This window comes from Falco biarmicus, chromosome 5 (genome assembly GCF_023638135.1).
Source record: "Falco biarmicus isolate bFalBia1 chromosome 5, bFalBia1.pri, whole genome shotgun sequence".
Classification (NCBI taxonomy): Eukaryota; Metazoa; Chordata; class Aves; order Falconiformes; family Falconidae; genus Falco; species Falco biarmicus.
The window spans coordinates 77,961,877-78,250,234 of NC_079292.1; the positions used below are offsets into that span (position 1 = coordinate 77,961,877).

The following is a 288,358-nucleotide window of genomic DNA, read 5'->3' on the forward strand; positions in this document are numbered from 1 at the left end:
GGGTCAAGCCCTGGAAGGTACTGTAGGTGCATCCACAGTGCATGGATGCATCCAGATACTTCCACTGAGGTTGTCCACGGAGCATCAGGGAGCCTTCTGTAATCAGAGACTGCAAGCATCCAGCACAGAATCTGGCCCTGTCAGTCTGGAATTAGCAAATGATAAAGAAACAGTAAAACTGATGCTACACTTTGCAGGGAAAGAGACTGCACATTGATCCCTCCTGTTTGCATGTGCAGGCTCAAAGGACCATGCACGTGGTTACTGTGCAGATTCAAGTGAATCCAACTTCCCGTCAGCATGAATCACTTAATGATTTGCTCACACCGAAGACATAATTTGGTATTCTACCTTTTGCATCTTCCAAAAGTTGTTCCTTAAATGCTATGTGTAGGCGGGGGTTCTTGGCTGGTAATGCTGTGGTTGAAATGCTTCACAGCGGATGTATCCATCTTGGTTCAGGTTGTAGTAGTATTCAAATATGCTAAACAGTCTCATGTATACAAAGATAGGAGTTTTCTTTTTCCTTACTCCCGAAACTGTCATATATTTTCCTCTTACTGGTTAAGTAGAGTTCATGGATTTATGTGTGTGGTGGGTGGATTTTTTTACTTGTTTGTTTTTACCCAGAGGACGCTTTAAATCAAACCCAAAGCCCTGCCTTTCTGCTCTTGGTACACGCTAGGGTTATCCCTCCGTCTTTTCTAATGCAGATGACTATACTGTTCTTATTTCCTTTGTTGCACAGTAACCATGCCAGCTAGCTCATTGGGACACTGTGACAAAAGCTGATGACTGGTTCCATGTGAGGAGCTGCTCCCTCAGCAGTGTGCCTGTGGCTGGGCTGCTTGTTTAAGAAGGGAGACATAACTGTAAACAGGCCTGACTCACAATGCCTATGCTGCTTGCTCTTTCCGCTGGAATTCCTTTTTTCCGTCATTAATCTAGCTGCTGTTGCCGTTCTGACCAATCCTGTTGATGCTACAAGCTACAAAGACACCACAATAACGTGGTTGGGGATCAGGATCTGTTTCTTGGGCTCCTTTTTGCATGGGCAAGAAGCCTGTGGATGAGGGAGATGAAGATGGCAAGGAGATGCACCCAGAGCTGAGCATCTCCTTGGAGGTACTTCTGTTGCAGCCTGGCTTGCAGAAGACAATTTCACATCTCATATGGTCAAAAGTGGTGAAGAACTTCCTTCAGCAACACCACATCCTCTTCTCCAGACTACAGCATGTGTAAAACTACACGGAGTAAGGAGTCTACTCAGCATAAATGCTTCCCCTTCCAGCAGAGGCTTTTCAGGAGGGCCCCGCAGTGCAAGGTTTGCTCAAGTCACTGCCACAAGCCAATGTTTTCCCGGTGCAGGAGTCCAAAGGCAGTTCCCAGATGGGAGATCCTGCCTCACAACTGGCTGGGTAGCAGTCAGTCTTCAGACTAAGGTTTCCTACAGTCTATTTCTGCAGGGTTTCTATGGCCTCACGTCTGTGATTCCTCGGGTGAGCAGTGATATCAAGCTTACACCATTTCCTATTGGGATGAAAGGGTCCTGCAGGTCCACTTCTTTGCCTCTCTCCATGTGCTCTCCAGGCCAAAATGCCTAGTTTATAGCATACAGATCAAATAAATCCGCATTCCTGCCTCCAGATGCTGGCCCTCAGAAAATGAACATATTCAAAATGTTAATTTATTACTGACAGCGGCAGTGCTAATGCCTTCTAGGCAGTGGGCCCCTTCCTTGCTGGAGGTTTGTGGTGGAAGTTGTGTGCTCCCTGGTCTGGGGTGCAGGTCCTCTTCTGGGATGTCTTTTCCGCTGCAGAGTGGTGTGGTGCTGGGTTTGATGCCAGCACCTGTGCTTAGCACCACAGGGGGAAAATACTCACAAAAATGTTAGGGGGGGTTGTACAGTTTTGTGAGGATGGGTCCTACTGCCCCTAAAGAAGAGCTGCCCCCGTTATTGATTCCATCAGCTCAGTCCTGAGCCTCGCTTATCAAGAAACATGGATCTTCTGTGCAACTCTTAAGATCACTTATCAATAGGCATCACCGCTTCTCTGCAGGCTCAGAGGTATCGCAGCTCCCTTTAGGTGCTTCCTGGTTTTGCAGTAGATCAGAATTTGTACAGTATTACTGTGTTACTATCCAAACTGGCCACTGGATTGCACCATTGCTCCAAATAAATCTGAAAGCAATGCAGCATCTGAGAGCAGAGGAGCCAGCTCTGTATATAAAACGCCTTTTCTGTTCTCACTTTCCAAAGTCCCTCTGAGAGACCAGCAGCAAATTACGAGCTTGCTACAAGAAAATCAGCCTCAGATCAAACTTGTGTCTTCATTTGCAGGCTGACACAGCAAAGGCTGGGAAACACAACAGCCTCAGCACCCTTTGATCACCTCGGGCCCTGGCTCCCGCGGCGTACTTGGCCATGCACAGGCTGGCGAAGCACTGGGCAAGAGCTGCTGCACGGTGATTTAGAGGAAGACATCTTGTGGTGAAGGTGAGAAGACTGATCAACTTGGAGAACTAACTGCTCTTTTGAAAGACCCTGATGAGAGGAAGGAACAGCAGGGGTCAGGACAGAAAGGTAGAGTCCAGGCTGCCCAACACAGCCGTCACAGCAGGGCCATCCCCAGAGACACGGAGAGCTGGGATGTGGAAGGCCCTTTTGATGAACTGCATAAAACAGTTCTTGCAATATCCGTCTTGCTTCCACCCTGCATGTCACCTCTCTAACCCCAGGCATGCCTGGAGTTGCCAATGCCTTCCCCATACCACAGCCCCGGAGCCAGCAGTCTGAGACACAGGCACCGCCACAGGGCTGCTGAGGCTCCGTAACTAAAACATCCATTTCTACAGAGAGATCAGATGACCCTCTACAGATTTGGACCAGGGCCTTCATGTGTAGCTCCTCTGCCTCAGGCACTCTGCAAGGCTGGGACCTCTATCGTTGATGTTTAGGTCCACCAGTGGGTCTCCCATTGAGGGGCTTCCCCCTTCCCCAAACCTGACCTGCCACAGCTTGTGCTTGTGTTGGGGGTTTCTGGTCATCCAGTTAGACCCTCTTTAGTCTTGGCTTGGTATTCAGTTGTCATAAGTCTCTAGTGGACCATGACTCTGTTGTGACTGGCAGCTATAGTTGTTGCATGTGCTGCCCATCACCTCAAAGCCAGGGTTTAGGCATTTCTCCAGCATGTGCCAGGTGACCAGGGAAGGCCCTGCAGGCTCCTGCACAGGTCCCCAGCAGAGCCAATGGGCAGGTTACAGAGAGGCACAGAGGGGCTGGCAGGGGGTTGAGGGCTGAGGGCCAGGGTCTCCCCAGCAAGGCAGTCCCTTGTTCCTTCCCATGTGAGAGGTTTTCAGGATGCAAAATACTGTTAATAAGCTCCCGGGCACCTTTCCTCTGAGAGGCAGCCTCCCCTGATCTCCCTGGGTTCAAATGGCACACTTTTCCTCTAAAGTGGTAAAGCAAAAAGGTAGGTTTGGCTTTCAGCGATGAGATAGTCGACTTCTCCATTTCATGCATCTTTACGTGAAACACGTAGTTCTTTATCTACTAATTGTGTATGTGAGACCCCTGGGCTTTATTGTGCTTTCTGCCTGGAGAAGCATTTCAGCCAAGTGCTTAGTCCTGTTCCTTTCTGTTGCCTGTGCCACAGCTGTGCCCTCTGTGCTTCTGGATGTCTGGGCTGGACTTTTTGTATCTTCCCATCTCACCTGTGCCCGCTTTCACCTCACAGCTCAACACAGAATATTATCTGTTTCCTCTGGTGACACTGCTCCTCTCATGAGTATTAACTTGATTGCTTGTATCTAAACCTGTGGTATTAACTCTGTGAACCTTTTTGACAATGAGATCACCATCAAAGACTCTGTTATGCTGACCAAAACTTTAATGCTGAGGAAAACCTTAGCACTATAGGAAAAAATTCTTCACCGAAAGGGTTGTCAAGCATTGGAACAGGCTGCCCGGGGAAATGGTTGAGTCACCATTGCTGGAGGTAGTTAAAAGAGGTGCAAATGTGATGTTTAGGGACACGGTTTAGTGGTGGAATTGGCAATGCTGGGTTAACGGTTGGACTCAACGATCTTAATGGTCTTTTCTAACTTAAACAATTCTATGATCTGTGATTGATGAACCACCTTGCTGACTTTTCTGAGAAGTGAGAAAGATATAAGGCTGCTTGCACACAATCAGTACAGCTGTGGGAGCAGAAGAGGTGGCACTGAAAACAGAAGAGCTTTGGTTTGCCTCGGGTGGTGCAGTGGGCCAACACAGCTAAGGGACACCCATTCCCAGAGCATGCAAGAAGGGGAGTGACTATCATTGCATCTGGTTGTTTAGCTCGTGTATAGCTGGTCTTAAGGCAAGGCAGACTTCAAAACAAATTCAGACTGAGGTGCTTAACTCATGTCTAGCAAGACATATTAATTGCTTCATCACTGTGCCCCAAGATCTCAAATAAATTAAAAAAGAACTCTAATGAAAGTTAGCAGGATACTAGTATGTACAGAGAATCCAAGAAGGGTTATCTGTACAATATACTCCAGCATTTTAAGAAGTAATGTGCATTTATTTTGCTGAAAACCAGATATATTGTGCAAATGTGAAAGTTAAGCTTTGCGGTCATTGTTGAGTTGTAATTTAAGGTGCCCTTAGGAAATGGTGAGTTCAAAAAGAATCTATATCTTCAAAACAAATCCTCAGTGTAGGGAGGAAGTACCCTAGCTTTGAATGTTGCCAAATATTTGTGATTGTTTGAGACTATTTGATATAACTACTCGGTCATTTTCAGGGATGCTTTGGATGATTCAATTGGGCTTGCAAGAAGGCTTAACAGTTTGGTTTTGATAAAAGCTCTATGCTGCTATTCCTGACTATGATACAAAAAAAATGTCTACAATATTTGTCTGATGAATGACTGAATTTAATATATATCTTACAGGATGAGATAACGGGTTTTGTGGTTTTATTTATATGCCATTAGTGTAGTAACATATTAAAGTGCATAGTAGCTGCTTTGTTTTGCACACTTAGCTTAAAACCAAAGCTACAGTTAACTGGCTGATGTTGTTGGATCAACATATTTTTTATACCAGGAAGGTGAATATTGTGCTCAGTTTTTTTAAAATCTTTAGGTATGAGGAGAAGGAAGGTATAGGTAAAGGCAAGGGCAGGTGTAGCTCTCTGCTTCCATTTTACAGTATTTAGAGATAACCTGGGACAGCATTCTTGCAACCTAGGCACACTGTCATATTAACAGTGTCCTTTGGGATTTTCTGTTATTCCTCTTAAGTAACCAGCAAAAATGACCCAGAAGATCAAGGGCTTGTCCAAGGCCATAAAAAGAACCTATCTAAATTGATGATTGAACAGATTGTTTCATAGTCCAGTGAACACACAGTCCTCCAGGCTCAGGCACGAAGCGGGGAGCTGGGGGACATGAATGAGACCCTGCGGTGAAAACCTGAGGGCTCTTGTAAGGGTACTGCAAGGAGCTCCCATCAGTGGAGAAAGCCTAATTCCTAGAAAACCATAGACTGATCCTCTACTCCTTTGGAAGAACTTCATTTTTCTAGCTGTGCTGAAGGCTCACATCAAAGTAGCACAAGGCAGCTGCATCAGGCAGTACCAGAAGATGCTTCTGAGAGCTCCACAGGTTTGTGGTGCCCAGGCACCTTGGCTGGCAGGCTGACAGAGCCCACGCTGAGCATTGCTTGCACAGTTTCTGCCCTCGGTACCAAGCAAAATGGTCCAATCTTTAAGTGGCACATTCACTTGGCATACAGCCTTTTCAGGCTCTTTTCTGCTCTGTGCCACACAAGGACAAGTAGGAAGAGCACAATAAGAAGCTTTCACAAATCGCTTTCACCAGGTGGAGTGACAGAGCTCAACACAGTTCTCATTTCAGGAGGGGACATCACAGTTCTTCCCAATGAAGGCCTTCCTCTGCCAGGAGGACAGACTGACCTCTTGCAACCATAAGTGACAATGCCCCATGGCATCTCAGGGCAAGGTTTTCTCTCTTTGGAGGATACAGAGGTGGCTCTGAGTCCTCCTGGAGAAGGAGCATTGGAGTCGGGGCACAGGACTGCAGGTTTTTGCTTGTCTGGGAGACTGAACACAGCCCTTTTTGAAAAGGATGGAGCCCAGTCCCAAGGAGATGCAGTGATATCACCACTTGGAAAGACGCTTGGTGAAGAGGTAAGCAAAGCCAACGCTTTGGAATCCTGGGTGTCTGGGAGAAGAATATGAGGAGCAGGATCTTGAGCCCTGTGACAAAATGCCTCCCAAACTCTGGCTGTTGGCCAAGGCCCATGGCAAGGACCACTGCTGACAGAAGAGCTTTACAGGGGTTGCTTTTCCTTGAAAGAGCAAAAGCAGGCCAGTTCACCCCATGTCTGCCACCCAGCTGGGGCTCTTGGCTCAGTGCAGCCTAGCAGCCCTCTGCATAGTGGCCTTGGAGGTCCTGCAAGGGCCTCTACCCTTGGTTCTTTGAAGGACCACTCAGTCACGTCTAGTTCAGCTTGACCCAAATGTCTCTGGTTGATCCAGAACTTTCTTGTGTGGGTGCACTCAAGCTGCATAAAAGGGAATCAGCCCTTGCTAAGCATACAGACCACAGCTTCCACTTGGTCCCTGCCTGCTGCTTCCTTCAGAGGCCTAACCAAGCTACAGAGAAGACAGTCCAGCCAAGGCTCCAGATTATCTTCTGCCCAGCTCCTTTCAAAGCTCCAGTGATCATCAGTCTCCTGTGCCAGGCTACCCAGAGAGCCCTGCTCAGTATGGGCACAAAGGCAGTGCTGGCCAAAGAAGGGTGGCAACAGTGACAATGTCCTGGGAGGAAGAGAGGTCTTTGCCAATACACCAAGCTAAAAAAGCAGCAGAGGGTTCCTGCATGGGTGCAGGAACAAGCCAGGACTTAAGAACTGGTTGATTCTTCAGCATGTCATCAGTTTGGGGGTTGTGGTTGTAAGAAAGAGCTCTTGGGCACTTCTTAGGCATAAATGGGAGTCTCTGGTCAATAGGTTTCTCTTTGCCTCAAAGGTTCCTCTCAGAAGCAGGTTCCTTAGCTCTTGAACACCATGTCTACCCTCTGTTGTGGATGGGCCCTTGAGGAGGACCATCCCTGAAAGAAGCGTTGTCAAAGAGGCCCATGGACAGTCCATTTGGTTGGAATTTCCCACCATCTACACTTAAAAAGAAAGTGAACCATGGTGCATCTCCTACACTTTCAAAAGACATGGCTCTGTTTTAGTTGAACTTCCATTTGTTTCTTCTGGAGAACCAAATCCCTGGTTTGTTTTGTGTGCCTTCAGACTGTGGTCTGGGAAATGCACCCAGTTCTTGGGTAGAGGTGCTATGAAGACAAAGTTACTAGAACAAGGCTGGCTTTTATCTGGGGGATAGTTTGGTGTCATCGTTGGCATCAGCATGTGTCGTGTCCATGTCCGCCCCGCCCCCACCCCTACCCCCCCATGAAAACATTATAACTCTCCACAGGCGTTTCTCATTCTTGTATCTCTCTTCTCTCGAGCCCAGTGCTGCAACCAAATCAGCCAGGAGGAATCCAGCAGAAGAGGGAGTTCACTGTGCCTGCACAGTCACAACTGAGTTGGGATTTTCTCAGTTAGTAACAAAGTCAAGGAGACAGGCATGGGGCAGCCTCCCATGTCAGCAAAAATAATTGTATATGAAAAGGTTATAAAGTCCTTTCCAAGGTAATGGCCATTTCTTGTTGCCCAGTAACTTACAGTCTTCTCGTTCTGCACGATTTTTTTTTTAATTTTTTTATTGCATTTCTCCCATGTTTGCACACACACATATACTGGAAATTTTTCTGTTAGGATCCCCATGCCCTAGCATTGTCACCGTATGGCAGTTTAAGGCATTGCCCCATCCTGCTCTCCTCCTTACCTCTCTGCTGATCTCAGAACCCTCCAAGATATTCAGCAAAGGCAATACGGGTCTCCTGTTCTTCTTCTCAGGCCTGTAGTCAGTAATATGAAGGAACATACGCTCTTGTTGTAGTCAGTCCAGAGCTTGTTCTAAATTAAATAGGCTCAAGCAACTGAGCTGTGAATATATTCCCTGCTAAAAGACACGGGCATGGGGAGAACGAGGTGGAAGAGGGGGAAAACAGACCACTGTTTTAACAACTTCCTAAAATAATCATAGCAGGATTTATCAGACTTGCTTTACCTGTTTTCAGCCCTCTGTAGTTCAACAGTGCAGCATGTCCAGTTGTGAGGTTTGTAGGGCCAGATGAAAACTGCCACAGCCACAGGATGCAAATTGCTGAACTAACATAAAATTCCTCTACTGGTCACATTTGTTTTTAAAGTAATTATAAACCAATAAGCAATAGCAAGGTGAAGCCGGGGTTGTTCATCTTTTTACACCTAGCATAAGTCTCTGCATCATGTGTGTTGGTGAACCTGATAGAAATGTGATCGATGCTTGACCCAGACTGTATTTTTGTGGTTAAATGATCTGGTCATACGATGGACTGGCATTAGGCTGTGTGGAATCCTGTGGTCCCACAAAAGCCACTTTACTTTGTACATCCAAGGGAATTTGCTACAGGGTTTTTCTAGAAAGCACTTAGAAAAATACTTCTAATTACAAGCCCTTGCTGTATGCTGGATTAATTAATAGCTTGAGCGATGTGATGGGATTTCTTTAACCTTGTGAACTAGAGAAAAGGGCTTGTAACAAACAAGGACTGCGGTGTTTAGTCCATGACCTTTCAAGGAAAGCATAGCAGGAACATCAAATTGCACTCCCTTTGATAAACTTTGTGCAGCCAGATATCAGAAATGCAAAAAGGGACAGAATATCAAGTGGAAGTAAGGCATGTGAAAGCCTTGGAGTAGGAACACACTGTGAACTCAAAGCTATGCACATAAGATCAGACTTTAAGTTGAGATTTTCAAAGAGACTGAAAAAGAGCAGTGTGGCAGTATTGCTTGTTTTTTCATCTGGAGCAGAGTAAGTAACTCTCAGGTGGGTTTTTTCCAAGATTTCTAATCTGCAGGGATTTGGTCTCATCTCTCTGCTTCCACTGAGCATTAACAGAGAGGAGAAATGTATGGGTATAGCCAGCAGAATATTTTATTTTCTCTTTACAAACATGAAGACTGGAGGCAGAAACTAGTCAGTGTCTAATTGTTGAATATGAAGAAGGAACAAGATGTGAAATGTATTTTCTCATGTCTTTTGTCTTCAGAGCCTTCTAAATGTCTTTTGCTTTAACGAAGGGCTTAGCTCTGTTTCCTTCTCTAGGAATCTGACAGACAAATCATTTGGGTTCTCAGCAGTACTGGGTCAAAGCTCTTCAAACTCATTATCTGGTTCTTAAGTCAGAGGAAGCACCTTTTTTTATTGTAGACTCTGTGTTATATCTGGCAGTGGCTGGGTAGTACTATGAAAGGCTTTGTAAAAACAGAACTGGCTGTTAATTAGGAGAAGGATGTATGTCTGTCCGCATTTTGTTCCAGGTAAGAACACCAGCTGCAGACAGATGTGGATTCTGGGAATAGTTTCTCCAACCACATTTCCCCAAAGCAGCATCCTCTCACCCTGCCTCGAAACACCCTCGAGGAAAAGCTTTCTCTCGACTAGAAAGTATTCTCCTTCAAGAGCACCCAGTTTATTATTTTGTAGGTGGAGTGCGGACCTCTATAAAGCTACTGCCAAAAGCGTGACCGAGGATTCTCTGCAGAGAACCTTTGGTATTTGCCACTGCTTTTTGTTCCCCAGATGCCAAGGGTCTGTTGGTTTCAAAATAGGAAATCCTTTCGCTACTGTGCACTTTTTGTAATACTTGCAAAGTGGCACTGAGGTGTGGGGATGTGCAAAGGGATCTAGAGAGGGTGAAATGACAGAGCAAATCACTCAGTTCCCCACCCTCCCACTGGGACTAGCTGCAAGAAGTGGTACAGAAATTAATTCTGCAGGCTTCAAACAGTCTCCCACTTAAATAGAAGGTCTGAAATTAAGTTTCTTTAAAGAAAAAAGTTCCCCCTCATCCCATGAATCTGAGCCAATGAGCAAAGATGTCAATACCTTGCTAATTAGCAGCACCAATTAAAACTGTATAGCCCGGCCATATTCCTAACCCAACTCAAGAAAGTCAGTGGATTAATTCTACTTTTTTCTCTACCTCCTCCCTATTTTAACCTAAGACATATTTAAGTTGTACAAATTTGGAAGAGAGAAAGGAAGAGATACATTTTAGTTATGTGGTTAGTTGTATGCAAACCAACAAGAGTTAAACCATGGCAAAAGGTCACTAGCTGACACCCATTAATAAATGAAGATCAAAGCCATAGAGACATGGCACTTAGGAACTACTTATTTGAGGTATGAATCTAGTCATCTTCTTGCATTGCTTACACCCTACTTACACGTAGTAAAGCCCTTTTACTTTGTTTTGGGGTTTTTGTTTTGTCTTTTTTTCTTTTTTTCAAGCAAACCCATGGTGGGGCAGGAGCTCATACGGTATCGCAAAAGCATTGAAGTTAGATGCTTATTCTGCACAGATGGTCTGGATGCTCAGTGGAAGAGAAGGAGCAATTCAGAGCCAAGAGCCACAGCCTAACTTAGGTGGTGGATCCTGCATATCATTTCTAACTGCACAGGGATCCCACAGAGCCCACCACAATCTCATGGGGTACCTATTGCCCTCCTTCGCCTTGTTGCTCTGCTGCAGAAAGCTTATCCTTCAGGAATGACCTTCAAAGACCTTAGACTGTTTCTGGCAACATCCCTGTCTTGCAAAAGTGCAGCTATTAATGGAGTAGGATGCTGACTGAGAGGAAGGGGAGAAGAATGCCGATGCTCTACACCTGGGGCCCAAATCATACCTTGTGTAGGTCCTTGTTGAAAACAAGCAACAGTGCTGATGGGGATAGACAAGGGATGATCTGAATCCTATGATCACAGTACCTCCATGTTCCTCCTCATCAGTAACAACTATGAAAAGGAAACCCAGCTTGATTCATGGATCCTAGTACTGTTTAACCTACTTCCCTGAAAGTCACAGACAGTGCTTTAAAACTGTTTTGGATAGAAATAGAATTATATGTCCCTTAAAGTATAAGACCCAGCCTGGGACTTTCCCAGTGGTTCCACCCCAACAAGTCAGATATGGGAATCGATTGTGCCTTAGAGAGCTGAAAATGAGAATCCACTGATCCATTCATCTAGTAGGATTGCCCTCAAGTCTACAGGCTATTTCTCACCCCTGCTGTGTCACACGCATAGTGACTTCCATAAAGCTATTGTGCAATGATCACTTGCTTTTTAAATGAATTGGTCAAAATGTCTGCATTACTTTAGCTTAGCACTGATTCTGCTTTCTAGGGTTAATCCATCCTTAATTGGAAACTTTGCATTAAGTCACTCTAACATGGCATAAAAAGTGAAACTGCTGAATCGTGTTAAGGAATCCAGGGGAGACCTACAAAAAACAGGAGTAGTAGTTGTATACATTTTTGCTGTCTGTGAGAAATAAAGTAAATCAGAAAAATAATTTCTTTGGAAAGAGAGGGGCAAATTCAGGGCATTTCTGACTAGCTGTCCACAAAGGCCTGATATAGTTAGTTCCTCCTGAAGTGAATGGGGTGTCTCCAGTAATCTGAATGCAACCCTTCGCATCTAAAGGATGGAAGGCATGGAGTCCTCAGACTGCTTTCTGTGTGCCCTCGTAGGTGAATCTGCCGGTATTCCGCGTTTAGTATCCCCAAGTTACGGCTGTGCCAAGTTGTACCAGCACAAAAGGAGACAGTGCTGAAAGGAAAGGGAGCTAAGCTATGCAGTGCTTTACTTGGTCCCTTCTTCAGCGTGCAGGAGAATACATTTAGCAATTTGTTTAATGCTGGTGGCTGTTGAGAGGTGGGAGAAAGGGTTGTTGCTACTGTTTTTTTACCAAAGCTACCTGATTACAGACTAAATTGTCAGCACACTTGCATACCTAGGCACGGACTGACCAGGGCAGGAGACAGCTGGAAAGAACTTCTTCCATTTGCTCTCCCCTCATATTTTGTTCTGCTCACTCACTTGTACTTTATCCTATGCTCCTCTACCATATCCTATGCTCCGTGCAAAAAAGTACACATTACCTGTATGACCTCGCCTGCCCTGGTCCAGATACCTCCTAGGCCACACTGTCACCTGCTAGCATGGGCAAGCGAGCATTGGGTGCTGGCAATAAGAAAAAAATAATTTATTTTAACTTCTCAGTCCTTGAGCTCACGATGCTGAAAGTCATTTAGTAGCCTAAAAAGTTTAGGGACAACTGAGGCAAGTTGGCATGGTGTCAGAATGCTGCACTCTGCTTCAGGTTGTTGATAAGCAGATGTAAATGCCACAGCCTCTTCCGAAATGCTGCTTCCACCTCGAGCCTCGTTGCAGTCACCTGTGCGTGGTGTCCTTGCGCAATAGCAGGACATCCTTGGGAACCATGATTTCTTCTTGGCGCTTCTCCATAAAGCCACACATCTCCTCAAAATCTTTCTACATGACCTGCTTTATTGCAAAAATCTCTCTAAGAAATCAGCAAGCCAAAATGAGCCATAATTACTGAAAACAGATGTTTTCTGAAAAGTATTTGAAGACCAAAACTGGAATCGCCTTTGGGACAAGAGAGTTACACAGCAGCTAACCTCCAAGACATTTTATTTTATTTGCTTCCATTGGTCATCTTTTTGTTATTTCTTACTTTTGGCCTCTTGCTCACAACCTAATTTGAGACATTTTAGGGCAGAGTATGCCTGTGTATGAGGGCTACTGTTTCCCACGTAGCTTGTTTCTGCTCAGAGCCTCTCCCATACCATTCTCTTCTTCCCTTCTCTTGCAAGGACCCTTTTCCCGGACCCTTTTCCCTCTTCCAAGCTTTCTAATGAATTACATTTATTCTTCACTCTCTTTTTAAGTTTTGGATTTTGGTTGTTGTTCCTCTTACCCCTGGACCTTAGTACTAAAACTAGCTAGGTTTCACCAGGAAACCTAGGTGCTGGACATCACCTGATGCTTCAGGATGGAGAGGATATGGCATTCAACAGCTACCGTGTTAAGCAAAAAACTGTTACCCATTTGAGTGTTATGCCTCATACTATATTTGGATGAGTAATACCAAGCGCCCATGCATACCACACCCTCTAAAGAGCTTTGCCCTTGTTCTCAGGCTCTAGCTGCAGATGTGACTTTGAGATGCACACTGCCACGCGGCTCTGCACTGACTCGCTGACTTCCAGCTACAGAGCAATGCCATGGTATTTCTACACTGTTAAATGATGATGCCTGGTGCCCTGTGCCCTGAGCTTGCTGTTGCTTGTCTCTGAGCATTCATCTGCACAAAATAAAAAGCATTCTTTAAAGACAAAATAACACTGTCAAGAAGGGACAATGTTGGAGACAGACTACAGGGAGGGAGAGATATTATCAAAGCTTGATTCCCTTTTGGATTCTCTCCTGCTACGTGCTTCACAGTGCTTCCTCCTGCCCTTTACACATTTGGCAGCAAAGTACCATGTGTTGGGATTATCTTTCTGTAAGGCCATCTCTTGTGTACAGACATTTTTGAATCGATAGAAGACACTGTAAAAATGGCTTAGTGACTTCTGACAATGACTGGGAAGGGGAAATTATTTTCTGTCGGTCTTACATTACGTGTCAAGTAACAGCCACAAAGAACTTGCTGACAATCCATCACTTGGAGGATTGTGGTGGTTTGTCAATTTTTTTTTGTCAGTGTGAATTCCGCGGTATGGGAGGAAGAAGCAAACTGAAATTTCTATCCAGAGAAGAGAAGAGCAACAATCTCATTTCCATCGTCCAAACTGTATCAGACTAATGTGGTGCAAGAGACCTGTTTTTCCTTTGGTCTCTCTACTGAGCTGGCTCCAGTAGCTGTTGGTTGTGGTTCTCCTGGTGTAGATTACAGCCTTCTAGAACTGGATTGATGCCAAAAGAGGTTATATTAAATGTGTTTTAATTATCCAGTTGATACCATACTGATTACTTTCATAGCCTCTGAGCCAAAGCTCTCAGATGCTATAGTTGACTTGACTTTTGGAGGCAAGGCAAGTGAATATTGTGTGTGGAAACAATAAATTGATTTACCAGCCAATACAGCTTTCTGTCCAGAGCTGTTAGGCTCCTCCAAATGGTCAGATGAATCATCAGAAATGCAGGAAATGTGGCATTTGCCAGCTAAGGTTAGCCTTTGAGAAAGCATAAGCAGCAACAAAAATGAGGTCAAACCTTAATTTTCACTAGCATTGGACTACGTTTCTCTGTTAAGAATAACAAGTAAATTGACATGTTAAGCTGGGAGGATTTTTCACAAAAACTACAGAATTAAGTCCCCAGCTTGATTCTAAATGGAAAGTACATTATCTGTAAGAAAAAAGAATATTTTATGCATTTCTTCAGTTATGAACCAGGGCATGTAATGATGGAAGTTTTGAAAAAAAATGGTTTTCATCCTGTGCTGATTCTCTTGAAACCAGAAAGATTTAAATAGCTGCTATACAGAGGAAAAAAATCCCATCCTTTGGTGTTCATGCAAAGAAGTATGCAAGAAGCCAAGGCCAGAGATGAAACTTGGAAAACTTTGTCCCTTACTCCATTAATTCATTTTACACCTAAGTAGTACTAATAACAAGTCAATACTAACATGACTGTACAAGAGTCTACTCAAAGGATGAGACTCCAGGGTTCCCTGACTGCAGGGACACATTCCTGTTATTTTCTAAATGGCAGACTTGGTTGTGATGTCTACATTGAAGCATAGCAATGTTTTGGGTTGTGTCTTTTGTAAAGAAATATTTATCTCTTCTAATATGTTTCTTCTTCTCCAGAAAGTCTTAAGCTGTATCTCCCTTTCATCACCAAAGCATGAAAGATGCTTTCACCTTCTGTCTCTAGTTACACTTCTCTCATTTCACCTTTAAAGAACAAAAAAGTATTCCTCTTTCAAAACCATAGAATCATAGAATCATTTAGATTGGTGAAGACCTTTAAGATCATCAGGTCCAACTGTGTTCAGATCTTTATTGGGCAGTCCTTTGCCCTTGGTAATCTCTCTGTCCCCTGAAAGAAAATGGTTAAACCCTCTAATTTGAAATGGATGTGATAAAATATCTGTGCTCAGCTTGTGGGAAGCACAAAGATAAATATATACTCTGCAATATTGGCCTTTACCACATATCAACTGCAGAACAGAGCACATAAATTGCAAAGCAGGGAATGTCTCAAGACAGGAAAGTAGCAAAGATTCTCTAAACAACTTTGATAATTATTTTATCTTACCCCTGAAAGAGAAAGAAAGAAAGAAACCAACTGCACAAATATGCTGGTGAATTCAAAAGCACCTTTGCAGCAGCAAGGGAAGCCGCGCGAGTTCATGTTGTAACAAAGGGGATGTTGCCAATTTCATCTTTCCACCTTGAAAGAATAATTTTAAAACTGTCAAGGCATGTGCAGATATTCAACTTCTTTGGTCTAAATAATGGATTTCAGTAAGATCATAAATGCTTTTTTTTTTGTATGGGCATTACTGTGGAGCTTCTCCTTTGGGGTTCGCAACACTTGGCTGGTGGTGAGTGAAGAAAGTGCTCATTTCCCTAATCACTGTGGAGCACTAAGGGCAGCCCAAAGCTGCTACAGAACTGAAAAGAATAGCAAGAGGAATAGCCTATTGTTGTCACTCATGCAAGTTTTTTTACTTTCAAGAGACACATTTGTGACTGTTTATCTACTTCTAAACAGCTTTTCTATAGGTTGTAGGGTTCTTTGCTGTTGTGTCTCCTATGTCCCCTACATAAGGGTTAGCTATACAAATAACACAGGCTCAGCTCTTCGTATCCTTTAATCAAAGTCGTGTAGACCAGAATAAAAATTTTCCTGGTTCAAAGTGCACACTTTTTTCTAACAAAATTCTGATTTTAGCTGTATTTTATGTTAATTTATGCCGGACCAGGACAAACTGTGCAAAACCATGGCTAACTCATATCAGCTGAACCAAAATAAACTTGGTTTCAAGCAAAATAAGCACCCAGGCAGCTTTTTGCACAGGATTGACTGAATCTGTTTAAAATCATACATCTTGATAGCCTGCATTTAAATGAGATACTTAAGAGTGAAAGGCCTGAGCCTGAGGTGGGCTCTGGATTTCACTGCAGTGTTTGGGCCTGACTACAGGCAGGAAAGCTAAAAATGCAACAGCAAAAAAAAAAATGGGAAGAAAATTAAGACAGAGAGGTCCAGGTTACATATTTATAAACTAGGTAGTTATTATAGTTTAATTTAAATGATTTTTTTTTCCTATTAGTGTTTTCTGTATATTCCTGTCTTGCAACTAAACAGTGCTTCCTTCCCGCTCCTCCAAGGTTGTTTTTTTCCCTCTTCTGAAGCCACAGTGCCTGTGACCTTGCATTCAGGAAATACCAGCTGAGCCTTTTTAGCCTCAGTGTAAATGGCTGAATTCAGTGCTGTTAAATTTTTTCAGCTTTGTTTTACAAGATTTATAGACATTGAAATGTTACAGCGTATTTAAACACTGAGATCAGTTCAATTGTCCTTATCTTCCTATTTAATAAATACAGTGTTAACTCTGCTTTGTCAGGTTGGGGTATGTGAATGCACATGCGTGAGAGGAAATTCAATGAGCTGCAGTGCTGAGAGCAGCAGATTATTTTTTGCTCTTCTCAAAGCAAACAGCTGTGATTACAGTTCATACAGACAAACCAAAAAAAAAAAAAAAAAAAGGGGGGGGGGAGCAGTAAAGGCTCTTAATGCATGTCAGACTCTGAATTTCCAGTTTCTGCTTTGACATCTGACATGGACAGAATTGTGTGGTATTTTTCAGTTTGTGTGTTGGACTTTGAGCAACATTCACAGCCACAGTGATGCTCTCTGCGTGCTAATGGTTGTCAGCAGCTCAAAATAATAACTTTACATTCACCTAGTGGATCTTGCACAGAGGCAGATTTACTGAAGATAAAAATCTGTCTCTAAATGCTAAAGCAAAATTTTGTGTATTGAAATAATCTCAGACATCATTTGATAATGTTGTATGAATTGACAGAAAGAATCTTCAATTACTGTACAAGTTTTGATTCTGAAATAGATAATAGTGACGTAGAACAAACTGCATTTTCAAGGCACTAAAAAACCCTATTAGAATTCTAGAATTCTGGATGGTGAATTGTAGATCTTGAGACGTAAGGTGCAGTACAAACGTTGTTATTACTTCTTTATTTTTATTAATGCTATATGGTTGTATGAGGAATGCTGTTAAAAAATGAAGATCTGGTTGAATTCCAGGGCTTACCTGGATGTTCAGGACTATGCAGTAAAACCTTTTATTCCCATTCCTGGAAATGCATGCAATTAGCTTCCTAATTCAGTTTTGGAGTTGCTTCCTCATGCATTAGCTTAACAGCTGATTGACACTTCTGTTTTTACTGGCCCATTGTAGCAAGAGCTGCATGTAGTGTATTTTATTTGATTACCCCGGAGGCCAAGATTTGCTTGACTTCTGCTTTCATCTGCCTTTGTTTAGTATAAAGCAAAACTGAGCTTAGGCCAGCAAGATGCCAGTGAAGGCTATTTAATCTGGGCCACCCCTTGCCAGCAAAGGCTATTTAATTTTGAGCAATACTTTCTACCCTGCAGCACCGAGGCCACCTGCCACATGCTGAAATGAGACGCAGACAGTCTGGATGACACAACAATACTCTTTTTCAGAGATTGTTACTCCAACGTTAGGGCAAGACTTCAGCAACATTACAGCAGTCCCTCTATTACTGTCTTCTGCAGCCGCTCTATAAGAACGGGGGTAGGCACAGCACGAGGGGTGCCACCTCTCTCCATCCCACTACAGGGAAAGGAGGTTCCCTTGCAGCATTCTACTTGGATCCAACAGTGTCTCCTTTAACCGTGTGGTGGTGGTGAAACACTAGAGCCAAGAGCCAGGCAGTGCCAGCAGACAACAGAAAGGGAAAGCAGGAGCCCACAACCAACCCACAGCTCCTGCTCATTTTTCTCTCTTTTCATGCTACCTGGCTGCTGCTCAAACTCCCCTATTCTCTTCACACTTATTTCTCCAGAGTTCCCCCCCCCCCTTTTTTTTTTGCCTTGATTTGCATATACCACTTCACCTCCAAAGTAAACCTGTGGGAGGAAGAAGTAATGATTCTAGAGCCGATGCTTGCCATCACCTTGTCTGTTTAGCCCGCTGGGTTACAAACATGTTCTACTGAGTCCTTTGCAAGGCAAGGATCTGTCCCTGACTGCTTGTTAGGCACTGCTATCCTAACAGCCATTAAAATATTTATGCCAGCTGAGGATGTTATTATTAGCACTAATTGGTGTAACTCGGCTTACTTCACTTGACATGAGGGCAATCAACAGTCTCCAATGTTTAAAAATCCCTCTGTCTGTGACACTTAATGCAACATCTTTGTACAACCTCTCACATCTGCCAGAGGCATTTGCAACGTCATCAAAAAGCCTCCTCTAACTTTTGATCACGGTAATGATGCACTATGAGTTTCAGCAAAGAAATGTGCTTTTCTTAAATAGGTTTCAGAATCACGCTGCCTTTCATGTTACTCACTTCCCTATTTTTAAAGATTACTTTGCAAAACACATATCCCTAGAACAGCAATATGTGAACAGAGATTATCGTTTTACATATTGGGACAAGTCGTTTCAACTACGTCTGTGTCTTGCCAAAAAATAACAAAGCTAAATTAAATTGGTACTATGGAAATGACAGCGCTCTATTCTCTTGCCAAATGCTCATTGCTAGCCCTGTGTGCCCTCTCCCACGAGCTACAGAGCCCTCAGCAAATCACACTGCGTCTTAAACATGGAAAAAGAGATTCAGAGACATGGAGTCTTGTCCTTTTAAAGCTCTAATGGGAGACAAAGTGTTGATATAAATGAATGGGACAAATCCAATATTTCAGTAGAATCTGTGTAATGTATGAAGGATGGATGCACTTCAGCTTTAAGTAATTGCAGCCCCCTTTCTGATCATAGTTACTTAAATTACATGAAAGATGTGTGAACTCAGTACAGGGGGGATTGCCTAAATATAATTGATGATGAGCTACTTAAAAAGGCTTTTGGTTTGTTCTTCAACTTTCAGTGCTTTTCTCAAGGTGACCGGTCATAATTTACAGCAATGGATAGCAGCAATTCTTAGAAAGCCGGCAGTGCCATTGATTTTGACCTCAGCTTTCACCTGGCAAGCTACCAATTACTGCTGTAAAGGTTTCAGCTGCTCTGTGTGGAAGTACACAGGGCACCGGGTCTTTGGCAGTTTGAGATGGCAAGATAGCCAATGTACCAATTCTCTTCTATTGATAAAGCTCCTGGGCAGTAGCTGCTGTAGTGAGCACTACTAGATCGGGAGATTTTTGATCATCTCAGATTTAATGACTTTCCCAAGCAGAGGACTTAACCTGCATATATTATTTAGTAGTAATACCCAATTGGCAACAGACATAATAGGTACTGATTGATGGGCTTACCGAGAAATGTACAAAGTATACACTGTGCCCCAAAATTCCCCTCTCTTTTTGGCAAGGATGGATCAAACATCAAGTAACACAGGGAAAAATATCAAAGCCTGCTAGGAAAATCTTGAATGAAAATCTTGAATGAAAATCTAATTGAAATTCACCATACAGTGCTTGATTACCTGTATAGGCTTAGAGATTTTAATGCAAAGAGAAATGTTTATTTGCACAAGTTTGGAGTCTTTTTTTGGTTTGGCCTTTTTTCCTGGGCACTGAGGAATTTATCTGGCTTACAGCTTCTAAAGACACTGTATGAGGGGTTCTAAAACTATGTCTAATTGCAGTAAGCAGATTTGCAAAATCCTTCCTCTTCTTTGCAAAGATCTTCTTCAGACATACTATTCAACTATTGGGGAACCTATTTGTTGTTATCTGCTATCACTGGAAACTCCAACTATCTTTATTGCTAGAATCTACCTTAAAAAAAACAAACAACAACAACCAAACAAATCTGCTATCGTACACTAAAATGCAGGCACACATACAGGATAAGGAATATTAATATGACACAAAGATTAGCCTTCCTTTAGGCCAAAAAGGCTTTTCTAAGTTACTCGATCATAATTATATTGGTTTGGAGATTTTTGTCAGGAAGAATTAGAAGATAGCTCTTGGCCTGTGTGCTCTGGAAGACTTTCTAGTAGGATAGCCTAACTCATCGCTGCCCCTGCCCTGCTGCTTGCTCTCTGTGTGTTTCTTAAATTGTAATTTTTCGAGGGCCTGGTTCCCTTCTCTTCTGCATTTGTGAAGATCCTAGCGCAGAGAAGCCCAAGGCTTGAGTTCCTCCAATGCATATAAAGAAATAAAAGGCTACAGCCCAGAGGTTGAGTAATACCATCTATAGAAAAGGTAGAATTCCCCTTGTATTTTGGGACTTTCTGAAGAAAGTTTCTGCATAACTACAGAGATTTTCAAAGAATTTCTAAGCACTATACACCTTCCTTTTAATTTTTCCTGCTTTATTTCCAATGGGTTTTGGCTTTTCCTGTGCAATGGTTGTTCATAGTAATAACCCCTAAGAGAAAAGGCAGCATAATGCTTCTGAAAATACAACAGATGCTTGCAATATCATTGCCCTCTCTGCAGGGACTTCTGTAAACTGATTCCTTGCTATACTCAGCATGTTAACATCTAGGAGCAGGATATTGTTTGTGGAATTTATAATGGGGCCAGGGATTCCAAAAATTGATCCACAGGGTCTTATAACTACAGGAGCTCCAAACTATATGTTAGCAAGCTGACTTGACTTTGCTGGTTTTCAAACACAACTCATTTTGCATTTACAGCCTATTCTGAATAATCTTCACTTGGTACATCCTTAGGAAGAGACTGTCAAGGAGAATGATTATCTGCCAAGTACTGATGTGTTTGGGAATATTCAGCACAGGTTTTGGTGTGCTATTTAAATGAATGACTTCTTTTGTCACCCTTGAAATATGCATCGTCACTCTGGCAACCCCTGTATCCTGGAAGGTGTGCAGCGCGAGACGTATAAATGAACAAGAGGCAGGCAGAGCGGCACACATGATGAATGAGGAAAATAAGTCATTAGGAAAGCCTGGGGTAAAAACAGAAGGGACAAAAATATATCTCTTGCATGGGGGTGAGGTGGGAAAATGGGGTTGGTTTCATTTTCTTCCATCTTGGCAGATTTCTGGGAGTGCATGCAAAGGCTCAGAGTGAAAATATGTATGAAAAATGCAAAAGTCCATGAAAAAACAAACTCTTTGTTTTCAGCGTTCAATTCTTTTATGGCATTATTTTGTTTTCTCTGTCTCCCTGTTATTTTCCACTGATTTCTCAAATCTTCCTATGAATAAAATGTAACACCCCCCCTCCCCTGCTCTGCCAGACTTCATAGCTGCAATCATTTTTCTCATTCAGAAGCCCCTTCCTCCCCACGAGTTCTTTGGTTAGAAAAAATTATTTTCAGGCATAGACAACTTCAGCGGGTGCCCATAATCTCTATTGCTATATTCCCACCTGCAGACATGGATGAGCGTTACCCACCAGCAAGCTTACTTCCAGTACATCAGCTCCAACATCCAGCTCTGCTATAAGCCCCAACATTGTCTTTGCATAGGGCCTCTGCCTATTGTGAAGGAGTATATAACAAACATATTTCCTTCAGCAACTGAGGGGGAGGCAGAATTGCACCCCCTCCGCTACCATTTCCCAATTATCCTGATCAAAAATATTATTTCAGTAGAGAAAATGTACTCCTATGTTTTTTTCTTTGGTGTTTGGGTTTTCCTTTCCTATTCTTTTTTCCAGAGTGGTATCTTAAGATAACAATTAAATGCATGAAAGGGAATGCTTTTCAAATTATTTTTTTATTAAAAACTCTAGTATTGGAAAAGGAAATATTTCTGTAATAGTGTGCAAGTCAAAATTAATGTTTTCGAGAATAATGCACAATGCTCATTTGCTTTTCAATAATTTATACTTTAAAAGTTCAAATGTTATAAAATTCTAGAGTCCTGTAACTTGGGAGAATTCCAAGTCCAGTGCAAATTTGTGCAACCTTTTTTTTATTTTCTTTTCTTTCTTTTCTTTTCTTTCTTTTTTTTTCCTTTTTTTTTTAAACCTTGGTATCTTAAATCTTCACTTTCTTCTGGTACATGTCTCTACCAGTAGGGTTCTTGAATTTTCCATTTTTCCAATATTGTCCCACAAGGACAATACATGAATTTGGTCTAAGTTTTTGTTTCACTTTTTTTTTTTTTTAACTTTTTTTGTGGGGTTATTTTTTTTGTTATTGTTGTTGATAACCCTAATTACTTAGGTGGAAACCCTGGTCTTTGATGAAAATGGCAGTAGATGGGCAGAATCCCTTATTCCTGTTTGTATCAGCATCCATTACTACAGGTAGCTGTGCTGCAACAAGTATAGCAGTACAGCTAAAGCAGTACAATTTTTTAGTGTTAGTAAGATGTTACATGTCATTTTCCTGGATGTTTTTGCCAATTATATATATGAAAAGCACCAAACACGATAAACCTTTGAAGCTGGGACATGTATTATGTACTTGCTGTTGTTAATACAAAGAGCAGTAGTAGTACCACCATCTTCTATATGCACTTGTTAATTGGCTGCTTACCTCATCCTTATGGGAAGTCCTAACTCCATTCATTAGGTGTTCAGCTAAGACCAGAGTTCTTCACCCACTCCAGATGCTTTAAACCAACCTGCAAGTATCTCGACTCCCTCCACTGCACATCCTCATCCTATGAAACCAGTGTCCAGCTTAGTTTTTCCTTGGTCCTTTTTTTCTTCACTGACAGATTATAAATATTGTCCATGTTAGTCTAGATGCTTATCAGTCACCCTTTCAAGTTCACCATTAACTCAGTTGCACAGTTGCAAGATCATTAGGCTGCCTAGCATAGCTTTGGCCAACTCATGTCATTTAGTTTTAAGTACATATATTCCATTGGCTCAGGAATGCTTCTTGTCTTCTGAATCCCCTCTTTTTATAAAATAAAAATGTATATGTTTTAGGGCACTGCAGGTGGGATCCAAATTTGAGAACTTGTATGACTGCATCACTGGGTTTTGTAAATACTATAATTTTGTAAATTATTTCTCATGCCCACATGAAAACCAGAACTGTCACCCTACCCCCAATTATTCCCGATCTAAAATTTCCTCCAAATTCTATTTGCAGAAATATGTTCCATGGCCAAAACATGTGATAAGATAAATGCATTACACAGATCTAGCACAAATTTATTTGGGAAGATACTTTATTCTCCCCTTCAGGATTACAGAGTCTGTGTTTAGGGACTGGGCTTGTGCTTAGCATGTCAAGTGTTTATGCAATTTGTCTTCCACACTCATGCTCTGACGTGTCCTCCTCATGGGATGCTGGACACTCGTCTAGAGCAGAGGGATGTTGGACAGCCTGTGAGTCTGAGTTTTGTCTTTTTCTGTTATCTTTGTTATCTAGACATGCTACTCTGGGACTTATGCAATTCACCTTTTAGAATTTTCTGACAGCTGTTCACAACAACAACCCTTTCAAACCCTTTTTTAAATGATGGGTTTGACCTCTGTAATTCCTGACAGCACTAAAGCATTTGCCTCTCTGTGCCTCAGCTAGTTCCTTTTCAAGCTCAGACTACATAGGGAGGAAAACTAGTGCCATATGTGTAAGCACGTTCAGCAAAATATGCTAATAATCCCACACCACTGGATAGTAATTTGTCTTTTTGGTTCGTTTTTTGGTGAGTCCCTGGGGAATTTGCATAAATTGAGAGACAGGTAAGCATAAAACGGTGACGAATGGCTCCCTTGGCTTGAACGCTAACAGCAGCTCCAGCTTGAGTGATGAACCAAGGGTACTAACACAATACTTACACAACAGTAAGAGATGTCTTCTCAGGGTGCTTTTTCAGCACTGACAATGATCTCTGTTAATGATGCATTTGCAGAAGAGCTCGCTGGACTTCTTGGAGCCAGCTCAGGCCAACCTCAGCACCACCAGTGCCAGTGGAACTCTGCCCATCTGAATGAAGCCAGAGTTTTCTGCACCGTGATTTACAACATGTGCTGCTTGGACGGAAGAGAATTGCAGTTGTACACTGGCTTTTAAAAATATTTTCACTCTTGAAAGAAGCCTGATTGACAAAGAATATGAGCCATTGAAGTACAACATGCCAGATTTTACTAGGAACACTCTAAATATGCAAATTTATGGGAGGAGAAGCAATATTCTTACTCCTATTTAGGATGGGTTTGATAGAAATAATTCTCTTGTCACTTGTTACAGAGAAGAATTATTAATTTTGCTTTGTCTGTAGAAAGGCAAAAGCCAGCAATCATGTCACAAAGTAGGTTGCATAAATTGGTTGACTTTCAATGCCTCCTTCCCCATCACATCTTAGGAGGAAGAAAAGATTTCTTAATGGTGCCAGGCCCCATTAGAAGAGTACTGCAACATAGTTTTAATTGACACATACCATGTTTTAGGAAAATAACAGTCAAACTCCCTGACCATTCAATTACCATATAAATAAGAATGTGCATATCTCCCCTCATATCAGCATCTCGCTTTTTTTGTTGTTGACAAAAATATGTTAATGGCTAAAAGCAGCTTTTCATTTGAATAATGACTTAATGCTTCTGTGAATTTCAGATGGTGGATTAAGCCCTTTCTTTAGAAGTTTGCAATTTCCCTATAGTTCACCAGCTGCCTTTGCTCAAGGAAAAAAAAAAAAAAAAAAAAAAGGCAAATGGGAGACTTCAAACCTCAGCACCTGCTAGGGTGCTGCTGTGGTTTATAAATCTGTTTAGGGAAATGAAGGATGTAAGTCTTCTGCTCTGTTTTGTTAGGAAGACTATCATTGATGGGAGAAAGGAAAAAGCCCAGTGGTGTGTGTTTGACGGTGCAGACCACGTTTCTTTTTTGTGCCTCGCCAGGTGGAGGTGATCCTTTCAAGGTACCCGCTTCAGGTTCACAAGATCACAGAGGAAACAAGCAGCGCTACCTTCTTTTGCCTTGACCACAGGAGAGGTACCAGATCGGAGTCAAAACTAATTACGTGCCGGGCACTAATGCTAATTATTCAAGCAGGTAATTATTTATGGGGAAACAGTACTAGCTGTGGTAGTTGCATGCGACGCCTCCTCCATTCTGCACTGCAGGCCATTCCCACTGCCAGAAGTTTTGTTGTCTCAATTTTTCAGCGGTAGGAGGATAGAAAACCCATTTGCTTGATAGTCAGTGGGTTCCCAAACAGCAGCTGCCCCATTTTCACTTGCTCTTTTCCATATTGTGGACACCAGACATCGAACTGGCTTTGATCCAGCTAAAAAATCACTAACATTCCAGCTGAAATGACAAAACCAGTGGCCAATAGCACTGAAACCAACCATGAGACGTGTCTGGTGGTGTATAAAGATGTGGTTCAACTGCCAGCCTCTAGGCCCTTCTTGATTTCTGAAAGAAAGCCCCCAAGTTCAAACAGATATTGCAGTTCAAATTACTTTCCTATTTTTGGAAGAAAAATGAAGTCAGTATTGTGCTCCCCACACCTCATTTCTGAGACAATTTAGACTTGAACACTGATGCTTAATAGGTGTTTAGAGCATGCCAGGGAAGGTGAGAAAGTGGTTTGAGGCTGGACCGTGTATCAGTGGAGCATCCCAATCTGAAGTTACATGTTGTGATATACAGAAGCTCTGTGAGTGGTGGTTGCTAGACTGAACTCGCTGTTAAAATTGCAGACAGCTCTGAATCAGCTGTTAAAAAAAAGCTTCCACTAGATGGAAGTGTCTTTTTTCTGTTTTCACTTCATCTCTTCCCCCTACCCACTGAGTCTTGGACCTGAAAGACACTGTGCTTTGATTGTACCCCCACGTCATTTGTAAAAGCACTTACATTGCATTGGCAATTCACTCTGCAAGGGCCATCTTCTATGTCTGATTTTCAAAAGGTGTACTTAGCACATCGGTCTGTAAAATCCAAACTGTTAATTATTAGCTCCAAATGATGTATATGTTCAAGCTGAAAGCAGGAAAAGCATCAGGTTCTTCACAACAGTGATTTGTTTCTCCCAAGTGAATCCCTCAAAGTATCTATGTCTTTCTATCCCTTTCACTGTGGAATAAGAATCTATGTCCATTTGTCTTGCTAGAAAGGAAAATAATCTACGTTGTACTATACACTTGGAATGGAGCAGATAAAGGAATGTGTAAATAGGTACCTTTGCTTGTATTTCCTGCTAGCAGCCTTTGTGTTTCTCTCCTAAGGTACAATATTGCAATAGTTGTGCTATAACAAAAGGACCCATTTCATTAGTGTAGAAGGAGCTTTCCTGGTAGTGGCGTGAGATTTAGCTTAACCTTCTTCATCAAATAGAAAAAAATTAAATAGGGTTCAAGCAAGCATGACACCGATACAGAAAAAATGCATATTAAAAAAAATCCTTTTTAAGTTCTTTTTATATACCTTCTTTATTTTGGGGCCATTGATTGCACAATTGGATTCCTAATTTCATACATCCATTTTGAAAAGCAAAACACAACACTCCATAAGAGTGTACAGAGAAGTTTCAGCGTAATAGATAGAAGTCAACAGAAGCCATATGGAACATGAATAGGATTGTCTTGCTTTGTTGCCCATTATCATCTTGGTCTAGTTCCATATGGTGATTGAGCTCTGTTTACATGACTTTGATGTGTAGGCATCTATGTTACTGGAGCTGTTAACCAATTAATAAAAATCTACTGCCATATGTGCCGATTCTACACTTTGCTGGTTTATTTGCATTGGAAACTGATTTAGGAAGAACTCTGTTCTCCGTTCTGTTCTGATAACAATAATGTCCTTTTATACAGAAAATGCACTCACAGCCACATTTCTAAGTTGTGCTTATTGAGAGGGAGCTGTTGATGCAAATTGATGCAAAGCTTTGGTAGAAGTTCAGATCAAAGCAGTGCATGACCTGAAACAAGCCAGTTCTTCTTGGTCCATAACTTAGGAACAAATTCTGATTAATGAACTCATGTTGTAAAGCAAAGTTTAAGTCATCACCTTACAAGTAATTTGGGTAGATGTCAAACATGAGGTAGTAAGAAACTCATGAACAGGTTTCTGGACAAGGGCTGATGAAAATGATGAAAAGGACTTGATTTGGAGATTGTTCACCAGTTATTAAAAATTTAGAAAGGGATTTAAATGTCACACGTTGGTTGAAGACCAGATCTTTTATGGATTCCATTTAAATCTTCATGAGGGAGAGGTTTTGTAATGTCTTCCTCCTAGAAAGTGTGTGTCTTTGACACGTGGTACGCATTGAGAGGGAGGCCCTTGGGTCGGTGGACCACTGCCTGGGGCCAGTATGCTGCTTTCCGAAGCCTGTGGTTGCAAAAGATATTTCTCAGAAAAATCCATATCTGTAATCTTTCTCCATTGATCCTTACTTATCTCTGCCCTGCAGGAATTACCAGCCAGGCTCACTTCGCTTTTTGTTTACATTATCTACTAAAGCAACAGATGTGTTTGTACAGCAGTACTTCAGTAGTACTTGGGGGTCATACCACACTGCTCTTCGAGTTATTCTGTGCCTCCTAATAAGCTTGTTTGAAACAAGAGTATGGACGACTTGCCAGAGTAAATTGTTTTGCTGCTAGATTCAGTGACACTAACCCAGCAAATGAGGATTTGGCCCACATCAGCCTCTATTTCCTTTAAAAGGAATGACTGAAAAGACCCTGTGGATTCAGGGGACTGCTATCACCACAGCTCATTAATGATAATTACTGTGGAACTTCCTGTTTGAGGAAATCCAACTGCGAGTTCATAAACTTGTGTGAAAGCAGTGGAGGCGAAAAACAAAATTCAAACAGCTCTTCAGTCCCTTAAATCTTGCTTTCGATTCGCAGCTTTCCTTCAGCGCTCAATTCTATTTTGTAGCAATGAAAGGCTCTGACAAGTTGCCTGAATGGGGGAAGCATTATGGAAACAAAACCAGAAACTAAGCAATTCTTTTTTATTGACGTATATTGTTTTTTACTTTAAGTGGTGTAACAGGAATTTCTTCTCACCTTTAAATTAATGTTTTTGCTTTATTATCCGTACAGTAGTACTGCACTGCCATTTTAGTAATTAAAGATGCATTGAAAGAATGCTGGAGGATCCACTGAATTTATGTATTTATGTTGCATTCATCGTGGTTACTGATATATTATACATCATAAAAAGACACAGTGCCCCATATTAAGTCATTTTATGTTACAGGGCTCTCATTTGCAACTCTCTCTAAAGCAAATTTTAACAATAGTGAACTATGTTCCTTAAGCGAACCTGCATATAAATAACAGATTTAGAGATGACAGATAACACACATTTGGTTCTGGTTCATATGAAATGAAAGGCTACAATATATACACACATTAGAGTCAAACTAGGTACACTTTCCTATATATATTCCTATATAGTACTTTCTTATTTCGAAAAAAAAAAATATTGCATGACATATTAAGCTTCTCCTAGTGAGATATCTCAGCCTTACTCGAAAATATAACCTTGCTGTTTCTGTCGATCTTTCCATCTTTTGCAAATGTCTAAATAATCTTTTACAAACTCAGCTCAGTACCATAGGACAGGGTCCGTGTAAAGCTGTCTCTAAACAACCTGTTTATTCCGACATGCAAAAGGAAGCAGAGGGGCTAAGGTAAACAGGGAAGAGTTTCATGCTGGCTGAAGGACACGGAAGTATGGTGGTCCAGCTATAGCCCTGGACTTGCTTTCCTCCCCTCCCATTTTTGCTACTCTCCAAGGAATTAAATGTCACTCTCAGCAAGGACCTCACCATGGTCTTCTCCATCTGGAAGAAAGCAGCCTGGAGTCTTGTGTCAATTGGGAGCTAATTAAGGGAGTGGCAACATTCATGGAAAGGTCCCTTTTAAGACCAAACTAATGCTAGAGAGAAATCTCTCTCTGGGTTCTGTAGGATAAACATAACACTTTATTCACCCATAAGCTTCACTTCTACATCTCATTTAGAGGTGGCAGTTGGCTACAACTGGAGATGAGCGAAGTGATATTGTTCTAAAATAGTAAGATTTATTCTAAATCCATTGACTGGACATGTTCATAAAGTGGAAAGTGGAAGCAGCGTTCCTTCAACTGTTCTTTTTGGGCTGCAGGTAAAATGTTAATACAACAAAAATACAAACATAAATAAATGTATTTGAAATGAAAAAGAAGTATATGCAGAGCAATGCCAGAGCATTCAGGTTGCATACATAAAATCTCAAAGGCATGACTGTCAGTAAATCTGGGAACCAAGCAATCTGAATGCACGGTTTTGCAAAGAAACCTGGAAGGTGGGATGTGAAGTAAAAAAATATGACATTTGTCTCTCTCAGCCTGAGGGGTTAGTCTAAAATCCATCACAGGCATGCTGTGCCTTAATTTCAGATCAGATCTAGTGGCCACAGCAGCCTAGGAAAGACTGAAAAGTCTACAGACTTCTGTGTGGTACTTGGTAAGAAAATGAACTGATCCAAGCAACTACAGGCTCTTTTATCTGACCTCATTAGTACACAAAGCTTTAGAACAAACGTTGAAGGAAAAACTAATTAAAGATGTGGAAGTATAGCAAAAACTAGTTAAAATGCAGCAGGACTTCACCAAAGATAGAACATAGCAGACTAAGCCAGTATCTTTGTCTGATAAATCATTTTCTCAAACAATGAAAATACCGTAGATCAAATCTATCTGGACTTCAATAAAACATTTGAGAGGATGCCATGCGAGAAAATATTAATTAAGATGGAGAGATGTGGATGAATGTAAGAAATGAAAAGTAAGGACAATAGTGTGAGCTGAAAAGGAAACTCTAGATGGAAGGAGGTTACTAATGCAGTTCCATAGGGACTGATCTCAGAACTAATCTTAGTTAAAATTTTATTAGTGACCTTGGCACAAAAAACATGAGTGTGCTAATGAAATTTGCTGATGGCATAAACCTAAGACCTGCTGTTATAACAGAAAAGGATTGGAATACCCTGTGGAAAGAATTGGATGAGTCTGCGGACAGGAGAAAGAGAAATGACATGCAATTTAATAGTGGAAATACAAAGTTGTGCACTTAGCAGAAATTCCTATTAATTTTAGTAAAGCGGGGTGAGGAGGAGGCTTCTCCAGATGAAGAGAAGAAAGAAAAGATATTGCATGAACTAATCCCTCAGAAGCAGGAATGAGTCCACAGTGAGCCAATTTCTGTTTGGAACAGGCAGCGCAAAGGGCAGACCATGCATCCAGAGCTGTAAGGGCAGTCGCACCGGGTCAGGCTCCATGTCCTGTAGCCCCTTTTTCTGACAGTGGTCACCAGCAGAAGCCAGGGAAGGTGGGCCTGGCAGAATTTTCCCAGAGCAGTGGAAGCATCCAGCAATTTGTGACTCAGTGAGGCACTGCCCTTGTGCCTCTAATTGTGTTTTTGCCCTTCCTCCCGCCCCGTTGATTTATCTCAACTTACTTCCCACTCTTTTACTGGGAATGACAATTTCCTACCGTGAGTTTAGAGGGAGTATGAAGAAAATGGCATGATCCCGGTGAAACTGTGGGACAAAAGATCAATCTGGAGTCTTTTGTCAGGAAGATGATGGGTACCTCGGACCTCTCCTAACTGCATGGGGACACGGGGAGAGCTAGAGGAGCTAATGATGTCACGTATCTGTAAAAAAAGGTACACGAAAAGGATAAATGTCAGTCTTTTTTTATATACAGACTGGAAAATTACAGTGGTTACTTCGCGAGCAGATGGAGAACGCCACCCAACGTTCGCAGCGCCGAGCCCGGCCACAGTCAGATGGCGATGCTCGACAACGTGCCAACTAATTTATTTTTCCCCCTAAACATTAAAGAGGCAGTAAAAAGGGATCAATTTCCACATCTCGCTTTTGCATTACTTTTGTTCCCCCCTTTCCGTCACGCAGCAGGCCGGCGGGCTGGGCGGGGGGCCCGGGCAGCGCCCCCCCGGCCCGGCTCTCCCCGCTCCAGCCCGGCTCTCCCCGCTCCAGCCCAATCCACCGGCGGGAACCGAAACCGAAAGGCCGGGGCGGGCGCGGGGCCGCGCCCCGATCGGGCACCCAGCGGCGTCGGCCCCGAGGGCTGCACCAGCCCACCGTACCTGTGCGGGAGGAGGGCGGCGGTGCCGCGCCAGCCCCCGGCCCCCCGCCCGCCGCGGTTCCCCCGCCGCCCCTCAGCCGCCCGCCTTGCGGCCAGCGGGGCCCAGCACCGGCCCGCCCCGAGCCTGAGGCGAGGGCGGCCGCCGCGCGGCTCAACAGCCGCCCCCGCGCTCCGCGGCTTCCCGGGGGCTGGAGGCGCCCCAGCCCCGGCCTCGCCCCTCCTCCGGCCGCCCGCAGGTGAGGCCGGCCCCGGGGCGGTGCTGCCGCGGCCCGCACGCCGTGTCTCGGCCGGGAGGAGCACCTGTGGTGCCTGCCAGCCGCCGCCAGGTACGTGAGGCCGGCCCGGCGGCCCGCCCCGGGGGTGCGGAGGGGCCCAGGGCTGTCGGTCCTCGGGAGCCGGCGGCGGTTCCCTCCCGGCGAGGGAAGGTGAAAGCAGCCGGGCTTCCCGGGGGGAGAGTGGCGAGAGACTCGCTGAAGGGTGGGCTGGGGGGGTCGGGGCGGCGGGCAGCCAGGCGGGGCCCTGCGTGTCTTCCAGGGAGCGCCTCGGGGCTGCGCGCGGTACGTACGGGTCCGTGCCGAACCGAGCGCGCAGCTTCTCGTGGTACCGAGCTGCGGTGCTGCCCTTTGGGGGGAAGGCGCCCTGCCCGAAGGCGAAGCAGCCAGCTGGGGGGCTGGGGTTCCCCCCGCCTCGTTCGGCTCCGTTGGGTACCGGCTGAGCCAGCTCCCCCCGCGGGGGGTGCCCGGGCAGGCCGGGCCGGGCCGCTTTCCCTGTGCCCCTTCCGCGCAGCGCTCGCATCTGCGCTGCTTCCCGCAGTAATGAGTTGGAACGAGAGACAGCTTTGTACTGTAGCAGGTGTATATTATATATTGTATCAGGTTGTTACTGTACACCGGTGCTTCCATCTCAGTCAGAGCTGTCTTGTGGCTGTTTGCACAAGGGTATGACTCAACTGAATAGGATTCTGTACGTTCAGAGTATGTGAAATAATGTGCCAGGTTTGATGGTAGGTAGGTGAATTTGTACTCTTCTGGCCATCCCGAGACTTTGATGTGAGAGCTTTGTAGGACAAAAAGTTTCTGCATGTGAGCCGAAAGTTTCTGCATGTGAGCTGTGTTGCGGAATGGGAGCTTGTTTCAGTACAAAACCTCAGAAGAAACAGAAAATGGGGTGAAGATTACAGTAAGCATTATGTGGCTGACTGAATGTGATGGAAGTTGTGCATGTTGAGATACAGTACCATAATTATAAGCTGTAAAATATCTCGTGAAGAGCGTCTCTAACTATATATCGATATACTGTGCTTTTAGTTTTCTTTCCTTCTCTTTGTTGCCAGTCCTTTGAAAATTAATTCCTCTTCACCCCCATTGTAATAGATACATTCAGTTAGTTCACTTTCCAGCATTCTTTCTATATGCGCCGCATCATATATTTGGCATGTAGTTAAAATCTGTTACCAGTGTGCATGTGCACAAGGGGCTGAATTCATGGTGCATATGAAACTTTTGTTCTGACGTTTCCAGATGTCTGAGTGATCCTTGATATTATGTGGTAAGTTTTCCAGGCAGAAAGGTGGCACAAGGTTTAGTTACGGCCAGTTTAACTCCTGAGGAGGCTGTGGTAGGCTGGGAATAAAGGCTGGAACCGGTTCCTCTTGTTCCCTGCCATTCGCATTCCTGCAATTCCTCCCCTCCAGCCCCCTCTTTCCAAATGCACGAGGTAGAAGTCCACCAAGGGACTGAAACCCTTTAGGGCAGACAAAAGAGGCTAAGCCTCTATTCCGACCCTTGCAGGGCAGGTAAGCAGCTCCCCTGAAATCTAAGGGAAGGGCCCATTCCCAGTTAGATGCCTTTTCCCTTCCCACAAGGGTAATTGAGCACACAGCCAGGAGTTTCCTGTCCTTGATGGTGGATGTTGTGTTGATGACCTTGTTGTGGTTTTAGCATATTATTTTTTTTTCTTTTTAACAGATAATCTGTTGGCCTGTTAAGCAGTCTATAGGCTGAATGAGTGCTCAACTTCTTTTCACCTGATCTTTGACTTCTGCAAGTCCAACCTAGGTGGCTGGATGCAGGAGTAAAGCTTCTCATGGAGCAGTAGTCAGAGACATTGAAGGTAGGAGCCTTTCTCCCAACACTAAAGCCTTTTCCGAGGAGGGCTGACCCCTGCTTTTGGGGCATCTGAGTGTGATTTTTATTCCCCCCCGCCCCCATTGATGTGTTTTAGACCTTTGGTATGCTGCCTAAAAGACCATGCCTCAAATCTGGCAGTTTGCCGAAAGGTCTCTGAATAGATCTGAGTCGGCCAGTGATGTTTCTGTAACCAAAGAAAATTTTTTTTCAAGTTGGCTTTTACACAAGTTTCTTATTCCAGTATCTTCAGACAAAGATAAGCAGTAATACTAGGTGGAACTAACTTTAAATAAAATGAAACTGAGCTCCCTGTGTGGTTTTCCTCATTGTTTATTTACCTTTTGAATTCCTGCTCTAACACTGGGAGATGTAAACTGTGTTTTTTAAAGTTGTTCTGGATTGAATAAATGTTTAATAATAGTACTGCTGAGGAAATGCGTAAACGGTATTTTTTGTACTCCCCTATGAACTCTAAAGCTTTTTTTTTTAAGAATATGGAGAGAGCTGTGAAGTCATTGTGTGACTGAGCAGAGTATTCTACATACTTATGCGGATATTGGTTTTTATCAGTTTTAAATTCAACAGATTTTTTCAGATAAATTGTTCAGTGTCAAAACACTCCTTAGTGTAAAGGGTTTGTGCGTCGTATAGCCATGTTTATGCTGTGCTGACTGGATTGGTTTAATTTTGAAATTCAGGTACAACAGAATTGTTATTGTTCAGTGAGCATTGTGTTATTGGAACTATAACTCCCATTTTATTTATAATCCTTTTTTAAATTAAAATGACAAAATTTTTTTGTGGGCTTTTATTATTTATTTTAATGAGACTTAACACAACATTATAACTCTAGGCTAAGGATTGTCACCCTGCAGATGATGTAAACCACAGTCCAGGATCTTGCTGTGGCTAGGGTGTAGGGTGCATCTCTGGGAGGTGGAAATTAGGAAATCCAGGCAGGCTGCTGCTCAGGCATGGGTGGAGCAGCCAAGGCTACCAGGGAGTCACTCCCCAACATCAGTTTGAGCAGTTCTTGCTGCTCACCCGGTCGACCAACTCACAGCTGGGGTTTCAGCTTTCTTGCCAGCCTCCACACCAACATAACCCAGGCAAATGATACATACTGACTGTGGGAACCACGTGTGACCTGCTTGTGAGTTACACAAGGTTTGAAGTCACACCGGTTTGAACCCCTTTGCTTTTGAAGGAAAAAGGGATTACATTTGTATCTGACACCTTTCTTGCATGTCCTGGGCTTCATCAACTCAGCTGAGCTGCAGAAAAGCAGCAGTTATTTCATATCTAGGAATGAAGAGGTCTGGTTAGGATTTATGTTGTTAAAACCCTCACACATAATTTTTGATGAAAAATTAGGCTGGGGGACAGTGTCAAAATGCTAATGACAAAATAAGTACAGGAAAAAAAATTGGAAATTTGGAAAATGTAAAATCTTACTGGTTGTAATAAACAACACCCCCATCAAAAAAACCCCAACAACCACCCACTACCCCAAATAAACAGCAAAACAAACGTTTAGAGTATGTGGGTAAAAGTACTGATGATGGGAGGGTTTGAATCAGCAATGTCTAAGACTGAAAAGGAATGAAAGTGCAGAGTAATTGTATTGCCAAGAGACCTTTATTTTAGCAACACGGCTGGATATTACTATAATAAGGCACAGATTCTTTTGTATATAGACACTGTTTGAGCCTGACAGCTTAAAAACTGACAACTCTGTTGGTGCTTTTTCAAGGAGACAATTACCAAAAAAGCTTTCTTTGCATCAAATGAGAGACTGGCAGTTAGTATTACCAGTATTCTAAAGAGGGGCTTAGTTGAACCATCAAATTTTCCCTGACCCTAACTAAAATAAGCTTTTTTTGTTATAAAACATCAGGCATCTTTAAAAGAGAACTAAATATAATCATTGACTTTTATTATCTGGTTTAAAAAACAAGAATATTTGAAGGAACAAAAACTAAAGAAGAAATTATTTCTTCTCTGCTTGTACTGAAAGTCTTACTTTGTTCATACTTATGGAATCTTTCATTCTTTATTACTGAATTCACTTTATATGATATTGATGCAATCCATATTCTTTGAGAGTTTTTTTCATCCTGCTTGCTCTGTCTTTTGGAGGCATAATCTTTGATCTATGATGACAATAATTTTCACAGCATATGCAGACAGTGACTGCAGATGGGGAATAAGTAGCATGAGCTGACGAACATGTAAGAAATAACAATCCTCTAATCATGCAAATACGGGATGCAATGGGCCAAGATGTGCATTTGTAAGAAATTTTGAATCCTGTGAGTACTGCCATTTACTATACCCAGTACTGAAGGTGCCTCTGAGAACTGAGGACTGTGTGTCCAATGACAGGCACTCAGCACTGAATTCCAGCTGTTACTTTAGTTTTCCCGTAGACTGGTGGCTGTACTCTGTTTTCTTTTATTCTTAAGCCAGTTCTTTATGTCAGGCTAGTCTCTGCGTTGAAGAGCAAAGCATATATGGTTTTGGGGAATACCAAATATATATAGGTATTCCTTTAAGTTGTTTTTTTCAAGCTTTTAAGGCATTCCAAAGGTTTAGGGAGCATGGCAGGTCTGTTAGTCAAGGGCAGCAAGGTAGGATTGGCTCTCCTGACCTGAGGGAACTGCTCTGTTCATATTGTTTACATGTTGTCTCCTGGCAAAGTCATAGGTAGCCTTCAGATCATCTAAGAGAAGAATTTTGTTCAAAAACTTCAAAGTATCTCATTGGAAATTGTTGCAACTGAAGCAAAAGTGGATTCCAGATCATCCATGCTAGGTCCCTTCTTCTCTTCCCTGGATGCAGGCCTTGCTGCTATGACTACATCTACTACGTTACTTAACAAGAAGGAAAGACAGCTTCTCAGTAGAAATGAATGATTCTTCTTCAGAGCATGCTGTCCTGTACAGAAGCTGAAATCGGAATTATGTGGAAAAAAAAATAATTCTGTTCTGAGCCTGTAATGAAAAGTTTCTCTTTGTGCACATGCACAGGGACCTAGAAATCCCATTGCTGAGGCAAACTCATCTCTGGCATTCCTAAAGGTTTGCGTGCAAAGCTAAGGAAGTGCATTGATATTCTTGTAACATACTCTGTGGCTTTTGATCCATAAATAAACTTTTATTTTTCAAAAACATGGTAATTCTGTCATAGGATATCATATTGACACCACTGTAGGTAATCATCAAGGCTGAATCTCAGGATTGGCTGTACGGACTTCTGTGGCTTGATGTGATGGAATAACTGATACCAATTGTAGGCTGCTATTTCTGAGGCCAGCCAATGTAAGAGGATGTAACAGCTGATGTGCTGATAGGAGAAAAAAAAATAAAAAAGGTGAGAGAACAATCTTGAGTTTCATTACAAGCTACATCAGTGGGCAAAGATTTCTCTGCTTATTATCCCCAGTTGGGACTCATTCAAGTTCTCTCTTATCTCATCTCTTCTCTCTTATCTTGTTCAAATCCCATTTCTTTCACTTAGCCTTTTCAGTAACCCCTCCTGAACTCTGATCTTACGTGCTGCTTTTGAGGGTGGAAAATTTCAGCCCACAGATAAAGTTGTGAAGAACTGAAAATAGGGTCTCAGACATGGAAGTTTCAGGTGGTACCAACTAGGCTGTGATACCAATCCTGTCCATAGTAAAGAAAATTCCCAGCAGTGTAACTCATTGCCCTTCAGCAATGTATGCCTTAAGGGCTTTTCTTGGATTTATGCATTCTGAAGATATCTTTTATGCTTTTTTTACATTAATATATTCTTGGAATATTTCTTTTAACTGTAAATTCTTAGCAAAGACTATAGCTGACTTTGTGTGCAGTGCAGTGCTTGTATTTCACTAGGTTTTTCTGACTTTGAAATTAAGCCTGCTGAAGACTTTGGGCTTCCTCTTTTATATGGATCCCACAACCATCAGGGAATATGCTGTCTTTTGCATGATGCTGCAGGATGGTGGTGATAAAGCTGAACATCAGAGATTCAAGAATAACATTCACCAGGAATCTTGTTCTGTGACATACAGTGACATTTTCTGATGTTGTGACGTATGTTGACTGCATAGCACAATGAAGGTAACATGTAACAAGTTACAACATATACCAAGTTTCTGCAGGTAGACACATTAAAACAAAATTAAACTAAACCTTAAACTCCTTACAGAGTTTTCGGGCATTTGTGTGCCCTCATGGTAGCCCTCAGTGGGGATTTTGCTGGCCATCCTGTGCTCACACTGATGAGCGTGGGTATGGTGGGTTGACCTTGGTTGGATGTCAGGTACCCACCAACCTGCTGTATTACTTCCCTTCTCAGCAGAACAGGGAGGAGAAATAAGAAGGAAGAAACCACTTGTGAGTTAAGATAAAGAAAGTTTAATGAAGCAATAGCAAAAGTCGTGCATATGGAAGCAAAGGAAAACAAAAGATACTATTTTCTACTTCCCATCAGCAGGTGACGTTTGGCCACTTCCCGGGAAGCAGGGCTTTATTTCATGTAGTGGTTGCACTGGAAAACAAATGCTCTTAATAATAAATGCCCCCCCCCCCCCCCCCCCCCCCTTCCTCCTTTCTCTTAACTTTTGTATCTGAGCAGACGTCATACGGTATGGAGTATCCCACTGGTCACTTTGGGTCAACTGTCCTGGCTATGTCCCCTCCCAAGATCTTGCCCACCCCCAGCCTCCTGGCAGGCAGGAGGTAGGAGGAAGACACAGCCTTGCTGAGCAGTGCTCACACAGCAGCAGTATTCAAACCCCTGGTGTGTTATCACCCCCTTTCTAGCTACCAATACAAGCACAGCACTCTGAGGGCTGCTGCGGGGCTCAGCCAGACCCAATACAATGGCAGACTTGGGCTAGGTGTGTAAAGGGATGCACGGGAGAAAGCTACAAGGTTTTACAAGGAAATAGGTCTTCTTCCCCCAGTCTCCAAAGAAGAATCTCTGTAAACATCCACTTCTTAATATTCTCCTGATGTCTTATAACCTACGCTAATTCTGTTTTGTCTGATGTGCTCTCAAACTTCTGTTGCTTTACGCGCACACACACACACACAAGTCTACTAAAAATTTTCCACTGAGTTGCCTACCAGCGAAAAAGCTATAGAGCCACCTCTGTGGGAACGTTAAGGAAAACCTATTCCAGTCATTTGTTAAACTACTGAATATAAGTTCTATAAATGCATGATAATGTGCACACTGAAAAACCAGTGTATTGGAAGCTATATCTAGAAATACTTCATGGTATCTTTTATCACACAACTAAGAACTAGAGAAGATCCAGAACATAAAGCTAGTGAGCCCATTCTTATTTTCAGAAGACATTGAATTGTTACAGAAGAATACATAACTTGCCATACAAGAAACTGGAAAGACCAAGGTGTTTCTCTTCACAGACTTTCCACATCCAGCTTTACTATTATCACTATTTTAATTTACCACGTAAGGCAGAAAAAGCACAAAAATTTTGTTTGCTATAGAAGTAACCTGCCATGTTTTTATACATACTAAATATATAAATGAATTGAAACAATGAAAAAAGAAAAGAGTTTTATGGGCATTTTTTCCCTCTAAATCTCATTCTTTCTTCTGCTAAATGTTACTAATGGAAGTCTGCAGTGTCATGGGAGCTTCCACATCTGGAAGCTGCTCCAAGCTTGAGAAGCCACTTGCTTGAAGCTTGGGTTTGAGTTCGTAATTCAGAAATTTGGTGTGTTCCCTACAAAGCTGGCTTTGAACAAAACCTATGCACTCAGGGCTGGTCTCGGTTGCTTCAGAGAATACTGACTCTCCTGGCAGCTCGTTTATATCTAGCTTCAATATGTGGTAGCGTGGAAACCATGATAGCTTTAGCTTTAAATCTCGGTTTGATATAACTGCGCTCTTTTGCATGGATATAGTGCTTATTGTCACCTGTTGGATGAAGTAGGAATGAAAAAGTCACTTTTTCTGAAAAATACTCTGTTGGTTTAGGTTTATGGGGTTTGCATACTCTGGTTTACAAGTTGAGAAGTGGCAGCTTCAACCTACTTGTTGAATGTTAGCTGAGATTGTGTTCACAGTAGGGTGCTAGGGAGTCCCCTGCTGAAGCCAGATGCTGTGGGGGTGACTTGCTGTGGAAGGCGGAAAGTTCTTGAATTCCTCAGAAGAAAGTTTTTAGTATAAGCGATGATCCTGTCCTTGGGAGGAGAATACCTGACAACACAGGAGTGAAATCCTATCCTAATGCAGTCAAGGACAGTGTGAGTTACAAGTTCAATGTGAGTTACAGTGGTGATTTCCTTGGGCACAGAATCTCGCTCTCTGTATGCATGAATGCCATTAAACCTGTAGGTAAGTTTTCATGTTAAACTCTGAAGCCAGAAATAACCAGTGCCTGAAGGCTTAGTATCGTATGTCTGCTCTAGTATGTCTGCTGTTTGTTGTTTATTTGGCAACAGTTTTCAGATCTTGCCTAATGGTAGGAAAATTCTTTTGTGACAGTCTTCAGGTAGCAGAGTAAGTTGTGGTTTACGTTTGCAGCTTTGTTTGTCTCTACATCTGGACTTACTATATGTAAGGTTTTGTTTGACAGAAGGATTAAGCAGACTTGACAAACTCACAGTTGTAACCTTATCTTTGCAGTCAGAAGCCTACAAGTCAGGATAAAAGTTATGTTATTAAGACTTGCAAGGGAAAATACTGCAGGAAAAATGAAAAGAAAAAAAGAGAAATTGTGCTTGATTCAACAGCGGTCTTTGCAAGTAGAGCTTCTAGTATTGGGTATTGGTGTTATACAAATGCAAGTGATATTATAGGTCACTTCTATGAGTCTTAAATTTAGTTCTGATGTGGTGGCCTCACTGATTGTTTACTGTAACCTGGTGACGTCCCATGTATAAATATGTAATGATTTGCTGCAAGCAAAACAGAAAGACCAATGACTGATATGAACCTGAAAGCTAGTAGTTTTTAAGTAACTGTAATTAGCTTTACACGTTGCATTTCTTATTCCTTCTGACAACCTGGTAACTTTCTCATCCCGTACTTTTCTATTGCTTAAAAAAGGCTTCTCTCCCTTCTGCAAAAGACCCGTGCAGATAAGCTGGTGGTTTACTGAAAAGTCTGTGAAGATATCCAAATATAGAATGGTACCAACTAGGAATCATTACAAGTACCAACTAAAAGAGAGAAACAATAAACTGGGGAAAAATCTTATCCTTAATTTCTTGTAGTTATCTTTGCTCTGAATTGTACCAACAGTAGGGAAATGTTTATGCACAGAAATGTCATTTTAATTATGAGATGCCTTTGAATGGTTAAAATAGCTTCTTGTTCCTGCCATAAATGTGGCAGGGCCCAATTATTATAAATGGGATTATTATAAATTCACCTTTCAGTTTCTTTTTTATTTCCTTTCTCTTCTTTCTTTCCCAGCACAGAGGAAGTATGAACGAATTGGCTCTAGAGCCAAATGATTCTTATCTGCCCTTGGGATAACTTACTGAGGATTTTAAAGTCAGATGGTGAGAAAAATTTACACTAATGTTTAAGAAGCCTCATGAAAGCCTAGAGAAGCCTGACTAAATCTATGAAAAAAGAAAGAGGGGAATCATTAGAAGTCATGTACCAGAGACTGGATGAAAAAGCAGTAGTACTTTACTCCCAAATGACGCTTGCCAGCTGAAGCTCATAAAGAGCTCTGCTATCGTACCGTTACTGACACAGAACAGTACGCTCCTCAAGGACTGCCGTTTATTTTCACTGAGTATCTACCAGGTGGGCGCAGGATGGGGCTCTAGCAGCTATGGCTGGGGGGAGTGGAACCAGATTTCATTGTACTCCTGCTACCTGTGAAAGTAATTTGAAGCAAAATATATCTCAACATGAGGTAAGAGTGGCACGATCTGATTAGGTGAAGAGTGGCAGAACTGCTTCCTGATTAATCAAGCATCTAACGTTTCTTTGAGGCATTGATTCGTGAAAACCTTGAACACATAATTCATTTTAGCTGGACTTCTGTTGAGCATACCTGTGGCTGGTGCTTTCTGACTGTCCCAAATGCTTTCCTCAATCTTGGCCTAATAGGGCTGTGTATCCATTTTACACTGAGGCATGGCAAGTGACTTACAGGTGTGTGTGTTCTTAATATATAAATAAAAGTGAAGAAAAGGATAAAATTTCATTTTTGGAAGGAAACAGAATATGCTATCAAGTGCTGCTGCATTGATGAGATTCCTAAAGTTTTATGCTTGAGTGTGTCACTGTTCCTGAAAACTAATCTGGTAAGCAATGTGCAAGGTTGGTTTTTGTTGGGATTTCTTTTTTGGTGGTTTGTTGTTGGGTTTTTTTTGTGTATGGGTGCTGTATAATTTGAATTGAACCTCTGAGAGAATGGAAGGCTTCTTCATCTGGCCTTGAGTTCTTTCCAAGACTTGGCATCTAAGCTGCTTCTAAAAAAGTAAAATAATAAATAAATAAAGCTGGCTTAGTAATACTCATTCTGGCTGTTTCATATGGTGTTTATTGATTATGGCCAACAGTTAGGACAAAGACAGCATGTATCAGTCTGAAGAAATAATGCTTCTCTTGCCAACCATGTTGGGTAAAGCAGGTGAGTTACATAGCATTTCTGGTGAGGTAAGTTGTGTGTCCACATCCTTGGAAAGGGTATAAATATTCAGAAAATCTAGGGATTTATTTGAAAGGTTAAATTTCTAATTGTGGCGGTTAGAGGAGAAGAGCCTCGCTTGACAACCTTATTTACTTCTGATCATTGCATTAATGACTAATTTCTATATTCTTTTCCTCTGCTATATGGCTTTGCCATTTTCCACAGCTTGCAGTATCCTTGTCCCTTGGCTTTTTTCTCAAACTCTGCACTCTTATGTTTCTATACTGCTTATTAAATATTTATTAAACATATCAAAGGGTATATTGTTGGAAGGTGCATAATATGATAAGTCACTGGGTGCACATGCTTGTTTTTCAGGTCATCTGAAGGTCTTGAGTGCCTGAAAACCTACCAGTTGTTTTTTAACCCTGCTGCATTCTTTGATTTAATAAAAAACATTGTTTGCCTCTTTGCTTGCTTAAATTCAGACCTTCCTGTCACTTCTGTTGTAGTAGTACTTTTGCCTATAACTAGCAAACACTAAAGACTACTTCAACATGTAAGTAATATAAAATTTCTGTATGTTTTCCATTTTTGTGATGTGCTGACAGAGAAAACTAATGAATAAATAATGTGGTCTTGTTAGATGTTAGCATAGGTTTAAGTAAGTGTGTACACAATTGATGCACTCATATCTTTAGATTTGTGTAGTGATTAGCATATGTATGTTTGAAAGTTCAAAAAGATCTGGATACCAGTGTTGTTACATACCTCTGAAGAGCCTTCTATTTGTGTTTCATGGAGATTAATGGGCTAATACGCGTCATTCCTGCAATATGTTACCGGTATTAGATTTCTTATGTGGGAAATAGGATTTATTATTTTCCAGATGTTAGAAATTTTGATTCTTTCTTAGGATGATAATATGTGCTTGTTTTGGGGTGCAGTTAGAGAGAGGAAGGTAATAAACCAGGTGCAATGACAGCAAGTAATTACATGATAGTAAGGAGCTAGCAAGATTTCTTTTGAAGTTTTGTTAAGGCATGGAAAAGATCTGATAGCAAAATCCAGTTAATAAGTCATCATTTCAGGCAGCACGCTACTGCGATCACTTATTTTTCTCCAATCTTTTACTTGAGAACTGTTCTCTAATGTGCATGAGACAAGTACCATTGGATAATTTCTACCATTGTCTTCAGGGTAGAAACCTTTATAATGGGGCAGTGGTTCCACCATCATTATTACCAAATGTACATGCAATCAGATCAGCCAGCAATAAAAATTTGATCCAGATCATGCAGTGATGTATAATCCCATTTTGGTCAATTTAGTCAAAGTACATCAAGGCAGCAAAAAAGCATAAATCCTTGTTTATGTCAGCTTCAGAAGGACAGGAGATACTCAATGCCACATAAATCTTTCTGTTAAAAAGTTAACCTGCCAAAATTGTTTGAACACTCATAGAGTTTCTTTATGCTGTGCCATTTCTTTCAGGTGACCTCAGTTTTTCTCATCCAGTACAGGGAACTTGAAAGTCACGCTTAATATGTTCATTGAACCATGCATGACACGAGATACTTCTCATGCAGATTTTAGCTAATCTTTTTGGAGTTAGTCTTCTGTATGATGTACCATGTAAGAGAATTATGCCTCCAAAAGGCATGCCATAGCCAACAGGACAGAAAGCCTTTTAACCATACTTCAAACTTTAACTTAAGGGTTGGGTCGCGTTGCTCTCCTTCCTCAGCTTTTACAGTTTACTATGGAAAGATCTGCCTTTTCCTCCCTTTTGCTCTTCTATTTCTTTTTTTTTTTCTCTAGTTCCTATTACTCCGTAGTCTCAGCTGACAAATTTATTATTTTATTCGGAAGTTTTGCACATACAAGAATCCTTTTTCTCTTCCACAAACATTACCTGTCACAAAATTTTGCTCACAGAAGCCAGCAAAATAAAGTGTATATGAGTTGCTAATGAGTTTAATTTGGTGACAAGATGAGCAAGAAACATTTTAACACAATCTTTACAATTCTAACATCAAGAAAACAGTTGAAGCTCTTGAAATGTAAATTTATTTTAAAATTTTTGTTCTGTTGTAATTTCAGAGCATCTATAGAAATCTAGAGTGGGATGTGATTTTTAGAAATTGAGATTCTGATGGGATGTACTGATGTGAATAGAGGGGAGGTTTGAGGTGGAATGAATCTGGAAGGAGCTTGGGTTCAGGGTTGCGTTTGAAATGGCTGTTGTTGCTGCTTGATTATATTGCTGGTACCAAACGTGAACTATTTTGGGCCCTCCTAAGCCCCTTGGCACAAACAGATCAATGACCGAGTTCTCATCTGAAACAATAAACTGCAGCTTCATGGACATTGTGCATTGAACTTTGTAGTAAAACACTATCTGGCTTTATGGTAATAAATTTCCTGCCTTGCACAGTAACCTACGGTAACTTAAAAATTGGCCAGGTAGAAAATGTTTAATCTTAATGCTTGTGAATTAATAGAGAAGTAATTGTTTCAGGCAAACCAACAACTAACTGGGTCTTCAGTGCACTGATTAAGAAACAATCCAGTACTAATGGAGAAGCAGTGGAATGATAGGTGCTGTTATCATTATTTAACTTGATTTTGAATTGAGATTTATAACTAAACATGAACTATATGTTTAACATATAAAATGGCTTTTGGAACTCACCTCCTGTGCCTTACAGTAGTATTTCATTTTGGTGCAGCCTGGAGGTGGGAGGGGTGATGGTAAGCCTGGGTATTGCTACATTTTGACAAGAACTGGAAACATTGGCTTGTGGTGCATAAATATAAGCAGAATATTAATTTATTTTAAAAGCCCTAATGTATTCCAGCCAGAGGAGTCCCCAGTGAATAATTATGCAATTAGAAAACCCCTTTTTTATCATAATACACCAACCCTTTGTCCAGTAACTTGTCAGATTAATTTAATTAAAAAACAGTCTTAAAAATACACTTGTCTACAATTGAAAGTGTGTAATCCCTTGAGATGGAAGTGCTGGTTAAACATGAGTTCAGCCCAACATAATTCTGCCACATTACTGTGTATTACAGTATATTAATTTAGAGAGCAAGTTCCATAGATGACTGATCATTAATGTTTATTATGATTACATTATAGTAATCATTGTTAGTCAATAAATATTTACGTTGAATCAAAAAATGGTGGTGTAGTGTGTCATATTGCAGCCACTTATCCATGTTCAGATAATTTTGTCCTAATGGTACACCAAAGCATACATGGCTTTCTGTTAATTGGTTATACATTAGGCACTTCTCTTTTTTTCTTTTTTTCCCCGTGTGCTTGCACCGTGCCAGATGAATGAGTGGTTGTGATAAGAAAATAGCTGCAGTGCTTCAAACAACAAAAAAGTGTTTCCAAAACCTCTTTGCTAGTAATGAGTAGAAATGATCTTTTTACTTTAGTGCTTTCAGAACCGTGAATGGCTGATACCTGCAGATACTTACATGCAGTAGGGAAACAGTTTTTATTTTGCGCTGACATGCCTAATTCTTCCCATAAATAGATTTTTGACTCTTTCCAGCAGAGAAGGTATGTCATGGTGGTGGGAAGAGACCATGCTTACATATTTCATGGTCAGTGAAATGACAATGCATTACTGGTTTCCCAGTAGATGAGGAACTCTAGTGATGGGCAGTCTAGTAGAACTTGTAGGTTCAAAGTACAAAATGCTCTGTTTACCTACCTGCTCCAGTCCTGCAACAGAGGTGATCACAAGTATTATAGAGGCAGGCAAGTTGAAATATACTTTTGAGATTGGACGTAGTATATATGTATACATGGGAAAATGCTTTATTAGGTGAGTGAGGTCTGCATGGCAGCCTGCAGTCCAGAGTCAGCTCTCAGAGGAAAGACAGGAGTGGACAGAGTTGTGTTTATACATCCCATGGGGGTGGTTCATGGCCCAGGACAAGCCTGTAAAGGACGTCCCAAACGGTAACACAGCCCCTGTTGCAGGAAGGGTATGATTGTGCTGCACTAAGCAGTAACCTTGTACTTTCCTATCTTCTTCCCACTCCAGCATCTATTACTGTACTACTTAGGTAATTATGTTCCAAGGTTTCTTATATACAAGCATGTCTATGTGTAACCAAAAATAAAAAATAATTTAAAAAAATCCCTAATGAATGCATTGTTCTCCCCCAAGGTGTGCTCTGAGAGCAAAAATAGTTCTGTCCAACAAAAGCTAAACTTAGCATTTCAGGAGTGTGCTACACAGTGTTTACCATTCTCCCTGCTGAGAATTCATTTTCTTGCAGAGTGTAGCAAATGTTGCTTTATCAGTTTTATATACAGTAGATGTTTGCTTTAAATTAATGCAATGCTTGTTAAAAGTTACCCAGTTGATGGCATCAGAAACTGAAGTCTGATTTGTACAGTATAGTACAAATATTTCAGAGCAAGTACAGTATAGCATGTAGACACCTCCTCATCTCCCTTTGGTATTAATAAATTTTTGTTCTAAACAAGGTTCGAGCCAATGGTGGTTAAGAGGATGCTTCAAAATTACATTTATCATCTTTGTTAAAAATGCATACCCTTTCTGTGAAGTTACTGGTCTCTCCTATCTTTGCTGCTATACATCCATGTGGTAAATGTAGAATTTGCTTTGTATTTGTATGGAATTTGCACTGGTAGCTCAGTGATGAAAATTGCTGGCATACCAGGTTATTTCGCCATCGAGATTCACCAAATGCTGTATCACAGATGAAAACCATTGCTTAGAAAATTACAGTTCTAGTTGCTAGTATAATTGTAAATAATAAGGGAATAAAAATACATTTACTCATTCAGTCAGGCTTCAGCATTAACAGTTTAAGCAGCAAAAGTATAGTGGGATGAATTTTTAAGCCTTAATAGTTCAGGTAGTTGTACAAATAAAAGAAGTACATGCAAATTTCAGACAGTATTCTGTTCTAATTATCAGAGTAGTAGTATGAAACACCTTGTCCGCAGTTAGGGACTTTTCGTTCTCTTTGTTTCTGGAGGCTCTGCAACCTTGGAGATTCATTTATTTATGTGTAGCCTGAGAGCTTGAAATCTGATTGTGCCATGAGTGGGAGAGATGAGAAGAGAGAGAACGTCAGGCTGGAGAACTTGGATATCAGCAAAGCAGAGGGTTTTGTTAACCAGCAGATTTGGTGGTGGTTGCAGGTGAAAAATTATGTACAGAGGAAGTAAAGTAAGGTGAAGGAACTAGGGAGAAGGTAGAAAACAAGAGAGTCATGGTGGACGGGAAAACAGAGAGATGAACAAAGGGGATGGCCAGACAGAAAGGGGAAAGGAAGAAATTGGTGGATGGGAAGACAGGAAAACAAAGTGAGAGGAGTCAAATCAGAGGAGGAATAAATAGCCACTTGAATATGCACAAAAACAGTCATGGAGGGGACAGCAAGCAGCAGGTCACCAACTCCCCCTCCTTCTTCACATTGCTAGCGAGGATCAGGTTTACCAGAGAGTTGGCATTTAGCTGAACAGAAGACAGGATTATCCCATCCCATCTTGAACTGCAAGTGTTAACGGAGTGTAAGCACAAAGCCAGGGACGAGTTGCCAGCAAAAGCTGGCATCCAAACTAGAGTCCCTAAACCGAAGAGCCGTGAAGCCTTAGGAGTAAGGAAGTCGGTTTGAGGTGCAGGCCCTGCAGGGAAGTCATGCACTGTGGGGGTGAGGGCCACAGAAGTGCCAAATACCCATAGTGTGCTGTCCACCATAATTGCTCTGCCTGGTTGAGACACCAGCCAGGATTTCTGCACGGTGCTGGGTGGCTCTGCCATGGAGAATTATTTTTTTGTGGCTCAGATTTACAATGCAGATGTGCTTTGAGTGGCCCAGGCATTGGAGGAGCATGGAAATGTGGCTTCAAAACTTCAAAGAAACAAAGCCATTCAGGTGTTTGGGGTGGAGTGGGGAGGTGGTGAGTAATTGGAGAATAATGATTCAGTATCTATTCAGGACTAAATACTGAAAAAAATGCAGCTGTGTGAACTTGGGCTTCTTTCCGAGTTTAGAACAATACATACCATCACCAGGTAAATGCTCTTCTCCTATTTTCCAAGTGCTGAATGAATGAGCCAAGCAGTAAATTGCTTTCAGAGAAAGCAGTGCTGTTTGAGCTGTGTGTAACTTGCTATGATGGAGCACACAGACTCGTGACAGGGAGACCGTCTTCCTTTCTTTTTGATTTCCAAGGCTGTGTCTTGATCCATCGCAGGAATTAACCTTTGTATGTGCTCCTTCTCTGATCATTATATGAAAAGAAGCTCAAAATCCCCCAAACTAATGTGATACAGAAAGGATAAAGTCTTTGTTTGGATTCTTCTTAAGGCCATATGCATTTCATTTTTATTTTTACTTTTTGATTTTAGCATAATATTTTTCATCTTAGCCTTAAAACCAGATAAGTTCTTACATTATTTCTGGGACAGGGTAGTGATACTACACCACAGTGTTATTTTGTATGGAGATGGGATGGCTTTAACCATTACAAATTATTTAATTATTTTTGTTACTCTGAAAGATCAGAGGTGTCAGCTTCATGTGTAAGAATGCAAACCATGTTAAAGTTTATGCACAAGGCAAATGCTGATAGTTGCAGGAATATTTCTAATATTTTGCTTAAAATTTTAGCATGATGTTTTTGTCTGTTGAGTGATACGGAAATAAATTTATATTGATGAAATTAAGAGTAGTGATTATGCCTTTAAAGTTGATGGAAATGTCCATACATAGTTGGATAACCTTTTGTAAACTTGCATTGAATATATGATTTTCTAATAATGATTTTCTAACTGTAAGTATGTATTTACCAACCTGTGTATCATCAGCCTCCAAACACATTTTTTTTTCCCCTGTGTGGTGAATTACTTTTTCCTTTGAAAATGATTTTTTTTTTATGGAAAGTTTGCTTAATGTTTTGACATTGCAGAGAAATGTGGCTAGTTCTGGGAAAACGTGTATATTTATCTTTACTGCATCATAATCAATGGAACCTATAGCAGTAGTAAAATTAATTTGGAATTAAAGCCCAAATGGAAAATTTAATAAAATGAAAGCTGTTTAAATTATCCTGAATTTCAGGGTTCAACAACACTTCTCATCAATATTGATATATGGAAAATAACTGTAGAATATTTAATTTTCCAGGCTTCACAGTATTTTCATTTTGAAGAGTGTTTCAGTTCTGTGCAAAACCAGGGATGCAGCCCTGCAGCTTTGTTTGCTGCGTGCAAAGCCTCGTTATGCAGCTGGCATCCTTGCCCAGTGCGGGAGTCCAGGCTGTAGAGTGAATCTGTACTGGCTCTCAGTGTGGAAGAACTCATTGCAGCAAACAGGAGACCCCCTTTATTTTAAGAACGATTTCATCCATCCATCTCTTTTGGGTTTGGGTTGTTTGTTTTTTTGTTTGGTTGTTTGGGGTTTTTTTTTGCTTACCTACTTCCTATTTCTGCTCTGGTCAGCATGTTAGGTACAGTTGGGTGTTTACATCACACATCAGCACGCCTCTGTGGCAGAGTATATGACTGACTTTTGGAGACTACACAGGGTCCTAAAGATGCAAGCTGCTGTCAGAGATAACAGAGGGCATGGCTGTAGGTTATAGGCTCCCTCTTCCTTCATCCTTTGGTGTGGGCGGAAGGTATGGCAGCAAGCAGGGCTGTACTGGATCTCCTCCCTACCTGCAGCCTCTCAGCGTGCAGTAGTAGCAGTGCCTTCTCCACTATCATGAGGTGAGGAAAGCCACTGAGGACCAGCTGTTGCAGGAAAAGTGGTTGTTGTTTTTTTTTTCCCCCAGAGGAAATACAATACCAAATGCATACAGCAGTTTAGGGGAATCTGGGTCCTGCGTGTAAATCTCTGCTGTCAGTTAGGTAGCAGATGCAGTATAAACAGTGGCCTGATAGAATAAGCAGCAAGAGAAAAAAGAGTGAGAGAGTAAAGAGGGTAGGTGGGAAGCATTAGTATGGCATCAATAGGTTAAAAAAACCCAAACAAACAAAACCAAAAATACCAGAACAAAACCCCTTTATGCTGCCAAGTTAAATGTGGGAGTTTCTGTGGTATAATTTGTAGAAGCTGCAAGGAAGAAAATATTTTCCATGTTTCACCTGTGATGGAGATCTCAATGCCAACATTAAAAAATACTGGCATTTTAAAATGAGCATGTACTCCATACCCTTAGGTAGGCCATCTTTGTAGCATTTTGCACAAAATAGGAAGTAGGAGCTGGAAGAACAAGAGCAGTTGTTGGCTAGGCGTTAGTGCTGCTGCAGCAGGGATCTGGGGCTTGTTGGAGGAAAAGGCTGTAAAGAGATGGTGAGCAGTGAAGGAGAGCTGCCAGCAGCTGTGCTGCTTGTATACTTGCATGGGTGTGCAGCTGCTCTGCTTTTGAACCAGTTTCATTTTAGAAGGCTAATCCATGCATTGTATATGTGGAAATACAGTAATCCTCTTCATTTTACTTATTCTGTCACAAAAATTGTTCTGTGTTATAACAGACCCTTGGAGTAGCAAGGCAGGCTGTTGACATTAGTTGAACTAGTCTCAAATCTGTCCTTAAAATGAAAGAGGCCCAAAGAACCACAGTCCTATGTGCTCTTCCTGGAAGTCTTGGTGTCTACTTGCTATTCGTGGTCTAGCTGATGTTCACCAAAGTGTTGCCAGCAAAGAACGGTAGGTCAGTAAAGAATATAAACATAAATTATGTCAAATACCTGAAATCAATTGCTAATGACAAATACGGACTCTGGTTTTGGTAGACACTATATAGGAAATACGCTGAGGAAAAATACTATTTAGTGCTGACAACCTATGGGATGAAAAGGAAGTTATTTTGAATACACTTTTCACACATACATTATGCACTCAGTTCTTGCGTTGCAGTGTTTATAAATTTTATAGCAAAGTTCCTGCAGTATTATAAATAAAAAAATTATCTTATGAAACCACTTTACATGGTTTTGTAGATGATGCTCCTTAGCAAATACTGAGTTTATGCAGAATTCTCATCCTATCAAAATGGAAATTGCAGACTGATGTTACATGGTGAGCTGTGTCACACCTTTTAAAAGTAACAAAGAACATCAATGCAAGGCAGGAATATCAGGAAGAAAAAAATGAAGAGAAACCGCAGTATTTAAATTTGAAGAAGAATGTATCTGACAGCTGAGTGAACAAAAAGAATAGTCATCAAAGATGTCTGCGCCTTGACAAATGTTGGGAGGAATCTCTTGCCTTTGTTTGGACTATCCATAGATGGGAGTTCATTATCAAGCAATTCTGCGTGCGTGACTGCCTTCATTTTCGATAAAGTAATGCTCTTTTAGGGATGTCAGTAAGTAATAACCTTGCCTGTGGAGAGATAGAAGATGTGGTATTTTGTAAAATACTTCCAAATTTCTATTATTAATAAAAGGCTTGTAGTTTGGCTCTTTTTGGCTCTTTTTTTTACTGCCTTTTTGGTGGAGTGAGGTGGGGGAAGGCACTAAATCTGACAGTTTACTAGAAGCGGGTGATACGTGGCATGGAACACTATTAAGGAGATTATGTTATCTCCTAGGAACAGAGAATGCTGTGGTCAACGGGAAATCAATTTCCGATGGTGCTACAGTAAATTTGTCTTGTAACGGGAAACTTCCTAATTGCTGCCCCAAGGGAACAGTAAGCTGAAAACCAGGCAGATGGTGCCTTCCCCATTTCCCTTATTCTTTGATTCCATCAAAATTATTTCTAGCTTCCTAGTAACTTTGTGTGTTAAACGTCTGCAAATGTTTTAACGCTGTCATAGTTGCCCTCACTTGTACAGTAACTTTGCTATTCAAAAGCCAGCTGTTTTTCAGCAGGTTTTGGGAGAGATTTAAATCTGACCTCTTTAGTTTGAGCCACTACTTCTAACTATAGTGTTAGCAAATAATGTGAAGGAAATTTTTTTTTTTTTATTCCTTGTTATGCAGTGGAAGGATTGTGTCTTTTTTTTTTTCTTCTTCAAGTGGAGGCTTAAGGAGTTGGCTTTTCTCCCTGTCCCATCAATTCATTGAGACTTCCATTACTCACATCATCTGAAAAGCATTCTAGTGTCAAAGATACAGCCTAGTTTTTATGACTTATGATTTTATTTATGATTTACGATTAAAATTCAATAGGATGAAAACGCCTGGTGTAAATTGGTATGTTAGAAGGAAGGTGGAGGCCTGTTTCCTTAGATCTCTGGTAAATACTTTGTTGGAGTAAAGTCTGCGAAGATCAGGTATCTTGAACATTGGCTTTCTTTGTTCTGAAAGTTTGGCTGAATGCAGGTGTAGTCTATGAAGACTAAATTGCGAAACGTAACAAGTAAGTCACAAAGTTTACTGCGGTCAAGTTCCAGCTTGAGTGAAGAGCAGAAAGGCCTGCTTGAAATGCTGGCTGGAGTTGGAAGCTGAGAGATGTGAATACAAGTGTGAGCTGTTGGTTGAATTCGGCAGCCCTTAAACTTCTGTGTCGTTACATTACTATGAAATGTAAACATTTTGTTTAGGAAAAAAAGTTGTGAGGAAATTCGGCAGATAAGATAGAAAGTTCGGCTTTCCCTGTTTTGCAACTACACTTTGCTTCAAAAACATTTTAAGATTTTGTTTATTGGAAGTAGATACTTACATACTACTTACTCCTGACCATTGCAGGTACTCATGAACCAAGTATTTATGAGCAAACTATGTCAATTACTAAATAATCTGCAATACCTGCCACAAATAATTTGCTAAAAAGCCATGCTTTATCACACTACTTGTGAACTGTTAATTTTAGAAATGTCTAAATACCAGTCAGATTAATTAAAAAAAAATTGATTACTGGTTGTAATATCAGTCACTACTTTTTGTTGTTGTTGTTGCATCATAATTTATAAACAACGGAGTTATCATTCTGAGTACCATGTGTTAACAAATTAACATGAACTGAAATATGTCTGGCCAAGAATTGCTTTAAATTTTTTTAATAAGCTGTTGCTTAGTGAGAAATTGCATAACTTTCTCTTTTGAACTTAATAGGACTGTTCCCTGTGTATGTGCTTTTAAATGGAGAGTTTCCTGTGAATGGAGATAATTATTTTCAACAAGAAACAAATAAGATTGTTATAAAATAGTTGGTAACTGTTTGAAAATCTTCAGAGTGGTAGAACCATGTCATATTTTATCTGCAGTGCAGCATGTTATGGAAATGCATGGTTGCCTTTGGTGATAATCGTTATTACATTAGTATCAGATCTATGACATGTTTTGAAAATTTATAGAAAATCTTCATTAGCCATCAGAAGCTCTTTTAAATATCATAATAGTTAGCAGATACTTGTTTTACTGTGGTACCTGAGAGTTGTAGTCATACACTAGGATGCAAATCTGTTTTGCCTGCATAAACTGAAACCCAAAGGATAGACTTTGCATTAGCTAGTTGGAACGCAGCTCTGGTTCACACACGTAGTACCTGTGCTTGCTCCAATGACTAATCCCTCCTCAGGAAAATAGGTAAACATATGCTTATAATTAAACAGACATTTATTTGCTCTGTTGATGTGCATTTTCTTTCTAGAATACTACTTATATATCTTTTCTCTCGTTACCCCTGCCCCCCCCCCGAAAAAAAAAAAACCCAGACCCCACAAAACCCCAACCCCCAACCCACACAAAAGAAACAAACACCCCCCCCCCCAAAAAAAAAAAAAGAAAAAAGTCTCTCACAAACCCAACAAGAAAGGATGGTATCTAGTTTTCAGACTCGTGGGTCTAGAATAAACCTACTTAAGTTTTGGGATGTGCAGGGTGGGCAGCAGCAAGCAGGCAAACTGGTCTTTTTTCAGTCCAAAATAATTTTCCAGTTTCAGTGCTTTGAAGGAGCAACACAAAATCTAACCTCTTGGCAGAGGAGAACAACATACTCGCGTGTACTTTTTTTCCCTCTTCTTCCCCCAGTAACCAAGCCATGAATTTGCCTGTTTTGTTTTTACTGAATGTGTTTAGAAGAAACCAAATTGGTATAAAACAGGGGTTTTAAATTAAATTAAAAGGAGAGTTATAAAAGCTCAAGTTTCTTTCTCTTCTCTACACTCAAGTCTGGATTTTTAATTTAAGGGAAGTACTCATTTTGCTTTTTGGAACAGCTGCTTGGGGAGACAGATCTTCTAAATTGTGTTCTTCACTCCTGATGCTCACTTTGGGTCTTACTTAGTATTCTGTTTACAAAGCACTCCGCAGAGTGTTTGACATAAAGCAGTGATTACGCACAGGAACTGCTGTTTTTTCTTTTTTTATATATGTTAATGCTCACTTGAAATTTTCATGAAGCTCTTTCGTGTGAAATGTGGGATACAGAACGTTTCCTGTAATAAAACTTACATCTGCCATAGAATAAGTGACTTTGTGAGGCTATGGAGTATACATATCCTCTTCATTAGAGAAGTGTAATGAAGAAAAAATTAAGGTTTAAGTTGTTTCTGGAAGTGAATTAATCTACAGTTATGATGTTTGTCATTAAAAATGTGTAATACGTAAGTATTTTGAAGAACAACCCCTCTGAAATAAAAACAGGTCAATTTGTTGAAAATCTTGTTATACATAGCTTTTATTTTTTTTGGACCTCTGTTTTGAAATACTTTTATAGTACTCTATGTAGTAAGATAATGGTGGCCAAATGCTGATGAGCTGGTTTCTCAACAATAATTGGGCAGTAGGATTTCTGGGGTGGTTTTTTGTTTTCTTTTCCTATCTTTATAGTGGGTAAAATATGCCACATTGTGATGACATTTAATTTTGTTTGTTTTTGTAGGGTTGACCCAAGGGCTATTTCATCCTGCAAGAAATCAGTTAGCAAGATCTGCATAGACTTGTTCCTAAGGGAAAACATGTCTGAGATTGACTATGAGAAGTTAGCTGAAATAGGTAAATATTTTTTATTATACTTCAAATGGCATCTGTGTAGAGTTACAGGTGATTTAATAGAGCATCTTCAGTAACTCAGAGGCTTCACCAACATTTTGTAATACTTCTTGGAGCAATCCAGTATGAGTTACAGCCACTGTACTGATGCGTACCCTATTAAAGCCATTAGGGTTGAAGGTTAGTTTAATACATGGAGCTTTTATGAATTATTGGTCGTTGTTGCTAGTGCAATTCTAGGCTATTGGAATATCACCATCATCACATATTGTGGCACAAATGGGAGTCATTACTCCAAACAGACAAGTATTGAATGAGCATAGAGATTGCTGTATTGCATGTTATCTCCAAAGATGTTAGTTGAGCTGAGCAATATGACCATGGCGTTAGGGGCCTTATATTTTGAAAGATCAGCATTATGTTGTTTTTTTTTTATCCGCTTGAGTTTTGGAGGATGCCAGGCTGAACTTAGAGCAAGAGTCTTCCAGGTCTCTCGCCACACCACCCTGCCATCTCCCTTTCCCCATCCCTCACCTTAGCTCTGATTTCCCCACATCATGAATTTCAGGAGCAGCTGGCTGGCTTTTTTATTTCTAGTGCCTGATTTAGAATCCATTGAAGGCAATTTTCCTGTAAGCCTTGGCCAGCTCTGGATCAGGCCCCTTGTGTTGTCTCCCAGCCTGGGTTAAACAGCAAGAACAGCGTGAGTAGTAACAGATGATCCTCTACTGTAGCTTGTGAAGCAGAGCAATAATCTCCTTTATCATTTGCAGGGAAAAAAATGGAGCTGAGTTCTCCCTCAGTTTGGAACAATGAATCTTCATTTTTTATTTGTGTTTATTACAAAACGTCCCTTGAGCTCCAGTCTTCTTACAAAGTAAAAAACAACAGAAACAAAACAAACAAACAAAAAAGACTGTATGAAGAATTATCTTACTAGGTTAAGGTTAACTAGCTTTTCAGTAGGTATGATGGCTGTTGGGACTTTTTTAGACCTCATGAATAAGTGCAGTGCAAATGCGAGTGCATATTTACTTTGCTTCTGTAGTTCTTTGGTGCATCTCAAGGCCAGATAGCTTGATCTCTGTAATTTGTTACAAATCTTTACCCCTGTTTTTTTGAACCTGTCTAATTTTACGCATAATACAAAATACTTTTTTACAGAAGGAGTTAGCCTCTGCCTCTCTGTACCAAAGGCTGTAGTTAATATGCTGTTTTTTTCTGTTGTGTTTCACTTGAATATACATTTAACTTTTAATAAAGCCTGTTAAGTTTCAGTGGATTATGGTAAATGGTTCACAGTTCCTGCTTCACATTCTCACAGACTAGCATTTTCTATTTCTTTTTTTCTCTCTCCTTTGCAACTTTTTGTTTCTTTAGCTGGTTACAGTGCTCAGACATGGAAAAAACCCCAAACTGAAAGCCAAGTGTGCTTTCCTTGTTCATGTTGTTTTAACATGATTTAAATATTTTAAAAAGGAAAAAATTGTGAAATTCTTACACTGCATTATGTTTGTATTATTCTTCCCGGTTCTTGGGACCAAAACATTATTCAAAGTGAAAGAATAATTTTCCAGTTAAGGTTAGTGTAGCTTTTTATATATGATACACTTTTAAAGGATAGAAAAATAAACATTTTGGAGATGATAGTAAGAATTTAAACTTTTTTGTGTATATGAAGAGGACCCTAACGGTGTGTTTCTAAAGGCAGATTATTTATTTATTTTTTCTGTATGACTGCTGATTTATTTTCTGAAAAGGCTTTAATATGAATTCAGACATAAAGAAATGTAAAAGTAGTACACCTGTTCCTGACTCCTCTTTGTCTTTGAGAAGCCCAGCCACTAGTGGCATTTTTCATCCTTGTGAAATTCAATTTTGCTACAAATCACTAAAAATAAAAATGAGACAATAAAGCTTTCATGTGGCTGTTCATAGAATAGAAAGATACTCAGAAACTGTGAGTGGAAAGCATTCCAAAATATTTAGGAAGAGTTTTTCTCTAATACTTACTAGGTACTGGCACATAAATCTGGATTAAATCAATACTTAATATATTCTTTCTCCCCTAGTGTGTCTTGTGTGGTGGTCCAGGCATATGAAATATTCAGATAATCAGAAGACAAAATGTTCCTGAGGCACTTTTTAAAGTGGCACTAATAACGTTATAGATAAAACTGTTAATTCTACCTTATTAAAACAGGCATGGTAAAAAGAGATAGATGATGTACAGGGGCAGTGCATCTTATCAGATCATTAATTTTTCTCTTTATGTGTGCCTTTTCTTCTCTTAAGCCACCAAGACACTTGTGTGTTTGTTTGTCAAAAACTCCAACCAAAACAAAACCAAAAAAACCCCGAACAAGATTGATTGACCTTGTGTTGCTCGTTTCAGTGCAGAGTAGATTTTAGTTCTAGGATCTAGTCCAGAATCTACTGAAGGTAGAGGAAGGATGCCCATTAATTTAACTGGGCTTTTGAGCAGACTTTTTAACACCTTTGCTTGGCCTCTAGTTGGAGTATATGCTGGATGGACTTCAAGGTTGCCTTGCCTATTGCAAGTTGAGAAGATTAAAGGATTTCAAGGAAACAGTGGATTTTGCGCACAGTGAGATGGAGATTTGTTTGCAATTTGCTACCTTTATGCAAAGTAATGAGTCTGCTCTCAGAGAGCGTTCACACAGGGTGTTAATGAGGAATAGCTGCCAATGCACATGGTAGCATACTGAAAGTTTGACTTCTTCATTTGGGCAACCTTGAAATAAAAGGCAAGAAGCTGTAGGTGGATACAAGAAGCAGGTTGTGGGAGTGTAGAAGATGATGAGATAACACCAGCAGTCTTGAATAGCAAGGTCACAGCATGCCAGCTGTCCAGTCACTGTTGAGACGTTTGTGAGCATCAAAGTAGGTAATAATCTGGAGGATGACATGAAGGTAGCTTTGAGATATTGAAAGGTTGCTTTCCCCACACCTGAGAAAGGGTAAAGAACAAGAAATTGATTTGAAACTGCAACAAATAGTGATAAAGGCCTGTGTTTTTGTCAAACTGAGCTAAAGTTGAACCCATCAAAAATGTGTCAGGGACAAAAGTTTTTCTTTGTTCATTAGCACTTAAGCATTCTTGCTTGCTCGTTTAGAACTGCAGAAAGATGAAGCAGAAGATACACAGTCAGAACAGGGAGAAACATTTATGCCACCACTGCTTATGGATCCTGAGCTAAATATCAATCACCCCTACTATGATGTTGCGAGACATGGCATCATCCAGTTAGCAGGTATGTTTGGGAAATACTATGGCTTTACCTTACTACACCTCTTCCCATGGTTTTCTTTCTGTACTCCTAAAGGTGATGCATAGGAATCATGTTGATGCTTTCATCCTTCATCCTGAAAAGCAGCTGAATGATTATACGTGAACTCGATGCTTTTCTACAGATGACTTATGAGCCAAATATTTGAGCTTAATCTTGCTTTAAAATACAACTGTAGCAATATATAGTATATTCTAAGGCCTAACTGTGGATTTAACAGGTCTGTACTTTATTTGTGATAAGCTGTTCTGTTTTCCGAATAACCTGAAGTGTTGTGCAGCCACATGTAATCATTTTTCTAGTCTACCCTGGAAGGGGTGTGCAACCAAAGAGATATGGGTTACTGTATAAAAACAAACAAAAAGCAGAAAGGAAACTGTTGATGTAAATGTTAACTGCATTTATCACCTCACTTCCTGTTGTGGCATAGAGAGAAACTATGGGTATATAGCATATTTGCATATTGGATCATTTAATATTTACAGTAATTTGTTTTTAAACCATTCTGGCAATGTATAGGACAATATAGCAGCATCTCTTTAAAGTATCCTTTGCATATTTTTTTTCTTCTTTTGGCTTATTCTTGGCATCAATATGCTTGTTAAAATAGCATTAATTGTCACAATCCTGAACTAAGGAAATGTATATAATAAGAAACAACAATATTTAAGACTGCTCATCTTAATGAAGTCTAAGATTGTGTTGTACTGTGCACACTTCTTGTACATCATACTTTATTGAGCCTAGATTATGATTTTTCGGGAAGGTGATGAACTCAGGTTATACATAGGTACCTTCCTGAATTTGAGCCATAAACAGGATATCATCTAGATAAATACCAACTTTAACAAAACCTGTCCTCTAGTGAGGTATGATTAATAGGACAGTGAAATCTGTGGTCAATTGACTTCTGACTTATAGTGGGAGGAGAATTCTGCCCATAGTACCTTCTCTTCTTGAAGCTAGTTGTACATAGGGGAATAATTACTTTTACCTTCGTTAAAACTAACCCCACAACATGACTCAAATCCATAAACAGGAAAATAACAGATTCACATTCTTCTGATTCAAAAGCTACTACCTGCTAACCCGCTAGGATGTTTCTCACTTGATCACCAGTTATGGGGTGGGGAAACACCAAGATATAGAAGTTATTAATGAAACCATTGAAATCAAACTGACAAAGTGTGAAATAGATGTGTTAACAGACGCAGTGGATACACCAGAGTCACTATAACCGTATCCCAAAGAACCTCTTCCATCTGCTGTATTAAGCAGTGCTACATGATAATGCTTTAAAAGAGATCTTCAGGACTTTTTTTTTCTCCTGCTAGTATACTCAACATCAAATTGTGATGGGCCATGTATGTACTGCTTCGAATTTAATCATGCAGAAGTTTTTAGTAAATGTTTGTTGTTGCTCCTTGTTCTTCATTGGCTCAAAGCTGTCCCAGAAGCTGTAAGCACTTGCTATTTGTCTGCTTTAGCTGGTTTTAATTCTAAAGGCTCCTTGTATTTACCTTGGAGGAACATTGTGATTTTTGCAGCTGTGGGCAAGGCTGCTGGGTGATGAGCTGAAACCCCTGATTCTGTACTCAGGCAAAGCTCGTGTTCTCCATCAGGTCAGACTGGGGGAAACGGGACAAGTTGCAAATCTTAGTAGGTTCCCCTTGACTAACCAATAAGACATTCTCTGCTGATTTTAAAAAAATAAAGTTTACTTTACTACCAAGGCAAATGAAAACTAACTTTTGTAGTCCCAGAAGGACGCTGTCATTTGACTCTGAAGAGTTAAAATGGTGGAGGAACTCAAAAAAGGGGAAAATTTTAGAATGAGAAGGTGAAATGGAACAGCTTCTTTTAAAAATTTACACTTTTACTGCTGGTGAAACAGAGAACATGTGGTGAAGACAGAATGGTAACCAGCCTGCCCTTTCCTGAGCAGTCCTGCCTGGCTTTGTCTCACGTCTTATTCCTGTGTTAGAGAATGGGAATGTACTTCTGTATGGTCAGGTGAAAGCCACAGTGATTTTTAGACCTACCTGTAGCTTCCATTGTTTCATCTTGGAACTTGCTTTGTATCAGTGTTTTCTTGGAATAAAGTCCAAATGTAAGGTATACTCCCAGTTGAAATTCACCAGAGCAAATGGAGGCATTCACAAGGTGAATCTTGCCTGAAATGTTGGATTATTTCTGATGGTTTTCTCCTTAATACCACAGTCTATTGTAGGGAAAAAAGGTTCCCTAGCCATTGTTTAAGCTCAGAAAAGTGTGGCTTCAGCTGCCATTTCAGTCAGAAATAGATGATGGGGTTTTGCAAGTCTACTGGACAATTTAAATGCGAAGCACAAGCCAGGAGCCATGCTTCAGACAGCAGTCTGCACCTTCTGAAGCAGCTCTGATGCTAGGATGAATGTAAGAGGCGAACGCAGAGGTGTGCGTATGAATGCAGAGCACCGGGAAGGTGAAATATAATCTGAAGGCATGCTTCACCTCCACAAAATGAGATCTCCCTATCCCCAGTGTTAACTGGTGTGGAGTCAGGTTTGTATGTTTTCTGGATTTAGATTCAAGTGAGGAAAAGATGAGCTCTTCAGATCTGCCTTTCATCCTGAAAGAGGCCAGTCCCTTTTGAAATAAATAATTTTTCTATTATTTGTACCCAGTTTGTAATGGTTTTAATCTCTTTGGGTAAGGAAAAGTATAATTTCAGTGTTTGGGATGGGTGTTTTAAAGCAATTCTGAAAGCTATTCCTGCAGTTTTAATTCTGTGATTGAAAGACAGTGAGAGGTATTGTCTGAAATGTTTGGAGAAAAAGATTAGGTGAAAATATTTGCAGTAATTTATCTATCTCTTACAGTGATCTAGTTTCCAACAGTTAATTTAAAAAAAAAAACACAAACAAAAAACCACTACAAAAATTCCTTTTCGCTGCTCACAAATTAAGATGATTTGTACCTACTTTCCATAACAATAGCTTTGACTACATGCAAATGAGATTTTTTGAGTCGTATTCATACAGTGTGAAAATACAATTAATTAAATAATAATACAGGACATTTTAAAAAGATGTAAGCTTAAGTAATTGTTTATTAATTGCAGAGTGATTTAGGTCACAAATACCAATGTGCAACTGGCTACTCTAAGCATATGTAAATGGAACAGTGCTGCAGTGCTGGTTCTTTTGAAGAAGAAATTTCAGTCTGTTGCCTAAAAAAGAAACTCAAGATTTTTTTCTTTGTGGCAAAAAGGAAGGGACATATAAGCATACATGATGCATCAAGCTTCTTTATTTTCTATAGTTTGCTTCTGTAATATGATTGCTGACAAAGTTTTGCAGTACCTTTTTTTTGCATACATGCTCTTTAGTAGGACTCTCTCTGGTGCTTGTGTTTTCGTTAACTGTGAATTACATCCTTTTACATGTTAGGAAATTTTTTTTAATGGAATCAAAGTCCATCATTGTTTTAAATCAGTATTTCCCCTGTTAGCCTTTTATTGCTTTTCTAGTTATATTTAAAAACTTATTTATCTGGTATCCTGTCTTGGGTCTTTGTAGAGACTGTCCATATTTTTCTTCAAGATCCAGTTGGTTTCATGCCCCTTTCTACGTTTGAACCAGTGCATTAGAAACTGATAAGCGTTATGTAGATCAGACTTTGAAAGGTACGGTTGTAATTTAGTTTTTGTAACATGTAAATAGAAACTGAGGTGAATTACCTAATAAGCCTAAGTCACAAGTCCTAATAATTTTCAGTCCATCTCAGTGATGTATTGCTACTTCTTTTAATACCTTTAGGAGCAGATCTGTGGTCTGTAAATTGCAGTGCCACAGGAGAGAACTGGGTTTAAAGACATTTTTTGTTGTTAAAAAATTCAGTTTTTTAATTTTTCTGGTTTCCACAAGGCAGTATCTCTGATGTTATTTCATGAGTACCCTTTTGGGGAAAACAACAAATTAGCTGGAGAGACCTAAGACTTGGGCACTTTTCAAGAAGGAACCTGAAGACTCTGCTTTGTGACCTATTTGCAGCACAACAGTAGATTTTAATGTGGGCTTTGCACTTTACAAAGCATGTCCTAACCATTTGGGTGATGTTTTTCTCTCAATTGCTATGAGAGGAGTTTCAAAATAAAGATTAATATTAATGAAAAGTATTTCCTGCTTCAGTGAAGGGGGAACTTGCCTGAGTGATAGGACCATGGGTTCAAATCCTTTAGGCAGGAATTGAAATTGTGTTTTCCAAATTCTGCACCAGTTTTCCTCTTGCATCTTTCTCCAACCTTTTTTTTTTTTTTTCAGAATGTGGAAGGAGATAAATATTTAGCATATTCCTCACTTTGAACATTGGACTGTAAGTTATAGTGTCTTTTTTAAAGACAAAACTGAGTTAATTATGTCAAAATATATGGACATGGTTTCTTGTTGAATCTGAGAAAATAAAACAAGTTTGCTTTAACCATAATTTAGTAGAGCAACAACCTTGCTAAAATAAACAATGGCTCAAGGTGCCAAATGCAAATGTGAACTCAATTTTAGCTGTGGGTAGCCTGACAATATATCACAAGCCATTCTGCACCTGAATATATCTTATGAAAAAGAAAAACCTAGCACTATTTCCCCTTTACCAAATAAATGTAAATTACATTCCTTTTGTGTTTGACTATTCTGTTTCTTTGCTTTTCTGAAATTTTCTTCAAGCTTTCTGTGAATTATCAAAATATTAGTTTTGCATCACTGAAAGCAGTTTTGTTTTTTCAGTGCTCCTTTTAAGACTAGAGCATTGTTCTAATATAGAGAGTCAGCCTAGAACTGTACTGACATTGGAGAGGCTAGCTTCAGGAACGGCTTTAACTCACCCTTATTTCAACTTATTTGACATAGTTTAAGAGGAGCACAGATGAAATGTAAATAATTAATCACGTCAAAAAAGCAGGCTATCCCTTTGCTTTCAGCTGAGCTGAAAAAAAGATGTGCTATGGCAAAGTATTTTTCTTTAGACAAAATTTTTAAAAATATTACTCACAGAGGAATCTTTGATAGGGAATCTTTACTTTCTGAGGGGAATGAACAAGGTTCCTGAGGCAGGAAGTCTCCTGAACATTCACTTATAGTCACTCCTGTTTAGAAAGACACCTGGCACGTACTTGACTTTAATTGCAATTTTAGTCCTTTCAGAATTAGCCAGGTGCAGTACAGGTGCAATCCTCTTACAGAAAGTTGGTTTCTAAATAAAAAGGTGGACAGAAGTAGAATCCAGAGGAATTAATGCAAAATGGGAGCTTTGTGAAATCAAAATGAGTTGACTTGGAATTTAGAGTTGGTGTCATCTGTATTTCCTTGATGGATCTGGTCTCTGTCCCAAAGGATAAACATTACAATGGATATTTTTAATATTTCATCTTTAACTGGCTAGTGTCTGTTGTAATATATTTTCATATGACCAGTGAAGGCGATCAGTACCAGGAGAAAGAGGACCTGGGTCTCTACAGCTAAAGGTATAAGCTTCACCTGCTAATGTTGAGACTCAGCTGTGTAATCTTGGCTGTGTATTTCTTAACTAAGAAGAGTTTGCTGTTATGGATGGGCAGAGACCCATAGTGGGTTAGTTGTGGTGTATTTACTGTCCACTACGCAGCCTAGGCAAAACACAGGGGTTTCATAATGGCTTTTTTGCAACCGTGTATTTCCTTGAGTTGTAAAGAGTAGAAGGAGGCACAGTTTGTCTTACCATTTAACATAGTGTAATTGAGGTTTAGGCTCATTTTCTCTACTTAAATTATATTGAAGCGACAAATATGTGAGCAAGTGTTTTCACTGGTGTGGCAAGTCCCCTGGATTTTGACCCTGCTTCTACTCCCATTGAAACCAATGGAAAAACTTCTGTTGAATTGAGGGCCTTGCTTTGCTGTAATGGGATAATGACATGCTGCAGTGAAGTAAAATGATATTTCACTTTTCACTTATAAAATAGTAATGTTTAGTATCGTTAGAACAAAAGCTTTTAAAGAGTCATGCTGAAATTACAGCATTTGAAAGATCTCATATGCAAATTGGAATGAGCTGTATCGTTAGAAAAAAGCCTTTTCATTTGCAAGAAGCAGTTAGGAAGTGCTGTGCCATCCAAATTCTTAATTAAAAAGTAGAACGATCCTCCTTCCCACTTGCCCTTTCCTGTGTCTTACTGTAACTTTTGAAAAGTTTGGTATCAAAAGTGATGTATGATTCATTTCTGTTTCAGTGAAAACCAGACAAATAAAACGCCAGCAGATAGCTTGTACGTGAATGTGTGTAAATCTCATTGTGGACAGCGTGCTGTACGCACCCTCTTTATTCACGGCTGGCATCGCTGTGCTGTACTTCCAGGAGCGGCTTGGCGGCCAGCGCAGTTTACAGTCCTCAGGCTGCCTGGGGAAGGTCTGCATGATAACAAGTGCCTGACCCAGGGGCAGGAGGCTCCTACCCACGGGCGAGAGATGTCTGCCAGACCTTTTCCCTGCACCAGGGCAGAATCTGAGCCAGGGAATTTTGAAAAAGTGTAGGTGGGTGGCTAGAGGAGTAAAACCAGTGCAGAAAGATAAGGGGAGGAGCTCGTTTTCCAGAGAGGGTACAAGAAGTTATCAGCTTTCATCTGGAAGTGTTCGGTGATGTTAGGCTGTGGAATGAAGTAGGTTAATATGAAACAACGTTTTTGATGTGAAAGCAAAACATTGTGGAGCAAAGGCTGAAATTGCACTTTTTTGCTTTTGTCCCCTGTAGAGAATGAGACATCTTTCAGGTCTAACTTGTTTAAGCCCAAGTAGCAGGGAAATAAGGGTTTTGTGGGACTCAAATATATTCTGTGCTGATTTTAAATCAGCATACTTCCAGTTACACTGTCCTTTGAATGTGCAGGTAACTGCCACTCCCTACTTTACCCTTCAAACTGCACTTTCACGTGTTTGGGTAAAAAGTCTGTCCTCAAGGTCATGGGATTCAAACCGTGTTGGACTGGGAAGCAAATATGACGGGCCTTTCCAGGGTGCTCACGCACAGCCCTTCTCATGGAAGGTAAGGGAATCCTGCCTCTGGTTTGAACAGCATTTCATGTGTCCTGTTAAAATTTGATGTTCAAAACATTATTGATGCCAATGAAGAAGGAACGGCCTCTTCCTTCCTTTAGCTGTCGTCACTAATGGGAAGCTGGCACTGCTTTATTTAGTTTTTAATGGAGTTGAGGCTCTCGGTCACCTTTGCGGTTTGCTCTTGTTGCCTGTGTGGCACTGCGGGGTGGGAGAACGAGGTGCTCTGCTCGGCTGGCAATTTTGAGAAAGTTTCTCTGCCTCAGTTTTCCCATTATTGAAAGTGGGCAATTATGTTTGTTTATGTTTTAAGTGTATCTGTTTGCAGTCTTTCATAAAGCTGGTTATTTTTTTCTGGCTTTTAATTCAAGCAGTCAGATGTGACCAACAGTGGCAATTAGTGACTCATTTAGTAATTTAACTGGAAACCTTTCTTAGATTTATTTTGGTCATGAAAGTGATTATCTCTAACAAATAAAATACTCTACAGTGGACTGTAACACAGCAATTTTTTCACAAACAAGTCATGATTTAGAAAACAATCTTTTATTAATGTTTTAATTTAATTTTAGTACATCATTCATATTAATGCATGTCACATTATAATGCCTTTATAAGTACTCTGAGAATATCAAACAAGACACCTAAAAATAAGTTCAGGAAATAAATTATGGTCTGTTTAAGAACAATATGCAGGCATATCTGAGTACATATAATTGTGGTGTTGTGCATATTCTTCCTTTAGTGGTGCTCAAGCACCTTATTTAACCCAGGAGTCAGAATTTATTTTTAATGTGGGAAGGTACACCAGGTCTTGGGTGAAAAAACACCTTTGAGAAAGATAATAAAAATAAGCAGTCAGCCAGAAAAGGAACAGGAAGAACCAGCCAGCAGAGAAGGCCATGTTTTGGATGTCAAAAGTATAGGACTGAAGTGATAATTTCCAATATTCAAGCTGAGTTAGATCTTTAAGGGTGTTAAAGCAAATACCAAAAGGTTCTTTGGTTGGATAAATGAAAAAAGAGAAATGATCTTCTGTGAAATAAGAATGGTGTGGCCATCAGAGATAATCCAGCTGTAGCTGTTAAACTAAATTAATACTTAATCTTGGTTTTCATTAAAGACAATGAAGTTTAAAAGATTTCCTAATAATCTCAAGTCCTGTGTGTGATTTTCATCTGCTATTTATTACCTAACTCTTGTCACCTGTGTTTAGGATCAGGTTGGAGCAGGGTAGAGAATAGCTAGGTCAGGGATGAGAGAGAAGATCTAACTTGTTTAGAAGCAGTAAAATGCAGGCTGGGAGGGGATATGATTATTGTCTAGAGGGTCCTTCGGGATGGTTAGTAGTACTGAAGAAGCAGTGCTGCTTCAGCTGAGTGATTTCATTGTCACAAACAAATTTGTACAAATTTGCTATGACTTTTAGACTGGAATTGAGAAAGCAGGTTGCTAGCTGTCAAAGCAGTGAGCGCGAGGAACAAGAAACAGAAAAACCTAACTGGTTTTTAAGATAGAGCTCAACAAATCAATGGAAGGACTATGTGGTGCAGTTCCTGGTGATAACACAGGCTTGGAATTGATAATGCAGTTGTTTCCCAGTCCATGTTCGTATGTGAAAAGTAATTAAATGTTAATCTTGCCTCTTCCCTCCCTTTTCTCATTCGGCACCTAAAATGGAATGGGTTTGAATAGATGCTGTCCCATCATGACCTCTGTTGAGCGCAACTAAGTAGGAACTGGACAAAGCAAATTCAGGAATTTTATTTTATTTATTTTTTTCCTTAGTATGGAATCTGTCAGATGAGGACAGCCACCTCTTCCTGAGTTGAATGAGGGGAAGCATATTAATATTAGTGGTGGATTTTCATGGCAAACGTGTGTTTTCAAAGCTGGGAAGTGTTCTGTTTGTTCAGATCAAGTAATTTGAACCTACATCAGTAATACAGATTAGTACAGTTTAAGAAGTAGTCTGAAAGTGTTCTACCCGGTTTTCATAGAAGTGCTCATGTGATTTTATTTATTCATTAAGTGACTTCATTACAGATTTAACTGCCTCCACCTTACTACTTTTTCTTATTTGTTTATTCATTGCAGCTACTTAATTAGGGGTGAAAGGGGAACAACAGAATTATGATATCTAAAAAAAGCCCAGTTCGTAACTCTGTTGTGCTCCTACTCATATCAAAGCCAAACTTTGATGTTTGAGTGGCAATAGAAATATTAAATATAATTTAGTTTGAACATTGAAATTAGAAGAATGTTTCAAATATTAATCCAATCTAAACATTTTCTGGCGTGTTTCTGCATTGCTTTAAAAGGAATGGTGTCTTTCATGTAGGTGTATGTTAAAAATCTTAACACCTCACAGTCTTCAGTGCCAGGTCACCTTTAGTACGAGCGTGACTTAACCTCTGTGCCTCTCTCTCCAGATAGTAGAACTTGAGGGTGGGGTGGCCATGGCATGAATACCAGCATTGTCTACACAGACAGTGTGGGTGAAGCTGTCACGAGTCAAAGAGTAAATGAGCTTGAGTGTAGCAATATATGCTTTGTCAGAGGAACTAAGGGATGGACACTTAGGGATCTGCAGGTTATGAAAAGCATACGTGTGTGCCTTGCTTGTTGTGTTTTAAATGTGATCTGAATGTGCTTCTGGAAGAGAGTATCTAAGAAAGCTTAAGTTGTTTAAAAAAAATATCTAACTTAGATGCATGACAAAACATATGCCCAAACTGATCGTAGGTAGAGCAGTATTCTGATCAGTTCCAGAAAGCAAGCATGAAGAGTTTGGTAACAGCTCACTCAGGACTACTAGGGAAAGCAGGCCTGTGTTCTTCCATGACTGAATGCTGCAGGAGGACTTGTGTTCCCTGTCAGGAACCAAGTACCACACACCCCTCCCCAAATATGACTTTCTCAGCTTAGCTCCATCATTTGCCAGCAACCACTTCATTTCAGTGCAGCGGTGGCCACATTGGTTCCTGTAGGCAACGTGATTTGACAGTGAAGTTTTTGCAATATGTTTTGAGTAATGGTGGGAGATAGAGGTAGCCCGAAATATCAGAAGATGTAAGCCATTCTTTCAGATCACTGAGGTCCCATTGCATAAAGAAATGAGTGTTGTCTTTACTAACTGTTCTTTTCAATAGGTGATGACAATTCTGGAAGGAAGGTGATCACCTTCAGTTGCTGCCGTATGCCCCCCTCGCATCAGCTCAATCACACCAGATTGCTCGAGTAAGTTTCTCTCAGTCTCCTGCATGGACTACTTTACGTTTTATATGTGAACTTCTATTAGCTTGTTTCCAGTTGAATGAGCTTTCAGGGAATAGAAGTAGGACCTACTAGCGTTAATATTAAATGAATGTTATGTGAATGAAACTGCCAGAGTTACTTCACTTGGAATCTTGACTAGAAGCAATTTGCTATGTACTGAAATTAACTTGTTGTCTTGATTTTTATTGATGAATTCTGGTTATATTTTAAAAGATGAAGTTATGATGAGGACCAATGAAAGAGAAATTCTAGTATTTTAGTGCTCCTTACATATGTTTTCATTAATAACAGAGTTTACCTTAATTTGCTGTACTTTATCTCCTAAATGACTCGGCAAGAGTGTTGTTTAGTCATTTACATCTTAGTGGTTGTCCTTTTTTATAAAAAGATCTGCATTACATACCGTATGTTGTTTAGCATTTTTTTATATATCTCACTTCATAATGTTTAGGCTTTTGTGTTAAAAGAGGTTGTAAATATGTAAAATCCCATTCTTCCTTATAAACTTGCTGTAGCAAGGTACCAGGACATGCTTTTGCCATGTAGTTTGTCACTACAAGATCTGTTCTGCCGTGAGTCTCCTGTCCTTATTAGGCATTTTAAACCTATTTGGAGTTCTTGTGCAGCCTGCATTGCCAAAATGTTTGAGCACCTTTCAGCCATCGGTATCCAACACCATTAGAAAGGACAGAAGCATGGTTACCTCAACTTTTCAGAAACAGAGAGGGATTAAAAGACAGGTTAGTTAAGAAATGTGTTTGAGACCGTGTTGCTTCATTTTTATGCTCTTCACAGCTAGGGTATTCCCAAGCCTTAAGCCAGAGCTTCCAGTGTAGCTAAAGGGAGTGTTGGTGCTTAGGAGGAAGAGCCATGCCAGTCAGCTCCTCACCTGAAGGAGCTACCTGCAGTGATCAATAGGAAATGCCAAAGAAGGGAGTGCGACAAGCCATGTTGCTACGAGATCTAAGAAACTTTCCTCAGTTCTGTGAGGAGACACCTTGATGAAACTAGGGTTTCCAGCCCTTAGACTCTTCTGGACTTGAACACTGACACGTTTTCCTGTATCTGAGCCTGCATCAAGTTCACTTGGAAAGCCTACGCTATGCCTAGTCTAGTCTGTGAGAGAACTGAAGGCAGGTGTCTGAATGTGAAGCTGGCGATATAGCTCTCAAATGATATGCTTTTAAGTAATTAGACTCAGATGTTAAATTCTGAGGAAAAGCTGAAGAGTAGGCTCAGACTGGTAGGTATTTTGTGATGAAATCACTTAATTGATTTGGTAGAGCTTTTGTAATGTCCCTGCAATTCTGTTACAGCCTTGGAACAGGTAATTGTACAAAAAATTACAAAAAGTACAAAAAGTACTGGTTATTTTATGCCCACAAAACTCTCTCAATTATTTTGAGAAGTGCGGGCTTTCTGAATACGATGGAATTTACATGCTGCAAAATAAAACACGAGGCACTCTATGTAAGAGTATCTGTTTAGATATATTTTAATTTCAAACTCTTTTAAAAAAGAGAATGACTGTTACTACTACTACTACTTCCATTAAAATACCATTAATACTTAAGTCAGGAATCAAAACAGCATCATTTTAATTGCAATGGCAGTCCTTGTCCCTGGCTATTTGGAGTCTAAGATTTACAGTATGCTGAGGGAATAAGCAGATAAATGAGATTGTGTGACTACAGCATAAGAGTGAAGTTATGGGCTTTTCCATGCAAAGGTGGATAGCCAGTGGTGTTGATACTTGCAGAAAGCCACAGCCTAATAAATGGCACATGGAGCTATCTTATTTTATTGAATGAAAATTGTTTCTATACAATTAAGAGCAATAGCTGGGTCTCTGTTGCAGAATAATAAGATAACATTGAGATGACATGAGAAAGTTGAAATCTGACACAGCAAGACATGAGGCCAGATTGTAACTGCTTCATCATTGCGTTATTTGAATCATTGAGCTGTGTAATAGGCCATGCAGTGTTCTCAATTGTAAGAGAAAGCAAAGAGAAAAGCATCTTAAACTATACCATAAAAGAATGAACACACAGAAATCTGCTTATAAAATATGAAGTATTATTTCAAGATTGGATAAATAGTGTAGTTCTTTAAATTAGTTTTAGGGGAAGTGATCTATGAATGCAGTGCCCACAGTACAAACAGGGGAAAGGCAAATACAGTCAAGAAAACAGTTTACAGTAACAAGTTGTAAGTGGCAGTAATGAGGGGCAATGGATTTTTCAAAACTTGAGAAAGGTTTCAATTGAGAGGAAAACCCAAGGTTTATTTTATACTATTTTGAAAACTCAAAATGATATTTTTTTGCCTGGCTAAAAGGAAATAATTTACAAAGACCAGAAGAAAGCAGAATAAAAATTGCTGTCCATTAAAATACATCTTTTTAAATATTTCTTGGGAAATGAAGTCCCATATTGTCTTCATTTTATAGTGGTTCCTGAGCACCATGGTTTTTGTAACTAAATGTTCTTTTAAATATCAGGCTTTGCAGTGATGTGGAATTACTGGCAACACTGCTACTGGAGGAAGTAACTTGTTAGATAAGTACATTGAAGCAAACGTGAATTTGCAGTCAGTAGCATTCTGTGCAAAACCAGCATGTTTTCTTTCTGAGTTGACTACTTTAAAAATCTCATTCAGTAAACTGTCTTAAAACTGAGATGTTATCTTTCTCCTCAGGTACTTAAAGTATACTCTGGACCAGTATGTAGAGAATGACTATACAGTCGTCTACTTTCATTATGGCCTGAAGAGTCTGAATAAACCATCCCTGAAATGGTTACAAACAGCCTACAAAGAATTTGACAGGAAGTATGTCTCCAAAACACTTGCTTTACTCTTTTGGTTGTGTAGTGTCTGTGACTAACTTCCATGAAGGAAATGGATCTTTCCTGACCCACCCACAGCTAACTTGAGTTCATTTTGCCATGGCAAATTCTTACAATGATATCAATGCTGCTGGCTCTCTTGCCAAGTGACTTCTGTGCAATACTAAGGAATGGCCTGGGTGCTGCAGTGGTTATTCAAAGGTACAAGAAGACCAATAGTAAATAAAATAAAATAAATAAAACCAAGAGCCTTTGCCTTTTCTGTGCACTGTATCAACAAGTTACCTATGACATCTTACTGACCGTCATTCTCTATTATCTCACAGTTGTGTTTGAACCTTTGATCATCCCAAGGCCAGGCTGTGTACAAAAAAGGAAGGATGAGTTTTTAACAGTTAGTATCTCACTGGGCTTGCAGCTTCTGTTGGTTGTCATGTGTAAAGCCCTGAAGGGTGCTCATATATGCCTGACCTTTGGAGTAACGACGGCTATGGCTCATGACTTCACATTTTAGTTGGTTAGGGTGTAGCTGAGGCCAAAGCTCCTAGATAAATGGCATTTTAATAGCGTAAACTAAAGTTCTGATGTTTATTCTCTGAAAGTGCACACTTACCAACAAAACAGAAAAAAGTTCCTATTGACTATCCAGTTACTCTTTTACTTGTTTGCAAGTTGTTACTTGTTTAAGTTGACCTCGAGGGCAACATGACTGAAAGCAAAAATATAGCTCTTTCCTGAGAATGAGAGTGTGTGTGTGTTGCAGGGGGTAGATCATACGTGTCTGATTTTTCTATTTTGGGAGCTGGAACAAGAAGTGAATCTCAAAAAAGATGCCATTAAGAAGATTATTGGGTATTTCTAGACCAGGCTGGGAGCAGTCCCAGTGAAAAACCTAAACCTGCTTTGAAAGTTCAAGTTGAGATGTACACAACACCTTTTGGTAGTCTAGTTCCAGAGCTCAGGTTCTTTTGAATCTCACCCAGTAACCTCTTGAAACTCTAAAACCCACTAAGCAAGAAGATGAGGTTGTGCATAGGGTGGAAAACTGTCACCTGAAGCCTCTAACTGGTTTTGTGAGTTGCTGCTCTCCACTCAGCAACAGACCAAAAAAGGTTATTTTTGCTTATAGGTTTCTGAATATTAGTACAATGCACCTGTTCTTTCTGAGACTGGGTAAGGGAGGACAAAGAGAAAGGATCTCTTATATTTTGTCTTTGAGAGATTTGGACTACAATAATGGTTTTTATAATGCACTGACAATTCCTGAAAATTAAGCATCATACTATTTCCCTTCTGGGAGAATCCCAAGCCAGATTTGCAGTCACTGTATGGGTAGATGCAGCAGTACAAGGGCAGTATCTTCTTTGTTGCCTTTTGCCATGCTTACAAGTGCATAATGTGTTTCTCAGTTATGCTAAAATATCTGTTCTCTCCATTCCCCCCACCCTGACCCAGAGAGCAGGAGAGCCAAAGAGGAACAGAGAACCCCAGGCAGCTGGACAAAACCGTACACCCATCATTTTATTCATAGTTGAAACTTCTTAGCATTCTATCATTGAGAAGCTCAAAGTAGTATTCGCAGCCCAACATGTATGTTCAGCTGTACTAGCCAGAGACAAAAAACACAACAGCACTTTCCAGACTTCTTCTGTGTGTGTGTTTTGAGGTCAAAGAAAAGGAAGGATGGAAGAGAGTGCAAAGGATGATAGTAATTAGCTAGCATCATGAAAGACAGAAGAATTTTGCTTTGAAGTTTTAGAACAAGTCTCAGTAAAGTGTTTTGGGCATTTAATTGTAATCTAGGAAACTATGACGTACGTAAACTTCCACAGAAGCAATGGCTTATTTTTTTTTTATGTGTTTACATAAGCAAAAAAGGAAAAAAGCTTATGCCCATTGCTTCAAGGTACAGAACAAGCTTAACATAGAAACTTAAGTAAAGCAACTCAGGTGTTTTGCTGTTAGTTTTTGTTGTTGATTTTGGGGTTTTATCCACAGTGGTGTCAGTCGTACAGGGATAGTTGTTTGCCTGTGTATGATAGTGACTTAGTGAAAACAGTGCCTTTTTTATTCAAAGATACACGGGCCCAGTTAAAACCCCAAAGGAAAAACTGATGTAATTGCTGCATTGATCCCTTTTCCCCCTCTTACCATAACCTGTTACAAGAAGATTTTCCTTAGGAGTTCATGATCACTTTCTTCCGTGATCATTGTTTCCTAACAGTGAGTGGTGAACACTTGGGAGGGGTGCTCCCTATTGGGAAGCAAACGTGGCAACGTAATAATCAACAATTTATATATAAAAGCAGAATATTTCATTACAATATGAGTGTTTCTCAATTCCATTTTGCAATAATGTTAAATAAGAGCAGAGTCCTTTTGTGCAGCCTGGTTTCCCTTTCACTTTCAGCCTACTAGAATCTATTGTTTATGTGTCACGATACCACACTGTGGAATCAAGCAAAGCTATAATGGTGAATGGGTTTTGTTTCATACAAAGAGGACTGTCCAGTATAAAACAGTGTGCAGTTGGCTTCACCTTTAGTAATTACTAGCAAAACAAGAAAAAATAGTAGTAGAAATAAAAATCAGATACAAATTTTACATCTGAAAAATCAAAATTTTTCTCCAACATTAAACTCTTGTAAGCAGAAAATAAAGGGGCATGAAAGAAACTAATTTTTTATATCACAGATTTTTTTATAGACTCTTTGTTCTCTTCTCAATATTTTTTGCAAGCTGCATAATTTCCCTTCTGCCCCCCTGATATTAAATCTATGCCACAGCAGACATTGGTTAGGAATATAATAGTGTTATCTTGGCCTGCTATTGTATTGTCAAAACTGACCATTTTTTAGATTTTTTTTTTTTTTATTTTACATTCTATTTCTTCTGAATTAGGTCTTTTCAATGTATTTGAAAAGAATGCTGCATAATGTTCCTGTAATACCTCCCATTCAGTTGTAGCTATTCAGTTCTCCTGTCTATGATATTCAACAGTCTTCTAACAATTTCATTTTCTTTTCCTAGGTATAAGAAAAACCTTAAAGCACTCTATGTTGTACATCCGACCAACTTCATAAAAATTCTGTGGAATATCTTTAAACCTCTTATAAGGTACTTGGCAGTTTATTCAATAGATTTTCCTGTTTAGTTTAAGGATGGTTTGTTCTCTAATAAAGTTACTTTTAAAAAGGCTTGAGGTAAAATATGTCAGGTAACAGCACAATACCCATTTAAACTGTCTTGAACAATAATGAGTAAGGTGAGCTTAAGCCTGGGTATGAATAATAGGATAGAGTTCTTTTCTTTCTAAGAAAAGGGAGTCTCAATTCATAGTAGTTTTACAGGTATGTTAAAGTAAATATCACTTTAAAACATAGTTACTCTGTGGGCTATGAATGATTTTTTTGTCCTGTTTGACAGCACTTAACACAATAGAACTGGGTCCGTGTCTGGACTTACTAGGTGGTACAGTAAAGCAGAGAGTGAATGGTTAACCTTTGGTCTGATCTCAAGTGCTGAGATGAATAGGAATGATACTACTTGTGTGTTCGAAGTTAATGGATAAGCCCTGAAGAAGCCACAAGAATTTGAGATGAAGAGTATAATGGTGAAGGTGGATGTGTTTTACTGGTGTGTTCCTTTCCTTTGCTTGGTAAAAATTGATGCTATCTACAGGGAACCGGCAACAATGGGCACATATTGCTAAGTGCTAGGATGGTTGGGCTTTCTTAGTTTCTGCTCCTGAACTTCTGTTGCTTTCAGTGTAGTTCCCACATTTTGCAGATTGCATTCTGAATGTCTTCAGGGCTGGAGGATGAAAACAGCTTATCTTGAGAAGCCATAATGGAACAACTAAAAATGTCCATTACAGTAACTTGCAATTGATACAATTTCTGACTGGTAGAAAACTAATTAATTAGAAAGGGGAAGTTTAACTTCTAGACAGATCAGAACATGTAAGAAGCATGTGGAAACAAAAAGTAATTACTGCTAAAAATAATTCCAGAATATGTTGCTCTCGAAACAAGAAGACTAACTATAGATCTTTATTTTAACTGGTTGTATAATAAATGTGAGATATCCAGGACATAGAGCAATGGTGCGAAGTGTGACAGAAGCAGGGTGTCCAGTAGCTGGCGGTGCCTGGGGAGTGGGGATGGATTTCTTTTGTTACTGATGTGCTGTAGGATGGGTATGGAGAACTTTTTAATTAAAAAGAAATAACCATTAAATGCAGAAAAACTCAATGGACATTACAACACTCAGGTGAAACCAACTTCTTTCTCAGAGGCAGCTGAGAGCTCCTTGGACATAGCTCCAGGCAAGCAGTTTTGGGACATGGATGGTTTTCAGTCTGTGCATTTTAATACACTTAGTGGAGCCACAGCTGGAGAACAGCTGTGCTATTTGTCTTAAATTAATAATTGGGTGCTAATTCTTACAAAAGAAAAGTTTACAGGTATCTATTCCAAATACCAGTTTTCCCTGGATCTTATTATGTCTGTGTAAGATGAATAGTTTTCTTCTTGGAACATATAGTACACTGGCAATTATTTCCTTGTTTCCTTTGAACGTGAAAATGGGTGTTCCTGATAAGCTTAAGCATTCACATCTAGCATAGAAAATTTAACAGGGCTTGTCATCTTAGATGCATCATCATCCTGATCTTCTGAACACTCTGCTTTCATCAGGATTGGCTATTCTGTTTGTACTTGACTTTTACCACTGTGTACCTGGATATTTGTTTTGAGTCTAATTTAGTAACACTCTGTTATTAAAATATGTAAGCAACAGAAGCAAAACTATACTATTTGTACACTAAGACTGACAAGATAATTGAAAGTATGAGTAAACTCTGAAAAGGTCCATAAGCCAGAAGGCGGGAATTAGCTGAAGCTAGGAGGAAAACTCTTTACTCCTTAAAATGGTTTAATTGCCAAATGCTCACATGCATTTGTGCTTTGGGTTGACGCAAGTAAGGGAAGACATAAGGATACAATTTTAAAACTGAAGTGTGAAAGTGCCTAAATTCTACTCTTGTTGAAGACTAAAACTTCTTAACGTTGTTAGTTTGCTAGAATGGTACAACTTAAAATTTGTTCACAGTACCTTTTCCTTCCAGTTTAGAATAAACTATCTTAGCAGATCGTTCTTTAAGTGTCAGTATTAAACCAAAGTTCACAAAAAGAAAGGAGAAAAATTCTCTGGACTTTCTTTTTCCTAGCTTTGCTGAATTGTAGCCCAGACTCATTTGCAGATAGTGCTTCTAATAAAAATAGCAGATGTAAAATAAACTTCATTATCAAGAAACATGCATGTATTTTCCAGGTGTTTGTTAGTGCTTTTGGTACCTGTTAGTACATGGCCTAAGTACTACTACGTGAACATGTTTGCCAAGAACTGGATGAATGACAGAATTATTAGAGTGAAGAACAAGAGTAATAAGCACTTTAGCATACTTGTATTTGGGAATATTTTTAAAAATCTAAATCCTTGAAATTTTCTAAGCTTCAGAAGTTGACTGATCTTTCCAGTCTCAAGAGAGACAGATGAGCAGGAAGGTAATGTGTTAAGTGAAATTTATTTTCTCCAAACTGTAAAAAAACTATAAGAAGAGCACATTTCTGTGTGTGAGCTAACAGAAACCACCTGCCTGTTCTCAAAACAATATGTGTTTAGGTGGTGATGTAGCATTTTTAAGGAACAGCAATAATTCCTAATTGCCCACACCTTAGTTACAAATTGTTTGTTCTGTAACATGTCCTGTGTTACCAGAGGAGATTAGTTACAGATGGCTTAGGTAAGATGTTGAAATCACCAGGTGTTTTAGATAAAAGGCACAGTGAAGAGCTCTGAAGTTGTACACACAGAGACTGGTATCTGTCAGTGTCCCAAAATCGCTTGCCTGTTAGCAAAATTTTGCTCATTTCAATTAAAAGCTTCTAAAATGCCGAAGTGACTTATATTTGTACCATCTCCCACTAGAGGGAGTGTGTGTATGTAGATTTGACAATCCGGGGATAAATTCATTGACGTGAGAGACTTTTTCTCCAATTTTACTATCGAATTAAGCTGCAGCAAAGAACACTTTTTATCATAATCAGCTATTATTTTGCTTGACACTTCATTACAGGACAGATATTTTGTATTGTGGAAAACTATGAAATTATTTCAGGCCATGTGTATGAATGTGTCACTGAACCTTGTTTGAACATCTTGGCCTGTAAAGTAGTGTGTTCTGGCTGAAACTCAAGACCTAACTAGTGATACTTGGTGCTTCAAATTTGGAACTCTGTTTTGTACAACTCACAGAAAAATCTTATTTTTAGGATGTTTCCTAGAAGCTACCCAGCCCTTTTCAAAATAGATAAAGCTGATGGCCCAACACTTCAAGGATATACACTATCTATGCTTTGAAAATCTTGCCTGTTGCTTACTACTTGATAGTTTGGCCTGCAGCCCCGTTATTTTGTCTTTTGGCAGGAAGGAATACCTAAGTAATACAAATGTCGTTCTGTTGGCTGTGTAATGTTTTCTCCAAAGCTAACAGTTCTTTTACTGAGCTTTCTAATTCTGTGTGAAACCTGTTTTTCGGCGGCTCTTAAAGCAGTGTTTTTCATATCTATGTAAATCACAAAACATTCAGATGGAAGTCAGTTATTTTTATTCAAATCAGACTCTCAGGCATGCACTGTATATGTTTGATCATATGAAATGAAATACATCTTATGTCTCCTGCTGCTTCAATTACAGTCTAATTTTGAGTTGCATCAGTACTTGCATTTTTGTAATAGAAACAAAACCCTTCATAAATGTTCCTCCCATGCTGATTTTTGTATTTTTGTGATTTTTTTTTTCAGCCATAAGTTTGGGAAAAAAATCACCTACTTGAACTATTTAAGTGACCTGAGAGAGCATCTCAAATATGACCAGCTAAATATCCCTCAAGAAGTCATCCGGTACGTGGCAAGTTTAAAATATGTTCTCACCTTTTCTCAGGTAGTTTCATCCTGTTCACTGTCTTCCAAGCAGAATCTAATCCTATTTCTTCAATGATTAAAAGTCTAATTCACCTGTTTGTGCATGGTTGGGTTTAATTCTGAAAACCACATTGTCATCAAAGACATGCTGAAGTGTATCAGGTGTTTATAGTGTTCTCTATAGTTTTCTGCAGATGTGGAACATCTCCATCTCAGCTGTGGAGCATTGTCTTAGTATAATTGCAGCTTCATGTGAGTGCTAGCAAAACCAGTCTGAATGTCATTACTGCTTATGAGTATCACGTGATGTTTATGGATAAAATCGTAATTCTGATGTCTTTGCTTGCATATTGTAACAGATTAAGTAACTTCCTTTTGCTAAGCAAAGTGTCAATTGATTTTAAACTTTATGGATATGTCTTTTGTTAGTGGATCCATTACTTTTATATGGGGTTTGTGTATGTATGTGTTAGGGAGGAGTATTGGAGAGGGCAGGAGAGGAAAAGGAAAAGAAATGCGTAGGGCTGGAATTGTCAAGTGCCAGTGTTAGTATCAATAACAGTCTTTTCAACACAGCGCTTTACATGGAAATGCTTTGATGTACTGACAGGAAGTGATTTTATGTCACTGCTGAATGAAAGTAACTGGAAGCTTTGATTATGACTGTTATTGATGCCTGGTGGGTTTTTACACATCTTTTGTGTAAATATGGAGTAACAGAAAATACCTTACAGCTCTAAGGTTATAAATTGGATTGCATGGTTGCCAAAGAAAGGGGAGTTGTATTTTGAGTAGCAAATAGGTTTGAATTTTGCTGTTAAATTATAGTGTGTTTCTATTTTTTGGGCACATTTATTACTGTGCTCCACTGGCTGAAGCAAAAGAGCTCTTCTGTCTTGCTTAAGTATTCTACCAACAAATACTATGTAAAATTTTCCCTAATGCTTAAATTAAATGCAAGTTCTGTAAGACCTGCATTATATACACTATTGTAAGGAGACTGGCATCATGAGCAATACCAGTAGCTGTTCATATATATGTATATATATATAGTCTGTCAGCTGTGCTGCACGGAAAATCAATGATTTCTTGATTTTTGCAGACATGATGAAAATCTTCGGGGGAAACAGAAGGGAAAACTGCCATCTGTGGTTAAGGTTCCTCCACCACGGCCACCTCTACCTACTCAGCAATTTGGAGTCAGCCTGCAATAGTAAGCCATGTGATTTCTAAAATACGAGTTTTCTATACCCTGCAGCCTTCTGTAATGCACAGATTCACCAGACGGAATGTCTGCAGATATTTTATTATATGTTTAGTTTCTCATTCTCTTTGAAAGCCACAGAACTGCAAGGCTAGACAGTAGGTTTTATGAATTCAGGACAGTTCTCATAGTCCCAGTGACCTGCCTGGTCTTCGTGTTTCCAGTGTTTTTGTGGTAGTTAGTGCTAGTATGGCTGCACAAATTTTCTCCCAGTGGACAAGAATTTGCCCATATATGACAGAGCCCTGAGCTAATCTGTTGCTGGTGCTTGCTGACAGTATGAAAGTGTTTTGTAGATATTTAGATGGTGGATAGCAAAACCCAAAACAAACCTTCAGGCTCCAAAATGGCTGCATAAAGCTAAAATGGATGCTTGAGCCTTTATATATTGGGTTTTTTGTTGCTCACATATTGTTCTGATAAGAGTTTTATGAAATGAACAAAATCACTCTCTTCCAGAAATGCCCTGACAGCTGTTTACATAGATTACAGCACTGTATGTGGTATAAAAAATGATTTACTTTACACAAGGAATGGGATGGCAGTAGTACTTGCACAATTCAATTTTGGTAAAAAAAACAACAAAAAAACCCACAAAACTTTCTAGCTTCCTACCCACAGTCATTTCTGTCATCTTTCTATGGCATCCTTCTCAAAAACAGCTGAAGAATATTGTTCAGATTCAGCAAAGGCAATTTAGGCTGTCTGATACGTGGACATTTGTCAAATCCCCTCCCACTCCTAGTCTACTTTTCTGGTTCTAATGATTCAGCTGTAAATGAGATATAAAATCTAATTTTCCCCTGGTTAAATGTTAAAGCATTAGTCCTCTCTGGAAGGCCTGAAATTAGTACAATCAATATCTATTGTGTAAGAGCTACTATGACATTAACTTTTATGATACCTCTTTAGAGTTCAACCTAGCTCTTGAAACATAGTTAACTCACTTCCCTAATTCAGAGGATACCTTTTAGGTCGGCTCCACTGGGTCATTAAGGAGGGCAATGGTTATGCTGGTGCTGCAGTAGTAAACCCAGGTCTGTCAGCAGGCATCAGGGCACACTCTGTTCACTTGCCTCCAGCCCATCCTGGCTGCTCAGGCAGCTCTATGGAACTTCTTGCAGGCTTCTGCGATCAGACAGCACGTTGTGTGCCACTCTTACCATCTGATAGGCATATTTTATTTCTCTGACTGCCTGAACAGTAAACAGTGTCTTTTGCTGGGCTGCATGTGGTGAGGATGTGGTGGCCACCCTTCCTGGTTCTACTGTTTTTTGGCTGTGTTACCATCAGCAAATCATGTCCTTGCTGCATGCCTTAGCTTTCCCTAAATATAAACAGGGTGGCTATTCCATAAGGAGCTTTTCTGTGGAAGATCTGTGAGTGGGGAAACACAGAGTGAGGCATTACTATCATTTTTGACACAGAGTTCCAGTGCTGGAAGCGCTGACGGATAAGATGCCCTTCATGTGTGGGTGTAGTTCACAGCTCAGGTGTCCAAAATGGGTGTACACGGGGACATTTATTCCCTCTGTTTGCCCACCTGTGTCCAGATTCCCTCTTTCAGAAAAGATGGTGTGGTGTCGCCACTTAAAAATTACAAATAAACAAGTCCCCTACAACTTCTAAATGAGAAGTAAAAGAACTAACTTAGACTGAAGAAAGTTAAAGTTAACAGAGGAAGGGGAGTGATAGGAGTTGGGATCTTATAAAATGTGCACCAGAAGAAGTATCAACTTTCATCTTGATGAATGAATTGGGTTTGCTAATTCCCTCTCTTTTTATGGTCTCTGTAGACTCTAATGGCAAAATGACAGTGACCTCCCGCTTGTCTAGCAAAGAGGGAGGTTTGAAGTCATCTTCTGGGTGAGGCTTTTCCCTTTTTCTGGAGAGACCTACAGGGGGACTCTGATTTTATTTTGTATAGCCTTATGGGGATATGTGCGCTGTGTATTTCATTACAGGCAGTAAAAATTGTACTGTCAGGGCTGCTGCTGTGATAAAGCTGTTGCAGTTAAAGGACTGTTTCTCTGTGGAGTCTTTTTCTTTAGTTTAAGAAAAGAAATTATAAGGCCCATAGGCCTGTGGTTTCATTGGATTCAGTACTTCTGGGATGGTGAGTTTTATTCAGCCAGTAAAATGTTGGTGAATGGGATTTATCCAAAGCCCTCATAGTTGGCCTAATTTTGCTAAGATTTGATAATGGTATGTCGATGACTTCTGGCTGTGGAAGGTGGTAAAGCCATACCCTTTTGCATGCACCTCCCTAAAAACTGCAGGCAATGCTCTCTCTGATAATACTTCCTCATTTAAATTTTTTTCACTTTATACTGGTTAATACATTTGCTATCCAGAGCTATAATTAAAAACTAGAAGAGCAAAAAGTGACTAAACATTCATTAAAAATATCTCACTTTTGTCCAACAGGCGGGGGGTGGAAAAATCCTGTTTTGTTAGGACAGCAAAACGAAAATGAAGGAAGTTTCTATCTAGACACTGATAAATGAGTGTCTGGGACCAGTGCCTTGTCTTGGAGGAATCTGTTAACTCACAAAGACATTTTTAACCTTGTGGAGTTGGATTTTCAAATTGACATGAGGCAACTGAGCATTTAAAAATCATGGAATATCTGTGAGAGCTAGGAGTATAATTCTTTGAAATGTAGTCTGTGCTGAATTTAGTTTAATTTATGAGTGAACTGAAGGGCTTATTATCAGGTTAGTTCAAAACTTTTCTTTCTTATGTTACCTCCATCCATGCAATCCAAAATCTGAATTTTAAATGGCTGAATTTGATCTCTTTAACCCCTCAGGGTCAGCCTAAGCTCTTTGTGGGCAGGAAAAAATGAAGACACACCAAGCTGACTTCATCTTAAGTGTCCATCCAGCTTTATTTACATTTACTTGTCTGGATTTAAGTGTGTACTTTGTCAGGCACAGGCATGAAGTGGAAAACCTTCCTCCTTCTGAGCTCCAGTGAGGACTCAGTAATTTGATCTTTGCAGTTAGAACTTGAGTCTAGTACCAAGTTGTCCTGAAGTTTCCATTGAAATGATGCTAACTCAAACATAACAAATGAGCTTAGTAAAAGCAGTTAAATCATCCAAAGCTGGCTTATAGGATGTCTTTAGAACAAAGTGTGGGGGACCAAAAAGGAGTGGCTGTCTCCCTATTTAATTCTTTATGCCTACATGTGTAGAGCGGACTTGCCTAGTTTGTTGAATGACAGTCCATAGCATGTCTGATCCCTAGCCTGGATTGTCTGGTTGCCAAATTGCACCCTTAAAGGTTTATACTCATGTTAAAAACTATGTGATTTTTTTTTGAAAACATGAAATAACACAACTGAACTAAAGTTCATCTTCAGGGGGATATTAGACAACGGTGCTCCTGAGGAGGTTTTGTCCACACTGAATTTTTCAGTTAGAATGTAATGGGAATCCATTCTCAGATTTGACAGGTACTTAAGAATGTGTAGCACAGAGTGGGTGGGATAGTTTGCACGTTTAGTGTTTATTATGTCCTTCTCTAATTTGCTAATTCAAGCTGCTTCTGTGCAGATAGAGTGAGGAGAATAACAACCATAAGGAGCTCGTTGCAAGGTTTGTCATGCCTCCAACTGAGGGCAACGGCAGATGGTAGCAGGGAGCAGTGTTAGAACAGGGCAAGCGTACAGTGATACTTCTCAGGTAAAATGTCCCGGCTTGTAGTGGTCAGAGCCTTGCAGAGCAGATTACCGCAGTACTATAATGAATTTCAGTTACTCACCAGTAGCTAGCGCTTTGGTAAATTCAGACAGTTCAAAGAATGTTCTTGTATTGTGTTGATATAGCAAGTCTATATTCCTGTTCTTTCAGCAATGCTGCCTTCATACACAAAACGTAGAGTAGCAGGAATTAGGTATTCAGAATATATCCTCACTAGTTTGCACTGCATGTCAGGGTGGAAAATAGGAGGTTTGTTCTAAAAGTCATCAGTCATTTTGTGTTTACAATGGCAAGGAAAAATTTGAGGGACTCTGCTTATGTTGATCAGATAAATACAGTTAAAATGCATGAATGAAGCTTCGTAAGTTTGTATCACTTTAAAGGAATTAATAATTGACTATATGGGCCAAGTGGCATCATTGTCCCTCTGTTGTATGTTCAGCAAGCTCCTGTAAACCCCTGTTGCTGCACCCGATTGCCTCTGTAATCAAGGAAGGTTACAGCTGAGCTCCAGCACAGAGCTGACCTTGACTAGCAATTGACATTGTTCTGTTTTCTCCAATTGGTTTTAAAATCTAAAATTAAATATCTTTTGTGGTAAGACAAGGAAGTGTGTTGTTTTTCAATCTGTTGCCATGGATGGGGAGAGGGGGCAGAGAAAATGGACAGAACTGCCACAACTGTACACCTTTTGCTTGTTGAATTGCTATCGTAAATATTTCAGCGTGCTTTCCTTTTGGTCATAATCTTTCCGCTTGTGCATGCTGTGCATGCGTGACCAGGGAGGAAGAATGCATTCTAAACCAAATCTCAGCATGTCTCAGCAGGGGAAAAAATGAAAAGGAGAAGGAAAGCAAAGAGAGAAAGATTATCAGCGAAGAATACTTAATGACACTTCAGAACAATGTATAAAGGCCTTTCATGATAACTGTCCACTGTCTAGAAAGGAGTCATCGAATATATAACATGTTGTAGTAACTAATCATATATCCTATAGTGAGGAATACTCATTCTTCCCGGCTGCTGTGTTTGCCAAGAATAGATCCCTCTTGAATCTGATGTGTTGCTGCAATACGATTCAGGTTTGTGAATTGGTTACAGAAAACTATACTGTGCACTGAAATGCTCTGTTACGCTCATCTCTTAAGCAGAAAGAGATTTTTCATTTCAAATTGCCTGTAGTAGTGCCTAATCTCCAATGTCAGTTTGCACTGTCCATCATAAAGCACAGCTCATCACACCATCCTGAATATGGCAAGAAAAATGCAGATTACGTGGCAGAATCCACAAAGAGAGGATAGAGGTGTAACTTCATTGACCTCTGAGCTCGTCTGATTTACATTAGTTGAAGAAATGTCCCTATTATTTTCTATCACCTTAGGTCTAGTAAACAGAACTCTATGTCCTACATTGTGGAATGCTATGAAAATATTCATCCCAGCTTTCCTCAGTGTTGCAAAAACAGAAAGTCCTTTGCATGTGACTTTCAGTGAACATCCCACTCTATTTTAGAATATCATTTATCTTGAGGACTTCTTCCATTGTGCTGGGAATGGAACCTTTCCTTCAACAGAAACAGTAATCCTGTAGGAAATGGTAGAAGTCCAGAAACTATACCTTTTTTTTCCTAGAAAAAGAAAAATTATGCGTAGGTTTTATTATTACAAATTATAGCCCAGTTATTTGTCTCACCTCTCTAACAGATAAACTAGTGCTCAGCAGGAACAAGTGCTGTAAATAATCAGTTTTCTATTTATACACTGAAATGGGAAACACATTTATGGGTAACAATAATAATTAGAAAACATTTATAAAAAGCTGCTGGGTTGCTATTTGGTGCCTCTGGAGTGAGCAGCTGTAAGAAAGCAAAAACAATCAGAGCAACTTCAGAGAGGCGGAGAATGGTTTCCATGAGCTTAAATTGTCAATAATAAAGATGTAACCGCTTCCAAGCAAATTAAAGCCTTGATGATATTCCCATTTAAGTGAATTAGGCTTTTGACTAATTTTAATAAAAGTTGCCCTAAATGTTTAGGGTACTGATCTGAATAATGAAACAAAATTATTTGACACACAAGGAGTGTGTTATAACTCCATTAGAAGGGCTAAAATAAGCGTGATGGTTTCTTCCCGCACCCCCCACCCCTCCACCCACCCCCTGCCCCCTACTTTGATTTGCTGCAGGCTTTTCCTTGCTGGTATCCCAAACATTGACCTTGGTACTGACCTCATTTCCCAGCCCCTTTTCTTGTTTCGCCCCTTACTGGGGGATATAATTTCACTGGGGATTTCAACTTTGCATGCTGTGCAAAGAACACCAAGAACTTCCTTCCTCTTGTGGTTTATTTGCAAGGCTAATTTACTAATGGGGCTGCACAGTCTCTGCTTGTTTTATTCGATGTTGTTGCAGCAGGGTTGTTATACAACCTTGATCTGCTGCGAGAGAAAATAATTCACATACAGAAGGTGCCTTTCAGAGCAGTGTAGGGGGTTCATGTGTTTGCATGGCTCTGTTCCCTTTGCTGTGGCCAACTTTTGTATGAGAGCTCGTGGTCCTGGAACAAAGTTACTTCTTAATTTTTTCCTCTCCAGGGTGTAGGTAGAAGGCAGGGGAAGGGGGAGAACAGTCTTGATCTTGGAGCTGGTCTGAGAGAACTGCACAGCTCCTGCTTGATTGTAATGCTAACATTGGTCTTCTGCTCTACGGTGTCACCAGTATGCATGAAACTGCTGTAAGATTGTTGAAGCTGGAAGGAGCAGGAGAGACTAGGAGTGATGGGGGACATATCCGGAAAGGGGCTGATAGGATTTTGGTACTGGGAGAGAGATTTTACAGAGGTACCTGATACTGTGGGTAAGAAGAGGATGCTGCTTTGAGGACCATGTCATAATCTTGGTCTGGGTAACATTTCAAGCCATGGTCTTCTCTTATCTGAGGGTTTAGCTCTCATAAGATGTCTGTGATAATGAGGAAGACTGAGGTTGGACTTGGTCTCACAAGTCAGGTCATAAATCTTTCTTCTGGCCATTATCATGTTGGTATGATACTGCAGAGAATGATTACTCCAGCAAGACCAGTACTGTCTCATACTAAAATTAATGGTACATTGCCAGTGTGTAAGGGCAAGAAGTTGTATCCTTTCATCTAAAGATCATACTTGCAAGCAGCAGCAAATGTTGAGAATTACTAATGCATAAAAGATCATACTTCAGGATTGTCTGAATTAAACTCGTTCTTTGCTGTTAGTCTTTTTCTTCCTGCAAGTGTGTTGCATATGCTGTAGAATTTATTGGGTCAAATGTCTATAATTATCATGGTATGAACATGGTTTTATGAAACTTGGCTATATTTTTTTATCAAAATTCCTGTATCTGTTTACATCAAGGAAAATTCCCCTTTCCTAAACATTTTCTGTTAGATGTAGATGCAGCAGTGTCCACAAAGTAGTATTAACCCACATGTAATGCAGTATTGAATTTTATACACTTTAGATTCTGGTATGGATACTTTGTTGAAAAAGAGCAGGAAAAATTTGTTCAATGGATTGATTTTTAGTAAGGTTCACAGAAGAGCTATGGGCTTATATCAACCAAATTTGGCAGAGGAGTGGAGCTCTCACAGATGCTACAAACTTCTGAAAATCATTGGCTGGAAGGAGAGAAACTATAGCAGGAATTCAATTTTATGTTGTCTTTGGTCTGCACCAGTAAGTGTTTAAATGGTCATTAGGTAGGAGTTATTCCTTACTTTATGAGGAAATATGAGATAATGAGGTGAGGGGAGAAAATGAGAATACTCCATAAGGGAAGCGAGTTTATGAATGACATAAAGAAATGATCTTTGATTACTGTGATGAGGACAGAGGTAGGACATAGGATACAAATCCATAGCAGATCAACTTCATTAGTTCTTCAGCTGAGGTAACAACTCATTTCCTTTCGAACAGAAGGTTGGTCTAGGTATTTCAAATAGCAGAATGAGCACTGGGAGCTGGATTAACGTGCTTATTACAATTATGTATCAAGTTACATTGTTTTATATAGCACTAGAGGAAGTGACACACAAAGTCCTTGCAGTAGAGAGAAAATACATGGTCTGGGAGAATCTAGATAACGTAAAGACACACAGATGTTAGTGCCTGTCACCTTAGTACCTAGTGGTGGTGAAAATAGGGAAGAGGAAGAGGAGGACTGAGTAGGCAATGGAACCATAACTGGGAGAAATGGCACTGGTGGCTCAGCATTGTGTCCCTGTGGTGATGAATGAGGTCAAAATGTTTGATGGCTGAATAATCAAATAGCATGAAGAATATTTCCCTGACTATTTATGAGTAAGAGAGGCAAAACCACAGGGTGATTCAGTACCGAAGTGTTGTGGTTTAAGCCCAGTCGGCAGCTAGCACCATACGGTTGCTAACTCACTCCTCCCACAGCAGGATAGGGGAGAGAGTGAGAAAACTCATCAGTGGAGATGAAGAGTTTAATAGGTAAAGCAAAAGTTGCACATGCAAGCAAAGCAAAACAAGGAATTTATTCACTACAGGCAGGTGTTCAGCCATCTCCAGGAAAGCCAGGCTCCACCATGTGTAATGATAACTTGGGAAGACAAATGGCATTGTTCTGAACATCCTGAGCATGATGCCATGTGGTATGGAATATCCCTCTGGGCAGTTGGGGTCAGCTGTCCGGGCTGTGTCCCCTCCCAACCCCTTGAGCACCCCCATCCTGCTCGCTGGTGGGGTGGGGTGAGAGGCAGAAAAGCCCCTGACACTGTGCAAGCACCGCTCAGCAGGAGCTAAAACATCCCTGAATTACCAGCACTGCTTTCAGCACTGATCCAAAACACAGCCCCATACCAGCTACTATGGAGAAGATCAACTCTATCCTGGCCAAAACCAGCACACTAAGTCACGATTCTGCTCTGAGTCTTTCTCATTGGAGGAATGCCCCCCCACACCGCTGCATGTGAAGCTGGGGGTGACCAATGTCCTAAGCTTGGACATGTAAAACTAACCAGTCCACGTACCTTTTTCTACCTCCCTTCACTTCACAGGCATATGGAAGGCAAAGCAGGGTGTGGGGGGCAATTTCCCTACCCCTCCATGCTGACTTATGTTGCTGTAACATTTATTTTAAAATAGTTTTTATGTGTAGTGTGAACAAAATATAATACTGGATTGTTCCTTCCATGCAACAGTGGTACAGAAGTTGTATCAAATACACTCCAGTTATTATCAGTTGGTTTATATTAATAAACGAATAAGCAAGCCTAGTCAGAAAGAGAAGTAATCACAATACCTGGAAAAGAAAAAGGCTCTAAGAGTCATTCTCCTCTGCAGGTGCAACCTCAGCTAGTAGCTCTAGATTAAGACTATATTTACATGTCGTATAAACATCTCGCATTTTTTGTAAATGAGCTTCAGCATTTGCAGCCTCTCATGATACAGTCACAGATCTCTGCATCGTTCTGTGCTGGTCCTTTAGAGTTTGTCAATAAAGCTGGTCACCTTTTAAATATCAAATATGAAATCATATATGTAAATATATATTAAGTCTAATTTAAAATCTGAGATTGGGCCATTTTTTTGTTGTTGATTGCTATAAAAATGTAGCAGAATACTCAGCAGATACTGACTGTCTCTTTTGTTACACTTTTGAAACTGCCAAAGCCTTTTTTTTTTAAAAAAAGGAAGATAATTGCAGAATTTTCTTTGCTGTCTAGATCAAGAAAATGCTATGTTCGATTTTTTGCCTCAACTGTTCACTCATGAAAGAGAAAGAAATCTCATTTCATGGGAATCATTCAAAGTGTTAATAATCTTGCTGCATCACTTTGCCTTCAAAATAAATAGTACAATATCCTTTTAATTATGCATACACTGTAGCTTAAAAAGAGACAAATGACAAAGAAAAATCTGCGTGATAAAAGGCTCCTAAACTTGCAGCATCCCTTGATCAAGACTTACTATGAAGCATTTGCTGCAAACTCCTTCCTTGCCTGCCTTTAAGCTGCCTTGAAACCCCATTCCACCGACGGCATCCAACCAAATCCGATCAGAGCCGCCACCACCACGGTTATTGCATTGTGGTTAAACGCAGCCCTGCTGGGGCGTGCCAAATGAGGGGAAGAAAACCAGAGCAAAACCAGTATCAAGTGGGGGGGCGAAGTTAGCCTGGAACATCATTCTGCTGCTCTGTCCTTGACTCCCCTTCAGTACAGTAAATAGCACTCATTTATTACTCTCTTGCCATCGCAGTTGCAACAGCTTTTCTAGCAAGAAGAAAGTGTTTAGGAATGGCTTTTTGAATAGAAGTCCAAGTCGCTTGTTTCAATGGCTTGTTCAGCAGCCGTTGTGGAGGCCTCTTGTGTTTCGTGCAGGCTCCTTAATTTGTGGAATTTAATGTATGCTCTTGGATATCTCCCAGATTTTTGCTGAGACTGTTTTGTCTTTGTTTCAACAATTTGTATATAAATTCTATTTAAAGGCTGTTACTTTTTTTTTTTTTTCCTAACAGTATCAAGGACAAAAATAAAGGCGAACCAATCCCCCCAGTAATGAAGGAAACTGTGTCCTACCTAAAAAGAAAAGGTGAGTTTGTCAAAAGAGGATGTGCCTTTCAGAACAAGGACAATAGTATGAAACAATATAACACTGCCTGATTCAGCAAAGTTCACAGCTACACAGGGTATGTTTATATTCTGAAAACCTGAGTGGCAGCTGGGCACTGCCTTGAGAGCTTTGATGGATAGGGAATGCTTATTATCAGATTATAGTCCCACTATGGGGAAAAAAAACCTTCAAAAACTTTTTGCTCTTAAGATTAATTGGGGGATAGCAAATGAGAGATATCCTGAAACACACATCATCAACCCCTGTCACATTGTTGGTTTTAAGTAGAACTCCCAGTAAAAATCAATGAGTTCTGTTTCTATAGAACCAGTGGCTATAAAAACTCATTGAAAAACCATGTTTTACAGGTGTAAGCCTGAAGTCCTCCCTTCACAAAATATTTTTACTGGCTTTTACAGACCCTTTGACTGCAGTTCATATCTATAGTTACTTTATAGAGATAGATAGATTATAAAGACTCATAATTAAAATGGGAGCATCCAAACCAGGGTTCTGTGTATCATCTTCATTTACAGAGCAAAGAGAAGGTAGACTTTGAACCATTGGCTATGCCACTGAGCTCTCCAGCGCATACCTTACCAACATAATGGACCAGTTACCAGGTGCTATCTGTAGGGTTAGTGCACTGTATTCCTTACATAGGGACAAAGGTGCACACAGGGAGAAAGTCAGAGGTAAGGCTGCAGTCTTGAAATTCCTTTTCCCAGTGTAATGCGTTTTTATGTTTTGATCCCGGATCTTTAAGGCAATCACAGCAACATTTCCATAGCCCTTTGTGCTCCATGGCCTTAGAGTTTCACAAATGTTTGCTAAATCTTACAGTACTAGATATATAGCCTAAGTACATTTATCTTACAGGTGACAGAACAGGAACAGAGCATAACACAGTTTATGATGGCACAACATTACACAGTGGTAGAACTGGGAATGATTCCTAAGATCCCTGAAAGAAGGGTGTGAATTTTTAATAAGTGTGTCAAGTGAAGAAAATAAAAATGTATTTGGTTCAGTTTTGTGTTGGTTTTTTTTTCTTTTTTTAAAAAAAAGGAAACATCACCGGCATTTAATATGCCATCAGGTTTGGTTGGTGTTTGAACAAATTTTGAGGAGCAGCGTGATTTTTGTTAAAGACAAAAAACAGTCTCAGATCTCTATATTGCTGTTATATGAATTCTATCTGTGATTTTTCTCATTTAAAGAGCTGTTTGTATTAACAGCATAATATAATAATAAATAATGCAAAATACAAATTTTGAGTAATTATATTCTTTTGTAGGCAGGCTCACCCAAAACCTAGATCCCACAATATTCCCAATTCTTAATTTGCATCCTTGAGCTGTTATTCTCAATAAGGTAAATTTCGTTATCAGTATTCAAATAGTATGGATCTTTGATCTCAGTTCATTTTAACTATTGCTACTAGGGTTTGGTCTGAATTTATCTGAACTGTGAGAAATTTCAAACTTTTTAAAAACTTGTACTGAAGAAGCTTCGCATTTGTGAAGACAAGGGGGGATGGGGCAAGGAAAATCTGCTTTTTTGCTGATTTTCAAGAGAAATCCTGGCTTCATTTAAATCGGTGCAAGGTCATACTGATTTAAATGACAGACTGCACACTTAGTGTCTTGCCCTTATTGCTAGGCTACACTCCTTTGTGTGTCAGCTTACAGCATGGTAAATAAGAACATTAAATAACTGCCCATTTTACTGTTGTTTGGGTTTCTACCTTAAATGAAGCTGATTAATGGTATGCATAGGAGAATGAGAGATACCTACTGCAGTGGATACCTGCTTCCAGTTTGCAAGCAGTGGAGCATAGCATCTATAAGGATGCTTGCATACAGAACAGCTGGCTCCTCACCTCTTGAAATTGCTGATTTATCTTCAAAGTACTTGCAGCAGCCAAGACCCAAGTACTGGACTGGGGCCAGTTCTGCTATTAAAGGTACCTGCTGATCTGCAGTAGATGAAGAGTTCCTAATAGACTTTATTGAAGGTCTCTTGGTCCAAAATCATGATTTCTGTTCAAGCTCGTAAAGCTGTTTGGATGTGCTGTTTCCAGACTGGTGCTAATGATGAAAACTTTGCAGGTGTAGCTTGTATCAAATGTTATGGTTGGATACAGGGAATGTAAATAGTTCACTACTAAGAATGTTGAAGGTAAGTGATTGGCAGCTTGAAACAATCCCTGTAATTATAATTGTAAGTGGATAATTAGAGCTTGTGTAGTGTATCAGTGCATGCCCCATCTGCAGATGAAAGCCAGACTTTTTGTGTTTAAAATTGTTATGAAACAATCATCCTTACATATATTTACCTTATTTTAATACGCAAATACCTTTTCCTCACTAATCACAGGAGTCAAGAGAGCTAAAATGAGGAAGAATGTGCACTGACATCACTTCTCACAGCTGTTATTACTTAGAAATTGAGTGAAAATTTAGTCACTAAAATGTTAATTGATTTAAACTTTTGGCTGTGCTTGGGAGGAGAGCTTTGCATATCTGGCATTTCCTTAGACCTCTTTAAAGATTTTAATGAAAGATGAGGTTTGTAGCCATTATTATGTTGTGCTGGTGACCACTAACTAGTAACTCTTGCACTGATCTGACACAAAACCTCCTCCATGTCTTTTGTTCTTTCTGAGTGTTTTGTCTCATCACTACTGCACCAGCCCCATACTCTTCCCTCTCAACAATTGCTGAGTCCAGCCCAGATACCCAGTTTTCTGAAGCAGCAATGCCAACTGCACAGTACAAGCAAAAAATAGCAAGTTTTAGCTGTCATGGTTGTGATAAAAAAAAGAGTTGGCTCAACTTTATCATTGCAGAATTTCTCCTAGATGAAATCTTTGTTATTCTGAAAGCAGTAATCATCCTTGGGTTTTCTCCAAACTTCATCTTTTTTTGGCTAAATATTCATCTGTTCAGTGCAGTATCAGCACAGTTTATAAAGGATAGTCTCTGAAGAAATACGGTGGTACTTCTGAACAAAGCCCTTGTCCTACTTTGTGCATCTACGCGAGTCAGCGGCATGGTAACGCTGGCTACCGACACGTAGTCCAGCCCATGCACTTGGTAGCTGGACTGTCTCATTTTGCCCCCAGCTCTCTGTCCGTCTGTGCCCCCAGGAAGGAAGGGCATGGGCTCTGTCAGCATTAGTGTTTTCCAACTAAGCCTAGGTTTGCTCAGAGCTGTCATATTCCCTGTCACAAGGAGATTTCCACAAACCAGATTTCTAAGGAGAGATGGCTTGTCAGGTAGAGTGTTTTCTGACATTCTCAGCCAGCTGATGCTTGAAAGCCAAGTACCTGCCATGCAAAGGCTGTTAAGCAGTAGGTGATAGACATGCATTTTTTTGCGCTTGATTATAAGTGTGCAGGTATCTGTTGTACCTGCTGTCTGCTATGATTTTAACTCTTTCTCTAAATCTGGAATATCTCAATTCTGCCATCAGCTCCAGCGAGTGTCGGTTCCTGTGCTGACAGCCCCAGCAGGCTGACTGGCAGCATGCTTTGCACTCCAGACGCGGCCGTGAGCACGGTGAAAGCTTCAGTTCATCTTCCGGAAGTGACAAAAATTCACTGTCATTACCCTGTTCCATTTGATTTTGGCATAGTTTCCAGCCTCACAGAATTAGCAGGGAGTGGGTTTTGTTTTTCACCCTAGGTGCAGTATTTCCACGCTTCCTTCCCACTGCTACATTTTCACATCAATGTACCTGAAATCAGTTTCTGAAACTCTGACTGAGATCACAAAGCTTCTGCAAAATCATGCTTCATCAACAGGGTTAAGGTTTCTTGAAACGTCAGAGACCCTCTGACATCCGCTTTTATTTCTTGAACAGATCTGGTGCAGGAGCTTTGGTGGGATTCAAACTAGGCACCAGCCAGCAATATTATGCTACCAGGCTAAGGAAACTTTCAGTCTCTGAAGTTCACCCAGCCTTCTTCGTCTTAATGACTACGATCCCTCTGACGGATTGCTTCATGTCAGATTTTTCCTTCTTGATGTTTTAATTTTCTGCCTCTGTTTCAGATAACACTGTTTGCAGAAGTGTTCTTCCCAGTGTGGAGGCATCCTCATCTGTACAAATGAGCCAAAACTCCCCTTGTACCAAGTTACTGAACAGGCTCTGACAGCAGCAAGCATATCCTTATCCCCAACAGCCAAATTAATATTCTGACAGTGAGTGTGGGTTTATTCCTCATATATTTATGAACTGCGTATTTAGATAGCTATTTCTGAGCAAGATGACTCTCACTGGATCCAGTTAGTAAGTCACCCAGTACCTTAACAGAGACTAAAGAATCTGCTGTAAGCAGAGATTCCTTTATGTCTGTATTATACAAGCAAGATCTATTATGGCTGATGCCTCAGACACTATTACAATAAACTGTTTCTTAATTTCTATAATAATTCTCAGGTTATTTTTCAAGAAAGGAAGAGAAAGCCATTTCACTGGCTACAGGAGCTACACTTTAGAGTGAAAAATGTTTTTAGAGTTTTTAATACTGGATTTTAAAAGTGCTTAATTTCCTGCTAACCTTCACAGGGAAAAACTGATTTCCTAAAATGAGTTCTGAGTATCTGAGTAAAATCACCAGTTCATCAACCAGCAAACCAGAGAACATTTTTTTCCCCATGCTTAGCCTCAAAACCACAACTTGTTCATCTGTCTAGTTTATAAACGCAAGGCTTGACTTGCACTTGCACTAAATAAGAAATTCTTTTATTATTATTTTTTTGGGGGTACTACCTTATCTCTACCATGCCATGAGAAATTACCTTGCTTAATTAAATATTCACTGTCTTGTCAGAACAATTCATAAGTGTTTCTAACCTGTTGTCATTCCTTTGGTGGTAATGATCTTGATGCTTTGCTCACAGGCTCTTTTCTCCAAGAAGCCCAACTTACGCCGCAGGGTAGTAATTTTCTTTCGCTAGTTGATATGTCCCCATGTCCACAGTGACCTATTTTGTGCTGAAGTGAGACTGTAAACAGGGGCTGTCACTTCTAACTAACTGGTCTGGTAACCAGGTGTGTAAATAATGCTGTGCTATGGAGTATGCATCTTTGTATGTATGGTTTCCATAATGCTCGGGGATGGGGTTGTGCAAGTGACTGAAGCTGCTGCCCACACCAAACTGGCAGGGCAGAGAAGGGCCTTCGGAGTAGTTTTCTCTGTTACAGACTTTAGGATTCTGAAATGCATTTATGCTTTTAAACCCTAACAAGATGTCACAGCAGAAGTTCCCTTTCATGTCTTTTACTTATGTGTCTGTTTTTTCTAGAAAAGCAGGTTACAGACTGGGTATAAGGTATCATGATAAATTTAAAGCTAGCTGGTGTGTGGCAGGTGGTTTTGGTGTTTGTTTAGGTCAGTATTAGTACAATTCACCGTGCTGCCTTAGTTTTTAAACTCTGACGTGCAGTTTGATACTGCAGTACTGATATACACTAAAAATAAAACTGCATGGCAAAATGCATATTTTGTTGCAACACCCCCACCCCCAACATCTGGACGTCAGGTGACAGCTTTTAAGGGAATTTTTGTTTAATTCATTATGGTGGGTATAAACCGCAGTGTTCAGACCTGCATGAAGATGTCAAATAAGTTACAAAGGGCAGGAGTGTTACTCAAGCCTATCTCAAGTATTGATACGCTGTCATTTTTATTGGTCTTATGCAAAATACCAATTTGAAATAGGTAGGATTATTATTGTTAATGTATTTTATGTTTGAGTGTATCCCTAAAGGTATAAAAGACGTGCTTGTCAATGTTTTAAACAGTTTAAAACCAAAACTAACCTGCTGGGATTATTACTAAAATTTCCAAAAGTTGGTAACATTTGCATTCTATAGAATGACTGTAAAAGAGTGACCATATAAGGAAACAGCTTAGAAAAATAAAAATGCATAGAGAACTGATTACTAAAGAGACCATGTGAGATCAGAAGCAGCTCAGAAGTGATGGAACAATAAACTCACGGTGAAGGAATCACACTACAGAACTATAAAGCAGAAAAGATAACTGTCTTCTATAGGAAAATTATCTCGCAGTAGCCCCTTTTGCCAAGTGTTTCTCTCTTACCTCATCTCTTTTGTTGACTGCAAGTGCTCTGCAGCACAAAGTGTTTGTTTGATGTTGTCTTGTGGTACCACAGGAAGGTCCTGGGTGATGACTAAGACTTCTAAATGCAATGGTAATAACCATGCTATAGAAGTTTAATGACAGAGTAATAGATGTCCCATGGTATGATTATAATGACAACTAAAGCCGTCCTTTATCTGTTCAATAGCAGTGATTAATCTTTCCTCTTCATCCCCTCCGTGAAGCACAACAAATCTTGCTGATGGAGAAAGTTTTGGTTCCATTTTTTAATGTGAATGAATACATCCTGGTGGTGAAAGTCAGAATGGGTAGAGATGGATGGTTATGCATTCTGAATATATTTGGATTGCTGCAGCTTAGCAAGTGCCTTTTGGCCTCCACTTCTTGTGATCAATCAAATATCTGTTAAAAATGCAACACTGGGAAGGCTTGACGTTGGCCATATAAACATTTCTGAGTTCTTGGCTCTTTTGTTTTCATGTGAATGTTTTTACCTGGGGTTCATGGAGATGAGATAAATCCCAAAACTGGTTCATGTGCCATCAAATAAAAATGAACCTTGTAATAAGCACAGTTTGTGGGTTTGGTGCTCAGGCATTGTAAATAAATTATGTTCAGAGGTGCCAACTGTAAACTGAGAATATTCATTCATAAATCCAAAGGCTAGAGACTACGCTGTTCAAAACTGCAAGGACACAAATATACTGTGGGTTCTGTGGAGGATGCATGCTTCTACATTCTTGCTGCTGCTCTTCAGGTTTTCAGTATGACTGGAACTGTCCTTTCTTCTTCTGCCCTTGATCTGCTGTGTACCTTCTTGCAGTGTAAATCATCTTTACAAGCTGCAGACGTCACTTGTTATATATTCCTCGCACAGAGTACAAGGGAAAGCAAGGCTATGCAATCTCCTCCTCAAACTTGTACTGTAGTCTAGCCTTAAAAAAAATAAATCTTGAATTTGTCTTGGGCATAAAAATTCACAGTTACCACCACTTTGAGCATTTAAGATGTTACATTGAAGGTGGACAATCAAAATATGCTATAAACTCAACAGTCCTTGTATTAGAAATAAATTACTCCTAAGTTTAAAAAAGGAATCTTACTAAAATTAGGTAATCTGCAAGAAGATGTCTAAATCAGTTCTATTAATGAAAACTGCTTCCAAATCAGGACGGACACTTCCTGAGACTTGGCAGGACCCCAGTCAAAAGAAACATTTCCAAACTCAATTTGGGACAGAAGGAATTCAGATGCTCACTCTTTGCTATTTCTCTTCTGAAAGCAGACAAATTAACAAAGATTTTTGATGCCAGCAACCCTCAAATCAAGGATGATTGAAAGAAAAAGAATGTAATTTTCTCATCTCTTTCTTTGACAAGTTTGCAGCAACATGACAGCATGTGTTGCTTTAATTTATCTTTATCAGTTTTGATTTTCTGTGTCTTTCCTGTGGGACAACTGATCGGGGGGTGGGGGGTGGGGGGGAGGGTAGAAGGGACTTAAGTATTTTTAGCAACAGTTTATTAATTTGGAGTGTGACACAGTTGTGTCATTGCACTGTGAAATTTTGTCTACTGTGGTAAATGCCATCTTACTTCAATGTGGAATGAAGTGCCTGCCTGTTTTCATTTATGATAACTGACATTTAAATAATTACTCAGTTAAGTTCTCAATCGCAGAATCGCTTTCCATTGAATACAGATGGCTCCTTCACTGGTCACATACTATGTTTTACTGTATAGCACTGCTATTTAAGATAAAGTTTCGATCTTTTTGGTCTGGAGAGTTTAGTGCAGGGTAGCAAGAGTCCACTCATCTCTCTATATATATGTCTGCTTTTTTTGGTGAGGGGCAAGGAGCAGTTTGTGCTGAGTGGTCTCAGTAGAGGCTCTGCAGCATTGATAGAATATGTGAGTGACATGCAGCTGCGTGTTTATCAGAACCGGAAAGCCCAGGCTAGATGCTCATGTCAGTCAACCCCTAGCAGTGTTCTGGCAAGCACTGGTGCTCCAGCGTTGCTGTTCTCTATGGACTGCATTACCCATGCTAATATTGGCAAAATAGTTCAACTTGTACACACACACAAAAAAAAATAGTTCTCTGTAAAGAGACAGCTGACATGAGTCATGCTGTAAATGGGATTTGATTAAAGAACACTACTAACAAAAATTAAATTGTTTACTTAAAAAAATTTAAAGGACAAAAATGGATTCTTTGAGCTGTACCAACTAGGATTGTCTTCAGGAAATTTTGTTTCCTCATCACATAAATCTAGTGGCTCTGGCATGTATTTTGTCTGCAAAAAGAAGACAAAGTGATTGGTTTTATTTTAATGTGGGCACCTTGTGTTAGCTTAATTATGGTAGTTTCAAGAACTGGTTTTACCCTCCCCCCCAGTGACTAAAAAGGAAGAGACAGGATTGGAGAAAGTATTTCCTGACTGTGTCTGAGGCTGCATGTTTATCCATCACAGTGGAATAACCAATGAGAGAGTTCAGATCCCTTTCCTCTTCCCCATCCCTTATTTTGAGACCCAGCTGGGGGCATATGCTAATGCTGTTCAGGTTGTGTGACATGGGAAACATCATCATTCAAATCATGTTTTCAGGTAGCTTTCCCCTGCCCTGCTGAAGCACTGAGAGCAATCAACAGACTCACAGTCTTCTAAAAAAAAGTATCCTTATCAGTTCATATGTGTCACAGAAGTCAGAGAAGTCAGACAAATATATTGCAAAAGGGCTGTGCCTGTACCCAGGCTCATCGTTTTCCCCCTTCAATAGCATAATTGCTGTTGACTCATATTTCTCTTTACCAGTAGGCTGAAGTTATGACTCACGCTTTATTTAAAAATGGTACAAAATATATTATTTTCTCATAAAATGTATTATGGTCTCAGTATCTTTTACACAAAAAAGATGGGCTCTTTTGCTGTTGCAGGTTTTTTTTACTTTAGAAAGAGAATATAGTGTTTTCTTTTTTCCTAAGAATTGCACTAACCTACATTTCATTAGTGGCATATCGCTTGGGTCGGTTGCCCACAAATGTAAGAAGGATTGGAGAGACCTACTTGGGTAGTTGGCTTGTTGCCACCTGTGATCAAACAAACTCCTGTATATTGATTCAGTTTCAGCTGACCCGGTTAATGAATTCTGGAAGGAGCGTGGGTATCACCTGTTCCCCAGATTTCTGCACCGGAGGGTAAAAGTTGCTTTTTCCCCTCCAAAAAACATTCAGCAAGAGCTCAGCGTTGTGTGCCATTACAGTAACATTGATGGGATGCAGGGCCAGACAAGTACAGCTGCTGTCTACGCTACAGATTAATGTTTTTAATTAGACTCTTGAAAGCTTAGCCAATAAAGGCATAAACATCTTAAAAATTTATATTTATTACACTGTCATTTATACAGTGAGATTCACATCAGATTAAAACATTAACTATTAAACCAATTCCTGCAAACTGAATTGCAAGCGTTTATGATGTCCATTTTCTGAGACTTGTTTCTACAGAAAACCTCTAGTCCACTGACAGGCTGCATAAAATTTTACAAATTCTCAGGAAATGATCGTTTTTCTTGTTCACTGAGGGTAATGCCTTGACATGTTCACAACAGCCTGTTCACAGCTGCCACTTCCAAACCCATGTCTTTAGACAGGTTGCGCTATAAATCTAATGGAACAATTTTACTACAGTGATGTTATTTACCATAACTTTATTCAACTGAAAAATGCTCTGATCAGGAATAAAGCAAGTGGTCAAATAGATTGTAATCATTGTCCATTTGTCCTTTAGTAACCACACATGTTCCTCTTAGATACTGTAGTTTGAGATGTCATACTCCTTCCAGAACTGAGTGCGTGGGCTAAATGTTCAACCTTGAATTTAACAGGCAAGGGCATAAATGCTTAGAAAGTAACTAGGAGCTCTAGTCAGTTAAACTCCGGTTAAGCCTTTAGGTCTAGTCAGTGGAATACTTTCAAGTAGAGTTTGGGTTTCTTTGCAAAAGCCTCTGAAATGTGTTTATGAAAATTTACTACAATAGTTCATTATCAGTTCTTTTAGTATACTTGTCTGAATTCATATGAACGATACTAAATGCTGTTCTGTAAGAAATGTTCATTAAGGAATTTTGTATTTTTTCATGTATAAAATATGCATGCAACCTGAATGAATTTACAAGAATGACTGAGTATCTTTCATTAATGTATGACTCAAACTTTTTCTAGAACATCATAAAGATTCTTGATCATGTAAATAAACGCTTGTGTACTTCAGTTGAAATACATAAACATGTATTTCAGTCTGGCTACTTACCTGCTGAAAAATAAGCATGAGACAATAAAAAAGTTAATCTGCTCTTCCACACTCACAGAGAGAAATATACAGTGGTCACTCCAAGTCAGTGGGTGGTCTGCCACCCTTCTGAAAATGTCAACCGTTTATGTCTTGTCAGACCCACGTAAGCTAAAATTTTAAATTACTCTGCTTCCACTAGAAATCTCCAATTCAGACTACATGTGAGCCAAATTGCATTACCTGCTGGGTAGAAGGAGCAGCACAAACAGGAGTGAAGGAAAGGGGGAGGCAAATGAGGATTTCACCGAACTCAAAATCAAGAAGTACCACAAGTCTTAAGAAAAGTAATGCTTCTTGTCTCCACCCTGTTTTGCATAATAATTCAGATAAATAACTTACCTGGAAAGCTGTGGTCTGAATTAGTTCCTTGAGTGGATGCATTTTATTGACGTTTTTCCTCTGCAGCTGAAGTCACATTTCAGTTAGTCCACAACATAAAAGAAAATTAGATAGATACCCTTCAGGAGATTTATGAGAAATATTTCAGAACTGCCTCAAGACTAGAATCAGGTATTTGACAATACTATGGGCAGGCAGAGTGTTAAGTCCCACTGACTCCAGAGAGAGGTGGAAAGAGCCAGGGTCTGATCCAAACTACCTCTAAGCCGTGGAGGCCAGTAACTCTCCAATGGTAAGAAATCCAAAGGTTCCTCCATCCAAAGATCCTATGAAATGTTTCCCAGACTAAAGGATCTTGTCTCATCCACTGGCAGAAGAGGGAGCTTGGGTAATCTTCGCAAATACCCCTCTTTAGCTTACTAAAGGTTTAAGGCGAGAAGGACAGCAGATTTACAAGTGTGGTTTGGGGCTCAGTTTGCAGGTACATGCATTGAGAGTGGGTACATAAGCAGCCTGGTAAATCTAAACCTCCTGCTTCAATGTCATCAGGTGCAATTGAAGGCTACTTTTAAAGAAAAATTATAGTTGGCAAGACACCATAGAACACTTAAGGAAAGGTATTATTTGTATGAGTCATGCTAAATGAAGTGCTGTGGACAATGCTGAAACGTGATTTGATCCTACATTCTATTCTCAAGGACTTTATTTCCAAAAAGGTGTATCGTGTAGCTTTGTTCCCAAACCTTCTTCCTCTGTTCTGCTTTCAACTGAACCTGTAGAGAAAAAGAAGTGAGTGACAGCTTTTACAGATGAGACCTGCATTAATTATTTTTTCAGGACTACAAGTAGAGGGCCTCTTCAGAAGGTCAGCTAGCATCCAGACTATCAAAGATGTTCAGAAACTCTACAATCAGGGTAAGCTGTCATCATACCATTGCCAGTAATAGTGTGAGGGCTTTGTTAATCATGGTTTTGTTAGTGAAGCAGAAATGCTAGCCTTTTTTATAATTAGTTAATCATAAAGCCATTTGTAACATAAAATAATAAGAACACTAGTGCGGAAGCCTGAAAGATAGCAATGGACACAGTAGCAGGTCATCAGCTGATGTCAGACCAGAGCTTACAAAAATCTTTAGCAGCTAATGAATGATAAGTTTTGAGTCAAAAATGATCTATTTTTTCATAAACATATTGCATCTACATGCTTTACTGTGGTTACAAAGTACAGTGTGTATGTGTCATATTGTCTCTGGTGTTTTTCCAGGGTTATGGCAAAGTAATATACCTAATAATTTATGAAATGTAGTGAACTAATCTTGAAAGTCACTGACTTCCCTATGAAGTCATTTTATGCAGTGCCTTTATGGGGACTATCTTTTATAGCAAGATTAATAAAACTCTACGGAAAATACAAAAATAAAATGCCAGGAGTTCCCAGCAGCAGAAAGCCAAAATGTAGCATGAAACAGTTTTTAAGCAGTAGTTTAAAGAAAAATTAGAATGTATGCTTGAACACCTTTTTTTCTTTTTCTCCTTTTAGGCAAGTCTGTGAATTTTGATGATTATCATGATATCCATGTTCCTGCTGTTATCCTAAAGACTTTCCTTAGGGAACTCCCTCAGCCATTACTAACGTTTGAGTGTTATGATCATATCCTTGGAATCACCAGTGAGTATAAATAAGTTTTAGAAAACTTCATACAGCAAGTTGAACTGGACCTGGCTAATTCATGATCACTGCTGTTTGCTAACCATGACACAGTCGTGGGTATATGATATTACTAGTGCTTCAGTGTAGCCACAGAGGGACAACCTCATAATCTGTACCCCAGAGCAAGGTGGTCAAGGTTACCAAGATCCTTTCTACTTTTTTAAAGATTTACTGATTTACCTATATGTCATACTGTATTATTAAGAATTTGATTGGACTTCTCACTGTCAGGACTCCATTTTTATGTCGTGGCACAGCACTGAGTCAGTCTCAGTGAAACAAGTTATGTTGAAGCAACTTTAGTTTTAGCAGCAGGATTGGCAGAATTGTGGAAGCAGAATTTAGCTGGTCAATGGTATGCATTGTGTTTTGTTCCTTTTTTCATGGGGAGAGGATTGTTTTTATTGCAACTATTCCCATGGGATAATATACTGGGGAAGAAAGGATCTCAAGCCATGAGAAGACATTGCATCTAAAGGTCTGGCACCACATGAAACTATAAATTATAAAACATTAATGATGTGGCCTTTGTCAGGAATTAGGAGCTTATAATGCTGGCAAGGCAGCCCCCTAATACATGGTGTTTGAATATTTGAGATCCCCATATATCTGGGAGTTAGTACCTAGTACTTGTAGAGACTGGTATTTTGCCATCCAGGCTATAGTCAAGGTAGCAGGGAACCCATAGAACTTCCAGTCACAAGCACACGTTTTTCCAAAACCTGCATTTTGAGGAAGTTAGATCTGAATGGAGTACAGCTTCCAACAGAGTCCATGAGCGTATCTCTGGTAATCATGGCTCGATGCTGTTGCAAACTGTAGGTTATCTATAATGTCACTATAATGACTTGCTTTTGGGGTAGGGCACTAAAATAATTGAGGCTGGGGATAATTCTCAATTGCTACTGTAAAGTGTAGAAGTCCAGCAGGTTTACTGTACCTAGAATTTTCTAGGTAAAATTCTTATACCATATGCCCGTTGCTAGCATCTGCATATACTGTTTCATATCATTAATTTTATTCATGTATTTCCATTTAAAAATTTAATCAAGTCGTGTGAAGAATCCTCTGAAGTTCTGTACTGTTTTACTATTTGCAAGTCTGTAGATCACCACCTTCCAAATGAAGTATTCATCTCTTCACACAGTAGATACCTCAAGGCACTGAGAAAGACAGGTCTGTTCACGGGAAGGTAGTAGAAATGGGAAGGAATAAGGATAGTCCCTCAGAATGGGAAAGAATAGGGGAAATTTGGAAAAAAAAAAAAAGATGCATAAATGCAAATTTTTACTGAATTAGTCTTGTGCTGACTTTCTGGACGTGATATTACTTTTTGGTAGAGCTAAGTGAAAAATGACAAGTCTGAAAAGAATCTGAGAACAATGTATTGTCCTAGGAACACTGGGAGGTTTTGCCTGGCAAAGTGCCTGTGAAACTTTCATTCCATGTTATTTTTGTTGACTGGCATTTTAAAATGTTGACAAAATACGTTGGGAAGTGGAGTTGAAGAGAATTTCTCCTTGGGCTTTCTTGTTATGCAGTGTGACGTCTGCTGTCTTTTCTTGATGCCGTGGTGATATCCTGATTTTTAAAGATCTTAGGCTTGAGAGCCAAGCTGGACTGTAGCAAAGGCATATTCTCCGTGAATACAGTGCAGAAGGGAGCTTTAAAGAGGTGTGATCACAGACAGCTGTCTTGGGATGACTTGAAAATTCTCATTCTGTCTTCTGGAAGACACCAGAGCAGTGTGTGATGTATCTATTACATCTTTTAACCTGCAAAACCAGAAATACAGTATCTCTACTTTACAGTACCTTGAAATGATAGTGCTGTTGATGGGAGCTGTAAAATAAATTAGCCGAGTGACTGACTAAAAAAATTAATAAAACCTTGAAGCTTGTAATTGTAAAAGGATGTCTTCTTTGGTCATGGAAAATGCTAACAGGAGTTCCTTTACCCAATATTGCTACGCTTCCTGCATTATTTACTCTGCAGAAGGCTGACAAAAAATTTCTTGGGACTCAGATTATTGTGTTTTACAGGAACTCATAGCTTTGCAGTAGGAAAAATGTCAGCACAACTCACCACGATATAGCTTCATGTATTTAATTCACAGCTTAAGGGAACATTTAACATGCTGGAATTTTGTGCATGCACATGTACTTATGCACACCTCTAGCTAAGTCAGGGAGAGGGAGAGAGAAATGCAACAAATACAGACAAAAATCAGCATAAATGGGCTGCTTAGGTCAGGCATGATTGTAATCATCAGACCTTTCTCCAAATTGGTGTTAAACTTCCAGCACTAAAATAATTACAGTATTCGAGGAAAAAAAAAATAAAGTCACTTGGTACAGCATTTGAAATATAATTCAGTGTTAGTGTAATTCTCACCCAGACTGTCTGGACGATGTGAGGGCTTTGGGGTCTGGTTTTGGTTTTGCCCATCTGTAGAAATGAGTTAATGAACCTGCTTAGGTTCATCTATTCTTATACACCCAAGTGGCCATCACATAAATTTTTTGCCAAGATAGAATAGTTGCCTGCGAAATCACAAAAGTGTTTTTAAGATTAGTAGGGTGCTAAAAGAGCATTTTGGGCAGGACTGTCTCAGGAAGAATAAAATCAGAGCATAAAAAGTAGATGTCTGGATTCAGTGTGTGGAGAGGTAATGGTATTCAAATCAAAACCTTTGGAAGTCCTCTCTAGCAAATAAATTATTTTGGCTATTTCACTGAACGAAGAATACTCTGCAAGTTAGTCTTAGCCAGATATAAGATAGGGACATTCAAAGGGATAACCCTAACTGTTACTGTGGTCATGGAGGTTAATAGAGCTGAATTTTGTGGTCAGTTTTACAGGTGGCTATCAAAAGTAATTCCAGCAGATATAAATAAGGTATTATTTTTTGGTAATATTTTGATGTTTTGGAGTTAAGACTGACTTTGACATTGCAGGTGTGGAGAGCAGTTTACGAGTCACCAGATGTAAACAAATCATCCAAGAACTTCCTGAACACAATTATGTTGTTCTGAAATATCTGATATGCTTTCTCCATATGGTGAGTATGGGCAACATTTCCAAAATAGTGCTGGTCTTTTCATTCTAAATCTTTTCTTGTTAATTGTACATTTAACATCTCCACAAACCCCAAAACTGAATGGTTTGAAAAGTACGGCGAGGTTGTTGTGCGGTACTTGCCAGTGGACTGAACTCAGGATACAGAACCCTTCAGGTCTATAATAAGAGTCAGTGGTCTGGCCATCCTTTCACCTTGTGTAAACCATGTTTAGATGTAATGAAACCACTGTGTAAATTTAAGTGGAACTATGCCTGCACTGGAATATTTCAAAGTCCTGTCCCCTCCACTCCACATTCACAAATGTACGTTATTATTGATTTAGGTTGGATGAGGTTTTTTCTTATTTTGGAGTGAAAAAAAAGCCTGAGAATAGCAGTTGTGTCATTTTCAGTGCCAGAGAAGAAGTAGGTGAAATCACCTTTTTTATCCAAAGTATGAATCTTGGGCAACTAAAATACTGAATAAATTAGTGTCATTTTAGAAAATTATATAAATATTAATGAGCTTTAGAACAACAATCAGCAAAACATTTTATATTTAAATCTTAACAGTAACATTTTCCTGTTTAAAATAGCCTTTCTTTCTGTAATTTACTACAGTGTTAAAAGAAAAACTTCAAACATGCCATTTTGCCAGGATTTTTGGTATGCTTCAGGGTAAATGAAATCATGTGTCTTTTATCCTACTTTTTGATTTGCTGATTTTTTAAACCCATATTTTGTAACCCCACAGTCGTTAGGGTTTGGGGAAGATAGTTCAACAGTCAGCCTAGTGACATCCTTTGGTTGCCGGTTTATGTGCAGGAAAAAGATAGTAATTGGATTGTAAATTTCCCTCCCTTCTGCCTTATCCAATGCATTGCCTTTTCCAGATTGCATTTTTCAGACCCAGGTGCCTAAAATTGAGGGTCATGGTATAAGCTGACACCTAAATGAAGTGATCTAGCCTTCAGAAGTCCTAAGAGCCCACCAAAGCAATCATGTGTGTGGAACGATGCTGATTTTTTACTAGTGGAGGAATTAGCCCTCAGTAACTGTTCTGGGGCTAAAATTATGTTTGCCATATTCTAGCCAGTAGCAGATTTCAGAAACGGGTACATTTAATCCCCTTTTTCTACAAAACACCAGATAAAAGCAAGATTAAAGGAAACACATTGATACAGCCCTCAGACAGCACTTGCAAGGTTCCTGTAATACCCACGTGTTCATTTACTGTTGCATAGCTGAACTCTAATGCTGTTAAGGAAATCCTCATGTCATTTGCTATTATTTCAGTAACTGATACCTCTCCTCAGTGTTATGAATTGTATAAGTGACTTTGTTCCAATAATAGATGCACCATCTTAACACGCTTCTTAAGAGCTGAGCATTTGAGGTGTTAATGAGGTGTGCAAAAGTACTACATAGTGTCTTCTGTAATCGGGCAGCAGAACACAGCATTATTTTTGATAATGCCTTGTTACGTAAAGCACAACGTCAAGTTGATACTGGTGCTCAGATCTGCAATTTTTGCTGATCCATGCCTTTTCATCCTTAATGTCTCAGGGAATATTTGCATTTGGAAAAGTCAAGGGAACATGAAACAATCTAGGAGGTAGAGATTTCTATTTCTTGCAGATTGGTGTGCTGCACAAGCTGCCACAATTCAAACTTTAACAGACTGCTCTACCAATAATCCTGTTTTTTACCTGCAAGCATCAACCTTCTTACATATAAGAGGCAATTTAATTCTTCCTTGAGCTCAGCCTTGAGTAGTGCAAGAGGTACTTGTGGTAATTTCATGAAGTGGGATGAATTGTAATCACTAGATACAGGTTTTGAACACTCCAAGTTTGATACAGGCTTGTGGAAGAAGGGGCGGGGGGGGGGGGGGAATCCCGATTTTCTTTGCAGTCTCAACCCACTTACTTTAATGAAACAGCTCCTTCTAGTCCAAGGGTGCTGCAGCAAGACAGTGCAAATCCTACAGAAGTAACAGATTTGAATTTCAAAAATAGGTCCAATTCCTTTAACCTTAGATTAACAGTGATTTTGCCAGTAATGAGCGCAGTGTACTGTGAAAGGTATAAACTGCCCATCTCCACTTTGCAGTGCATCTGGCCGCTAGAGAGGGATGTGCAGGGTCCTCTTGAAACTGCAGTGGACCGAGGTCCCTAGGCAGAATTGGAGCAAGAGGGAAAACAAAGGCCAGTTTTCACAAATCAGTCCCTGAATTATACCTGTAAAAAGTGTCCATACTTGCTCAGCTGATCTCACAAGAGATGAGTGTGCATAAGCATTTGTGTTCCGCCTGTGTTGCTTGTGCAGTGAAGGGGGTTTGTGAATGCACATGTGAACTTAAAGGGCTGAAAGAAGTCTTCTTGCAAATTCCTTGGCAAGTCACTCTGAGGGCTACAGTTACCCAGCTCTGATGAGGGCCAGAAACCATTTAGTAGAAAACTGTAATTGTAGTTTTCTGTAACAGTCAAAGGCTACACAGACAGGAAAGTTTGTAGAGGCAATAATATAATTTAGATTGTGTTTTCATAACCATGTTTTTGGTTTTGGTACCAGGTGATACAGCCCCCTCTCTATGCTTACACAGTTTCTCTCGCTGCTGCTTATGCCTGATGCAGGGGAAGGGTGGCTCAGCTGACTGAAAGAACCATTGCAAAAACCTGCCAAACTCAAAACTCTAGAAAAAATGGGTAAGGTTTTGGGCCCCATGGACTATGCTTCAGATCTGTAACTGAAACAACAACATGTTAAAGCTAAGCTGGGAAAAAAAAAAAAGCTCTGAATTAATGTTTTGTCTCAATCACTTATCCAATTGAAAAGTGTAATTAGCACCAGCAAAGCTTGGGGGTGGCTGGAGATGATGGGGCATGTTGGGAAGGATTAGATGACTAAGCCTCATGGAGCAGATACAAGCAGTTGGCATGTCTGCAAAGCAGCTGAGTGGGGGATAGACACACATCCCAGTCAGTTTGTGGGGGCGTTTTAATATCTAGACATTTTCTTTTGAAAATGTTTTGTAGAGTTCCTTTCAGCATTGCGTCTGAGGAACCAAAGAGATGGTGATGTCCTGATATTTTTAAAATGGGATGGTAATTCGCTGTTTCTACCCTCTGTATTTCACTGTTTAAGTTCATTAGGTAGTGTAGTGGCTGTTTAGTTTCACTCCTGCAGTATCCATGAGAGTGCTGGGATGCAAGTATGAGGAATCCAAAAGTCATTACAATTTTGCTGGGGTGAGCTGGATGTTTATTCTGGGATAGTGAAGAATGTATATTTTGCATTTGTTGATGTGGCACTAAATCTTCAGTGGTTATTTGCAATGTACAAGTTTTTATCTTTCTAGTGGACTTCTTTCAGTACAGGCTGTCATTACTTAATGATTTTTCTATACGTGTTTCAATGAAAGGGGGAAAAACCCAACAAACTGGAGCTGTGTAGCTCTTTGTTGCAATACTCTTCTGTGATGTTCAGATGATTCCTTCAAAGATACAGCCTGGGTCCTTGGAGAATTTTCTTTTATTAGCTTGTCAAATTGACAGAGCGAGTATATTTTCAGTTGAAACAGAGACAATGGTTACTACCTTTGTGGTTGCTAACTTTGTGAGGGACTCAAAGGAGGAGTCAAGGAAATTAGTCCAAATGCTAAATATGTCATTTGTATTTCTTAGATAGAATGTAGCTTTGGGGTGCAGTTACTTATAGAAGGGCAGCCCATAAAGGGTTTGGCTGACTGCATGCTGCCCTTACATGGTCTAATGTTGTAAGAAAACATTAAGAAATGTTTTAATTAAGAAAATGTGTAAGAAAGCTCCTTGTGATGGTGGTGTAGATGAGGTGGATCTGCCTGTGTCATTCGCGAAAGAAATCTGGCATTGGGGTAGTGAGGGGGTTGAGATGGTGTGAAGCCTGATCCCCTCAGGGAGGCATAAAGCCACTGGTGTGACGAGGCTTCCTTACTGCAGCTTGGTGAGCCGGCAGAGATTGTGGAGACAGCTGGGTTCAGCAGCACACTTTTTCTTGGATCTGCTGAGGAAGTGATTGCTGTGCAGTTTGGAGTGAAGCAATGTGCCGTGTCATGTCTTCCTTGAATTCCTAAGTGTCGGCTTCATTTATGACTCCCAGATAAGGCTTAGTGTAGCTCTACCTCAGATGATAAAATATTTCATTTTATCTTAAAGATTTTCTCTCTCAGGGGAGAAGCTGTGTCATGGGTATTTTTGTTGATCATTTCAATATTGACTGTCTCCTTGGAAGGTTCACGGAGTGGTGGCATGTGGGAAGAGATGGTTTCATCCTGGAGTTAAAAACATTCTTTGAAATAGTTGGCCTAAAGAGAAAAAGTAGATCTAGCTCTACCAGCAAGTCGTAGTGGTATTACTTTGAGCTGAAACATTTGCCTTCAAAGGCAGTGGTTAGGTTGAGTTGGGTGTGTTTTGACTAGCACTTGAAGACAGCACCTATACATGTGTTGTGAGATGGAGCGTGTCAGGAAACACTCCCCAAACCAGGAGAAGACAACGGCAACAGGTTTGGCTCCTTCCATCATCCACTGTCCTCCAGTACTATACCACGTGCTTCTGTGCTATCACAGGGTACCTGCCCTGTATGCACTTAAGGTACCTTCCTCGAGATATACAGCACCTATCTTTGATTTTGTGCTGTAGAAAACACAGTGTGATAGACTGTAGCTTTCACATTATTTTACAGACCTTCAACTGAAAGAAACACCAAAAAATAATTTGTTCTCAATCCTCAGGGGTTTCATGTGTACAGCTTTACATAGTTTGGATGTAGCCACTTGATCCAAGGGCCAGGATGCAGTCCTTAACCTTGTTATATTTGCTAGTGTCCAAACAGCCACCTTCAGGGTAATACCTCGGTCTATGTCTCTTTGTTAACAAGGGTACTCATCGTTGTCCTAACCATTTTCCCTCATCGGTTATTTTGGAAAGTAGTTTAGCTTTTGCTGCATTGCCGTAGTATAATGAACTCATTTGAGCTGGTTTCATCTGAAGCAGATTAAAAGAACAATTTGGGCTTGTAGTTTTTTCTGTGTAGTTAAATAGTGCATTGGGAGCAGTATGTGAAGGTCAACATGTATACCATGTATACAACCATGTATACAAGGTTCATGCTCTAGAAAGAATGATGTTTTGCACAAGGTCATGAAGCAGGCATTGCTGTTTAACCTGATGACTTTTTATTCTCAAGCTGTGAAGTCAGTCCTTTGAAAAGGTGGTACGGCACCAGTACCTTCCTTTATCCAGGCCTGCTTCATGACCTTAAAAACAATTGAAGCCCTTTAATGTTTGCAGCAGAAGTAGCAACGCGGTAGCTCTGATGTCCCAGAAGGGTAAGGCAAATATTGGAGGGAAAAATACTACCTATTATTGGAAAAATTAATATGGTAAGGAAGATTTTGTGCTTTTGGGCACATAAGTGCTTCTTCATGTCCCTGAAGGAAAAGACTTCCATCCTGTGCACATGTCTAAAGGGCATTATATCCCCTGATGGCTGAGCAAATAGGCTCCTTGCTAGGTAAAACACTGAGGAGGAGGCGGTGCTGTAGGAGATTTATGGGAATGAAACGTGTATTACCAGGCAGAGGGCAACTGGAGTTTATCATATGCTAGGAAGTGTTCCCATGATCATGAAGTTTCTTAGATTTTCCTTCAGTGCCCTCAGGCTTTTCATAGCACTACAGAGCTGCCTTTTCAGGAGGCTTTATGGCAAAACAGAAACGGAGAGACACTGAGAAGTAGGATTTTTTTGCTTTCCTATTCCACTTGAAATTGTAGCAGGAAGAATGCATGGGGGATTTTGCCCAGTAATTCCTTGTTCTGTTCTGAGATGACAGCTTCAGGGTAACCTGTACATCACAGTTTGTGACTACGTGGTCTTCCCATGACGGATTATGGATGAACAACTGCAACCATCAGCCTGAGAAGAGCTGGCTGAGTTACCTGGGTCAGGAGGAACCAAGAGAACTTTCAGCTTGCTAGCTCTTTACAATAACAGAGAACTTTTCAGATAGGACACCCAGACCATATTGGCTTTAGATACCAGACATACTATGCAGGAGAGCAAAACACACAGAAATTCCCTGTCAAGCTCACACAGAGAAAAAAAAAAATACTCCTTCTACCTAGTTCTGGGCTCACATCCACAGATAGAAGTAGGACACATCATCGAGGCACAGAGCAGATTTCAGTGCTGTGCATTTTACCTACGGCACATTTTCACTTCCATTGCTTCAGAGGAATTGGGTGGATATAGAGGCACTTGGAAGTGAAGTCCAGTGGGAGAAAAAAAAAATCCTTCTAAACCCTTGCAAACAACTTTAGAAGTCCTCAAGGTTTATTCTATAGAGGACTTACTACTGAAGCAGATGGGATAGCTGTTTGCTTATGCTGTACTTCCCTGCTCCCCAGCAGAGATAACAACAGATTCCGTGTAGAAGGATTGAAAACAATTAATTTTCCTAGCATAAGGAAACAATTCAGCCTTTTTGCTTGACTTATTAACATCTTGTCTTGTACCTGAGGGACACAGACTCTAGTGGCCCTGTAGCTCTAGGCTGCAGAGTCAGCCCTGAGGCTGTTAAGGAGCCGGTGATGTACCTGTGACCAGGGTCTGCTCTCATCATTGATTCATCAATACAGGATGGCATCTTGTCCTCACTCGCTGAGACACATGTCTACATATACCTATTCATATCTATGTTTTTCCAGGTTTCACAGGAGAGCATATATAACAGAATGACAGCATCCAGCTTGGCCTGTGTCTTTGGCTTGAATTTGATATGGCCATCGAAAGGAACAACTTCCCTGAGTGCTCTGGTACCTCTGAATCTCTTCACTGAACTACTGATAGATTTCTACACGAATATATTCAACTCCCGAACAGTGCCTGATGAGATCCTGCCTTAATGCTTCCAGACAGGAAAAGGGAGTCTGGCTGCCTGAGGGGAAGGTCTCCATGCTTCAGCTGGTGGGAGCTTTTAATTCAGGGCTCTCTCTTGCAAAGAAAACATTCAATACAGAGTAAAGTTTATGTAGCTTTCTAAATACCAAAGATTTTGAGAGAAGCACACAGCCCCATATATTCTCATCACATGGGGGAGCATATGTACGTGAACATTCAAAGGCCAATAGGTCAAAGTGAATCCACTTATTAAACTTGAGCAGCTGACAAAACCTGGTATGTTAAAAAAAATCATGACACTATGTTGCCAGTCTGTCATTTCTTTGGGATTCTGGAGACCTTACTATGTGGCACTATTTTTTGCATGAGCAGAGCAAAGTTCTGGACCACTCCTGAATATACAGCTTTCTTCCTTTGTTGTTTTTTTTGTTGGTTTTTTTTTTTTTAATTTGAATACAAGTTTGTTAGAAATTTCCCTATTAAGTTAATAAAGGTGGAATTAATTTTGAAGATACTAAAATTTCTAAACTCTTCTTCCATGTATTTAAGTGCCTTGTTTTACACAAAAAGATGTGAGCAGTTGTGACACATCAGGTTTGCAATTACCATGGAGAATAAAGTGTTTCCTGGATAATTTGAGTTGTGCAGACAGCTAACTAATTATGCTTGCAAATATCTAATATATGCAGTTAATCACTGTATCTGCACATGCAAAGTGTGTGGAAGGGTTTTTTTTCTTATAAGTTCAAATTGGGAGCAGTAATGGTTTTTTTCCTCTGGATGCTTGGAATTTTCATCAGTGGAGTTCTATCAGTAAGTGCATAGTACAGAATATAGACTAACTTTGTGAAGAGTACCCCTGATGTTTGGGCTGCATACTTTTGTAGTTTGAGTTGATTGAGTTGCTCTTCAAATCAGTTTCTCTAGAAAGCAGTAAGAGTAACAACTTGGATAATATACCTAATACCAGTTTTATACATTGAAAGTCTATTTTGTAGATATGCGAATAATTAGCCAATATAAAGGTAGAATTATCAGTATTTTCTTCTGACTATGCCATTAATATCGCTTGTATTTGATGAACTCTTAATGCAGGGCTATTTCATGGTTTAACACTTGATTGGTAACAGTTATATGGTTTTTTTTATATATATATATATATATTTATCATAGCTGCCTGCAAAGCAAAAGAAAATTAACCAGTGGTAAAAAAAGTAGTATTTTCCCTAATGCTCTGGTCTTTTTGATTCTGTACAAAGCAAATGAAACAGAGGGACTATTTAGACTTCAGTAAAATTAATAGTCTCAGGAGAACAATTTAGGCATCTCCTCCTCTGCAAACACAGAGCCACTTTTTATCCCGTAGGTTCTAGCAAGTTGAGGGTTTGTACTTCTGGCCAAAATCTCAGCAGTTACAAATTGTCTGTCTGTGTAAAGGGTGCAACACAATCTTATTGCAGAGGGTGGAGAGGATTCATTCTTGTCAGCAATTTCAGGAAATAACCAAGTGTTCAGAAGGCTCTGGAATGCTCTATGTGCCAGGCTTTCACTTGCCCAGTAGGTGTCATCTATAGCATTAGGCAATGATTAAAATTTGAAAAATACAGAGGCTTTAGAAAAAGGTGTGTGGAAAGGACCCATCTCATGTCACAGTTGTGTTTTCCCCGCTTCCTCAAGTGTCTTAAAGACAACTTTTTGGCTTTTGAATATCTTTAACTAATAACCACCCATGACTCCCATTTAAATATAAAATCTTGCATAGTACACAGAGAGTAATTAATAAGTATTCATGATTGTTCCATTTGAGCAAAATGAGATTGCCAGGGATAAAACTGTTGTAGTTTTGTATTGCAACTTACTGTTTTTACATCTGAGTTACCAGTGACAGCACCTCAGCCTTGTTGTATTATAAAACCAAATACAATTACGTTCAATACTGCTCAGTGATTTGGCAGTATGGTTCTGTGCATCAGCACCCTGTTCTTATAGGAGAGGAGTATGGCCTCTGGGAATTAACAAAACCTAAGTATTTTGCCACTTGCTGACCTTGGTCAAAATACATACATGTTAGTTTTGCTGTCTGTAAAAAGAAGGAGCACCTGGCATTAGAGAAAAGCTTTGCGATTAAATGCTGGTAGGTCCTATAAAATGGTTGTTTTCCATTTCCTCATGTCCTCTTCCATAAATCTGGCAACATCAAATGGCATTTGGTCTTCAGGCTACACTGCGTAATGGGAATGTGAGTCCTGAACAGTTTTAGCACAGTAACATACCCAAGCCCTGTGGGGTGAAATCCTGAGTTTGTAGAAGTCAGCTTTGCTCAAAAAGTCTCCAGAGCCAGGGAGGGGTCTCCCTCATGGATTTAGTTCTCCAACTCACCCAAAGTTGGGAGAGAGCAGGAATTTGGCAGCAGCAGTTGTGTTGGTGAAGTGAGCCCTCAGGGCAGGGCTGCTTCTGACCCCTTCACTTTTGCGACTATAAGTACAAGAAAGGAGCATCCCTTCAGCTAATTTGCCTGCCTGTAGATGATACTTGAAACCTGACTCACGCTTTCAGTATTGGTCATACACCAAACTGCAGGTCTTCCTTTTAGTGCTTTGTAAACTACCATTTTCCAGCAATTTCTAGCTCCGCTCATTTAGTGAATGAAGAACAAAATGGCGTTTTCTCATCTCAAGGTGCCGCCTTCTTCTAAAGGACAGACACCTGTTATTTGCCAGTGTGGGTAACTTGATGCTGCTTAAGAAAAGCAGAGGCTCTGGTTCCGATTGCCATTAGCACTGGTGGGGGCTAGAGGGAGGCAGGGGGACGGGGACTCCCGCTCCCCTTTATCTTCCTGCCTCCCCAGCAGGCAGCCCGAGACAGAAATAAGGAAGGTACTCACGTCCACCCCAGCCCTTCCCTGCAACCCTGCCTGTCACAGGGAAGGGACTTGCCCGGATCAAAGGTACCTGGGTAACAAAACCCTCCTAGAGATGAGATCCCAGCTCTGTCCCCCCCGGACCCCAAAGGAACTGGTGAAATCGTTCACATCTGCAGCAGAAGCCCCCGATCTCTGTCCTGAGTGCCAGACTTAACTATGACATTAAATCAGCTCTCATGAATTATTCAGAAGGGTTTGGAGTGAAATTCATGTTAGAGAAATATATGTTTCAAATTTCCTGACTCTAAGAGGAGTCCTGGAGGTGTCCCCTGCAGTTACTTTGATAACAGTTTCTCTTTACAAATGATAATTGCACGATTCCAGCTTTTGTACAGTGTGGCCTTGTGAACTCTTCTCTTGTACCAAAGAACAATTTTCAGATCATTTCCATAGCAAAAAGAAAGTGATTATGGAGATAATCTGTTGGAAACACACATGCTGAATTTCAGTTTAAAACAATAAAATGCAGTCGTGGAATGAGAAATCAAGTGTTACCTAACTGACAATATACAGAGAATAAATTGCCTAAGCATTTTAGTTTACTGAGCTGTTAGGAGTTGAAAATTGGTCCCAAGACTAGTCTGATTATCAGGATGCCTCTAGTAACAAATGCCAAAGGGGGAAGGGAATACTTTTCTACCCTGAATCTATGAAGAAATGGAAGAAGATTGAACAATGTCATTAACCGAGGGGGGTCTTTACAGTTCTTGGAAAAAACTTCCATAAATGATATCGCACGTGTGCAGATGATCTGTCTGTCTGTGTGCGTTGCGCTCCTTGAGCAGCATCCATCACAGAATCTCTCAGAACCTTATAAACTTTAACATATTCACTCGTGAGGAGACTAATAATAGAAAAGCCCCAGATGTTTTAGTCACGTGTTCAATATGTACTTAGGTGGCAAGTTGAACCTTTAATAGGTTTGATGGCACAGTCACCCATCACACCCCCCCTTCATTTCCTGAATAGTTTATCTATACAACCTTGGAAAAACGTAGGTTTGCCAACACTCCCACTTTTCAAGTGGCCACGGGGGTGTTGGGGCACAGGGTAAGAAAGAGGGAGTTCCTGCCAGCACCTGTAATTTGTGAAGTGAGATGCTCACGTTCCCTTGAAGCTCTGCTGGCCACCGGTCCCCTTCCTGCTCATACTCTATTCATAATTTCTTACATGTTTTTACCTACAAAGAGAAGTCAGAAGCAAACATACCCTGCTTTAAGTAGGCACATCTCCATTGAAGCCAAAGGTATGACTATGAAACCTATGTAAGTCCTGTGTTAAATGATACATGTGGCCAACATATACAAACGGTGTTCTGCCTTTCCTGTTGGAGTAAAATACTCATTTTCACGATTTGAAGAGTTTGATTTTAGTCTTTATCCATGCATATCACAGAAAGCTAATTTTGATGCATTGCACCTAATGTAGCAAAGTTTACTTTTTTTTGTAAATGTAAAAAAAAAAAATAATAATCTAGCATGGTCCAAGAGCAGTGGGGGATTGCCATGGGGTACTATAAATGCTGTCTTCTATCTTGCAAACTGGAAAGTGTGAGAAAGAACTGCCTTAACCAGTGAGATTTCTTTGGGATTATGTTGGTGATTGGACAGTGAGCTGGGGCCTGGAGACTAAGAAGGAAACTTTCAAATGCAACCAGGAAAAAAAGTCCTTTTCCACAGTGGGCCTATAGATACCCAAAACTTGTTACTGAGAATTGCCTCTCTGAGGCAAAAAAAAAAAAAAAAAAAAGTCCTGCTTTGCCTCTCTGAGCTGGAGATACGCTCACACAATGGTACACGAGTTCTCCCGTTTCTTCCTAACTGGGTTCTGTTGCCTGTAGTGCTAGGAAAGCATGGGAATTGTCTGCAGAAGGACTGTAGCCCTGCTCTCCTGGCTATTCCTCTCTGGAATAGCTGGTAGGAGCCTTAAAAATAATTGGAACCTAAAAATAATTAAGAAAAAGGCCTTAAAAAAATAATTAACTGATTGGAAAAATATTTTTGCTGGAACATGACAACTCAACAAAAAATAAAAGCATTTTCTTAAAAGGCTTAGTTTTGGTGCTGTTATTTCAGAAATCATGAAGTTCTTCCAGAAGGCTGCCTTTGTGCCTCTGAGCCACGGAGCCCTGGGCTTGCCCGGAGCCCAGCCCCAGCTCTGCCGGCCTCTGCCATGCTCCAGAGCTGGGGAAACGAGCATCGCTGTTTCCCATTCATAGTCTCTTTTGAGATGACGTCACCTTTCCACACATGGCATTGCAATTATTGCCAGAGGTAAGGAGGGAATTCTGCTGGAGCCAGGGGAGATGACACACATAGTTGACTGATCATTAAAACTGACTTTTTTTATTGTGGCTCTGATTTCTCCATGGTGCAATCATCATGCAGGAACTGCTTTCCTGACTGGCAGTTTGTCTGTAGTCCCCAGAGCATGAGCTTGTCACTCGCAGGTTTAGGGCTTGTGCCTGTAGTTGGGAGCGGCTGGATCTGATGCCCAACCCAAATGCTTGGGGGACAAGATTGCAGGCTGCAACACGGGAACATGCTCCTCTGAAACACAGCCTGGTCCACTACTGCTTTGTTTTCTTTTGCCTCGGTCCTCAAAACCTTACTCATTTAAGCTACTGATAGCCCAGACGCTAATGCCAGCCTCTTTAAGCCTAATATGAAATCGGGATTTCTGTCTTTTGGGTTTGGATTTTTCCCCTCTGTTGCATGGATTGTTTCTCAATACTGAATTGTACTCTCAAATTATTTCTGCACTTCAACCTTTAATTGCCCACAAAAGCAGTTTACAGCCTCTTACTCTTCTGCCATGAAAATTATCCCCTTAATTAATGGGACAATAAAAAGCAACTGTAAAACGCACCAAACTGCATCATCTCTACTGTCTGAACTGAATTTCTGCAGCAGTCATGGAAGGGTCTTTGGATGGGTGGATTTTTGACACTTCACCCCAGAATTTCTTGACCCAAAGCTCTAAAAATAAGGGCTTTAGCAAGGTACTTGGTTTTTCTGTTTCAAAAGCCTCTGACAAAATACCTTCTCCCCCTGCTCCATCTGCCAGTATTGTCTGGTTGGTTCGGGGTTTTTCAAGTGTATTTTCTCTCCCTCCAAAGCTGCATCTTCTGCCTGTTGCCATCTCCATTCTTTTGCCTGCAGTCTGTCAGCGTGAGCTGGGGGGTGGTGTCCACACTCACACATGCCCCCCTCCCCGGCATTTTTGTGGGTATAGGAATGGTCCAAGGCTCTCGTGGGTGCTCTGCAGCTGGGTACACTGAATGGAAACTGCAAGAGGTTTGGTTCTGTGGGGAAGTTTCAGATGACAGTGTGAGTGACATTGCCCAAATCATGCTTTCCCCTGTCTCTGAAGCAGAAAGATGGTTATGCTTTTGATAACTACATTGAGCTTTTCTATCTAGTAACACAACACTTGCAATGAAGGGGAAAAGTTAGGAAGGTCTTTTCCTTTCCATACTTCCCACTACTCCCAGCCCTCCTCACCAGCCTCTAACTTTTGAAGAACCTACTGTGCTGTGCATACATGAAATGCAGCCACAGCAGATGTCCAGTAAAGCTAATACTGTATTTAATAACCATGCCCAGAATAGAAACAGCATCTCATCGGGCTGCATAGCTCTCTGCTCTGAACACCTGCATGGAGCAAGGCATGGGCTGGTGTCAGGGTCTGCCTTGTTCCCTATTAGGGGTCATAGAGGGAACTTGCTTCCCTCCTCCCTTTCCCTTTCAGTACAGGAGCTCCCTCACATTCACTGGGCTACCAAATATCAGTAGCCACTAGCCCCAAATGCTTTCATGTTAGTCCTATCTGCATGGAATAATTACTGCTGCTGCAAAACAACTACGCAAGCAAGGTGTCAAACTATCACAAGCCACTTCCACCTTTGCAGAAGGATTAGCAGACATACATTCTATTCCCATCCCTACATTCTATTCTGAAACATGAATATTTTTTTTTCCCCCTCCTCTTATCTTTGGCTTGTGGCTGACCTCCCAAGCGCTACTGTGGCAAAATCCTTCCAGGATCCAGAGTGCATACTGCCAGCCCTGGATGGGTAAGTGGCCACAGTACAAGGACAAAACAAATCCATTCCATTACAAAATAACATTAAAATTCAGTGAGATAATATCACTGTCTTCTGCACCAAAAGAGCTTTTACAAAATAATATAAATGAGAGGATGAAAATAATGAGAGGCTTTGTAGAGCTCTCTCACGAGCCTTGACACCCGGCATGCTCCTGCCAGGAAGGCAATAAACACCCCATTCTCTGCATGTCACAGTATCACAACTTCTCCGTATAATTACCACTTGAAAGTTAATAGGACTCTGCGCCCAGCATGACAGCTGTATTTTCTGCAGTCACTACATGTCCTGTGCCCATGGCTGTCACTGGGGACCCAACTGTGGAAGCACTGTCTTGGAGGATGAGTTGTTTGAGGCTGCCTCAGAAATCAGGAAATTTCCCTGTAGGAAACCCCTTTGCACCAAGGCACTGAAGATGATGGGTAGTGCAGAGATGGAGAGGCAGTTCCTCCTCCTCCTCCTTCTCCTCACAAGACTTGTGACAGACATCACCGGTGAAAAGCAGGAAAGGATGGGTCAGGTGAGGAAACCAAAGCTATCTGCTAACAGGCTCATAGAATCATTTAGGTTGAAAAAGACCCTTAACTACATCAAGTCCAACCATTAACCCAGCAGTGCCAAGCCCACCACTAAACCACGTCCCTAAGCACCACATCTACACGTCTTTTAAATAACCTCCAGGGATGGTGACTCAACCACCTCCCCGGGCAGCCTGTTCCAATGCCTGACAACCCTTTTGGTGAATCAGTTTTTCCTAATACCCAATCTAAACCTCCTCTGGCACAACTTGAGGATTTTTCAAAGGCACTTCTTGCCCTTTATGCCAGTGAGCTTCTCATCTCCCTGTAAGAGGTTTGTGGTGCCCTGCCCTGCCTCTTGCCAGCGAGAGCCCCAAAAAGACTGAGCCCCAAGCTGCTTCAGCTTCTAAAGGAGAGGAGAAGGGGAGGTGAGAAAGGGAAAGCACCTGGGCAGACATTTCTGGTGAATACACGCTAAATGCTGTGAGTGGGAAGACTTAACAGTGTTCTGACAGCTGGTTAGATGTCTCCACCTGTGCCGTGCCAGATTTGGTCCCTTGCACAACAGCGCATCCTGCATCTTGCCTTCATCGCAAGCACCCAGCCCACCTCCTTCTCATGAAGCCAGTCTTGGTCTTTAAACCAGGCACTTCGTCTGGGCTTAGGGCCTAATCCCATTTGCTCCATTCTCTGTCCATGGAGAGCAATGGCTGATAAGCTAATACCAGCCCATCGGGAAAGCTTTCATTCCTGCATCTTCTCTCACTCAGGACTTTGACAATCATTTTATTTGCCCAAGGCTTCCTTCTCCACGTTGTACAGAGAGAAATTAAAAGAGATGACTGAAAACACCCAGAAATCATCTAGTAAAAAGAGTCAAATTATTTAAGAAAAAATAATTCCCTTTGTGGCTGTTTTTTCTCTGGCTGCACTATCAAAACTGAGCTACCAAAGCAAACTATCATTAGTTTTTAATTCAAGATGCCTTCAGAGAGCTGATGGCTGCCTGACAGCCAGCTTATCTCCACTGGCTGCTGCTGGGTGCGGTGGCGGCAGCTCAGCCCAGAGGTGTGCCAGCTGCCAGCACCCAGGGCCCCAGCACCCTTGCCCACCGCAGGTATGCCTGCATCCGCCAGTGTAGGAGCAGCGCTCAGAGCTGGGCCAGCAGCGCCCTGGGGAAGGGCTGTGGCACAATGGTGAGATGTTTCCTCTGCATGGTTGTTTAGGGGAGAAGGGGAAGCTGTCACAGGAGGGTCCCCAGTACATCCATCATTACCAGGAGCTCCAAAGCCCTCCCATCACAAGGTCCACCACCCTGCAGGATGGTGCCAGTGGCCAAAGAGTGGGAGTCAAATCTCACCTCCAACCAGGAGCATCTGAACTTGGCATCCATATTTTAATATTTATGATGTAGCAATAACTGAGATATAAAACAGCCTGGCAGCTCCAGACAGCATCTGCAAGATAAGATACACATACACTGCTTAAATGCTTCATTTCTCCCTGAGATGGGAGGGAGCAGAGGACAAACACTGGAGCAAAGCTTTACACACACACACTGATCATCTCCCTGGCAAGAATCCTGTGTGCCATGGCCATGGTGCCTGGCCAGCTGGCTGGGCTTGAATGGGTGTTTCTCAGGCTGAAACATCTGCTGTTGGCATGGTGTTGGGTGGTGTTAGGGTGGCTTTGGTACTGCGCCGAGAGGGTCAGTCCCTTGGGATCAATCCTGTCTTTGCCAGTAGCAGTCTCAGGGTGACCCTGGGAGTCCTTGCACCCCTGGTACCTGCTGACCAAATCACATTACAGACGCCAAAGGAAACCAGGGCTTAAATAGGTATGTTTGGTTTTAGCTCTGGTGTAATCATGAGGATTTGGGGGCAGTGATTTGTGTCTGTCTGGGCAGAGAAAAGCAAGTCTACACCCTTTCTGTAGCTTTCCCCAGAGGTCCAAGTCTTTGCCCAGAGCTGCTGAAAGGGGAAGCATAAAGCTTTTGTGACCTCTACCAACAGGTGTCTGGGCATCCCCAGCTCCTGGCACCTCCAACTGTGCTAATAGCTGGGGAACAGGTCCTTAGAGTTCAAGAAGAGTTAATGTCAGCCTTGATCAAACCTTTAAAACCTACCTTGATCAAAAAGCCTGATGCTCATCATAAGCTTAGAGCAGTGGAGCCCTGAGGAAACCCCACTGCTGGGAAGCACTGCCAAAGCTGGGGAGCAGCACCCCAGGCTTTTAGGTTAGCACTCTATTTTCTGCACTTTTTTTTTTTTTGAAGATGCACATCTGTGGCACCACTAGTATTATTATTATGCCCAGATAACGTGTTGAATGATGCTTTTTTCTCTCCAAGAGGATGCAGTGTGATTTATTTTCCTAGGCTGCTAGCTAAGCTCAGAAACAAAGTCTGTCCAGCTTGCCCCTGGCTGATACCCTTTGGGCTGGCACTGTGTCCCCCTCTCATAGCACTGCTGCAGAGAAACAACCCAGCTGGACCTCTGCCAGCAGCCAAGGAGTTATTCCAATTACCTGTTGCTCTACGCAACCTCATTTTCCAAAATTCAGGAGGGCAAAGTCCTGCAGCGCATCCCTGGCTCCTTGCAGCTGTCACGGTCGGGAGTCCCACCACCCTTCGGGCATCTGCTGGGGGCTGGGTGAACTGGTGGCCCAGTTCCATTGAGGGATGGAGGAAGACCCCCCTTATGCCTGCTGGCTGGGGAAGCGTGTGGGGCCATCCATCCATCTATCCTCAGCCCTTTCTGTTGCCAGGGAGACCCGACTAGTTACAGATGGGCCAACGCTGGCATTCCTATAACATAATCTCTGTATATCCCTGCTGACAACCTCCTCAGCAAGTTGCTGCCGCAAGCAAGCACTATCCATACATCAGTGCCCCCTTATAGGATAAGAGCTGCATACACTCGGCACAGCCACACCAGCTCCTGCTCCTCTGGGCACCTGCTGTTTTTGTACTCCCTGATGACATGGTTGCATTGATGTCACCTTCCAGCAGCTGCCAGCCTGATCAGCTGAGCCAGGATGCATCCAGATTTCAGGGGGAAATGTCCCAAACTCATGGTGCCCTCCCCAGGTGACTTGCCCTTGCCCTGCTCCCAGCTGGCCCTTGCAATGCTCTTTCCAATAAACTAACTACTTACATCACCCACTAAGTGAGCTTTGGGCTGAGGATAGCAATTTCACGGCCAGAGGGATAAAAGAGAAAACCAGGCAAACCACCTCACACGAAAGCCCAGTGATCCTCACCTTGATCTGGAAAAAAGGGCGACTGACACAGGCTGAGCACCACGTGAGTGGGTGCCCACCCATGGCACAGTGGGGCTGGAAGCCCCATTTATTTATAAGCCTCACAAAGCCGCTCCTGCCTAATACACAGCTCAAAAAGGAAGGCCTGTGCTAGCATTTTACCATGGAAATAAACGTTTATGTTACTTGATAATACTTCATCTCACCAGTATGTGGAGGCTTGATGGCATTTGTACAGGGATTTATTTGTATTTACAATTGTACAGCACTGAATTGGCACTGGAAAGCCTTACTCAGCCCCACGGTGCTTTTAAATTTCAGCATGTGGTTTCACAACAGCCAAACCTGCCACTGCTTTTACACCGTAGGTCTCTGGGTTTGAAGGGAAATTTTTGGAGTAAATGCAAATCCAGAACCACCGAGTTGAGACCCCTGGAGGCGGTGACATCTGCCTGTCTTTGATAAGAATTTCTGAGAGTAAGAGTAAAGTACTTAGAGTGAAATTAAAAGCTTTGATCTGTTTTTTTGTTTCATTATTATTTCATGTCTGAGGCCTTTACATGTGCCTTTCGATTCTTATTAGGCTGCGACATTCAGTGGCTGCTCCAGCACTACAAGGGCACCCAGCACCTGCTGGGCAGCCAGCATTGCCAGGACTCATCTCCTGGCTCTGATCTGAGCCCAGTTAGATGGAACAGGTCACGAACACACACCTAGAGCAGCATTGCCTCAAAAAGAAATGCCCCTCTGGCTCCAGCACGCTGGGTAGCCCTGTGCAAGGCAGCCCCACAGCAGCCCTGAATGCCCAGGGCACAGGCGATGGCAGAGTCACAGAATCATTTCGGTTGGAAAACACCTTTAACATCATCAAGTCCAACTGTTAACCCAGGACTGCCAAGCCCACCATTAAACCATGTCCCTAAGTGTTACAATTGAGTTACAGCAGTCAGGAAATAACACAAATAAAAAAGTAAGCAGCAAAAAAAGCTTTACCATTGGTCAAATGCTACTGTCCATGCTGTTTCTCCATCCCCCAGAGACTAGACCACACTCCTCATCTCTGCTTCATCTGGGTTTTACTTCTACACTCAGAGCTATTTAACCACTTTGCTGTAGGATCACAGCTGCACATCGTCAAAGCAAGGCCACAGATGCATATCATCAATGTCAACCAACCCACTGTCTTCATTCCCCTACACCTAAGCGCCATATCTATGCATCTTTTAAATAACCTCCAGGGATGGTGACACAACCACCTCCCCGGGCAGCCTGTTCCATTGTTTGACCACCCTTGCAGTGAATCAGTTTTTCCTAATATCCCGTCGAAACCTCCACTGGCATAACTTGAGGCATAACTTGGTTTGTTCCCTGAGAGAAGAGACCGACACTGACCTGCCTACAGCCTCTGTTCAGGGAGCTGTAGAGAGCGATGTGGTCTCCCTGAGCCTCCCCCTCTCCAGCCCCAGTGCCCCCAGCCACCCCTGTAAGAGGGGCTTTTTGAGTGAATGCACAAACCCCTGGTGTGTCGCCTGAGTATGGGAAGGCAACGGGGGGTGAGGGTTTTGGTGCTCCTGCCTGCTGGCCCGTAGCTGTTTCAGGACGGGGACGGGGAGGAGCAGGTTGTGTGGGTGTTGAGCTGTCAGGGGTGATGGGCTGGCAGCTCCCCTGCAGAAGAGTCCCTTGTTGTGCTTGGGTGGCCAGGCTGGCTGCCGTGGACCTGCAGTCACTTGCAAGGGCTTTTCCAAAGGCTCGTAGCAAGAGCCAGAAACGTCTCTAGAAGAGGCTGAGGGATTCGATGTAGGATGGCAGCGCAGGGAGATCCGTGTGCTAAAGCTCAGCGTGACATCTTTTGGGAGGGGAAGGGGAGGCTGCTTTACCGAATCTCTCATGAGGTTTGTCGGTTTGCTTCATGCACTCACGTGTCAGGCTCCCACAGAAAGTGGCAGTAAGGCTGAGGTGGGGATCGCCTGTGTGTGTGACACGGAGGAGAAGGGATGCCACCTGCCACGTCCTTCCCCTGTCTCGACTGGTGAGGGAGGACTAGATTTTGGGCAATTTGGGCTTGTGGGCAGTTTGTGTTTGTTTTTCCAGGTGGATTCTCAGCCCCAGCAGGACTGCTGAATGGCTCTCCACGTGTCTTGGTGAAGCGTGGGCAGTTGGCAAAGATGGTCAGCCACCCCTGAGGTGCAGATGGAGGAGGAGGCTTCTTGCTCATCTGCGTGGATGGGACCAGCCCTGTAAAGTGAATTCAGATGCCCCAGCACTGGCAGATCCCCTGGACCAGATAGACACCCCAGTATAGGCAGATCCCCTGTCAAAGGAAACCCACTTGCACAACCTGTTAATTCTTACTTTATTTTGACTTGTGTTTCCCTAGTTCTCTAATATTTGTAATTTCACCTTTAAAAAACTTGGTAGTTCTGGTCACTGTCGTGTTCAAAACAAGAATTTTAAAACTCTCCTCTGTTGTGTTTTTTGAAAGTAAATGGCAAATCTACCTACCACCTGTGTGTCAGTTTGTTTTTTGGTGATGAAACTAGATGACTGCCAGTCCTACTCAGTTTTAATTGGCAACAGCATGAAGGTGCAACCCTCAGTGAACGCCTGTTTGTTCACACTGTTTCTGCTTTGGGCAAAGCAGCTCATGCTTTCCAGTGTTGGAAGCAGGCAGTGGGTGGAGTGTCATCTTTCCAATGGATTAGTCCTCCAAGTCTGTAGCTGCTTAGTATTGAACTAGGAAGAAACCAAGGTATCTGAATAAAAAACCTCGGAGGCATTTTTAAGGTGGGTTAGAAACAAGGGGAGTCCTGCAGGCTCCTTTTCTCATAGTACCTGGTAGGATCTGATGCTTGCTTCAGCAAGTCCATTGACTCGTTCCCTGTGTGTCTTGGTGGAACAGGGGCAGATTGGCAAAGACAGCCAGTCACCCTTCAGGCGGAGCCGGAGGAGGCAGCTTCTCACTCATCTGCTTGGATGGGATGAGCCCTTAGAGCAAAGGCAGATCCCCCAATGCAGGCAGATCTCCTGGCACAGGCAGGTCCCCCATCGAAGGAAACGCCGTTTGCACAGCCTTAGTTCTTACTCTGTTTTGACACCCCAAGCCATGCTTCCCAGATGGGGACACACATCTGAACCAGGACCCTTTTGCCTTCACTGAGGCAGATGAGGAGCACTGCCAGTCATCTCGGCCATGAGTAAAAGTACAGTTTTTGCACCAGTGAAGCTGCAGGGAGCAGCCCAGACAGCTGCCGGCAGCCACCATACCCCACCGGAGAATTTAGCAAGGGTTGGTCACATCCCACTGTGTGTCTCCACTATGACTTTTCATTCCCCACCCAGCACAACCCAATGGGAAAACCACCGGTTGAGTGGCTCTGAGCTGTTTGTGCACAAAAGCTGCTTTGGGAACACAAGCCAGGGAGGAGAGAACTCACAGAGCCTGAAACACTTTTCCCCTTACCATGAGGTGCTAAGCCCATCCCCGGCAAGACTTCAAACACAGAGGTGACCATCCTGTGCTGCTCTGTGTGTCTGCCTGTCTTTGTCCCTTCATCTGTCCAAAGCAGGGATGGAAAACACGTTTCACCTTGTGGTGCCGGGCGCTGGCCAGCCTGACCAGGGACAGGCAGCTCTGCGGAGAGAACAGGTTGATGCATCGCTGCTTGTACACCTACTCACTGCTCCGCTCCGAACGCGGGTGACTTTCAAAGAGCCCTTCATGCTCTGGATTTGTAGATGGTGCTTGTTTTACAGCTAGTTATACACTTTTTGTTCTTAGTTACCCCAAAAAATAAAACCAAAAGACTTGGCTTGATGTCCTTCAGCTATTAAATAAGTTTGAGCTATCAAACAGACATTTCTAAGGTCCCAACAGTCTAAAGCATTTGAGATGCATTTGCTTTGCGTAGACTGTGTGGAGTGGAGGGGCTGCCTGTTGCAAAATCAGAGCTTGCCCAGAGCCAGGAGGGTTAGCATCCACAGACCATCACAGTTTTCTTGAATTTTCTGCTGATTCCTCTTGTCCCTGCTTTCACCTCCCACCCCACCATGCCACCAGCTGCCGATTTCTTTTCCTAGTTGCTATTTCTTGAGAGGGGACTTTCACCCATGAGGTTTATGCCAAAACCTGACTTAAAGATCAACACCCTTTGCCTTGGGTCTGAACCCAGAAACTCCTTGTTCCCTGGGCCAAGTCCAGGCTTTTTAATCAACAGGTGAGAGAGGAGGAGATGGAGAGGGACCGCAAATGTTTGCTGGAAGCAACAGCCCTGACGGTCCTGCACAGGAGCTGATGCTAGACATGAGGGATCGATAAAGCCTATTTCCTTTTGCTTAAGGGCCAAATCCTGCTCTCGCTCAGCCTTTTCCAACCCAACTGACTTGAGCAGTGGGCAGAAGCCATGCACCAGAGGGGCATCTCCATTACTTTAAATATGTCTTTTTTGACCACAAGCATGGCTGGTTTTGTTTTGGCGAAAAAATAAAAATCACATTGGAACAGCGCTGCTGGCCCAGCCTTTCCTTTTCTAGCCCAATTTCAGCACTGCTCAGCACAAAGCCACCGGACAGCTGATGTCAGATCAAGTCCCAACCCAGGTGAATTCACACAACCTGCGCTCAGCTGGCTGCGTCTCTCTCCTGCCCCCAGTGCTGGCTGGATGAGGCCCCTGGAGCCCCTCAGCCAAGACAGAGGGGAAGGGCAGTGCCACCCAGCACCGTCTCAGCTCTGCTTGGAGATCCGCAGACAAATTTCACTGGGAGAATAGAAAAACATGTAGAAAAATGCTGTGTGAAAAGCCCTTGGATCAACCGTTCCCATCAGGCTGGAGCCTCCTGGAGCCACATAGGATCAGATGAATAAGCCTTGCTGCTGGATGTGGCTAACGGGGCTTGGTAACATTCATGCCTGGGCAAACCATTTCCACAGGTGATGGTGATGGAGCTGCTGCCACTTCTGTCAATGGCTGTGAGGGCGAAGGGACATGCCAGGCTCTCCTTTCCCCTCCCAGCTTGACAATTCTACTTTAATGACAGACAAATTTTATTCTTTCAAAGCATGATGGGGGTGTCAGCTTGTTAAAAGAGGATGGGCTGGGCAAGTAAAACAGGGAACAAGGAACTTCCCAAGGTACCTTGTAGTCCTGAGTAGTATTCAAAGTCATGTGCAAGGTAGAACTTTTTTTTTAAAAAAAAAAATATAAAAGGCAAGTAGAGACATAAACTTGTTGGGACCTCTTCCAAAGTGTACTCAAAACATCAGCTGGAAAGCCATTAAATGTCCTTCATCTAGCCATGAGCTTAAGAGAAGCTGGATAAAACAGAGGAGCCGTCAGAGGCAAAGTACAAACATACCCATGTAAGCAAAAGCTCTCGCTGGGATGGCTTAGAAGTGCTTAGCAGTATCACACGGCATAGCACAGGGATTAGCTCCTGAGCTGCTAAGACTCGTGCTGATGTTCCCTAACACAGCTCTGCCTTTGGCACCTACCGCCCAGCACAGACGTGGAGTCCAGCATTCCACTGGCAACAGGGACGTGCTGCAGCAGCTGGCACCCATCAGGTGCTCAGTCCCACGACAAGGAACATCCCAAGCCACAGGGAAGCCAGGTATTTCGTTTCACCTGGCAAATTTGCAGCTAGAAATGATGCACCTTCAACCTCCTCCACACTTTAAGAATGGGACCCAGGAATAATGCTGCGATGATCCAGGTGGCACCTCCTGATAATGTGAACTACATGGTGGGACTTGGTTTATTTCTTGCAGTCATGAAGTAATCAAGGAAGATAAGAATGTAACAATAGTCAGTGGCTCAAAGCATATTTTTGTTATGATGCAATTTCAAAGGGTTAGAAAATTGCTGTTATGCACATGCACGTTAAATAGTAACATAATATCCACACCAGAATTTAATTTTTCTCAATTTGTTTCTTCATGCGCTTATTTCTAATGCCACCTTTTTTTAGTTAGCATTGTTTTTTTAACTAAGACAAAGCAATAATATTTGCATGGCCCAACAAAGCAGAAGTGGCCCTCAAGAAGCAGATGAAGACAGCTGGGAAGTGCTGCTGTGAAGGGACACGAAAGCCCATCAGGGTGAAGGACGCTCGTGGCCATGTCCGACAACAGCATGACCATTTCTTTTTCAGCAGCTACACTTAAACCACAGCCCTGGGTTTTAATAACACTGAGCACACTGGCAGCAGGACACAAAGATGCCCTGGATGACAGGGAGAGAGGTTTGCTGTGGTGGGTTTTTTTAACTCCTCTGGCACCACAGAGTTTGCCTGCGCTTGGCTACCAAGGGAGGAGGGCTCACCACCACTGGTGCTGCCCAGCACTTGTCACTCATGGCCTTGGAGCTTTGCTCACTCCCTTGCAGGGACACAGAGTCCCTTCCTGGGGCTGTGCACGTCTCTTGTTCTCTCTTCTGCTGCTGCAGCAAATCTCCCCATTTTGGAAAATGAGGAGAGTGTGTGTGTGTGTGTAGATGTAATTTTTAGGGAGGTGCTGGGCTTACTCGTGAAATTACTGTTTCAAGCCTCCTCAAATGGAAAATAATAAACCTAGCATCACTCTGATTTTCAGGCCGATGCTTTAGCCATGATTCTCGCTCGGCACCCTGGGCTGTCCTTACATTCCCTCCGGCTCCCTGGGAGGGGGGTAAGCATGCGGGAGTTCAGGAGTGCAATGAGTGAGCCAGACCACCCGCCCGCCGGCTGGCCCACCTCCCCTGCGGGTGATGGAGAGCCACAATCACGGAGCGCTCCTGCTCCGCAGTCTAGCCACGACCGTAGCAGGGGGCAGGAGCACACATGATCAACGAAATAGTGCCGTTCCGACGCGGAACAGACAAAGCACAAGCACCAAGATGTCGTGGCGAAGTTTACATCTTGGCAGCTGGAGGACTGCTTTGTCGACAGCAACTGGATGGCTGATCAGCTGTGTTTCCAGCATGAATATTGAGGGGAAAGAGTATTTACTACTGCATCTCAAAGCCAAAGACGAAATGTGAAAGCAAATTAAAATTTTGGTGGTAACTGCTTAATGGGTGAGGCTGATAATCAAAGATTGGGGTGTAGCATTTCTGCTGCATTTAAACAGCACAGAAATCACCTGCAATCCACCAGTACAAATGCAAACAACTTCAAAGAGCAATGGCATAATTTTAATATTTTTTTCTCCTTATCACTAGCTAGAATCGTTATATGCTTGTGTAGGCTTTGTAGTATTTTTTTTCCCATCATGACAATTTAATTTTTTGTTTGCTTTTTTTAAGGGTGGAAGAAAACCCTTTCGCTTTAATGATATTCACCCTGGTGAACTTAAAAGTGGCTTACAGAAGCAGAGCCTGGCATTTTCTGTTTGCACCAGTCAGTCACTAGTGATTGATCTCAGAAGCCAAGCTTCATTTCCTAAGCAAAAAAAGCTGCAGTTGGCAAAACCTGATTAAAGTGAGTGGATTTTTATCTGATGTGGCTGTTGCCACTCATTTCAGTGTAATGCGTCTCTTTTCAACTACAGAGGAACCTGCAGAACACAGAACAAAAAGTACACATCAGTTTATAATGCACTATTCTAAAAGTGTAAGTGTGCCTAATAGGCCGTCAAACTGCTGGGAAACCAGCATGCTATGGGTACATCAGCATGTAGAATAAACTCCTAATATAGCTGTGGTAGAGTCTGTGCTGTCATCCTCACATGGAGGTCTTCTACTGCAAGAGAATCTGCTAGCTGGACTGATGCTACCGTGAAATTCACCATGCAAAAATAGCTGTCAGTGATCATGAACTGAATATAAAAAATATTGAGAGGTCCTGAGTTTGCTTCTTGATTTTTGAGCCTTTAGGCCAGACTGGATCCATTGTGGCTTCTTCTAGGAGTATGAAGCCCCAAAACATCTGAGATCCTGACAGAAACAAGCCATGCCTGTCCTCCTCATTCTGCTCACTGGGAAGGGCTGGCATCACTCCGTGTTACTTCCCAACATACAGAAGAGTTCCTTTTCCTCTGATTGCTGAGGAAGGGGAGAGCGTGAGAGAAGGAAGAGTAGGTGAAATTACATTTGAAGAGGTGCAAATATAAAACTGACAGGCTTCTGCAGACATTGTTTCATTCAAATGGCTATTTGCAGAGCAGCTCCTCTGTGAGATAAGTAATGGCATGTGAAAAGGTCCTACACACAGAAAACTGTGTCTGTTTATGTTAAAATAAGTCTGTCATGTTAAAATAAAGAGCTCTGAAGCTGTGAAGTCTGGCATAACTGGAAAAATAACTTTTGCTTGGAAGGGGAGGCTGGGAACACCATGGCTCCCAATTCTTCTCAAAGACAATGCCTGGTGCCACAGCAAGGAACACGAAGGCTACCGTGGCTCCTACAAATCTCCACCAAAACCTTAATTTAAATTACTATCAAAGATTAAAGGCTAGCACAAGGTTACACTCACTTGCAACCACATTAATTATTAAGGCAACACACAGAGCTCTGTAATTGGCTCCTGTCTGTTAGCACAACACTGAATTTATAGTTTAGGATGGCAGCAGAAGGAAGATGATGATGATGATGATGATTACATACCATTTCTGGTTTCCTGGTTTGGGGGAAGGGCATCTTGTAAAATTGGAAGTAATGTCAGGAAAAATCAGGCTGCCCTCCCAGAAGCAGAGGCCAGGAGGGAGAAGGGGGCATCCTGGCTGCAGGGGAAGTGAGGACGCAGTGCTGAGCTCCCCCTGCTAACTGCAGCCTAAAATTAAATGGTTACACTGCCAGCAAGTGAAGACAAGGCAACCCCACCACAACCAAACAAAAAATCCCTTTTCCCCCATGCCTGGCAAAAAACCACCAACCATGCCTCTGCGTAAGCATTAGCTGCTGTGATAGGTTTTATGCAAGTCTGATGTTGCCTTGCTTTCATTTGACTCCTTTTATCGGGAAGTTCTGTCCCTTCCACTGGCCAGAAATCAGACAGCTCCTGTGAGGGACCTCTCTCGTTCTTTACTGCGTTTACAAAGTGATTTATAAACAACTTTACAAAATGGGCCCACCACACATTTGAAGAGCAGCTGGAAGTGCAGGTCTGAAACCCAAGCCCACGGGTCTGCCGGCTGTTGTTCTGCTGCAGCCGGCTGTGTGTCCTCGGGCCGCAGCAAGTCCCTCCCCAGTAACGCACCAGAAGCAAAGACCACGCTGTCTGCAACATGCACAAAAGATGTAAAGAGCATGTGCAAACAGCTTGGCTGATGCACTGCAGCCCTGTGGCAATCTTTTTGTGTCTCAGAGCCCTAGCCTTGCTCCTGAGCTGGCTCCGCTCATCTCACTTTGGGTCAAACCCACTGCAGTGTTTAAATCCTGGTGAAAACTTAAAAAATGCAACCCACAAGAGATGCAAGAGGAAAAGGGAGAGATCTGATGTACTGCCAACATCTCTGCTTACAGATCTGGGAAAGACTGGGATGGGAAATTATTCCAAGAGGTAGGAAGCCAAGAAGGGGAATGGACAGGGTGCCCCTGCCTGGAGACATGATGGCCTCAAGGAAGAAGCCATCTTACTGAAAGAAGGAAAGCAGAAAGTATTGTAGTCATTCTGGCATTGTTTAAACCTGAAAACTGAGGGGGGTGGGGGGGGGGGGGTGGAGAAAGCAGCAGCGGTGCCTTTCCCCCCTCAGCCAGAGTCTGGTGGGGCAGGGGTCACAGCAGCGCGCCCTGGGCTGGCCACACAGCATCCCCACAGCAGCGGGTATCACCACCACAACGCCGTTAAATTGTCAATCAAGTTTAATGCATCATAAAGAAGTAAAACTACATTGGCATATTTAAGACAAACACTTTTTTTTCTATGCACACTATCCACTGGACAGTCCCCTTTTCAAAATAACTACTTTTAACAGTCCAAGACAGTTCTTCAGAAATACTTCACATATTCAACCTTCCACCCTTTTCCTTTTTTTTTTCATTTGTCTGAGAAGGAAAAAAAATCATTAAACCTGAAAACATTTACATCGCAAGCCACGTTAGAATGCATAATTGGCATACAATAACCAATGTATAACAATTGTGTTTTACTTAGTTCACTTTGTTCATCAATAAAAGAATATAAAAATCTTGTTCAACCGAGTGTTGTGTATTAAAATAGATTTGTATAGTACTGCACAGTTTCTCCCGGAGTTGTGAAAATGGTTGAAGGGACCATGTGCTGCCTAGTGATGGGCGACGGAAAAAGCCAGTCCCTCGTGTGGTTTTTTTATTTATTTATTTAAAAAAAAAGAAAAAAAAAGATATTCGGCACCATGTGATATGCTGATGTGAGAGACTAGCCTTGTGTCATGCTCTGGTGGCTTCTTGCTTTCCTTAAGTACCTGTTGTGCTAATTGACGGAGAACTCATAAATGACAGAGACGATGGCATCTGGTGTGCGCTTGTGACTTTGAGAAAAACCGGGGTGCCCATCACTACCTTCCCGGGGAGGGCTGTGGCCTGCGGAGGGGCCAGGCAGACCCTTGCAGTATCAGGAAGACTAGCTAGTGAAACAAGCAGGCGCACTGGGATTTTCTCAGGCTAATGCTAAACGCTTCCCAAATGTGCTAAAATCAACCAAAATATTAAAAAGGAATCAAGTTTCAAAAAAAAAAACCCAACAAACCCTTTAAATTTTCCATGGCCTGTCCCTCCCCCAGAACTCTTGATATTATCCAGTACGAGAAACAACCCCTTGAGGCAGGTTTTTTCTTTTTCCTGTACCATTTCAGCAGATATTTCTGCAAGCAAAAAATAAAAGTAATAGTAATAAAAAAATCACGTTACATATCTTTAACAATAAAAACGCAGTACAAAAATGTAAAGTTATCTTTTTGGCATATTATCTGTACTGGCAAGAAAGAAAAAATGGAATATTTATTTGCTTTTTTTTCTTTAAAAAAAATTTCCAAAATGAACAAAAAAGAAAACCCCCAAAATAATCTCTTTAAAAAATGAAACCCAACCTGCCAAAGATATCCACTATTATGGTTTATGCTAAATCTTGCACAAAAACTCCATGAGAAAAATACACCGATAGCAAAATAAGTAAAAAGGACCTGCAAAAAAGTAAGGAGTTTTACAGTCATACTTTTTTAAATACTTCGGAACGCATATACAGAAGCATCAGCATGAAAATACTTCAATATTTTACTAGAAACGCTAACTTCATACAGTTTCTTTATTTAAATATCTGCAATTCTCAACTCTAATAATACTGAAAAAACCCCAAACGGATCTTTTGTTTCGAAGGCTCTGTGAGTGTCCGTGACGCCGTTCTGGTCAAAACGGCCCCATCTCCAGGTCACCCAAATCCATGGGGCCAACTTTGTTCCTCTGATAAGAATCCATGTCGAGTCCTAAGCAGTTCAGTTTCTGGTGATCTCACCGATTTCCCTCCCACGTACAGCTCTCAGCCCAACTACTTCTCTACTAGCTCACTAACTCTTTGCATTGAAAAATTCCCCCTTAAAGCAGAACTGGAAACCTGTCTGCCCCCCACAAAAGGATATCCCGCTTCCCATCGGCCATACTTCCTCCGTCCATCCTCAGTCATGAATACATTAAGGCCAACATAACAAAAAAAATCTCATAAGCACTGAAGGTCTCGGCAAATACAAAACCGCAGCTCAACCCGCTCCGTGGGAACCTGCTGCCACAGTGACCTACAAACTGGACTGATTGGTTTGCAAGTTTCTACGCGTACCAAAACGGAGATCGCTCCTTCTCTCCTTTGTTTCAGTTTAATCTCTCCTCTGCGCATGTGTATAAAGTTTTTTCTCCCCCCGTTGCTCTGCGCTCCAGCAGCCGGCTCTGTCAGTTGTTACCCTGTGACTGCTGCAAGGCTTTGTGCATGGCAGCCGAGGCAGGGGAGGGTTTGATCCAGGGGACAGTTAGCAGGGAGGAGGTGGTGGTGGTCGTCATGGTAACCTGAATCATCTGCTCGTTTTGTATCAGTCTAATGAGGGTTTTGAGACGTTCCAGTGATGACTGAGTCCCTTTCTGCTGGGCCAACAGGCTGGTTTTTAGCTCTAAGCATTTCTGTCAAATGAAGAGAAGGGGAGAGAGAAGGAAAGACTGAGAGTACATTCAAATTGGTGTCAAACATCTCTGCAAACATCCTTTTGTGTCTTGAGTGCACATCCCACTCAAAGGAAGTGTATTCTCCTTTGGGGATAGCAAAACCACAGCTTAACGAATGGAGTAATCACCAGTGCTGCACACACTGCAGCAGCTGTCTGAGGTAGATACCCATCCCGGTCCAAACGCATTCAGAGGACATTTCTGACCTCAGCCTGTAGACAGCCTGGCAGGAATGCCTTCTGCGCTCCAACGAGATTACTGGCACAGGATTGTAATAGCTGTGTTACTGGAAAGTACTGAAGGCACCAGTGAGGTCTCTAAATCTTACCGAAAGGTATTGATGAACGCTTGAGGGATAAACCTCACCATGGAGCGTTTTGTGCCTGCCACACATTTTGGGAAGTCATTACTGTGAAGATAAGTTGGTATCTCTAAACATGATGTCAATATCTTTTTGGCAGAAAACTTGATCTAAGACACTACTGTTATACCACTGCAGCCACAAGAAAGCCTTTTTTCTATGGGGTGGCTAAACTGCACCCCAGAATCACTTGAAATATTTCAAACCCACATGAAAATGAGCATGAGGGAAGGATCCAGACAAAGGCATCCCAAATCTCCCTCTTCCCCAAGAAGAGAAAAGGAAGAATCAGCAACTCTCCCTTCCCTCCCCAGCTGCGCACCGCTGCAGCCAAGATCCCGCTCTTCACATTGTCACCCAGCCTGCGAGGGACCGTGTGGCACGCCAGACCCCTGAGCCCATCTGCTAGATGGAAGGGGACAGTGGCCTCCAATATCTCAAACCTCCTGTTTTCTCTCGGTGGGCACAGGGGTCTGGCACAGCTGGTCACTAGGCTGTGGGTGGCTCCTCTGTGGCTGTGGTCCAGGCTGCCCAGGGCAGCGGGGTGATCCTTCCATCCTGGGGAAGCAGGAAAGGCTCACATGAAAGTCAAGTTGTTTGAAAAGCACCAGTGTGGAGCTGCTCAGAGGTTTGTTTAGACAGATGAAATCTCAGGTGGAGGATAAATCATGTTCTGTTTTTACCAAATAATACCATTCCACCTGTGGTGTGTATGAGTGTTCTCTTTAATGTAAATCTCTGTTAAGGCAAATGTCAGAAATGAAATTGCTCTGTGCCGGAACACCTTTAATTGCTTTTCTCCTTTCAAGTGGATATATATCCAATAAATATAATCACTGGCTGATATTACCATTTAAATAAGACAGTGTTGCCCACTGAAAGAACCTGATTCTGCTTAGGTAGAAATCTTACTGATTTTGACAGCCCTGACATACACCATATAGCTGACTGCATCCCTAAACGCTTTTCTTCTTCTGAACACCTCACCCCACTGCACTCTCCTACCTACAAAAGATATTCCATACCCCAGAGTCACTTCTTCATACATATGTGCGTTTCATTAGTGCTGATGGTGGCTACACACACTTACAGGGAATATTCCCCACTGTGATGTCTTTTAATAAGTTATTGCTTTTCCTTCCACTGTATTTTAAATGTGATAAATATTTTAACACACCTCCTCTGGATAACTGCAGTGGTACAACAAATAGTGACCAGTTACTCCTGCGGCTGCCACTCTGATTTTTCCAGGGTAAGGAAATTTCAAATATTTATCGAGATTGCCATGCAAGCTACAGCTACCCCTCGAGAGCGGGCCTGAGGTGAAGTAGCCCCAGATAAGTTCCTTCAGCCATGGAGGATAGGAATTTACGGCTCTGAACTCAACCCATTCATTGCTGCCAGACTGGTCCTTATAGCATGGTATGCACGGGAGACATCTCCAGCCAACATTTAGCTTTGAAATGAGTTCACAGAGAAAATGATTGTGAATCCATTTCCAGTCATGAAAAGGTCGTTGCACCATTCAGAGCCTGAGACAAATAAAGATGGTTATTTCTACCTAATCTCAAGAGTCTTGAGCTAATGGAGAAGCAGCTACCACTGGAGGACACACTTGTGACTAAACTTTTAACCTGAAGAAGTGCCTTAAAGCCACTGAGTAGATCAGAACTGTGTATAGCACTACGAGGAAGGCAGCCATGGCTATTTTGGGGTTTGGGCGGGGTTTTTTTTTTTTGTGTGTGAAACAGGAATTCAGGCGATTTCTCCTCCCCAGCCTGCCAAAGCAGCTTGCTTTTGTGCATAAAGGAAACCCACGTGTTTTTCCTCAGAGAGAAACAGATTCACAGTTGAACATCTGTAGCTTGGGAGCATAAATCATTTTCTAGCCACAAAATACCAGTTTTTCAGGCATAAATTTTTTTAAAACATCTCTGCAGGAGACTGTATGTCCCCAGCCAGGTGTCCTACCTTCACTGCATTGTTGAGAAGTCGATCTTTTTCTTCTAACTGTCTATGCTCACTCTTCAGCTCACTGCTTCTCTTTAATAACTTTCGCTTCTCTTCTTCTTTGACTGTGGAATAATAAGATTAAGGATGCAGAAGTTAAGAATAGGACATATGGCAAAACTGTGTCTGACAACGGAAAGCAGAAACATGTATTTTGAATAGTAAGTTTCAGGTCTCATTAGCCTTTTGTCAGCAGGTAAAACCAAATAAATCTGAAGTTTCTGCTTGCATGCATGCGTCTACATCAACAGCTAGCGCCCAGGACAACCCAAAAGCTATAGTGCACCTTTGAGATGATCTAAAATTAATCCTTGGACCACAAGTGGTCCTGGAGGTCTCCAAGAAAGAGGTGAATGGTGTTTAGGAACAGGTCAGCCACCTGGAATGGCAACAGTTAGCAACCCTGGCTGAAAAGCACAGTCATAACAGTACCAGACCTCTGCAAAGCTCCTTACAAATACGATCTAATGCCCCAAACAGCCCGCTGTAAGAGTGCAACAGGGAACTAAAAAAGAGTAATGGTCAATGCACAGATATCATATGACATTTTATACTAATGACTACGATACCAAATAATACTGAAACAATTAGGAGCTGATATTGCTGTAGTATCTGAGACATCAGTCGGGCGTCACACTACATACCCCATGACCTGGCTACGCTAGCCTGACTGTGTCTCTCTGCCTCCCAACCTGATATGATTCTCAACCCTGTTTTCAGCCCTGCTCCCAGGAAGGCACCACTTCGATGATAGCCTCCTCCACAGACTGAAGTTCCTGAGAGATCTATCTCAGCTTCCTTACAGAGGGAAGACAGCGAAGGAGCAGACTGACAGGAAGGGGAGAGCGAGTGATCCGTCCTTCCCAGCCATAGCCCCTTAGGGCTCTTGGTTTAATAATGCCATCATCCCTGGTAGCGTGACACTACCTTAATATTAGTGCTATGAAGGACTCAAATGGCATCACCTGTCACAAGCAGGGAATCCCTTGTCAATAGCTGTGTTAATCCCTACCTGTTTTATGAGTAACATAGGAGTGAACAATAGCCAGAGTTCCAGTCCATGGCGCGTTGTCATCTTTCTTTAACACCTATAAGCCCAGGAAACAATAAAAAGTTAGGATTCCACAAAGATACACGTGATTTTTTTTTTTCTCCAGCCTCACAGCTCTGCAGGACCAGATCTAGGGTCCTTGTCTCAGAATTCACAAGCTGAAAAATAATGAGAGAATAATTTGAGTAGCTGCCTCTATTGGGGCTTATTCCTTTACACACCACTATCAACAGCATTACCAAACAGTACTAAAAGGGGGTTACAAATCCTCTGCTTCTTGTTGCCGTGGCCAGAAGACATTCTTCAGGCCCTGACTAGCAGATCTCTGTGCTGTCAGGAGTGTTGGCTGCTCTGGTCTCTGCAACTGCATACTAGAACCTTAAGCTGTGACCATAGGTTAGATTAGTTTAGTTATTTACACTAATTCCAGGTTTCTCCCATTTTCTTTTCTTGGTGTGCTATGTCCCCTGTAGCTTACCTTCTGTTGGCACTTTGGACAGACCCAAACACCCTTGGGGGCAGTTTTGAGAGGCGGGTCCAAGCAGCTGAGGTGATACGCTCTGGGACACGTGCCACAGGGCTGCAAGTTAACGCCGCGCTTGCAAGCAGTGCAGTGTTCGTCATGGTGGATCTCACTCTGCAAGAGAAGAAGACGGATGGCTTGAATAAAGTCAATCCATTGAGAGCTTCTCTCTATACAGCATTCAAAGCCTCTATTGCAGCAGACAGGCTCATTCAAACACAAGATCTAATTATCAAAACGACCCTGGCTGCTGTAGAAGATGACAGAAATAATGGTGTATGATAGCAACAAATACAAACAGAAGAGCCAGAATCAAGTTCCATAAATTGAAACAGATAGATAAGTAAAACCCAACTAATCAAACACAGGAGGGAGTCGACTAATATAGCCAGCTTGTGACATAGGAATTATTTCCCTTGTTTTGATAATGTGTCACTCCAACACATGTATCACCATGCACAGCTCTATTCTGAAGCGTGGGTCAAAGACAATATGCAGATCAATTGTCCTTCAAGTCCAAAGCAGAAGGAAGGAAGCAAGAAGTTGTTTCTGGGGGAAAAACACAGTTCCATGTATTATGCCCATTGCCTCAAAGAGCAGCTAGGAAAACAGTACACTCAAGTACAACCTTTTGCTACGTACCCTCTTTTGTGAACTCCTCTAGAGGACTCCTCTGTCCCTCTGTTCTCCCTGGCACTAATTGTTCTCTGTTCAGACTTGCTCTGACAACCTTTTTCCAACAAGACTGATTAGTACTTTGTCTGAAGCAATATATAAAATGAACCAAGACTCATCAACAAAGTTACAATGTCATGTAGTAAATTGCTATGCTAATCTGGTGGCAATGTTAATTACTCTTTGTATAATTAAGTGCATTTTAATAAAGGAGATACTGATTTTGAAACTCATGGCTGGTGGTGAATCATTATAAAAAATCCTAAATTTTCCTAGTGCTTTTCCAGGAAGGAGAATAATCATTTTGTACCTTTGTTAATTTCAAAAGCATATTTTCATTTTTAGGGATTTTAATTATAATGTTTCCCGACAGTTTTAGTCAGGCTTATATCTTGAATTCTAACTCTTGCCTGTCAGAAAATCACTCTCCAAAATATTACTCTTTAGAAATTACCTGCTCAAGTCTTAATTTAAACCTCAATGTAAAGAGATTTAAGCTATATAAACTAGAATGGTTATTAATTTTTCTTAAAATTTTCATTAAAACCACAAATCTGGACTAGCAATTTCTCAATCAGTGGATTCTAAAATGGGATTAAACTCAAGCCTTGCATATGAAAGCCCAAGAGTTCATCTTTTTTAAATTCTAACTTAGAAGCTCACAGATTTAGTTAACTGGGAAAGGTTTCACACAAGCAGGATGAAAGGCAAAGAGCCTACTGCAATTTTGTACCCTGACAGAAACCACAAGAATCAGAAGCAAGCACTGAAGTACATGGTGATGAGAAAGACAGTAGTAATACACAGATTTTGCTACACATACCTTCCAGAATGGATCCTCATTTGCTAGCATATGAAAGAAGGGCAGAGAACAGATTAACGGGAAATACATACACATCGCTGCAGTGAATGCTAGTTCTCAGCTATGGGAGTAATTTTAGTCAAGCTGTGACACAGGAGATCAGGACATTGGCAAAATTAATGCAGGCAGGAAAGAATGCAACAGCAAGCAGTGGAATTAGCATTTGAGATTAAAAAAATTTGCATTGCAGGAATCCCATGTCCAGAGGTCTGATGCTAAAATGTCAGTATGAGAAGCACATTCGATTCCAAATTTTCAGAAATTTTCATGCGGAGCTCCTCTCCACATGCCAGTAGTCAAAAAATCTTTCTTAAGGACTTCAGCCTGCTGGGCCTGAACCAGCAAGGCACTTAAGCAGGAGTATGAAATTGGTGCCACTGACTTACCATTAAACACATGTTTAAATGTTTCAGCTGATTCATGGCCAAAATGGTCAGCTACTGTGTGAGTGAACTTTATGTTATCATCAATTCTTTACCATCAAACTACTCCCACCCAAAATGCCAAGGTTTTCCGACCTTTTGATGAACTGAGTCTGTAGCAAATGCATTCACAGCCCGATAAGAACAAGAAAGCTCACTAGAATGCAGGCCAAGCCTTTCATAAAAATATTTGTGAAATTCATCCACTTTGGTCCAAAAATAAAACCCCAGAAAACGTTAACAGCTTTATGGAAACCAGAGCGGATTATAATTTTTGCTGCTGATTTGTAAGTGACTGGTGCACCTGTCCCAGTGACAAACAGCTGATGGAGAGGCCTTTCTGTGGATTAAAGTGGAGACAACCAACATATTTCTGTCCTTCTTCAGCTCCCCCTCTGATCACAATGGGCAAATAGCTGCTCCAGTGTGACCCCTCATATGCAGACCAACCTGGGAGCTGCTTTCTGCTGTTACACACTCATTTTATACACTGACATACGCATACACGTGAAGATGTAGGCACATTCAGACCTCACACACATGTAGAAAGCGGAACGTAAGAATGAAGGCACAGCTTCACCAGAGTTAGACCAAAGGCTACAAAGCCCAGGATCCTCTACTAACAGCATCCAGTGCTGCCACTAGTGCACAGAGGGCAAGAACAGGGCAAGCACAGAGTAAATTTTTCTACTCCAGAAGTATCCTTGCAGACACTAGGAGTTTATGGGCTTCCCTAACCTGGAGTTTGCATCTTCATTTTTGTATTTAACAGCCTTAGACAGACTTTTTTCCTTCCATAAATCTACTTTCCCCAACAATTGTAACATTCTTTGGCAATGAGTTCCATAAATAATCACAGACTTATAAAATGTGTAGATGTCACTTCATATACACAAATACACATACAGAAAGCCACCACGATATGACACCATGATTACTCAGGGGATATAAATGTTATTCAGATAAACAGAGGCTTGATAATTGAAGAGTCTTTTCTACAAATGATACATGTCAGGGGATGTGACCTCATTTTAGGTAAGATATTTTCAGATAAATGAATCCTGATTAATTGACATTTTGATCAAAATTTACAAGAATTGTTCTCTTCTGCCTTTCTGGAAATGTCAGTTGTTTCCTCTCCTTCACAGGGATTTTTTTTTTTAGTTTATTTCTCTTTTCAGCTCTCTTCTACTATAAAGTTTTGAACATTTTAAAATATGTCCACTTCTTCCTTCTAGTTGCTGAAAAATAAAACTGAAGACTTAATTTTATAAGAGAAGGGGCAGTCAGCTCTACATTGAAGGTGGACAACCACATCAGTGCAGTGCCAAGCTCCCTAGGACGGCGTCTGTCTTCAGTTCACAGCTTGCATGGCATCTAGCACCATGCTGCCTGCTACGTGTAGCTAACAAACCCCTACAGAGGTGGAGGATTCTCCTATGAAGGAGTCTAGCTTAAAATTGTCAGAATATGCAGAATCCCAGCACAGATTCGGGATGCTGGAAAAACCCAAAGACACAGGACGCGAAGAGTAATTAACAATTAAGAGAACCAAGCAGCTCTGAGACAGCCTCATCCCTGGAACTCTGTCACTTGCCTGCTTCCTTTGCACATAAAACGGGAAACGTGGCAGAAAGAAGGTCAGAGATAGCAAACCTAACTTAAATGAAATCCACCGAGGGGCTAATGGCATGGCTTGCTAACACTGCCATTCTATCCTGTTTTTCCTCATGTGTTTACATGGGAAAAACAAGTGCTATGATAAGACAAATAATAAATTATAATTTTAATTTTGAAGATAAAATGAAGGCAGGAGTAATGTTCTTTCCACTGGGGCTTATATGAGCACGGGTTTCTGTTAAGAGGCATGTCATCATAGCTGTTTACCATGTAATAACCTCTTTTGTCCTCTGAGACCCTATGCATTAGAGGCATATTGTAAGTAGGCCAATTGTCTGCATCTAGCACATGATGTTTGGAAGGCAGAGAGAAGCCCCGCTGCATTTCAGCTGGTGATCCTGTGCTGCAGGAATTCAAGGCAGGGCCAAGAAGGTGACTCTCAAGCACTAAACATGCCACTTGACAGGGATATCAAGCAAACGCTAAAAAAACATCAACATTTCATGTCTTAAAAATTACCCCTGTGAATGCTACATATACATTTGCCTTAGAAAAGGCCTGTCTTCCCGTATCTCTCTCTAATGCACAGCAGCAGAGCCTAAGTTATAAAGGCAACACAAGGGCAAGGACATAATCACATTCCTTTACTGGCTTTCTCTCCTCTTCTGAAAAGCAACTCAAGCTTCACACTTTCTCTTAAAATCCTACATTGGCCTTTTCTGAAGAATTAAACTGCACTCAAAGTTCTCTGTGTTTCATCTCCCACCTCCAACTCTGCCTTTTCTTTACGTTGCACATTTTTCCTGGAACGGGCTTCTTCACATGAGTTAATCATCATCATTCCCCAAACGGCTCCTCTGAGTTGTTCATTCTCAAGGCATTTATCATGAAATTTTCAGCATCTGAAGTCCTTACAAATACAAGATTGGAAGGCATCTTCAAGGCCATCAAATCTAGATTTATGGCTGCAGCTCTTGTAGTCAGAAAAATTGTATGGTTTTCAGCCATTGTTTTTAAAGCAAAAGGCACCGTAAATTTCTAGCCCTTGAGGACATTCAGCCGTTTCATAAACTGATGAAAAGAGGCAAATAAAAAGCCCAGAATAGTAATTATTTTTTAAATCCCAAATTTTCAACATCTATTTTTAAGCACCTGGGGATGGCAACACTGTCTTCTTCAATCAGTCCTCTCACTGCATGGTGCTTGCAATACCAGAGATCAGATTTTCTACTGATTGCAGAGACTTTGGATCCATTTCTACACAGTTTTGACCTTTAGTCTTCTCCTTCAATTGTTTTTGCAGGAAAACCATCTATTTTCACTGCACACTATAAAGTGCAGGGACCTTACACAAAGGAATGCCCTATGTTACCCTGGCAGTAATTCATATGAAATCCCACTAATAAATATTTAACATGTCATTACAATAGTAGTGTATTCATTTGAAAATATGCTTACCTCTTGTTGAAAGGAACAAGGGGTTATTCAAATAATTTGATGCAAGGCGTTTCCGCTACAAAGGAAAAGAAACCAACCACAGTGTCATTGAAAAGTGCTCTGGTGGTCTTTTACCATTTCATATTAGCATTCTCCATGAGCTTCTCCCATACATGCCCAGCTATCCAGAAGCCAGTTCTGCAACTTAGAATATTCATTGCTAACCCCTGAGACAGTCATACAAACAGTTGAATTCTTACCTTTCTAACAAGTTCTTCACAGAGCTGTGCATTAGATTTTTTTAACGAGAGAAATGCAGATTTGCAAATATAATTGATTGGGTTGCAGGGTCTGTTACAGAGGTTGGTAACAGCAAAGCAACAGCCACAGTAACTCCAAGCCTAGCAGATAAACAACGTCCATAAGGGAAAAATTGTGTAATAAATTGTTGCTGTGAGATGACATCCTTATTTGCATACTTAGAAACGGTGATGGACTTCCCACCTACAGAAGAACATCATTACCTTCTGTGACACCTACCTACAGCTCGTAGGAACATATTTTCATCTGCAAGCTATGTATAAGGGCCTAAGAAAAGTATTTCTCTTCAGAAGTTAATGTGTATGATCTCTAGGAGCTGGCGGCGATTCCAGTCTGCTGAAGTCACTAAAGGTTTTTCAAACTTACAAACACAGACCACTGGAAACCTGACTGAGATGTTTAACTAATGTAATGCAGCCCATCACCAGCTTGTCAGATGGTGAAAGCTGCTGGTCACTAGCAAGCCAGGCTTCATTAACAGTCTATCTAACCCCTAATTGTTTCTCTGAGTCATCCAATACTTGTACGGCAGGACTGGAAACAGTACCATCTTCCTCCATTAGATGTTGTTAGATTCTGCTTGAAGGAAAATTAGAGGGGTTTTGCTAATAAATAATTTATTCTGTGGTGAGTAAACTTCTCTTACACACAGGTGCCTGCCAATCTGTTAATGAATTTTGAATAGATGTTTTTTCTTTCAAAAAATCACCATCCTGAAACTTAACTCTTTCCTATGGAAAAAAAAAAAAAAAAGAAAGAAAAGAAAAGCAAAAAAGAAAAAAAAAGCACTACTGAGGATGGGAAAATAGAATGGTATTTCAATTTTTTTTTACAGAAAAAAACCTTTGAAAAGAAAAAGCACAACAGTCAAGTGAAGGCATAAGATCGTGATCACATTTTTGTAATCAAGGAAGTTAGCATCACCACTACAGATGCTGAGCTCCTGCCGTTTTGAGGGGCGTTGGCAAATAAAACGTCTAATTTATATGCAATTTCTATTTAAACAATCATGAATTAAAGATCATTCAGTAGACTAACCATAAATTAAACTGCACCAAAATGCCTGAAATGCCACAAAATACCTCAACTCACTGATTAGCAAATCAATCTGAGCAGCTAATTGATCAGAGAAAAACCATCTGCCTCCATTTTACTTGAACAGCATTCCCCATGGTCAGAACTTAATGACAACTCCTAATGAGGACACAGCTGATCAGCCACAGGACTCTTTCACAGACATTTCTTTCTCCATGCCGTCTTTCACATCAGGATCTGCTTTTGAGAACAGATATAATGAGAAGTATGAACTAGGGGTGCAGCAGATGACCTCCATCACCTCCTCCATCCCTGCTCCAAGATAATTGAGTTTCTTATGAACACCGATCACACTACAGCCACAAAACTCTGCTGCCAGTATTTTAATAAACTCAGGACAAAAAGGTCTAAGAGAAGACACTACCAATTTAATGGAAGCAAGGCTAACATACCGACTAAGGTTCCTATGTGTTAAATACTGAATATATGGACATCAGCATTTTCTCTGAAGAGGTCGCTAGAGAAAAGTTGTGGAATTCTCTGAAGAATTCAAGTGTCCAGAGCTGCTCTGGAGTATAAAAACCTCCAATACTTTCAAAAAAAGAACAATGAAGCCACTAAACTAGCTTGACTACAGTGGTGGGCTGCTCCTTAGCCTCATCTGTCTGCTGTCTGCCAACATAGACAGAAAGCTGAAATGTTGGCATACCAAAAATTCTGCATCGCTTCTACCAAAATAAAGAAAAATCACTTTCTTTAGGATTAAAGAACTCAGAACACAAAGAAAGCTGGCATACATGGGGAGCTGGCTGCAAATCAGTTCCATTCCTGTAGGAAGTTCAAATAGTAACCCCAAACTGGTGAAATTTTAAAGGTGGAAATTTAATAAGCTGAATAAATGCATATATGTCAGTTCAGAAACAAATAAAAAAACAATTTCAGAAAAAGTTAAGTCTATTTATATGCTGCTTTTACACTAGGTTTGTGATCTAGTATTATCTAGGACCAAATTATGCTACTACTACAAATGTAACAGTGTAAGTGTAACAAACAACAGAGATTATCCAGAGCATATTATTTTTAATTATGCATTATTATATTTATTATGCAGGCTTCCATACCCCCTGCAGAGCACACTGATTCTTAAACCAACACATCCCTTTTATGAATATCACTAATAAAAAAAGCAAAGTTCTCTGTTTATTATTTGGCACATAGGGAAAGAGAAACAGCAATGCCAGTTTGAACATCGTGCAGCACTTCTGTTCTTCAGTTCTGACCTAAAGGGACTGTTTGCGTGGGTGAAAGAGTAATTAGGTCCCACATTTATTTAGTCCTTTTGGCCTTTATTAAAACTAAGACAAATTCTAGTTTGGAGGAAGTGATATTGTGGGGAGAAAACCTGTTGCTTAGCTACTGAGATGAGACCTTTTCTTTCTTTTCCACATCAATATCTCTTTACAAGTAAATGTGTGGTTCAGCATGCGTATATACTTTTGTAATAAGCAGCACTTGAGCCTTTTATTGATGTGAAATAGAACTGTGGTACAAAAAGTGAATGATAAAGTACCTCTGTTTCCAAGAGTCCACTGTAGGCTGGATTTGCTGTGCTTCTTCTCTTTCTTTCCTGACGCTTGCTCTGGATTTCTGTAACCATGGGAAGAAACATGAATTGTGCGTTTCTCATTCATCAGGGAAAAATGTAGATCTAACTTGTTAAGCAAGATGCTCTCACCCTCAACCCCTTGGGCTTTGTGTTCAGTTTCAGCTTCTAAAGTATAATTGGGTTGCATCAGCATTGATATTTGCTGCAGTTCAAGGCTTGACATTAATAAGCTTTTCCTTGTAAGATTCAGAACACAAACATTTTTTAATTTTTTTCCTCCTCCAAGGTGGACTTCTCCTGCCCTACAAGATTTTTATTATGATCCCTTCAGACACATATACAGCAAGCATCAACAGAGAGCTTTCAAAATACTATCAATGTCTGGTATTAACAAAAATGAAGCATTTAAAGCAGTTAAACCTTGTAATTCATATCAGATGAAAGCATAGAGATCCTTTTAAATTTACTTTACATTGCTTTTCCTCTGTGGAGGTTAGAAAAAGCACAGTCAGAATGGCATGGCTAGATTCAGTTCTAACTAGGGCATGATGATTTATCCATTCAAAAATATACAACTTCATGATCCTGAGTATGCAAAATGTTGTAAAGAGCCATACATGTATTTATGTCACTAGAAACTGCAGTGCAAATATAGGCTTATCGAATTGCAGTCCTGCTTGGAAAAGGGTGAAACACAAGGGAACTCCCTTCCACTAAACGGTAACACCTATTCAAGTCGGGACTTGCTGAGGACTGCATTTAGCAACAATTAGCTGTGTGCATACTTCTGTAAACACACACAGAAAGAGTGAGCAGAGTCCTCGACCACTGAAATCTGCAAGCTTAATGCTACTTTTATCTGAGCTAGGATTTCATTTCCGTCATACGAAATTTATTTTTCCAACCCTTGACATCAGTTCAGAATGGTGACATTATTACAGCCAAGTATTTTAGATCCTAGTTCTTATTTTGATAATAAAGTAAGAGTAGGCATATTTTAGCAAGAAGAGCACCCCAGCATCCATACCATGGCATGAAGTGTGCACAGCTGGGCTAATGCTCTATTCCAAAATGTTTCCTACATGAATATTTTAAGGCAACGTTTAGATTCTGCACTGAGGTGCCAGAGGGATCTTGTTAGTCTAAATGCCCCCGCGATGGTGATATCTCCATTCTGTCTTGCTCTAAGTAAATCTCTTGGAATATGAGGAACTGGCAGGAGCACTAGCTCTTCAGCCCAGAGGACCAAGATCACACCCAACGGAATCTCAGGACACCACCTGGTTCTGCAGAAAGCCTGGCACCTTTCACCAATGCCTGAGCTAAAGGGGTCTATCTCAGAACACCCTCAGTGCCAGAAAATGACCTTCAGGATACTGAGCACTATCTCCCACTTGTAATCCAACAGTAAGATACAGTCTGGCTTTCAGGATGTTTACAATACATGGGAACTGGATTCCCAACACATAGTTCTGGTTTCTAGGCACCTTTTCCAAATGTTGATCACTTCCCCACAGGGTAAAAGGGGCCACATACCACTTTAAGCGTTCCTTCAGTAAATGGTACTGGTATTGTCAGTGTCTTGGACACGGTGTCCCTAGACACACGGCCAACACTTTGCATGGATTTTGTACTGGCTTGAGTTCCAAGAAATTGATTTGAAACTTTTTATTCACAAAAGACTACTGGCTAAGCCACCACTCTTGGAGTGATGGATGTATCAGAAGGAAACTGGATAGACGTGAGAAGCAGAAGAGCAACGACTTGGATATTCTGGCTGGGTTTTCCCACTGGCACAGGAACATGTCACCTCTCACACTCAGAAGGTGTCTCCTCCTAGGGCACTTCAAAGAGTCTGGTGGGTCTGTATTCACAGTCTGACATGAGTTAGACATATGGTGCCATGTGACTCGGGGAGCTATACAGAATCTCACTACCGAGAAATGTGTGATCCCAGGCTGCACCGAGACGTGCAATAGACAGCGTGACTGCAACCGCTGCCAGCATCTTATTAACATCCTTGGTCCTACACAGACTCCAAACCAGAGGACGTTGAGTGGGTAACAGTTCTGTCCCACTGTGAAAGTGATTACCATGAAATGTTTGTCTGGCTGTGCTGAAATCTCCGTCCTGAAGCCTCCAGAGTGTTTGGCATCCTTCTAAAGGGAACCGGGCCTGAGCAACAGGGTAAGTGCTAGATACAGATCCAGCAGCCTGCCACAGAGCTGCCAGAAGAGAGACGGTTGTGCCTGATGTCAGCATCAGTTCTTGCAAGAGGAATGCTCTCAAGACCAAAGGTGAGAGAGGTGTCACAACAGAGGAACCGTGTGCCTTGATGCTGACAAAGAAGTGGAGGATGTGGCCCTTCACTGACTCTTTACTTTGGTGTCAACAGCGTGAGCTAGAGCCCTAGTTCTTGCAGCCAGGCTCAGTAACCCACGCGAGGTGGATCTGGGGCTTGCAGCATCTCAGCACCCTTGTGGCAGCATAGGGAAAAAACTGGAGTGAGGGCAGCCCGGGGTTTGTCTTTCAGAAGCGGTCGCAGGGATGTATACAAGATGGTGACTTTTCACTGGTTCAGAAAGAGAAACAAAGAATTCAACACAGGAGAGCTTTCTGCGTCCATAACTGGGGCGAGTGTCTTCACAAGAGGACTCTGATGGATCTGTATCTCTCTGCCCTTTTGGGTGCCAGGTTTAAGGGAGATTTTCTTTGGAACATGCTCTCACCAAGGCAACAGAAATATTTGATGGAGTCTGAATCACACGTGGTAGACACCTGGAATGCAGCTTTGGAAGAGGCATTGCTATGGTACAGAGATAGAAGCTGGCTGAGGGGGGGGGGGGCAAGGTAATAGTTGTGGGAATAGATGGAAATAAAGAGAGAGAGAGAAAGTAATGAACTGAAACAGCTCTAGATGTACTCCACCCTATGCAGCCAGCAGGGAGGGAGAGTACAATGTCAGCACTTTATTTATGGAACCTGAGAACAAAAAATATCCATGCTTGTGATATAAGGAGTATGTACATCTAAGAGTGTATCTGTCAATAATCACATCAAGGTAGAACAAAGGATACAGTGGTATACTATCTTTTTGTCAGTTGTTACTCCTGCAATTATTTTGCACAAAATTTATTGCGACCACTTCAAAATAAGGCTTAATAAAGCAAAAATAAATTTGTTTTAACTGATTGAAACATTCCAGTAAGCTAGGTAGAAATATTTCAGTGCTTTTATTTGATACAGTAAAACAAGATGTGCATTTTCATTTTGAGAATGACCTGAACTAAAGAATTATTTTAGTTTTGCTTTCTGTCTAGGTTTTTTTTGTTTGTTTGTTTGTTTTTAACACAATGGTAGGTGTTCTAATAGCCTAGAGAAAGAGATTTAATATGTTACAGCCATGCACTGCATCACAGAATTGGGCTATCTTACTTCTTATTTTGTTAATTTAAGAGATATAAACAGAAAAAAAAAACCCCTCTAAACTGTATGTTTGACAGAGATGAATAAATTTGAAGATAGCTTTGTGTTGGAGGCAAAGCTTCAATGAGTTCCTGCCTTCATCAATAAATGCTCTGTATGGTCATTCTACGAGGCCCGTAATGACAATTTATTTTCTGGGAAAGCCATACCTTGCAGAAAGTCAGTCAGTGGAAGCAGCTGTGTTCATTTACTGGTAAAAGCCTCAAAAGATGCCTAATACTGGGACTCTGCAGAACAGAGCTCTTTTCCCACTAAAGGGGAAAGATGCTCCTCTGGACATCAGGTGGAAAGACTTCTAGGCTGATAGAGAAATCCATATAGAAGTGGATCATAGCCCTTCACCACAAAATTAATGAATAAAATGAAGAAAAGCAGTAACACTGTGAATTAATGATACTGAGTGAATAAGCTTTTAATGACCCAATCTTGATATAGTTTAATTCCAAAAAACGTGAAACTGAGAAATGCATTAGAAGTACTAAAATAAACTGAACTGTGTAATGACCACTGCTTCCTGATAAATAGCAATGGCTGATAACCGTAAATATGACATAGCACTAAAATAATAACCTTTAGCATGTGAAAGCTATAAGGGTATTTTTGACAGTTGTAATCACCAATACTCATGAAGAAATACCCTTTCCATGGTAAATAGCTCTTGGTGGGAGCCATTTAGTTAATGCTAGTAGGAATATAAAAAGTGAATTTGTCTGAAAGAATTGATTCTGCAGGATTAGCATCGTAGCAGTTAGGTTCAAAATGTGCGTCTCTGCACTTACTGTAGAACAAACAGAGCAAAGCAGTACTTGGCATTTTGAACATAAGCATTAATTCCTCACAAACAATTTATTAGTTCCAATAAAATCAAAGGGTAAAGAATTATTTAAAATTAAGTTCTCTCTGTTGTAAGCATAATTTTCACTTCAGCATAATTTCAAGTGTTGTCCTATTTTCTTGAGACAAAGAAAACAAGAACCAGTCATCATTTGCACTTTTTGGATTGTAAATCTCCTCCCAAAATTGCTGAAGCTTTTTAATTTCCATTTCAATCCATTACCATTAAGGGATTAAAAAGGCCGATGGCTTAAAGTTTCTTTAAACGGCTTTCAAATTCTCAGTCACTGGGACATTACATGGTTTTCTAAAATGCAGATTTAAGGAGGAAAAACACTGAAAAAAGGCAACAAGACCCAGAGAAAACCTGCTGCAAGTATTGAGCAGACCTTACAGTTAGGTACAGTTAGTTCTCTCCCTAATTCATAACTTCTTTTAAAACCAAGGAACAGAATCTCAGTAAAAAGAAATCAAGGTGTAAAACGGTAGATCCCTCTTGAGTCAGCAAGGTATCTAAGCATGTGCCGAACTCTAAAGCACATAAAACTTAAACGCAGTGCACTGGAAATTCCTAGGTATTTTGCTAACAACAGCCCATGGGATGGGTGGTAAATGTCAACTGATAATGTTTTTTGTGGTTGAGAATCATTGCCAGCTGACCAAGAGACCAACTTTTTCTCCTTATACCAGTGGAACCACCCCAACTTGGATGAGCTGAGTATGGAACTAAAACACACCAAGCTGTAGACTTTTACTTAAAACCAGCTTTATCTTCTCTGTCCATGGGAACTAACCCATTCTGCCCAGAAACCCCCAACTGATCTCAAACCACTGGAAAATGTGCTGAGTAAACTCTTTTTCCTCCTCTCATCTACATTTTCAGAAAGACAAAGCTGCAGCAAAGAAAGGTACAAATCTGCTAACTCCTGCAAGGTATTTCTGGAAGGCTGGAAATGTAAACTGCACACTGTGCGACGCTGTATTTGGTTTATGTGCAATATCTGTTTGAACTCATATTTGGAAGCTTAGGAAGGCATGCTAGCAGCTCTCGCACGAAAGCAGGATGAGACTGAAAGTTTATTTATTTTTTGGTTAAATGGAGGGAAATGGAGAGAAGGAAGTCTTTGAGAGAGGTAGTTTTCCAACTTGTTTAAAGTCTTACAAAACAAATGCCAACTTTTCACCACTATTTTACACATTATTCTGTGGAACTCTAGAGACGACAGACAATTAACTCAAAAAATGTAAGTCCATCTCACATACAGAAAGAGGAGAGAGAAAGAGATCTGGGTAAACATCTTTGAACCTTGCTGATACTTCAACCAGATCAGAGAAAAGATTCCACTCAAAAACTGAACTGTAAAACAATATCTGCCATCTTACCTTCCAAATGTTCTGTTGTAACCAGTCCTAATGCTACCATGAAGGCAATTTTCTAAGGGAAAAATAAACAAGGGTTAGATTTTCTACTACAACAATCATGGCAGAAGTAAGTAAATAAATCAATCCGGCATTGATGTAATAAACACAGTAAAGGTCTTTTAGAAATCTATCTTATTTGAATGCATAGTAATTTGAAGAGCTTTAATTGAAGATTTGCTTCAGATATGCCTGGTCAGTCACGTCGTACTTGTGTAACTAGATGAACTGTTGCAGTTCAGAGACTTACGAAGCCAATCTGTATGACTACTGATTTTATACAAAGCATGATCAAAATTCAGTTAATCAATTCAATTTCATATTGCTAGCTGCTTTGCTACTCCACTCTTTAGAGAAGTAATTGTGTATTATTATTACTATCTGGATATGGCACTGCTTTTATTGGATGTAAGCAAGCTGTGTGAAGTAAAACAAGATATGATACACTTCCACTGAACATTAAAACACTACACAAGACATCTGAAGCATATTGAAAGCCCCTCTCCCCAAAAAAACTTTCAGAGATTTCTCTTCCCAAGTTATAAAAAGAATAGCATGTGTATGAATTATGAAGAGGTATACCAATCGAATACTTTCCATCAATGGGGAGTGAACAAACGTCTCCCACTGACACTGGTGACCTTTTTGCAGTGAGGAATCTAATCTAAAATATTTTTCAGAACTCTTGTACAGTATATATGCACAAAACACACCTTCATACTAACAGATCTTTAAAACATGCCAATGCAGTAACAGGGCAAGTACTAAAGCAGATTCTGAACTTTCTGTCAGTGATTTTTCATTGGGAAATTTCTCCTTGCAGAAAGAATTCTGCTGAAGATTTTATTCCATCTTTTTGATGGAAAACTGGAGTTCTGCTGTGCTGTTCCAAGCCCAAACTGAACATAACTCCTTGGTTTTCAGTCACATCTGTGGCACTGTGGGATCTTAGGGATCTCTTCCTCTTTCTGCTGTGCTCAACAATCTTGCTGGATCATGTTAACCAAGCAGCATTTTCATGAGGTGCAATTCCACAGGAGAGAAAATCTAATTATGAAACCCAAGCTATTAGGAAATGCAAACAAGCAAAGCCCCAAATCCAACCCCGACAAAGCATCTAAAGACCATAGGAAACAATTATCATACTCAAAACAAAATGTGCAGATTTAGGTCAAACTGAAATACAATGTTGAAGTGGTAGAAGGTCAACACATTCTGTTTCCACCAAAGAAGTGCCAGGAGAACACATTTAAACACTTCCAAGTTAAAATTAGTTTAACCTTCTTGTTTTGTGAAAAGCCTGATGATTCAACTTTTCATTTCAGTTCAGGATAAAATCAACTATTAAGTCACCAGAACTACCATTTCCTTTGCAATTCTGACTTTCGCCCAGAGAAATTGTGAAAGCAAGCACATCCTCATTTCGTAGATGAAAAGATCTAGCTATGGGGTGGGTTCTTCAAAATCTGAGGGTCAGGAGTGGACATCTACACCCCTCTTGTATACCTGAAAATATCTTTGTCAATCAGGTGAACTAACAACCTCATAAGATGAATGCCTTCTTTCCACAGTCTCCTAGTGTGTAACTCTCCCCATAGATTAAAAAATGGTGATGTAGAATCTCATCACTGACAACTGAGATCTATTTATGCTATATTTCTGCCTTCCATAACTGAGGTAATGACAAGCACGTGTATTCATTTGCATGTCAGACCTTGATTTCAATAATGTTCACTCCTTACATGTCTAAAACACCAGCTAGACACAGTGGGGGCTCCACACCTGAAGGGAAAAGATGAATATTTGATCCGAGATCCACTGTGCAGATCTGAGAAGAAAATTAGTCAACCGAATAGAATTACAAGCTTCATCTCACCCCCACCAAAAAATAACTTTGCGGCAGGATACATCTCAGCGCTCTGAGCAGAAGTAATAACAACATTTAGGTATAGAATCAGAAAGCTGGAACAGTTAACGTGCAATTGTATTTTCCCAATGGAGCACAGAATGCCTGTATTATCCGAAGATTAAACTGTGGGGGGAGCATACATTTGCAGACATCTAAAATAAAATTTTTTGAGTACTGGAATGCTTGCTAAACAATTTTCTTTCTTCATGCTAAAATTATTTGAATACATATCTAATTAAATGTAATGACAGCATACTTGCTTAACATATGAAGAGCCGTCATAAATGGACTTGATAATTATCTCACTGTTAAACACAGGAAGGGTTAGTTTTTATAGATATTTGAAAGATGGTTCCTTTTAAAAAAATCCCAGTAGAAGCCGTATTCTTTGTAACAAGCGCATTATATTAACAGCATATTTGTTTTTATGGGTTTCTGCTATTTCACACTTATGTAGCTCATTGGATTCAACTCAAAATACGACTTCCGTGGCAATGCTCTCCTTTCAAGCACCACAGAGTGTATTGTTTCTCTTCTGTGCCAGGAATCCACAAAACCAAGGCTTCAGCTCCTCCAGATTTTCAGTTCAAGCCTAACACTAGCATTTAGTTCACAATTGCAATGTGTCTCTCTTGTCCTTCTTAGGTGGGATTGAAAACACTGTTAACTAAATAGCCAGCACATATGGCAGTAATTTTTCTTTTAAATAAAAAACTGCTAGTGTCCCGGAAAATGTTGCTAGAAATATAAGCATTTAGCTAACATAAAAATTTTAAAACCTGAAAATTTTCTGAAAGAATTCTGTTTCTTTCTGTGCCGAACTCGGGTCCTTTTAAGAAAAAAACCCACACACACCCTAGGCATTTGCTCCCTGGAGGAGCAGCTCCCTTGTATAATACCTTCATTTCTTTGCAGCAGCCATTCTGCCAGGAGAAGGTGGACCACCAGGCGGGCAGTTGTGGGACCCCATCCCCAGCAGAGCCCCGCTGAGGGCAGGGAGCCAGCAGCCTGCTCCTCCAGACCCTCCTCAGCCCTGGGGGGCCGAAGCCTTACAGCTCATACCCTAGGAGAGGGCTCTGACCACTGGACCTGGGACACCCTGGGTGGTCAAGACCCTCCATTCTGCCTCTGGGGAAGCCACTCCACAGCTGGCCATCCAGGCTTCCCGGCTGCAACACTGCAGACGCAAGGAGGTTTGCTTTAGCCTAATGATGATGTCCTTGGGAAAGGAGAAATCTTTGGCTTCTGCAACAGGCGTACGTATTGCGGGGGCTGTGTCCAGGTTCACGGCTTCTCAGCAGAATGACCAAGACAGGAACAAAAGACAGTTATTACCCTCAGTCTTTTCTGTTCGTTCAGGTACGCTCAGTAACTACATATGGGATTCCTGGCTACTGGTAAGTCTGGTGAATTCTGGTTTATTTGTTTTAAATTTTCAATTTAATTTGTTAAAGCCCAGTCTGTCATGGCTAACATTTATGTAGAGCCATATAGGAGCTCCTGCCTCAGTTTTGTGCTTTGAAGACAAAGGTGTGAAGTGCCTAGAGCGCTTATTTTCTTTTTTAACGTATCATGGTATCTTTGCTACTCTCTGCCTTAAATTTGATCAACTGTTTAAAAGCAATGAGTGCTTTTAGAAATGTGCAGTATGTCTTTTCATGATGCAAAACAAAGATTTTTACAAAACCATTTCATTTTGTAATTACATGTTCTATTTATGTCATTACATGTATTTACACTAATTACGCTGTTAGTTCTAATTACACTAATTGCATAAATACATGTTAATCAACTAAAGTTTACTTCCAAAGAACAAAAGAAATTAACTCTAGACCTACCTATTTACGGCCATGAAGCAAATCTATTAAAAGAAAAGAACCATCACACTTAGGGGCATAACTTCAGCTTCCTACCCAGAAAATTATGCTTGCTGAGACCTCACGTTTACACAGTAGTTACAATGTTCTTGTTTACAAAAATGTAGTCAGGATATTCTAGTTAGCAATTTAATGAAAAGCTCCTTAAATTTATGAATGCTATACCAAAAAGTGTGCCCAGTCCCATGGTCTCTTCCCGCATCTCTCTAGAAGATTTTTGCTCAATATTCTTCCTGTGGGGATAAGTTACAAGCAAAGAAAAATGGATGCTTTTTTCTAGCGTTCTGTTTTTAAGCAGGATCTACTGGCCTTTCTGCCCATAAGGTGCTATACAACAAATAACCTTTGGGAAATACCTCCTTAAACAAAACAGGACCCTACAGTCCCATCATTCAGTTGCAATGAAGATTCATATCAGGATCAGATTTTAAACTTGGGAGGTTTCCTAAGCATAGTTCTGCACAGCTTCTGCATAAAGCTGTGATATTCTAGGCTAAAAGCCACTATTTATCCTTAACACTGTTTTAACTATACGAACCTCTTAAAATGGTAAAATAAATGACCACCCACATGCCTCAAGTAACATTATAAATTTATATTGTAATAATCCTCTTAAACCTACAGCTCCAAGGATGTTTTCATGCTAGACATTTATTAGACTAGTAAGGTTAAGATTTCACATGAGCTGAGCATTTCCATAATAGAAGTGGATTCAGTTTGTATAACTTCTCAAATAGCCTCAAAAGTACACACAATCTAATGTGAATACATCTATTCAAAACCCAAAATGCCTGTTAAAGAGAGACCCCATTTCTACAAGGACTTCAGACTTATATTTTTGGTTTATACCACAAATACAGTTCATGAAAGAGATTTCATCTTATAACCTGTTTTCAACTCTCTTACTCAGTCTGAAGGATTTTGATGTATTTCAGACTAGAAAGAATCTGTATACAAGTGGGAAGACAAGTACACAGCAAATGCAAGAAAGTGTACTGTTAAATACAATCTAAAATTTACAAGACTCATTACAAAGACGATGTAAAAGCTCATCTTACAAAAGAAATGTTAATTCAACCTCATACCCAGCCTGTAAACCAAATGTTACATACTTGATAACATAAAAGAAAACATCTTATGCTTGTACACACCTTTCACAAGAAATACAGCTATACCCATGCAAGGGGCCTAGATTTTTATGAGACCTACAATTACATTTTGTGACACTGGAAGGTTTGAGTGATGCAAACCATATTTCCCAGGGCACCTCACTGGCAGGGACATCAGCCTGATTACAGTGATTGGGTAGAGAGATGAACAGCTGGCAGAACTAAAAGCACAAATGCAGTATGCACAGAAAAATGTTCAGTATTGGCCCCCATAACTTAACCATACTGTAGCTCACTTATTTAAAAAAAAAAAGAAAAGAAAAGAAAAATAAAATGGATCACCTCTGGATTTTCCTCCTTTTTCTTTTTGGTAGCAGGGGGTCCCTGAGCTGACTCTTCAGGAGGTTTCTTTGTCTCCACTTTACTTTCTGTCTGGGTTTGGACTTGAGGCTGAATAATGATAACCTAAAAGACAATGTACAAATAACAGAAAGAGAATTCAGTATTTGGAACTGGACTTTTCTGCCTGAAACATTTGATTCTTCTTCGAAGGGTTACTCGATACCCCTACAGAAAACAAACGTAAAAGTAAAAAATATAAAGTCTGGGGTACTGAGGACAGGCTTTTAAATCCACGCTTAAGTTTCTAAAAAATAATTTTTATTGGTGCATTATAAACCTACTGCAGCCTAAGGGAGACACTTGATCAGTGCCTCTGAAAATTAGGACACTTTCTATTTTGAGGACTCCTGAAGCTGATTCAGCACCCTAGCTTTAACACTCAGGTTGTCAGTGATTTTAAGGTGTTTCCTTTGATTTTATTTTTCATACAGGTAGAGTAGATGGGATTACTACACATTCAAATCAACAGTGTGATCTCAGTCATCCCAGTGTTATTTCAGAGTAAGTACACATGGATGCGAAGGAACATACTCCTTAGTACTACTCATGTAACTGCGATCAGAGTTCTGTCCTCAGCATTTATGTGTTATGAGCAGTGGATGTCTAGTTTTGCATAAACAAACTACATCTGTTTTAAAATAACACTAATTCTGGTTTAGAATCTATAGGAATTAATACACAGATCTCTTATACATGCATATATGTTAGTATATCCAGCTGCTCATATTTTAATTACTATATGAAGATTTACACAGTGCAGATAACATTATCTCAGAAGCTATCAAATTAAAAGGAATGAAGGACCACAGAACTACACATGTGACTACACCCATAATCAAAGATTCATGAAGGACTATGGAGGACTCAACTTGATGAAGGTTATTTGATTTGAACTCCAGGCCTTTTCCATCTATTTCATTGCTAACTTTCAATGTTATTTAATTGTTAGATACTTTATCTCAACTCAGTCACTCTAGAAAAGCATAAAAGCAACAGTTTTCTTAACTGGCAGCCAGTTTAAGTAAGAGAAAGCCGAATTATGCCAGAGAAGTGGGAAGAGATGCCTGCTTTTATTTACCTCAAAAGCCATCCTACATCCTGTATTATTTTTAGAACTCTATGAGAACCTGTGCTGCCAACAAGACCCAAAGCAGCAGGATCCCAGTAGCAAATTACAGCGAATGTCTGCTGGGTACGTTGGTAGCCTTTATTGGATCTGTTTCTGGTGTAAGAGTGATGAAGTTCTTGATTTAAAAGCTGAAAAGCAGTACAAAGAGGAAACAAGCAATTCATAACTTGATTTTTTCCTACCGATTCATCTGCTGATCTGTTCTGAAACCCTGAGCTCTCTCATTTCATTTCCAGGTCTTCCCCTGGCAGTGTAGAAGAGAGTGCCTGGTTATTTGATACACTCCCCCAGGGTCAGTCAATATGACTAGTACCAATGTAATTGAAGAGGAAGTCCGTAGGAAATTTGAGCCTGCACAGAAGTCAGGGATATTATTTGTGAGTATTGGTTTAACATAATGGAAGATCATATGGTCCCATTAATGTCAAGCTACATAATGATGCATTTTGTTTCTACTAAACGTATGCTTGTACACAGATAGATGTCTAATAGCATCCATGTGTCCCCTTAAGAATTTTGCCATTACTTTCACCAAAAAGAATGACTGACACCACTCTGCACAGGGCTGTGCACTCCCAGGGGAATATTCTGCTTGCACCTGCAATGTAATCCCTGTGTTTGATAACCAAAAGAACCAGAAATGGCATGAAAACCAGAACCTACCTTGCTGTCGGCACTAATGAGGAGTGGTTGCACTTTGATGCTATCGTTGACCACAGAGACAGTCGCGCTGGTGCTGATAGGAGTTGCATTGTTGGGGGAGGTGGAAATGATGGCGTACGCCACACCTGCACTGCTCAGAGGTGATGAAATAGCTGTAGGTTCGGTGACACTTTGTGACTGGCTGTTGGGCGTCTGTACATGGCTGACGGTGTTGTTGGCGGTTGGGAGGGCAGGGCTGGGGTTTTTGATGCTGACTACAGTTGCCTTCTGGAAGGTAGGAGGCTGCTTGGAAGGCTGATCTCTGCACGGGGAGATAGGGAGGCTGTCTGGAATCAGGGTCTTTGGCCTAACCTACAAACAGAGAGTTAGATGTTATTAGGCACAGCCTTACACCACCGTGAACAAACACTGCATACATGCACTCCTCCGGTACAATCTCTTAATTGTATTAACCATGGAAGAGAAGCATCTAGGCAAACATAATACAGCAACCCAAAGTAACCAGCCATACATTTACTTGTAGATATATTCCCAGCGCTCCTCAGCTGGGTCATTTTGGAGTCCTTAACTCATTGCTGAACAAGAAAAGAGGAAAAAGTCAATTCCCCTCTTTTATAAGCACACATCCATACAAAAGCTACTCAAGTCACATCCATTTCTCAGCAGGGATGTTTAAGCCAAAGCCATAGCAAAGAACAGAAACCCCAGACACAATAATTTCCCATTCAGAAGGACACAACACTCTTGCTATGAATTAAGGAGTGGGAACTGAACTGTTAAGGGAATTGTGGGAACGCATTTACAGGAACAGTAAGCATAGGCATATATACTGGTGGATCAGTGAATGAAGATCCTCACATTTTTAAGATGTGCCATGTCTAATGGAGAGGAGATCAATCATGCACTCACTCAGCTCAGCAAACAAAAAACAGGAGAGGGGAAGAAAAGAAACCCACAGCCAGCGAACTTCACATTTCGTTGCTGTAAGTAAAGAACCAGTTTATAGCCATGGGTGGATGCAGAAGGAACTTCCACGGATGGAGGGGGGAAACTGTTTGCCAAGATTTCCAAAGGCTGTGGCTTTACCCAGAGCCATGAATGATAGATGTGCACTATTGTTTTCAGCTAATGCGATGGGTTTCCAGTAGGGTAATTAACGTCACCCTGTCAACACGGCTCTGCCTTAAAAACATGTTAAGTACAGTTCCAGGACTGAAAATAAATAATTTAAACTGCCTCTCCTGAAGTTAACTTCACTTCCAGCTTATTCGTTAACACGGCCAGATAAAACAGTCGTTTCCCTCTGTGCTTATTTAGTCCTGTCACTTCTCACACCTTCCATACTGTGAAACAAAATGACAAGTTGTAACAGACAGACATGGGACGCAGCTGCCTGTGTCACCACACTGTAGTCTACAGGAGCCCTTCCAATGATGCTGACTTCAATCTTCAGCCTAAGCAATTTAATGAAAATGCGGGGATTTACTGATGTGCAGAAAATCATCTCCAAGGCTGGCCATCATCCTGTACCGTATCAAGGAGGAGCTGTACCCGTTTGTCCCCGCAGGGAATATTAAGCACAGCAAAACACATATCGTGAGTTCTTCGTGTTTTGGTAACTCAGACCCCAACTGCTGAAAGAATCCTAACACCTACAAGCAGTGCAAATGTGTATTAGAGGCACAGTCCTGCTCAGGAGTGTCTAACTGTCAGCAACCGAGGCAGAGGGAAGGTGAAGGAAGAAAGAGAGACAAGAGCAAAGAGAAGGATTTGCCTGAGGTCCTGCAGCACACTTGTGACAAAGCCAGAGAGCCACTGTATTTGGCTCACAACTTTGGGGTAATACTGGAAGGCCCCACAGACCCACTGGGAAATGATGCGAAACTATGCTAAACCGTGACTAACTGTATTCAAGATATGCTGACAGTAACTGATGGGGTTTTTGCTCTTTCTCCTCTATCCAATCACTTTATGTGATTATTGATTCATGTAGTTAAGATACCAAACAAATACCCTGGCCAAGGTGTTTAAGAGAGGGGTCTATAATTAGCTTCATATCCGTAATTAGCTAGTGGTCTTATTTTCAAAAGTACTGCACAGAGGATTGCTTTAAACCTGCCTTGGCCCAGGCATTCTGCAAAACTAAGGCTTCTAAATTAAACAACAGCTCAGCGCCATAGAACACATGATACTTCAAGCAACTTGTTCAACTAACTCTTGTATCAAAGTCAGTTATACAAGCAGATCTTGTAATATCTACTTTTACATTTTCATAGTAATACCCTTTCCCTCTTATGTTATACCTTACATAAGTCTCTCATATGTCAGACTTTAACAAATTGCTCATGCTCATGTGCTCAGAGACACGTGCACACAAATAGTATCATATTTAGAAAAGAAAGTCTGAGAAGCTTGGCAAAATACAGTTAAAACATATTACCATGGCTAAAAAGTCCAAATTTAAATCTCAGCTGTTTGGCTAAGATCTAAATTTTACCATCTTTCCTTAAAACCAAATAATTTTCTTTTAAATTGATATAACAGCTGTTACCAACAGAAGTACTGCAAACACAGATAAGCACACATATACAGAGAAAGAGAGAGAGAGAGAGAGAGAGGAAGGAGCAGTTCAGATCAAAGATTCAATAGAACAGTCACTGCGATCTTTAGAAAAAATCAAGTCTGACAAAAAAATCAGCTCAGAAGTTCTTCTAGCCAAAACCTGTCATGTAGTCTACCAGGATCTACTGTATCTGTCACTCTTAATTGCACTTCTATATTTAATCAAAAGCCTAATTAAACTAAATGCCTATATATATTCCAGCTATATAATTATCTTTTCTACCCTGCTACATATATATATTGACTGTCAGATGTAGCCCTTAATACACATTCTGCAAGTTGGGGGTGAATGCATATTACTTTGCTATAAAATAAGCTCTTCCTGCACAGACAATTAAACAGACTTAATTTTCCAAAGTAACATATTCTCCCCAAGCGTTGCATACTGAACTATCTGATATGCCTTACCAAAGCGGTACAACAGCAGAACATAAGCCGGGCGTTTTCTGCCACCGTGTGATACAAGGGAGGTATAGCTGTCCTCAGAGCCTTCAGCCTCTGCAAACCCCCTGGCAAGTCCAGCCAACGCTCTGAGGGCCTGTTTATTTGCAATTCCAGAATAATAAAAAGGGTTGACTATAGAAAAAGTTTCAGGTACTCCTGATTTAAAGCTAAAAATAAGTTAAAGTTAAAATAATGTTTATTTCTACAGCTTGCAGGCATGAATCCAAAGCAGAGAGCAGGCATGGAAGCCCCTTGTGCTCTAACACCGATGAACCTTCCCTCCTTGAGTACTAACACCGAAAGTAAGCACTTAATAAACAGCCAAGTGAAAGACCTTTGGCAGAGTTTCACGTTAAAAACTGAAGTGCTACAGTAATCTGTGAGAATAATGGTGTCAGCTGGGAAGAAAAAAAAATGCAGGCAAGAGCTAACGTAAATTCCTTTTCCTCACGGCAAAACGGCAGCTCAGATTTGGGAGATGAAAGGAGGACAGTGGCACTAGCAGAAGTTTGGAAGTTGACAGTCATGGAAGAGGAAATGGAGAAAAACTAGGGCAGGGCACAGACTGCATTTCACATGCAAGGTATCAAAAAGACATTTCTACTGAAAGTAGCACAGGTTGGATGGCACCGGTCCCCATTACAAGAGCCACAGAAATAAAAGGCACAAAAGTTTAGCAAAGAAGAAAAGAGAAAGAATAACAGACAGTATGCATGTTACCAAGTGAAAACTGCAACTGTTGGCGAGCGCTGCAAATAACAATTCTCCTGTAGCTCAGCCCTTCTCTCCCCAAATATCTTTCATTTTACTCCTGACAGCTGTCAAAACAGAATGTGATACTACCAGGGCTCTAAATGCAGGAGAAGAGAGAGCTGCTTCTTGAATATAATGATTTCACAAACCCGTGTTGTTCCTGAGTTTCCTCAATACCCACAATAACAAAACCATTTGATTTTAGGCAGCAATATTCAGACACCCCTGGTACTTCCAAATAGCCTGCAGGTGAGCACACTGTTCAAGAAGGTATTCCCAAACCTGAGAATTCACTACGTGGGGGCTGTCTGCTTTTCAGACAGGGAAATAACACCGACCCCAATCCTGTGAGATGCAGAGTGCTCTTTTGTTCAGCAACCTCTAATTTCATGTATTTTAAAGAGTTTCAGATCAGAAGGGAATCAGCTCCTGTGACTAATATGACTCCTTGTATATCCCATATCATTAAGCTCCATCCAGATGTCCCTATATGAAGCCTAAAGGCTTCCATTACACTGAAACATCATTCCAGCTCTCAAGAGCACTAATTGTTGAATACCGTAGAGGCAAAGAAACTGCTAAGTGGCAGAGGTGGGAGAGCCTGATGTGTGTCACCATCGACAAAGGCATCTGTGATCATGGGCAATCTATTTCCTGAGCTACATCCCATCAGGTGAGCCACTCCCACGCTGTAGCAAAGAAGAAGAACGTAAAAAAGAAAAACTTTCACAAAATAAGCCCTCAAGATCCAACCTGAACAAGTAGAAAGGAAAAGGAGGAGAAGGGAAGGAAAGCAGACAATTCCTCCCATCTCTGTGGGCAATCCTATGCAGTCCTAGAGGACAGGATTTAATTAGAACAGTTATCTCTGTGCAGATCGGCAGGTACTATGAGAATTGTTAAGGGCAATTCTGGTAAATGTGTTCTCCTTATGGCCTAGTGAAGAAGGAGAGTTAACAAGTGCACTTCAATTACAAAACCAAAAGGGATCACTGTGATCCTCCCGCTCACACACTGGCCGAAGAATTTCTCCCAGCAACTGAAGACTGATTTTAAAAGAAAATACTCAGGACTTCTTAACGATGAATTCATCACGAGCCCCAATAAACTGTTATAATATTTTATGATGCTCATGACTGGCATTTTATTGAAAGGCTGAATTTGCCTAACTTCAGCTTCCAGTCCCTGGATCCTGTTACAGCTTTGTCAGCAACGCTGAGGAGCCCTCCCCCTCCCCTACATCAGATATCAGCTGGATCGTGCTCAGCATCAATCAGTCCTTCGTACTGGCAGGGCCGATCTGTATGAGAGTAAATTTTTCAGCTCAACGCAATATCACATTGCCTTTGAGAGAAAGACCATTATTCACACTTTATTTTCACTTCACCCTTGTACTCAGAGCTTAAAAACAAAAACTCAAAATGGATTTGGCACAATTCATATGTCACAGAGGCAAAGTGCTGGGAGCAGCAGACAGAGCTTTCATTCTTGAAAAGCTTTAGAGGATCACACAGAAAACATTAGCAATGGCTGATAAAATGAGTGCAATATGGGGTAATTATATCCTTCACCAGCATGAACAGATGCACACTGACTTCAGTAAAGCTGTGTCTATTTATGCCAGCTGAGGACCGACTCTCTCCCTCTTCCCTTTTAAATCAATAAAAACTATGCAAAAGAAAAGGCTCTGCATAACTTTACGGTGACGACACACCCAAAAATCCAGCTCGCACAACTGACCTGAATACAAGTGTTTCCAGCTCGGCTGATTTTTGATTCCTTTCCTGATAAGCACCTATTATCTTCAGCCTGGTCTGAGACCACAGTCAAACACAGTTTATTTTCTTGCCACAGGGGGAAGATTACAAATCACACGTGACTGTGGATCCACACACACTTTTCTTACTTCCCCTCGACGGGGCTGCGCAAAAACAAAGTTACGCTTCAGTGTGTATCAGGAGGAAACCCCAGGCAAGATGACTCGCTCCAGTGAGTCCTGTGTTCGCATACAACACGAGCCTCTCCTTAGGATCTACCTGGAATATCAGCCTGGCAAGCCGCAGAAGAATGCTATGAAATGCAGGACAAAGCCCAACCAATTTCTCCAGCCCACGTTTCCAATCCTGCTGCTCTGGACAATGAGGACCCCGGAAGAAATTTTAATCTGACTGAAACCCAGAGCAAATTTGAATAGACTTCAGTAAGGCCATAACTGCATCTAGCACCTCAAAACAAACTGTAGTCTCTCATTTTACATGCCATGTAACCCAAGAATCACCCTGCGGTATTTTCACACACGTTCAAATTACGTGCAGCACATCAGACATTTTCCACTGGATTGTACACCTAATGTGCTTCGGTACTCAATTTGTTAGTCATGGATAGCCAGCTTTAGTGTAAAGGTGACACACAGACAATATAACCCCTGTGCAATTTTTAAGATGACAGCTCTATTTCATTTAGTTTTCCTTCTTCAGCTTTGCTCGATACTACAGAAACGGAAGGTTTGCTGAGAGGGATTTTTGTGTGGGAATCCGCCAGCTCTCCTTCTTGTGGATGTTGGCATAAGGCAGTCAGGTGGGAGTTCTTTATTAAAAATGTTATCAGTGTTTTGAACACAAAACTGTATTTTCACAGGAACTTGACTGACTTTTGGTAATGAAACCTGCATTTTCTCCTCAGCTATACTGCCTGTATTTTCTGGTTTGGCATTGCTGCTGTTGAGTTGATTCGTTAAGTGGCTTCTTTCCATTTGCAAAGGGGAAAACTACCATTAAACCAGCAAATTAAAATCAATATTATTCAAAAAAATAACAAGTGGGGGTTGAAGTTGACAAGGTTTTCTCCTTTTTTTCCTTCTGCACAATGATGCTGTCCTTGACTATGCAGTTATCTATGTGCCTCTGAGGAAAGAATTTAATGCTTATTGTTTAGGATTACAATAGAAATATAAAAGCTAGACTGTGATTATACACACCAGTCAATATCTTACTTCCATTTCTACCCTTTTCAGTATTATGAGTTAGCTTGCTTCTCTCTCAGGTACTCATCTATGATTAACTTACTTCAATTTAAATATAAAGTGTCCATGAAGCCTTTAGGCATAAAGGAGTGAACATCTGTCTGCTTTCCTCCTATTTGTATACTTTCATAAGCGAGCGCTGGACTAATCCATGCAGCCAGGCATTCACCGGACTCAAACGCTGGTGTTACTTCAAAGACCATGGATGTCACTGTTTTGTGCTGTCCTTCACTTTAAGAGACTTTCCTGCTTCTAGACAACAATCACGGCACATTATAATGATTTGACTAGCCTCAACTCATTTACTAACCATAATAAAAAATTCTGGAAGATAAAATAATAGTTCTGTCTGCTGACAGCCTGAGCAAGATGGAAGCACACAAAAAGCTCCCACATCAGGAGATGAAAATGATGAGGTTTAGGGATGGGAAGCAGTGCAGTGAGTTCCTCCAAGCCTCTGATGAGGTACTGCAGAGAAAGAAAACCTTCCTATCCACACATCATTTGGCCAGAGGCCCACCGCGAGCTTGTGCAACTGGCACGGAGGCTCAGAGACACAGCACAGTCCAAATTCAAGCCAGACATGGACCTGAAGCCACATCATTCCCAGGGATGCAAATGGCGCCAGTGGAGAGAGGGGCCGCCTCTTCTCATCTTCCTGATACTGCAAAATAGCATTTGACATGGAGAGCCATGAGAGGTTTCACCTGGGAAAAAGGTACCATGTCAGGTGTTAAAATGGCTTGAATCTTTCCTGGGGGTTGTATAGATACCTTAAGCTCCTATGTGCAGACTGTCATGGAGATCTGACTTCCATGGAGGTCCTGTTCTAAATGTTCACAACACTGGTTGGATCGGAAGGTCTGAAGCATCAGGAACAGCCAGTTCTGCTTCTCCTTCCCCACCACACTGGATCAGTTCTCTCGTTAAGAGCAGACAACTGATCGTGAAACTCAGCAAGTCAGAGGTAACAGAGAGGTACTGTGGAAAATTTGTGTCTGGGTATAGTCCCCCTTGATACACCGTACGTGTTCATCTTTGCCCGTACTGCAGAAGACTGGATTTCTCATCACTGCCAACCTCTGGCACACCACCGTCCACAAGGAACAGTTCTTATTGCACCACCTTAGATACATCTTTGTCCATCTTGGCTGCATTACAGCAGTGTAAAACGCATACCATGGAGCACTGCAGATGCTCCAGCAAGCCCATGCCTCTCTCAGCTGCACAGGTTACCTATCAAACCTATCCACTAATGCATAACTGAGGTTCCCACAGACTTTTCAATAAAGTACTGTGTTTTCATCCCAATCTTCAGTGCTCTCCCTGTAAAGATTTAGTATAAAAGACAACAGTAGTCATGGGGAGTCCCTACAGCAAGGCTGATGCTCATATAGGAAAGCATCTCAAACTACTCCACAAATTAAGGGGACAAACCTCATCACTTTCTACAATAAACATTTTCTGTATTATACTCCTCTGACAGAAATATATCATGGCATGCAATAAATAGTAGCCTGCTTATTAAAAATAAGCAAACTGATAAAAAGGAACCCTAACCAGAACCCTCAGCTGCATGCACTTCTTCCCAAAGGGAAAGGATGAGAGAAGAAATAGCTTACCACAGATGTTAATCTTTGTGCTTAACACATTACCAGAAGGTGCTTCAAATACAGTGACAAGCACCATATAAAAGTCAATATAGAATAAAACAGATTAACAACTATATTTATTAAGGGCTACGTTTTCAGCCAGGCCTCTGCAAACCTTTCTTTTGAAAAAGCAATTTTGTTTCTGTTTTCCGCACACATACAGTCAATGAATATTAAATACTGTTGCAAAACCTTTAGCTTGGTTATATACCATGCTGATTAAGTTACCTTGAATTAGATTATCTCTCTTCTTCACTAGCATTCCAACACATCCCTCTGGAAGCGCTGAGGGTTATATACCAGAAAGGTGCATGACATCCCTTAGGGGATTATAGTCCTTTTCTCCTCTGATATTGTAATAACAACTTTACCCAATTCAATTATCCCTTACCCAAATAAACAATAAAGTGCTCTTGTCTCTTCATTGCACAGTTCAGTGTAACTTTTTATACAAACATGTATATCTGCTGGCTTTTCTGTTTTCACAAAAGGCTGACTTGCATTTAGCTATATTTTTCCACTTCCTAATGGCTATGCACAGTCTTAGCACACTACTCTTACAAATAATGAAAAATTATGTGGGTTGTTGGGTTTTTTAGAGGTTTTTTTTTAGAGTTGCATGAGCAAACTGATACAGGCTTTGCCACAGACCAATCTGTGCAGTTTCTTCTACAGTACATGCTGGCATCACACAACCTGGTTTCTGTCTATAGGAGCTGTTCACCTTTCAAGAAATCCTCCAGAAGCCCTATCACCGGGGAAGGCAGGAGTAGTGGTTGGTTTTGTACACACGTGAAGAGAATCAGCAGCTGTCAGTGGAACTGTGCTCATAAGAACTATGACAAGAAATTTTTAAAATGAGAACATGTGTTTAAGTTTTGGGAACATCTGGAGACCACAGTCTCTGGCTGGGCTCACACAGTACCCAATGATGAATAAAGACACAGTAATAAAACAGCCCCTTGACCCAGAGCAGCCTGCAGCCCACTGACTGAATTCAGACCCCACTGAATTATGCATATTAAAATCACTACGGAAGATAAAAAATAAGCAGCACTTGACAGCAGAGCTGGCTGGAGTTGACTGAAAACCAACCACGTTTCATCTAAAGCAGTTGTGCGTACCTGTTTCTTTTCACCACTACCCTGCATGGCAGCGCCACTGTAGGCATCTGCTACGTGACTCTGCTCTACTCTGATCAGCAGTGTCATGAGCAAAGCCATCCCGAGACCTGCCTTCAGCCAGGACTGGAAAACAGGTCAGGGAAATAGCATTATAATCTGATTTAACTGCTATTCAAATCATCACAGTCTCTCCATTAATTTGAACGAGAATTGGATTGAGACCAAATTACTGACAACAAAATGGGAAGTTTATTCTAATACCTTCACCGTTTCATTTAATATCTTCCATTCAAAGAACAGAAAATAAGATTTTCTTATTTCCACAGTGCAACTTAATTTTTATATAAACCAGTTCAAAATAGACAGACTGTCTGCACTGCATAACCCCAACCTGACAGAAGTCACCCCCTCCTTACAGTTGATGGGTGCCACAAAGTAGAGGAACAGCTCAAGAGCAAGAGGGTGCATCACCTGTGTGTTTGAGCAGAGGACCTCCAGGATCTGCTTCTCAGACTGCAGTGGAGAGTCTGCAGTTTCAACATCTCACCCAGCTAGAAACTTCAAAGGCCAAAATAAGAAGAAAAAGACTACCTGGAATTAACTTTGCAAACATCACAGCTCATAGCAGAAATATTCATTTGATGAAAGCAAAAATAATTTCATCTTCTGAAAAAATACGATTTTTTTTTTAAAAAAAGAAAAGATAAAAGGTCTGCCAAAAAGGCTTGTTTTGGCAAATAATGAATGCCTAAAGAAATATTGTTTGTATTGTGCAATGTACTTGTAATTAATGTTTGTTTGCTCACCATTTAATAGCAGTTCTGCACTAAGTGATGGGATTTTGCTGCCATTTGTGAATGTGCAGATTTTGAAACTTCATTCCCCATATGGAAGAGCTCCCAGGGGGTCATATCATAAACCCATTCAAATGAACAAAACAAATGACAAGTATCTGTACAAATGTGGAAAATGAGAAAGCCGCATGTATATTTTACGTAAGTATCATTAGAGTGCCCTGGTTTACTTGTGTGGTATTTTCCTGCTTGACTGCACAGAGGTAAATCAAAAAAGAGGCTGTCTAGATGAGGAAGGTGAAGGCATCAAAAATACAAATCTCCTTTAGATGTGTTGAGGGGCCCTTAAATGGAGGAGTCCCCTGTTTCTTTCCAGCCAGCCTGGTAATGTTTATGCCTTTCATGCCTACATCCAAATCTAAAGGGAGTCTGAAATCTCAAAAAAGTCATGAGACTGGCCAAAAGGAGAAATGTCAGGTAGCAATCGGTGTGCTGTCAAGAATGTGGATGCTGACCTGGATTAACCCCATTTGTCTACATGCATCCGAAACAGAAATGCCATCCGTCTGGCTAAGAGTGAAGCTACCTCCAGACAGCGACTCAGAGATAAGTAGCCTTGTAACACAGCAGGGATCCCAAAAAGGATTGACCCAGGCCTTCCACCCGGCCATAAACAAGAGAGGCAGCACATACAGACAAGATTAAGGCAGCTTAGGTGATGGTCACTGTGCCTGCCACTGCCCTTGCACAAACTACACCTAGACTTAGCTGCTTGAGCAAATAGGCAGGCACACAGGTGGGCTTATCCGAGCCTTTGCTGCTATGGTTTCAGTGCTACTACGGCTCTACACAATCCACTGCTAAAGCTAAGACTTCGTAGCGATGGAGGTCAAGGAAGCTGCAATACCTTGCAGAACAGATGCAGCTAGAGCTAACATGCATGACCACTGACATTGTACTGCTTTAGTTCTTTGTGTGAAATACTGTGGACTTCTTGGTAGAGGGGTGATGAATATTGTTTTGTTTTAAAAAAGCTGTCCCTTTAATTTGCTGCTACAAGGGCACCCAAAGTAAATGTTTTTAGCAGATACCAAACTCAGTTGGCCCCTTTGCGTTAGTATGCTTGGGAGACGGTAACAAAGCTGCCTCTCAGAAAGTCAGTCCTAGAACGGTAGGGTTGTGCCACTAACTCAGAGCAAGGTACAGAAGCCATGCTTGTCACCCAGGAGGGACAACAGGAGATCAGTAGCCAGCCTGCTCCATAACCAAGTCTGAAGCGTGATAGCTGAGACTACATGGACTGTGATAGGATTTAATTCTGCACATTTTCCAGCTCCTACTAGAAGATACTGTACACCCCTCAATTGCCAAAATAATTTTTAATTTGGCACTTGTTTTCTCAGAGCTATGAGGAAAAGAGGGAAGAGACGTTCTTTACCATAATACCTTCATGGTATTACATGGCCTCATTTCCTGGCATTTCTATATTTCCATCTGAAGTTTCCAGTTCTCCTGGGCCACAGATTCCTACTGACCTTCAAGATTTGCCAGAGATGACTACACATTCACCTGCAGTTATTACAAGGGAGAGCTTTCACAGTGACACAGTGACGCAGCTCACTTACAGTGGCCTCCCAGATCACCTGTATCCAGCTGTATTTGGTGAATGACAGCTTTACATTATTTTGATTCATGGCTATATTAAATGTATTTTGAAGGCACTTGAGTAGTTAGGTAGAAGCCAAACTTTCCACTTGTAGATGAAAACTTCATCTATCTCAAGACATCAAGCAGAGAGCTTTGAGGGGTAGAGGGAATTCCCCACTAGGAAACAATATGGAAATATTTATACTTCTCTGTAAGCTTTGAGTGGGAGAGGTACATACAGACCACGGTGAACTGCAAAGGAGGCCACAGTCTGTAAATGGGGCAGGCAGTTGCTGAAGAAGGAGGTATTGGCCTGTGAAAAAGGCAGAAAAAACTCAGAACATACGGTGTACCTCTGATAATGTGGTACTACACACAGCTGCCTACTTAATTTTTAGTTTTGACAGAAATGAGACAGCTATGTGGTTATTTCCCACGTTATGTATAGAAAATAGAAAATTCAGTGAACTATGGCTTAGGACTGCTGAGGAAAGGTTGGTGTTTCACTAGTGTTAAGTATGATTGCATAAACAGGTCTGAAATTGAAGACTGTGCTAGGAAAGGAGTGAAACGAAGTGAAATACAAACAAAAATATTGCCATGAGCTAAACAGCAAGACAGAAAGGATATGTGTTCTTTTCAAAAAGTTGAGGAAATCAGCTTCCTCCTTCTTCCAATTCTTCAGAATTGAATCTAACACTGAATGAAATTTTTTCTACTTAACAAAAGTACAGAACATTGATGCTTCTCTAAGTGCAGCATTTGCAATGCCATCATCATTGCTGAAACATAACCTTAATGATAAGTTAAGCCCCTGTTACAGGTTTTTCATCTGCTCTTGGAACCTCATCTATTTTCAGGAGCAATCTGCTCATCTTTGACACCCCAAAATGGCAGAAATCAATGTGTTATTATGCTGTAAGAACAACTGAAAAGCAAAGCCTTGAACTTGATAAGAAAACTATAACCTTCCTTTATGTTCACAACTTTGCCTTCCACAAAATGTAATTTAAAGAGAGAATTTAAGAACTTTATCTTGGAAATACTCTTTCCTCCAGGCAAAGTTAGCTCACAGATCTTCTGCTAGATTCTGCCACTAAGAAAATATTATGGGGGAGGGAAAAAGGAACAATAGGAAAACCCAACATTGATTTCAATGCTAGAAAAGTGTTCACATATGAGAAACAGGCCTCTAAGGGCCACATAGAGGGAAATATATTTATACTTCATAATCATGAATCCAAAAAGCAAACCATAGAACTGCAGCAAAACACTTGTTGAAAATAACATGCAAAATTTTTGGAAGAGGGCTGAAATGGGGAATAAAGTGTATGGTTAGGGAAATGGTGATGGATATTCAGAAAAGAAAACACTGAAAAGATTTCAAAAATCTGATTGTAACTCTCCTTTCACTCCTACCCAGCCAGTCTGGCCTCAGCCTGGCATCTGGGTTAGTTGAGCCAAAACTTTATACTGGGATAGACAGGGATAACAGAAGCAAGTTAGTAAAAGAATTGTGTGAGGCTAAATCTTGAACAGAAAGGTTAATGCTTCCACTACTTTTTTTAATTACAGAATTGCAGATCTTCACTTCTGTGATTTGTGATTCATCTTACAAAACTAAAGCTTACCTTTCACTGTATGCACTTTGTTCTTCCACAATGAATCTACAAGATTTTTTGCAGCTTTTCATTGTGCTAACAGTATGATCCCAGAAGAAAATGGATATTTTTTTTCCCTCCACAAACTGGAGAAAATCACAACTCTGCTGTTGAGTTCACTGAAGGTGAGTCTTTATTCAGCAAAATGAATGTGCTGACCTACCCAGGCCTGGGCACCAGACAGGAACAGAGTAGAATACATATAAAATTACACATATCTCCCTTTGGAACTGTATTTTGTACCTGAGGTAGCACTGCTGGTCCTTGTCCTGCCAACCTCTGCAAGGAGCTGACCTGAGGAACCTTAATGGGCACTGCAGTGATAGTTCCCAAAGTCTGTTGAAAGAAAAACAGTTGAACACAGCTTAAAACACTTGCACAGCTTCCCCAGATACAATGTGCCCGACTTAGCGGTTCCCCTTCCAGATCTTTGTGTCTTCCCAACTTATGACTGAAGGATACAGCATATCAGTCCATTTTAAGCCTGCTCTCTTCTGCCTGCAGAGTCAGAAACTCTTCCTTCTCTCTAACTTTCTCTACAGATAACTAAAGCCTATTGTCTCCTTAGAGCATTTGGCAATTCTGAGTGCGGCAGATACATCTCATTGTTTTGAATCTCATTGTTTTCTTGGTACACAAAGAAAATACAAGTGTGCTGCCATGGCTGAAGGCTGTCTAGGCACTAGCTTCAAAAGAGATCTGAATAAAGGTGAAACACACCACAGTGAAACTTCAAAACGTGCATTGGTGAGATAATGCATTTCATGGTAGCCAGGGTCACAAGAGAAGTTCACTGTGTCTTAGCAAATAGTAAATACTGAATTATTAAAACTGAAAGGTACCTATAAATCTACTACAGCACACTGTAACATGACATTCAGCTAAGATAACATTCATTTGAGCCAACACAGCAGCTATTACTATCCACATTTATTTTCTCTACTCACCCTTCTCTTAGTTCTGTAAAAAAATTATTCAGAGTTTATTTAAGATTAGGATAGGATAGGATAGGATAGGATAGGATAGGAGAGGATAGGATAGGACAGGACAGGACAGGACAGGATAGGACAGGACAGGACAGGACAGGACAGGACAGGACAGGATAGGACAGGACAGGATAGGACAGGACAGGACAGGATAGGACAGGACAGGACAAGATAGGACAGGACAAGACTATTCCAGTTGGAAGGGACCGAAAATTATCATCTGGTTCAACTGCCTGACGACTTCAGGCTGACCAAAAGTTAAGGCGTGTTGTTAAGGGCATTGTCCCAATGCCTCTTAAACACTGACAGGCCTGGGGCATCCACCACCTCTCTAGGAAGGCTGTTGCAGTGTTTGACCACCATCTCAGCACAGAAATGCTTCCTAATGTCCACTCTAAACATCCCCTGGTGCAGCTTTAAACCATTCCCATGCATCCTATCACTGCATACCAGGGAGAAGAGACCAGCACCTCCCTCTCCACCCCGCCTCCTCAGGAAGCTGTAGAGGACAATGAGGTCACTCCTTCAGCCTTCCTTTCTCCAAACTAGACAAGCCCAAAGTCCTTAGCTGCTCCTCATAGGACATTCCTTCCAGCCCTTTCACCAGCTGTGTTGCCCTCCTCTGGACGCATTCAAGGACCTTCACATCCTTCTTAAACCATGAGGCCCAGAACTACACACAGTACTCAAGGCGAGGCCTTGCTGAACACAGCAGGATAATCACCTCTTTTGACCAGCTGGTTATGCTGGTTTGATGCCCCCCAGATGTGGTTTGCCCTCTTGGCTGCCAGGGCACACTGCTGGCTCACTCACGTTGAGCCTGTGTCAACCAGCACCCCCAGGTCCCCAGGTCCCTTTCTGCAGGGCTGCTCTCCAGCTACTCCTCTCCCAGCTTACATCTGTGCCCAGCATTACTCTGTCCTAGGTGCAGAATCTGGCATTTTGACTTGTTAAATTTCATTCCACTAACCATAGCCTAGTGCTCCAAACTATCTAGATCCCTCTGCAAGACCTCCTGTCCCCAAGGAGAGTCAACAGCAGCTCCCAGTTTGGTATCATCAGCAAACTTGCTGATGGTGCATTCAACTCCTGCATCCAGACCGTTGACAAATGTGTTGAACAGCACTGGCCCTAGAACTGAGCCCTGAGGAACACCGCTGGTGACTGGTCACCAGCCAGATGTAGCCCCATTCACTACAACCCTTTCAGCTCTGCCCTTCAGCCAGCGTACCATGAACCTGCCCATCCCACAGCTGGACAAGTTGTCCAGAAGGATGCTGTGCAGGACAGTATCAAAAGCTTTACTAAAATCCAGAAAAACTACATCCCCTGCCTTCCCTTCACCCACTAGGTCGGTGACCTTATCATAGAAGGATATCAAATGAGTTAAACAGGACTTTCCTTCTGTGAACCCATGCTGACCATGCCTGATGATCGCATTATTCTTTAAATGCCTTTCAATACTACCCAGCATAAGATACTTCAGGTAGCTTCCTTCTATGGGCAAATATATTGCTGCATTCTACATAAAGGTTACTTTCTAGATGGAGAAGTGATACTTGCTAACCCGGTATTATCTTTCACCCTTGTGAATACAGTTGGATACCAAGAGTAAGCAAATCATGTTTCTGTAATACAGAGTCAAGTACACACAAGTTTCCTCCCTACCCCCAGATTTCTGTGCCTGTTAAGCTCCTTCGCTGACTTTTCATCTACCTGTAGTGATACAGATAACCACAGATGTATATTTATGCATTCTGTTATAGATGGTCTGAATGGCACCTCTTTTTCAAGCCTCACCAACAGAGGCTCCTAAAATACTGGATCCGAGATGTTGTAAATAACGTGTGCTTTATTTTTTCTATTAAAAAGGACACACAGCCTATGAATTTAAGATTGGGCCATAGGTCTAAAGAACATAGCTAAATTTTCCCCTTCAACCTCTTTCATTCCTTCATCTCCTATTACAGTTCATATTTTGGTTAACTAGCCAATATTCTTAAGGTAAGATTTTATAACTTCTATCTAACGTTTCTTAATTGCTGTTGGGACAACACGGCAATATAAGCAAGCAGACGATTGTCATTATAACAGCGAGAGACACTTAAGTCACTGATCACAAAAACTTATCAGCCTGCTAGAAATAATTAATAAAGACAGAAAAATCGTTTCAGCTGAATTCTTCTAAATTTAAATCCTCTTAAAACAAAAGTATTGGATTACAGGCAGTAAGATAAAGTATGAATATTATCCCAATCTGGTAATAAAATCTGTCAATAAAAAGGAAACTATAATGTAATCAGCTCAAGGAAAGCGAAACTGTACCAGGTCCATGCCGTATGTTCTCCTCAGACCTCAACAACAGAGTGGCAAAACAGTCTGTTTCATTCTAACTACACTGTTTGATAAGAATACCATGCATTTTCATGCAGAATATTTTTAATAAACTTGTCCTACAGAGCTTATATTTTTAACTCTCCTACTCCTCTTGGAGACATTTGGGGGTGTGATGTTATATATTCGGCAAAGATTAAAATTTGCATAAGATTTGCCGGAGTTAAACAACAAGGAGAGCTGTACAGTTATAAACACGCAAGACAATTTTGCCTGAGTAGTCATGGATTATCAGTACCCTGGATTATCCATGGAAAAATATACTCCATTAAAATTCTGTCTTAAGCCAAGGACAGGGGGAGCAGAGAAAGCGACATTTCCACCCATGGATGCCAGAACAAGTAATATGTTCCTGCAGCAGTAAAGGTATTGGCAGCAGAGTGAGGAACAGAAGGAGGTATTTCACCAGTTATCCTTATACAGTGACACATGAATAAAAACAATGGGAAAGATACTATAAACCACCTGAACGAATTACTTCTTTGCCCTGTCTTACCATATCACAGCCTCACACATTGGGAAGGAAAACATGATGAATTCCTGCAGTCTAGAGAGGAGAACTTGAGCTGCCACCTGCTGCCATCACCACTTAGACACAACGTCCTGCTTTATATTAACATGAATTAAAATTAATTCAGATCAGTGACTTGCTTGTTAAGGTGACTACCAAAATGAACTTTCCAACCCACCCTACAGGAACTGAAAGTTTATCACAAGTATGATCCACATTTTCCCTCCATCCCAACACTGCTTGCATATAGAATGAGATTCCTTTCACAATGCAGAGAAGCCTGAGTTTTCCCTGGAAACACCAGGAGCACCGCAACTTCTCCTGGGCTGCAAATATGCCCTCTACAAGAAGTTAAAACAAGAAGTTCTTCCTTCTGGAAGGTCATGCTTAAAGTGTGGCTGCACCTCTTTTCATTTTTAGACATGCCACCTCTGACCTTGAACACACATATTCTGATATTTCTACTCCTACAGAGACATGTGGATTTTAAGGATTTTCAAACTGCCCAACAGAATACCATGTATTAAAATATGAAGCGCCGATACTGAGTGAAATTGGGAATTGACTATAAAGATAAGAATCAAATTACTCAGAAGTTAGATAAGGTACAGTTATCAACTGGTAGGATGCACAAAAACTCCACGTCTGAGCAACCAATCTTATTTCTTGTACTATTTCAAGTACAAATCACAAGGGAAAAAAAAAACAGACCACCCCTGTCTAGAACAGGATGCCTCTGCCCTGTGAGGAAGGGGCTCATCTCAGCCTCCGAGTGCATCGTTGGGCCAAGTCTGTTCTGTGTTTCAAAACACTGAACGATTGAGAAGGAACGGGGATGAGAGAAGAAACAAGAAGCGCCATAAAACTGCTCTGCACTGTTCTCTTAGCATCACTTGAAGGCACAGCCAGGATGTACAGTCTGTGGGTATCCGGGAAATGAACTACCATTAGTTCCGTCACCTGCATTTTCAAAAAAATTGTCAGATTTATTTTCCTGAAGTAGAAGTTCTGCAGCAATCTCGAGAGAAGAAAAACAAATGTTTTTTGGTTTTGTGCATCCTACCAATTGATATGGCTTTCTTAGGTTATGAAATTTTCAGTGACAAAGATGCAGCCTCCTGTTTACAAACAGTTTTATAGTAATGATCTGTTATTTAATATTCAAGGAAACAATCTCAGTATAAAAATCACATGGCCAAGGGAAAATTCAAAACTTTAATCTCACATTAATAATAGCACTGTAGCATGTACAGACAGACAGATATCTAAGAATCTGTTTTACTTTTCACTATTTAAATTGTTTTGTTATTGTTTCCCAGCTTGAGCAATAAATTGTTCAAGCTGTTGTATCAGCAGAATTCAATGACAGAAACCTCTGTACTTCTCCTGTAACACATTTCATCTGTTATCTCAGGGTATTTCACCTAGGTCAGTACTATTGTTTCCATTTTAGCGATGAAAAAAATTGAGATTTAGAGGTAAAATAATGTTGTCAGGGCTAGACTGTTGTGCAGGTGGAAACGCAAGCCAGACTTCTTCCTTCCAGTGTCTCATCCATGTGACTGATCTTCACCTCATCAGTTGATGTAGAGTCACATCTGGGTCACCTAATTTTTAGGTCAGAATTTAATGATCAGACCAGGATGTCTCCATGATGATGGGCAAAAGAGGTGAAGTATGGCACAGAGGGAATCGCAGTTGCGGTCTCTGCAGTGAAGGAGGTGCAGGTGCTGGAAGGGATGGTTGGGCAGTTTGACTGGGTACATTTTCCAGTGCGTTTCAGAGCACTGCTTTGTTCCAGTTTAAGTGTTAAATAAACAGGCAGATAAAACCACTTGCCTGGCAAACAAAAAAGCAAATGTCCTTATCTGATGTTCTTGGCCAGGCAACCAGAACTAGACAAACTCCCCATGGCTCAAGCGACAACAGGACGAATGCTGCTCACACTCACTTTAAGACTTCAGTTCTAGCTGGGTCCACAGCTCCAGCCCATGGGATGCAAGAGGTGAGTAATCACAATACCTTCCCCCCAAAAAGGAAAATAACCTTTTTTTTTCTCCTTATAGCAGTGCCACCTATTTTCACTCACAAACTGCCCAGGCTTGCTACGTTGAGCCTGGTGGATCAAAGACCCGTCACTCAATAATTCCACGCTATCATTTTCATCCATGTGGGCCATTTTTTTTTCCTCCTTCCTTTTTTCCAATTTGTCCAAAGAGCAAGCTGGTGCACATTCTTATAAACCTTTAATTAACAAGCTGAAAAGACATTTTTCTGGCAATGCCTGACCTTTAAGCACTTTGTATGAATTTATCGATACTAGCAGAAACAATAATTTAAAAGGTTATTTTATGAGTGCTGGATAGTTTATGGCAGCACTTTTGTCAAGATAAATGAGTTTCTTATTTCTACATTTACAGCTCTAAGCATTTTAATAATAAAGGTCCATAAAAGTCAAAAGATAACTCCAAATCTCTCCCTTATCTAAGTCTACTTGGGCTTTTCTGGTGACCCCCTGAAACACCTACAACGTGGAGGGAGCACTGCAATGTGCAGTGAGGGGGGAAAGCGAAGAGCCAAGTTTCAGTTTGCCTCAGAATTGTTTTGATTTGATTGTAGGCATGTAAGCCAGTTTTACTATCTTTATGCCAAGATGTTTTTTCAAATAAAAAGAAATTAATCGGGTGTATTTCAGACTGTCTAATTCACTAAACTTCACACCTGGCAGCACTTGTTATCCTAGGCAAGCACCTGGGAGCTTGTGACCCCTTGCTAAGTCCTGCCTCCAGCCCCTGCCCCAGCCCCAGACTGGAACAGGCACCTCAGCCACTGCATCACCTGCTGCAGGAGTTAATGGCTAACGAACGCATATGGCTGCTGCCACACAAACCACTTCCAAACCCCTGTCTTCAGTGACCTACACAGAGCAGACAGGTATCTGATGTGTCAGGACACCTTTTTTGCTGGAGCGATCCATAGATGCCCTTGTTCAGGAGCTGCAGCAGGCCCACTGTGTAGGTGACCCGCAGCCTCAGTTGTTGGGTAAGTGTCACCTAGTAGCCATGCTCCAAAGGGTCACATTTTGAATTGCAAAAGCAGGTGAAAAGATGCAAATGGAATAATCTTTTTCAGTGGTCAGTTTACTCACTAAGAAAATAATAAAGATTTAAAAAAAAGAAAAAGAAAAAAAAGAAAACCAACCCCAAAGCCTCAAAACAGGACATAACTGCACTTAAAAACAAACCAAAAAAAGCAGCTCCTCCCATGTAACAAGAAGAAAACAAAAAATTTAGAAGATATTGCCAAGTGTGGTTAAAAAAGAAAACCACTTCTCGCTCTCACCCAACAGCATTGTAACTACTTGCTATATTCCCTCCTCCTAAGCTTCTCCTACGTTAAATCAACACCATCCCTAGATTAAGGCTCTCAAGGACAACTGAGGGATAGAAGTGTGGGGACAGTGGCAAGTAGAAGACACAGAACATGAAACAAAGAGTGAAATTATGGTGTGGACAGAGAATAAGAATTTAAAGGATGAAGAGTAGAGATGGTTAGAGGATAAAAGGATGCCAAGGCAGAAAAAAGGATGAGATTTACATTGTCAATGATCAGACCACGGGCCATACGTTCACTTTCCTACTATTATGTTATGACTTCTTTAGTCAATGCCTGAGTTTTTAAATCCATGACATGCACATTTGTGATTTTAGTAAACTTCTCCATTTCAGCCCTGAATGAATACACACATATCTCTATATCTCTCTACAGATATTTACCTTTACTTTATTGAAAGTTACTTACATTTTACTCAGTTTGGGTAAATATATTTCTCAGACCATTGCTATGTTTCCTTTGAGTTATAAATTCCTTTCCACCCCCATTTGGATGTATTAACAAACACTTAGGGACCTGTTCCTTCATTTCATCATCCATACAAACCCATTGCTGAGCTTGGGTACATAAGCACTTTAGGATTAGATCACAGATGCAAAGCTGTTAGGGGACATGACTCTCCTCCCGTTCCAGAATTACACCAAATTACACCAGTATGGGTAAAATCACTAAAGTCAATCACTGAAAAGAATCAGACTCAATGAGGAACAGAAGGTTAAAAAGCCACATAGTTTCAAAAGCCTTTCACTACAGCATGTTACCAAAATAAATACTTAACTCAGGAACATATGGGTTTGTTATATCTTAGCAGAACAGTTCAATTATTTCAGTTCAACTGACACTGCATTGCTGTATTATTTGCAAACTATTTTATACCGACATCAATACTGCAGCACAAATATTGTGTTCCTACAATGTATTATAGAAACACTAATCTTTTTCTTTTTAAAGTACATATGCATCTCTCTAAGATCTAGGTCTTCTTCATGTTGCAAATAAGACACCTAAGCTATTAAAAAAATGTTTTTGTCTGTTATGTGTTCAATATTGGCAACAACAGTTTTACAGAATGGATTTTTAATGTGGTAGTGACAGGGGAACAGATTGCTATGGCAACAGCAAAGATGAAAATTCTTAACCTGAATGGATCGTCACTGAAGTAATTGCAGGATTTTTTTACCCATTCTACATCCATTTTACAACTTGAATGCTGCATTCAACCTTGAGCTTGCTTTATATAAATGTCAAGCACTATATGCAACCTCCAACTTCATTTGACTTAAAACTTGCTGCACCTTACCTCAATAATCCAGGACAGTTGTTGTTCTCTAGCTAACCTAAACATATGAATGCGATTATTTTTCTGTATAGTCCACCAGTAAAAGTACTGTGTGCTTGGACATAACTTTGAGGCTCCTGCAAGACATGTATGCATACGTATTTTTTCTTCCCTTCCAGACTTAACTTCTATAAAAAACTGTGGAAATCATTCTTCATTTCAAACTATGGTGAAATCACTGTGCATGGTATTTCTAATAATCTGGTAGAATAGAATAATGGCAGTTTCACACTCAGATTGTACCCCAAAGAGATGGCACTTCAGATACATACTTTGTGTAAACAGTAATTTAATTGGAATTTCATAGGAAACTAGAAGATTTCTCTTCCAGCTTTCAAAAGTGTCTTTTTTCCCCACTTCCTTTCTCTTTACTCAAAATTCATTAATCGTGCTCTTGTATGCACGCTTACTATTGTTATGAAGTAGACAATCAGAAGCACAACAAGTCCTGTTGTTTTTTTTAAAGTATCAGTATTTTTGAAACCATCCTTTCTTTGGGCACTAAAAAAAACACTTAAACCAACCCTCATTATAGTCAAATAACAACGACTCATACTACACCAGAAGCTTTTGCACTGCAATGGCCTACAGCTCTCATTGCCTGTTGCAAGACCCAGTACTAGGGCAGCCACAAGCAGTAGGAGGCAAAATCCCACACCTCCTTTGAAAACCACACTGCGACCAAATTCTTAATTGCTGCTGAGATATTCATACTCATCCCTTCCCACGTCACTCATCTGCAAGGAAACCCACAGGGGTATCAAAGCTCATGAGGGTATCAGAGGAGTATATGCAGAGATAAAGCAAACAATTTTCTGCTTTTACTGTGGTTCTTAGGCTTTTCAGAGCACCATCTAATTTATCTTTGTTTTTACCATGGCTCTCAGACTTTTCAGGCCACTATCTCTACGTCTTTCCACTTGCACGTTCCCATCTGGGTAAAATCACACATACAAACTCTGTTTGAATGCACTATGGGTATGTATTCTGGCAAAGGAAAAACATGATGAATTAAGCTCACGAGTTTCCCTTGTTCAGAAATCCCAGCGGTTACTTAGATAAGAGGACCGATAGCTGTGCCTAATACCTGCTCTTAAATGCAGCTTCCACCACATTATTTACAGGTTAGTATTTTTTCTAAGGCACCATTATTTTTATCAAACAAAACAGTCAGGATTTTTCCACGGTCATTAGATCACACTCTAAATTTCTGAAAAGAAAAGAAGAAGAAAGTTTGGCTATGTGAACTGCATTAGCATGCACCTACTTCTTCTGTGATTTGAAGCTTTATTCAGAGATCATATTCAATTAATTAAGTCTCCCCCTCCTGCACAAATTAGTATAGTCTCACTGAGTTGCACCACTACCACTCAGCAGCTGTGATCACACCTATAGTCTCTTGCTCAGCTGATTTATAAAAGATTTGCTGTTAAACTACTAAACTGTTCCAAGTTGCTGTTGTTTCTAATGACTAATGTCTTCAGGTTACTTATTCTCTGTTCACAGTCTGCAGAAATATTTCTGAGTAAAGGGGGAATGCACGCACAGTGTGTCACACAAAGAAGTTTCTAGTCTCTCCCTCAAGTGAGTTCAAGCATGAGTAAAAACCTTCAACAAAGCCCCAGCAGCTGCTAAAGTACTACTTGCTCTACCCCCGTTGCAGGACATCAATATTAGGGTATGGAAAGAGAAGGCAGGGGAGGAAAAATAAAGGAGGAAATGACCATCATTCCTTAGGGATTTAGGAATCCTCACCGATCAGAATGGCCTACGCAGCCTATTAGCAGCTACTGAAAAATTAAGATCTTCCAAATCATTCCACCCTAGCACCCGTAGGGCTCAGAGCTGCTTTTGCAGTTCTTGCTTTGAGTTTTTATTATGCATTCTTCAGTCACTCTGAAGAACTGGAAAACATGAGAGAAGTGACAGTCTGAGGCGATCTAATTGCTCACTGCCACACAGTCTCTTTTGTCAGGGCCTGAGCTGAGCTAATGCAGCTTGCTAACCAGGATAAAGAAAGTTTTCTGCTAGTTGAACTTGCTTCAGAAAGTATCCAACAAGCAAAGAATAAAGGCAAGGGGAAAAGCAATGTTTCTTAGCTGGGGGGTGGGGACGACAACAAAAACCACACAGGCAAGGGAACAGAAAAATGGAACGATGATTCCAAACTTTTTGGAGAAAGGAAGCTATTAGATCACTTTAGCCATAATAACTGGATGTTGTTGCCAAAAGTAACTTCCTTGAGCACAGAACTCAGGGAAGGAACATGAAAACTTTGCCTGAATTCCACATTAAGTGTGTATAAACATACCGATCTTAAATTCTACTGTTAATATAACTAGTTAGAAGAAAGGAAACAATAACTTTCCCAGGAAATGTTAATTTGAATGTGCAGAACACCCCATAGCTTGCTTTATTATTTTTTAGGCAGATTACTCGGCACTATTGAGCCACTTGCCCATCAACAAAACCCAGTGGCTCAATAGTGCTTTAGTACAGCACAGCAGAATTACCATTGCTATTCAGTTCTTAACTTTGGTATTCCACAGTTCTAGGACTGCAGCTGTGAAAAATCATTGCAGATATTGCTATGTGGGTGCCGCCTTCTAATTAAAAGAAAATACTGAAATACAGCAGTGCCTTATTCAGTTTTGGAGAGTGATAAAACTCTACAGTATTCACTTAAAAATGTAATTGATTCTTTAATGATCCAAATAAAAAGGTGGATCTCTTATGTTGATTTGTTCAGATAGTAACAGGATTTTGGAAATGTATACACTTGTACAAATAAATTCATAAGTATATACGTAAGATACATATATATATATACTCTATATGTATATGAATACACAAACACACACTTCAGAACACATAATAATCCATTATACGTAATATTTTTCCAGAGTTGTAAATACACCAAAGTGAGCACCAGTGTTTCCCTACAATGAGAGAACCAGGAAATTTAATAGTTAGTAAGTAGAAAACCTCTTCTTCCTGAGATGCTGCATTAATATTAGTGCTAGCAGAATGAGCCTTATAAACCCTAAAGTCAGTAGTGGTTCCTTAGTTTCTGAGTCTAGAAATTGTGTCTGTTTCCAGAGTGCAGAAATTATAAGAAGAAAACCAGAAAAAAATCAGACCATGACTCTGGTCTACTATCTAGCCCATGTGACTATTTCTGGCTCCTACTTAGGATGTTTCATCCTGCCAGTTCCAGATAAACCTGGGTATTAAGGTCCTAGTAGACTGGGTTTCAGAAAAAGACCCAATGTGCCTGTGTTCAACCTAGCTCCAGCTAGAGAGTTCAAAAATCACCTTCTTGAACACCCCTGCCTTAGCTGCTGTCAAGCCTTAAAGACAGTAACAAACTCATGTACTTCAGATTTAACCATTAATATTCTCTGGACACCTGAAGGTTTCTTTCTCGGCAAGCTTGCAAACATCACCTTTGAGGTGTCAACAATTCAGTCCCTAGAGCTGAATCTACAAATGCATGAAGGTATTTGTGCTGGTTTTGGCTGGGATAGAGTTGATTTTCTTCGTAGTAGCTGGTATGGGGCTGTGCTTTGGATCGGTGCTGAAAGCAGTGCTGGTAATTCAGGGATGTTTTAGCTCCTGCTGAGCGGTGCTTGCACAGTGTCAGGGGCTTTTCTGCCTCTCACTCCACCCCACCAGCGAGCAGGATGGGGGTGCTCAAGGGGTTGGGAGGGGACACAGCCAGGACAGCTGACCCCAACTGCCCAGAGGGATATTCCATACCATATGGCATCATGCTCAGCGTATAAAGCTGGGGGAAGAGGGAGAAAGGGGAGAGGGGGGAATGTTTGGAGCGATGGTGTTTTGTCTTCCCAAGTCACCATTACATGTGATGGAGCCCGGCTTTCCTGGAGATGGCTGAACACCTGCCCGCCCATGGGAAGTAGTGAATTAATTCCTTGTTTTGTTTTGCTTTCCTTGTGCACGCAGCTTTTACTTTAGCTATTAAACTGTCTTTATCTCAACCCATGAATTTTGTCACTTTTACCCTTCTGATTCTCTTCCCCATCCCACCAGGGGGGAGTGAGTAAGCAGCTGGGGCTTAGTTGCCGTCTGGGGTTAAACTGTGACAGTATTGCACGATGCAATGTCCAGCTCTTAGTGCTTTACTGCAGTTCTTAATTAGGCATCCATGTTTCCCTCTGTAGGGTATCCAAAGAGTATGACCGGGCATGTTGGGAAGAAATTTGCAAACCAGCACCCTAGGGCAGAATATACATGTCTAGATAGATGTGTTCAACAGGAGCATTTTACGATGTTACTGACCCCAGGCCTTGATACAGGTCTGAAAGAGACCTGCTTCATTCCCACCGGGATTCACCTCCCTGAGCCACCTCCTGGAGACTAATCTGTGCTCAACCACTTTCACTCAATACACACTCCAAGAAAGCTGTGCTTTCCCTTCTTCCTCCTTCCTATCTTTCCCTTCAACCGGTTTCTCAGGAGTTCAACCACTTACCTCAGAGAAGGAAGATTTCAGTTCCTACACTCATACATGGCTCCGTAAGCCATTTAACTATCAGAACGTACCTGGGAGAAAGACCCCTCTTCCAAGCTTTTCTGCTAAATTAGTCAGCAAGAGAAGAAAGAATGTGGCCTCGTGCCCCAGTGGTTAGAGGATGCCTTGGGGGAAAAGACAACCGACAATTCCAGTCAGTGCTTTGGCCACCTAGTTGTTCAACCCCGTTAACATGATAGCAGTTCTTACAATACTCCAATGCAAACATTTCGGTGCATAGCAAATGTGACTAGTAGAAATAGAGGCATTTATGGATTTCACCTGGGTCCAGCCTTGATAGCTACTGAGCAGAGTTTGAGGATCTAAGTTTTGAACTCTGGACAGCTAGGTACGCTGCAACACTGAAGTACTTCCAAAGATCTAGTCTAAATCTCTTCTGCTAGAAATAAAAGACATAGGGAGAAAATAAGTCCTGTATTTTCAGCTTGCATACTTTGCAAATTAGACAGAACAACAATAATTTCTTCATAAAAGCAGAACAATAAACCTTTATGAGTCTTAACTTCAATGAAGGTCTGCGCATGTATCTGTACAGAGGTCATTGCAGAGATCGGGGCTTCAACCCCGTCATTCCCTGAGCTAGAAGGGGAAAAAATGTTGTTTGTTTGGGGTTTTTTTAATAGGAAAATGGCATCTTAAATCCAAAATAATCGCCAGGGAGATGCAAAGAGAACTTTACTACCTGTCATTTCTATTAATTTTTCAGACTGACTAGCTCTTACTCAGTTATTTGTATAATGCCATTGACCCAAAAAGCACAGTGTTGGTAAGGGTTGCTACTTTAGGTCTTCAGTCATCTTCTACTTGCTGACAAGAAAGTTCTGTATAGTCTACACTGTGACACTGTAAATTGAAAAATCGTAAAAATAAGGATGAACAGGTCACAAGTTATTTTTTTAAATTAAAAATTCCTTTTCAGAGAAAATGTAATAATCATTAATGGCATACTAAGTCTATTGTATTGTTATTAGGAAAATGGTTAGACATGCTAGTGATATAGTCCTGAAGATTAACTCTGCTGGTACAAACCTAGCTTCACCGTACTTGACTTCAGCGGAGATAATTCCAACTTCACACATCTGAAAATGCTCATAAAATTTGTTGAGTAATACTTTGTATCAAGAAGACTTATAAACTTGAACTTACGGAAGGACACCATGTATATCAAGCCATAAGTTGATTCTGGTTCTATGTATTAACAAGAACGAGAGTTTGAGCTCATATTACTCAAGACTTGAGAACAAAGTGTAAATACTTTGCGCCATCATAGTGGTGGTTCAAAGCCACTTACTCTGAGTTTAAAGCTCACATTAAGAACATAGATACAGAAGAAACCTGGAACTTTATATCTTCTTATACTTCCTAGGGAGGTTGGGCTTTTCTTTCCCAGCAACATTAACAAATGCAGTGTCTAATTCCCTGTATAACAAGAAACATTTCCAAGTGATAGAAGCTGACAGAATACAGATTATTGGCTTATATTTTGAAAAGACAAGTGCAGGGGAAAATGGATATAGAAATATTTCACTCTGAAGAAAACATTGTGAAATCAGCAAACAGGGTGGGAAGATTTTATTAGAGCAAATGCTACCTAATTACCTTCTACAGTCTTCTAAAATCATAGCCCATAGTATCCCTGCCAAATTTCTACAATATTCTCATTACTATTATGCTAAAATATCTGTCTTTTTAAAATTATGATTACATTAAATTAAACAAGGCTGACCTGTGTTTTTATTATACACCTGTAAGGACAGTAAACATTTAAGGTAGGACCCTTAAATCACCATTACCACTTCATCAAACTATAGGAAATACAATGTTACTTAAATCTTACCAAAGCTGTCATGCTCTTTCTGGTATTACCTACTCAATCACTGCTAGTTCAGTGATCTTGTATGTTAAAACGAATGTAACTCCAATACAGTCAGTCTCATTGCTCAATTCAGTAAGGAATGCAACAATCAAATTGTTTGTAATATCACAATCCATCACTACGTGTGCAAATTTGATGACACAGTCACTTAACTGGGGTCTTAATAAAATCAAACACAAGAAACAGCCTAAACAGAGGTATATAATAAGGATCTCACGGAGAAAAAAACCCAAACAAACAAGCCAAAAACAGTTGTATCCATGAACTAAATGTCTTGTATAAAAGCAGTGGGGACATGTTCTTTTCACTGGTCAAATCTCCAAGGACAATATTTGGCCAAAGAATTAGAATCATCAAAAAGATTAAGACCCCAGCACAGAAAAGCAAGTAAATACAAACTCAGTTACAAGCACATGATTAAGCCTACTGAAGACATGTGAATTACATACATGTTAAACTTAGGGTTATGATCAAGTGAGGGATAAACTTGAACCTGTTTTCTGAAATTATTGATATTGAAGACTGATTGTAAGATCAACAAAAAGAATTTTGGTTTGTCTTACCTTGCCTGGTACCTGGCTTATTTTAAAAGTGTCTATGTTTCAGTTTTCATTACGATAAAAATCCAAGTCCAATGCAAGTCTTTCTACTCAGAGGGCAAAAACATGACTCAAGCCTACAGCACACCTTCTGCACAAGACTTATCTGCACTGAAGGAACATCAAGCCCAAGAGTGATTTAAAAGCAGTCAAAGAAGAAACAGGCTCATGATAAATAAAAGTTAGTAACTAGTCTTTTCCCACCCATGCACACATATACGAGTATCAAAAACACACGATATAGCTGTTAACAGGCATCCGCCAACACTCTGTCCTTGTCGCTGATGGAAGTTGAAATATATCTGTCTTGCCATTCAGCTATTGTCTAAATTTAGAGATGAACAAATTTGGTTAAATTTGGATCAGATCACTTTCTGACTCACATTATCCTGCAAGTTAACAATCCTTCACACGTCACACAAAAAAGGCCACAGAATGTAACACATTATTTCTTACCTTTATGAGGCACTGCACACAGTCAAAGCAAGGAATACGAAAATATATTGTCAAACAACAGGAAACCCATACAAATAATTCTGATATAAACAGCAGAGCAGTGCTTATGTATTGAAATATGCATTGAGCAAGCCAAATCTTTAACTAGTGGAAATTCACGTAATTCCATCATTTTGAGCACAAGTCCCTAGATTCCTAGGCAGTGAGTGCCTGTCCTTCCGTGTAGGAATATCTCCATAGACAGATTTTTTTTTCCTTTTCTCCCTCACATACACAAACACTTTTAATTGCTTATTGTGTAGCAATTTAACTTCAATTTTTATAAAATGGCTGTGATGTGAAGAAAAGAAAACAACAAAACCCTAACACCAACATCAATAAGTGCTAATAAATATTAATATAACATAAGTACCACTTTTATTGCAATGTGAAACCAGTTTATTATCCACAGATGAAATCAAATTGCTGCCTTTATTACTGTCAGGAATGACTTCTAAGATATTTCTATTTACTACTTGAGTATTCATCAGCACTCTGTATTTACAGCATCTAGTCTCTCTCTCTCCCTCCCTCTCCCTCCCCTCACCCCATTAATATATGAAATAATTTAAAAGCAATGTTTTCTGATACAGTTTTCCAATTAATTTAAATATAGGCACAAATGCACATTATGAGATTAGTAGCAGACCAATTGCCAAATCCTGATACAGTAAAACACCAACAGGAAATATTATCATGCATGTATTTGCAATATGAACATAGCAAGAAGATGAATACAGAGTTTGCAGTCTGGTATCAAACACTCAAATTCTTGCAAATTATTCAACTACCCCACAAACTCTGTGGATAATGAAAAAACCCCACCTTTTGACGATAAATAGAACTAAGACATTTAGCAATATTCCAAAGCCTTTCACTTCCTAAAGTGGTGCCTTTTATTGAAGTAACAGTACATGTAGAATAAGTGATGTTTTTATGCATCCTGTAATTTAGAAAACTTAAGTGATAATTTTGCCAGCCCCAAAGTTGATCATCTTTCATTATTACAAACTGCACTTCAAGTTTGAATCACACAGCCCTCAAATTTTCTGTCCAACCCCTCTTATTCTTGCTTTCCCATTTCAAACAGAACTAACTTGAAAATTCCGACATTTTCAAGAATGCTTGCCGGGTAATTTTCATGAGGCACAGACAGCCTCCAATTACAGTGAAATAGCTACAGTGTATTACCTTTTGTAGAGCATTCTTTGGTTTTCTGAAGTGAATCAAAGCTCTCCACGGGAGCTACTCTGATCAGCGTTAGAACAATAATGTGCTATAAATGCTCAGTATTAGAACAAGGAACTTTGTTTACATGGATGATATATAAGCATGTATAAAAATATCACAGAAACTTCCATAAGGGGACTGCCTATATATTCCTACATTGTAAGACTTTCCTTGTCAGGAAGTTAAAACAGCTCCCAAGAAAAGGCATGAAATCTAAGCAAATGCATTTCCCTCCCTTAACCTGGTCTCCTTTGTTTGGTTCTCTATACACAGGCCAATTAATTGCTTCTGGCTATAAGACCTAGATACACAGACAGGGTGAGATCTCCATCATTCTTCTGCACTATCAGGAAACATCAACAAAATGCAAGTAGTTTTAGTTAATCTCCTTCCACTTGCATTCCTTGGTAGAGACTCTTCCTTGACACTTGCAGGAGGAAAACCCATTCCACAAACACCGAATTAGCACATCCATACCTACACATCCCACTTCACATGAACCAGCAGAGGGGATGTTTAGTGACACAAAGGTTTCAGAGGACAGAACTATAGCAGAGTCTCGAAAATTGGAACTTGCTTTTGTTTCCCGGTTGTTTAAATTCTTGCAGCGTGGTGCTTGTTTGCCAGTCCCCACAGAAACAAATTTGGAAAGGTTGCTCCTAGATTCTTACAACAAAGCATCAGACAGTCAGTGTGAGTCCACTTTTGCTTATCCTCTCCTGCTGAATACTCCACTGCCTTCACTGGAAATTTTTGGCTATGTAAGGAGTAACGTGTTTGGCCTAATCAGGTTTTATTCAGTTCCTGTGAGTCTTTATTCAGTCTTTGATACCAGTGGGTGTCTGACCCTATTGTAGCCTAAATGAAAATGCAGATTGAGAAAAGCAGAAATCTACACACTTTAGATGTATTGACCATATATGTATGCCTGGGATATTTAAAAGGAAGCCATTTATAATCAGGAAGCATAAGTGCTTATTCTGAAACTGACATTTAAATATCCCATCAACAGCAACCAGCATTGCAAAACGGCTTAATTAACCTGAAAGGATGTAATTTTATGCTATTTAGCAAGAAATACAAATTTTAAAGTGCTTTTACGCAGTACGTATCAGAGCAGTAAAGCCAAATCCTGCTCTTAACTAACCATATTTAAATACGGAGTAAATTTATGTACCTCCCTTAATAAACCTGCAACTAAGGTGGTGTAAATACAAGCAGAATCTGTCACACATACTCTATAATCCATTTCCTAAAATTACCATGCTCTTTACAACATTCTAATGGTGGAGTTAAAAGTTAGTAAAGCCCCAATGACAGAATGGATCACTGGATGGTGGTGGGACTGTGAATCCTTGGGGTTCCTCCACTCCTTGCCTTTTTATTTATTATTATTTTTAATTTAATTTGGCTGAGCCACCTCTCCTCTTCTACATTTACAAATATCTCCGGAAGATAACTTGCCTTAAAACCATCACAGGAGACTGAATATGTGATACTGAATCCTTTGAGGTCCACAACTAAAATAATCCAATGTCTTTGTCCTACTCATACTCACAGTGTGACTGACATTCTTCTGAAAGCCTGAGAGCTGTGGTCCACTGGATGAAATGCAGGACTGTGATGGATGAATCTGGGATCTCTCCTGCTGTGTGACCCCAGAATCATAGAATGGTTTGGGTTGGAAGGGACTTTAAAGATCATCTAGTTCCAACCCCCCTGCCATGGCCAGGGACACCTTCCACTAGACCAGGTTGCTCAAAGCCCCATCCAGCCTGGCCTTCATGTCTCTGCACCCTGATGCCCCCACAAATTTTGCCTTGCCTGCTTGCATTGTATGTTCTTTAGCAAAGGCTCCCTCCAACAGGTATGCCTTCAGTGTCTGCCCTGGAGACCAAAAGGAAGGCTAATCGCATAGTTAATATGCTAATAAGACTCTGCTTCAGTTCTCTGCTCTGTAAGGGCATCTGTGTGTCCCCAGGCAAGACACTTGGGCCCAGGTACCACAAGCAGAATTTCCAATGGGATTTAGGACAGGGAATACTTCAGAGAATCTCAGTCTCTACCTCTGCCTGTTGTAATCGCTGCAAAGTTCTTGATGCAAAATTCCCTATCTATGCCACAGTTCTTCACAGCCGCCCAAGCAGGATGCCAGACAAGGATTTTGGTCCTTAGGAGCTCTGTAGAGGTTCTTCTAACATTGTCTAGTAGGACCATACTTAAGAATTCTTCTGTCTACAATAACTCTGGTTTATGAACCCATGGGCATGATGGCATAGGCAGCACCACAACCATCTTATCCTTGGGCCTGCCTGTTCAAAAATCTTCCTGCCATAGGCTTTCTCTGCAGTTCTGTCCTGTATTGTTATTTCTAATAGACCAGTTACCACAGCAGGTTGCCCACACAAACTGGCAGAAGCAGATAGCTCAGACTAATAATTTGACCCCAGCAGGAGACCCAGCTCCTGTTTCACATTTGAGGAGATTGTAAAAAAACAGCACAATTTGGGGAAAGTTAGTAGGAACTGTCACCCACACAAAGCAGTCATTGCTCTGTTCCTCCAGAAGAGACATCCAGAAACCACCACAGTGACAGATAAAATGAAGCTCAGGTAAGCCCTCAACAAAACTCTTCAACATCTTGAAATTCATGAGGTACTGCTGATCAACCCATACCTGCAGAAAGATATAACTGGCGTGACAGTTAAGTCCAGAAGCCACGGACTCCAGAAACGCAATGGGGTTTTTTGTACATTACAGAGAGCCTGATACCCTTCTGATGCCAACAAGACTACTGGTCCTCTTATAGGTCGCCAAAATGATCACAGTAGTCATAATCCATAATGCAATGGCTTTGTTTTTCCCCTCCCCTAGACCCATGCGGAGCCTCTGGATCTTTCTTTTGTCCTTCCCTGTGCTCACTAGTTATCATTTGTGCCAGCATCTTGGCACACTGAGATCCATAGGATGCTGAAGATCAAGCTGCAGATCAAGATGTATGAGGCAGATGGGTAAAGAGTTACGGCAAGAGCTAAAAGGGGCTGTAGCATGCTCCAAGGACTTGTGGGATGGTTCTTTTCCCAAGGATGCTGTTTGCAGCATGGACATGTCTGAGGCATTCTCAAAATGACCAAAGAGGCATTCTCAAAATGACCCAAAAGGCCAGTAATGTGGCTGACAATACAGAGATCCTGCCTAAGGCAACCCTTGGGACCTTCCTGTGAAGAAGCATAAATGGATCCTTTATTTCTCCATTTTCCAACAGCAAAATGTGGAATAATACCACCTTAGTCACAATAACATAATATTGTGAGGATAAATTAACTATTGCCATGTACGCAGACATTGTGGTAACATGGATCATAGAAAAAAGCTATATATAGCCACATAACCAATACAATAAATATATCTATAAATAAAACCTCTAAGTACTACTGCAATACAAATAATAAATAAAAGCTGAAAAGACTTAGTCAGACATGCAGGTGGATTTCCAGTTACGGAGGAATCACTTTTGCAGAGAGCAGAGTGGAGCACATTAAGTGGGATGGAGAAAAGAAAGGTAATAAATTATCCTGAAAAATGGCCATCACAGGCAAAGGTATGTTCTTAAACTTCTGAAATGCAGTTTTTTTCTAGTAAATTGAATATACGGATAGCTAAGAAGTATATATGAGCATCCTCATACACATATAAAAGCTGCTTTTTCCTGAAAAAAAAAAATGGATATGCATGTAGCCTGCTCAATCTAAACACAGATACAAGTAGTTCTTTGAGTTGTGGAGTTAATGAAGCATCTGTGGAGAACGGTTTACTATCTCGCCCAGAATTTATAGCACTATAAATCCTTATACTGTATTTTACTTTGAAATAACCTCCCTGTAAAGACAAGCCCCAAGAAGGCGCAACAGCACATGTGCCTGGGAAGCTTGCCAAACTTTTCTCCAGCTGACCAGGGAATACACGTGTGGGGAGGAAAGCAGGGAGAGGAGCAGGAGGCACATTTTACACTGTTGCTTGTGGAGTCCTGACAGACAGGGAATCAGTGCCCCGCTAAGATGTTTTCTAAGGGCTGCATAGAGCAATAGGGGACAGGGCATCGCACCAGGATCACAGACAAGAGACAGCTCTTTTATTATGGCGGTATCCAAATGTTCCTGCACCTAATACCTGCTTTGCACTTTAGAACCCTCCAGGACTTACGGTAGGTGAGCAGTGCACATACAGCACACGACAGGTATATACAGAGAATGCTGTTTATGTTGACAAAGCGAGAGGCAGTTCTGGCAGCACGCTCGCTCCAGGGTCACGGCTACGTTTGAAGCCAGCAGCACCAGGCTGCACAGAGATGGCTAAGCTAGCTGAGAACAGCCTCTCTGCAACTGGAGAAGCGGAGCTGCCTGAGAGGCAAAGATTACTTTGAGCATCCAGGACACAGACTACCTCTGCAGAGCCACTCTGTGCCACGTTTCTATGGAGCAACTTTGTGTATCTGTACCGTGGTGCTTCACAGCCCAGCACAGACATGCCTTTGCAGTGCTTTTTTCTTTCTCTAGAGCTCCTAAAAAGCAGCCGAGTGGTCTGACAGCTGTATCCCCCCCCTCTTCCCTTGTTCTCCCAATAGCGGGCTGATCCAACTCTCAAACGGCCAAGAGGCTTTCTGCTTTCCCCAAACTAGGTTCTGGGATGCCTGCTGGCCCTCCATTTTACTATTTAGAAGAGAATGAGGAGGTAGCAGAGGGGCATTTTCTTTACCCAGTACATTGTTCCAGCACAGCAGATGGGACTTTGTCCTTCAGCAAAGCAACCTCAGATCCTGCTTTCAGTCAGGAAATGGTGGCTTGGATAGGAAATAGCAAATATCATGTAAATACAATTACAGTAAAAATATAATTTGAGAGTTTTGCATTAAAATCTCTTTATACAAAAGAGTACTTTGTAGGTACAGGCGTGCTATAGCCTACAACCATCCAGTAGCTCTAGGGCATTCTCCATACAGAACAGCAACAGCTATTCTCTGAAGGCAAAGCACTCCTAGCACATATACAGCATATGCCAGCAAAATTCAGCTTATGCCAGCAAAATCCTGCTTTTGCCAACATAACTTGCTCCAGATCACCCAAATGAAGCTCTAAGCTTCATTTCTCTAAGCGGGAGAAAGAGCTATACTCATGACATCCCTGCATGTATGCTTTCATCAGTGTAGCTCCATCAGTCATGTACTTCATACACTGGATTGACACTGAAAGGCTGCCAAGGAACAGTGTAGACCTACCGCTAGTTTCTGGAGCTCACAACTTCCAGTGCTTATGGATTTCAATCTTTGTTAATATCGCAACATTTCCTGCTTCTTATAACACATGTGATAAATACCTAAACAGTCCTCTAGTATCTGTTATGTATGTTAGTTATTTAGACACTTTTTTCAATGCAGATATGGCTTCCATTACAGTCAACAACGTTGCAGAATCACTTTAAAAATCTGCTGGGTAAACAACAGTCTAAAACCAAAGTGCTGACACGCAGTGCCCAAATGAAAACTCTGTAACAAACTTACATTTAATCCTATCTCTATTTGAAAGTTCTGTATTTAGATTATAGTGTTTGATGCCCTATTTTTTCTGCTGAGTTTCATTTAGCATTTCATTCTTCCTGCTAGATACCACTTGAGATGACCGTATACACATCCTGATCCCCTTAAATGCTTTCAAGCAGAAACCACTGTTCAGAAACTCATAACATTACATTTCATGCTCTTGCCCTTTCCCTCACTTTGCAGATGCAGAGGAATAGGCTGTAATCTCATTTACTACTATCAGCTTGTCACTTTAACCCAGTTTGCAGAAAGCTGTCATTATCCTCCATCTCACAAACTTCATACATTTCAGCAGAAAAAAAAATACTTTTCTGAGCCATAACACTGCCACAAAAAAAGAAGAGAAAGTAAATGCTTATTAATAAATGTCAACAATGGAATTTCCCTCTGACACCACAGTGCTAGTAGCTAAGGTGTTACTGCTGTTGATTTGTAATCACCACTCCGGGAACAATCAAGAACACTGAGCATGAAGCAAGAATACTTTGGGGTTTTTTCATTGGAGCAGAAAAAGAAACTTTGCAAAACAATTTTAATTTGGGTAGAGGAGTGATAATTAACATACAATCCAGGACTAAGCTTCCCAAAAGCTTAGGACCGAAGGTCAGCTTGCGGCTTTTTACATTTATAATTCAATATTCCTAATTTGTTTTATCCATAACTTCTGACTATTCTCAAAAGATGAAACCACTACAATCCTCTGCTTCAGAAGCTTGCCATTGCTTGGCTTCCTCTTCCATACCTTGCTAACATAACGAGAGATATAAAATCATAAAACTACAGTTTTTGTTGAAAACTTGCAATGAAGACATTTCGAAAGAAAAACAATGGATGTATTCCTCTAGCAAAACCAAGGCAAACCCCAAATGCTGGACAACATTTCCATGCTACTCCAATAACAGCAAGCTTCTGCTTGTAACACCAGGACAAATACTGTTTGAGGGAACATAGAACAGAAACATGTGCACGAGTGTCACTGCTTTGCTCCAGCAGGTTGCAATACACCGCTGACTGCAGCACGTCTGGGGACATGGAAGGTGGAAGTGGGGCCCGTTTGTTCTTCTCAAAAGATAAATGGGAAGCACCACAGATATTTCACCGGCAAACCAGCTTACTTGGTTAGAAAGTCTTTTTCCTTTAACAACATTTGCAAAAGTTAGGAGTTTGCAGTGAATCGTTCTAACCGGCACTGCCCTCCAGCACCTTGGGACTGTTATTTCACTATTCAGGCTAAATAAAACAAATGCTATTTCAAGCTTCTTCCTTCACTGTTTTGATTCTTTTCTTCCTATGGCTCCTGACAATGACAGTAAAAGATAGTCCTTCACAAAATGATAGACCATTGAAATATTGAAACTTTAATCTTTCATATTAGTACCATTTATATAGTTATTGTCCATGATTCTAAGAAATACCTACTGAGATAGCGTCAAGTATCTTTTTGAGAAAGCATAAACACCACCTTCAATAAAGGAAATTACCCAGCACAAATACAGAATAGTGATTCGAAACTGAATCCCCACACAGCTACTGTAGTGTAACAGCTAAAGACAATGCCACGTCTCCAGAAAAAGTGACAGGACTATGCGGCTCCCGCAGTGATTGGATGTGGTTTCCGTTTGCTCACGGATGTGATGGTCACTCCCTGGCCGTTTTTTAGGAAGGGGCTTCCCGGGTACGGCAAAGCCTCATGCATTCCAACATAACCTTGATTTACAAACATCTTCAGGTGCAGTTTGCCTGTTGCCCTTATCCATACTGTGTTGCTCTTTCCCGATTGTTAGAGATTCGTATCCTGAGCTTGTGAAGGGCTACTTTTGTGAAGTACAAAAAATTCCAGACTACTACAGCCTCTATGTGCAGAAAGTAGAAAAGAAATCCACATGTCCAACGTTAGCAGTAATAGCTTATACCCTCTTCTCCAGAGTTTTAGGAAGGCTTTGTCACTTTCTTCACACTTTTACCTTCATTAGCACCATTTCCCTCCCTTGACAGACACCATGACCGGAGTAAGAACTTCTCTGTTGTGGCTGTTAAGGGGCTGTACAAAACGGTGTGTCCTGCAGACAGCCCCCCCTCCTCTTTTGCCCTCCTTTCACCGATTCAACCCATTTATTTCACGTTTAGATCACTGTGGACATAAGCGTTAAATGTGTACATATATATAGGAGGGGGTGGTGGTGTGTGTGGGGGGGGGTGTGTGCGCGCGCGCGCGCGCGTGTGTGTGTGTGTGTGTGTGTGTGTGCGTGTCTGCGTGTGTGCGTGTGTGTGTACCCCCCGCCCCGGAGGCAGCAGCCTGCCAGCTCCCACACAGTTCGTGCCTTTGCCCCCTCTGCCTCGCTGCGGGACGGGAGCGCAGGACCACGGCACGGACCTCGCCCCGCACAGCCGAGCTCGCAGCCGGGCCGCCCGCGCCCCTCTGCGTCCCCCTCGCTGGTTTAAAGAACCGGGCAGCCGGGGGCATGCGGGGGCAGCCGAGCCTCCCCGGCTGGGCGCAGCTCCCCCCCCCCCCGCTGCCAGAGGCGAGGGACCCGCCCGCCCCCCGACCCCTGCGGACACCCGCGGCCCCGTGCCTCAGCCCCGCGCCCCGCTCCCTGCCGGCACGGCGCGGACAGGGCCCGGCAGCCCCGCACCCCCGGGGCGGCACCGCTCGCACTCGCTGCGGGGCGGGGGGGTCCCCACGGCGCCAGGGGGAGAAGCCCGCCCCCCGGCAGGGCAGCGCGGCCAGCCCCGCACCCCGCGGGCGCTCCGGGGGACCGGCACCCCCGTGGCGCTCGCACCGGCCGGCACCCCCCTCGCCCCTCCCCGCCCCGCCGGGGCGCCGGCCCCGCCCCCGCCCGCCCCCCGCGGCGGCGGAGCCCGCAGCGCGCCGCCCCTCGCCCGCGCGGCCGCCGGTACCTGGGCGTTGGAGCCGAGCTCGGGCGGGCGGCGGGCGCCCGGCGCCTTGGTCTGCAGGTTGATGGGGGCGCTCTGGGGGGGCTCCACGCCCGCCGCGCTGCAGCCCAGCCCGCCGTTGAGGTGCGCCGTCACCATCGCGATGGGAGCCTTGGCCGGCAGGACGGAGATGGCCAGGCTCTGCCCGGGGCTGCCGCTGGGGCTCCCGCCGCCGCCGCCGCCGCCGGGTGCCTTCAGGAGCGCCGGGACGCCGCCGGGCTTGGCGCTGCCGCTGGCGCCGCCGCCCACCAGCACCGCGGGGCAGCTCCGCACCGCCAGCTTCTGCCGGGGAGAGAAGGGGAGAGAAGCGGCACCGTCACCCGCCGGGCTGCAGCCGGACCCCCGGCCCCGCTCGGCCCCCGGCCGAGCTCCGGCGCTGCAGCTCCTGCCGGGCTCGGCCCTTGACAACACGGATCTGGGCTTGTTGCCTGTATTTTGTTATGTTTTCTTTTTACGGGTTTGTTCTTGGAAGGGCAGGCGGGCGGGCAGGGGGAGGGCTGGGCTTCCCCTTCTCGCCCGGGAACTCGAGGTTTGACTCGGGGTTTTCCAAGACTTTTTTTTTTTTTTTTTTTTTCTTACCCCTTTGGTATCTATCTGTTCATGCCCGGAACTAATGCTCCTGATATAGGTCTAGGTAACGCTGCGGCTGTAATTAATAATAAAAGGCTTCAAGAATGTTACTTTCAGCTTCCTCTTTGAAAACCCATTACACGTGCTCGCCTCACCCCAGCGCTTGGCTGCTGCCACTTCACCCCTGCTTGGGACTCGGGGTTTGTTTTCCCTTTAACTTCCCACCACCACCACCCCCCCAACTTCCACTATTTTCCCAGTGGTTTGTTTGGGGTTTTTGTTTGTTTGTTTGTTTTTTTTTAATCTAACTTTTCTCTGTAGCACCCATCTTCACTAGCAGTTCTCTTGTTTTCCTTTAACAGTTGTACTTTTACATTGCTACGGAGCGGCTACTCTGTCATCTGTCATAGCAACACGTTGGTTATGACCTCGTGATAGTTTCTCTTCCAAGACTTGTGTTTGAGATTTCTACAGGCACTGTGAAGTTGCTGTATGGTAAATGCCATTGTCTGCATAAAATGCTCACTTCTGAAAAGAAAAAACCCTGATTTATAAAGTTATTGCATTGTAAATAATCTCCAAAGTTGTCCTTACTAATGCTGTTTAGGCAGGTTAGGAATATGTGGGGGAAAAGTGCTGGTTCAAGCCTCTTTTGATACTTTGAAGTATTAAACATCTCATTTTTACAAGAGTTGACATCAAAGGTACTTAATCCTGCAGAGACTTCTGCACGTGTTTAACTTTATTTGCTGACCGGTCCTATCGGCTTCAATGCAATTACATCTAATGTGTAGCCTTTCAGGAAACTTCACTACCTCTCTAGGTCTGCTGCTCTCCTATTAAAGGCATTCAGAGTAATTCTGTTGTCAGCTTTGCCTGTTTAAAATACTGTGTGTATAGAAAGTCACAGACGTGCTTAGTTCTTTCCAGAATCAAGGCTGAAAAATATTACTGCTGGGCATAAAGTAGAAGCCTTGTAGTACAAAACTAACAGACTTCTAAGAAAATACCTTCCTTCATGCTTTTAAACCCACTATATGCTTTAAGGCTGTAAAGCCTTAATTGTCAAATATGTTTGCTCCAGGAACTGTAGTATTTGTGTTTATGTGAAATAGCAAGCATGCACTTTATCAGAGATACCTGCTTCATATTTTAATATGAAGAAATAACTTATTTTATATCAGCATTATTCTAGTAATTGTGACTTCATATAAATTGTTTTAAGCTTTGTTCATTTTTGCCTTTACCTTTCATTCTCCATTATCCTAACAGTCATCCCAAGGAAGCAGAGGCAGTATTTTCCATAGACTATGCTGTTGCTTGTCATAGATGTTTTGAAGAGGAAAGAACTTTTCTTTCAGTACAGAAATACACCTGTCTGTTAAAGTACTCAAGTCGATGCCAAGAAGCTCAGGTGCATTTTATATAGGTAGCAAAAGTTGCTTATGACTAAATTCTATAAAACTACTATTTCTGTGGGTTTTTGTAGTACAGTTTTCCACTGGTGTTCCTTGCACTCACTCAGTGCCTCAGTGGTATGGTGCTACAGATCTGGAACGACTGCACATAGGAGAGCTGAACGCCACCTCTCCTACTCCACTGAAAACTGCCTTGCACAGCACCTCATTAACCTGTACAGTGATACAAAGCTCTCGGATTGAGTTAAGCTTTGTGGTTGTATATTTGTTTTGATATATGTCTTGTGAAAAACGCTAAAAGCTCACAGGCTGTCAGAAGATGCTTTATGTGGTTACAGTGCTATAAATCCATTACCTAACTGGAGTTAGTCCAGGACTGATATCCTAGCTCTGCTGCAGACAACCAGAGGTTTGCTGATGACATCAGTAGCACCAGGGTCTCTTTGTTTGTTTTTTTGTAATTTTTTTTGTTTGTTTTTGGGGTTTTTTTTTGTGGGACTCAGGGCATTCACTGTTCCTGATAGGTCTCTGTATTGATGAAGTTGTCTTTTAGTGTTTGTCCTCTGACATGTGAACATTTGGATTACTGAATGAATAACCTCTCACAGAAATGCTCAGTGTTACTGTAATGATTTCATATTTTCACTTAAAAGAAATAAAATTCCTAATATGTAATACTCTAGTGGTACTTTACTTTTCTCTCAAGCAGTTCAGCAACAGAAAACATCTAAGCCAACAAAGCTCTGTGATCCCAAAAGATACACAATTCTCGGTAGCTCGGTGGAAAAAGCAAGTAAATTAAGTAGGAGCAGATGATGACTTTCCTGACAAAATTCAATAACAAGTAATTGGGTTTTGTCTTGTTCCAAAGGAGGAAATCATACCAAGAAGTACAAAAGCAGAAATTCTGTAAACAAACAAACAAAATTCACTACTCAAACTATCATCCACACAGTTTCCGTGGTTCTCCCTCTATGCATTAACAGTGAGTTAGTTCTGTGAGTCTTCACATGTGGTGTGTGTATTTTTCTAACAAAGTGACAAACCTGTCTTTTCATGTGTATGCAACAAAAAAAGCTGAGGAAATAAGGGTTACCACTTGCTTCAGTCTAAGTTGAGATAAATATTAAATGCTTCTAAAATCGAAAGTTCATCTCCTAATGGAAAACTTTCTTTTTTCTTTAGGTTTGGAGGCTTTTCTAAGGAAATACAGGGGAAAAATTGTGTCCCTGTGATAGGCTTGCAAGGACCAATCACCCCATGCCAGTCACCTCCCCAGAGAAGCTGTGCTAAATTTATTTAAAGAACTGCAAATTTTAGAAACTAAATATGGAAGCATATACAAAGGATCAGGTGCTCCAGATCAGCTTCCAAAAGAGAATTACAGAAAAAAATGGGGAAAAGCAGCTACAGTATCTCTTCTGTGTCTTGTTTATTAATTTTCTGAAAATGTACCTACTAACACTTAAAAAATAGCACAACCACCCCCTTTTATCAGATTACGTTTGTTAGGAGATGAGCTATTATGCAGTTTTTCTTTGTAACAACCATTTTTACTTTTTACCCCATGAAGACATTGATAAAGGAGAGTTGGCAGAAACAAAGATTATGATATTAGAGATTAAAAAAATCCTCTACAAAACTTATATCTGCTGTATTCTATTTCTGCCAGATTAATTAAAAGAATAGTCTTGGTTTTTAAAGGAAAAGAAAATCTGCATTTTGAGGATCAGTCAGCATAATGTATTCTCTGACACTTTTGGAATCGTGAATAATAAGAAACTAAGCAAGCTTTGGACACTGCAGCTGAAAACATGTACTGATATAATGGAAGAGCCAAAAGGGGGGGGGGGGGGCAGGAAGAGAAAAAAATATTGGCTTTAAATGCTGGAAAGCAGGTTGCTGCTTCTCATCCACAGCATAACAGTCCTCACAATACACCAATTTTGAAGCAGCGCCTTTTCAATAGCAACACAACTTTCATTTTCACTGCAGGATGCCACAGGCAAACCAGAGTTTGAAATATGTATGCCAGTCACATGCAAACACACTACAATGTGCTGGAAAGCTGCCACTTGTTTATGATTTCTCATCTTGTACATGGCACAGTCTCAACTATTCAAAGCAGAGCTAATATTTTTTCCATATGTATCAAAATAACTCTGGCCTTTCTATTTATTTGTACATGTAAGCCCCCACCCCCTCCTTTCTATCAAATTCTGTGCTGTAAAGGTTTGCAGGTGAGAAGGCGACCATGCAACAGTTGTAGCCTCCCTACTAGCGCTTACTCAAATGCTACTTCTCCCATCACATACCGCTAATCACTCTGTTTAGCAAATAAAGAAATGGCAAGAGCAAAGGGAGAACGGATTCAAAGGTGGCTGTGCTCCTGTGACACACACACGGAGCGATACCGTACACACATACACGTGCGTACAGACTCCTGCCAGGCTCCGCACAGAAGCATCACTTTTAGTGTAAAGTTTTGGTTCCTTCATTTTTACTCTGCTGCAATTTACAACACATCTTCAAATCCTTACCGATCTGATGTCAACTTTACTTCACACATACATCCTCAAATAGGAATATGGCCATATTCTGCAATGGAGGAATACTTGGCTACTAGCTGCTCTTTGCCGCAGCAGTGATTTAAAAGAGATGCATGCCTCTCAACAAACCTTTGCGTTTTCCTAGTAAAATACGAGACCTGTTTAAAAAGGACCTAAAATTCACTGTCCATCACATTTATATTTTAACACCTACATGCTGTAGATAGAGACTTCAGTCCATTAATCTTTCTCGAATGATACTCTCCTGACAAAGCAGTTTCACTGTGAAAAACTGCAATTGTTTACCAAGCAATATCAGTTCTTTTCCTCAGCGGCCCCATGGCTAAGAGAAAACATTTGGCATAACCCTGAGAGTTTATTTAGATTGTAGAAGACTGGAAATCCACTTTCAAACCAAAATCATGGCTTGTCAATTAATAATTTAACATTCGGCACTAATCTACGGCCCTGAATGCAAAACAGCTGAGCAGACTTCTCCAGCAATGAGGGCCATGACCTCTGTTCATTTACTCAATTGTCACAATAAAATTCTCTTGAACAACGGAATATTTAATATTCAAAGGGTGACAACACACAAATGCATTGAGGACAGGCTACCAGCTATGCCACTGCCACATAGTGTCTTAGGATTTTGGTACAATCCTATGAATGTCCATGTATTTCTCATGTATTTCCAAGTTGCTACACATGTACACAGCTGATCCTGCCTGATCTGCACCTTGAGTCATGAACCAACCACCTGCACAACTTTACACACTGAAACAGAAATGAGCAGGGCTTCAGCTGAGCATACACATCCCTGGGCACCCACAGGAGTATACTGGATGTTTATGGAGGTGACAGGCTCCCTAGTCTGTATTTTATCCCCAGACTCCCATAAAAAATGCTTCCCTTTGCATACGGCCCTTGGGCACCAGCTCGCCTGTGCCTAAAAAGAAGATATTAAAACATGTTTTCATACAACCAAGGATGAAGACCCTCGCATGGGAAAGTTTTATGTGCTGTTCCTGAAACACTTGTGTTTCAACGTGATGGTGTTCAAGATGTGCAGCCCAGGAGGAGGAGGGTTTTTAAGGAAGGCTGGGGTAGTTCCTCCTGTCAATTTCTCGGTAAATGACCTGTCAGTTTGATGCAGGCGCTCTCCCTGCAACGCCCAAGCTGGGCTGGGGGGAAGGGATGGGGAGAAAGGAGGGGCGGGAGGAGAAATTGCTCGACAGAAGTATTTTTAATGACCCACAGGGAGACATGGGATGATGCTTCCTCTCTCTTCCTCCTCCTCCAGGCCAGTGCTGTGTGGAGCCAAGCGGGGCGGACACCCCATCGGCTGCTCCGTGCAGCAAACCCCTGTCTCCCTGCCCTTTCCTGAAGGAAGCCCCCAAAAGCGGAATTAATAAACGAGGAGGTAGTGACTGCCTGACAAGGTGGAACTCGGGTGTTAGTTTTTGTCAGGAGGATTAAAAAAATAGCTGCAGAAAATCTGGGACTCGATGGAAACAGCCTTTCCAGGGGCGGACTTTCAGCCAAAGGAGGCTGGGTGTGAAGCAGGGAGGTTTACGTGTGCTGAAGTACAATCTCAGCGTTTGTTTTTTTTTTAAGGCTTCTTTTGTCTGTTGGTTTCTTCTCCTTTTTCTTTCCTTCTTTTTTTTTTTTTTTTTTTTTTTTTTGACAACTTCCTGGCTGCCTGTCATTAAAAGTAAGAATGTATTCCTTTTTCTGTATCAGATCTCAGTTAATTAGCCATCGCTGCAGCAGGCTCAAGGATTTAAATTCAAAGTGAAACTCATTCTAATCAAAACTGCAGCAAACTGGGGGTTTTGTTTGACTTTAACCTGAAAGTCAGTTATTGTATCACTGATGTACATACCACATTACCAGCTGAGTGCTTTCAGCATCCCTCTATCAGTGTGAAATATTTAATCGGCACAAGGATCCAATCAGCACAGCGGAGGGGAATCTAGTGTGTGCATTAATTTACTTTCAGTTGAAAAGCAGTAAAGCAGGTCAGAAACATATAACCTTCTCCCCTTCCCCCCCTCCTCTTTCCCCTCCCAAACAAATACACAGCACATCAGAAGAGTTTTGGTGGCGGGGGAGGGAATGAAAGCCACCCTGTATGAATCCAGATTGGAGAGTCAGACAATAAATTAGTCGTTCCTGCCAAAGAATGACAAACACTGCCTGGAACAGAAGAGGGGAACAACACTCCCCCCCCCCCCCCTCCCAAACATACCCCCCCAAAATCCCCTCTCAAATTAATTACATTGGGTAATTGTTTGGTTTTTAATCTTTGACTCTTTTAAAGCTAGAAAGATGGCTGAATGATTACCCATTCTGTGTATGACATTAATTAGAAAGAAAGCAAATGCCAGGAAATAATGAAACAGTCTTTCTATTAAGGTGCAATGGCTTTGGATTTTCCAACCAGCCACGTTCTCCAGGAAAGGCTTCCATTAATATTATTGGTATTAAAAATCTGTTTTAAAGCATCCCCAAGCTCTTCTACACATCAGCAATTTTATATATTGCAGGAGCATACTGCAGCGTACAAAAGCTAAACTTTTTCTGTTACCAAACCTACCCTTGTATTTCTTGCTTATTCTCTGAAGACAATCAAGTTCCTTATCTCCTTGATATAATGAAAATATCGACATGCAATTTTCTTTCACAAGGGATCATTTGCAACGTGAACATTATGTGAAGAAACTTGTACAACCCTGCAAGCAAAGCCGTTGCACGGAAATGCGACAACAGGCAATGATTAAAGTTGCACCAAAAAACCCCACCCCAGCTCACCAGTCTGATGTGGCCAAAACTCTCGGTGTGGCTGCTTTCCAGGACAGGGCAGCAATGAAGAATTAGCAGATTTATGTAAAGAGAGAATTTTCTGAACTGGTAAATACCCTAATAATGGTAACAGTGGGCTTAGAAAAGCACATATTCACTCAAGTGCAATTAGCCTTTAATTTCTGAAACCATTAAACAGCTTGCTGACTGAATAAACCAATGTGTTTTCAACTGTATTGCTAACTGGCAATCCACTTGTCAAAGCTCAGAATTATCTGCTTAGTGACTTGTAAACAGCACTTTTTAACTAACAAGGAGTAGGGGGGAAAGAGAATGATATTTAACAAGAAAAGTCAGATTCATATTATGGAACATTCTGGAAGTGCCTGCGCATCTTGAAGGAGAGGAGGAGGGGGAGCTAGGTTTTTTTTTTTTTTTTTAATAACCTCACAAATAATCCCTCCTCCTTTCTCTCTCTCAAACCATGTCAATGATCAAGGAAATGAGAACAAGGCGCTTGATTCACAGCTGACTCTCTCTTCTTGTTACATCAGATCAAGAAGGAGCAGTCTAACAGGGGGGCTGATTTCTGCAGGGGAAACAAATCTACAAGCTGGCATTTTGTCTCCTACTCCTATTAATTAGCCTGCTTTTCTGTCAGAAACAGAGCTTTTAAAACTTGCAACAGAGTTACACGTGTGCCCACTCGGCACATATGCTGCATATATGCATCCAGAAAATTAAATATTATGCATGTGGGATAAACCCCTCCCAAAAATATTCAAGGAACGAGTGGTTGGTTTCCTATTTTATTTGATGGATGGATATCTATTCTTCCCCTTAATCCCAAGGAAAACTGCATAGTAAACTGCTAATAATAAGATGCAGCCCCTGCTAAAGCCCCCGTTAATGACAGCCTTTGGATGGGGTGCACTGCACTCTGGATCAGGTTCACAGCGGCAAGACTGCAGCTCAGCCTGCACATTGATGAAATGCTTCTTTTAAACCCAAACTTACGACAGAGGAAAACTTTGGCTTGATCTCACTTTGAATATACCAGAAAGCATACAGGCATCCTCTTGGCAGGTCAGAGGAGGGTTTAAATGGCTCCCTGCTGTGTAACATGGGTTCTTCCCTAGCCCCAATGCTGGAGTCCTACTTGCCGTTAGCAGCTCAAAATTTACATCCTTTTGCTGCTGCCAACTTAAGCTTCCCATGATTTGCCATGTCCCGCGCATTCAAGAGGACTGCATTCATCGGGCTTATTTAATGTTAAAAACAAAAAACAACTCTCCACAAACAAACACACACAAAAACAAAACCCGAGTGTACACTATATAAACACTAATGTGCTTCTAATTTAAGTTTTGGAAAAACAAAGGCAGCGTGATTAAAGGCCAGGAGCATGCAGCTGAGCATATGGAGCCACAGTAAGTGCCCTAGAACAAGTTGAATGTTTCCATTGTGTGAAAGACTCATTCATTATAGCTACAAGATGCAGTGCAGGCATTTGCATTTTTAGAGGGGCGTCTTGTCATTTTTAGATAAATCATGGGATCCAGACCCTTTCTAAATGGCATCAAAGCTTGCATTTCTTGATATCCAGCCTCCCTTTGTTTCAGTACTCTGCCTCACTTTTTTTCTTTTCCTCTGCATGCATGTCATTAAAGTTTGCACCCTAGTATGTATCCAGACCAAGATGTGAACTCAGGGGCTTCCCATTTTTCCTTCAAATTGTGCTGCTTCCTATGATCAAGCAAGGCAAAAAGAGATGCAACTGCATGCAATCAGAAAAATAAACAATAAATTACAGTAATTTATTGTATCCAGTTTCAAAGCTGCTGCCTCCTGATTCACATTCCCTCCCCCATATTCCTCCCCCCAGCCACCCCACCCACCCTCCACCCCCGACCTGATAATAATTTCTTTGATATCGTCCTCCTTCACCCCAGCTTAAAATCAAATTTGGAAATGCACGTCTTCCTTGGTGTGGCAGGAAGAACTGGCAATACAATAAACTAAGTCAAATCCCCTTTTTTTTCACTCTTTTTCCCAGATAACACAGAATCCTCCTGAAATGAACAAATGTAACTGTGAACAGATACAGACTTCCCGTGGGATCAAACCATCAGTTCCTTGGTATACGTATAAAGAAGAAAGAAGTTAAATGGTTGCATTTCCCCCAAGGGAAGGCAGAGCTTCAGTTGTGAAGTATTCCCATCAGAAATTCTGGATAAATTGCAAAGAAAAAAAATAATCCCTGCCTCCTCTCCAGACTTTGTATAGACATTTCCCCAGCAATTCCACATGTGCACATTTCATCCTGACAGCACCAGCTTTTAGTATTACTGTGTTAGTCTGGAGTGATTACTGTTCTCCAATGGCAGGCATATTTGCATGGTACTCATGAAACTGCTTGGAGCAACCTTTCAGTTTTCCAACACTCCAAAGTATAGTTTTGGTGAAAGCAAACAAAGCAATGGGGGAAATAAAGAGCCCAAACTGAATGCCTACATCTAGACACTTCAGTCCAAATCCAGGCTCTTGTGTCCACATGGACAACTGCCAACTGGCAGAGGGGCAGCAGCGGCCAGAGGCAAAGTCACCCAGTGCTCATGCAACCTGAACCCAGGTGACCCTGCTCATTTTTGCAAGTGAATGTTGGTACACGAATGATTATCGCAAAACCTGAAGAGAGCACTTAGTTCAGAGGACAAAAGGCAACATTATGAACAGGTTTTTTTGCAAAACCCATCAGCTGTTAGCACACCTTACTAATGAAAAACCCATATGGCTTGGCAGCACATTAAGTAGTGTCCTTCCACCCCAGCCTCTGGCTGGACCTGTGTCTACTTCTGGTTAAGCGCATCAGAACTGAAATGCAACCGGAGGTGACTTCTAAGATTTAGACAAATCCCTTTGCCTCAGTTTCCCAACTTGATAACATGTCTTCCTCGCAAAGGTACTGTGAAAATTAGCTGACTAGGGTCTATTAAATGCTGTTTGTTATTAGAGGCAAGTTAAGTCATATGAACTCATTTTAATCTAACAGGATTATGGCTGTCAAATCAAAGGTAGTGTGCTATCGCACTGCTTATCTAATCTTGCCTGCCGGTATTTTCTACTGTCCTCCAAAGGAACCCTTGCAGAGATGAAGATGAGACTTCACAGCTCCAAGTATTTTTCTGGGTCTGTGTGTGTGGGTCTGGCCATGTAATGAACTAAGTGGAGGGCACGAAGTTAATTACATGTCTTTTCCTTTCCACAAGTTGTATAAAAAGCAATCTACAGATCCAGAGAGGTGGCAAAGCCCAGAGCCAGAGATGACAAACACACAACTGATAACTACACCTACAAGTCTGAAGAAGAAAGGCATTCAAGGAAGCCAGAAGGAATGGGAGAGGGGACACACAGGGGGCCAAACTTCTCACAACAGTACTCTTGGAGCTTTGCTTGTCAATGAACAGAAAAGGGTTGAAGTGGCAAGCCTCTGACAGATTTCCGTCCTGCATCATAAATAAAACAATTTATTATAAATTATGGAATGAGAATGATGAACAGTTGTGCAGGTCAGGTGTTTTGCAGAAAGAAATTAGAAAGATGAGTTGACAATGGACTTCCATCTCAAGACTTCCTACTTTCTAATACACCTTAATATACAGAGGATGACAGTCTCAAGGCCTCTCTCCGTCCCTCCCCAGGATCTCCGAGCATCCTGCATCATTCATAGAAACCCCTTTGATCCAACAAACCCCCTCCAGAAGTAGCAGCTCTGAGCATACCTGTGGAAGGAAGCTGCAAGGGCTAAAACTGAGACCACAGAGACACACTCACAACTGAACCTTGACCTTGCAAACCCAAAACTTTAGTCATAAAGCACGCACCCTCACTCCTCACTTCATTCCTCCTCCAGTTGTGCCACTTCATTTGCCATATGCCCTATCCAAAATATAAATTTGAATAGTCAAATCACCTAATTTATCCAACTTTATGATTGAATATGCAGGCAGGGTGGCTGTCACAGCACTTGAGGCAGTGACAGCAGCGACTGGTTTTTTCCATCTGGATGTTCAAAAAAGATTATCAAGCAACGGATTATTAAAAACATGAGGTAATTTTCAAAATCTGGCTGAATGACTACCACCTGATCAAATATCACCTCTTACAGAAGCAGGGCATACTGAAATTCAGGAACTCCAAGTCTTCTGTCATGTGCTCAGACCACTATGCAATGCTTTATTTTTTTTTTATGGAGGAAAATATAGTGGTCTAGTTTCACTAGGGACATGGGTGGTTTAGACAGATGAAAAAAAAAATAATAACCGCCCCTCCCTAATCCCCCCAGCCTAACAAAGAATGCTGTGTTAGTACACACATGTGAAAAATCAAGAAGCAAACTTCTACAGTTTGAGAATCACAAGTAATACCACTTGACTAGATACAGATAATTGATCAGTCATAATAAGAGGGGGTTACAGCATGTAATATTTTTCTTTTAATGAGATTTCAGAGAACGCATGAAAAAACTCTTTAGAATGACTGAACTGTACAAATATATTAGCAGATGTTGAAAATATTGGGTAAATTTAAGAAACAAGGGAATGATATGCTTTCACTCTAACTTAATGGAAATGCAAATGATAAGATAATGCTTAAAGGGAAAGAAAGGTATACAGCAGCAGTGTTGGGAAATAATATTAAAAAGAGACAAAGGAGCTGCTAATGAAGGACTGTGTAGATCCTAGGATGAAACTAAGACACTACACAACCATTATTCCAGAGGCCAAAGAGAGAGTAACGAGCAATAAATAATGCAGATCATGCCAATGGCAGTAAATAAAACAGAATGTAGAAGGGAGAATGAGAAAGAACAGACTGGGCCCACTTCAAAACAACAATAGGAGAGGAACACAATGGCTAAGGAGAAAGCAAGGACACACTACACAGTAACTCTGCCATTGCTTTCACACATCAAGATGGGGGTGATTATATAATGCAAAGAAAAAATGGAAATAATCTGCAAAATTTAGACACTAGTCTACAGTTGTGAGTTCTGGGCTAGTTTCTAAACTACTCCCATGAACAGCGACAGGAGAAAGAAAGACATTTTCTATGGTGATTTTCTTGCTGTAGTTGTGGAAAGCACTTAGGTACTTCAGCCATGGGAGCTAGGAATCAAGGGCACAAAAGCAGGGTGAGAAGAGAATGAGAGAAGCCTTAGCAAACTTTTTCACAACTTTGTTACATTTAAGGATTGGAATAAACAACATCCTCTTGGCCTTATTTCCCATTGTGTGCTATGGAGTGCAAAACATCATAGCCACTTAATACAAAATCTGCCTCAATCACTCACTCAGATCCTTTGCCTGGAACATTTATCACAACTGATAGCTTCTCTTCTGATAAAAGCCATTTTGCAAAGAAGCTGAACACAAAAAATGACCAAGTGGTCAGTAAAACCTGATGCTCTGGCTCTCTAGTTCTGCAGCACACCCAATTTTTTTTACATTTCCATTGGGACTAGCCTTTTCTTCTGCAAGAGTGGAACAACCTTCAAAGCAGAACACAAGCATTAGGACACAGCCGTGGAGCTCTGTGGCAGGTTTGTGCAGCAGTCCCTAGAGACCTGAGTTTAAACACAGGACAAGCCGTAAGTGGGAAAGAAAAAAAGCCCTTGTTCCAGCTCCCATGTTCCAAAATCTGGGGTGTAAATCCTGCCCCGAGTTAAGAATGGGCTGCAGTTGTGTGAACTGCAAAGACAAGATGAAGAAAAAGAATGGGAAAATACGGGGCAAAATGATGTTTTGCTCATTCCAGTGGATTCCAGCTGAGCAGGAGGTGAGGATGTTAACGGCACTCAATGTGGAAAAGGTAGCTCTGTGCACTGCTTCTCTAGAAATACTGTGACTGTATCCAGCCCCCTATCATTTTAATCCTGCTTTTGCCCCTGATATTATTCCTTTTTTTTTTTTTTCTTCTGAAGAACTGAAGCCTTTTAAAGCAATTGTGGAAAAATAAAATAAAGGCTAATAATAATGATGACCTTCTCCCAGAGGTGAGGGGAACAGGCCATGTTTTGCCAAATATTGTACTCCAATATAAATTCATCGTGCTTCCAAAGGAAGCCACCTCCCGGTCTCTTGATCCTCCTCCTGTGCCATCCCGACCTATGTGACTGCACCAGCATTCAGATAGCTGTGCAACAAATCAGTAGCTCTACTAATTAAAGGTAACCTGGCAAAGAAAAAACCCATAGGTTTTAATGCAGATTGCTTACCCACATCAGTTCACACCCTAGCTCCAGAGACAACTGGGCCAATGTGGCAGGAGAAGACAGTGGGGAGGAAGAGTGAAGCAGAAGGGAAAAGCACCCTTCCAGAAGAGCACTGGCACGGGGTTTGAGCAACAATGGGCACTAGCTTGGCAGCTTTGCAATGAATTGTGAGTTATAATTGGAAATATAAAAGAAAAGATTAAAGAATAAAAGAAGGAAATAGAACACATGCAAAAGCCCATCAGGACAATGCACCTTGGCCAAAGGAACTAGGTAAAAAGCCACTGTGCCTGTCACTGCTAGGCCAACAAGTTGTAGTAATACCACTTCCAGTAGTAATCAACACTTACTTTCTTCAGCTGGGTGTTCAGCAGCCTGTGTGGAAACAGTCCCATTTCCAGCAGACCACGGTCTACAACATAACCAATGATAACGTGCAAACTCAGCAGAGAGGCTAAGACTGCATGAACACAGTGAGTAAATTACCCTCTCAACTCTCAGAGGATTATAGGTCTCTGTCAAGTCATTCAGATCTAAACTTTGATGTGTCTTAAAGCATTTATAGCTTGCCAGGGACCACGTTCTGTATTCTCAACAGCCATTTCAATAAAAAGAAAATTATCGATTATAAAAAATATTATATTGTTATATTTAATAATTGTAATAACAATTTCTACTTACAAATAACAATTACCAAAAATGGCTATATGTTGCAAGTTCACACCTCTGCTTAATACACACTAACATCCCTGTTCAGACATGTCCACCTACACCACACTGAGTCTTACACTGACATGAAAAAGAAATAAACCACAAGAATGGGAGCCATCAGAAAACCAATTAAATGAAAATTATTAAAAAAAAAAAATCATTCAAATGCAAATGGAGAGAGCAGACAAGGGAGAAATAGGACATTAAGGGAAAGGCATTAAAAAATTAAATTTTTTTAACAAGCATTCTTTCCAGGAACCAAAAGCAAGATATGCTGGAATGCAGTGCTGTGCTAGGCTAAAGGCAAATGCATTAGATTTTTTAACTAAAAGTTTCAGGAAGAAGTAAGTACATACAGCATCAGAGATGTTTCTTTATGTGAAGGTGGACAAAGTGTCAAGAGACAAAGACTGCTGAATTCAGCAGTAGCTAAATCTATAAATGGGAAAAGCAATGTGTAAATGGAAAGTTTTCCAAGCTGGAAAGAAACTGAAGATCCTAAGTATTTTAGCGGTGATCATGACTGAATATCCTGCTATTTATTGTATCAGGATCATCCATTAACATCACTGCACTTAAGGGCTTATCAGCATTTCCATTCTAAAACTCAACATGATAGAAGTTTATTAGTTGATTGCGTATCTAGGGAGGGTGATGAACAAAAGATGGTACATATGTTGAAACAGGGCACATATGTTCTCAGTTGAGAGATTTGTGTTGGTTTTGGTTTTTTTTAAAATGCGCTCTAAGACATGTGAGCAATTTCCTAAGAGAGTTTGCCTGTTAATGTACGGTCTGTGAGTATAATAGGACTTGCAGTGCCACCCATGCATAAGCTGCAGAAAAACAGGGCAAGTCCAGTCCAGAATGACTGGAGTACAGGGGGAAATAAAACCAGGTTTTTGATCCTGACAAACATGGCTTTACAGCAGCCAGTGCTGTCTTTGTCCTGTTCCAAGAGCGATTCGAGGTCTGAAGAAAACAGAAAACAGCCCAGATGTTCTGGACTGGCACGTGTATATGTCCAGACCAGCCTCTCTGCTGGTGTAAAGGGAAGATGAAGTGCCCGTTCTTAGAGCAAGACAGCTGTTGGGCCAAGAAGGTGAAAGCAGGGCCTGAGATTTTGTGATACTTACTCCTCTTCCAAGATTTATGCCTCTGCAGTTCCCTCCTCACCAAACTTAGCAACTGCAGATTTAAAACTGGCACACCTCCAGCTCAGAGCACTGCTGGACTACAGAGTCGGAAGAAACTTCTGCTTTAGTTGATGTGCTCACTGAGCTGTATTCTTCTCTCCTGCAGCAGACTAACACCTATCAACTTCAGCAGAATTCGTCTTGGTTCAGACTGGCATTAAGAGCAGAAAAAATTGAAATGGAATGTATTTAAATGATCCTGTTACTTTCTCTCTGGTCACTATTTTCATAAAGGGTAATTACAAGCAAGGCAGACTAACTCAATGAGGCTCTCTCCACTGTCAATTGTGAGCCCTAGCTCAACCATGGAGCAAAGCACAAGACTTCTCAGTCACCCTGTGAGGACCCTACAGACTCCAGTGTGAGTTCATAGACCCATAATCTCACCGGAGGCATCCTATTAGTGCCTTTACATGGCAAGAGACAAGCACCTCAGAGGGAAAATCACCCCACCTGACAGGTGAACTCTCCTCTGAGCCGGTCAGGTCTGTCTCTTTCCACTGATACTGGGCATGTGGGCTTCTAATTTAATCATCCCTATTAGGTGGAGAATTCAAGCCCAGAAAACTAAACCATGCAACATTTGGTCATGCAAATGCATTGTTCTTTATCTTGAGAGCTGTGTTGGTATAAAATCGGAGTATCTCAGTGGGAAGTCAGCTGCAGGAATTCTGTTCCCAAACCACAAATCAGACTCATCTTGCATTAGTCCAGGCCTTTATGCTTTGGATCTTGAACACCTCCTGATGTTCAGAGAAAACTCCTGAACAGCTGATGTTAGCTTTTAGTTTGGCTTCAAACTTGTTAAGAATTAGTCTCAATGACAAAAGCAGGAGAACTTGTGTATTGCTGTCAGGGTCAGGCAATTTAGGTACAGACATCTCCTGGCCAGGTGTTCAGGATCCAGACTGATGCAGTCATGATGGTGCATAACTTGCCACCTGACAAAACATCCTGCCATCCCTGAAGTAGATCTGCTGTCATCATGCATCTACAGCAATAATCTCCCACCCACACGGGCAGGGTGCTGACTAGCCAGTATTCCCCAAGGAAGGGACAACATTGCCTGTGAAGCTTGGTAGCCTCACCTTCCCCCTTTCCAAGAGTGCTAGTTAGTTGTTCCTGCTTTTAAATTAAAGGCAAGATGCAAAACAGCTCCTGAGATATGTTCCCCTTGTTCCACTGGCAACATGCATGTGTCTTTTTGGCACAGCCTTGCAAAGAAGTCCTCCTACCTTGGAAAGTTCTGGCTTTCCTTGAGAGGCTGCAGTGTAAATACGAGAATGATTTTGGATAGGCAGTATGCTGAATACTGTTAAGGTTGCTCATGCTGAGCAATGAAGCTTGGGTGTGACCTTATCAACAAGGATTTTTACAGCTATGCGGAGACAAAGCAAAATGATCTGGACAAACTCAGTGTCCTGGCAAAGAGCACAAGAACAAGCAGAAGCTGGCTCATGGCAACAAAAATCCGCCCTCGCATCATCGTGACTAAACTATAATTAGATACCTCCACTTTTTTTTTTAATCACTCGTGATTCTTCTTAAGGGCTGGAAATATGAGAGTAAATTTCTTACAATTTTACATAGAAATACCAATAAAGTGACTTTTAAACCCTTTTCATGCTGAAGTACAAACAAAAATTCTCACAATGCCTAGTTTCTTTCAACTGACCGATAACTAACAGGACAGGTGCTGTAGGCTTTGGGCTTCGTATAGTAAGAAAAGGTAAGTGACTTTTAGGACAATTACTCTGCACTGTGTTATATTAAAATATCAAGAGGTATGTGTCTGCTGGACCACAAGCAACCATAGAAAACATTGTTTATGAAAAAGACGAGCCCTTCAAGGGCAATAACAAACTTTTCACAGCCATCTGCAGGAACAGGAATGCATTTAGCTGTTGCCTGCCACCATGCCTGACTTCCAACACTGGAGACACAGGAAGCTACAAGAGCATTTTTTATTTTCCTTGGCCTCTCACTATGTTTCATAGCAAGTGGAGAAGAATGAATAAGGGCTGCACTCCTTCATTAGCACCTTGAGGAACTGTTGTCCCTGAAAAGCAGTCACATTTACCTTGGAGACTGGCCCAAGCACTCTAAAACCGGTTCCATTTTTCTTGGGACAAGCTCCAATGAAAGAGCATTTGCAATGACTACTAGAGGAAAGCCTGTCAGATCTGTAGGGCATTTCTTATTTGTTAATTGTCCATCAGTGCCTCAAGACACAGGGCGTGGGTCAGGTTCCAGCCCAAAACTGCTTAACTAGGTGCACACAGTAATGCTTGTCTACCAGAAAACCTGTTTAAGGGACAAAAGTCATTGGTACACACCAAAACTCCCTTGGACCACCATTGGTTTCCATCTGACAGGCTATCTCATCCTGCTGGTTGTCATAGAGTGGTTTGGACATGACGATATGCACAGCTAAATGTTTTAAGGCAACTTTAGGATTATTCAACTAACTGATCACATAGCACCAAGCAGAAAACCTAACTCAGAAATTCTTGCATGAAGCTTAGTTTCTTCCCAAATGCCATTCTGAAACCGAAGTTAAACCTTAGTTTAAGGATTTCAAGTAATAGCATCTACTGCTTTACTAGGTTAACGACTTTCACTCTCAAAAATTCTCATCTTTATTCTAGCTTTATCTTCTACCCACTTATGCCTTTTTCCCAGCTACAGGGGATAGCTGCCTGCTAACCCAGATGTTCCTTTCTGGGAAGACAGGGATGAAGATTCTGTTTTTCTCTGAGAACTTCTATACCCACAGAGGGCACTGCAGTTAGGGTAAAAGATAAAGGAGCATTTTTGGCTGCTTCAGCTTATGTCTGGGGCCAAAGCAGCTTGTCATATTCCTGGGAAATGCAATGCTTGCTCTACTGATCCCTGAACTCAGCTCAATACTAGGACAAAAATGAACAGGGCCAGAGAATCCACCAGCAAGTTGTATTTTACCTTGAAAATTCTGTGCACTGAAGCCAAATTCTCTTGATTTAGGTCAGGAGATTTTCCCAGGAATCAGTTCCCTCACATAAAATTAACCCATTATATTAACTAATGGTGTGTAAATAAACTCCATTTCAGTTACACTAAATCTGTATTCAATGAACAGTTATTCGTAATAAAGAGCTGAATCAGAGGGAAGTTTGCCTGTGGCACTGTGTTACACTTTCAGTAAGACGCACTGCTCTGGTAAAAGAGCTTTGCAAACTCTTTTTTCACTGGTTTTGCTTTTAAACCTAGTAATGTAATAATAATAACTGGGAGCAAATTAAAAGAATATAAGCACATCAACCAGGTACCTGTAACATGCACAATCTGCAGATTTTGAAGATCTGGCAGTACACTTACAGACCTATGCTGGCACTACATGAATTCCCATCCAAAAGACCCAGCAGTAATAGTAGTAGTAGTAGTAGCAGCAGTAGTAGTACAGCTGAAGGGAAGAAAACCCAACACGTTGTCATTCATAGATTCTCAGGCTACAAAGGATGATCCGGTTCACCTAGTCTGACATCTCATATAACACTTCCATAGCCTTTAACCAATTAGAGACTAATAACTTACTTTCAGGTAAAGCCTGACCTCCCAGAGAAGGCATCCTGCCTTGATATGAGGCTCTCACGAACTAGCAAATCCTCCCTTTCCTTTGGTCATGCCTTCAAACAGTTAAATCCCCCCCCTCCCCCTTAAAGCCTTCAGCCTGGTTGCTGACTTGAATTGAGCTCTACCTGCACTGGTTGCTAGATTTGCTGGGGCTACTGGGCCTCTAGTATGGCCAGAATTTCTAACAGTTGCCTTTATTGCTCTAGGATTTCTGTATTTTAATCAGACTTAGGGAGCCAAAGTGGGCTGAGTGTGCAGGAACATGTGGCATTCATGTGCAATGCAGCATGCAATCCAGCCTTTCGCCTAGCTCTCAGCCATTCGCACTCTGGCAACATCTCTCTTTTAAGTCCCCAAATACCCCCCAGCCCAACAAAGAACAAATACCAGCTTCTGTGAAGCTACAGCAGAGAAAAAATGGTAGCTAAAAAACCGCAAAAGGCCAACTTCAAAGTTGTTGAATTTGGTGCTTGGGCTTTGAAAAACCTGTCATTTGGGAGGAAGGGTGGGAGGCTGCTCTTTCCCCCTCCTTTTCATTAAACGGCTCTTCAGAACTTGGGAGAGCTACCGCTCTCATTATGCATTCCTCCTTCTGGAAATAAATACTTGTGTGGGTTGTCACATTAGTCAGTAGATAGATGTCAAAAACAAATTACAGCCTGGCATGGAGCCAAACATTGTGTGCATGTGTTATAACGGAGTATCTGCTATTAAGAAGGTGGTTGGTTCTGCATGTCAGAGGGTGGAGCCTTTTCCAGGAGCAGAAGTCTTATAATGAGGGACTTTCTAAAGAAGGAACAGAGAATCACGATCTTGTTTCATTCCTTTCCCCACAAGGAGTTATTACACAAACTCCCCATATGGCTCATTGCTACACAGAGAAATCCTACTCCTTCAATGCTTCTTCCAGCTCTGTGAAGTCAAAAACAAGCTAAGCAGTCCCACGGCTCACTTCAGCCTCTTAAATAAGCTGGGGCTCCCCGGGGGATGGGAACCAAAAACTTCTTTGTCCTTTCAAGGTCCAGAGAATCTCTCTCTCCCTGTTCCACATTCCCCATCCTGTCCCATCCCATCCCCCACCCCCGCTTCTATCTCTCTCTCTCTCATTTTACAGGTTTAAATCAGTTCTGGTGTCAGTTACGATGACCCAATCAAATTCCTTTTCAAAAATAAGATTTTAAAAACATACCCAGCATCTAACTCTCACTCTGAACCACTCAGATTTTCAGTCTGAAGAGATCAGCATCCTGGATAATTACCAAACTGGTCCTCTGTGAATAAGCTGAGCCATACTGCACATTCCTGCCCCCACGTTCTGCACGTGTGTAGATACGAGCCAGGGAAGGTATTCAGCAAACAGTCAAAATTCTGCACCAAACTTGATAAACAGAGGATTGCTGTTGAGAACCTAAAGGCAGAGGAGACTAAGTTCCATAATTAGATTATCTGATGAGAATACTTCAATGAATAGTTATTTCTGTTATTGCTGGAACAGTTTGAGGATCAGCTGTTATGACATGCCTTCCCACTGCTGTGCTGCCATAACTCTGGAACCTTAGTGGAAACTGGAGTGCAGCGTCTGCAACTGCATCATCCTTCACCAGAGAGAGATGATAAAGAAACTCACAGCCTTCCTTCCAGTTTAGCAGATACCATGTCTCTCATCTTAAGCTACCTTTACACACTGCAGTGTAAAGATTACACATGAGTTTTAGTAGGACACAAGCAGTAACATCACTCTTCAAATATTTCTGAACCATCACTAGTAGTAAATGTAAATGAACAAATTTTTTTTAAAAAAAAAAACCACCACCCAACTTTACATCATTTAATCTAAATTCAGAATATTGACAAAACTTACATATTCAAATATTGTAACTCCAACTAATCACAGAAACAATTTTAAAATATGAGACCTTTAAAAAGCAAGAAATTGTAAAGTCTTTTTTCCCCCTCTAATAATTCATTCTATAGGAGTGCTGTTGTCAAACTTTCAGGAATAATCACTGGAAATGCCATTATTTATACAAATTAAAGTGGAGAATTTATACAGTCACATGATTCCAGCAGCTAGGGAAAAACAGTGCCGAGTATTGTGTGACACACCATATCCCTGCTACAGTTGGCAGAGCTTCATTTGTATGCTGTATACTCAAACTGGACAATGAAACCAAATTTTCAAGCAACATTTTACATTATGCTGCTGTTCAGAACTTGTATTTCAGTCCTTACTCATTCTTGGTGAGTCACAAGCTTTGCAAGCTTTCAGATGTCACCCTTCTAACGTTTGCATATCAAAATGCAGCAGGACTTCAATTACTGTAAGCAGTGACAGGGCACAAATGTTTCTCTGAATCATCAGTAACTACATGCACATTTGAAGGACTAGGTATCATTTATAAATGTGAATATTCAGGTGAATTAAGTAAATTGAAGCCAATTTTGTACCCCCTAAGGATCAATACTCATACGCTACTCACGTTTTTAGAGACTATGCCTGGCAATATTTGTCAGCTTATGACATTTCAGCAAGGACACCGTGACCTAGGTTCACCTAGAGGGGATCTTGAATTCCAAAGTCCCAAGTGCTTTTGTGACTCTGGGCACAAGTTTTCTTACAGCACTTAATACACAGAATTACCTTGTTAGTGCTGTTATACATTGCTAAGATTACATGATTAAAAAAGCCCTCAGTTTGAATCACTTCTTTCCTGTAAGACACCTGCACAGCATTGCAATGTTTGTTTTACTAGCAACTCCGAGTAACATAGAAGTATGTTTACTTGTGGGGTTCTTGTCCGTTTGTTTGTTTGTTTGTTTGAATAAAGCTATAACAATAGGAGAAAATATGGGCAGTAATGACCTTTTTTTTATGGAGATATAATATTGCCAGATTTTATGCTTTACAGGGTTTTGCTAAATGCAGCAAGGCTCAGAAGGATTACAAAACAGTTTTAAAAACTTCTCTCCATAAAAACAACAATAACAAAACCTATCTAACATCCACAACAGGGAACTTGGAACCACCAGGTGAGAAAGTATTGGGTTTGTTACTATTCTTTTATTTTTCAACTATCAGAAAAAGTAAATCCTACAGCTCATTGCTAGCACAAGCATATACAACCACACATTTAATAACTGGCCTTGACTGCATCCATGTAGGTCTTTCCATCTTAATGATTGGTCTCTAATGAAATGTTTTAAGTCACTGGGTTGTCTCACAATATAGTTCACACATAACTGCAAATCACATAAGAAATATGAGCACTGTTTTTCAGAGAACTGCAAGTCACTGTACAATCTCCTGGATTTTTGTTGTTGGTTTGTTTTGGGTTTTTTTTAAAAGAGTAGTTAATTATGACTGCTTACAGTGCACTCGTAACGATCTTCAAGCTCTCTGTTTTCTCCTCACTATATCCATTCCAAAGGCTCTAGACTGAATTAATCAATGTGCTTAAATTATACGAGTATACCAGCAACTTATAGCACTCCATGTTGTCCTTTCAGAAGACTAGACAAGCCGGAGTCTTTTTCTGGGTGTCATTACTTTAAGCCACCAGGGACAACGGCTGGGACTGAAGTGTTCCCATGTCTGAACATCAAATAAGATTTGGGGATCTGGAATACAGTGAATCACATTAAACCTCTTACAATATCATATTTGAAAAGGTATCTGGATGCTGGAATCAGGGTGGAGGAGTGAATGCCTTACTATAGCTGGTTTAATAATAGTTTAGGTTCTCTATTTTCCTTCTCATCTTTGTATGCATCAAAAATAACATCAGCTCCTGAGCTATAAAATCAGGGAAAGTGCCTGCACTACTTCTGTTGGGAACCCTCCAAGCGCTGTTCTAAAGGGAACAGCTTCAACGCTGAATAGTCAGTCTCAGCGCATAAGTCTCAGGCTTTATCAGAAATGCTGAATCAGTTAATAAACAGCACACGGTGCTTTTGGTTTGGGTGACAAGTTCTCAGCACTTTTTAGAAAAAGCTGGATAAGTATATGTAAAATAAATTAAAGCAGACTGGGTATTTTAGATAGTCCAGTCTCTGCTGTGGACTGGATCTGTGGATCTGCTGCTCATAAAATGAAATTATTCACATGGCTTCCAACTGTGGTCCTAATTCTGAAAACTTGGCAGGGAAGGCCAGACATCAGGAGAAGCATCTCACATGACTAAATATGTCAAATGAGGACATTGAGTGGAATTGGAAAATAATAAGCTCAGCAAGACCAACCTAGAGGTGTGTCTTTTATCTTTGAGGGCTTATCCATTTAATAGGAGATTTGGCTATATGGTTATCTTTCAAAGCACAGAGCCATGGCTTTGCTCAAGGGAGCTATGTTTTAACAGATATTCCAGAGAGTCCTGATATGCTCGTGTTTCATGCATGTGCACATCTGAAATGCTTTTTTCATTTGATTGCCTTCTCCTTTCACTGAGGCCATCTTGGCATGTATTCACAATTTGGGCATGATGAGGATTTTTTCAGCTTTTTCCTTCTTTTAACAAACCATTTAGATTCTAACTTTCTAAATTTTGTATTGCCTAATGGGCACTTTATCTAGTTCTTAAAGTTGTGTACTAGGTGAAAAACTACAGATTCCAGTTTGTGAATATCTAGATAAAAAGGGTTCCTTGATGTTTCAAAAAAAAAAGGTTAAGGTGAAAGACAAATTTAAAAGAAGAAGCTCAAGAAAAACTTGCAGGCTATTTCTATTCCAAATGTAACTTTTGCAAGGAGGAAAGAGAAGCAAAACAATATGTTTATAGTATGCAACTGTAAGCTATCTACAGTCTCTGCTTTTCACTTTTCCAACTCTTTATCATGCTTTTATCCTCCCTCTTCTTCCTAGGGAATCCCTCTCCCTTCCTGCAAGTCCCGTAATTTTAATTCTAAAGTTCTCCATATTTCCTAACTGGTGGGTTTTTTCTTTCTGAATTTCAAAACAATAATACTGATTACAGCAGAACTTTCTTCTAAGGGAAGGTTCTGCTGTAATGTACTTCATTCCCTACGTGATAGCCAAACACAAATGAAGGAGACCAGAGAAGGAAGTTCTGACATTCTGCACCCTGAGTACTGTTCTGATCCTACCACCACAAAAGGTTACTGTTAGAACTAGGAAAGCTTCAGAGGTCAGTAAGGTACTGAAATAGCTTCATACAATGACCAAAGGTAAGGAATACCTTTTATACAAGGAATGACTAAATTATGATTCTTCAGTTGTGCATGGAGTTGGCACAGGAGAATATGATGGAGGTTTGCTAAATCTTGAGTGTCTCTGAGAAAGTAGGTGGAGATTGTTTGTCTCATCTAAGAGGAACAATGGGCCATCAAATGAAATGTGTGGAAGCCAGGTTCAAAATGGAAGAGCCTTGTGAAAGGACCTTATGCGTGCTGAAAGCTTACATGAGGTCAGGGGAAAATAGACATGTTCATGGTAAAGAATGTCACTGAGGGTGTCTAAATACACGGAGACTATGTTTGGCTCAGGAAACCTGAGACAAAACAGTTGAAGGCTGGGGAGTCTTTGAGAAAATACCCCATATACTTGTCTTGCCCTTCTGTTTGTCCCTACAGATTCACTTCTGGCCACTAATGCAGACAGGATGCCAAGCTGGATGGGCGTCCAGTCTCACCCAGTGCAACTATTATTATGTTCTCGTAACAGTAATCAGGCTTTCAGGTTTTAACTTGATTTTGTGCATGATATGTAATTGAGAAGAACTCAACTTGTTTTGCAGAAACCAGGATAGTTTTGAAGTTATAACGTTTAAGAACACCATTGTTTTCAACTGCAAACCTGATTTTGAATCAGTGAGAGCTAATAAGTATGGGACTTCTTGGTGCCAATTACTCTGGATCATTTTCTAAGGATTAAAATGTGGGTATTTAAAAGATATATGAGGAGAAGGAAAAGCTCAGTTCTTGCTGATGATGAAAAAGAAAAATGAAAATATTTTAGGAGTCAATGGAACAGCAGCTGCAATTTTCAGAAGGGCTTCTGATTACAGTTAATCAGAAAAAAAACAATGAATCATTTTCTTTTAAGGAAGACCTTTGTTTTCTAATTAATTTAATTCCTTTTGAAAAATCTTTCCCTTTCACTCAAATGCTGAGTTATCTATATTTTATCTCATTGGTTGGTGTGCTGCTTTCAGCCTAACCTCAGTGAGCAGAGCTGGGGAAAAAGCCAAAATAAAACAGCAAAAGAGTCTGGCAGGAGAATGAACCATTCTCCAAGCATGTGCTATCTGAATTGAGAGTGTGAAAGTAACTGTAAGCTGGCAAAAGTTTTGAAGCCATTCCTGCATCTTCTGCTGGCTGACTCGGGGTCACTGTTTGCTTTCCTACCGGACACCGGCATTTCTTCTGTTTCTGATAGAAACTGAGGTAAAAAATATAGTGAGTTGTCCACACAGTCTTTGAGCAGAAATAAATGTTCAGTACTATGCAGCTGGCAGGTGTCAAATCTCTTCCTCATCTAATTTGGGGTTAAATGACACAGTTGGGGCGGGGGGGGACCGGGGACAGAACTGGACGAGACACGACAACACCCTTTTTTAACTACACTGTAATTAGTAACATTTCCTGTACAAGTTCTACCTTTGAATACTCCATTTTTTCTTTCTTTTTTTTTCCTGGTGAGAGGAAGCAACATTCGACTTTGATCAAATGCCAACGAGATTGTCACGAAGCCAACAGCCCCCACCACTTCTGCAGACGACATTTAAACAAATTAAATCAAGCTCAGGGAAGACTAAAATGTTTGACTTGTGCTGAATTGAGAAGTTGTAATCAATTAAAGTGCTGGCTATGTCTTATATCCTGCTGTAGGACTCTGCTCTGCTTCTGCTAAAGTCAGAATTTCATCAATAACTGCAATCAGACAGGAACCTTCACCAGCTACATCTGCTTTTGTTCTCCCATAGAGTGACACACGTGATCATTCGAAGGCCATTAGAAAGGGCCCTGCTATTCTGCACCAGAGTGGGTAAAATTACAACACTTCAGGGTCAGTCTTTACTCCATTAAAAAGTTAATAAATGTTTGTGCTAGATTTGGACTACTACTAAAACGCATATGGAGTTATACATGAAACAGCAAATGAATATTATCCCTAAAGTGTTGGCGAGTAGTTAAATACTCCCGAAGTCCTGTGTTTTTAGATAATGTAATTATTAACAGGTCTACTAAGAAGTGAAAAGTTAACAGCATCTGCTGTGCTCATCTTACACAGCCACATGCAACACATTGATTTTCTCTTGATACATTTCTAAAAGAAACATCAGTACGTACCTGTGAGGTAAAATGACTTTAAGAAAATGAAGGAATAGAAATTCAAGGAAAAATGTGAAAAAGTCTGCATTACGTTTCTCATAACATCTGTATTGGAAAAAAAAAAAAAGACTTGCCTATACATGTAACTATTCCAGTTAGCTGTGGCAATTGAAATTTACATCCTAATTTAAAGAAGTGTAAACAAGCTGAAATGCTCTAACAGACATCAAATAATGAAATCAAGGAGATAAATACACACACACACATATATATGAGAATATATATAAGTAGGTGTGTATATACATATATATTTATGTGTATGTGTGTATATAAGTGCATGTATATGCTGAAATGAACCACTTGAGTGATGTGTGCTAGGATAGGGACTGCTTTTTTATTATTTTGAGTACTTTTTGTTCTTTTACATTACAGGCAAATTGTATAATGGAGCCTGACATATTAAGTATTATTTCGGTAATTAAGTAATAACTGCACCAACTTCTCAACATCTTCCCACTTTGTCTTTGGCTGATTTTCTGATATTAATTTCTTACTCAAGCATCTTAAATATTATTCGTATGAAAGGATAATGGAAGAAACCAAAAATGTGGCCTTCAAATACAGAGACTTTTTTCCCCCCTAGTTTAATCTTCCAGAAGTAAAAAGTTTGGATCTGTGGAGGAAACCAGTGAGACTCATGAAACAAATGTTTCATATTTTTGTATTATCTTTCCTCCAAAGGGTCACAAAAAACCCACAGAGGATGGACAAAACTCATGACTTTTCTCTTTGTCAAACCACCACTTTTCTAAAGGACCCAACATATGTGTTATTTCTGACTCAGATTTTATACTGTGTTTAGAAAATGGATGGCATGTTTGTATTTTAAGAACATTCCAATCCAGGAAAATAACAGGCATAAAAATAGGCAATGCAATATGTCATTATACTTCTCAGTCTTCCTTTGCATACTACTGCCACTATAATGTAACAAAAGTGATTGATTTTAAAGAATGACAGAGTCTGTCTCTGGCCTTTTAAATCTCTCCTTGGCCACATATCCATATAAATTTAGCGAGGGAAGAGAGCGGGGAAAGCAGCCTCCAAATGTCATGCCAAGAAAAATGCCAAATTCATAAATGACAACATTAGCAAAGAAGACATGGTGCCCCAATGGCAGTGACGCACAAACCAAGCATCCTAGCACTCTTCCACTCTGCCTTGCTTCTTTAGTATTCACCCATTATTTTAAGCCTATCCCCATGAGAAAAGCACAAGCTTGTTTAACAGCCCACACTGAACCTTTCTTGAGCCACGAATCCAACTACATAACCAGTTTCAAACAGCACTCACAGAAAGACATTTGTAGCAGGAGATATGCACACAGCCAACTCCTGGCTAAGTGGTACCAAACATTCTGTTCTCCTCCACGTCTGTATTTTTAGAAAGAACAGCATGTTTTACTGGAAATGTAGTAAGTTGAAAATCAGCTTCAGACTTCTAGTTAACCAAGAAAAAAAAAAACAAACCTTACCACACTAAATATAGTTAAAAATTACTTTTACAGTTTTAGTTCTACTGGAAGAACCTCCACTGTTTTTCCTCTGCCAGAATGAATTGATTGGGCATTTTCTCCAGGGAGACCTAGAGTAGCACTGGCTGTTTCTTCCATTCTTTTCAAGTACTACATAGAAATGCCATCCAGGAACTTTGCTAAAGCTTTATGAGAAAAAAATCACACTGCTGTGTTAGAGGTACAAAAAGAGAATTCAGTAATCGATATGTTGATTAAAAGGTTCCTTGTGGGTTTTGTCTTTTTTTTAAACTGTAGACTCAAATCTGTTCCTTCCACTTTGGAGGCCAACAAGATTTGCTTTGTGCATTATTCACATTCATTCAAAGCTCCTGTTTCAGAAACGTGCATCCAGTCAAACACTGTTTTTTTGCAAACGATGCTATATAAATACTTCACTTTTCTGCCTTATTTAGATAATATATCATATATAGGTAATATAACTTCTAATTTTCTCTTCTCATGCAGAATGTTATTCTGCTCTACTCTCCAGGACCCAGATTATACTCACACTATTTTAGATTTTACCATATGAACCGCTTACTGGTGAAGCATGTACTAAAACTGAAAATTATTTCACATTTCAAGTGTGCCATGTCCCTCTAATGATAATATCAGAGACTATTTTAACACACCCCATTTTATACCTTTTAACATGTCTTTGACACCAAGCAATCCAAAAAATACATGAGTTGAGGACAATACTAAATTAGTGGCAACTGATTCAAACCAAAGAATGAAAAAAGAAAAAAAAAAGAAAAAAAAAAAGAAAAAGCCGAACCCTGCTGACTCTGGATCAAGATTCATTCATGCAAGCAAAGCAACAGTAGATTGATTATTTTTTTTGCCTCTTGGCACATTTACAGTTAAATTGCTTCATTTGAAATGGAATCAATATTTCTAATTATGTCAATTACAGTATTAAAAATATAATGATCTAGAGCGCAAGTGAAACAAGGATATAACCTGGTAAAGAATTCTGGATATATTCCAGTACAGTTTTCAGATCAAGATACATCCTTTATGGAAATAAAGAAATAGAAACACAGAAAATGTTGGGTCCCAGGGACCTTTGGCAGACATCTCAGCACTCCTGCTCTGAGGCAGGCTCAAATGCATTCGAGTACATCTAGACATTCCCCCACTGATGTTTGTTTAACCTAGCCACAGAAAGATTGATTCTACAGTCACATTTAAATGACTGATGCTTTTTAATGCTCATTAAAATACATCCGCCACCTTTTTCACCTCAGCTTCTGAACTGGTACCCCTAGTTTCCTGTGTTCTAGAAAAGACAGGGTTTTGAAATGGTCTTGTGCAGCAGCCTTTTTTAATTGCTGTAATTTAAGAAGCCCTTGGTTTCTAAATGCTAAAACATACAGAAGCAATTGCTGTGCATGACGATGCAGGAGACTGCCTATGTAGAACTCTGGTGTACGTCATGAGATTGCTGTGTCACGGAGCGCCTCAGTGTATACAGAGCCTACCCTGTGCTGACAGCACTTTTTCATGCATCTTCCAGCCTGCAGACAAGAAACGGCTGATACATCTTCATGGCTCCACCTCAAGTGGTTTCACTTAAGGTGATGGAGTGGCTGAGGACTGAGAAAATCAGCTTGGCTATACAGTATCCACAGGGGATTGACTGAGGGGGTTGGTTCAGCGGTGGTCTATAGCCTTCCCAGAAAAGAAGAAAGCCAGTGTAAAAGCTGGAGCTTGGAAAATTGGCCTGAGAAGCACATGTAGCATAAGCATATTGAGGAGCAAAGTCTTGTTGCCAAACCCAAAAAACCTGCAAGCACAGGTGAAGAAAAAAAACCCCAAACATCAAGAGAAGAAGCCATACCCAGGCATGGTGATCCCTGACTTGCTAAGTAACATCCAAGAGCAGAGACAGAAATGAGCCAGGGAAAAAAAATTGTAAGTATTCATTGTATTGCCAAAACCTGTGTAATTCCACTGCTAGTTAAAAGGTGAATGCTTTTGTGATCCTTACAAAATCGATGTTTACTGCTTTATGCAATGACAAATTCCCTAAGAGGAAAATCATAAACAAGGTGTTCAATGCCCACAACTCTCCTGGAGACACGGATAGGAAATATATGCACTCAGCACTGAAGAAAATTAAGACATACTTCTCTAATGGTAATGGCATTTACCAATCAGCTGGAAAGAAACGGGTATTCGTCTGTACCTACTGAAAACTTCCCTCTGCTCAGCACAGTGCTTTTCAATGCTGCAGCATTTTGAGCCCAGTTTACAAGAATGGGTTGAGTACGTAAATGCAGCCCCATGAACCCAGAACCGGGAAGTTCTGTTTCCCTCACAGTTGTGGAACAGAGCAGTTGCATGCTGGATTTAGTGGCACACCCTACACCCTACTCACTAATGCCTCACACTCTGTGTCTGCATCACTAGAATTCAAAATGAAGATCCATCTGAGAGACTGATCCCAGAGATAGCCTGATGGTGAAATACTTGGCTTGACATAATTATTTTCACACCATATAGATTAATCTGAGTACTTAAATTCTGCTTGCGAGTTCCTAACTAATATTACTTGACTGCAGAATTTCTAATTACAAGTATTACCATTTCTAATCTTCTGAAGCTCTGCCTGCTGTGTCTGCATCCGAGTCATCACATTACAAGGTCCTCTATTGTCTTGCTGCATTCTTCTGAGGCCTTCAAATGTTAATAAACTAGAATAATGAAAAAGGAGGATAACAGTAGGTCTGAGTAGGATGATAGTACATTTTAATTTTAAATCTGGGGCTTTCTAGTAATGGGGGACAACTGAAAGCTAATGTTGCCTTAACGTAGGCAGACATCAGGAAATACTGAGATTTTCCTGATCACACCACAAAGAACCTGAGCTGAAGCAAGCAGAGCAGGAAATAAAGGTGGAGATCACTGACAAATTTGGATTAAACACAGGTGCTAGAGTGCCATAAAAATAAATACAACATATGCCAGGAAGAAAGAAGTCAAGGACCAAAGATACCAGATGCAGGCATAACCAGCCAGATCCTCCTGCAGTAAATAACACCTCTGGCAGAAGTGGTATCACAGCCAGGGCCAGAGGGCCTCAGACAAGCAGCAGCAGGGACAGCTGTGGCCGCTGAATCAGGGCTTCAAAACTCCCTGTCCTTGAGCTCCCTGCTTTTTGCCAGACGTTGAAGTGGTCTGCATACCACCCAGGAGACACACATGCCACCTTTCAGGTACTCCCAAACCCAACAGAGAGTGAAGTGACGCAGAACAGAAAGCATAAAGTAATTTTGGGATATGCGACAATAAAGCCTTACGCTATCAATCCAACTATGAGAATGCAGTAAGGGAAAGGCAATATAATTCCAGTACAAATCAATAGAGCATAACTGCAGGGGGAATATTAATGTTATTACACAGTTAAACCACAGCTGAATTTATCTTAGTGGATTGTTAATGTTCTTCCTAAAACAAACAGGCCAGGTCATTTTGCTCCTTTTTACCTTGGCAAGCTCCTTTCATTACATCTCAACATCCCTTCGAAATAAGCCACACCATGACTGGTTTTTAAATCTATAAAGCTAAAAACCTCTACAGTGGGAAAAGGAGCAGCAGAATATTATATTCACATGAGTAAAGTACAGCCTGCCAAGAGAAAAAAAAAGTTTAATTTGTCGATGCTGGGTTGTGGATTTGGAGTGCCAAAATTATTAAGGTCAGAACACTGTGCTGAGTGGCAGGTGTAACAGTTTCTCAGCATACATCCATGAACCTGACTGTACACAGCACTGATCAAAGTCAGCTTTGAGAGGACATGTAACAATGAGATCGTCCTTCAAAGAGGAAAGGGAGAGATCTTGGGGAAAGGAACTGGCCAAATCCTCTATCATTCACAAGAGAGAAATGCCTGATGCCTTTCATAACAGGCCTGCTTTAACAGGGAGGGAACTATCAGCTCATGTGGGGACTCTGCATTGCAGTCAGCTGGTAGGAACAATGCTGCCACTTCCACCCTCCACCTGTAGCACTCAAGGTGAAGCAGTCACCTCTGGGGACACGGAACAGTGGATCAAAACATATCTATTTCACTTTCCTGACCCTGCCTCAGATCCCGCTGAAATGATTGCCAGTGCTGGAACTGCACATTCAGTCACTGAAGCAGCTTTACACATGCCAAGTCTGGGGCCTCATCCTTAGACTAAGCGTGGACACTAGCAAGTGGCTCGTTTTACAAACCACTCATCTTGTCATTGTCAGCCCCAGATAGAAAGCTCAGTCCAGAGGACAGTAAAACTGATCTCTGATGGTATCAGAGGAGGAGAAAAACTGGGGGGCAATGTCCGAATCTGTGTAATTTCATTTGTTCTTACACATCCTGTAATATATAATTACTGAATAATACCACGGGAGGAATAAGGTAAGGCTGCTTTGGCTTGCTTTAATTGTGCATCTCTACAGCTAAATAAAGCTTTAGGTATTCCTTGACTTAACCTTGAGTTTACTGATGTTACTGGTTTTGTTTTCTAAGAGCAACATCCTGTAGTGATTTTCACTTTAAGATTACTTAAACATGCTTTCAAGGTTTAAACCACTTTACTATTCCCATCTGTAAGGGAATAACAGAGGGAGAAAATTTACACTTCAGAAATCCTGATAAAAAATGGTGAGTATGTTCAAATTCCATCTTTCTTATTTTCTAACCAATAATAATAATAAAATCTACTGGTGTCCCTCCTGTCCCATATCTCATTTCTTTCTTCTGCCTGTGAGAGCTAACATTATCACTGATGTACAATATAACATATTCCAGCTCATGCAAACAAAAGCAGCACAAAGAACGCAAATAAAAAAGTACACAGCAGTTTCAACTCACTCTTTACAAATAACACTAACAAATCATTTTCCAAATGAGCTTGATTTTGACTGGCACTTTGATCGCCTATTATGCTAGGTGGATTTTTGTTTGTTGCACACCGATTGTTATTTCAGATGCCATGGTTCAACATTTACACTGCATTGTCTCCCCCGGATACATTCTTTTTCCTCCCCTCCTTTCCCACCTGATACCACTCTTTGTTCTGCCTGTGCCCAGGGCCCAGGCACACAGAAACCCAGTGGGACATGACTGGAGGCAGTAAGGATGGCAGTAAAGCAGCAGGGCTCTGTGTAGTAAAGTCTGTTGCAAAGTCTATTGCTTACCCAGGTGCCACTTAGATTGGCTCAGAGAATTCCTCTCTCTCATGCTAAAGAAATCTCTCCGAAGACTGAGCCACCTGGCTCACAGGCAGCTCCCAAAACTCACTCACTCACGTGTGGCAGCTTCGGACTGAATTCTCATGGACCTTGCTCTGGTAATGAAAAGAGGCTTGAAGTGCAATGTAACACTCCTTTATAAAGGTTTTAAGACCTCTGAGCACAGACAGAGGGGAGTAAAGGAGCCATTTGTGTAAAAGAAGCATCTTTTCTAAGTGCCCAGTTTTAACTAACAATGCTTGTAATGCCACTACATGGTCTTAAAACCTTAATGCGAGGCAACAGAGCTTTTCCTGTTTGTGCACTCCTAAAATTTTCCCATGCATGTGTTAATATCAGGACAATAAATTCAAGCATAGCAATAATAGGATTGGCTTCCTCAGACCTTCTGAGCCTTTTGTTACCTCTCCCAGACCCCTCAGGTCATGCTGAAAACCACTGATCTAGTTATAACCTTTTCCACAGGGAAGTGGAAGCACTGGTCACAATAAAGCACCAGTAATAAACTGAGTCCTAAGGAAGCCAATTTCTTCCTAGGATCCCAAAGAATTTCTCAAACACTGAGGAACTGCATCACACCTCATCCTTTACAAAAAACCCAGATATTGCTGCGATTGTTACTTCTGCAGAGGAGACAGAAACCTAGGCTTAAGGCTTATCAACTGAGACAATCTACAGGGTGAGGTGTATTTCCTAGACACTCCTAAATATACCCTGAATAGCTACCAAGATCTACCAGCACTAAGGACACTTGGCACTGTGTAGCCATACGTGTTTTTTCCAACCTAGTAGAAATTGCTGGTGACAGGGGCAGGAACTGAGCTGACTGCTGAGAAGTTAATTTATAATAAATACACTATGGAAAATGGACGTGGAAAACGCTTATCCAGTGAAAAACATTACTGAACTCAGGACACTTCACAAGACTCTTTCAGTCATCCACTCTGATTTGGGAGTTACAACACTCTTTACATCTCAGGTGGGGTAGATTCTGCCAAAGCATCTTAACTAAAGCAAAAGATCAGAAGAAATTAACTTAAATTCACTCTAACCTCTTTTCTAGCCATTTTACAGTTGTTTCCACATTGACCAGAAAGGATTTTAAGCATCTCTGTGCTTTTCCTGCCTTAAAATATGAAGACTAATGAGTGAAAGCCAATTTTTCTACTGTTATGTCAAATCAGAGCTGACTTTGGACTCTAGCTGGAGATACAAGTGTGTGAATTACAACAGTCCCATTCTCATTCACATGCATAACACCACCGCTCCTATTAACATCACTGGAAACACAAACGAGCTTGGGAAAGGAAAGTGTTTTCTTCAGCTAATATAAGGTTATGTAAATCTGCTGCCTTTAATAGCTATAAGCAAAGGAACACTAGCAGAGGATCTTTTACATTAGATGTTCGAAATTATGGCTGGAATAATACTCGCACAGCCATTTTAAAAAAGTAAAACATCTTACCTAATTTTAAAGATGGTTTTCATACTTGCTCCTTGCTGCCTAAAAAGTGTAGCTACACGGCCCTGAATGCCTTTGCGAGCCTCCACAGCCACACTCACTTCTTCATGTTTGTAATGAAAGATACAGCAGAGCATATAGCTTTCTTTGTCTCTCATCGTCAGATTTTCAAAACTTACACACTTTAATTTCTGCTAGTTAAAACGGAATATCTAATAAAAACTGCGTTAGCAACCATAAAACCAGCGTGCAGTGGGAGGGGGAGGAGAGAAGGCTAGCTCGTCGGCAGCTGGCACTTTTATTACGAGGCATTTAAAAAGCCTGACAGCTAATGCACTTTACTAAGACACTGTGAACTACACACATTCAGAAGAAATTATAATAGCTAATGAGGTTTGGGTTTGCTTGTACATTATATTCCCTGCTTTTCAGGGAGACGGATGCAGCATTCTATATACCCTCTATGTGCAATATGAATTCAGATGGTAGGTGACAGGGATAGATTTGAAAGTAAGATTTATCTCAAAGTATGTTCCCATGTTTACACACTCAGCATCGTTTTTCATATCCACCTTTAACCATTATTCCTCCTTGGCAGTAGAAGTCAGGTTCTTAATTATGTGAAATTTTTCACTGTAATGAAAGGAAACATAAAGATCCTTGTGAACACACTCACATTTATAACTTATTTACAATGTGTTTTCAGCATTCCAATAATTCATGGTGCTAAAGGTGGAAGACTCCACACACTAGCTGCAGTATTAATGCTTTGAAAAATTATTAGCCAAACCTGGAATTTTATTAGTCAGCTTTTCATGTTAGATGTGCTCTGCTGGGATTTCACTGTACCAGTGCTTACTTCATGTTCTGACAATTTTTCTAACTGGCCTAAGATATTATTGTATTAGATGATGATTTACTCATTCTATTAAGCCCTGACACTAAATACATTTTATGCTAAATTAGTTCTTTCTTGAAAAGAAAGACTTTCTTCCTGCTAGAGAAAAAAGAACCCTGTTCCAATTAAGAGACAAAAGTAAACCTCATGCAAGATCTGAAAGATAATAAACTTATTAATTGTCCACTCTTTTCATGAAAGAAATACTTTCCTTTCATGGGGGGAAAAAATGTGATGACAAGCTGCTTTTAAGGACAAACTCGTAACAGGATCTGTGTATCTCCAAGTTCTCCTACCAAAGAACATAATGTTGCAGGAAAGACTCAGTACCTATTTTGTTTTTTGTTTCTAATGTAAAAAGTAGCAATGCTTAACTGTTAATTGTGTTGTCAGGAAGGCCATAGGAAATTAGGAGTCACACTCTTGACTCTCGTGGTCTCCAGTGAGTAGCAATAGGTGAGCAAGTCATAGCTCAGTCGGTAAAGATTCTTACTTCTAGGCAAGCCCAGCAGGACTATATTGCAGTAGCCTCAAGGCTGAGCTGCAAGAACCGCGGGTTTTGTCCGTAGTAAGCCTTGTTGAAGTATCACAATAAACCAAGGGCCTAACATCTGAAAGCAGGGTAGAGCTCAGCTACACTAGCAATGACAGGTCGGATTTTGTACACGTTCTCAAAGGACAAGAGCTCTAGCAAATATGGATCTAACAGCAGCACTATTTCAGATCGCTCCATTCATTTCATTTTTTAAATGAAAAATTCCTGAGTGCCATTGATAACTTCCCTTGGTCTGAAGGACTGTACTCGTAAGTGTTGATCATCCTACTGCGGCTAGGTCCATTTGTGATAAAACTAAATACATGCTCCCTGATGAAATTAGTAAAAATCACAGTTACTTGTAAATGGTTTTCCTAAGTGACAGAAATAAGTCACTACATCTGTTGCACTGTTTATATCATTTGCATGAGGAAAGTATTACTGACTTCTATTTCAGACTACTGGCACATAGATTTGGATTTTTCCTTATCAAAGAAAACATGGATTGATACCTCTCAATCTAGAAACAACAGAGAGAATGTCATGAAGTGTTTGGCAAGGTATTCATCTTCCTATCACATTAAGGCTTAGAAAGGAGGCTTTCATAGTCCATTCTATAATTTCTACTTTTGAGTGATGCCTACACAACAATAGATGTCTGACCCTGCTCTTCCTTGGTTGCCAAAGTAAAACGTTGATGCCAGATGGTTTGTATAATGAGATTTTATTTGAACGCTGAATTTCTGAAGACCTAAAGACTCACTTCCCCTTCAGGATATTTTGGTATGAGCACCTCAAAAAATCAAGCACAAGAAACAGATCTCTTGTACAGATCTCTGCGTCCTCAGACAGGACAAACATCTGTAGCCATGACAAACTAAGAGTACAAGATCTGGTTCATACAAAGTCAGATATACTATCAGAGAACAGAATCCCATTATCACCATTTAAGGATACTTGGTGCTTTCCAGGGCACCTTGCTAAGTCCTGAACTTGAATAAATGAGCGGCAGCTCCGCTGATAGACCAATTCACACCTGCCAGTGCCCTGTTTACTGTCTTTTGACCAAACACCTCATAGAAACTTCTCACCTATAATTCTTGCCCCTGATTTGGGTTTATTCTCACAACCCTGAACACTTTATAATGTATTCTGATTAGATAAACTAATATTTTCAGTAATTTCTCATGATTCTAAGGTCTGGTCTACACACACAGAAATTACACCGATTTAACTAAATCGGTTTCTAAATCAATTTAGTTAAATTGGAGCAGCTCCCAAGTGAGGACACATAAATTGGTTTAAGAATGGCTAATATCATGTTAGCTTAATTCAGTTTTAAGAATGTCTGCACAAGGGGGTTGCAATGATTTTATTAAATTGATTTAGAAACCAATTTATTTCAACCAGTACTATTTGTGTGTAGGCCAGGCTACGGAGACAAGCACAAACTGCAAAATGCAACATTAATTGTCAGTATTCCTGCTCCCAGGAACTAAAGGAGGAATTAGCCAGAATAAAGTTTTAATTTGTTAATGAACAGCACACGTGCCAGAATAAAGCTAAACAAACAATGTTTTGTTTACATGATACTTTTCCTCAAGGCAGCTGATATGCCATTAGTAATTAAAAGTCACACGTTGTTACATTACAGCCACAGTGTGAAAAGGTTAAAATGTTAATATGTTTAAACATCTTGGGGCTATTGTTATTATTGCTAATTTTTACTTGTATTGCAACACAGATGAAAAAAAACCCTGTTCACTTTCCATTTGTAACCTTATGGGTTTTTTCCTTAACTTTAGGGTTTGGATAAACTAATGCCTGGAGAACTTAATGCTAATTTATTTCAACAGACATGCTAAGAAATCAGTCCTTTGTTTTAAATATAAAACCTACAAATTAGTTAATGCTGTGGTGACAAAAGATTGACATGGTTCCCCTTCCATCCTAATTGTCTTCAACCAGCTAAAGACATCCAAGTAGTGGCTGAAGATGTACATAAACTGAACGACATTCAAACGCTTCCAGTGCTAACTCCAAGGCAAAAGGCAGAACTTAAGTTTCCTGACATGAGGGCAGTTCTCTTAGTAACAGTGACCTGAGTTTGAAGAGAGGTCAAATGCCTTTTGATCTGGAGGATATAAAACATAGCCAGATTAAAAATCCTTTCTATTCTCTTTTGGTAGCAGGGATATAATCATGATGTCATCTAGGAGAAAGAAGATACTTCTGTGAAATGCTGCCTCATGTTCCACAGGCCTTAAAATCAAGTCACACTAGGCAATTGGAAGTGAGTGCAGAAAACCTGATTTTGTACCGATTCTCCATATTATACAGGAAGCCACTGAGCAGTGATGATCACAGGCCATTGAAGTGTAAATGTCACTTGAACAGCCTAGACAGATGGGTCTTTTCATGGAGAGATTAGACTATGGCTATATGTCCTGCGGAGAGAGGCAGACAAGACTTCTGTGCATGTATGGAAGCACATGCAATATTTTACGCCTTTTAGGTTCATAGATATAAGCAGGTCTTGTTCCTTGCTCAGGATTCTTACACCTTTTGCAGGTACTTTTGTTGACTGCTGTATTTAGAAAATGCAAGGATTTCTTGACAAGCTCTAGGAGGGTCTTAGGGATGAATAGCTGTTCACATCACCTCTCCTTTCCATCAGTCTCCCCCCCCCAGCCCCCTCACACACCCCATATTTTTCACAAAATTCCTTCCAGTGCAAGACAGGTCCCAGGGCCATTCCCTCCATCCTGCACACCTCCCAGCTCTAATCCCAGTAGCTGCAGACTGTCACTGCCATGCGTCTCCAATGCTTACCATCCATTTGGCTGTCTCACTGACTTTCAAGAATCTGTTCAGAATCTGATTAATTACTTAATGTTTACAAAGCACTTTGAAGATGAAAGGAACTGCAATATCAGTGGTGAGTACCATGATTATTTACTATTCTGGCTTTCCTTTTTTTGTCCTAGCAGAGAAAAATTGGTGACCACCTAGACTTTGATCTACGAACAAAAAATTGCATTTGGCCTGTGGAATTCAGCAGTACACAACATGCAGGCTCTGTGTGTTGTCAGACCAAGGAGGCTCACATTTAATTTCTGTCATCACATTCTCGTGTGGCAGCCAAGACCATTTCCAGATAGGCAGAACATTTCAGTGACATGTATTTAACAACTAAATATTGCTGCTATTTTTACAACTATTGTTCTCTTGCTTGACTGAGAACAAAAATTCCCAGCTCTTGAGGGGCTATTCAGGGAGGACACATAGGGTCCCTACCAGCACACAAAAGTGAGCCTTGGTCCAAGCAGGCTTCAAAGCAACTGGAACAATCTGAAGAACTTGGGGACGAGTCAGGGAGATACAACACAGATATAGTATCACAACGAACAAGGAAGAAGCAAAATCATGTGAAAGACAAAGGAAGAACTTTTAAGAGGACCTTAGAGGAACTCTCACTTCCCTGTGAACACTTTGTCCCAGGATGGGCAGCTGAAGGTACTCAAAGGACTCCTACCCAAAAATGCAGTGTCCTCATCAGAAAAAAACACTGTAGTTGGTTTACGCTGCTTCATTCTTGTTCCCTAGCAGACCAGCCTACTGAATCCACACCTGAAACACCAAAGTCACAGAAACTTCTAGATGATTGCCATGATGACTTTAACATACTTGGGAATTACACTAAGTTTCCATTTCTTTTCACAGCATTTAGTACAAGGAATATGCAAATTGTTTCAAATAGAAAATATCCTTTCTCCAAATTTAAGACTTAATCCAAGGCTTTCCAAACATAGGATTAAAGAGAGATATTGTCCCTTGCAAAATAACACATTCCTTGAGGCAGTAAATGAGAAATTCCTTAAACCAACTCAGCTTTGAGCTTCCCAGGTAGTCTGGCACAGCCACTGGCTCCCTTGGCTGTGATTGCAAATCTCCCGATAGCTACTGAATGAATGGAAAAACGTCACCTTTGATTGAAAAAAAAACCAAAAAAAACACATGAACAGACAGATCCTAACTACACAGCAGACTGAAACACAGGTGCCAGCATTAGCAATAAGTGAAAGAAATACTGTTTTCATATTATAAGGTGCTGACTGCTACACAGCTTAACTGTAAGTGTAAGACATGATTAGCTGCAGACTGGTAGGACTGCTCTTGCTGAGTTCAGTTATAAGAAAGAGCTGATGGATACACAAAGAAGTTTGGTATGACTGCACATGCAATTCAACTTGCCTAGAGCCAAACGCCTTACCTATTTGAGCAATAAATCACTCCCCTGACACCACGCTTAGACCCAGGGTGGGGAAATATACTACAGACAGTGCTTGACTGCCTCTAAGATATTTCACAATTAAAGTTCAGAAAGAGTTTTGGTCTGTAGTAGTCCAGAATGACCTCTTCTGAATCAGATGGAAAGCCACGTTCCAAACGAATTTTTAAAGAAACTAGTTAAAACTCCCTGCTGGAAGAGGGCTGATATTTTGGACCACTAAATGCACTGGTCCTATAAGAAATTCCATGCAACATAGGTGAAAATCAGAGTTCCATCTGCATTAGGGCAGGGAGGATGCAGGCATTTAACAGACCTTTTTTGTTTGCTGGCTGAAGTGCAGTTCCTTAAGACAGGCGCTTGTGGATTTGTTGTTTAGAGTTGCATCTGTCTTTGGTAATTGGGAGCAGAAGTCCGTCTGCCAGAATGTGTTTGGTAAATCTCTTTGCAGGCTGCCATTTTGTGAGCAAGGATGTATACATTCCCCTGGGTGACCCCTCCCTAAAACCATTTGTATAACCTGCCAGCTGTTCCTTTCTCTAACTTCCTTCAATTATCCTTTAGGACAAAGTGGAAGCAGGGAGAAAACCCTGTACACACCTACATGTACACATATGCATATGCAGCTGTGAGGAAGACCAGGGGGACAAGAAAGCATCCCCTTGACAATGCAGACTGGCATTGTTCTGGTAAAGAAACAGCCAGGCAGCAAATCCCACCTGCCACGGGGGGGGGGGGGGGGGGGGGGGGTCTGCTGCAGCAGCAATGCAACCTGCAGTCTGGCTTTTCTCCCTTATACTTCCCCTTCCCCTTCGCTTCATTCCTTCTAGAGCTGCCCGGCTTGAAAATCCATCCTCTGGGTGGAAGAAAGATAAAAATGCATGAAGGGAAGTAAAAGACACAAATTGCAGTGAACAACCTTCCCAGAATGAACTGGTGCAAAACCCTGCTCTTAATTACATTAATATTAAAAGACTCCCTGGAAGATACTATAAGAACAATTCTTTCTGAACATTTCAATAGATGAGCATGGCTTTCCTTTTCCCACTTCAGAGTGCTCTTTATTAACTTTTAAAATGTTTTAATTGTTTCTGATGTTTCTTCTAAGAGGAATTCCTTGTAGTGGAGGGAAACTGTTTGGTTGGGCTTGTTGTGAGTAATTCTCAATGGAAATTCTCATCATTAGAAATCTGACCTTACATTTAAAGAGCTGCAAGGAAAAAAAGCATAATTAATTAGTCACATTATTTTCCCTCCAGCATATTTTAAAAATTAGCAGCTGGAGAACGAAGGAGATGGGGGCTGATCCTGCAGCCCTTTCACAGGATAGCTGTTGCACTGATGCCTCTGGGAATGCACACAGGGACAGCAAGATCAGGCCCTTAAGCATAAACCAGGTGTAAGTGAGGCCTGTGGATAGGCACAGATCTGGCGTCTTGCTATAGTATCCTGAGCCCTCACTCCCCATTAAAGTCAACGGGAACAAAAGAGGCTGTATGGGCACTTTGGTGGGTACCAGCTTTAAAATCTTCAGCATTTTATGGCACATGGACTTACCTTAGCGACTGGCAGCCCTCCTAAGAACGCAAGGCACTGCTTCTCCACCCTCATACACACCAGCTCTATGCCTGCGCAATTCTATTGATTTTAATTGCGTGTCATATCAAGTTACTCCAGCGTAACAGGGTTGAGAAGCAGGTCCTGCATATCTAATCCACAAGCAACTGTACTTCAAGTATCTCTTTATTTGCATTTCTACCCTGAGGCATCATTTATCATGAGAACAATTCAGTACACAGGATTTTAGAGTTCTATGCTCCTGACATTTTAACATTCTAGTAACTGCTTCTCCCAAAACAGAGAAAAACAGCACTTCATGATAGGAGGAACCACATTTGAGATTCTGATCTGAGCCTCAAGATTCAGTTGTGTTGTCTGCTCACTCCCAGCTCACACATATGGAACCACCTTCTACGCTTCAAAAATACCAGTTTTGAGATCTTCAACTAGCATTTCATTTTCACTATTACAGCGATAGAATAGCAGCTTTATGGCTGCCTAGGTCATGCAATCAGAGAATAATGATTCAACATTAGGCCAAAAGTCTCTCTTAATTAAAAGTCTGGTGGGCAAAGCTCTAACTGGAAATCTGGATTAAGTGCTACCACTTTTTTGAAACCTAAGGTACACCCCTCTCGCCGTTATTTTCCCACATGTAAAACGAGGATAGTGTAACCTTCTTTCCTCCATCTTTTGTTGGCTTCACCTAAATCTTGAGGTCAGGAACTCTTTCAGTCTAGGCATGGTCTAGCAGCTCCAGGTTTAGCAGTTAAACACTTTATTGCGCTCATCTGTCCTCACCCAGGACTACCATTCCCTCAGCAGAGTTTTTGAATACAAGGTACATAGGTGTTCCCCCTGATTGTTTCAATGTGAAGTTCAGTGTTAGATCAAACCTAATTTTTATCATTAGCTGAATGGACTGGATTGTGTGGAATGATGAATTAGTTTTGGGCTTCACATCCAGGAGGCTGGTGTGAGTTCACACAATCCTAGCCCTTTCATAGAGGGCACTACTTCCAGCTCTGATGGTGAGAGACCGCTTCAAAGCAGTAATATCACTGCAACGTGTCCTACTACCAACTGCCTTTCTATAGCTTGTGGATTTGATACCTCATGCAGGGCATCTTTAGAGGCTACTTTGGTGAAACTGACAGTATTCCTAACCCAGGCATCCAACAGAACAGTTTATATCCTAGAAACTGTTCAAAATGTTTTCAACTTTTCCATTACCAATGAAGATTTTCTGGCTTTGGACCAGCTTATAAAATTAAAACATTCCAGTAAAAAAAATTAATGTGTAGAAATGATATATATATAAAAAAAACCCACAGACAAATCCAACAGAAAAAAAGTTTGCAACATTCAACCACATTGAACAAAATACCCCCTGTGAGGATGATAAAATGAAGATCAATCTAAAGCAACAATTTCACAGTCTCTGATTCCAACTATCTACTATCAAGAAGACTGACAACAGCAGCAATCAAATACTGTAATTATCTATTTTTCCTTTCTCTCTCTGGTGAACCTGTTTTATGTTTTCTTTCTTGACACTAGTAGCTGTACTCACAATTTTGAATAAACACACATTTGTTGTCTGAGATTCATATCTGGCCAGTTATCAAAATGCAAAGAATTGTTACAGACTTAAAAAAAAAAAATCTATTCACTCTGAGAAACAGGAAGACAAGTCTTCAGATGATGTTAATCAGGATAATTCCACCAGCTCAGAAGGAATTACATAATTTACACCAGCTCAGGATGTGGTTCGCCATTTTAAATTAGGATCTTGGTTTATTTAATGCCTTATTGCAGAGCTCTGAGATTCCAAAGCCACTCTGTCCTTACTTTTATCTATTTACAGATAAGCATGTTTCCTTAAAACAGCTTCAACTGCCACAGTTAAAATCTTAAAACCTGCTTAGGTCTAAAGTTATTACTTCCTGCTGGGAATCTCTGAAAGGAGTTGGAATATTAATCTCTTTAAATAGGTCTCCTGGGAATATATCAGTGTTTTTCCTCAATAGGATGCTTTCTGTGGAATTTGATAATCCTTGGCATTTTCAGCATTTCACACAAAGCATCATTCTTAAGGAGTGTCTTATTATACGCTAGCTTTAAAGTGTTTGGAAAGGACTGAAAGCTGGGTCTACCTTTACCCTGAAGACAAATTGTTTTTTCTTCATTCCCTAACAGCAATAAAGGCAGGGTTTCTAAAAGAGCTGTTCAAAGGAAGGCTACCAACATGAAGTCTTCCATTTGTTGGCTGTGTACGCTCAGCTTTTTCAAAAAAACTGGCTATAGTTTCTAGCTTCGCTTCTCACAGATTTTGTGTATTTGGTCCTACGCTGTCTGTTCTTGGCTGCCATTTGTACTATAGCAGAGCTCCTTGCAAACAGGCAGCTGTCCATCCTGCTGCTGGAAGCACAAAATCTCTTCTCTCCTGCAAAGTCATAGTCCTAAGAATTCACAAGTCAGAAAAGGGTCTGCAGCTCAAAGGTTTCAAGGTCAGCAGGAATTGTTTAGTCTTAGCTCCTGCCTTCTGAGCAGGCATCAAGACCCACTGAGGAACTCCTGTATCTGCTCAGTAACTTCTGATTGGGTTCTAGCTCTAATTCGCAAATGATTGACCCAAATTCATGGTCCACTTCTTGAGCCAGCAATCCACAGCTGCTCTGGAAACATTACTCCTGAAATGTGTTTTCAACTTGAAAACAACTAAGAAGTCTGGGAATGGCAATATCTGCTGAAGCCCCAAAATGTCCAGGGCTCATCGTGGCAGGTGGTTCAATAAGGTATGGGGAACACCGAGAAGCAGAAAGATTTTTAGAAGGATTTTCAGTCTCAAGGACAATGTTCAGAGATGTAAATGCCTTCTCCTGTAATCACAGCTGAAAGAGAAATAAGTCTTTGCTCACTGAAGAGTACGATCTGGAGTTTTGCCTGAGCTGGCCATTGGCACGTTTTCTATAGAGGTTCTCACATACTGCTAGACATTCTCCTGTTTCACAGCTGTGGTCACTTAAAACTAGCTGCAGCCAAGTACTGAACTGTTTGTTATCACTTTCAGCAATCCATACATTTAAGGCTAATGACAAAACTCACCATTCTTACTTTATGCAAATTAAGACAGTAAGCATATTTCATTGTGTTCTAATTGTATGATAAGTTCACATTTATAATGCTTTTTTTTCATATTCACTTTCATTTCCTTTTAGCCAATCTAATTTATTAATTAATCAGCTGTCTTGAAATATAATCCAGCCACAGTGTATTTCATTTAATGCAATTAAAAACCCTGAATGTTTTCTGGAGGGAATGTTTCTCAAATGGAGTAGGTCTTCCCTCTGGGAATTGCTGAACAATTTAGAGCAATGTAATCCAGAGAAGACTGGTCTCACTGATGAGTAATTTTGTTTGTCAATACTTTTCCCATACAGAAGCTCTTTTCTGGGCAAGACAAAGGACAAAATTCTGAAATCAGTTATTGGGTAAATCTTTCACTGAACTCCTTCCCCACAGTCCTCGGTACTGTTGTTTCATTCTCAATTTACACTCAAACAAACTCTCAAGGAGTTCAAAAGGATTTCAGCTAAGTAAGGAAACAGTGAAATCGTGTGATATGAAAGACTATCTCAGTCTACTTACAGCCTTCAAATGGTATCTTCAATTGGAACTGAGTGGTGGATTTGAGTCCTGTGCTAAAGACATGAAACAAATATCATTAAGTTGCCTTAACTGAGGGGACCACAACCAAATGAAACTTTAAAAAAATGACGTATGTTTATCCAGACAAAACCACTGACTGTTGAGAGACTCATTAGTACAGCAGAACATTGTGACATCACAATTAGTTACGATGCTAAGATTATGCCACAAACAGAGGGTTAGGGCCTCAGTTGTATAATAATAAACATCAGAATTAAATTATGGAGTACGTAAGAGAGAGAAGGGAGAGATAAAAGGGAAAGACATACTACTCAGGTGCTACGTACATTTCTTCTGTCTGTTGCTTATCTATCATGAGTAATCAGGTAGTAAAGGAACTTCAGATGAAAGCCTGAAGTCTCCAAAGAGCACAAATGTTTAGCTAAACTGTAGCCACCAGCAGACACATGAACTGCAGCAATCAGAAGGCCCAACTTTGCTCCTGCTAAAGTGGGGATTTTTTTTATCCAAGGTCAAGAATGGACCAATAAAAATAAACCTCTAGTACCAACTAGCAGAAATCTGCAGCTGTTCAATTTGCTGCTCCCAATCAGGGCCTGCATAGTCTTTACTTACACTGGGAACAAATAGTTGGCAGGGTCATGCTTTTTTCCTGTCAGCCAGTAGCTGTATTGCTGTAACAGTAGATCTTTAATTCCTAGGCATTGTTAAGTCACAGAATGGCTGCTTTTCAAACTGCATTAAATTGTTTAATAGCTACTACCTGCTTTGGGAAAGGAAGGCATGTTCTAGATTATCATGGGTATGGTTAGCATATTAGTTTTGCAGCCACTCAGTTTTCAAGTTACCATTTTCTCTGTATTAGCCTGATTATCATCTTAAAAAGAAATCTAAGCTGTGCCATTGCAGTCAAACTCGAAAAACATCCAACATGCAGAAGATTCACTTAGAACTGTGGAATACTGGGGCGGGGGGTGGAGAAGTCTGATCCATCTTTCGATGGACACGTGAAACAATTACTTCCCTGTTACATTTGCAAGCTTTCTGTCTTTCTATTTTATTCCTGCAGTCATCACTACGTTCCATTTAAATTTTAGCTGTCATCTCTAATACATACCTTTGCAAACATAATTCATTTAATTAGCAAATTATCTAGTGGCTTTTTTACCTTTTTTCCCCTCAAGGCTTATTAAATATTTGCCAGGAGCATCTTCATAGAAAGCACACCACATGGATGATAGTTATTTGAAGATTTCAGATCCACATTCCTTATTTCATAACCCACCTGGGCAAGCAAAGCCAGGCAAAGCAAGTATCTCACAGAAGTACAAACAGCATTTAGTACCTTTGCCAACAGACTAGGATGGGGTTCACACACTGGACTCTTCTGTGCACTCAGTGGAACATGCAAAACTTTACAGTGTGGTAACACACTAGTTTAATTGACACAAGGAGATAACATCAAGTAGTTCGCAGTTCTAACTAGCAGCATGCCTTTAAATTCTCCACCACCTAAAGCACAAATTTAAATCCAAAGAGGATGCAGAGGACTGTCCCAACAGATACTGGGCCTGAATTTGAATTCCTTAACATTGCCTAAACCAGGCACAATTCTGCTTAAGTCGTTGCCAGGATGGGTGGTTACATGAAGGACTATCCCTAGAGCACTGGGGCCACAGTCTTACGAAGGACTTCACAAAGCCACCCCAAAGACCAGACTCATTGCTGCTGGGTACAGCAAACTTGGAAGCTCAGGCACACACACAGCCCCTGGACCAACGTGCCTGCATGCTACCAGACCCACTTGGACAGTGCCTTGTGTAAAACAGCTTCAGGTCACCTGCAAAGCAGGACTGCCTACGTGGGACATACCATGTGCAGGAGACCACCCAAGCAAAAGGTCAAGGCAGCTGCTTTGACTGCAGCAGCCACCTTGTGCTTGTCCCAGCAGGTCCAGCCACATGAGGAAGTGTCCCTGCAGGTGCCTAGCTAGCTGTCTGCCACCAACAAACTGCACAAATCAGGCCTGCCATGCTGCAGCAAGACTGAAGGAATATCAGTGCCTCTTGCGAAGCCCTGGGTGGCAGGTGGGGGCAGCCACAGTCACACTGCAAAACCTGAGACAGGTTTTGTTCCCATCTCTCTCATCCTGCAACTGATCCTCCCCTCAAAACACCAAAGCAGAGAACTTTTTAGATCAGCTCACTTTTTTGGGTGTAGGAACAGATGATGGAAGGTCTGGGCCTGCTGCTGCTCCTCTTCAAATAACAAACCAGGACTAAACGTAGGAACCAGATCTAGCAGCAGCTGCTAAGTTTAACACTATGTTAGTTCCAAGGGATTTCTGTGTCACTGTCCTCTAAAGCGCCAGCTGCCCTTTATTTTTACTGCCATTTCTCATAGATTGCGAGCACATTGCAAAAAAAAGCTATAGACTGAATGGCTTAGCCTTAAAAGCCTCTAGATGGTATATGGCAACACAGACTGCCTGTAATTACATTCAAAGTCAGATCATAGGTTGTTTAGCAAGAGAACCTCATTTACTGTGCTAAATTCATCCCAGTCTCTTCTGTATAGCTGAAGACTGGGATGCTACAGATGTATGGAAGAAGAAGTCATGAGCTGACCACCTAAAGCTAAAGAAAGACCTTACTTGCAGGAGAAAACAATTAAATAAGCAATACTGTAGCAAAGTTGAAAACCCAGAAGGCATTAAAGGCAAACAGAACCATTTAAAAAGTTTTTTCTGTACTTGCCTGTACATGACAGGTGTTTTGTAAATTAAATCATCTCAAAGCAGACAACAACATACATTGTAATGGTGGCATTCACCTGAAGAGAGCTACTAGTTTGAATGCACTGCTAAGAGACCCTCCATTCCATGAAGAAATGGAAATGCAAGGGAGCATTGTGCAAACAAGAATCTTTGTCTGTTCCACACTCCAAAAATACCCATTCAAATGGGAAGGATGAGAAGATTTTTAAAAATAGGTTCAATCAAAAATAAAGATTTACATTCTAGCTGATCTCTGGGTTTTAATGGGGTAAGAACAACTTCCCATTCTTTGTAAAGAATACTGTTTGCTGTCCTTTAGAAACTCAACAATTCTGGGAGAGCAAAAACTGGAAAATGTCACTAGAGGTGGTGATGTAAACAACTTGTTTGGATGCTAAATAGCGCTGAGCACCTGAAACACCACTGATTTCAACAGGACATGAGAGCACTCAGCACTCCATGGGAACCACACTTTTTTCTTTTTAAATGAGAGGGCAGTCCCCAAAAGACCACAAAAGTTTCTGCAAAGGAGGTGTAGATTTTAATAAAGTTGGCAAAGGAGAAATGAAGAGGAAAAGAGGAGAAGACACTTTATGTGTGTCTGAGTTGCATAACACTATCCCAGGCAAAAAGGCAAAACACAGCAGGCCATGTTACTTTCGAAGATAAGCTTGCGGAAGGCGATGTGGTTAATGAGAACTGTATCTGGCCCCAGGCACAGCTGTCCTCTGTGGCAGAGCACAGGCTCTCAGAAAAGCACCCATTCCCTCTGCTAGCCCATACAAACATTTCTGCTGGAAACAGAGTCAAGTTGGATCTCTTGCAGACAGAGTACTGAGGTTACCAAATCCTGCCACGTTAAAAGGGAGGCAAGCACTGCAACAACAGCTGTTGCTAACAGCTTTGTTACAAATTTATGAAGTGGAAGTCCTGACACAGAAACCCAAGATGAAGTCAACTCCCTTACTCTGTCAAGTGCATATTTTTCTCATTATTCAACACTTAACAGGGATGACAGCCAAGATTAAATAGTCACTCATCTTCTGTGCCATTATAGCTCCTGCATGATTGCTTCAAATTAAATCTAACAGTCAATGAAATAGTCAATATTTAATTTACTCATTGCAGGTGGCGATTTAGCTCCAGTTACGATATCATTTAATGACAGAAATATTGGTATTTATCACTTTTTATGAGTCTTCAGAAAGATATGGGGTTCCTTCCTTAGGCAAAATGTCCTTGCAGCTTTAAGTCATATGTCACTCTCTGAGAGTGCAGATATTGAACAGTAAGGCTGTGTTCCTTTTCTTTGCTCTTCTGGGATCCTCACTATCAGTGAAGAGCTGTAAGGGTGCTGTTTGAGTCTCTAGAGACCTAGTAAGCTCATCGTGACAGCACCTACACTTCTATTCTTCAAAGAGCACCTGCTGACTAGCTAGAGGCACGGACATTTGGATTTAGAAGAACCTGATATACCAACACAGTCCAGGGCAATCAAGGTTAATTCCTACTCTTTTGACCTCACTGGCTTACTTGCATAAAAGCCATTACACAAGTAGCGGGAGTCCAACCAGAAACATTTTGGTGACATTCATTACTGACCTTTTGACCACTTAAGAGTTCATCAACTGAAGACAGATCATTTTCACCCTGTTTCTAGAGGAGAAAACAAGCAGCAACATTATTGTTCCCTTTTAATGAACATATACATTGTTTTGCGTTTTGTAAGCACCGTTTTGTGTGAACCAAAATATGTACTTCAACTCCCTGATAAGACAGACTTTACACTGAAACAACTTCCCTCTGAGAAATGGGGCTTCTCCACATATCATCAGTTACTGCAACGTGGGAAACCTCATCATACGTGCCATGGACAGTTTAGCCCTTGCTTAAAGGTCAGGAACTTGAAAAAAAAGGCACAACCAGGCTAAGCATTCAACTTTCTTTCATCCCCTCTCTTGCTGAGGGGAGACCGAGTGCCAAGTCTGCCTTAATCCCCACACAACTCGAAGGAGTATTTCCTTGTATAAAGACCCATATTCAAGTGACTCCCTGGGGGGTGAGTGAGGAGGTATTTGCAGGAGAGGGGGAGGCTAGTGAGCACCACCTGAAGGCTGGTACAGAGCATCAGCAGACAAGCACAAAGACTTCAGCCCTTCTCTCCCCCTGAAAAGCTACAGAAGCTCATCTGTGCTTTGGGACCAAGGCAGCTTTGCGGGGGGATGCCTGAGGATGGCCTCTACCACCCCCTGGTCCCCTGTGAATTTCTGCCTGCAGAAAAATGCAGCTGAGTTTTTCCAACATTGCCTCGAACGGGGTCCCTTCTGCACTATGAATACTGGCAGCACATTATTTCTCCCTGTGCAGGCTCAGCTGCAGGAACTCGCACAGGAGGGGGGCTCCGCACACCCCTCGCTCCTTGCTCCCCACTGGCTTGAAGTGAGAAATCCTGTACTCACAGCAGCCACTCGCAGGCAAGGCTTCCCAAACAGAGATGCTAGTGCAAGTAGGTGTCTCCTCTGCCTGCCTGCAAAGCAAGAAACAGCTCAGCCCTAAGACAACATTACAACCTGTGCAATTATGGAGTTGATAAAAAAAGTTTCAGGAAATGTGCTTTTGTTTCCTGTAAGTGATTTAGTTAAAAATCTGCTTTGGGATTAATTTGGGTAACAGTCTGCTTTGCTAATCGTGTGTTTGCACATACTTGCTTGGAATTCCATGTGTTGTGTATGTCATTATGGAGCGCACAGTTATCATACTTTGCTTTCTGCTAATCTGTGTTAAGATCTGGTTGAAACACAGGCACACTTCACAAAAATATCTCTGAATTTTTGTCCCTATTTTCCATCACAAACACTTCAATCTGTTGGTCCTGCCCTAAGCATTTTACCAAACAAAAAAATTTTCTGGTTTTCATTTAGAAATTTCTCTCTTTAAATTTTTGAATGAGACAAAAAATATTTCTAATCTTTATGAAACTGACATAATGGAATAATGAGCTTGATGCTACAAGGATTTTTATGCTTCATAACGCCAGGAAATTCTGATAGTTTTTATGGTGCATTGAATTTCCAGGTCTAAACACAGACTGATTACCACTGGGTATGTGTGTGTGTTTGTGTGTGTGTGTGCAGCAGAAGAAGGGAGAAAAAGACTTTTGTAGCCATATGCTCGTTCTCATAAAGCTGCGTAGTCAATTAATGAGTTGAATAATTTCATATTTGTAGCTATTTGAAAATAAGATTGTGCCCATAGCGAAAGAGCCCTCTTTCTGCTTCAAGATCAATTTTTATTTATCTGAACTTTGAGTGTAAGTCCCTAGAAATGGTGGGTGCATTTTTTATGTTTATGCATGTGTTAATGATCCCATGCGAAAACTACAACACTAACAATGGAGAGCCAGATTGTATCTTTGCCCCAAGCACCATGGATAACTCTGCCTCCTCAGCATCGGAAGAGAATCAAATCTCTGCCTCCCCTTTGCTCCAAGGGATAGTAATTTGCTGCTGATCTATGGCAGCAGTAAATTACAATGCACCAACCCCACTCAGCAGTGCTCACTGATACCCTCGGGTGACCGAGCAAAACCCTCTCCCACTCCTCCATCCATCTGATCATGTCCATGGGAAGAGGCAGGAGGAGGTGCACCACACCTGCGTGGCTGGATAGAAGCACTGCTCTAGGGATTTGTAGGTCAAGTGATGATTTAGCAAGGGTTTCCTCTACATTTACCATACATACATTTGCAGTCTGACCTTGCGCTGAGCTATGGGTTGTTCGAGTGTTTACACTCACTATATCTCAGTCCCAGTTCCCTCACCCCAAACTGCTCCAAGATGTCCCCATGTTTTCCAAGCAGTTCTGCTGGCACACAAATGCCTCAGCAAGTCCATGAATGGTGCATAAAAGTGTAGGAGGGGGAAAAATAGTTGGGCAAAAAAGTGCTTTAAGGATAGCGGATAAGGATAATTTATCAGCCTGCTCTTCCAAGCTTCTGGTCACAAATCACAAGAAGAAAAGGCCCACTGTGAGGAAAAGCATGGGACTCCAGGCAGAAATGGTGTCTCTTTTGTTGGGAAAAACATGAGGGCTGAGAACGCAACAATAATCTGCTCACCCACTGGGCAGCTCTGCCTTGCATGGGTCAGTCACGCAGAGGCTTATGTCGTCTGCCTCAACCCCCTCAACTTGCTTCACTCCCGCTCTGTCAGCCACCGCTCCACCCGCGTCACCACAACAGCTTGGGGCTCATCTGAAGAGCCCAAGAGCACTAGAAATTACTCCTGAATGTCTGCCAGAGCTCCTCAGGCTGCAAACCTAAAGGTCAACCATTTAGAACCCCCTCACTAAGGGTCTAAGGCAGATTTTCAAAAGGGCTTCACATCTTGGGCACTGAGCTGCTTAGAAAATCGAGCTATCATCTTCCCATAGTGAGAGCTATGGGTATTGAGTGCTTTGGAAAATCTGGCTGTAAATCCACAGTCCACTCCTTTTGTTTCATTAATTGGCTGTGGGGTTTAATTTCTTCATCTCACTTTCTCCCCTCAAGTGTAATACTATAATGAAGGCAGCTGATACGGGTTCATGTTTCTGAGCACAGCTAGATGTGCTGCCTGTGGTGATTCACACTTAGAAATATATTCTGGGTTATCCAATGGGCCCCTGGCCTTCAATATAAATAATGCCTCCAAAATTATTTCAAGTCCAAGTAGGCAAATGATTACTTGAATTTTAAATAAAGACATCACTAAGTACCATTACAGAGACATTAAAAAACAGACCACCTCTGGCTCAGTAAATCCCTGAGCCACAAATTGTGGGAGGTTGAGTGATGTAACCCTGTTTGCCTGCCCTACTCTAACATCCCCCTCATGTACCTGTTATGGACCACTCCACTACCAGAGATGGGATAGTGGGATAAATGGACCTTTGATTTGACCTTGTAAGTCACTCTCAAGTTCTTATGAATATTTTTGTTTTTAAGAGAACAGCATCAGTAAGAAGTGAGGATTGAAAAATTTCAGTCCCAATAGTGTTTCAAATTACCATTGCCAGAACAAAAAATACCAGCTTGGCGGGCACATGACAAACTCTGACACTCAGTTCCCATTTGGCTGGCACCAGAAAAAAAGCCTAACCTTGACTTTCCAATATTTCCTAGCATTTCCAGACCCAGACTGATTGCAGATACTACAAAGAGTACTCCAGAAATTACATCTTAAAAGGAGCTTATTTCTCCAAACATCACAGGCAAAAATAGCAAGCTGGATCCAGTAAATTGCTGTGGCTGTGACGGCAATTTGAAAATAAAAAACTCCAGCATATGTCTTTTCACTAACTTACTCACACTTCAGGGAAGCCTGCAGAATAGACAACACAGATAATTCTAAGTTCTTTCTGGGAATTTAGAAACTTTTCTTCCCTCCAAAAGAATCTTCCCCACACTGCTTTCAAAGAAATAATAACCTGGGCTGTGAAGGTACAAGCTAGCATGAAGCTGGAGATCAAACTTTAAAAGGTATTTAGGTGGTTTTCCTCTCTTTGATATCAGTAAGAGTTAAAAACTACTGTATGCCTAAAAAACTAGGACTACAGTCTTGCAGTTCTATAAAAATCAACACTGGCAGCTCCAAACATTCAAAAACTCAAGACTTAGGCCCTTTCCCACACACACAAGAACAGAAACAAGCTTGAAAACTGCAAGATGTGAGCAAAGTAATTCAGGTGGGCTCCTGTAAATGAATTGAGTTTTGAGCTTCTCTCCACCATCGGGTGAGCTAAAAACTTTTCTTTTTTTTAGAGTGAAAGTTTAACATTTGCTGACAAAAGCTGAGCCTTAATCTGAAAAGTATTCACCATGTGAGATCTCTGACAAAACCATGAGGGCTACCAGCAGTGTAAGACTCAGAGTCCCAGCATTTTAAAGTAGGACATTGGGTTTGAAGCCTGGGTTAAACCACAAGCAGTAAAATATGCAATTCGTCTTATCCTAATCCCCCATCTGTCAACATTCCAAAATCACAAAACATAGTGGGACAGCTAGAAGTGTCTCTCCAAAAGACTGCTGGAATGGCAATAACAGGATCTCTGCACTCGCATCAACCCAAGGTGGAAGGGTACTCGCTGGCACACAGCTGTGTCCAAAGTAAATGTGACTTGTCCACTATTTCACTTTAATAAGCAACAGACCTTACATTAGAACAAAATACACAACCAAGTAAAACACCAAGAAGGTCTTGATGATGTCTTTAAAATATAGGAGGAAAAATCATGGGGGAGATGTCTGAAAACAAAGCCAATGCTTTGGTTGTGCACTGCAAGAATCCCAGCAGCATCACTGCCAAGTCAGCAAAGGAGTGATTCTGAGGTTGTGCTTTTCCTCTTGATAGCAGGGCAACTCTGCCACTGAATGAGGTGGTGCTGGGAGACACGGGGGAGAAACCCCACTGCTGACAAACATGAGCCAAAACTTCTTCAAATGAATTTTAGGTGATCAATGATCCATGGCGGAATTTGTTCTATTTCTAGTCCTGCCAAAAGCTCAGATTAGAGACACTCACTTCAGGAATCGACCCTGAAAACCCAGAGAGAATCAAAAGCTGATTCCACTCTCACCCACCCCAATCTCTCACACATGCCGTTATATCTCGCTGGGCTCCCCAGCAATCCTGCATCTCATGCCAGTAGGACAGAGGGTAATAATTGCACAGGAGCGTCTCCGAAAGGAAACCAGTAAATTCAGACAAAGAGAGTGACTAAATTCAGTGTGATTAACCAACACAATAAATTCTAATGACCAAGTAGCTTAGACCAATATTTACCAGCACATGCTGTTGAGTTGATCAGAATACAGAACTCTTTGTGCATGGAAGAGATAGTCTGTTATCATGCTGCAGCTTGTCTTTCACACCACATGCACCACTTGCTACACAACTGAAGCACAGCTTAGCAATTTTATTCAGCCAGTCTGCCACAAAAACTCAATTTAAAAACTGCATTATTGTAACTTGTGGATATGGATCCCATTAACTAGCTCCTTGTCACTTCATATAAGCACCATTTCTTCACATTCAAGGTACAATTTCAGTAGGAGCTTTTCTTTTTTTTCCTCTTCTCTCTCCTGTGTTATCTCAATCTGACTAAACTTTTTCTATCTGCTTTGCTGTACTTTTGTCATCCCTCTGGCATTTTAAGACAGGAGGTACATTTTTAGAAGTTCAGTGTTCATTCGCTGGAGAGGCACATCCTTGCTTAATATGAAGGGAAGCAGGGAGGAATCCCTTCAGGTACCATGGTATGGGTTTAAACACACTTTGTTGCTTTCCAGGATCCTCCATTACCCAACAATATAGCATGAAAGCCAAATAGAAAACTCAAAAACCGGCATTTTATACCATCAGAACATGAGACATGAACCTTCTTTAGCATCAGGTAGCCTCTCCAGTGAGCCGGGTGTTCATACCTTGCTGGTCACTGTGCCATCTTACTACCTCTGCTCCCCTGTCTCCTTCTTATCTATCCAGTCTTTTTTTGTAGGAGCTAAAGCTCAGCTCCATGCTAACTCCAATATAAAAGCTCTGTCAGCCCTTCCCTTCCAACCTCTCTCTCTTTTTTCTCTTTTTTACTCTGGGACTTCTGTTTCAGCTGATTTAAAAACAGGTTGCTCTGAGCTGAAAACATGGGAAGCATTATCAATCCTGTAATATTTTCATCCACCCAATATTAACTTATCTTGCACATAGGAAAATGTGCTTCATCACAGTTTCAGCTCATACACACACTTAGCAAGGCAGAGTCTGGCCATTTTTAAAGTCTTTATACTGTGGTGCCCTTTTCAATTTCCAGCTGGGACAGTGGCCTGAAGGCTGCTTGAACTTGCACCACAGCCTGAAAGCCAGGGAGAAGCAGAGTGCCAGTGACCTACTTTTCTCTCTCAATTCCTTAGCTTGACAGAAAATCAGCCAGACTTGAGGCAGGACCTCAAAATTCTTTGGCTTCATTCTATGCTCTCAGAGAACCACAGTGCTGAGTGGGGAATAATAAATACGCAAGGTGTTCTGATATAGGGTGTCCTGGCAGGCAGGTTGCACAGGCTGGAGGGCTTGTGTGAAGGGCAAGACTTAGTGCCAAATGGGACTTGGTCCCTAACAGGATGCTGTTGGCATTTTTACAGGATCTGTAGCAAACTAAAAATAATGGAGTAACACAAATATTTCTTTGTATTATGAGATTACTTTTTTTCAAAAGAAATGTTGTTAGCTGAAAGCTCTGTAGGTATGGGGAATGACTCATTCATCCTAATACACTGTCTAGGATAACAAGGCCAATAAGAAGTAAATTTTAAGTCAATAATATTCAGTCTTCCTACTGTTTACTTGTATTTTGCCCAGGTTAAGCACTGACAGATCAGTTTCCAGTTATAGACAGGCTGTCATAATGCTGCTGGACACTGGAACATGCCACTAAAGCCAAGTGAAGAAATGTCAACCCTGGCAGTTAGTGACATTTCAGTTCCAGATTAGTAAGATTGAGATATAAAAAAAGGGCAAACAAAGCCTTGACTCTCAACACTTGTTCACTTTGAAAGAATTAGAGCAATATCTACCCACAATGTATCAGTCATGTCCATTTTTGAGGATATATACAGATCAAGAAGAAATTTGAAGATTGTGAGCTGACTTCTCTCCTGTAGCACTTGGTTTGCCTGAGTAAAATTACTATTGTCAATAGGGCCATTCCTAATTTAAATAAAATTGAAAACAGATTCATGCCTTATGTTAGGATCTTAAAACGCTGTGCTTGAGTAGTGCAGAGGTCATGTAAGGTGTGAGGCAAACCACAAAGATGATAAAGCCACTTCCTAATTGTTAAAGTTCATTAAATCATGCTAGCATCTCTTTCTAATTGCTGAAGCTACTGAAGATCTCCTGAAGGATCTGCATTGAACTTTGACAAATAACTCTGAGATCTTGCAAGTTACAAAGTTAATCACAAGAATGCAGCTAGACTTTTATTTGCCACAGCATCACAGCCAACACATTAACAGCTTTACCATATTGGTAACACAGGCAAGGCAACAACTCCAAAGCTGCCAATGCTACCTGTGTGCCTTAACCAAAGCACCTAGTGGGTGGAGCAATGCATCCAAGTTTTGAGAGACAAAAAAAAAAAAAAAATGCAGAAAAGCACTAATAACTATGGCACACTGTTCTAGAGAACCTATCTTTGATCTCTCACAAATATAAATCAGTGCTTTCAACACTTGGGATACATCTTTGAAAACACCGGTAGACTGAGTGGTGCAGACAAGGCCATATGTGACTTCTTGTTGAAGATGATGGGAATGCCTTCACTGGGAATCTGGTAATGCCCACAGTGAAAAAGCCACAAGGCTGCAAGGAAAAAACAAAGAGTCCTGGTTCCCACCCCTGTACTCTACTCATTAGACAGCATTTTCCATAAGCATTTGTGAACAGAGGATTTAAAGCACCCAGGCTGCAGGTCAATAGGCACATACCCTGATTAGAGTGGAAGGTAAAATCAGTCAACAGTAAAACATTACACAATTGAAACTCACAGCAAGGAAGTTCTCTCTCAACCTTGTTGTCATATGTCCTTGACATTCAAAAGATAACTTCTACATGGGATGGCTAAGGGAAAATAATATTCTGTGGAAGAGAATTTGTAAAGCCTATCTAGGTTATCTAGCCCAATATAGTCTTAAGCAAATCAAATGAACTTCTAAGTAATCCTCATCTCCTGGGATACTGCATCTTATGCTGCTTGCAAAATTGTTTACATTCTGCAGAAAAGTCCTGCAGCAGTTGACCACCGTGACAAAGTATCAAGGACTTCAGTATATCTGCTCAAGTTCTTCCACTACGGGTCTGTCTGGAATAAACTGCACACCTAACAGTGACATTTATTAGCGACATGTGCATAGTTGTCTTACCCCATGCAATTCCTTTACCAAGTGTCTCATGTTTGAAAAAAAAAAATTCTTTCTTAAATTTCATTTGCCCATTTAATTACCACCAGTATGTGGGATTAAGACCATTAAAAAAAAAAAAAAAAAAAAAAGATAAGTCATTGTAGTACTTTTTAAAAGAAACTTTCAGTATCCCGTGCTCTAAAAGACAGTATTTGAGCATAAATATTCCTTTTAGCAAAGCAAGAACTGCTTTGATCTCTTTGCTGCAGTTAATTGATACATTTTGGCATGTCAGAGCAGGGGGAGGGGGTGGGGGGAAGGAAGACAAACAGCCTGAAATTCTAACAAAGGCCTAGGAAAACCTTTTCTTCCTCTACATTCTGTATTTATTCTTTCCACGCTGCTGGTCCCAAAAACAAAAGCCCAATTTTCAAGGCAAAGGACACCTAGGGGGACTTTATAGGCAAAGTATTTATCTTCTTAAAGCCCTCTTTCACAACATCAAACCAATGGGTAATGTTAATTAAGCCATACAAAACACCCTCCAAATCTATTCCCCTCATTAAAGCACTACAAAACAAACCATTGGCATGTTCTGCTGATCTTGAAGAATGTACACAAAAAGGCTGAGTCTTGATACAAAGTTTGCTGAGACTTTTTACATCTTCCCCATCAGGACTGGAGCCTCAGTTACCAGTGCAAGTCCCAGTTTGGAAGCTAATGGTATGCAGGCTTGGGCTGCTAGAGGGAACATGCAGCAGTAATCACAGTGAAGAACTGTTACTAAGGCAGATGTATTGCTTTGCCATTGTATCTGTTTAGCGGTTCTACCCTAGACTGTCTCTACTTTTAAGACAGTTTAGAAAAGGAAAGCTCTCTGTTTTAATCAGCTTAATGCAGAGGGCAGTTAAGAGCATGCATAAAAATGTTGCTTTAAAAAAAAAAGTTACTGTTTCTTGTTTCATTTCACTTAGCTTTTAATTAAAGGAAGGACAGGTGAGTTTTTAGATGGGAATGAAGCAAGCCTGTGGGGACGTGCCCAGGACCCAGAGCACAGCACTTGGATAATATCTTCCATGCACCAAGCCTGAGGATGGACTGTGACCACTGGGGTGCTGCTGCACTGGCCTGATTTACTATGGCTTCTGCTTCAAGTGGTCGTCAAAGCAAGTTCAGGCACGGTTCATCATTATTATTTCATCAATTAAATGCACTATGCTCAGCTGGCAGCCAGTGAAGTAGGCTGTCACAGATGCATCCAAATCCAGGTCAAAGGGGGTCTTTGTTCTTCCAAAAAAAAAAAAAAAAAAATTCCACTGTGGAATGAGATGCTCCATACTAATCAAAACAGAAATGGTGGAAAAAACAAAACCTTAAGATCTAGCAGAAGTTGACCAAGGGGAAAAAATAGCATACTTTTGTCTCTCCTGTTATTCATTGGAAATACTTTATTTTCTTGGGTTCGAAGAAACTTCCATTAGGCAAAAATTCAATATTCAGCGCTCCTTCAGCAAAATGCCCTTGCTGCAAAAGGCTCAGAAAAAATCCCAGGCATCTGAGGAATTTTTTTCTTCCCCAGAAATCTTATTGTTTAGTTTTGAATGCAGGAGACAAATGAAGGATACTGCCCAGTCACTGGAATGCTCTCTAAACCTCGCTGCAATCCAAAGCCTCTGCCACAGGCAGCTTTGCTCTCCCAGGGTGCTGATAAAGGTGCAGTGACCTCAGCAGACCCAAACCACACAGGTTTTCTTCTCCTCTGAAAGAGCCATCCACAAAATTCCTTTATGAGCCATGGCACCACAACTCAAGACTGACTCGGGCATTGCTGCTGTTTTTAAAGCACACCTTTCCTTTGCTCCAGAATCTGTTTTTATATAACCTCAATCTCATGGAGACGTTGAGTGGTCAGCACTGCTGGCCTTTGAAATCTAGCGGCTTTGGAGCTGTTTAACGTTAGTGTGGTGTATGTTCTTACAGACTGATGGCAATTATTTGAGGCATCAGATGGATCACAGAGGCTTTTCAAAGGAGTTTTGTGTATTTGGTACCTCAGTTCTGTTAGCTCATATCGTGGTTATTCTCATTTGTTCCAAGTCATTGTATGCGTGGCTTTATAAAACATTGATTGTAGGGGTGGGTGACAAATATGTTTTCTTTTCAGAGGTTATCAGCTGATAAATAACTACCATTAATCTTGGCTCTCCATCTAAGACATAAGGATTTAGTCCCCATCTCCTTCAGAAATTTATATTGGAAAGCAGTTCAGAAAAGGAATGGGTGTATCCTTCCTTGAACGGCAGCCAATGAACTAAGATGCCATGTGGGAGGAGAGCACAGCCAGCATCATTAAACTAAAAGCCCAACCCACACGGCTGACAGGACTTCATTTGATCATAAGCAGCAGCTTAATCTTCACTGCAACAGCAGAAAGGCAAGCCAAAGAGGCCCCTGCTCTGCATTGCTGAGGAGTCTCGGTATTATTTTTTTTCCAAGTGGTAAGATAATCGATACTGAAAATGACAATAATCAATAACGGTTCCAAACCTAATTACAAGCCATTCTCCAATCATACTAAACTGTCAGTATCATTAATAAAAGCATAAGTGCTCTGATCTTGCTCCCCTTTCAATCAATAGATTTCAATGGGTACAGCTAGACTTCCTGGTCATAACACATTGTTGTTCATTCTTCATTCCTCTTCTTTTGTATAAAAGATGGAATTCACTGCCTTACTTCTGCTAGACAGAGAAAAGGTCTGGACAGAAAAAAATGTGATCCACTAGGCATGTCCTATATTTAAAGAGAAAATAGCATGTGCAATAACTTGGGTGGAAGCGACACGGCAGTCTTTTCTATGCATGCATCTCAAAGAATTTGCACATTCATTATCCCATTAAAGCAGAGTTTGACTGTCCTCAACAGATGGGGACACTGAGGCCAGAGACATGTAATGATTTGTCTACAGTTCAAGATGAGAAACTGGAAGCTGGGCAGAGTGTTGGACTGCACAGTGTTTTGCTTGTAGCATTCTTTCAACCACAAGCCACTTGAGAGCCCTGCCTTTTATGTACGTACAATACACATTTATCTTTACATCTTCTAGAGCTTAAGCCAAAGCTAAACATGAGCTTTGCTCACAAAATTTGAGCATGGCCCCTCTGGTAAGTGTGTAAAGAAATCAGCATGTTCTATTACTCTGGCTCCTAACAGAATAAGGGGTTATTCACCAACACTGACAGAGTAGGATAGAATAGAACAGAACAGAATCTTTTCAGTCAGAAGGGACCTACAATGACCATCTAGTCCAACTACCTGACCGCTTTAAGGCTGACCAAAAGTTAAAGCACGGTATTATGAGCATTGTCCAAATGACAGCCATCCCTGTGCCACCACTGCCTTGGTCCTCCTGGGGCACAGAGGGATTGGGGAGCTGTGCCTGTGCCCATAGAAGTGGCCTTGCACACTCAATCTAGGAGACCTCAACTGAGACCAAGCCCCACATCAGAGGCACTGTGCAAACTCAGCACCAGGCAGACCACTGCCCCACGGGTTTCCTTACCAAGGTGGATGAGAAAACCCAGTCTGCTCAGAGGAAATAATGCACTGGCAGGCAGCTGACTTAAGGCCAGAGCAGAGCTACAGGCACTTAAATCACATACACCTGCCTTTTTTCTCTTTTTTAACATAGGAGTTTCAGCCCATGACTCTGATTCCTCACCAACTGTCCACAAACATCTCCCATGAAATGGCTCGTTAAGCCTAACTTGATGGTACAATTTACACATCTCTCCCCTTGCTTTCCCCTCAAATAAGTACTTCAAAAATAAGATGTACCTCTTTCTGCACTTATGCAATAATACGTCATTGAAAATTTACTGTGGTTACTGCCTACTGAGAAAGGTGCTGTAATAATTAAAGATACGGACTGCTGTCACTGGGCTGGCCATGTACAGATACCAGAAATAACCAAAAGCCTGACACAAAGGCAACAGTAAACAAAGAGATACAGATCTTCAACTAATGATGGGAAATGGGGTCTCCAAAAACCAGCAATGCTTCTACATACAATTTCCTATCTGATCCCAACTTTTCTTGACATCCCAAGAGAAGCCACAGCTTTTGGTATCTCTGGTGACACCACCACTATCCACTCCAGCTCAGCATCCTGGCACCCATTTCAGTTCCTACAGCTCTGACTACAATGGGAGCAGAACAATACCACAAAATAGTCTCAAAAATTAGCTGAACGTCACCCCTTGGATTTCAGCACCATCTTGAATCACGTACCAGGAGAAGCGAGCACTTTAAGAGAAGCATATCTGCCAGGCAGAGCATTTTCTAGCAGCACTCCCGTCTCAAGCTCTCCCCAGCTCTGCAACCCACTGCCCCAGCCAGCTGACCAGCAAAGCATGAATCTGACTGAAGTGCTGCATGTGGCGCAGATGATCCTGGAGCAGGATACTGGCCACTGTACGCTGCTGCACTTGAGTGAGGTGTTCAGCCTGCCTGCAGGAGAAAGGGAAATGAGAAGCAAATCCTGTTGAGACCCTTCTCTAAGCAAGAGACATGAGAGTTCTGAATGTAAGATGTGAGCTGAAAACCTCTGGAATCAATAGGATTGGCTTCCCCAAGCTTTGAACCTTGCCCATCCAGCGCAGCATCTCTTTTAAACTACTACTAATGTATTCAGGAAAGTTATTAATGAACATTGTGCTCAGGACAAGTTTGCTTAAAACACTCCGTTTCAACGAAATTTACCCAGCTAGAGCTTGCTGTAGTACACTCTGACTACAAACTCCCCAGTGGAGAGATGGCATGATAAAAAGTCACAGGGCACAATTTCCAGTCAGGGTTTTCATGACAAGCTACTACTCCTTGACAAAAGACTCCAGAATACCTAAGACTTCGCTGGAGTTTCTGTATTGGCATTTTCTCAACTGCAAAGAACATGGTTCATTTCTCTTAATTTAAAATTCATTTTATTATTAATGTAAAAATATATTATCACACTTGTCTAGAAGTCAGTTCATTATAAAAGTACCTCATCACATTATTTCAGATCATAATAACACTGTGTGCTAATTTTTAATATAAATTAAGGTAACTTAGACTGTAAGATCTTGGGAGTGGGTCTATTCTTTTTGTTCTGCATTTCTGTAAAGAGTAGGAGAAAGGATCTTGAGCTGTTCACAGGAATTGTCCCAATACTTGCAAAGTAACAAGAAGAAAGTATTGATTCCGTGCTCCCATTATTTGTGTTAAAATGCCACAGCCAATGCTATAGCATCTCTCTTGTACATTTGAGCATGTTATATGACAGAAAATCAAGTCACCCTTACTCTGTTCTGAAGTGATAGCACAAAAATAAAAATAAGCAAAGGAGAAAAGCCCTCCTGTGTTTTGAAACAAACCACATCAATCAAAACTAGTGCTACAAACAGTAAATTGTAGTAATCACAATTGCATGGTTACCGCCAGACATTGAACACAGAGTTAAGAATATCCACGTGGCTAAATGTTGCAAGTCCATATTAAAACATGCCTGATATACTTCCAAATTTTAACCTTTTAACCCTCTTTCTGTGTATGCATAATAGCTATTTCTGCAATAATTATAACAAACTGCAATGTTTTACTGATTTTGAAATATGCACAAGATTATAGCATATATTAACTTGAACTACAAAATACTAACATAATTAAGCTGCATGAACACACTGAATTTTGTAACATTTAATAGACCTCACAACCTTTAGCACTGGTTAAGTGGCTGTAGACAGGCACTCAAGACAGTAAAGGACTACAAAATATGTGTCATGCCAGTGTTTCATTTCAATTTACCCTAGAAAAAGAAATACCTGCTGGTTCAGAGTTCAACTGCTCCATGTTTTTCAAATTTCACAAAAAACTATGCAAATGATAGTCTCAAATCAGAATATTCTGTCTTTTCACAAATTGTCCAAAACCCTTACTTATTCTTTTTTAACATAAATGAATTTTCTAGTGCCCACTAATTTTGAAAAAGTAAAACAAAATCGAAACTCAATTAAAAAAAAAAAAAAAAAAAAGAGGTATTCCAATCTTTTAGAAGAAGCACACATATATACAGAAACTGCAGTACTGCATATTAAACACATAAGAACTGGAATTAAAATACACATTAAATGTTCAATGAAATGGCTTCAAAGAAGCAACTCCTGTCTCCTGGATGAGGACACTCAGGTAACTACATTTAGTTAGGGACTTTTGTGGGCTTCTTGGGCAAATAATGGGCTCTAATCTCAGTTATTCACAATGAAAAGAAGGTAAAGGCATAAAATGGCATTAAAGGCACATTATCTACCAATACAGTCTGCTCCAAATGTGATTATTACTTGTAGAACATCAGCTTTAACAAGTAACCCATTTGAAATCACCAGATTTTTTTCATTAGTGTTTGTTCTGCCATAAGTCAGTTACTTGTGATTCCTGCATCCCTCTTGCTCTTAATAGCATCAGAGGCCACTGTCACAGAGGGGACATGGCTGGTACAATACCTCATAAATAGCTTGGGTGCTCCATGGGGCTCTAGTAATGCATGGGGAGAGCTTTCCTGCTCATGGCCAGAGAGCTTTCCTGAAGATGGGTCAAATTAAAGACTAATTCAAAAAATGCCTGTTATTTACCAGAGAGGTCTCTTGGATATCAGATAAAAAGGCACTTTTTTCTTATTTTTATATATAACTCCAATATTCAGTTATCAGTCTTTCATATATTTATAGACATACATATTTTTTGTATTGTTGTTGTTATTTACATGGTTCCAGGCACATATCTAAATTCTTTTTCCAGAGATCTCTCTCTACACAACCATTACTGGTCAGGACTGGAAGCTGAAGCTTTGGCAAAACAGATCTCTGGTTAGTCCTCACCTGGGTCTTTTAATGAGGACTTGTTACATGCAACAAATACATGAAAGCTACAAGTCTTGTATGGGCTGCCAAGCAAGAAGCTAGATGCGGCAAAATCTATACCCAGTAATAGAAGTTTACCTGCTGCAACTTTATTTTGGGTGTAAGGCTGACACAGGTTAAACATTGAGTATCTATCCTATCAAGATTAGGTACAAAAGCAGGTCTATGAAATCTGGTTTAGGGCTGCAGTGAGGGCCTGCTGTCCAGCCAGTGTGTGGCCCCCAGCCTCCCCAAGCCTGTCTCCCTGCTACACTACACGCACCCCTCTCTCGCCCAGCACCGCAGTCAGTCAACCTTATGGCCAGCAGACATGAATGCTGCACACCTGCAAAAGCTGAGGGTCCTCAAACTTGCTGCTTCTGCAGATCACGTAGATTATCCTCACACCATGCTGTTGACAGAAGCTGAATGCGATAACATAGCTATTAAAATATTTCAGCCACTGAAACATCTCTTTTCATACTTTTCCAAAATCCAAAGGGTCAGTAGACACTATCATTTGCTAAATGTTCCCCAAGTACAGCACGGACCAAGCTTTTACAGCCATGCACACAAAAAAGTCCTTAGAACAGGGTCATTCATGTGCTGACACACTTGGCCATAACAGTGACCACATAAAGACAACCCTGCATTAACAAAACTTTAAAAGTTCTGGAAGCTGACTAAGATCACAAAGCACAAGCAGAAAGAACTCTGACCGGCCTGGGCCTCGGGGGAATGGGACTTTAGGAAGTGAGGGATTGTTGGCTCAGGTTTACTGAATGACATCTGTGGGTGCAACGGCACCCAAGCACTGACCCTGCCAGCAATTCTGGCAGCTTGCCTGTATTCACTTCAGAGCAAAAGTGTTCTGGGTCTTACTGACACAACTATGTTGTGGGATCCCAGGAATTCCCAAAATAGAAGTCAGTCTGCATGGTCGCGTTTTGGAAAAAGACACAGGGTTTGGGAAGATTGCTGTTATTTTTCTGATATGTTATCACTTTAGCCAAAATAGAAAGATAAAACACAAAATGCTGTCACAATATGACAGCATGGCTCTTACTTGCTCCCCTTTGCAGCTGGTACCATTTAAGAAGCTGGATGGATGCTGTGAGCCTCTTTTCTGTTAGTAAATAAAAGCAGCATCTACTGGGACTTGATGATCCTGCATCAGGACTGGATTATTTTAATAAAACAAGACTACGTAGAAAAAGATTCCCAATGCATACAATCACTCTGAAGTCTCAGTGCCGCCTTACAGCAGGCAAAACTCAGAAGTTTAGAGGACTTCACATAGCATCCTCAAACTGAGCTACAGCGCTTTCTCTTTCTACACATTATATACACGCAAATGGAGAGGGACAGTCTATGAGAAAGCTGTAGGAAAGCAAGCGCAAGTGCACCACTCAATAATGACACCAGGGTTACTGTCACTTTAACAAGCTTCTACTATAGTGTTATTATCATTCAAAGCTCCTTATCACGCCAAGTGCAAATATTATGACTAGCTGAACATCTAGAGTAATCATTGCCGTAACTGTGTACGTATATTTGTATTTAATATTGAGGGCTGTTGCTGTCACCAGGCTATAAAAACCAAACTGGCATTAACATCAGCGCTGAGGATTTGCATAACGCTGACAAGGATAAAGACTGGCACATTGCTTGATGTGCACTATGCAGGCAGCTCCTCGTTGCAGCGCAGAGCAAATGGCTGACCAACGCCGGCCAAGATTAGAGGGTTTCTCAGCAGATGCCAACTTGACAGCCGACTGAATAAAAAGGGACACAGCAAACAAGCACTGTTCAAAACAGAGGGAGACCCATTCACAAAGCTAGAAAAGATCTTGCGGCTGCTTAACTCAACAATGATTAAACAGAATCTGAGTTGAAACTCCAACATGTCTGGCAAAATACGGGGCCTTCTTACGGGGCTCTTTCAGGTGGGAGGCATGCTAGCACAGGGACCCTTCCAGGGTGGGCCACTACTGGATCAGGTCTACCAAAGCTGCCATGGAGAACCTGAGATAATACGTACACAATCACCAGCCAGATGCTCAAAGATGAAATGTAGGTTCTTATTTTCCAAAAGAGATCTAGCAATTGGATTTCGGTAGATTTTCAGAGTATGAAGGCTTCCAAGCCATGCCTTAGCCATGGCCCACTGACGCTGGTTAACCTTTTGTGATGTCACCCTGGGACTCAAGATGAGAGGGTGCTGTGCTCACTTCTGCCACAAAGCTTCATCTTCCAGAGTGGCCAGGGGTTCCTACTGAAAAGAGTAAGGGAAAGAGTTGGGCATTCCTGAAAATCTCTCTATTGATCTCTCACTGTTTTGCACACTGAGGCACTAACGTGGAGTGCCTGGGAGACTGCAAAGTTCAGACACCATAGAAAAGGAGAAGCAGTGCAGTGACTGCAGTGACACCTCATTCTTGCAACTACTTCTTTAATGAAAGCAACGCAAAACTGTCTTAAACATGCAAAGGTCTTGTATCACTGTTCAAATGTTGAAGTATTCCGAATAAAAAATTCCACAAATTCCATATTTATGCCCAAGTTAAATTCACTGACATCTGAGGCAAACTTGACCACTGTTATTAACTGAGCTCTGGTCACAAATGAGATGGATTGCTGCAGTTTCAATTTCTTACAGAACAAAGGAAGCGGAATGTTCTGTGAATTAATGTATAGTAGGATCACAGTAAAACTATATGCACAAAGAAATCAGTGACACATGATCACCCGTGCAACACCTACTGTTACTGAGAGCAGCACGTTACTACAGCTTCCATTTTCAGGAACTCGCTCTCCAGGAAGAAAAGTGCGCACAGTAAGACAGTCAGATTGAAACAGAAGAGGAAGGAATATATGTACTACAGCACTGGGTGTCTGTAACAGAACGCGGGCCCCGCGTCACAGAAACATACACTTATTTTGGCTGAATTGTTTCTGTCTTGCTTTTCACTGGCACTAAATTCATCAATATGAATGTACAAAGTTGAGAGCCCTTAACAGTGGCACTAATTAGTTTTTATAAGTGATGTTAAATCCTAGATCAGATTTGCAAATTGCTATTTGGATCACTTTTCCTGGTACCAAACAAACTGAATGATTTATAACAATGGCACTAATCAAATTCTGAAAAGCCAAGTGACCCCCTGCTCTTGTTTGATAACTGGGAAGCAGTGCAAGACAGGGCAGGAGGCTGCAAAATTAAAGTTAAAGATGTTCAGGAGGAAATTGAAGCCAGTGATGCTTTATGTTGCTACATTGTGCTAGGAAAGCAAGCCAGCAGATTTGCTGTCCTAGAAAAGGAGAAGGAATCTGCAAAAGTTTCCAGTGCGTAACTTCCAGAAAGCAACTGCTCAGGCATAATACATAAAAACACAGCTATATTTTGCAAATGTTTTCATATTCCCAAGTCTTTTGGATACATACTTGGATGTTTGTGGTGCTAAAACACAAATGCATCATTTCTAATAACTTCAGGTTTGTAATCCTGAGTACAGCAGTAACTAGCTGTAGTAAATAATCAACAGTTTAATATTTTCTATCCATGAACAGCAGCAAATGTCTGCTGCAAGAGGTAACTTCAGACACATCTAGATTTTTGTTCTTTTGCAAACAGATAGACAAATATACATTAAATGCAGGCCTCATTCAATTTTCTAATGCAGTCACACACAGACATCATAACACACCTGGCTGCATCACCTTACGTCTATGTTCATTTGGTCCGTGTTATCACCCAGTGTGACCTAGCTTAGGACAATGGGTATCAAACAACACCAGAAAGTAGAAGAGAAAGAAAAATAGCTCTTTAAAATACTAGGCACTGTTCCATTCCACCTAGAAGGGCACTTTAAATCAGTATTTCCTAACTATGATAGTAATGGAAATTTAACAGGGCGAGTATTATATAGTGAACACAGCGAAGTATGTTTTATATAAAGATTAGATCTAATAAGACACTTGTCATATATTCCACAACTGCCAAATGATTTTTAAAAACAGATTTATTGAGGGTGACCAGCTGTATAAAAGGCTGTACGACCTGTAACACTGTAGTTAAAGAAACATTATCAGCTTCAAAAAACAGTGAAATTACTTTATGTATTATGGCTAAAATGGAGAGTAACTCTATTACAACTGAACTACACTAGCAAAGGGAAAAATATTCCCTGTATTTTTTTAAGTAAGCTTCATTGTACATTCAATAGCAGTTTGTGTCTAGCTGGGTTCAGAGTTTTGCTTTTGATTAGCTGTCTCAGGCAGTAACTATCTGGGGTTGCTATGCTCATATCCATTTACTTCCTCTTGGAAAAAGACTCTTAGAAATATCGCTGGAGACACAGAATAAAGACTTTATATTTCAAAATTACATATTTTAAAATAACTCCGTTGAGGCCTCTATTTTTAAGGATGTTCTGTAAGTTAATTTTGAAGACTTAAAAATTTGCAGTGATGCCAAACTGTGCTCACATACATACTTATGTAAAAAAACATGTATGTATATGTATACACAAAAATTAACATAATCAAGCTATAAAATCCAAATCCAGCTTCAGACTTTGATTTTTAAGATACTGTCCTGAGTACTAGAGGGACTGTCATTTGGCCAAGTAACCAAGAAAAGATGTAGTTGTGAAGTTGGGCTCTGAGCTGATTTGGTTTCTCCAGGCTTTCTGCCAGCTTTCTGCAATGAGTACAGCCCGTCACAAAAGGCCCTTAATGCAACATTCGGATCAGTGCAAGAATCCAATTAATGTTTTTTAAAAACATAGTTTTAAATAGCTTGGTAGAAAGCTGTCTCTTATTTAATTTCTAGGCGTGTCTCTAATTCCCCCCCTCCCCCCATCCCTTAATGAAAATTCATGTTCTTATGTTTCAGAGCTTTCAAAGAAACAGTTGCCAGGGTTGATCACTACAAATGTACACTGTCAGCATGATACCATTATCACCTCTTCTTAAATTAATATCAGGTAGTTTACTCCATCTCAAGCATATATCCTGAGACAATCAGTTTAATGGCCTATGCAGCTGCACTGCCAAAATCAAGACAGATAGAGCAAGACAGCCAGAAGGTTACCTTATGTCTTTTCTAATGTCTCATTTTAAGTTACTTTTAATTCTGCAAATCCAATTTTTCCATATTTGAAGCTACTCCTAACAGGATTTATATCACCTAGCCTTTTTCTCCTTCATTTAAACTCCCTGTTTCAGCTGACCAATAAATATGCCACCTTCTACAATTCCAGTAAAGGAAGTTTTCTATGGGCTGCTGTCGTGACACTGTAGTTTACATACAAATGCTCCAAGGAAACCATGCATTCACAGATGGCTTTCGACTCATTATGTCAACCAGCTAACTATAAGCCTGTAAGACTCAAGCTAGAGAAAAGTATACCATTTGCACCAGGAACGTGCAGGAAAGCTTATATACTACTTAAAGAGACACTATGCAGTTCCTGTTTGCTTGTTTGCTACAGCTGCAAAGCCACATGAGCATAATTATTTCAGTGAAGCCTCTTCTGCTGACTAGGTAGATGCCACAAAGACAGTGCAGCTGTTAGAAATAAGGTCCAGATCCATAAACATATCTATAAACTTTTGATTTCAAGGGGCTGTTAGCTGCAAAATACCTCTGTAGATCTGCACACAAGTCAGGAGAGCTCTTCCCACCTCTGCCACAAACTCTCAGCACGACCTTTGTCATATCACTTAGCCTCATCCTTTACCTCACCTACCTGTGAACAAAGGAAAGGGGGACAAGTATTATCTACAAGGGCTTGGGGAGTTTGGTATTAATTTGTGCATATTAATTGCTTGGAGAGCTGAGGAAGAGAGGGAAATGTAAAAGCAAAGTCTTTTTATTAAAGGAAGTTGGAAGGCAAAAAGTGGGACAACTTCTGTAATCCTGAAGGAAGGCTCCCAGCTGGGAAAGGGCACACAGAGGGAGGCAGCAATTGTGGGAGGGAGCACTGTGGTGGAGTTGCCATCAGGCTTGCCACTCGTCAGCCTCCTGTCTTCTGCACAGTCCCCCACTCTCTGTTTCTTATGTACTCCCCAATTTTATTTCATTTCACATTTTGTGTACTTCTCCCAACCTCTGTGATTGTTTTCTCCTCAAACAAGATTGGACCTGGCACTTTGCTTCTGCTGCAGCATACTGCAAGCTCTGGGCTATGTCCTGACAGGTGCTGAGCTCCCCTGTGAAACACCCCACAGCCAGAGCAGTCAGCAAGCACCAACCAAGGGTGCTCAGAGCTTCGCATAAAGGCAGGATCCCACCATCAGAGAAAAAGCTCAGCAAACAGATCTCTCCTAACATTTCTTGACAACATAGGTTAGCTGATACTTCCCTGCTTGCTGTACAGTTACCCTAATTTTACACTGCACGCTAACAACAGACCTGGGGAACTGTACAAGGTGCAAGTCACCCAGAATGACCCCAGCGCACCACAATACAGGAAAATCCTTCAGTGCTTGATGTTATCAGAGCAGTGACAAGGGACAGGTGATCTGCCAAATGAAACATCCCGAATACAGTCTTATTAGTAGAGGACATAAACATCTTATCTCTAGAATGATAAGAAGACTTACATTTCATTTTTTCGAATTAAAATTTGGCTCATAACTTCACCTGGCTGCAAATGCGCACATATTTATTTCTAAAAGAGTTGATAGGCATGAAGTGGCTGGTCATGCAGTATTAGCAACCAAGACCTTTCCCACAGAGCTAGCTGTCCAGAAATCGTCAAATGTTTTTCATGGACAATTCCAGACATTCAACCTCTGGCTTTCACTACTATAAGTAACTGTGTCACACATTTAAATGATCCCTTTTGCTGTGACCTATCATGTCTACCTGTAGAGTCTGTAAACCACTGTTTTGAAACAACAAGCAAAATATGTGTACGGTAACATAAGATGTATGTTTAGGAGAAACTCCTGAACATTTTTCTTGTACAAATTCATACTTCTAGCTTATCTGCCCCCAAACAGCTCACAGATGATGCACAGGTCTGTATTAATACATACCATAATGCACTTTATTCTGGATGACTGATAATGGGATTATTGCTCATTCACCAAAAGCAAGACATCCAAAATTGTATCAGTTTATTCCTAAGGAACAGAAAGATTGTCAGAGCCTAATATGTTTATCATCACAGGGCTGAGCCAGCGAGGTTAGCTCTATATAGTTCCTGGAAATTAGAGAATATGATTGCATCACAGGATTCACAGCGTTTGATAGAGCAACCGTCTGTAAAAAAGGACACCCAATCTGAAAAGTGATTCTTTGGAGCGGTACCTGTAATTCACAGGAATATTTCAGGACCTTGTAGCTAACAAAGCAGTGAATATGAAGTGGTTTATAGACACGTAAAGTGTAGCTCCTGAATGCTCATTCTCCTCACCGCTTGCTACTCAGTCTGAAAATGGCAATTGGGTTTCCATGTTTCTCTGCACAGGTGGGCCCGAGCAAGTCAGCTGAAGAGGTTATTTCCTCCCTGTGGGATACAGCCCCCCAAAGGGTTTTACTCTACCTAATCCGATCCTGAGAATCATCTTTTTGCTACTAATCCAGACAGCACCAGCCATCCCCACTGCGTTTTACAGAGACCAAGGGCTGAACGGACAGGGAAGCTAGGTTCCCCTCTCACCATGGGCATATGATCCAAAGTCTTCTGCAGTCAAAGCAGAGACTCTTGTGGTATTTAGTGGGGTTTGGATCAGGCTTCAAAGAGAGGGCTGATAGGCAGTTGCAGGGATGATGGGCAGGGCTGTAACCGTTTCCATGGAGAACAAGAGGCCTTCTCCAGGGCTGTCAAGCATCAATACAAGAAGATACATCACTCAGATGTATCACTCAGATTTATTTTCCTGGTTTAAACTTTACTTTTAAAAGAGTATTTGTATTTGCAAAGCCACAAAAGTACCCACAGTGGAGACTTCGTTAGCAAACAACGATAAGACAAAGATATCACCAGAAGGAAAGCTAAGAACCACCACAAGGGTAAAGCACCCTCCTATTGCAATACCATACTACAGAAAAACATCTGTCAAACAGTATTGCAGTCTGAAGTAATCAGTGCAACTAATTATCACTAATTGTAATATAGTTTCTGTCTTGCTGCTAATACATTTAGACTTGCTAATCAAATCAAACTATTCCACCTTGCCGTGCTGCTTTCAAATAAACATTTCAGCAAGGATAAAAAATGAAGCTTTGTTCTCATTTTTTTGTTATGACTGTCTGGAGAGGCCAGTGGCTTTTTTCATGTATTTCACACTGCAACAAAAATAGTAAAAAATACCATCAGGAAGACTATTTGGCACTCTGAATGTTTTCATTTAAGAGCCAGAGCAGGTGAGAAGATGCATGCACAGTACTACACTGCCTCTCAGCCTGACACAGCCACCACTGCTGTTGCCCACAATGAAGAGTATCAGCTCAGATCACTCCCAGCAGAAGTACAGGTGAGCAGCACCTTTTGAGGATGCCCACATATCCACTCTGCTAAGGAACTACTGAGAAACACCCGATTTCAGTGGTAGAAGGCACTAATGCAAAGACCAGGCAGTGTTGTGAGTAAACCAATAAACCAGACACAGAAGCTCTGGTCTGTTTGCAGCTCTGCTGCAATCTTTCCAGCACAACCTTGGCTGTCTTGCTAAATACTTCTGTGCCTCAGTTGCCTGTCTGTGGAAGTGGGATTATAATGTGTCTCTGTTTAAACTGAAAGTTCTTCAGGTAGAAAATGTTCTCCACTGCATTTCTGGTGCCTGGGTTAACACAAAGAGACCCCTAACAGACTTCTGGAAGCTCCTTTAATAAAAATAATTAAAATGTGGTTACCAGAAATGAAATTATATTTGCAAATATATGATTTTCCTTCACCCTGAAACAAAATTAATGGAGCTTCTTCTTTTAAAAATTGCACTGGTCTATACAGTTTTAATAGTTGGCCATCCTACTGGGCACTTTAAGGTGTACCAGAGATCTGTGCGTTCTGGAAAGGAGTTCCAGGCAGGTAAAGAGGTTGTTCCAGAGAACTGATGCTATTGACCTGAAGTGAACTCTACTATTCCACCCACAGTCCTGTACAACATACAGCACAAATTGCCACAGACACACACTTAACACTGAAGTAAGGTTGGAGCTTATTCCCCAAAGTACCAAGACAGCCCTTGGAAAACTTTAAGATTCCTGAAAGATCACACTCTCAAACCCTTCTGGGTTGTTTGAGGACTTTCTCTCACCCTAAATCCAACCCCTTCCACGTATGCAGCCAACAGCTTTTTGAGCGAAAACCAACAGCCAACTTTTTGTATTGTGTCACAACAGAAACACATGCCCTCACAATGCTGTCATCAGTAAATGTGCAGTCACTTAACTCCTGCTCCAAAATGCTAGCCGCTATTTTTACAAATGCAAATGCAGAAAAGACCACAGTTATTGTAACAGTGGAACTGTATTTGAATATTTAGCAGTGCCTTAAAAAGCAACAACCAAATTAACTCGCAGCTACCATTAGTTGCCAATTTAGCACAAATGTTTGACGTTCCTAACAAAGAAAAAAGAAAACAACTAAATATTTTATACTGAAGAGTGCCTCAGATTAATTTTTAGTCCTTGAACTTTGCAAACAGCTACTTGTAACAGAGTTTACAAAGGCCATTTAAAATTGTGATGTTGATCTAGAAATCAATGTGCTTTCACAAAAGGCAACTCATTAGGAGTAAATGTTCGTAACTGCCAAGTTTTCCAAGTACAAGAAGAAACACCTGGAGGCTACTGAAGAAAACAGTAATCAGAGGGATTTAAAATTATGACAAGATGATCAAAATTAGCTGAATATAGATATAAAAAAATCTGACCTGCTTAACAAGACTTTAGTATTGCTAAAAAATCACAGCCTGTATCCGTTCCCCTCTACATTCATTTAAAACCATTGTTTTGGAGTGTGAAATCTCTGAGGAAGCCTGGCTCTGTACTGTGAGAGGCACTGGCACTCCACTAAATGCAAGAGTCACACACACCACAGAGCAGAAATTTCCTGGCAAGCTGTAGACCAGTTCTGAAAGGCGTTTCCTAAGAGGTACTACACATCCTCAGCTCCCTGCAGTTCAAAAGAGTGTGAAGCACACATCATCTTCCTGATGTTTGACATGAACAAGATAAAACCTAGGGCAGTGGACAGATGTGACTGTGACTGTCCTCCACTTCGGAGTGCCTAAATTCCACTACCCAGACTAAGGACCGATTTGAAGAGATGCAGCGTGTATGTAAAAGGCTTTCTAAATGGCAGGTTAGTGTCAGTTTGAATGTATAGCTCAACCTACCAACTGTACTTACATACTGGTTCCAGCTAGGAAGCAGAAAAATCAATTTCTTGTGCTATCACCAAACAGAATATGCTTGGAAAGAAACTGAAGTTCAGAGAGGTACTAGGACATGTAGTCAGTGCCTGCTGGAAAGCTTCATTCCAGAACTTCACCGGGACCTCTGTTTGGCCATGAAGTCCTTGCCTCCAGCCCACCAAAACCAAATAAAGTCTACAAAGCAAGCCCCAAGACCAATATTACATTTCAGCAAATGATACAACTTCCAGACTATGCATGCTTTTTACATAGACTCTGTATCTTAACACCACCTAACAGTTAAGATGCAAGAAATATAGTAGGGAACACTTTCAAAAACAATGTAAAACACAGGAAAAACAATCAAACTCTCTGGTGGAGAATCACATGCTACATCAGAAATTAATTTAACCTAAGGAACTGGAGCTATTCTGGCTTTGACAAGGAACCAATGCTGCAGATGAGAGTTCACAGATGAGTGAGTACAAAGAAACTGTGTAGGAAGGAACAAGAGCTTGCACAGCACACATCTGTCAGCCCTATCAGATTTCCAGCTAAAATTCCAGCATCAATAGACACCCCATGGATTTTGCCTGACTTGTTGAAGGTCTAGGCAACTGTAAATTACCATGCTGATTGCACCAATCTATACATGAAACTCTCTATTTCTGGGAGACAGAATGTGGATAATATTCTTCATTTGATTTTTTTTGGTGATTATTCATGTAAAAATTGAAGCATAATTTAATATTAGTTACTAACACTGTTATAAATAGTCTTTCGTTAACTGCTATAGAACATTGTGTGAAAGAATGCAACCAAATGGAAAGATTTTATATGACAGGTCCGTGGGATTAATCCACTCTGTGGCACACTGCAAATCTATCAGTAAAAAAACAGGCATGTCACCTGTTTTCTGGTTGTAACAAAGCTGCCATTACATTACATGTGACATTGTTGATCTGTGCCATGTGCCACAAAATAATACAGCCCAGTTCTGCTTGTGTGAAGAACAGTTTGGGCCAAATGGCAGACATAATCCTGCACTGAAGTTTTACTAGCCAATCCATACCCTGGGGGAAACAATTTTTTTCTTTTTGTTTTTTAAGGTTAGCTTTGGCTGAATCAGCTCCATAAGCTGGCTCATCACATCACTGCAGGAACATCACGCCAGGGCAAGGTAAAAGGTGGCCACATCCTCACTTAGAATAGCACCTAAAAATGTGAACACTTCTGGTAACCGTGCTGTTGCTGAAGAAAAAGGAAGTCTTGCCACTGATGCCAGTGACAACAAGAACTTTAATTCTCATGGAAACAGGGCTCCTTTCTGGGCTTCTAGAACAAATGAGTCTGCGATATGATGAAAACATTTCTCCCAGCTTCATTTGGCCCTTGCCTGATGCATGAGTATACAAAGAGCTCTTGGCAATACATTGACCTGAATTAGTCCACCAGGTTTTCAGACCTCTCCTTAAATCTTATTTCAAGACTGTCAAGAGAAACAAACCAGTGAACAGCAGTATGGTTGTACCTTCTGAAGAGAAGAGGAGCTTTGCTTTAAATTTTAAAGAGAGAAAATTCTCACTTTCTCTGGAATTTCTGTATTGTACATCTTAGAATTTAGATATTTAGGTATCTTTGAATTTAGATATTTATATGACCATAGCAAAATTACAGTTATATCATTTATATGTATAAATGTGTATACACTGCAATTGGTCTACTCTGCATTTTGACACTCGGCAATCTTGAAGGTATTTGTTCTGAAAGTATACCACAATGATTATTTCAAAGCAAAGCGATCTGCTGCTTCCATTTTAAAAATAGGAAAATAGGCTCAAGTGCCTTAAGGGGCTGGCTAAGAAATCACCGGAACAAGTAACTGATCTTACATTTCCAAAGACTCAAGCCAACAAGCCAGCCACTAGAATATTCTTTCCAAGTCATGTCAAATCTGGGGGCCTCCCATACCTCTTTGTTCCTCCCTTTCTTTGTCATTGTTACAAATAAATTAAGTTCTTGTCTATCTACCAAGTGGTCAGCTGCTCTGTTGTCCTTACTCAGTTAGTTGCTAGATGGAGGACAAAGATAATAAACTTGCTGAAGAACAGACAGGCTTTCAGACCTGTGTCTGCAGTACGTTACAACTGTACCTTAACTTTGGCTGGCATATTACTCTGCAACTAAATAATAAGACCCAACCAAAGTCCTACAGGTTCCAGAAGACTTTTGCCTCATTCATGAGGTTCTTAGAGTGGCCTCCTCTGAGAAGCAAAGCCAGCCTGGAGCTCTGCAGGGGAGTAAAGCAGGGTGCTTGGTCCAGTCAGCATGAGGGGTTTCACTATAGCTGCTCTTACCCTCATAGCTGTTACCTATACTGCAGCTCTTACCCTCACAGCTGTTACCTAGACTGCAGGGGGGGGAAATTAAAAAGCTGTCTCATTTTTAAACTTTACCATCCTGTGCAAATTCCAATTCAAAATGCAAAACACAGTTTTAGCTTCACAATCTGGTGGCAACAGCATAGACAGAGCAGAAGCCAGCCTCCATTCCTATTAAAGTAGAGGGAGCAGAGACATGGCCAGCAACTCCTGGAGCAAGTGTCCTGGCTGAAGCCTCATCCTTACAAAATTCTCAGCAGTTCCTGGGGATGGCTAAATGCCACTGCTGTCTACTGAAATAAACAGGAAAGCAGAAATGTTGTTCACTAGTGCTGAAAAGGGTGCAAAGGTTCTTCTTATAACTTGCTAAGTAGAAAAGAACACTGAGGTACTTATGGTGAGGGCACCTTTTCAGCTCAGAGTCCACCACTCCCATCGGATGGCAGATGAAACTCTTCGGTAAGACTGATCTTAAAAAAACAAACAAAAAAAAACCCAGCCAAAAAAGTATGAAAGATATTTTAACAAAACCATTTTGAAGCTCATTTTCTAAGGAAATGATACTTAAAAATTTACAATACCTTTGTGTGTTACTTTGAACCCATTGCGTAACTTCACAAAACTGGACAGAAGGGTAGACATTCTGAAAATACTAAGTTACCAGCAAGCTTCACAAAAACATGAGGTTCAGTATGTGGCCTCACCAAAGGTCAGGCACCATAGCCCACCCCTAAACAGGCACTAGAGAATTAATGTTTAAGAACACTTTTGCATGCTCCTGTCACTGCAAAACCTTGAATCAGAGTTTGCCTCTTCCTTAAGCACCAATATAAGGCACAAAACTATCAAAAACCTAGTTTCCAAAGCGTTTATGCTCACAGAACAGTAGATTTAAGAGAGCAAAAATACCATAAGACCACTAGGTCTAAATAACCACAGCTATGCATCTGCAGCAAGTTGAGGCCTACACCATTTTGGCAGCCTGACTTAACTGAGCCATGTTTCTAAAGTGTTTGAAGCTCAACAATATTACAGAAAGCTTCCTGTGGTGTCTGTTAAAGAAGCAAAACTACACCTATTATAATTCCATTTCCACCAATGCATAACTGGTCCCTGCAAACATGTGTTTGCAGAATTAATTCTGACTCCAGGTTCCCAATCAGATGAAACCTCTCTTTGTTTTCCTTTGCTTTGCAGCACCAGTATTTCAATCTCACCTGAAACTTCCCAGGTCACTGCTTGACCTCTGGCTTTAGCACTGGGGAGTTTTCTTCATCTGAACCAAACCCTTTCAGATGTTTGGGGATTTCTAAGAGTGAATGTAAACACATTTTCCCCATTTTAAACCCATATTTTCTCAGCTGTTGAGGACAGCAAGACTGATCTGTAGCCCACTGAAGACAGCAAGAACTAGTCTAACTGGAAAGAAGTGGAACTGAATCCTGGCTGTATGCCAGGGACCTTTCAATTGACTTTGAAATGGCTTTGGATCTGGCCCAGTCTCTATTGGTGACAGCAATACTGATTAATCTGAAGAGGAAAGAGCATGCTAAAGGTAACTGGGGAAAAAGTTCATTGCTGAACATGTTCCTTGGGCAGTTCCCACAAATTAAGTAAAGTTTAATGAGCATCAGTCCTACTGTCTATTGGCCCTTCCCAATCAGAAAATCCCAGGGGCTGCTGGACTAAGGCTGACACTGGAGACAGGAACTTAACTGATCAAGGGCTTGGGGACAGAGACCAGAGGTGCTGCTGTGATCAGTCCCTTCTGGGACAATGTACACGCCAGATCATAGTTACAGATAGGTTTCAACAAAAGCTCTCACTATAGAAGCACTTATTCTGCTTCAGCTGAAGTCAATAGTAAAACTCCTGTTGACTTCAGCAAGAGATAGTATAGGCCACTGTTGAGAGCTTTTGAAAATCCAGTGCTGCATCATTAAGCTACACAGTAAAAAGCAGATCTGTTGAACAAGAAAAATCTAGTTGTACACACTAGCACTTCCCAGAGCAGAGCTGCACTTAACTGTACTACTCCTTCTGCCATAAGGAATACACCAAAGAGCATACTGGAGAGGCAATGCAACTATAGATATGGAACTGCATTTAAATCCTGGCTCCCTGTATTCCTTACAAGCTTCTGACTGTAATCCTGTAATGTTTACCTTATACATGCACAGCATTTCCTCCCCCCACTGCGGTTAGCATAGTTTCAGTTTGAAAATTACATTTTGTTAACATCATCTACAGACTCTTTATACTTTGAAGCACCCATCTGCAAAGTGATTCACATCATACTGCACAGATATAAAATTCCAGAATGATCCAACACAATGTCTACTTCTAACTACTAACTAGTCAGATAAAGCCACATAAAAAGAAAATAGAGTCTGATGCAAACACTCCTTCATCTCTTTCAGACTGTAAAAATACGCGGGCAGCTTTTCTAACCTGAAGCATCAGGGAGCTCCAGCATCCCTAACAGATAGTCTCAGATCTCAGTTGAGTTACTCCAAAGAAGTCTGAAGTCATTATCCAACGCCCAAAGGCTGTGGTCAACAATGTAAAACAATTACTGCCTCTTTACGCTTCTACATATACACAGATTCCTTGTGAAATGAACGCACACATACACGGCTTTAGCATGAAAATCCAAACTATACACCTTTGTAACTCAATGTGCTTATGTGTATCTCTGCATCAGCAGTTCCCACAAAATGAAAGACAGCACCTGAGGAGAGACAAAAAGTGAACTGAGTGCACTTATCAGATGGTTCTGTTAAAATCTCACCTTTACTCATACTGAGCCAAGTTCTCCACTAGCACAAATGTACTGATTTCAGAAAATTTTAAACGAGCAGAAAATAGGACCCACCCCTGAGGCGTCCCTGTAAATTCTAATGTCCCATTTGCAGAAACAAGCCTACAGGATGGAAGAGAGCAAATTTCAAGTATCCCTGCAAGTATTGTGGTCAGTCTAAAAGTAGTTTCAACATTACAGCACTCCACCAACTTCTGCAGACTTATTCCTGGCATACATCAGAATCAGACTCTATCTCAAGCTCTCTGCCTGAAAAATTCACATGACCAAGTCACAGAGTTAAAGGCAATCTGCCCTTAAAATGGAAGTACCAGTGCCTGTATAGTCAATGGTTTAATAAATAAATAAATAAATAAATAAAATCAAAGCAACTGTGTAGTATCAACCATAACCACATAGCCCTTCTATGAATTTTACAATGCAGTGGTTATCAGCCACAGCATGTCACATGCTGAAACAATTATGGTAGGGGAGGAGATAGTTTTAACTGGTTCTTCTCCTGTCTAAATTCGTATCTGTACTAATTACTTTTTAACTACGTATTTTATAATACTTCACATTTTCATCGTTCTTTAGACTTTCAGAAGGCTAGGAAAATAGTAACCAGTTAGTCCGTAATCTTAAACTGTTGCGTTGAAATACCCTTTCATTAAACTGGTACAAACCTTCACCAGTTTCAGCTATGTGAAAGCAAACTTTGGGTCCAGTAAAGTACAGGCAATCCTTTTCTTCCTATATCTGATCAAAAGAAAAAATCCCTTTCAAATGTGCCCAAATTAATTGTTGCCTCTTAGTAGCCTTCCTGTTTGAGCTTTTCAAACACCAAAAAAGTAACTTAAGAGTATATCTGCTGGCTTAGCTCATGAAATTGAAATCAACAGCATCTTGTCCCCTCACATCATACACAGCTTCTCTTGCATCCTCTTCTTCCTCCTATGGGAGAAAACAAATACACTTCTGTCTCTATTTGTAAAAAGCAAATTATAATGTGCATTGGTCAGGCTATGGTGACTCAAAGTGGCAAAGCTCCACCAATTCTCCTCCCCCTGGATGGCAGCCGGGACCCCTGTGTGTGGGAAGGAGCAGCATGAGGTGTGGAATCCTCCTCCTCTCCTCCAGTGAAAATGTCAAGAGGCTATGCAGAGCCTGCAGAATCCCACAAACACAGCTTTCGAAAATACACTCCTACTTTTTCTAACATTAGGATTGTTAAGGTGAAACAAATACTTTCACACCCTGAATCTCCAAAGCTATCAAGACTCTGGCAGTTCAGTTAAGATGGCAAAAATAGTATCTTAATACCCTGTGCTCGTCAAAGCATTTTTTCTGGGAAGCGAGGGGAGAGAAGGGGAAAGTGAGAGGGATGAGTCTGTGCCTTTCAAGGTTGAACTGACAGATACTGAGGAGATACATAAAGTTTTATGTCAAAATTCTTAAGAGAAGGTGCCATCTTTTCCAGTTACCATCCATATCCTTTCTTGTCAAGCTGACCTTTCTGTGTATGTTGCACCAAGATTACATCACATTTGCTTTCTTTTCACTTGTCCCTCCCCTTTTCTGTGCCATCAAACTCAGAAAAGGATAGGCGGATAGGCTGGACTTCACTGCTGTCCCTTACTGGCAGAAAGGAGAAATAAGGATTAAAATACTGCATGTTGCTGCTTTTCTTTATGACAGTGTTTAACACCCTACCAAAGATTATTAACAGCAGTTTCACAAGCTCACTCATTCACTTTCAAGCATGCATCTGTACAAACCATGCCATCTTCTGGTGCTTCCTGGCAGCAAAAAAGAAATAACCAGTGTCAGAACTTAAACTGTCACCTTCATCTCTGACTCTGTAGTTTTTTTACTACCCTGTATCTGGGTCCAACACTGCACTCTGCAAAAATGTTTCACAGCTCTTCCAGGTACCAAAATCACAATGAAAAATGAAGTGCCAGAAATGTTCTGAATTACTGTGAGAATACCAACTCTGTCTTACAAACTAAGTCAGCAACCCCTGTTTTGAAAAAAAACCCAACTCTGTATTCAATTATTTTAAAAGAAACTTCTATGATTGAAGAACCAGAACCAGAAAATCATTTTGAAATCAGTTTCTTAATATGACAAAAGCATCTGTGCATCTGAAATTTATGACAGCTGGAACTGACACCCCAATGCAGAAAATAAAGACTAGCTATGAGTAAACAGAGATATGGCTGAGTTACTCCTTCATCCCTTAACATTTTTTTCTGTATCCTGCAGAAATAGTTCCAAATATTACAGCTCACAAACAAGCGGCTGCTATGTGTTTTCTTCCCCTGCAGCAAGCCAAGGATTCTCAATGCCTTTACATGTCACAGATTCCTCTGGATATTACGAGACTGGTTGTTTGCTTCAACTTTATCGTAAAGTTGTTCCAGAATCTCATTCTTCTTGTCACTTCTTTGAGGCTAACACAAGACCCAACCTTCATTTCTATTGTAGTTCCAGTAAGAGAACCACTGTATAATTTACCTTTACATACCATGTATCTCACAAGTTTTAAAGAAACATTTATTACACACTGAGCACACCACTGTACAGTTATCCCTTAGCATACGCAGCTCTCCATTTAATTGCGTGATGTAGTCCTGTGTTTCTATGCAGACTCATTACTGTGGAGGAGGAGTGTCACGCCATTGAAAAACATCCTGACAGCATAAAATCATGACTGTGTGTCAGGTAAGAATCATATAAGGTCAACTACCCCTGTGGTATCTGAGCACCTTCTGGGGAAAAAAACCAAAGGGGGTGGGGTGGGGTGGTGGGTGGTGGAGAGTAGCCAGTTACATACCATACAAGCACAACCCTCGTACCATTAGGTCAGTGTGAGACCTAACCCAACCTATACAGTCCCCAGTCTGTTAAGAGGAAGCACCATTGGTATTTTGATCCCCTACCAGGCTGCATATACAGCTCCTAGCAGCACTGAAGGTCTGCAGTGGTAAAGTTTTGGGTGAAAGAATACTAGGGGTTTTTAAGAAGGAATATCGTAACATTACTCATTTGTTTCCTTGCTTTGTAACAGCCAATACTATTTAACATTAAAGAAAGACAATAGTATGCTTTCTTCCAACTATGTTTGCTTACTTTTCTATAGTGAGCAAAACGTCAAGGGTAAACTAAGTCAAGTAAGTTTCAACTGTATTTTGAATCACATAGATTTTTCTGGGTCTTATGTACTGGATAATGCCATGAGCATTAAGGATGTGAAGAAAGGCAATAATTCCTACTGAAAGAGTAAATTGGTGACATTTTCTTCAAGAAATATAAGGACTTCCAAAATGTCTCTCTAATGTAATATCCAAGCAAGATAACAGAAGAGATGGACACCAACTTCCATTAACATAGATAAACTGATCGCATACTGCAACCCAGAATACTGCTATGCCATGGAAGAGGCTTTCTCCTTGAGGGACACTGTTGCCAGTCATAGTGAGGTATAAGTCTTACATCTGAAATTAAAAAATAAAAGCTTTAAGTAGGATTCCAGAATTCCATTAGACCTGAAATACCCGAAAGCTCAGCGATGCGAAACATTTCTAGCCCTCAAAATACTGTGGGTAAAGACAATAGGAGTTGCTACTTCAATCCTTTTCCCTCCAGCATGCAGAACACAGAGGAATATAGCTGATATACCCATGGTCACAAAAAGGTCAACTGTCTTCCTCCCCCCTCTCCATTCACATGACTATGATATCATTATAAAGACAGAAGGGCTGGCGTTGAGTAGTGCTAAGTGTCAGAGGAACCCACCAGCAAGGAATACATATTGGGTAAATCCACATTAATTACCACTTCCAAATCAAGAGCACACTTCTGATGCAGACCACCCAGTCACCTGCTCAAAGCAGATCTTTTACTTTGGTTTGCGCTACAAAGTCATCTTGGAGTAGACCAAGTGGATTCCTTTCACATTAAACTCAATAGAAGAGTACGCTTCTGGAGCACACCTAACATATCCCATGCAGTAACAGATACTCAGCCCCCAAGCCCAGAGGAGGGTTAGCCTGAACCCTCAGGATGTACACAGTCTCCTCAGCACTGTTCTGCTCTCCAGATCTCCTTCCATTGCACTGCACTACTTGCTGATGTGGGCATAGCCATCCTGTTCCTACAAACTCCAAGAGACTAAAGAAAAGGGTACCTTATCACAAGAAAGTATGTTTTTGTGTTTCAATCTAAAATCCTTCAGGGCGAAGGAGTCAAGGCTATGCAGTAAAGGTAGGAAGCCAGCTGGGAGCCAATACAACTACCAGTGAACAGCAGTTCAGTTTTCGCTGTACGATTACTTGCACTACTCAAAGAGCTTTATAAATATCCACATCAGAAACAGATAATCTTAGTTATGGCAAGTGATAGCATCAGATGTCGACATCTCTCAGACAACACTGATGTATTTTCTTGCTTGGCCAATGAAAGCTGAGGTAGGTTTACCTACTTAAAAAAAAAAAAAAAAGAAGATGACCCTTATGCATGTGGCTAGATCAGCTTTATATTACTTACCTCTTGGTACACAGGTAAGGGAAAAAACCTGACAGATCCATTCTGGGAATTAAGAATAAGTTCAAATGAAATTATCTAGCTTGAAATTACTACACTGAGCAGAGAGACATTGTAACACTAACTAGAGGATTATTCAAACATTGCAACCTGGACATCTGAATATAGAAAGGCTAGTAATGACACTCCAGTAGAGAAAATCAATCATACTTCCAGTTATAGCTGGTAATTAAAAAAAGATAGAGTATATTAGCCTTCAGAAATAAAAATGCACAGCATTTTGACAATTTCAGCCACTACTGATTTGAGTCACATTAAAAGTCAGCTCCCTACGCATCTCCTGGGTCCACATTCAGCAAAAGTTTGTTCCATGCAAGAATGGATCAACTTCATGCACATAAACAGACTAAGACTGAGAAGTGTGCATAGGAGTATAACTCCTTACTTTAACTCCCCACTTAGCATCAAACTTACAGAATTCCTGCCTATCATTAGCTAATTAGTCTTAAAATGTTAGCTTCTATTTCTGCTGGGAGAGGAGGACATGTGAGAAGAGGAAACTGCTCAGACCTATGCCAGCTATGGGTACGTACGTGTACAGTCACAACCTGCCTGCTAGCAGTTCCTCCACAGAAGCTCCTCAGCCTCCACTCTGCCGAGAACAGGGAAAGACAATCTTTCCACCTCCAACTTTTACCTGTCCCTCTTGATTTCCCATCCCACTGCTGGAGCCTCCCTGTTGTGTTCACAAAGAACCCATAAGCTTAAACTTTACTGTTTCTTCTAAATATCATCTCTTACCCCTGTTTCTCATGCTCTTTGAGTATTTTGATCTCCATACAGTCTGTAAACCTCTTCTTCCAGGTGAAGAGGATTTTTTTTTCCTTAAAATATGAAGAATGCTTATGCCAAAGCCCTTGAGTTTAGCAGAATCTGGCCCTTGAAACATAAATCTGTGTCTACTTCTTCTAAGTCATTTCCACTAAAAAAACATTTTGGATGCTCTTCAGTCTAGACATCAGACAGTTCTCTCAGAATAACATTGGATAGGCTTGTAAAGCAATCAATTTTTGTTTAAGATTGATTCATTGCACATTCAACATATCAAACCAAATTCCCATGGAAGTCCAGTACTCCATTAATGCTAATTTCAAGCCTTTCTAAGTTGAAAATAGTGCAATGACTTTGGAGGAATTGTAACTACCTAATGGATCTTTAACCTGGGAAGGTAAAACTCCTTCAGTGGATCATAACACAACAGACTAAGAGCTCTGAGCTCAATCGTGTGAAGAACCTGCATTTTAATAAATCTCAGGTCATGTGCATATGCAAACTGGTGAGAACTATGCATTTTTAAAACTTTCTGTATTTACATGATAGGGTGCAACAGCCCAGCTGATGAATACATAACTATCTGGTGATCACAAGATCTTTTTTAAGCAATAGTGAATCATTTAGTAAATATGTAGTAATTTTCAGCTAGTTATTATTCAGACTTTGTTCTGGAATAACATATTTAAAGCTATATTTATAAGAAATAACTGCAAGTGACACCAAAATGTGAAGGTTTAGCCACAGTCTCTAGAGAAAGACGATCAGCTAACTAACAGGGACTTCAGTTGAAACTAGCTTAACGAGATAATAACAATCTTAGGGATCAAGTCAAACACTGTATCAGCGGTTGGCTAATTTAGGACCTTTTTTTTCATAAAAAGCAGTTTGGGGATAGTGGGGGAAGTAATGTCCACCTGGCCCAGATGCTCAGGAAGTATCAACAGTCACAGCTCAACTGAAACCAACAAAACTACAGAATCTTAATCTGACTGGTATCATACATTTTTTTTCATTTTTGGTGTGTGGTGTTTTGGGTGAAGCAAATGGTGAAGCAAAATGGAAGACTATCAGAAACTGTAATTATGGACAAAGCTTTTGCTTGCCACTGTGCCCAGCTAACACTAGTAGAACTAAAAGCCCATACAGTACAATGATCTTCAGGAAATGCATTAGTGGATTTCAGTCCAGCTTTCAGTACATTGGATCATCTTACAAAATCCATCATTACCATTTGACAGCACTCAGTTTAATAGGTGGCAATTTCAAAGAGCAACCAGGGACTGAACTGCAAAAGAACCCCAACAACTAAACTTTAAGAAAATAACTATATATATTACTTTCTATAAAACTACAAACATCTTCACAGGATAGCAAATCCGTAAGAGTGGATGGAATGGACCACCTCAGCCAGTCTAAGCCAGGAAAATATATTTGTAACATACTTGGCAAAGACACTCTGAGATGAGTTTTGGAGAAGGTTTTTTCTGCCACTGTATGGCAAAATTATCAGCTACTATTGCCTTCAATTTATTACTCACTGTTTGCATTACATTATGGTCTGGGATTCCTGGAAGAGAATCTTATTAAGCCAAACACTAAATGCACACAGGACAAAGACAGACCCACAACCAAAGAGCTTATAGTTCAGCACCTTTAGAAGAATGACTTTAATTAAGAAAATGGAAGAGGAAAAAAAACCAACTACATAGCCAAAGTTTTTCAACTAAGAGGCCTGAAATCCAGAGCTTAAATCCAGATTTAGTCTCATAAATGAAAACAATATATCTAAAGGTGCCAGAAATATGAGTTCATACTGAAAGCCTCATAAGCTCTCTGACTTAAAAACTCACAATTGCAAACAAAATCAGACTCACAGCCAAGAATACAGACTGACGCTCAAACTCTATTCTTAAAACAGGTCTTTGGCCTTTCCTCCACCTACCTAGGGCATGTATTGAAGCTAAGTGTTGGCTTAAATTTCAACCTAAGTTCCATCTGGTTTACAAATTTACACTCGACTCTCAGCATCACTGCATAGGAGCTGCTGATGACTTCCCTCTTTAATCATCAGTGCTAGTCTTTCGTGTGTGCATGTTTGCACATACACATGGCGGGGGGGGCAGGGGGGGGGGGGGGGAGCGAGGAAAAGGGATGAGTCTCTAATGTTAAAAAAATCAGCTGAATGCTGCACTCCCACACTAGTTTGGCATACAAAAATCATAGGCTTTTCACAGTCCTCAGTTATATTATTCATGCAGAATGCACTCAGCTTTCTATTGTTCCTGCTCT

General features: G+C 40.9%; 2 protein-coding genes across 5 annotated transcripts; one reads left to right on the forward strand and one right to left on the reverse strand.

Moving 5' to 3' along the window:
- Positions 1-31,153: 31,153 nt before the first annotated feature.
- Positions 31,154-125,588, forward strand: ARHGAP8 (Rho GTPase activating protein 8). 4 transcript variants are annotated; one of them, XM_056339813.1, is made up of 14 exons: positions 31,154-31,563; positions 33,205-33,349; positions 54,833-54,945; positions 58,080-58,217; positions 68,469-68,556; positions 71,296-71,427; positions 74,475-74,561; positions 78,311-78,409; positions 79,533-79,643; positions 89,917-89,990; positions 101,678-101,755; positions 102,381-102,509; positions 105,509-105,612; positions 112,361-116,927. In XM_056339813.1, the coding sequence occupies exons 3-14, from the start codon at positions 54,909-54,911 to the stop codon at positions 112,556-112,558; spliced, it is 1,275 nt and encodes a 424-aa protein (XP_056195788.1). In that variant the 5' UTR covers positions 31,154-31,563; positions 33,205-33,349; positions 54,833-54,908; the 3' UTR covers positions 112,559-116,927. The 4 variants fall into 4 exon arrangements, with proteins under 4 accessions (XP_056195788.1, XP_056195790.1, XP_056195787.1 ...); XM_056339815.1 differs by lacking the exons at positions 33,205-33,349; positions 112,361-116,927 and adding an exon at positions 125,452-125,588; XM_056339812.1 differs by lacking the exon at positions 33,205-33,349.
- A 7,457-nt stretch (positions 125,589-133,045) lies between these two features.
- Positions 133,046-200,305, reverse strand: PHF21B (PHD finger protein 21B). Its single transcript, XM_056342080.1, has 12 exons — positions 199,798-200,305; positions 174,169-174,261; positions 160,207-160,557; positions 158,355-158,477; positions 153,082-153,133; positions 147,343-147,419; positions 144,438-144,492; positions 140,899-140,921; positions 139,356-139,514; positions 138,839-138,914; positions 137,788-137,891; positions 133,046-135,413 (listed from the first exon to the last, which is right to left on the reverse strand). Exons 1-12 carry the CDS (start codon positions 199,930-199,932, stop codon positions 135,189-135,191), a joined length of 1,473 nt encoding a protein of 490 aa, XP_056198055.1. The 5' UTR covers positions 199,933-200,305; the 3' UTR covers positions 133,046-135,188.
- Between the last annotated feature and the right edge of the window lie 88,053 nt (positions 200,306-288,358).

Coding starts and splice junctions, on each gene's coding strand:
- ARHGAP8 (XM_056339813.1), top strand. CDS start 54,909: ATGTCTGAGATTGACTATGAGAAGTTAGCTGAAATAG. Junction 89,991..101,677: donor GTCCTACCTAAAAAGAAAAG/GTGAGTTTGTCA, acceptor TTATTTTTTCAG/GACTACAAGTAGAGGGCCTC. Junction 101,756..102,380: donor TCAGAAACTCTACAATCAGG/GTAAGCTGTCAT, acceptor TTCTCCTTTTAG/GCAAGTCTGTGAATTTTGAT.
- PHF21B (XM_056342080.1), bottom strand. CDS start 199,932: ATGGTGACGGCGCACCTCAACGGCGGGCTGGGCTGCAGCGCGGCGGGC. Junction 160,558..174,168: donor GACCAGCAGTGCTACCTCAG/GTACAAAATACA, acceptor CTCTGTTTGTAG/GTTAGGCCAAAGACCCTGAT. Junction 137,892..138,838: donor CTATGTTACTCATAAAACAG/GTAGGGATTAAC, acceptor ATTATTCCACAG/TCAAAGAAGAAGAGAAGCGA.